This window comes from Streptopelia decaocto (genome assembly GCF_964273445.1).
Source record: "Streptopelia decaocto genome assembly, chromosome: 10".
Lineage (NCBI taxonomy): Eukaryota > Metazoa > Chordata > Aves > Columbiformes > Columbidae > Streptopelia > Streptopelia decaocto.
The window spans coordinates 7,601,973-7,890,330 of record NC_138665.1 but is presented as its reverse complement, the minus strand read 5'-3'; the positions used below and the strand labels follow the sequence as shown (position 1 = coordinate 7,890,330).

At 35.6% G+C, this 288,358-nt stretch overlaps 1 protein-coding gene across 1 annotated transcript; it reads left to right on the top strand.

Moving 5' to 3' along the window:
- Positions 1 to 47,060: 47,060 nt before the first annotated feature.
- DIAPH2 (diaphanous related formin 2) lies at positions 47,061 to 256,383 on the top strand. Its single transcript, XM_082061623.1, has 28 exons — positions 47,061 to 47,349; positions 63,576 to 63,608; positions 66,029 to 66,202; positions 67,687 to 67,791; positions 72,086 to 72,106; positions 77,509 to 77,648; positions 78,004 to 78,078; positions 78,161 to 78,230; positions 79,572 to 79,708; positions 80,897 to 81,005; positions 83,476 to 83,586; positions 84,917 to 85,035; positions 85,855 to 85,971; positions 87,164 to 87,282; positions 88,099 to 88,163; positions 89,999 to 90,103; positions 92,394 to 92,993; positions 98,593 to 98,707; positions 121,166 to 121,267; positions 122,316 to 122,410; positions 126,097 to 126,198; positions 133,215 to 133,454; positions 139,872 to 140,001; positions 153,432 to 153,557; positions 174,250 to 174,413; positions 186,633 to 186,768; positions 200,974 to 201,069; positions 251,844 to 256,383. The coding sequence occupies exons 1-28, from the start codon at positions 47,230 to 47,232 to the stop codon at positions 251,906 to 251,908; spliced, it is 3,591 nt and encodes a 1,196-aa protein (XP_081917749.1). The 5' UTR covers positions 47,061 to 47,229; the 3' UTR covers positions 251,909 to 256,383.
- Positions 256,384 to 288,358: the final 31,975 nt, after the last annotated feature.

The following is a 288,358-nucleotide window of genomic DNA, read 5'->3' as shown; positions in this document are numbered from 1 at the left end:
GGAAATTTCTAATACTGCATGGGAATCAATGTTACAGGTGTGACCACAATAAGTCAATACTGCTTCTGATTTCAAAGTTCTTTCCTAATAAAAAGACATAATTCCTGCCCTTAAATACATATTTGAGTGAAGAATGAACATGAAAGAAAATCAGCATTGAGGAGAAGTCGACCATTAAATATGAATCAAAGTTGCTTTAGAGATGAAAGAAAATACCTATTCAAATCCTCCTTTTATCATATCGGACTCAAGTAATGGGTTTAGCGGATCTATTTTAAAAATAGCTACTATTCTTACATCTATGTAGTTGGATACTATCTTTAAAGACTATGTTTGCCTTTTAAGGTTTTGAGGATATAAATTGAGCTATGCCTCTAATGCAAAAAAAAAAAAAAAAAAAAAAAAAAAAAAAAAAAAAAAAAAAAAAAGCAGCAGCTTGAAAAAAGGTGATCCAGATACCATTAAGGCATTTTTTGCACCTCTCTAGACACACACACCAAAAAAAAAATCCCAAGATTTTTTTATTGTTTGGGAAGTTGACCTAAGAATGTTGTCTGCCTTATTTCCAGTCCCTCTATACCATGGCTCAAACCTTGGCTAACTTAATGTTGAAGCAGGTTGCTCAGGAACATGCCAGCCACATTCTGACTATCCCCAAAGATGCAGATTTCACATCCTGGGCACCTCTCCCAGTATTGATGACTCTCACTGCAAAATTTTTTTTCTTAGCATCCTACTGGAATTTTCCTTGATGCAACTTGTATTTATCATCCTTCACCTACATCAGTTTAAATATTGGCAGCTGTAATTGGTCTTGGACTTGAAATGAAGTAGATAAACAGATTTCTTTTTCTTGCTGGTTCGCATCAACTAACAACTGCCTAACCCAAAGCCTACGCTCTTCTTATTTACCCAGGATAATTTTTGCATCTTAACAAATGCATCCCAAACAAATATTCAAAATTATATCAAAATAGAGAAGTTGTGTATTGTTGACATTCATTGTGACCAGAGTTTCAGTCTCTTCCTCATCTGATGTCAAATCCTTTATTCACATACCACAACATCTGCTATGTAGTTTAGGACAACTTTTAGTTCTCAATAGGGCAGAAATTTGTTTTGTGTTTTCATTCAAGGAATATTACCATTCAAGTGGTAAATTCATGTTCATATCTTAATGCTTCCACTGCTCAAATGAACATATACTTTCTAACAAGATACTAATTCCAATATATTTTGTCACAGTGTGAGTGATTAACAAAATGAGTCATTGTGTAGCTTGAATTACGGGACTTGTAACATCAGCTGTCTAAACTCAGATAAGTATCACTGCTGATGAATCAACAATTATTGTTTCCACTTGTAGTCATAAAACATACTATTTAAGGAAAATTTTTTAGCTACAGCACAGCCTCCAGCATACATGATATTGTCAAAATGGCTAGATAACAGGAAATGAGAACATAGCGCTTGCACTGAAAATGCATGGCATTCTATTGTTCCTTAAGAGAAAAAAATAATTCCACCCTCTACAACACAGGGATCTAATTCCATTAAGTACCTTGGAAAAGAATGCAGCCATAGAAAAACACAAAAGATAAGGATTCAGTAGTATTTCACCACTGTCAGCTTTTCAGTAATCAGTGTTTTCAGATTTACTGCATTTAAACGCTTGCTTGATGCTGCTGATGTTCTCAGGAAGTCAAAGATAACAGAAGTTACATTATTATAAGGTAACTTTTTATAGCAAGAGGTATATCTAAATACATCTACAACTGGAAGGTGCATGACAAAGTTCTTATACTGGAAAGTAACAAGACTGGAAGTAGAAACACTGCAGCTCCAACTTTACAAATATTAACTCAGTTTTCCAAATATGAGTTTTAGCGCTTTTGATCAACATAAGTTAATAATGTACAGAATATCTTCTTGCATTAGAAGAATGTAAACAAAAAAGTAAAAATAATAAATTAAGAATGAAATGTGCCATTATATTAAGTCAAACTGAAGAATTTGTTCATGTTGGCTCTTGATGCCTATTAGAAATCCAACAGCAAATTTATTCCAATACAAAGTTCAGAGAATATTGTTTCTAGACCAAAATGATCATCATATGGAAATATATATTTAAAACTGTTTAATTATTAGGATTTTCGTAGCCAGTTTGTCTGATGCTCTAGTAACTGTAATAAAGCAAAGTAGCTTATTGCGGGGCATTCCTAATTTGTACAGAAAAACAACAGGCTGCCAAACCCGTGAGATATATTCAAGTGAACAAACAAAAGCTTCCAACATGCAATTATCAACAGAGAACTGTTCTGAGCAAGGAATAATATGTGAGGAAATGTATTACACACGTTGATTCAGTATGAATTGTTGTTCCATAGCTTATAACTATAATTTTGAATGTTTTTACAAAGAGGAAGAGCAAAATTTCAATAAATTTACTGGAAATTAATAAATTGAGGTCCAGCATCATTAACCAGGACTGTACAAGTAAAATATAATCAGGATTGATAAGTATCAAAACAAACCAGCTACCTAGTCTTGAGTACAGGATCTGGATTGCTAGATTATAACCCTGAATTTAGAAACAACATACATTGCAATCACCCCATTAAGCAAAGCTGGTGAAAGGTAGGAATAATAATTTGGAATTTGAAGTTATATTTGTTCTCATTATGGCAGAACTTCTTACATCACCACAAGAAAATGCAGTTATTCTTTAACAGTTTTAAACCCATGGTTTTCTTGCTTGTCTCAACTTAGAAGCTCCATAATAGAACCTTTTGATGCAGTATTAGCTCTAATAGCATTTACATTTTATTAGCCTGTTAAAAACTGAGAAGTAAACTTGGAGCTAAACACTAAATTAATTTTGTACCTGGATAACTTTTTGTTCACTATAGGAAAAATTAGTTGGTTCTATGTTTCTGCAGTCTTTACTGTTCATTTCAGAAGCATCCCTAGAAGGAAAACTAATTGTTCCACAACAATATTATTTTCATTCTGGCATTCTTGTTTTGTTTTGCTTCCCTCGTTGCTTAATATGGTTAACCCCAGGGTTGAGGTATTTAGTTCAGAGAAACTTTGGTACAATCAATCATGTTTTGAATGCATGGAAGCAGGCAAAAGAGAAAGCTTCAATTATCACTAGTTAGAAAAACAGTGCTGATGCAGAATTTTATTACCTTTTGTGTAATATTCCCTTGATATTTCAAGTTCATTACAAATGTATTGGAATTGAAGTTGTGCATATTGACATATATCCTGCAGAAGTTAGCCATTTCAAAATGCCACTACACTACAAGCCTTTAAAACTACTTCTGTTAGGTTTTCCAGGAGACAGGTAGAGAGACAGGCATCTGTTCTCTAACCATTAAATGCAAAAACCTGACATTTTCCTAATAGAAAGCTGAAGTTAATAAGTCCATATTTCATAAACAAACCAGTTGGGTTACAGCTGCCAGGAAAACTATAATGCTGAAATAAAAGAGATTTCAACAAATCAGTTCTATATTGAACAGAACAAAGAAAATTCCTGTTGTTCAGTAGCATTTAAAACAAACAAGCAAATTCCCCCAAAACCCATCACACAAGTCCTAAAAATACTAAAATTCAAACCCATCTAAGAAAGTCCAATGGCTAAAGCATTCAGGTGAATTAAAATTGAGTTTCTCACAGCCCAAGAACTGTCCTCAGCATTCAGCTATTCTCCTGCTCACAAACTACCTTTCTAATAAAAAAGAAATTCCATCCCACATATTCAAAATATACATTTTGCAGCATTTGTCTAACTCCTACATATACAGAATGCTACCATGACAACATGAATGCTGAAAGTGAGTGAAGTAGATCATATTCTGCAGTTAGATGCACCGTTCTTACATACAAGTATGAATATTTCAACTTCTTTCTAGTGACAAATTTGCAATCCAGGGGAAAAAAAAGAAATCCAAAAGCATAAGGATGTTCTTTTTATTCCACACCAGACCTAGTTGTTGGCATGCTCACGATGTCACCTACTGAATTTACTACTGCCTCAAAATCTTGTATATTTATGCATCTTATCTCCATTAGCTTGGTCAAAACAACCACAAAATGTAAAACTTCTGGTTTGGACTCTTATGGTCAAGAATTTGTGCTTGCAGATGTAATTTCATTAGAATTGATCCTAATTCCTGATTGCACTCCTAGTGTGAAGCCAAATCATTTCTGGTTAAGAAAGTAAACAAAACCCCAACATGCTAAAGGTATTCATTTTTTCAACTTTCTCTTTTAAGCTTTTCTGATACCAAATGTTAGAGGTAAATATATTTAATAAAGTGAACCATGAATTTTTGCAAGCACAAGTAAACAGCCAGTATATTTGAAAGGACAACCCAGTTAGACCTTGCAAGACATCGGACTGACGGTAACAAAACAAATAAACAACAACAACAACAAAAAAATCACAGTGAAATCTTCCATCTTATATACCTGCTATTTCAAAACATTATAATTATGGATGGCAAAAACTGGTAATAATGGAAGCTAGAATACCATTCTTCATCAGAACCTGGTGACAGCTTTAAGTAGCAACTAAGCATATGAGGAACTTCTCACCTTGGGGTTCCCTAACCAGCTATGCTACATGTCCATTGAAAGGTCATTGTTTATGGGGAAGGAAAAAAACAAAACTGAAAAAACCACACATAAAAACAAAACCAAACCACAGCAAACACACACACCGAAAACATCCACCTTGGAACACAGTTGTCACTTCTTTGGTGTTGTGAATCAGGTTTTCTCGGCTACAGCCATCCAGTTTCTCACATCGCTACACTGATGGCTTTAATCTCATTCCGTCTTCTAATTTGGGTCAACTGAGAGAAGCTAAGTCCCTGTCCAAATTAATTTATAAAGTTAAGGTAGATTAACCTTTTAGGATGAAACTTTAAGTTTGATTTATTGTAGATTGATAAGGAATAATGCTCAGATGAGATGTACATGGCTAATAATTGCATCATTACACCATAAATGTTAACAGCTTCTGATTACAAATTAACTTTCTCCAATGCAATTCGCAAACTGTGTTTAAGAACGTATAATACAGTCACTTAACATTTCTTAGTCTTTGCCATCTTGCTTTGATATTGCAGATTATTTTTTGTGTTGGAGTTCTGGAAAAGATAAGTACCTACTCTGGCTGCTGCTACACAACAGAGATAAGTCTGTTTTTTAGAGACCACAGATATGGAAGGTACCCTAAGGGGATCATTTAGTCCTATCCTTTTTCTTATGGGGAAATTTTTCTGACAGATAATTGTGTAATATTTTAAACGCCAGTGAGAGTGGCTTTGATCTTTTTTTTTTAGGTCCTTATTGCAAATAAAGATTCTCTTGGCTTCACTATATAAAATACTTAGAACTATTTCCAAAGCTCCAAGAAGAGTCACATGTACTCCCACTGGTCCAGTCTTCATTATTCTTTCTTAATTATTCTTAAAAAAAGATCCATCTTAACATATAAGAAATCTGATTGACTATATTAGTTTGAAATTCTAGGACACACCAAGTACTCAAGTTTTCCTACAATCAGTGGGTTCCCATTCTTATTATACTGGTATTCAAAGTAGTGCTGTCATTAGCACACAAGCACTCCAGTTGCCACCCAGCAGAAAATGGCATTGAACAGACTGATTGAACAATGGTGAGCAAAGTAATCAATTACGTATAAATTGCCTCAGTGCCTTGGGATCTCTGGATGAGTAACTCAGTCAGTCAGTAATATGATTAAAATCTGAGCTACAAGGCCATCTGACTATGCTTTAGATCCTTATCAGTGTATCTCCAGATTAACAGTAAGCACTGTATCCGTAATGAGGTCATTTTTCCACAGCATATAGATATTAGAAATCTGACGCAAGACTGCTCCTAGGTATCAAAAAAAGAAAAAAAAAAAAAAAGGCAGTATTTTTTAACTGAAATTCTTTTGATGTGTTTGAGGCTTGCCTCCAAAACAACTGCATACAAGTAAGGGACTGCAGCACCAGATAGCGTATGCTGTCCTTTATAGCGTACCCTAATCCCTGTCAAAAGTAACATATTTGAAGAAACTATACTGTATTAACAGTTGAACTAACTGAACTGAACTAACTTTTTCTTTAAAAAAAAAAAAATCAAAATATATTCTCTTTAGTTAGAGAAAATGCAGCTACACTGGAAAAGTGAACAAAGCATACAAAAACGAATTTAAAAACATAACATCCACTTCTGTGTTATCATCTCACCTTTCGTGTATTCTACACGTTCAGAACTACTAGTTTAGAAAGTCACTTTTTACTTTCTCCCTCTCCTCCTAGTTTAGATCAGCCTATACGCAGTATTCTGAAGCCATAGCTGGTAGTGAAATGGAGCACTGCTGCAACACCTGCCATCGATCCTTAGAATACAGTTTTTCCCCTTGCCACTCCTGATTGCCATTGGTCTGAGCAAAGCTGGACCCTCAGATGTCACGTATTACATTAATTTTTTTTTTCTTGACGCTACTGATGAGACAGGAGAATAAGCTCCATCCTACTCTGATGACACAGTCATTGATAGTCAGTAGCTACCTCGTTTCAGTTACTTGAGTACAATATGGATGTAGTCAAAGAGTTAACAACCATAACACAACACCCTTTGAACTTTATTCCATATGGCTACTCCCACCATAACAGATGGTGTAGCTATTTGTTTTCAGTTTACTCCTGATGTACTGTTTTCTGTCTTCTGTTAAAATGACTGTGGCTAAACAGTAAGAATGACAGCTGCCCATTCCTGTTGTCCTTTCCTTGCAGCTTGCCATCTTTAAGCTCAAGGAGAACACTGCCAAAGAAGGAGATTGCTCATATGCTGCAGATTTTCCCATTGCTGTTTTTCCTCTTTCCCCCTCCTCCACATTGCAGCAGCTTCTCTTGGCTGAATAGACTTGCTGCTATCTAGGAAGAAAAAGTAGGAGACTCCTGAGAGGAGTCAGGGACTTACAACAGGAATAGACCCCAATCCAAGCTGCAGAAGTGATAAGGTGGAAATAAATAAATTAATAGGCTTGAAGACTTTTTGCAGGTTTTTTTTTTTCCCACCAGACACAACTACATGCACATAAGTCTGTATATAACAGACTTCAGTGACCTTTTGTCCTGCCATTCTCCTTCCCTCCATTGCCAAGGACACCTGTGACTTTAATCAGATCAGAAGTTCAATTCCCATTTTTTATAACACTTTTAAAATAAATAAAAATTAAAAAAACCCAAACAGTTAAGTTTGTTATTTGTGGTTTTTGAAACTTAGCATCCACACATATCTAAACTACATACTTGTAACATTACCTGACATAAGTGTTAATTTTACTACACATTTCTATTATGTTTCTGTACATGTGTCTGGCTGAACCGCCATTATCTGAGATTGCCTTTTAAAAGACCTGAATTCTGAGCTCCAGAATATCCAGAAACTGTAACTAAATATAATATGGAGTGCACATGATAAAGGATTTGTTAAACCAGCTCTATAATGAAATAAATGGAAAAAAAATGAAAAAAAAAAAAAATCTGAACATTCTGCTTGCTCCACACAAAGATAAATTAAGATGCTTGTGTTAGAGAAGTTATGACAATTACTCAAGAATTGATTTGTAATCATTTAACTGTGCAGCTATTATGTGTTTTAAACATCTCCATCACCAAAATATCAATGCCCATGCCATAAGCATGGGATAAAAGTGAAAGGTTCTTATGCAGCATCTTCATAAAATCCCCAGTGGAAAGACCCAAACTATGGTATATTTTATCTTATATGCCAGTATAAAAACATCAAAAAACCACATAGATGTGTGACTAGAGTTATACCACTTGCATTTCATAACTTCAGACAAAGTTATGGTTTTCCAGATAATTTAGTTCTAGCTAGATTATGTGCCTCAGGAAAGGCTTTATGTGATTTCCATCTCTTCCTGACTCCTCCTCCATAAAGATGAGGTTCATATTTAATTCAAGCCACTCTCAGTCACTTCCTTCTCTGCCTTAGAAATGACATTCTGGCTGCCAAATATCACAGTAACATGGCAGTGAGCAAGAGCTGTGATCAATTTTCAAGTTGTACTTGGAATATGGATACAGGCATATTTCATACACATTACAAAACAGGGAGGTCTTCAGTGAATTTTCACTATGATTTATTTTATAAAGCAGAGATGAGCCGACAGAGTGGGGCAAAAACCCCCAATCATTTATATAAGATAATGACAACAACGTGCATTAATTTACAATGTAAAAAGACATACTTTGGGATTATGTTAGCCACTGTTCCATTAAGTCATTAGCTTTCATTTTTTAGTAAAAATCCCCCAAATGCCAACATCAACATGAAATAAGAATTATGTACTGCTAAATTTTAAAACAATCTCCCTAATGTAGAAAAATCAATTCTGCAGGCAAGGTGAAATTTGTGCAAATGCTTATTTGGCAAGAAATAACCATTATTCAGTCTTTTTAATATATCTCGGGAGAACTTAAATTTATATATAATCTACTTACTTGAATTCCTGTAACTTAGACCACAGACAAATGACTTCTGTAGCACTGTGCTCTACACAGGTTGATGGTACCTACCTAGTAGTCAGAGCATATTTCCTCCCTGGGAAGTAGCAGCAAGGGCTCACCCTCATAGATCCCAAGATATTGCACAGATGCTCCACCAAAGCTCTTTACCAAATATTGCATTATACATGTGATAGCAGTGTGAGCATTTCTTTCACTGTTTTTAAAGTCACAATTACTGCGGCTTCACTGCGAAACCCAAGTTCCAAAGACAATTTTTCCTCAACTGTAACCTGTGCTCCGCTTTGTTCCCAGTCCTAATATCAGCCTCCTCAAAGAGTATTAAAGTATGTTGTGACTACATATAAGAACTTTCAACACCAATTTGGACCTAAAACATTCATTTTGCCTAAAAAATTTCTGTGCAGATGACAGCATTTTTTTTTCTTTTAGACCTTACTTAAACATTTCAAGGACATAGGTGACTTATTTTGGTAGACAATCCATCTGGCAATTGTGCTTTTACAAATCTTAAATCTTCCCTTATCATCATTTGATACTTTGTACTAATGTTCATGGTGTATGAATTCTTTATGCTTCAAATGAATTGTGGTTACTCTGTAAGTTGATCACTAGAATTTCACAATATCCGAGCAAGGCATTTTTTCCACTCAAGACTTCCATTTCACCCTAAGGTAGGAAAAATAAACAAAAAAGTTCATGCTATTCTAGACGGTCAAGGTTGAATCCTCTATTTCTGTACTACATCAATATGTCACATAAATGTCATCCAATTTTTGAGTCTGTACTGGCCTCTACATTTGCAACAGCAAATACGAAATACTAACCATTCAGCACATATAGAGGATACTAATCCAGCTGGATGTAAAAACATTTGTAATTTTTGCAGAGGCTGAAGGAAGAACAGGTATGTTGAAGTAGATCCATCCTTCTCAGAATTATTTCAGTTACTTATTATATGCAATGCATACTGTCACTGGGAAGGTTATGTTTCCTTGGCAACTATCAAACACATTGTTAATGTCCCTGAAGAATTTCTAGTCAATAATTATTTCAGTTCTTAAAGCTAATTTTTAAACTAACTTTTTGGTTAGTTTAATCCTTCCTGCAGTTTGTGCATTTAATTGATTATTGTCTGGTAGCTGAACACTTTCATGAAGGAAACATTTTAACCTATACCTTAGTTGTCTTAAGACACAAATAAAAAAACTTGCAATTGGCATAAGTATAATTGAAAGACAGTTGAAAAAAAAATAACAGAAAAATATATTCCAAGTCAGAAGACTATAAGGAGGATTAAATAAGACATTGATGATAGTAATATGGATTACTGATGTATTTCATTGTTTTAGAAAACCACAATCAACTTTTATCTGGAGCAGAATTGACTTTTTTTTTAATCTCTCATTTTCATTAATTATTTACATTGATATGTAAAAACTGATAAAAGGTCCCTAAAAAATTGGGCTACAAGTAGGGTGTGCTACTGGCCGAAGTGTTAGTTTATATGTTTACTTCAGACTTCTCTATTTATTATGTTACCACGAAACAAAAAGTACCTATAAATGTAAATAATCATGCAGAAGATCTGTTGGGATATTATAATACTTAAAAAAAATAAATAAAAGTAAACTGCAAAGCAGACAACTTTATTAGTATTTGTGTGCTGTAAGAAGTTACCCACTGAGTGTTAGTGGTCTTCTGGACACTTAAGGGACTGCAGAGCTACAGCACTAGCAAAAGTCATTCTGCTGGAGCATCAGAGCTTGTACATTTGAGGATTTAAACAGCTAAGTAAAATTTAAAGCGAAGCCAAACTAGATAACACATGCATTGTAAGTAGTTACTGTGAAAATATTGTTATTGTTGCAGCAAGTCGGATCTGAGAGAGGTAGTATAGAGAAGTGAGATCAGAACCATCTTTCATGTAAAACATTTTATTTTACAAATGTCTTACAACAGTAAGTAAAGGTAGGATAAGTAGCAGAACAGAAAAAGAAAAAGAATGAAAACACAAACTGCAGCAGGAAAAGGTGAAGAGATTACAGATGATACAAAATAGCTTGTATTAAGTGTCCACCAGTGCCATCACTTTGAAACACAATAGCTTCCCATTTTGAAGCGGGTAGTAACGGTCAGCATGGGGGAGTTGCTTTTCCTCCTCCAGATCTAAATGTTCTTATTGTTTTAGTAAATAACTGGACCATTTTTACTACGTCTCATGGCTTTTGCCTCTACATGCTGCTTACCTTGGACAGCACAGACAGCAACTGCCTTGCTTCCTTTCTAATGATAGAGATTAAAGGGCCCGTGTACACTAGTACTTCACACTGAGCACTATGAATCTTCCTCAGTGGTCAGCATCTTCAGAACCTTGACCACAATTTGCTGATTCAAGGTTCTCCTGCCACCATCTATATCCCAGTGGCCTTGAGCACTGCTGACATCTCTGTATATGCTTATCTCTTCAGTTAAGGCTGCTATACCTCAATTTGTGTCACACCTCATCAGTTACCAGTTTCCTTTCTTCAGCATCTTTGCAAGGCTGTTATCCAGATAAAAGATCTCATTGCTTAACTTTTCTGCTTACTTAAGGGTTAATTTTGCAAGTATTCACCTTTGCAACGTCGCCTACCTTGCCACAGATATAGTGATATCCACAGCTCTTCATCAGTACCTCCACAACATTATTACAGCAAACTGCCTTCAATATAACCTCCAAAGAAGCCTGCAGACCAAAGCTGACACTGCTCTGCTCTCATCTCATCTTTTATGTTTTCATATCAGTGCACAGCAAGTTGTACTAAGATCTTTGCATGTGTAATTACGCATTTCTAGAAGATAATTTGATCTGAGAGAAAAGTAATTTTCTTTCTTTATAATAAGAAATTTCAAAAAAAGTATCCATTCTAGGACTCTATTAGATCATGCTAACAGGAAAAAAAAAAAAAAAGTTCTTCATTGTCCCCAGCATAAGTTTCAGTGCTCAGTGAGAAACAAAATGACTCATAGAACATTACACAAAGTTGGGAACTAATAATAAAGATGACAACAATTATACATTTTGATTTCTACTAACTCAACATGAAGATGAACTACAAGGAAAATATAAATAAAATATGAATAAAATATAAAATATAAAGAAAATATATATCCTTGTATGTAGGTTAAAGTCAGTACCTGGAAAAAGACATGTATTTACAAAGATCTTAATATTTTCTACTGACAAGTGGCAGGTATAGCAGAAGAAAAGTGTACAATAATATTTTAAACACTTGCTATGACAACAAGAAAATTTAGTAAGGAGTACCAAAAAGTAGATCTCTTCAATAAATGCAAGACACTCAAATCCCCTACACATTACACTATGAAGGTCTTCACTAGATCTATATGAGTTGCTCTTATGCTAGTGTCTAATGTAACAAATCACATTTAAAATGATTAATGTATTACTTTCCTCAGTACTTTGTGATGTGAAAATATTTAAAATATCCTAATATTCAACTCAGTGGTTCTGTTGTCACACATCTTTCTTTTGTTCCTCAGTGGTGGCACTTCAGTCTGGGTTGGTGGTGGGTTGGTTTAGTTGTTTGGGGTGTGTTTGGTTGGTGTTTATTTTGTTTTTTTGTTGGAATTGATTGTTTGTTTGTTTTTTAATTTGGAACTACAGGGTTCACTTGGACAGAGGATTGGCTTTTTTTTTTTATTAGAGTAATTTGTGATAACTAAAACCACTAGAAGGCAGTCAAGTTATTTTCTTCAGAGCTGGTATTTTTTTCCTCTCAACTAAAGCTTTGCTGTTGAAGAATCTCAGCCAAAATATAGTTTATGGGAAAAGGAAGTAAATTGGTTCTGTAAGCTATAAAGGTCAAAACACTTCTGCGAAATATTCCCTTTGGAAAGCTTGGAAACAAGCTTTTGCTCCAAAATTTTATGACAGATGGTAAAGCAAGAAGACATATGCTTTTTAGTATTGCCTAAATAAAAATGACTGATCTGACTTATTAACACTGATTCTCTCAAGACAAAAACCAAGAGTTTCCACTAATTTTACGCAGTCCTTATTATACACAGCAATATCTGCTTTTAGATGAGCCATATTTATCCTGAACATCTGTGTTTGCAGGATCAGTTAAAGGATTTGGAAACTAGGCTTCCAGATTTATTAGCTTACATGGAAACTATTTTTTTAGTCTATTGAGAATGATTAACTGAAGCTTTTAAGGCTACAGAAATAAAAACAAGCAGTAAGGTCTGATAAAAGTCATGCTTATAATTATCTGATTCAAAACCAGGGAAGTTCAGTTACTTATATTTTGAAAAAAAATACTTTAGAGTTTACTTTTCCAGATACTTTCAGATTTCAAAACCAGAGAAGAGACTATAATATATTCTGATAATAGAATAGTAAATTAATTGTAGTAAATAAAATCCAAAAAGACTAAAAAAAGGTAATACAGAAATGTACAAACAGAAGCCTAGTAAAAAGATGTACAGTAAAAATTCATATGGCTTCCAGAACAGATTACAAGAAAGCATAATAGAAACAAATGAGAAAATCTACTATTAACTGGAAATCCTTTAAGAATTCAGTTCTATTAAATCCCACTCAGATTCTGTAAAATAAATCTAGAATAGCTACATCTTTCCATTAATGTAGTAATCCTCCTTGTTCTCAATCAGGGGTGTCAAACTCACTTTTCACTGGGGGCCACATCAGCTTCGCAGTTGCCTTCAAAGGGCCAAATGTAATTTTAAGACTGTAATTACTCTTACATTTATACAGTCCCAAAACTACATTCGGCCCTTTGAAGGCAATTGCGAGGCTGATGTGGCCCCCAGTGAAAATGAGTTTAACAGCCCTGTTCTAGGTAGAAATTGCAGACTAGCACTAGAGAAGGAGATTTCTACCAACATGTCAATGAAGTTAATTTATGGTATCAATTTTCACTCGTGGACACAAGAACAGTTGAGTGGCGTGGGCAAGCTGGCTACGCTCAACATTCTATCTATAGAGATGTACAATTGCAAGAGTATTGACCTAGAAGGTAAAAAGATGTTCATGTACTTAATTTGTATCCAATCTTTTCTTCTGCAATCAGCTTAACTCTCTGCTTAGTACAGGCCAGACTTGAAAGAATCCTGAGAAAAGGCACCAGGCAAACATGTTTTATCCAATACTTGCAAGCTCTTTGTCAACATTCAGAGAGAAAACTAAAATTCTGTGCATATAAAGGCTGCTTGGCTTAAAGTATATAGTAAACAGGAACTGGAATGTTATTAATAGCTTCAAAAATAGAAGCTGTTAGACAGTTCTGCTATTTGTGTTCCTCATACAGACCTGCCTCACTTGCTCACTATTACACATAATGACTAATACAGTATACTTCTGTATGTGTTTAAGCACCTAACTTCTTTTTTCCCCCCACAGGGAGCTTTTCTATTTGTTTAACATAATCCAGGTACGTTAACACTGAGATGCTTTCCCAATCATGAAGCAGCACAACAAAGACTTACAAACTCATTCAATAAACAAACATTTTAGTACTGACAGATGAATCATCTTTCACTGGTCATAAAACAAGTTTAATGCAAGTACTGTGAGATAGATCTCTTAGATGAGAAGTTTGGTTCGCATGACCTAGACCCTAGAGCTCATATCACCATTGCATTAGGACTCCCAGGCAACCAATGCCTCAAGTACAGCTGTTTTCCCCTTTGCTTTCCACCAGCACACCACACAACAAGAACTTCAGTTATTTAAAAGAAAAAAAAAAAAAAAAAAAAAAAAGAAGAACTAGAACAAGAAAGTTGTAGATAGAAGCCTATAATTACTAGATCACAGTCAAAGTGCAAGGCTTTGGGGACTCCCTCCCCTCTATCCATAGGGAGATAGAAGGGCATGTTGTTTCCTCCAGCCCAGAAAACCTCAACGGCTGAAAAAACATTCCACATAGTGCTTTTTAATCCCTCTTTCCTGTTAGACCTGTGTCCCACTGCGCTGCACATCCCCATCCGAACTCCCCATTGACCAGCTTGTCCTAGTCTCCTTGCCAGAACGACATGCAAACTTTGTTCAGTTTATCTTAAACAAGGTGCAATCTCCCTCTCCTTATCAGCAGACTCAGTCATGGCCTAGAGCACACACACAACACAAGGTAAACCAGAAGCTTTCATCCTTGTTAAACTACAACAGTTCTTGGAAAGATTACAGGTGACCACAAACAAGTTCAGCAGCTTCACCACAGAAGTTCCAATATTGATCATCTCTTCCAGCTACTTATAAAGTAATAAAACCTGCTCTCAAAGGATGAGCACTGTGCTGAACTACACACAGCAAGACCTCTTATAACAGTTCAGCAGCAACTTTCCCGTGTTACTTCTAGGTATCCCTTACTTCTTCCTGAGTAATTTCCTGCCCTCTACATGCTAGCAGAGATCAAGTATTAAATTAAAATCAATATTTCCACTGTTTCTCTGCTTTCCTTAGAGAGAGTGTCAAGCCTCACAGCACAAGCCACATGCAATGCTCTGATAATTTTGCACTTTGGCAGCCAGTAGAACTTTGTGCACAGCTTAATGTTAAATGAGATTAATAATGTATGAGATTGTCATTTGTTGGTACCAGAAAGAGATTAAGCCATGTAAGAAAAGAGGGGAGAAACAAATTTACCACCCTCAAAAGTTAAAAGGCATGTTTACCTGACCAAAAGTTAAACTGGCAAATGTATTTATGACTGCAGGCTACCCCGAAACTACCATTAATTAGTTCAAAAATTCTATCCAGAGAGCAGCCTTATTGTTGCATCCATTGCCTGGGCCATAAGAAGCCCGGAAGAATCAACAGAAGTTAAGGAAATATAGATATAGTTTTCACACTTCACAGGAAGAAGGGAGTAACTATTTTGCAGTTTATTGCTAAAAGTAGCAAAGTTAAGATTCCACCTTTGATGTATTGAGGTTGGATGAAAAACAAAGATACAGAAAAACCATTAGAACTGGATGTATGACACCAAACGTGCCCAAACAGAACAATTTATACTTGGGAAGAGAAAGGGATACTAGACAATGGTTTAATCTTAAAAATAGTAAAGGAACTGAAGTTTTTAGCAGGAATTATCAATTGCACAGCAGATGATCCCTCAACTTAATAGCTTTACAGTACCAAAGATTAGATCACCCTTAAATGAAGTCAATATTTGGGGAATGTTGAATATTGGACAGGAGAAGTCAAAGTACCCTGTAATGTTCTCATTTTCTAACAACATTCAGCACAAACACCAAAATCTCCCTGAACACCATATTTTGAAGACAGACTGTAACAGAGATTTCTCAAGCATGACTGAGAAGTTAAGCCAATTGAAGAACCTTTGCTGAACTCTCATCACAGAACAAAATAAGACTTTGAACAAAGACATTTTCTAACCATAATAGGAAATAAAATAAAAGCTCCTCTCCAGAATGGAATTGTTGGTTCACCACCAGCCACTGAGTACCCTACTACTTCAGAGGAAAAGAATGGATGATTTTTCTCTTCGACTCTTCATGAAAACTGGTTTTCATAAGTATTACAGTGCTACTATATAGAGCTGAGTTTCCTGTTTGTTTAGTTTTTACTTTATCTAATACATCTACACAACAAACGAATTAATTCATCTTGTTTTTTTCCAAACACCAAATATTGCAGCCCACTGTGTTTTCATCACAATAAACATTATGTCCTTCTTTGCTGAAGCCTCATAAAGCTCCATGAAAGCAAACATGACTTGCAGACCTCATACAATTACCTTAGAGACTTTTAGTGCAATACTGGCCACCCGCTGTTAGATACCATCTACCACAGAGAATTCAGCATCTGAGTTTTGGGATTTACCATTGTGCATGCTCATTTATACAAAAGCACCCAACCAATATCGGTATATGTTTCTCAAATCACCCCATTAACCACAAAAGTGAGAAACTAGAGCCAAGCCAAGAGAAAGAAAAGGATAATGATAGAACAAAAGGATAAAAAGAAAATATTGAGGAAAACTGAGACAAAATACTGTGATTTAACTCACATCATAGTGTGATATCTGAAGTATGTAATTCTTAAGAACAACTTAGGCTAGAAAGGCAGATGAGGCTGCTGGTCTTTTAATTGTAACATGCCAAGACAGCTCTTTAATCTTTCAGCCTATCTATAGTAACATTCTGCAGTTCTACAGAGCTATTATTTTTTACTTTTCTTTCACTGTTCTTCCCATACTATCTGATGCTAATGTATAAATGGAGTAATAGACTTTCAGCAAAAATCAAATTCTCCAGTTATTCTTATTCCAGTGCCTACCCTTTCTGAAAAATCTCAGTAAGGCTTGTTAGCGAAGGGTCAAACACTTTTTGCACCATCATGACTCCTATCCCTACAGTCCTCCAATGATGAGACGAAAGCATAAAGATTACTTCCATTTTATCTTCACACATGCTAGCTGTAGTTGAGAAGAAAAATAGTTAAATTACCTCATACTACCAAATATGCTTGTGCAACAACTCATTCACTTCCAATAACTGATCTGGCAAATACATTTCCCATTTGCAGACCCTTCCCTGAGAAAGAACGTTAACACAATTCCAACTCAAGTCCACGTGGTCTTCAGTTCCTGTACATTGTTTCAGCATTCTTTAGTATTAAATTCTGAACATTTCCGTGAAAACCCATGAGACCCCCAATCCCACACAACTTCAGCAGATTATATTCAGACTGAAGATGGGCTTGTCAGCACCAAGCAGGAGACTTAGAGTCTCAAGAACTGAAGGATAGTAAAGTTGTAAAGTTGTAAAATTTTGGTAGACATTAGAATTACATTATCAATACAAATTTAAAAATTAAATGAACTCATATTTTCCAGAATATAGTCCACTGCATAGCAGACTCATTAATATTTTAAGAAGGCCTCTGAAGTTTTATATATACTCAAGAAGCACCTTTAACAATTAAAGTTTCTAGAGTTAACTTGCAGAGCAGCTCAAGTGTTATTAGCAATATTTTAAAAGGACATTTAGTTTTTATGCAAAAAAAAAAAAAAAGCACACAACATCCTTTACACATTTCAAGCTCAGTTTTGGCATTCTCACTGACACCTTCCTCATAGGCATATCTAATGTTTATTTGCAGCTACGCTAATCTGAAAAGAACCTCAATAAAAAAATAATTTCTCCACCGTTAAGGAGGACTATTAACAATCAACTTTTTTGCAACTGGAAGACATTTGCTCTTATTTTGACTATTGCTAATAGTGCCAGGCCAAACTTCATTTTGGATATGGTAATTTCACTTTTTACTGGAAAACTATAAAGACAAGTTCAGCATTATTTTGGAAAGTACAGGGACTCTGTATAATTAGACCTTACAGAGAGTCATACCATCTAGTACAGCAACAGGAAAAATAGTAGCATTCATCCACTTTTAATCTCAAAGAGGAATTCTCAAGAATGGTTAAAAAGGCACTTGATCAGAGTCCCAGGAGCATCCCTGTATGGATAGAGCATAAAGTAGAAGTAGCAATTCTAGCTTCCTTATAAAAGTGTAATAGGTATTTTAGATGCAAGTTTTCCCAACAATTGCCTCTAAATGAAACTATTAAACTTTCAACAAGAAAAGCTATCCCTACCCTTATGACAAGTATTTTAGCAATACCTCATCACATTGAGTGCAATGGGGATGCAAGGCTTCAGGGACTGAGAGAAAACCTCCAAGGACTGAGAGAAAACAAAGGCATTAAAAATGTCTTACAATAATGAACTAAATCTATTCTGTAAGTTTTGGCAGAAGATCTAGAGATAATTCAAGCTGAGATGTTCCCTTCTGCATTAGAAATATAAATGCAATTAGATCATCTAAATTACCTTTAACATTTATTCACAAAATAGTTTTTACTAACATTTGTTTACCTAAACCTTCAGCTAGTTATTTCAAGCATACAGTTTGAAGCCTAATTATTTTGCACATTTATGGTAGCTGATCACACTTGATCACAAATATTTGAACACCACCATCACCCCATTGGCAAGACAAAAAAGTTCTTACCTCAGAAGTACCAGACAATTAAAAAGGACAACTTTGAAATCCAGTCACAGAGGCACACATGCACAAACATGCACTCATCAGCAATATATCCTCATACAGTTAATTCTAAATCATTATGTCTTCCTCTATAAAAAGTTGCAGTGTAAGGCTGTTACTGTATCAAGCAACCATATAAATACAGAAAACAAAGACTGGCTCCAAATTGCTCAACAGTAAATGATCACAAAGATATTTTGTCTTCTGATGTCTTCCTTCTCCTATAAAGACCTTTATTCAAACTGAAAACAAAAACAGGTCTTGATATTTTGTAACAAGTGCATTTTAATAAATTTTAGTAACCAAATCTGTTAGAAGCAAAATGTATCCTTATCTACTAAATTACAGAGCTCTTGACACATGATTTTAGACTCAGAATTGTGGGGAAAAAAACTAAAATTCCATTAAGCAAGTCACTTTAAAGCAGTCACCACCATAATTTTCAAACTCAAACTATGTCGTACCACCAATAATGTAATACTATGCCTTATTCTTCTTTGCCTCAGTAGTGACACACACACACACACAAATCACTTAAAATATATTCCTAACAGCCAATGTTTTTTCAGGTTGGAATGTACTTAGAATGTCTATTCATTACTGCCTTATTTCCACAAATATTCTTCACACACCTTGCTAACTTTGTCCTCATTTCCATCTTCCTTACTGATGGTACAGCTGGGAACCAATGCATATTCTGCCATCCAGATGATGACAGAATTACTTCTTCAAAAATAAACAAAAGAGCCTTCTAAGGCTGTTACTTTTACTGGTTCTTATTTCAAGGAGAGTAAAGAGAAAATACGAAAGCAAAGAAAACTCACTATGAAGTGGTGAGAGCTATAGTATTAACAATTACTGAGTAGAAAGTAAGTACAGACAGGATATTTAAAGATATGTATCCATACAAGAAGTATTTCTTAAAATATTAACTTTTTTTATTAAGCAGATGGAAAAAGGAGGGGAATATGTTTCCTTTATTCCTCTGCATGGCCTTAAAGCTCAAGCTCAAATGGTAATCTATGTGGTGAAACACTGCAGAGAATCTAAAACATATCCAGAACACGAGGATTTATAATCAAGTAATTATTTTGTAAAAACAGTTAGATAAAACAATTTATCTTCAGTTCATCAGCTGATAATCCTTGTGTCTCCCAGGCTAGCTTTCTTAAAGAGAAAATTTGCTACAATTCCCTGTTGAGAAACTAATCCATATCCAATAAACACCAACTCTTTGTATGGAATTAAATCATCAAGCACACAATTTTTCAGAGTTCATGTTCTAACTATGCAGATGATTTGTTTGTTTCTTTCAAGAGTATGCCTATATATATTCAGTATGATGCAATTAATGTTTCTTACCTAATGCTTATTTACACCCTGGAAACTGTTTAAGTTATTCCATTCTTCCTTCTTTTTGATCTCTGTATCAGCAATTAACACTGAACTGCAGTATCACCTTTCGGGACCATAATCTGTTTCCAAGGATACCAGGGATATAATTATGATTTTATTGTAGACTAACTGAAAGACTTCTCTTTGTTGAGGGTGCAATTCAGACTCATCGAGTGTTAATGACACCTACACACTTCAAGATATTGTGGAGCACTATGAAAATTATATACCAACACTCCTGTGACTCAAATTCTGTGTCTATTATATGGACAGGGAAACTATATCACAAAGGCTCTGAATTACTTGTTGAAGGTCAAAACTTTCACTGGAAATGAAATTCAAGTATCACCCTACTTGTGGTTCTAAAGAGGCAGCAATGTGCATATTTGCATGGCCAAAGACACACTTTCACTGTAAAAATCTTACTTTATGCAAGTTAAGCCACACAATCGTGAAAGCTTCCTGTATTTCTCAATGTTATCTACTTACTCTTGTATCTGACAAGGCAGGAATACCACTCTAACACAAGTTTTGTCATTCCTCATCAGCATGGTGCAGCTGTTGCCTTGCTTGCCAGAACTGGCAGCCCTCAGGAGGAAACACCATTTCATTAGCTTAGGTTACAATCGAAAAAGCACAGAATTCGAAAGAAAACTAAGCCTATGTACCAATAATTAAATATCAGTCAGAGGCTATACGGTCCATGGGTTCTACACTGGATATAAGTCTTCCTTGCAAAAATAAAGTACTTCATTGCATGCTTTTTGTAACATATTGCAGATACTTAGCATTAGTGATACTACTAGACATGAAGTGGCTTAAAATATTAGTGTACTTACCCTTTCCCAAAACTGACTGATGTAATTTTAGTCACTTTACAACATAAAGCTGTTTTGTGATGCAGGTAAGAGATTTAATTCTTTGTGTGTTAAGAGACTGCAATGACAATCCTCTTACCTCAGTTCTAAGAATAGGTTGATCTTTTTAAAATATTTTTGTTGCTTCTTTCACCACATGAAAAAAATTTCCTCTCTGTGAGTCGGCCAGTAGAGGGAAGCATCACATTCCCAAACCTAGCACAGCACAATGTTACTGCAATGCACTGCCACAGGTTTGAGCATTTTATGATTCAGCTCATAAAAAGTACTTGCCGAATTAAACTTTTTAAAGCTATGGATTACTTGTACAGGACAGCAGAGATGCTGAAACTACCAAAGCAAGCTGCAGTTCTCTCATCAGATGATGTTTGCTGTTAGAGCCTGTTGAAGGGCTGCCTCATGAGGAAGGGCATACATAAGACAATATTCTATGAGGGGGAGTTTAATTTTGGCACAAATATTTTATTTGAGCTCAGAGTTTGGTTTGCATTTTGTTGTTGTTGTTTGTTTGTTTGTTTTTAATGTTATAAAACTCAGTTCTCCCCTGATCACAGTGGCAGTTCGAAACACTCGGTGAAGCAAATCCGTAACTATTTCATGCTTTCCTGTCTCCATCTTAATTATGCTTCCAATTTATGAAAAAGTAAACAAAAAAAAACTACTACTGTAAACAGCTTATTGACTGTTCAATAGCAACTACAATCTTAATATAAGCAGAACCAGTTGAGAAATATATTTGATCAGGAATATTCATTTCAGCTTTTTGTTGTCTGCCTTAACTTACCACCAGAAGCTGCTAAGTAGTTTGAAGGTAAAGTCCTTCTGTCTCCTGGACTTAACATAGTAGTTTGGGATATTTGCCTTCCTGTGCTTTAGCTCAGCTAAATAGAGTTAAACCGAGCCAACTACCTTTATGTGACTTCATTACATTTTGGGGATTTTGCTTTCCTTCACCCAAAATTTAAAACAAGGTCATTAAAAAAAAAAAAAAAATAAAAACAAAAACAAAAATTGTATTTCGGTACAGAAAAATTGTTAAGCTTAAATAGGTACAGAAAAGCTGCATAAGGGCTGTGCAATACTATTTCACATATTGCAAAGCTCTTATCACAGGCTGATATAAAAGCAAACACAATAGTTGTTTCGGCAGACTTAAGAGGCATTCACTCAACAACAGGAAAACCATGAGATTCTCTGCAAAGCAACAGAATTAGAAAGAAAGGAAAAAAGCACATTGGCAGCTGAGCAAGTGTTGGTCTTTCAAGGCTATTATCACAACCTTCAACAAGCACTGCATTTTGCAGCAAATGAGTGACTTAGTTTGACCTAAAATCCTTCCCATATTGAACACTACCATGCCATAAAACTAACATACTTCTAAAAAGCAAAAATATTCAAGAGCAGAAGTCTAATTGAGACTAATGTCATAATTTTAAAATCAAATCTGATTTTCTTCTCAAAGTTTTAATTTTTCCCAGAAACCACAGAAAGACTATAATTTGATGTCTAGCTATTATATGTAGCACTATGAGGGGGAAAAAAGAAGAACCAAACCAGAATTCAGCATTAAAACCCCTCTTGTAATTCATTGCAACTTCAAATTTACTTTGTATTAATTCCTCTAATTAATGTCAGTACTCTCTGCAGTGACTTGTTTGGGAACACCAGAAAAAATAGCACCAACTTTAACAATAACCTTTCTTCTCTTCAACCTACTCCCCTACTAGTTTCCTTTGCTTTTTCCTTCAAATAAAACAGTGCCTGCACAATCTTCTACTGGCAATAGAATAAACGCTTATGTACCCTCTTTTTTCAGGGCTTAAAATCAGCAATTGGAGACAGTTATCTCCCGTTTGTTCTAACCTCATTTCTAACCAACTTCACATATCTGACAGGTGAACCTTTATTACTTCTTTATTGCTCTGCTAATAGACAGTATACAAACAGTATTTTTAGGGGTCATACGGCCAATAACTTGCTGCAAACCTTCAATAACGAACAAGATCTAGATAAATTAATCACATTTCAGTGACTCCAAATGTAATTCTGCCTCAGGTTGTGATGACAGGCATTCCCTGCTGAGCATGACCACTCAAGCTAGAATTGTTTCTCATATACATGGAAGCTTAAATGGTCATTAAATGCTCTTTATATTTTTTGAGATCTAGAAATGCTTTGTCCCAACCATTTCTCCTCCAACAGTTGTTGTTGACAATCCACAGCCATTTGTTAGCTTACATCAGACAGAAACAAAAACTAGGCTTAAATTAATAAAAACCCAAGCCTTCAATATTAAAAATGTATTAGTAGTTCACAAAATTGTACATCTGAGTCCATTTCAGAAGTATTCTTCAGAACACTTTCAATAACAGAACTTAAAAATGGCAGTAAGTCAGAGAAAGCACTGAGTCATGAGCGATTTAGTCCTTCCTAGTTCTTTCTGGAGCTGCTCAAACAAGTTACCGGACTCTTCCCCACCCTATCTATCAGTATATTTATCAAATAAGGATTGCTGTTGTGCTCAGTCACAGACAACTAGTTCAGCATAGCGATGCCTTAAACTTTTCAGTCTGTAAAGCAAGCACTTATATTTTCAGGCAGGCTTAATGATTTTAGATAAGAGCTAAACAGTATTTCTCATTATGATGTTGCCTTGGTAACTTTATATGAACTTGATTTTTTAAATTGAGAATAGAGAGGCAAGTTTACTAAGGAGGAAAAGAAAATAAAAGACAAATAAAATCATTCCTTCTAACATGGAATTTGGCTGGCAATCTTTAGCCTCCCATCGACCAGGAGCATCCAACTAATGTGTATGAAAACGCATCTATTCTCAGCTGCTTAGCAATTCATTTGCTAGCTTTAGTGGAATGTACAAGATCAGCTCTGGTTCAACTTTCCTTCATTTTATTGTCACTACTTGAATTTTAAACAAGGCTAGCATCCCATCCCATGCAAACTGCTTGGTTTTTAACAGCAGTTTTCCCAAGAGTTTTAATTTGCTATATGTTCTGTCTAATTCCCAAGGAAGAAAAGCTGTATTTCAAAAACCATAGTGAATATACAAATCTGAGGACATTATATTCCCCAGTGATCGCATGTAATCTATTAACAAGTTTACTTACTAGTGTATCAATGATACCAATACCTGCACCCCAAGCCTTCTAGCATTGTAAGCTCAATAGTCCATAATCACTTCCAATGCATCACTAGGACTGACATCCTTGAAACTACGTCTTTCAGGATTACATTCAGCTCCTATGTCATTAGCAAAAATATGAAGAAGAGTTATAAGAATTTGGACAATAGCAAACAGATATTTTTGCTGATACCTAGGGTAAGAGTAACTCCACACCAATGTATCTCATCGCACTCCATAAAGAAACCAGGATTTGTCAAATGAGATGTTTAAATTACTTGGCTTCAGTTAATTTCTTGTTTTATTCTTTTCACAATAATTAGATGAAGAAATTATGTAGCACAAGTACATCTTACTCTCCACCCTACCACCCTATATGTGACTATGTCACAGGAAAAAGGCTTTGTATATTAGCTCTGTTAATAAGAGTATATTCAAGTACAGTGCAATGAAAACAGTAAGTCAAATTCAGTAAAATATCTGTGGATGGTTTTCTTTTATGTGGAAGTATTGCTTTCCAACGACGACTGAGTCATACCTTAGAAGAATAATGGAGACACAAATCTTAGATACCCAAGTACAATAACTGAAAGCGTAAGCCCTCAACGTGCCACCCTTTCTGAAAGGGAAACAAAGTGAAGTCCTCTTTTCTGGACAAAATGCATTCTGTTTTTCCTAGCTATGATTAATTACATCAGAAAGCTTGAGTGGGAAAGATTCAAAAAGCATTTTTTCCTTACTTTGTGCAAAACTTGAGCATTAAGTTAATCATACTATTACTGAAGGCTACTTAGTAGAACTTGTATTGAACAAAAGAACCATTACACTAACAGATACCAGTACGTGGATATTTCTGTGCTTTTTAAATGGTTCTTAGCACTGTTTTAAAGCTTGGAAAAACATGCAAGCAGAATAAGCATTCTCAACATCCAGCCACAGATCATTTGTAGCCCACCAAAGATGCATATCTGTGATTGAATTTGAGCTATTGCACTTACAGATGCCTTCAGTTATCATGTATGTGAGCCACAATGGTGGGGAGGTCTCTAGCTAAAGACAGAACTTATTCCCAGGCACACACCAACTCAGGTTAGTACAATGTAAACGTGGCCTTCAAAACCTATTATACCAGGCAAAGTAAGAATTAACCTCAACTTCTCAACAGTTATCAGCAACTTTTTCATACTACACAGTTTCATAATACAGTACTGCTGTTTTTTAGTGAAACAGGCCAAAAAGGTAAACAAGCACATTATTAAGTGCTTTCCAGTGTTCAGATAAATAATACACACTTGTCTCTCCACAGCTATTAAAAATAAATACACAAACTTGATTTTGTCCTTCTGATTAGGTCAAGTTCAGTTAGTTCTGCAAGACAAAATACAACTACCCAACTGCTTTGGCACATTTCCTTTTACTAGATGTCATCACAGGGCAAAACATTGTTAAGCATGTATGAGCAATACTAGAGAAAACGCTATACTCGACTAAGTTTGAACAACTTCTCATTTGCTCACATTTAATATCTTTGATCCTGAATTATACCAAAATATTGCTACTTTTGTCAGTATCTGCAACTTCATTTTCTTCCTCACAGAGTAATTAGGTTCAACTAGAAGGTCAGGTTTAGATCAAGATAGTCACTTACATTATTATCAACAGTGACAGTATCCAGCTGTGCACAATAATAAATATATTTTTATACATAAATATACAGCAATATTTTCCATAAATTATTTTTGCAGCTTTTTCCTCTAGTTTACATACTTGCACTCATACAATGCCCAGCTTCCTGTTTCACAGTCACTTCCTATCTAACAAAACTCCAGAGGACATAAATCACAATGTTATCCCAGAATCAGTGCTGAGTCTAATGTCCTCTCTGTAGACTTGGGAAACAGTGGAGTGGTTTGATGCTACTAATATCCATAATGGCATACTGGGACTTGCAAAAATATATGCTGGATTTGCACATATAAAAGTACAAACACAACAACCATCCCATTTGTTATGTAATTTTATATTCCTGGACGGTTTGGAAAGTTGCATGGTCTGGACTTTAGAACTGGAAAACTTGAGGGTCAGACATGAAAGTTATCATAAAAATATTATATTTTATGCAAACTTCCTAAGTCGTGTTGTTCTCTATTTCTTTATTCAGTTCTGTGGTACAGTGGGCTCAGCTGCTTTCTAGGAACACCGATTTCCGTTACAGAAGTGAGTCTGGATCTAAGTTCAAGTTTAATGAAGTTAAATGAAATTACCCGGTGTCATGCCTATAATGTTTCCATATCTAGGATTCACTGTCACCCTAATGACCAGCATTTGTATGATTTTAGCCTCTAAGTCACCTCTGCTTTCTACTAATAACTTCCTTTCATGCACTCAATTTGAGATCTTTTGAGAAGAGCCTAAGCACACCCCAAAACCTTTATGTATGTAGTGCCTAGGGGCAAAATAAAGAAAGCAACAGTAACTAATAATTATGGAATCACACAATTGGGATGGACTAACGATAAGTAACTCTCAACAGATCTACTTCCATTTTCAAGTTGGTCTTAACAGTCTTGCTTCTACTCTCTGCTTGAATAAAACATGCTGTAAATTACCCATTCAAATACATCAAGACACTACCGAGTGGCAGACTCTGTAAAGGACTTAAAACACAAAGAACGAACTGTATGAAAGAAGATTCAGCTGATGACTATAAAACTGTCTGCCTCTGTCACCAGAAAAGCTGTCGGAGTATACGGTACTGTCTCTACACATCTTGTACTACCAGCCGATTCCAGCACTGCAGACACGTCCTTCTTACTCATGTACCTATTCCTAAAACTTACTTTTTAGAACTTATCCAGCCAGGAGGCAGCAGGGCAGGGGTAGAATTGTGCCTTTCCAAGTACCAGGCAATGCTTGAAGCTCAGAAACTAAACTGTTCTATCTGTAAGATAATGATTAAGATGTCTAATGTTGCATCTGAGACCTGGTTAACTTCTACATGAAGCAGTCATAGCTGTTACCTTACATAATCATAAACCAAACCAAACCTGTGTATATTAACCAGCTGGTAAGTAATCCACAGCTCGTAATCCCAGAATTATTTTACTTACTACTTGAAGTTAGATATAAAGCTGCTTTGTAGGAGATTTAAGCACGTTTAATTGTCGCTCCTTAATGTAATTGGTTGTTCTGTACCAAGGGATTACTCTGTTGTGCAGTGAATTTGCAATTTACATTTCCATATGGCTGAGAGATCTGTTTTGGAAAATTACAATACCAGAGTATTTATTTTTTCCAGTGCAAATTATAAATGCATGATACATAAGTAGAAATCATCCACTATACCTAATTCAAGTTAGTGATCCAATGAGTGAGTGCAATCATAAATGTTAAATTTTGGGTTGTGGTTTTTTTTGTGTTTTGTTTTTTTTTTTTCCCCCAATTTTTCTCTTTTTCCATGTCATTTAAGTAATTTTATCCTATAAACATACATGAAAATACAAGCTAGCATTAGAAATTAATCAGCAGTGGAGGAAAATAAATTATTTCAAACAAAATGAGCTATTACACAAGTGCAACAAATCAGTTAAGCAGACATTATATGTTGTCCAGTTACTGTCAACGGTAATGGCTCATATTAGAGTAGCCAACTGAGAAGGTAAACTTATTCAGCGTGGCTTTACACAATGTTGAAACTACTGCCTACAAAACAAATATTAATCGCTACTCCAGAAAACACGTAAGGGACCCTGCAAAAACTTGACAAGTTTGCTATTCACTACTTCAAATCCATTCTACAACATAGTTTTTTCCCACAGAATAAACTGTCAAGATAGATCCTGGTTTTTTCAATAGCAAAAATCCATCCTTATTTCTTTCCATCTTAATCAAAAAGGTAATTGATAAGCAAAAGTTATTTTGCGGTGCAGTAGAAAAGACATCACAAACCAACCTTGCCAATGTTGCTCTTGACACATGTACTTCCTTACCCATATAAAATCTGCTTACTTAAAGCAAGATATTTTTTATCACATGACTACTTAACAGTTATGAAGAATGAGATATGATCCAGAGGTGATTTATATTCAGACCTTGAGCACTGAAGAAATACCTTTATTATCTTCAGGCATAATTGCCAATATTCTTATTGCTATGCAAATTAATTGTTGTAAAGAAAAAAATATCCGGTCAATATGGTTCAGGGGTTCAGTTATTAGACTCACACAGTTCGCTCTTTCTCCCTTTTTAAAAATCAGTGCACAGCACCAAGTGGGATAGTACCTGACAGCAACACTGATGTATCTTTCATAACTCCCAAAGCATGAATCATTTGAATCTGAATTTACTCATATTTGAACTGTTATCTGATATCAGAGAAATCAAGGTAAGTTTTCCAACCTTATCTAAGTATCATAGTAAGAACCTAGAAAGTTCCAAAACAAAATAAGAACTTTGCATGCGTGTCAACTGGGTTAACATAATATAACTTGACTGTCACAAACATTTTTTTTTGGCAGCTTTCTGCCTACTTTTATTCCATTCAGGCTGAAATACCATAAAAGTAGGCATTTGGTTTTGAAAAAGGCTAAGATGCTCTCAGACATGTTGAATGGAAGATACAAGGCTCAAAGAAAACAAAAATCCCTTAACTATTGACCCAGATCTACCATGTTGACAGGCAGGAGATCACTTTGCTGTCATAAACAGATGACTTATTTACCTTATGCATCTATTTGTAATATAAATGATACTGTGCCAGTTAAGTACTCAGCATTCCAGGATCTCATAATCTTGTTGTACTCACATGGAGTAAGTATCCACTACCACTCAGAACACTCATTTAGCCTGCTCAACTGACTGCTTAATGAGGTCTGGAAAGTAAAATCCTTATCTTCAAAAAGCCAATGAAGAAAGAAGCATGCATGCACGCTTTCTCAAAGCAAAGTCGTTCAGTCTTATTGTGAAGAGGAGTTAGATTAAGCAGAGCATTCAGAAAAATATAAATTAAAGAAATGATGAAATATATATAGTGTTTTCTAATAATGAAAACAATGCTCTTTTCCATTTGTTGAATATTGTATTGTTAGATTATTTTTCATACAAAAAAATTATATATTAGGCTTACAAAATCTCTCATAGAAACTATGCACTCTCTTTCACCCCCACCAAACAAGTTCTTTAGGAATTCCACGCATTAACAGGTGTAGTGCAGCTCCCTTTAACGGCTTTTTAGAGTGTTTATAAGTCAGACTGGTCTTTGTTTCAGCTCCAGAAATACAGAGTGGGATGCCATTAGCTGCACTCACTCAGGTTTTAATTAACATACCAGTCATCACTAAACATTTAAAGGATACTACGCTAAGGGTTTAAAGGATACTAGACCTAATGCTGGCCACATCCCTTTCGCTCACTACTTATTTGTAGCTACATGCAGGACTCACAAAGCAAACCTGTAAATGTTAGTCATTGCTATACCACCGATGCCAATGCAAGTTAAAACAGTATCCTTCGCTTTATAGATGCACAAATTGGATCAGACAGAAACCTGAAATAGCCAGTGAGATTATACAGATTGTTTCTCACCATATATCTGCAGAAAACACACAAGTTTCCAAGTTGAAGTCCCTCGGTCACAAATATTTGCTATCTAAGACACCTCAAATTGAAACATAGACCCTACATGGCTAAAAACACATTGACTGACTGCAGAGCATGGGTTTCTTTTAAGAAGCATTCCATGAACTTATACTTATCTGCCAACTGGAAAACACTGTTTTAAGTAGAATATTTTTATAAAAGAGTCATTTCAATTCTTTAAATTATGCTCAATAACATGTTTATTTTGCTACTTGAATCCTCAGATTTTTATTAGATGTATATTTTATTTAGATTTACTTTTTTAATTCAAGAAAAATACATCTTCACTGATCCTGCAGCAAACAGAGCAGTTAACCTTCTCTCATAAGACATCATTACCCAAAGATCTGGTATATAGCAATTCTGACACGTAAAAAGATCACCAGCACTACTGAAGTTTACTTTTAGCTCCTGTACATGCACAAGGAGAAACTGAATTATTGCTCAATTATTCTGATCGGACAACAAAAAAATTATGTCATTCTACCAAGAGACACTGATTTGCTTGTACCCGCTTTCTTCAGTGTGCAACACTGGGCGTCTCCCAGAGCTGACAAATTAACCTTTAATTTTGAGCAGTGTCATGATGAAGCATTCCTCCAAAAAGGAAGTTTGACAAAAAGCTGTTTCCTGTTTTCTGCTAACTGTGTGGTCACATTATTCATAATGTAACTAACACCAGCTTGTCTACTGAGAAAGCACTTGTTTTCAAATACTTATAAGCATAAGTAAAAATACAAACAAAACCCCTACTGGAAAAACCCCACATGAAACAGGAAAACTCATGTAAATTCCATCTGCTTTCTCTTTCTATACATACTTGTTTTTTATCTTTCACATAGGTCTAGCCTGTGCTTACGACACTTGTCATTCAGGGTATTTTTCTTTTCCCAAGATACCCCTTACAGTGATGTTCTTAGTGTGACACTAGTCAAATGCATTTGGTGTGCCAATTAAATGAAGTCTCTGTTGCCACGTCATGAGAGAACTGGCTTCATTAAAGACAGAATACAGGGAATTTCTTGGTTAATTGTAAGTGGGAAATGCTAGGAGCAGCCAAAGACTAGAGAAGCTCTGAGCTAGTAAAACTGAACTGCAGCCAGGGGTTGCCTAGGTATATAAATATAACCTTTTTGTGATGCAACAGGAGGTGGGAAGCCCTCATCTTCCATCAGCATCCAGGAAGCTGTGCAGCTGTTCTGAACCGGGCACATGATAGAACAAACAGATCTCGAGGACTGAGCAGTGCTGCCCTGTGCTGAGTCAGCACATACCTACTGCTGAAGTGAAATCCGTTTTGACTTCCCACTGGAAAAATTTAAATAGCCCTTGAAAGAAACAGGTCAGTACATCTCAGACAAGTGCGAACTCCGACAAAACCACCTCTGAAACAGAATGCCAATATGATGGTAAAAATATTTCTTATCATCACTTATGACTCAGGCTAAGTGAGCTTATTCATGGCTGCTGACCATGTACTACACAGAAAAAAAAGCACTAGAACATTCACTAAAACAGTGTTGCAGTGGTATGTTAAGATCAGGAAGTGTCTGCCCTAGTAAACTGTTTATAGTTTAAAGATAATCTGAGGATATAGCAACAGCTCTCAATTTCCTAGTTAATTAAAAGACCCCCAACTGAAATTGCCATTTATCAATATAACTAATAACTCTAATATTTTATTTGTGTTTCGGATTACTCTAATTTGTATTTTAGCACTATGAGTTAGTGAATGGGAAGTTTTGTCAAGTTTTAGGTACAGACAAGCAGAAATAATACCCTATGCATCTGAATACTGCCTGCAGTCATCAATAAAAGATTAACTAATAAAAGAATTAATGTAAATCATTATTTTATTGTTCCCAGTAGCTTCATGTGCAATAAAAAGAATCACTAGTGAACAGATTTCTGCATAAAAGACAGCAACTATGCCAACAAAGAGTTTTGACATATTTTAAGTTCATTTAAAATGCAAACATCAACTCAGAAATTCCGCCTTTCAATCCATTGGACTTCAAAATATAGATGGGGAGAGTAGGGGAATTATTATTTTAATTAATTTCACCCATTTCTTTTTGTTAACTTAACCACATGGCCTTTGAAGCCCAAAAATCCCATTTTTACAATTTTTCTGATTTCCTACAGTATACTACATTAAAAAATGTAAGGACTTTAAACTTGTGAGATTAACAGATCCCACATCAAATGACAATCCACTTTTGAAATGGATTTTTTTTTCTTCCTTACGTAATGTGAATAGCATAATCTGTCTCTAGATATAAACTATTTCACTGGTAGAAAAAAATACCAAAAATAAATCCAAGCTTGTAAAAAATGTGAGGTAATATGATTAAGTGCACTACTGTATAGAATATATAGTTCCTCCTAAAAAGCAAATGTTCTGTCAAAGAATATTTAAGCCAATAATGACCCATTGTTTTTTTTTCTGAGCACCTAGAAGTCACTGCATGTTTGTAGAAAGTATCGACAAGGTAGAACAAATACTCACAAGATCTTAAGTTGCTTTTTTAAACTAAAGGCTGTCATTCTTTAGAACTCCCAAATTTATGAACAAAATCTATGGAGCTACAAAAGTAAGCTGACACATCGACAGATGGTATTGTAAATTCAACACCTAAATATTGACATGTATCAATATTTTATTAAAAATGCAATTACATATAAATATAATAATTAATTCCAATACAGAATGGCACCTGATTAATAGTTACATTAGACAGTATACTGTAGTAAGTAATTCAGATTCATCTAACACAGATAAAAGCACTAGCTGTGCTACTTACAGGACATAACAAACTCAGCACCTCCGCTAATTTTCATTCTATGAACAGTTACTGTCACAGAAGTAAAATTCCTGAGGATATGACCTACTTTATCAAAAGGCATACAACACAACGAAGCAGATTCAAAACAGCCTCGACACCTGTAACATATGATACTAACTTCCCAACAACTGCCACTGCACTTAACAATCCCTTAACTTCTGAAGTGGACAACATGCAAGCACAATATATAGTTGTTTATGTAGACATTTCTACAGAAAAAAAATAAATTAAATCCAAAGATGCTCTAGATGCTAGCTGCCTGGACCACTTCAAAATGATTCTACAATCAAATAGGTTTTACATTTTTAATAATTAATGTACATGTTTTAGAACCTGACATTTCATTTCAAGGTAATTTTTGCATAGCTTTTTAAAACCATCTTTTATGCAAAATGGAAAAAGAAACTGCCAACATAAGAATGTGTTTCAGGCAACCATTAATGTCCTTAATATATTTCATTTTAGAGAATCAGACTTCTCTATTCTTTTGTTCAGCTGTCTGAACAGGATACTTGATTTTAAAAGAGCTCTAAATTTCTCCTGTTCATGTCATTAAAAACAGATTATCATAATCTTGGCTGCTGTGCATCACTTTAACACCTCATTAGCTTCAGTTCTAAATAAGAGTACATATGCCTAGGAACTAATGTTAAGTTACTGTATCCTACCAGTTCCAATAGTTACTCTGTTATGTTTCCTACACTGTGTAAATACATTATGCAGAAACTAACCGCAAAAGGCATCAAATTCTGTATTTGAACTACAGATGTGAAGCCAAACAGAGAAAATCGTGAATTATCAATGAACAAGATTATATACACTCTGCTTGATTGCTTTAGAGTGGGATGAGAAATGTGCACATACCAAAGTGTTTTTAGAGAGTAGCAGGACAAAGCACAGGGAGGGCTCTGCTAAGTACCAGCCCTCTTTATGCCAGCATTTAATCAGTGGTGCTGACAGACTGTCAACAGAAGTCTGACCTGGGAAGAGCAACAGTCAAAGCAAAGCAGTACAGTGTCTAGAATAGCAGGGGATATGTGAACTAGGAATGACATGCTTTGGAGAAGATGCATCAGTTTGAAAAAGAGCTTTCCCATCTTCAGAACAAAGCATCTGGTACCTGCCATCCTTCAATAACAGTTTTGTCTTGGCACTGGGAGGCCAGTGCTGACATTCTGCTCAACTGAACTTGTCCTTTTAATCTCCCAGATAGTGCTCTGGACCAGAGTTTAAAATATTTTTTTCTTAAGAACATCAATCACTTCTGATTTTGCTGTTGTTTCCATGAAAAGATAATTAGCTTAGTATAAGTTACCTGCCAAGACAACTACATTGTAAAAGCCTGAGATTCAAGAAACTGGTCAGGAACAAGCAAAGATTGTCCCTTCTATCTCAGTCAAGTGTACAGCTGCCTAGTCACTGAGTACTCTTGATCTGCTAATCTGAGATGATAACAAGCTTCTTACTACGCTAGCTTATTTTAAAAATAAAAATATTTATACAGAAGTAAGTGTAAGCATTGTGCATACTTGAGTGATCAGTTGCTTTTCAAAGCTGGTATTAAATTTAAGGAATTCTAACAAGTTGTTGACAAACAACTCCTTTTCTATTTTATACATTATACTGGAAGATCAAAAGATACTAAACAGGAGATATACAAATAACTGACAGGAAAGTATTTCCCAAACTACTGTTATAGATGGAAACAAATTTCACAGTTTCTATAAAGTGGTTAATTAATATTCATATTATATACCCCAAATGTGAGTTTACAGTACACTTTTCCTACCTAAAAAAATGCAACACCATTCGAAAACTTTCAAAACTGCTAGAAAAACTCTATAGTTCTAGTTTTGGATATCACTGTGTTTATCTAGTAACTTGCCCTTAACTGATGCTCTGTATGGAAATTAGACTCACAAACATTTGAAAGCTTAATTACTAATCAACTATGGATACAACATTGTAAATTTACAAGCTTACTGTGTATTACACTCCAGAATGACTGCATGATGAACTTGTCTTTTATAAGCATAAGCTCACTACAGTAGACACTGAAACTACTGCTTACTGGAATGTGAATGCAAAATGTGAAAAATAAGATCAAGGAACTGGTATTTGTTCACTTACAGAACATGACAGCTAGCCGGTGAAGTTTTTACTAATATACAGCACAATTATCTGCCAGAGTCCTGACTCATAAGCAGCTTGCTGGCTGCATTTAGCAGCAGAGGAATGTTTAGTTGATTACCTCTCCTATAACAATAAATAAGATATTACTGAAGTTTACAGAAAGTACTGTTGAGGATTTCAGGGAGCGTGACATAACTGTCGTCAAGCCCAAGACTCTCAATTAACCAAAGGACCCATTATGAAACTTAAAACAATGTCTCAGTTGTTAAAAACTGGGAGTTGCCCACAATTATGTCATCCCCCTTATCTAAACATTCAGAAGACTAAAATATTTTTAACTTTACTCTGAGCAACCATAAACAAGTAGCTATGTAATTACATTAAGTGATTCAGTGACTTCTCACTTAAATGACTGAGCTCAGAAAAGCTACACAGAAGAACTGGGGTACTGTGCTCTGAAGCCTAGTTTTATGAATTGCTTTTTTTCTGTCATAAAGCAAATCTATATAATAAGACATGCTGGAAGAGTTACTCTAAAGGAAGCACTGTAGAAGCTCCTATATCATACTCCACTACCATGTTTGCTTGTTTAGGTGTGCCTCACTACTAAGGAGAGCCATGAGAACTCAGACTAATCAGTTCAGAGTCTAAGCAACGTGATATCATTGCTATTGGTAATATGCTGACTAATGCTTTTCTCAGTAAGACAAAGGTAACATTGGAAACCACTGTACATCAAGCTATTAATTCTGCCTTAGCCAGTTTGAGCACGCTCGGAGCCACTGCTTGTTTAAACAGCTTCCAAACAGAAATAAGTATAATTTTGTATTGTTAGAAAAAAATCCAAGAACCATTGTGTTTTACACAAGCCAGAGAAGCCATGAAGTTCTAATATCCACCTATGCAAAATATCAAGAAAATTATTCCTAAAGAACAAACAACTTCAATACACTTTCAATATACACAGCCAGACTTAGTTATATCTTCCTCAGTGTTATTCAAGGCCTAACAAGGAAACATCACCATTAAATTGCAACCTTAAAAGATATTCGAAAACCATCAATTTTTTTTTTCACCTTTCTTCTGAAAAAAAAAACAAAACAAAACAAAAACAAAACAAAAAAAACCAAACAAACAACAAGTCTGTTTCATTATACTTTCAGACAACCACACATTCCTTTGATTGTAATGATGTTCCAGTCAGACTGTTTCGAGGCAGAAATTGAACATGTTAAGTTAACTATCATTTTTCCTATACTTATAAACTAACTGAGTGTTTTAATTCAGTGCACTACTACCAGTCTCTCAATAAGCCTTAAGTAGATTCTTAACTATAGATACTGTCTTAAGACATGCATTTGTTTATTAGAGACAGAGGAAAAGATATAGCTTTGTTAAGGTGCAGATTAACTTTGGAAAAATAATTTCAAGATCAATTTAACTGGCTAACCACGACTAGTAAAATTAAACTAGGATTAAATTAGTACAGCACAAAGGATTAAAAGAGAAATTTGAGCCATACCGAGACCCTGGCATTTTATGAATTGCTTAAAAGCTTTCAAGGAAATTACATGTTTTATGGCTACATTGGGTTCATTAAACACAGTAAAGAAAATAACTACAAAAAGCACAAATGCCATTACTTTGAGGGTGCCAGAGCACTGGAACAGGCTGCCCAGAGAGATCATGGAGACTCCTTCACTGGAAACATTCAGAAACCTGCCTGGACACATTCCTGTGCAATCTGCTCCAGGTGAACCTGCTTTAGCAGGTGGGTTAGACTAGACAGTCTCCAGAGATCCCTTCCAACCCCAACCATTCTGTATGACTCTGTGATTTAGAACTCACAGGATAACCTACAAACATCAGTTTATTTAAAATGCTACATTCAGATGCAAAAAGGACTGGAAATAAACAAAACCATTTATCACTATATAAATTGATTTGTATAAGAGGAATTAAATCAGTAAAAGCTTTTCCGTTGTAATGAAACTAGAAGTACTGTATTGTGATACTTCCCACATAAGTAAGTCGAAACACATCCCCTTCTATAATTACACAGCACAAGCTGATAGTACTACTAAAATACATCCACATCACTACTCAGGTCACTGTTTCAGGCACCTTCAGCCATGAACAAAGACAGCACAAACAAGATATGTATGCAGTTTAAAAATATAAAGCAGTAACTTAGAAGTTAACACACATAAAGCGTTGCTTGGATTTAACAAGTTACTTCACTAAGAATAACACAATCGCCAGGCTAATACAACATCCAAAGAATCCTTGCAGGCCAAACAAGCAAAAGCTTAGGAAAAAAAAAAAAAAGTTTTTACTGGCTACAGCAATACAGCCTTACTATTGCTCTGCAGCTACCTTTCATTACATTCCTAGTCTTGTCAGTTAGGATTTCATAAGTGTCCATCGTAATCGTAGTACTTTCTCTTTTTGATCCTTAAACTACCACAAAATCTACTTCAGCCCGTAGTTTTGCTTCTTCACCTCACACGGTATTGTTTTACAAACCTTCTCACACCTGCTCCTCAAAATTTAGCAATTTCCTCAGCAGCCTAAGCTAAGATGACACAGCTGTGCCAAATCAGAGCAGGGAGCTGGATTCCTAAAAGGGACACTGCCCGCTTACCTATCATCCCTCTTGTACTAGTGCAGGCATTCCTGAGATCACATGATAGGCAAGATCAAGGAACTGAGCTAAGTTAAAACAAGCCATTTTTAAGTAAGATAAATTTTAACCCAGATGACTTTTGCAATCCACCTAGCAACGGTCACATGTATGTTGTACACAAAAGGGAGCACCAGGAGACAGGGAAGGGTAACAGGCAGAAACAACAACAAAAAAAGTCTTGTTACAACAGTACTAACTTTTTAAAGTGAAACCAGAGTTAAATAAAATTTTAAAACACTTCCAACTAAAACCTTTCAATTTGTAGAGCTCTAAGAACTATTCACAGAAAAGCAAAGTAGAGCAAGAACTTCACAGCAAAGACTTCAGAACTAACTGAACTATTACTGTATGTAAGCAGTCCCTACCTGTGTATACTTCTAATGCCCTCAGGTTGCTAAAACTATTTCTTTAATAAGGGGATGGGAGGCTCAAAAGTCCTTGGAGGATTTAAAAGAGACAAATTCCCCCAAGGAATAAGCATGATTTAGACCACAAAACCCCAAATTCCAACAGAGACAGTAGCCATGGAGCTCCACGCCAGTTCCACTCCTTCCTTAGGCTGCAGTGAATCCACCCTCAGTGAAGTCTGGAGTAACCGCCTAGCCAAATTGGGAAACCCTGACCTTTCTTGTGCCATTAGACACCTTTAGCAGCTGACTACACAGCTACCTTATTGCCCTCTCTCAGCTGCTTCTTATTGCTCCTAATTCTCTTTCAGACACCCCTCTGCAGTTGTCTCCCAGATTACAGAGCCCTCTCCTCTGGATTTTAACTCTTTCCTCCTGCTGTCTTCTCCCTGGACAATTTCAGTCACAGATTTCCATACCATTTCTATTACAAAAATGTAAGATTGTCAGAAAAATAAGTTTTTAAAAAACTGGATAGTAATCATTCCTGTAAATTGAACCTATATTCTTCTACACAAGAAACTTGCATTTATTGTACTGTCCTTATCACCATAGCATTGTGTCACCTTTCTATAATGCATCTGTCACATCCTTGCACTCATGTTCCTCCAGGAGAGTGTTTTGTTTTGTGAGCTTTGTATTCATACCCCCATCACTGAAGACTCAACAGAGAACACAATGCCAAAGGGTTCTGACCCAGAAATGGCAATAATACACCGATCTGGCTGACAAGCTTAACTTGCCCCCAGTCTATACACTATACACCCTGCTCTCTGTGCACTCTGAATTGCAGCAGCCTGAGTGCTGACAGTATTCTTCCCTAAGTCATTGTGGTAGCCAGGAAAGGATAAAAATCTTGCCAATTATCGCAGTATAAACCGTCACATCTCATGAATCAGAATATTTTTAGTGGAAACATAAAGATGACAGTAATGAGGATTTTATATTATATTATTGCTAGTCTGGGTAATCTCTTGCTGCCATATTTGTCCCCTGTTCCTTATGTCAGAGCTAGGGATACTACAGAAGTGAATTAACTCAGCAGACTAATTTGGCAAAAAGCTAGGTTTTGTTTGTTTGTTTGTTTTTTAAATAATGGTTACTCATTAATTTTGTATCACAAAAGGTTGTTAAGATTGCTGAATAAATACACTTTGCATGTGCATAAAGACAGGGAAATACACACCACTCCCCACCCTAAATCACCTCCTCAGTGAAGTCTAATGTGTGTTCTCATCATGTGAAAAATCATATTCCTTTGGACTGAGCCTCAAACACATCTTCAGCTACTCGTCCAACTGAAAATATACATTGCGCATGTGCAAGGTACGATCGGGGCTAGTCTTGCTTCTTGCTGGTGTTATTTTACCACACTTTATCTTCACTCATTTACAAAGAGGACTAAGTAGAAAAACAAAGAACTTAGATTGCATGTTCTAAAATTTTGCTTTTCACAAAGAAGTTAATTGTAAGCAACATTTAAGGAATTAACAAACACAAAAGGAAGAGTAATTCAGAACACACCAAAAATGTAGAACAAGAGAAGATACTTTGTTTTCTGCAAGCCTCATGCAATACCGTCTTGCTAGAAGTGTGCTAGATGCCAAATAAGCACATTAGAATTCAGAAGCTTTTCCATCAGAAAAGCTAAACATACAATTTATTTCAGTGGTACTTGTTAAAGAGTCTTATAAATTAAACACAAATATTAAGTGAACCAAAACCAATATAGGGCGAACACCAAATACATTCCTGCTCAGAGTAATTTTTTTCATTCCTCAAAGTTGTAATACTTGCTTTCCAAGATATTAAACTCAGTAAATCCTTTAAATACCATTAAGAAAATATTTAATAAAGTAGTATTAGTTTACCTACTAAAGAATCACATAATATAACTATCTTGCCTCCCTTTAAAGAAGCTGTTTAAATAATCCCTGTTAGCTCACGTAAAGGACACGCTTTTAAAATGTGCCCCACCATTCTGCCCAAAATGCTCTTTAGCAGAGTTAGCCTAACTATGAAAAAAACTTTGATGCAGATCTGGTGATGGCAATCCCTCCATACATTGTATATGTATGTATATACATTGTATATATGACCAATACAAGATATGTGCTACACCAAGGACATGAACAGTTTAAAAGAAAAAAAAAAAAAAAATCGATCTCTTTCTAGCAAAGGAAAATAAAATTAATACCCTGGACAGACAATTACCATGGATGAAAATTCCAAAAGTTTTTACCTAAATCTGCCATTGAACAGCTTGAAAAAAAGATTTCTTAACATGATCTTTAGCTTTAATCAGGCCTATTTTTGTTTAACTGCCTGGAAACCCTTCATTACCATCTACTAATGGCTTAAACGTGTGTATTTCCATGAAAATGAGCTTATTTAATTCCACCCAGAAACCTACTTGTTGGAGTATGTGCTATGGTGAGATACATACAAAACTATTCCACTGATAATTCCCTGTATTACAGAATTCTTACTTACTAAGCTTGCATATCACCTACAGAAATTCTAAGCACTATTTGCCCATGATACAGCTTTCTTTGTAGACAAAATAAACAAAGTAGGAAAGTTACCATGTAGAGCAGCCTGACCATTAAATACCCAGTTCTGTTCTGTCCTGTTCTGACCGGCCCTGGGTAATTACGAGGCATGTGTGAGCAGTTTGCTACAGAATGGCTGCAGTACGGTATTCACCTTTTGTGAAAAGCTGAAGATGTAGAAAAGCAAGAAAAATAGAAAGGTCTCTAGCACTGAATATGGCCACGAGAATACACGTAGTAAATAAAAGGAATTTATATTGAACTGTTTAGTTATGTTTAGTAAATATTGCTGTGAGATAGGAATATCAAAAGACATTTTCTAAACAATTTGGGGAACATACCACAGCATGATAAGCTATGTAACTCAGCTATCAGTCTGTAAAAAGATATGCAGAACAAACAACAGAATCCCCCAGTAGAAAGGGGGAAATAATGTCACATTCTGAAAACAAATACCTTTTCTGCTGCCTTCTGCAGAACTGCAGGCAATGGCAGAACATGTTCTCTGCATTATGTTGTCAGATACAGATAATACATATGTGCTCAATATATAAAATACTAGAAAAAGTGTAAACATTTACTAGCTTTTACTGAGACCTTAAATAGTCTATTTAAATCAAAAATATTTATTGGGATTTGACTCTAAATCAAAAAGATGTACTATATTGTTAAAAATTGTAAGGTAGTGCATATGAGTAATATTAAATGTATGTTTGAAAACTGAGACATAGTATTTAGTGGCAATATCACCGGGTTTTTCTCATTTGTTTGTTTGGTTTGGTTTGGTTTTGTTTTCTTTTCTCTCTCTGTATAGATCGTCTCCAGTTCTTTCAGGCTGGAAAGAAAACTCAGTATTATAAAATGAGGCATAACTGTCTCTTAATCACCTAGAGCAGTTGTGTCCCAGCACATAAAATGTTGTGAAAAAAATGGAAGTACTAATCTAAGCAGTTCTATATTAGAGTATAAGGGTTATTCCATTAAAAAAAAAAAAAAAAAAAAACAACAAAAAAAAAAAAGCAATAGGCATTTTACTTGCCAGCAATATTGAGAAATTAGCACCAGATGCAAAGTTTAGATAACAATTGCACTAGTAACCACATCTTGTAACGGGTAAGACTACAGATTGGTATTTTAAAAGCAAAGGGGAAATTAACTAATTACCACGTATATTGGCTACTTCATGTATCAGCTGTTTGTTTTCTTTTGTTTTTCCTGTGGGAAAAGCCCAACATCAAGAAAAGGAATTTCTTCCTACTTATTTATTTACATCATCCTCCAAAGGAATCTTGTGCAATTTTTTCTTACCAGTGTTGTTTCTAGAAAACACAAATGGGGCACAAATGCTGTTTGCTTACCGTTCTGTAATAATGATATACCTCATCTAGCCCCAGTGCTTTAGGCTTTAAATTAGAGCTAGACATGGTAAGCGAACTATAGGTCTGCTGTGACTACAGGGGTAATTACCTCACTAACATATGCAGCAGGAAAACTTCTTTTAAACAATAGGTGGGAAGCTGTCAGCTTCCTCTTCCTCTATGTAAGTACAGGCAAAACATGTAAATTGATTGAAAACTGAAAAGCATATAGCCTAATCAGTGAACTGTTCTGCAGCCATCTCACAGCTGATTAAAAACAAAACGTGGTTTTAGCCATAGAAAATTAACCTTGCTAGAGCTGTATTCCTTATCCATTTGTAGAAAAGTTCAGAATTAGCTGTGCTTTCAGTTAACGTTTGTGATACTGCTCAGGTTTGTAACATGAAATGTCTCTTTCTTTTAATGGTTAATACAGGAAGTTTTAATGTACCTTCAAATCACAAACATAAACTTTGTATAAATATGATAGTAACTTCTTGAGGCTTAATTTACAGAAACTCTATAGAATATACAATTATTGCCTCTAAAAGGCCAGGAAATTATTGTTTTAGGTTAAATAAAGCTTTAGCAAACAGATATTTCTTGGAATTACCTTATCAGTGAGTGGATTTTCTCTGGATTTAGGTTTGCAAATAAATTGTATTTATTAAGTAGTCACACAGAGTATTTTTTTAGAAAGTGAAGTTCTTTTGTCAATAGGGAGTATCTATTCATATGCAAATAATGCCCTTCATTGTTTTTCATTACGTAGTAGTTAATGCTCCTAATCCTATTTTCCTACCTGTTAAGATAAGCTACATACACCGTGATTTTCTTTTTAATATTTACCACATTCTCATGCACTGTAAACAATCTTAGACTGACTTCTTCTGAAGATAAATTATGGGTTTTTTTTAAATACCTAAACACAAACAGATTCCAACTAAAACTGCAAAAAGGAGGACGAAACCAACTGCAGGGATGATACTGATCAGGAAGAGAGACAAGGCAATTTGAAGAAGGTTTATAGCTTGACAGGAGTAGTGGAAGGATTGTAGCATGTTTTCTGCGGTAGAGTGGTTGTGCTAATGATATAGAATTTTTGGATGAAAAGCTGGACTATGTACTACAGGGTGACTTGGCAGCATGCTTCCTGTTTGTGGTTAAGTTAAATACTGCTTGTTTTTTCTTGTGGTAGTATACAGAACATTTTCTTTTCCTAGTGCAGTTAGGATAAAGACTTCAACATTGCTAACTTTCTTCTTCAATACTAGAAACCTGGAAAATAGAACATTTCTCAAGGACGGCAATATGAATAGCCGGTTTGGTGACCGGTTGACTGCTGTTACTAAGCAGAAGCCTATGCCTTCTCTGCCAAATAGAAATGTTATCACTGAATTTATAAAATCTCATAAACCCAGAACCCTATTCTTTTTCAGATGCTCTTGAGTATGTGTCTTATGCAACCTTGCATGGTTGTATTTTTTATAGGTCTGGAGGGAGGGTGCTAGAGGCATAAGTTCTTATATTGCTGACTCAGACAGTTATCTTCAAAGGCATTTTGTCCAAATTCAGATATAAAATAGTGACTGTTTTGGGGAGGCTCAAAATATCTCATGCTTATCGGGCTATGATCATTTTGCTGTAAGTTAAGTGTGTGACTTTATTTATTTTTTGAAGATGCACATTTGCAGTTTTTTGTCACTGTTAGCTATTGTGGTTATGTGACTGAATGTGACTGAGATTACATGCAAAACCACCAGGAGAAATGTCAGCATCTACAGAGCAGTGGCCTTTTGTAGTTACATGTTTTTAATGTTGTGAAATAATTTTTGTAAAATGCCTAGTTTTAGAATAAATTTTCTTCAGAAATTGAGCCAAGTTAAGAACAGTTTGTACAACTACTAGTTTCCACCCTCAGGCCATATTATGCTGCTCTTGGAGAGGGGCCAAAAAACTGGATTGCAAACTGATTGCCAAAATGATCTGAGGTTTGTCTGGTTGCCTTAAGCAGGGTTGTGGTTTTCTGGGGTTTTGTTTGTTTGTTTGTTTTGTTTTGGTGTGGAGGAGCTTTTCCATTTAAATTTTCCTAATTGGAATAGTTGCGTTATTTCACCTCACTGCTTTTGGTTAGAATTGCCTGAGGAGTTTACATGCTCATAGGTCCTCAGTTCATACATCGAATATTTGTTTCTCAGTCCTGGAAACTGGAGAATGAAAGAAAAAAGAATACAAAAATGCTGTAGTATGGCTAAAACCATTTTCGAAAAGAACATGGTAAGCTTTAACTTCTGCTGAGAAGGCTGTGTAGATCTAATGATGCTTGATTCATAGTAATCTATTCAAAAGCAGGTCTTCAGAAAATCCTGTAGTAATGTTGTGTACAACTCAAACAGCAATTTTAAGTCACAGCTGAGCACTCTATGTGAAGGCTTGAAAAATACTTGTAAGTTGGAGTTGAAAAAAAAGTGACTAATCAAAAAAAAGTGTGCTAATCAACCAGCCATTTGTCCCCGGAGAGCAGGCAAAAGGCGGGAGAGGAAGAGGAACTAAGTTCTTGTGGGGTAGCTCTTTCATCACGACGCAGCTGTAACCTGGTGGTTGCATAACTTTTCTCCATCCCTTAGACAAGGATACAGTTATTACTGCACACCGACACTAAAAATAGTCTATGCTTTGTGTTTTCTTTTCAATGTAATGTGCATGGTCTCTAAACCTGACTTCTGTGCTTTTTTTCCTCTTCTGCTTAAGATCATGAACGTGATGAGTTTTCCTCTGTCAAAAACTAAATTAGCTCAATGCCTGAGTGTACATTTGCTTAATTTTCTTGAGTTCTGCCACGTATACTTGTTTTCAGTCCTACCACAAAGTATTTTTGTAATGTTATGTCTGCTATTCTTGAATCTTAGTGGTTCATCTGACATAAAAGTTTTACTGAAGAAGATGTGGCTAAAGAAGTATGAGTACTACTGTGGCAAATTCAGAACATTTGGGTAAAAAAAACCTCTTGAGCACTTAAGAGTTATGCTGAATGAATCATGCTACAGAGTTTGGATTAAAACCTCTTAAGTTTGTGTACAGAGATGTCAGGCAGTTTGAAATTATTTTCTGGTTTCTCTGACTCTAGAATGACTGACCTTTGTGCTCCAGTTATGGCTGCTGCTTAATACAGACAAATAAAGACAGGAAAAGGCCATCAGGGCTCACTGAAGAAAAAACAGATCTGAACATTTATTTTTAAATGAAACTGGCAAACTGTTGTTAAACTGTTAAACTGATGCACTGTAAGCTATAAACTGATGTAGCTGGAAATAACATTACATTGCCTGTCACTGCAAACAAGTGATTAAATTCATGATTACTTGATTAGTTTAATAATTGCCAAGTTATATATGGTTAAGATAGCATAAACTATGCCCAAATACTCTTAAAATCAGTAAAATGAAATAAAAGGAAAACCTGTACTGAAAAGAGGTGCATCCCAAAGAAAAGTTCAGAACTGAGCAGTTTGACAGAGCTGGCCTGTTTCATAAACTACTAGCTTGTGCTACAACAATGTTACTCTGATTTTAAGACACTTGCAAGTTTTAGAGCTGTCATTTTATTTGAAAGCTGGTATTGTCAGATTTTATCAACACGTTTTCACTGCTGGATTTAAAAAAAAACCAAATTATTTCAACCAATACTCAGGTAAGCCTCAGAGAGTCACAAGAAACACAGACAGTTACATGAATCTCAGATGCTTTAACTATGTGTGTATTAGACAGAGCTGGGGAAAATTCACTGTGCTGATCTCGCTTGCCTTTTTAAATGAACAAACGCACTGTGGAAGCAGTGCTGAGTTTGGACCCTTTTCTAGAGGGCAATCAAGTAATCAGTTTGGACTCCAATGATTTGTGGATTGTCCTTGTCCCACCAAAACAACTCTTTTAATGACTTTTCTGAGTATAACTTAACAAGCATAGATTCAGCTACACCAACACAAAGTGTATTTTTTTTCTCTTTTTGAAATAATAAGGATATGAAGACATCTGTCAACATGAGCCCTCTAATAAACAGGCATATGATCTTTATTTCCACTATCCACACGGATACATCCATGCTGAGAGACCTTAAGTGAGGCTCAGCCAGCAGGACTCTGTAATCCACAGAAACAGTTTAATCATTTTTTCATTGTTGTGAACCATGAGCATGTGTAGATGACTCAGGTGTCAGGGACTGGAGTTCTCATATTTGAGAGAAGAAAAATTAAGTCTTTTGTTTGTGGTAACAATACTTCAATTTTAATGAAAACACCAGTTATCTCTTGTGTGTTTCCAAAGTAAAGTACAAGCACAGCATTGCCAGCTGCTTGAAGGAGGTGATTGTCCCCCTCTACTCTACACTGGTGCGGCCTCATCTGGATGCCACAGTTCTGGGTGCCACAGCATGAAAAAGCTGCTGAAGAGTGTCCTGAAGAGGGCTACAAAGTTGGTGAAGGGTTTGGAGAGGAAACTGTATGAGGAGCTGCTCTAAAGTCACTGTGTTTGTTCAGCTTGGAGGAGACTGAGGGGAGACATTGCCCTTACAGCTTCCTCACAAGGGGAGGAGGAAAGGCAGGTGCTGAGCTCTTCTCTTTAGTGACCAATGACAGAACCCAGGGGAATGGCAGGAAGATGTGCCAGGGGAGGTTTAGGTTGGACATTAGGAAAAGGTTTGTCATGCAGAGGGTGCTGGACGCTGGAACAGGCTCCCCAAGGAGGTGTCACAGCCCCAAGCCTGATGGTGTTCAAGAAGAGACTGGACAACACCCCCAGACACAGTGTGAACTGTGGGGTTGTCACATGCAGGGACAGGAGTTGGACTCGATGGGTCCCTTCCAACTCAGAACATTCGATGCAAGGAAACACACTTAAGCTTGAGCCACCTCATTAGGAAACTGCTGGCGTGTGAAGTGCCTGGTCACTCTGCACCCAGGTCTCAGCAGGTGCTGTGCAAGGCACATCAGATGGACACAAGGATTTTGTCAAAAACAGCCACGGCCACTGCTGGCCACCCTGCTCTCTCGAAAGTCCCTGCAAAATGTTGTGAGGAACGACTCAGCCGGGAACCCTCGGCATAAAATCCACCTACAGGCCGGCTCCGCGCTGCCAAAGCCAGGGCCGGTCACTCCAGTTTCCCACTTCACCTTTCCAACGGGCGTTTCTGTTTAGAACCCCCCACGCTCCGCCATTTCCGACCTTTCCCCGCTCCTTCTCTTGGGGCGGCGGCCGCTGCCTCCGCGTGCCCGAACCGCGCGTGCGCGCCGCGCGGGCACATGCGCGGTAAGGCCGGGCGGGCGGCGCGCGTGCGTGCGGCGTCTGCGAGGCGGCGGATTGGGAGGAGGCGGCGGGGCAGCGGGACCAGGAACCGCTCCAGCCGCGGCTGGGAGGGGACGGGGAGACGCCCGGTGTTGCGTGTCGGTCCTATGGGGCCTTGAGGATACAGCCCCGGTGAGAACGGACGTTTGTGCTGGGGCGCAGAGCCGGTGGGAGGATGGAGGGTCAGGCGCCTCCGGGCGCTGGCGGAGGCGAGGAGCCCCTGGGTTCTCGCAGGATGAACCCGAAGCGGAGTGTGCGCGCCGCGGAAGAGGAGAGCAGGAACAAGCCCAAGCTGGTGAGTGAGCTGTGGGGCTGGGAGGGGGCAGGGGACGGCCTGGCGACGAGGAGGAAGGCGGGGGAGGAGGAGGCGGCTCGGATGCGTCTTGTCGCTTCCCAAGTAGAGAATCTGGGGCGGAGGGGCGTGCGGCCTGGGGGGTGCTGGGCTTTCACCAATTAAAGGCTCTTTTTTAAAAAATCCCATGAGCTTCCGTGGGTGGTTTTGGGTGCTCTTTGAAGAAAGAGGTGGCAGCTGGCGGGGGGCGTGCGGAGGGTCCGGCTGCGGAGCGCTCCGAGGGTGGGCGCTGACGGGAGCTGGGAATTCCCACGTTCTCCGCGCGGGTGTCGCTCGGGCGGTCCCTGCGGGGAGAGGTGCGGCAACAACACCGCCCGGGGAGCAGGACCTGCTGTGGAAACTCTGTTCTGCTCACGGTTTGAGTGAAAGATCACAGGTTTGCCTTCCTCCCCGCCCCGCGTCTGTTTTGAAGCATCCAGAATGTTGGTGGTTATGATGCGAACGCGGTGCTTCCCACGTGCACTTCTGAATTAATGTGAAAATAAAGACTTGGATGTTGTCCAGTCTCTTTGGAAAGATTTGACAAGCTTTTGAACACAAATCCTCCTTAAGACTGTAGAGTTTGCTTTTTGATTTAAAAGATACTTCTCCTTACAGACCTGATAACTTGAAGTACAGGTACATTTCAAACCTAAAAGCACTGGATTGTATCTCACTTTATAAATGCAGTAGCAGCAAAAACAGTTAATATGACATTGTTTATTTTTAATTTTTTGCTTGTGTTACTTACACTTATTTGTTTTAACATTGAATCAAATCATTTTACCTCAGTTCTCTGATGGATTTTCAAGAGCAGCAACATAGTGGAGATTTAAAACTTACCTGACTTTTCTTATGGACTAGACTACTACTAGTACTATTTAATTATGCAAGAGTTTTTACAGATAGTAGTAAAACCAAGTCACTATGTAAGTGCTCCTACCTTGTGTTCATTTCATAGAGTGTAGTTCAGCAGAACCTTTGGCTGATCAGCCTTAGAGCTATGGTGTGGTTTTTTTTTTTATGTCCCTGAAGTCTTAATGCAGGTGTGGAAGATGTTACATTTGTAACGAATGATGTATTGAAAAGTTACTGAAAGTTACAACTGTTTAGAAGAATGACAGGAAGCCAGAATAAGGAGTAAATTGAAGCGTGTCTGTATTAGAAGTGAGCGTGTGTATCGTAGAAAAGGTAAACAAATAGAATGTCTTATTTTGTTTTGTAGTGTTGTTGGAAACAAACTCATACTTCCTTGCGTAGGATAAATATAAATAAACATCTTCATATAAAAGGAGGTTTGCTTATATTTATATTACTTTTACTATCTCCTAGCCGAAGTAGCTGGGAAGGCTGCTTGAAGATTTCTGCAGGGAAGTGATTTAAAAATCACACAGGAAGGTGCTTCTATTGGTAGCTGAGGATAGAAACTTGAATTTTGCTCTAGCAGGGAACATTTTGTTCTGAAAGAACTGCATAATTAAAAAAAAAAGTGATATGAGCTCAAAAATGGATTGAACAGAACTATTTCCATTGCATGTTCTTTTCAGTTATTCTAGACTCACTAGAGTAGACTTCAATTGTTCTGTTTAGTGGAAAAAGTACATTATGTTAATATTTGACTTTGCAATCATATATTTTTGTTTCTTAAGTGGATGATTACAGTCCAGCAGGAACATGGATCAGAGTAGTGGTATCTTGCTTGAATCAGATACCTTCTGAAAGACAGTTCTGCCCCAAGATAAGATGACTTAGCTTCTGATGGCATGATAGAATGAATGGGTTGAATGGGAAAGTAGTGTGTTTTGGTGGGTGTGTTTTGTCCCCGCCAACTCCAGTCCCCTTTCTGGAAATGATGTACACAAAAAATGTATAAAACTGACATGATGAGGGATTTACCTCTGAGGAGGAAAAGGGATGAGATTCGGGTGTATTTTAAGTTGAAGCGATGCGAGTGAGCAGCCAGATTTATCAATTACTGCCATGGGTTTGCAAGGGAAGAGCAGGACTGTAATTGGGGAAAGACTTTATCCATTGTAGGGGAGAATAGTGTTACTAATTTTTGCTGGCTTTAATTTTAAATGATTGGTTCTGCAAATAAGATTAAAGATACATTTGGGACTTCTGTAAAGGAAGCCACAGTATTAGTGCAAGTGTTAAGTTGTCACCAACTTAGTATACAAAGTTTCTTAGAGCTTGGTGTGGAGATTTTTCTTGGTTCAGCTTCGTAAGTTATAATTCATCAAGTTTCGGTAGAGTTACAGTGATGAATCAACCTGCACTCTGTCAGTTTGTTGTGTATAATTCAAGGAACTCTACAGTGTGCTGAGAGGAGCGTGTCCCTTCTCCAGAACTTATTTCACACATCAAGTGGAGTGCTGAACAAGGGCTTGGTGGGAGAGGGTGTGCAACTGCATATGACAGAGGATTTATTTTTAGTTCCTGGCATAGCAGCTGAAATTAGGCAAGTCATTGGAAAGAAGTCTAGGGGAATGATTTTTGTATGATAGACTAAAAATGGCTCTAGATGACAGGGAGCTGGTAAAGCTGAAGTCATTATTCTGGGGGAAGACAGACTCTGGGAAAAGAAGGTGGAAGATTTTTGTTTCCTCATGTTCTCTATCTGGAAGTAAAAGGTGGGCAATGGGCCTGCTTGATGGCATTTACTCCTGACTGACAGGAAGACTAAGGCTATCAAGAGAGAAACTATGCTAGAAAACGATGATTTAAAGTACTTTTCTGTAAGATAATGCACACATAGGTACACACACAAATAGTTGAAGATGGCCTATATTAGAACTATTTTGTTGTGCTTTAGGTCATTTTGAGAGTCATTGAAGTTTCATATAATTTGTTGAACATAACTACACAATGAGAATTGACTTCCAGTTTTTGTATTAGTAGTGTGTAAACTGGAGTATATTTCTAAAATCTAATGTTTGTCTTATGAGCACCTTGACACGTTGCAATGGCTGAAAGAGCTCTGATTTATTTTTTTTTCTCCTAATTTTTTGCTGGCACGAGGACTGGAGGTGGGAATGAACACCTGATGGTTTTGTCATTATTTTACAATGTTTACAATGAAACGGGCAGAAAAAAAATTAAATTGTTTTGGCAAACAATAATCTGATCTCCTGCCAGCCCTGAGAATAGGCTGGCATGAGATGGCAATGAGCAGTTACATTCCTAGCTGGGTTTGGCAATGTGCTTGTTTTGCTTATTTAAAAGTATGCTTGTTGTACTAAGGGAAACAGACTAAATTAAGGTTGTCAGGGAGATTGCTGGGATTCCTGTGTTTGTTAATCCTAATTTAGGTGTTGTGTGCTCTCCTTAACACTTCATTATTACATGGGAAGTATATAATTCTGTTGGGTACTTAGGAAATTGGTAAGTCCTTGAAAGTGTCAGGTCTGATTTGACATAGCTATCATAGTTTGACTGAACCCAGAGTCTTCTCAAGTTTTTAATCTTTTCAGCTGGGAAGTTGAAGCCAGGCTTTTTACAGAAATTCATGGGAGAAGAATGGGAGACAGAAGTCATAGAAAGGAGCAGGAGAGATCACTGGAGAGGAGATATGTATAAGGGGAAAAAAACTTAAGGATACTTAAGCATTGGTTGACCAAAGACACTGGAATCCCAGTACTTGGAGGTTTTCAAGACCTGGAAACTTGGACAAAGCTTTGAGCAAGCTGGTTTGAATTTGGTGTTGCCCCTGCTTTTTTGACAGGAGTTTGGATTAAGGTGAGATAGGAATGAGATTCTTTCAAATATCGGCAATTCTGTGAATGGGTACTTGAAGAGAGGTGTTTTTTTGTATTTGTAATATTTGTGGTGCTTCCTGACTATTGGAACACTGGCTAACTAGGACTTAATATGGCCAAAGGTTTATGGATGTTTTAAAATTAATAATATATCATGTCATTTTGGTATTAGCATGAGTAGAAATACTTCCGTGTGTGTAGTGGGTACTGCCACACTAAAAGCATGCTCCATTACCCCCAAATTCTCTTCAGGTCTGTGTGGTAGTTGTTCAGTGATAGATACTTCACACTAAATTTCTGAAATGGGCTGTCTTCTGGCTGTGATGCTGTCTTTAAAAGCAGATTAAGAGAAAGGTCTTGTATAACATGAAAAACACATTATTGGGGGTAAGAGAGAGTTTATTTAGTTGGAGAGCAAGGGGATTTTGTGATTCATCCAACAAGGAGCAACTCATACTTTGTTTTAAAAGCAGAAGTTGTTTATGCTTAGTAGTCTAGTCTTTTAAATCCCATGAGCTTTGAGATAAATCAAAAGCTGTGAACTCAACATTCTGACTAATGTGCCATAAACTGGCACCAAACAGTGGATAAAAGCTTCTATCAATGACTTTTAAAACAGAAGTAAACTGAGTGTGCTTGGGAGGTTCACAGCTATGGTTTCACAGCTATATTGCTCCACCCAGATCAGTCCAGGAGTTGACGAGTGCTTTAAATTTGTGTATTAGTCACTCTCGGACAGGTTATGTGCTACAGGACCTACGTCACACCATCACCTTTCACTCCTAAGATTGTTTAATGTCATTCTCCTGTGGAGACATAGTGTGCTTTGTACACATGACTTGTTTAGATGTTTGTATACTGCATATATGAATGATGAGTCAGGTTGAGCAGAGGTTTTTGGCATCTGAGTAAAATGTATTGCATTTGAGATCATTGTGTCTCTTGAGTAAAGTCAGTGTGTGCTTGCAAAGGAATCTTACTTCAAGTGGATGCCTGAGGAAAAAGTTGATCTGAATTTTTGTGTTTCAGAAGACTCTTGATCTTACTGGGTCAAAGTCAAGATATTGCAGCAAGTGAAGTTAGTTAGGGTGCAACAGTTAACAAAGTAAAATTGATGTCTTGGGAAGATCTGGTTCTGTTGCTGAAAACTATACTGATTAGGCACTACTTCTAATATGGTAGTGCAGGGCATGCTTGGTGCTGTGTTTAGGTAAATGCCTTAGCTTTTAATGTGCATTGATATTGGCACTGTTTAAATGAGGTGATAGATACAGTGATAAGCCTATCTGTTTGCGGTAATTAAACTTCCTGAACTACAGCTTGTAAGACAAAACTGTAGAGCTGTTCTGTGGAGCACAGGAAGCTTTGCAAACAAAGCAGATTCCACCCAGGCTATGTGAAAGACAATTACAGTGAGACCTGCAAGTGTTCCTATCAAATAGAAGTGATGTTTTCTGATATTTTAAGCACTGTGGTAGTGAATATCCAAGTTATTGAGGATGAACTTTGTTTTTTGTATTATAAATAGCTGATTGTTGAGTGGGTTACCAGATGACTTAACCTGTTCTGCGTCAGTTGCAGTTCTTTAGGGGTAAGCAATAATGCCTAAAAACTTTCCTCTAATTCTTTTCATCCCTGTCTAAATTTAGAGGTAAAGTAGAACAAGAGATGGCAGTTGCTGCTGAAGCAACTGACAATTTCGGTTGGTTATTCATCAGTTTACTTGTTCAACCTTAAAACCACAAGAAGTTAGGAAATCACAAAAATAAATGTTTTTATGCAGTTCCTTACAACTTTGTCTATTGTGGTCATTCTTTACATTCAGTATATTTTTAAATAATTTAGTAACTTTATTTTGGAGGAAATAAGTTTTTCATTTTAGAGGGTTATGGTAGTAGAGCATGTAATTTTGATAGAAGATTAACAGTTGAAAGTGTTTAGTATTTGTGTAGCAGTTTATGAAGTTGCAGGTACACAAAGCTAATGTGTCTTAAACTTGCATGTTATTTTTGTATCAAACCGATCTTTAATGTAAAATCTTGTGAATCAAGTAGCTTTTTCCTACATTATTGGTGGAGCGAGCACCTCTAGTTTTCCCACTTTCAAGCATAACTTCCTGATAGGTAGATAAGTGGAATCTTACTTGACAAAAGTGGTAATAACACAGTCTGCAAAGCAAATACATTTCACTTGTTAACTATTAAATAAGTGTATTCATGACAATGAACATTTTTTGAGGCAGCAGTGTGGGCTAAGCAGTCTCCATACCTACCTGAATGCTCTACTGACTTAAGTTGTTGTGTGGCATTGGGACAGACAAGACCATGAAACTGAACCAGGCAAATGCCCTCCTTTTTATTATGTGTTCTTTTTTGATTATTTGCTAGAATTAGTACGACTGGTGTTATGGTGCACTAGAATTCCTCCTTTTCTATTGGTTTGTTTAATGTTCATGCACTAGTAATAAATTATGATTGTCTGATTTTTCCGCCATCTTCTCATGATAGGTGTTTAATTGGGCATGGTGTGAAAGCAGCACGTTGTATCCGCATGGGCAGATCTGAAGAGGATCTGCTATGGCACTTAAATGATATTGTAACCTATGTTGTGATATAAACCATAAACTCATCTGATTTATAGAAATTGAGAATTACCTTGGAAGTTCAATTCTGGAAGAAGCCAACACATAGAAAATGGGTAGTTTGATACAGCCGCTGAAGGTATTCGGTCCACCTAGGTGTGGTAATATTTGGTCTTAAGGTGTAGTACATACTGTAATATCACCACACCTTCTCTGTTATAAACCAGAAATGTTATTAAGAGTTTCTAATAGATTCGTGCTCTTCCTGTATAAACAGGAAACTGTGGTTTTGTATTAATTTCAGACTGTTTTGGGAAGAGTGGGAGAAGAAGTTTGAGATAGATGCTTGTGGCAGGTGGCTTTCTTATAAGGTTTTCTTCTTGGTCCTTGTAGTGATCAGAGTAAATCACTGGAGACAATATGATACTGGAGAATGTACCAGGTGTGCTGAATGTGTGATGCATGTTTCCTGCTTGCAAGTGTTCTTTGCATAGTATTATCAGATATGGAGGACATAGAAGATGGAAAAATGTTTTTATTACTAAAAAATATTTTCCATTTGTACTTCATAACAGTTCTATGTATTTATACTTGTTTTGAAAGCATAAAATATAAATGTAAAGTCACTAACAGAATAAAACAAATGTAATTGGAAAAAATCCTGCCTTCTATTCCTCAGTGATTTTTGTGTATGTGAGTATATATATCTCTATTTTTTTTTTTTTTATTTTTTTTTTAAGAAACATACTCTTACTGCTCTCCTAATTGTAGTGGAAGTATTAAGTTATGTCCTTATAATAAAACCAAACCATATTTAGTTTACGTCTTTATGTGAGAAGTAAAGGAGAACTCGCTTGAGGAATGTGAAACTTTCAGAGGAGTGCTGCAGAGTAGTTTAGAACACATTTCTGAATAAAAGAAGCTAAGTTAGAGGCAGTCAGGGAATAGCACTGTAGCATCCCAATACTGGGAGCTACAGGACTGTAGCTGTACAGCCAGTAAAGCAGCAATTGTAATTTTAGATTATGTAGGCCAAGGAAACTGCAGTAAAAGTACTGGTGGATACAGGTTGGCTTGAAGGTACACAGGCCTATTCTCTCCTGTTTCTTTGTTCAGAGTTTAGCTAGTGAAACATCAATGACTTAGTCCTGTATGAGATGACATCAACAAAACTGCACCATAATGCATATCTAGGTGTGAAGATAATAGGAAATAATAACAGACCTTAAATGTTCTTGACTACAGCTTTTTGTAAACAACTAGTTAGTTATGTTGTGTTTACAAGTGGCTCTGTATAAATTCACGTTGGTCTCAATACTAAGCCAACATGAGATTCATTAGATTCTAGGCTATTAACAACAGATTCAAGTAGTTAGTTCTTGTATGGTGTTGCCTGTTTTCTTGTTACATTTTTGGTTCTTCATAGTCTCCTGCTGTGAATTATTTTTTACTTATAAAATTGGAGTAACTTCTAAAATACTGTGGCTTTGTAATGGATCTGTGCTGCATGTTTGCATTTGTAATTGTGTGAGTGCATAAACAGATGAGAACTTGACAGTTATTAATAGCTGAGATGGTTACATGCAGTGTTGCAGTTGCATTAGAAGAGGTAAGTATTTGCATAAAGAAGGAAAAAGGCAACAGCATATCAAGCTAAGCATATATGCTGATGCCATATACATTTTAATTTTTGTGGCGGCCACATTTAGAGGGTACCTTAAAAACAAGAGGTTTAAATACACATCTGAAATGCAAAAGGTAAACCCATGTTGGCTTGCCAAGTTCAAAAGTTAGCACATGAGCTCAAAACAGAGATACTTCAGCCTAAAGTATGGCAGGCTTTCTGTCTAATTTTGTATATACCAAAGTAAAATTTGAATGCAGTAAGAGCTGTTTTCATAGTAGTTTTAAGTCTTGTCTTGGAAAAGCTTTAGCCACAGACTGAGTGAACTAATAAATGTGATAGAGTAGTAGAAGTTAGTTTATAACCAGACTTGAGACAGAATTTGCAACAAAACGTTCAACAATGAAATAACCAATTTTAATCCCAACTTTTGTATCAATACAGTGCTTTATTTCTGGTACTGCTACCAGTCTTAATTCCCATAAAACCAGATTCTTTTTTGTTTGTTTTGTTATATTAAATAATGGGGCAGCAAGAACTGTTGCTCTCAGGCAACCCACTTTACTACAACTGCTTCAGTTCTTCCTTTCTACTCTATGTCAACTGGATTTCCCTCTGCTTTATTCTCATCAACAGAAAAAAGTGAGATGAGGAAACTCTTTTTCATTTAGCACACAGTTTCTTGACTGAGCTAGAAATGTACCAGGCAATGTCTGCTGCAGCCTCTCTAACCTTTACAGCCCTCCATTCTCTACTGGTCTACTGTCTTCCAGCAGTGCAATTTCATTTTCATTCTGCAGTTTATTTACAGCTTGGTGGAAGCATTCCCAAACTAGAAACGTAAAGGTTACAGCAGTAGACTTTGATAAAATTTCCATCTGTAAACCAGATATACAACTTTAATTTTCATATCTTACAAATAGGCGTTCACATTTGAACTTCAGGCAAAGCTTGGGGGGCTAAGATAGGCTTCCTAAATCCGTTAGGTCACTTTACAGTATTCTGAATTTACTAATTCCTGAATGATTTATAAGATAAGCAGTAATCCCGTCAGTTAACGTTTTATATTTAAAAACAATTGTTTCATGCATTTATGGGAAAACATTTATAAAACTTGTGTAGATGTTCATGGGTAACTTAGGCACACACCACACTTGAATATTATGATAAACCATCATTTTCACTTACTTTCTCCTCTAGGAGAAGATAACAGATTCTCTGTAACCCATCATAAGCATTTGTAATCTTCCTTAATTCCTGTAACTTCTTAACAGGGAACCTCACTTGTACTGAAGTCAGATGATACTATTGGTTTCCCCATTATTATGTACAGCATTATTCCTCTCTACTCACATGCTGCTTCATTTCCTACTTCCATGAAGGACAAATAATCTTCTCACAAAGCTGTTATAAACAGGAAAGAGTAGGAAACAGAACAGAAAGCCCTTGTGTGTATCACAACAGTTATAAATTCAGTTTAACCTCATATGCCTTGACTATGGTCCATGCTCACTGAAATTACTCAACCTAGAATTTCTGTTCTTCAAAGTTCCTTGCTATGGCAGCAGCATTGCTATTTTTTCTGCATCTTTGTATCACATAGTTTATTATTAAGGGAGTAAAAAAGCAACTTTACTATGAACTTTTTAAAAAATATAGGTTTCAAATATTGCTCTGATCAAATATTTGCTCCTTGCTGGTTAAGTCTGTGTCTTGGAAGACAAACAACAGTATTCTAAGTTGTTGTTGACATGATCCCTGTGACCATATGTTCTAAAACTGCTGGGTACAGACAAAATGAATAATGTTAACAAGTAATTCATGCTTCTTTGGCTCACTGCATCCCTACCACTGCCAGTTCCTTTGTGGGCTGTGTTTTGGTTGGTTGGATTTCGTCGAGGTTTTCTTACTATTTAAAACACAACCCAAACAAAGCAAATACACGTCGTCTCTTCCTCTAAGTCCATGAAAAGTAAAATACGCCATTTTCAAGGAGCTGCCTGGTATCCAATGAGGCTCTTCACTTTCTGTCAACTTTTGTGACTTGCTGTGGGTCTTCTGCTTAGTTCTTAAGTGTACGAGTTCTCTCCAACAAATCCATTCTACCAGCTTTATCCTCTCCTCAAATGATATCAGAGGAAAAATCAATTGGACTGGGATGCTTATATTCAGTGTTTACTTGTACAAGAGCAAGAGTTGTTCAATGAAACCAACAGCATACTCAGTTAAGAATCTTCCCTGAACTATCCCTGCATATGACAGGAAGTACATAGAAACTGAGCCTGTCACTTGTGCAGGGGTATCAGGCTGTACTGACATGTACTGTGAAATAGGAAGCAAGTAAGTAGGAATGGAAAAAAAATGTGTAAAAGTACTGAAGAGCTTTCTCAAAGCAGTTTCTGCTTTAGTTTTCAGAATGATTTCAAAAGAACTCTCTCACTGTTGAGTTAACTGGTCATTGCTCATCCTGAAAGAAAAACCTAGGTTTCAGCAAAAGATTAATCCCAGAATCAAAGCACATAATTGTAGTTAAAAGGCCTACATATCGATAAAAGTGTAAAAACAAACTAAGACTGCACTTCAGTAAGAGTGAAGATGAACCTTGTCACAATAAAAAGGTGTCTTTCTTTAGGAAGTGAGGTATAAAAGGAGCCGATTCTCACTACTCTTAATTGACCAAACTCTGTAGCTTTATAATAGCTTTCACTCTGAGCAGCTCCACAATGTATCTAAATGAAAAAGATCAGCCACTTGCACTCAGGAGAGCCTGGAACAAGAAAGGAAGATGAACAGCAATTTGATGCACATCAAGTATTGCCGTCTATCAAAACTGGCTTTGTTCCCCTACTACATTGAAAGCTAAGAGCTCAAATCCACTGCTTATATCAAAGTGTAAAATTGAGATATAGTCCGCACTTTGTATGTCAAGAATTGTTTTGACATAGTTTTTTCCAGTTTAAATGTTCCAGAATGTTTCAAAAGCACTACACAATAATATACCAAAAATGCAATAGCCATGTTCCCAAAAACTCAAAGCTCAGAAGCCAAACAATTGCATTTTTGAAAAACAAGCAGCAGAAGCTGAATATGGTACCGACAAGCAAACTTGACAGAAAAGCAACCAGTACTATAAGCATCTAAACCACCCATTTACTGCACTAGGAGCTGTTCTGTGTTCATTTTTAATGAAGTCCCAGAAGTTGATCCAATAACTTTTCAAGTGACCAGTTTAGCAAGTGATCTCTGTCTGTCTTCCTAGGAAAAAACACTTTGTAATTTTCTTCCAAACCAACCAATTTGTTTGGTATAGTTGCAGTAAACAGGATATGTTGGTACTGATAAACAATTCTGCCCGTTGCCTGCACAACAGCAACCACTTGGACAGAGAGCTTCTTGTCTAATAAAGTATATCTGGCACTCTTTACAGGCACCAAATATGTGTACAGAAACCTACATGGGTATATCAAAGGATTTTTGAAATTATGCCAATGCACTTGTCATCTACTAACATTTTACTAAAGGAAGCTTAGGGGGTGCAGCTTTTGAAATAAGCTTTCTTATCAAGCAAAGCATGAAATGTAATTGGCACTCAGCTATCTGAATACTATTTTTTAAATCACAATGTTCTTCAAGAAAGGCCAGTAGTGTATCCATTACCAAGATTATAGATTTGAAAGTGAAGTTATTTAAACCCCAAATAAATGCAATGCTAGTCTTCATATGGCCCCCAATAAAATGCATATAGCAACAGTGCATATGCTTAGCCCTATTATTCAAGTACATGAAGAATTAGAGTTCCCTTACTTATTTTCCCCATTTATACTGCTGACAATTGGTGCAGTCTGATGTTCTATATTCATATTATCAAATATGGCTTCCTTCTTTTATTTTCTTTATGCAAATATTTAACTGTTCTAGTGCAATTGAGATGCTGCCTGTAACATTTGAGGTCTCCCCGGAGGTACCTGTAGTTCCTATGGAAAAACTTTGTATCAATTTCTGTTGCTACACTTGTTTTATAGAGATTTGCCAGACTGCCCAGAATCCTTGAAGTGGAAGATTCTTAATTACACCTTTTCTTGCTGTAGCCATGTAGCCATGGAGTTTTATACCTGTTTGTTTGTATGAGTTGTGGTTTGAGGTTTTTGGTTGTTGGCTTTGTGTGTTGTGTGGTGTGTTTTTTTTTTTTTGTTTAAGTTGTGTCCTATAAAACCCTCTGCTGGTTAATGATTATGCAATGCCACAAGCACTTCTAAAATAAGTATGAAAACCAGTGGGTAGAATTTCTGAATAAAAATGTAGGCTTCAAACTAAAATAAAAAGGTTTAAATCTTTGTTGTAAGGTCAGGATTTGCCATGTTTCTTAACCTCCGTAAAGATCTTGATTAGTTAAATATCTCTTAGGACATTAGACCTGTATATTAAGGCTAGTAAGCTAGTGTGCACTTAATAAAAGCAGTGTTGCAATACTTGTTTGTTGTGAAATTTGTGAATGGAATAAAGACTTGTCTCTTTCAAAAGTCTGGTTTGTAAAAGTTGTAACTAGCGAACTGTTGCTTGGTAGTTTTAGGTACGGAATTTAAAAGCTGTAGAGCATCCTGAAGAGAGACAATTTATCCGTACTGAAAAGCAGAAAGACAGTGTGTCCAATAGGATTAAGGTGTCCCTGGTCTCTTTTCCTCTCCCTCCTGTTTGGGACCAGTGCTGAGGCATTTTGTTTCCTAGCACTGTGATTAAAGAATTGGTGCCCTCTGCTGTTAATGATTACCAGCTTGGATGACCCTCTTGCTTTATTTAGCATGAGGCGTTGTCTGACTTCTTGTCCTAGTATTGCTCATTTTTGGATGGTCAGTCTGCTGGGGAAGCATGTCAAGTAACTGGAGAAAAAGAGGCAGTTTTCTGGGGTCTAACAGCACCGACTCTGGGCTGTCAACATGAACAACTTTCCAGCTTCCCTGTGGCAATCTGGTGTGAGGTGTCCACATGATCCTTGGTGTCACATTGTAGTGCCACAGGGCATGTTTACCTTCATGGTCAGGTTATAGATTAAGCCTTAGTTTAACAATTTAAATAATGCATATTTAAGGAATTTGTGAAATGAATAGCTGCAAAGCAAACAAGAATTTTCCATGTGGTGTCACGTAAACTAAACATAAATGTGCAACGATAGTGACAAAACTATTAGTGCTGCTAACTTTGAGTATCTTTGATATACCATGTAGACTACAACAGTAATTTCAAGTTCTTTTTTGAAAGCATGATAAATATTTCTTGAAGTGCAAAAAAATTACTGTAAAGCATACACTTTATGAATTGTATTTTCACTAATTTTCTTAGTAATGCCAGGTATACTTTGTGGATAAAGATCTTGAAAGTCGTAAATGAGTGTGTAGTTCTAGTTTCTGCACGTCAGCTAATGTGACCCTGTTATCTTTTCACAATTTCCTAGGCACCTTTTTACATTTAATTACAAAATTGAATATGTTAACAGATGGTTAAATTGTTTAATAGGAGTGTTACTCATCCTCTGTACTGAAGAACATAGGTTGTTGGAATGAATTCTATTTTGTGGCTCTAAGGCATAGAATTAAGTTGCACACAACTTTTTGTACCTTAGCTATTAACCAGTTTTGTGTTTTGTCCCTTTAAACTTCCTCGGTTCAGGTACTTATATGGGAAGTTATTCCCTCCCTAGTTTTGTTAAAATCTATTTGTAGCCAGTTAAAAATCACTTTGCCTTGAGCCAAGTTTTGCAAAGTTGTTTGTGGGTATTATAGTCCAGGTAAATTTTGGAAAACAATCATATTACCTTAGTTTAAAAACAAGAAAGTTAAGGTCACATTTCTGTTTGTTACTCTTGGAAAACTAGGATAACTAGTAGTGATTGGCGCTATTATCTGAAGTTGTAGCCTTTGTGCAGAAGGGGTATTGTAGCACCCCGTGATTTGCCTGAGCAGTGTGCTCTGGAGTGAAAATTGCTGTTAAGTTTAGAAGTTATCCAGCTGATCGTTGTTGTGCAAGGTTTCAGTTACTCTGAGTATTAACATGGCTGGGACTGTTTTAAGATGAAAATGCGATGAAGTTGCATTGATGCTGTGATTCTTGTGTGCCTTATTGTCATGATCTGTCAGTACTTAAGCAAGTAGTAGGATACTTACAGTAAAGAGGACTAAATAGAAAGTGATACTTTCAGCTATTGATGGACTGGAAAGATTGTGTTTGAAAGGGAGAAGCTCTGTCACTTAAATCTTCTAAGTGAACAACTAAGTAAAACAGTAGGAAATAGTTCTTTAATAGAGGGGTTGAGGATGTTCCATGGTTTGTGGTGATATTAAAACCAGGGAGAGATGATACGCTGCTGTTTTACATTATGTGTTTATATATATATAAATATTAATTTGATATCCCTTATCTGCAAATGTTTTATAATGGAGATTCTTGCAAAACCTTTGCTTTTGGGCCGTTTCTATAATTAGGGAGTTAGTGTCTTTAACAAGCTAGGAAAGACTTGATTTCTTTTCATCTTGTGATGCTCTGGCTGTCTTACAGATGGCTGAAAGAATAAGATATTGCAGTTTTTGTAGACAGACCTCTAGCATTAAACTTCCTTCTGGGGAGGTAAACTACTTGTGGTTTATGTTCTTAAATCAGACTGGAAGCATGATGTCTTTGTCAGTATAAGAGACTGTCAAACTGTGTGTTGATGAGAATCTGCAGGTACATAACTACCTTGCCTTTGCCTTCAGCTACTTGTTCTACCTGTTAAATGTGTTGCTTATCTCAAGTAGTTACTGGCAGCAGTGGAGTTTATGCACTATAAGCAGATCTAGGAAGTGAGCTTGAGATGCCTGGAAAAATGCTGTGTGGTATCTTGCTTTAATGTTCTGTGTTTTGTCCAGAAGAGTTTGAGTGACACATGCAATATAAATATAGAGATGGAGTAGATTATCCTGTTCCAGGTTCTGGAAAATATCGACAGTACTTAAATAAAAAGGGTAAAATAAATATTTCTAGTACAAATGTCTGCTAAAACAGATGCAGAGTGTTAGAACTTCTTGGTTACATTGCTGTCTCTGGGTTGAAGTCATAGTTAGGCTTTACTTCATTTGAACTCCTTGCTCAAAAACCTACATTAAAAATCAAAGGTCTTTTTTTGATTTCAAGATTACAGTATTACCTCCTCTTCTGTCTCCATACTAAGTTCAGGTAATGAAAAGACAGGAGAGATGGAGCTGTAAGGAAGAGATTTGAGATATGGTAGGAAGGTGGTGTCAACATCTGTTAACAGTGGTACAGAATATTGTCTTGAGGCACCTTGATCATTTCAGCTGGTGAGAGCACAACCAAGGAATCTGAAATCTTGCTGTCCAAGAACATAAGGTTGCTGTTTCCTAACCAGTGACTTGTGGGACTGTCTCATTATGGAGCAACTACCACAGTTTTTCATATACAGCAGTTATTTTTATTGCAGATTTCCTGCCTGTCTCTCTGAAGTTTTAGACCTTCATTACCATTCATGACTGCTTGATGTAAAATGAGCAATATTTATTAACTGACTGCTTCCTTGACAAGATTATTGATATTTATATGTAATATAGGTTGCTTTTTTGGCCATGACTAAAAATGTAAAGTTGGTGATATTTGTCAGCAGGATTTTATTGCTGTTAAGGAACAAGTGAGAAGGTACTAGGGAGGGAGAGGTAGTAGTGACTCGTTTGTGCATCGTCAGGATACTGGCTTTAACCGGTTCCTCGGTCATTTTACACTACTCAGTGTTAAGGAGAAGCTGGCAGAAGGCTCAAGAAGCTGGGACACAGGATGAAATTCTCCTCAACTCTCTGAGTCTCAAAAACTGTCAAAACTAAGAGTGTCATGTAACTATCTGCTGACTGGCTTTGGGGTCCAATAGTCCACATTTGTTTTGGAAAGCTTTCTAAGAGATCTTACTGCATTTTTTGTGAAAAAGTGGGGGTTCTAAAGCTATACAGATTCCAGGTTCATGAGTTAAATAGTCAAAAGAGAAGGTAAAATGGGTTGCAAACCTGCTTTGTCACATGCAAAAGATTCCATGTTCATGTGGCTGCAGTTTCGTTAGGACAGTTACTGCAATTTTAAGTGCTTTTTAATGTTAGAATATGTGGTATATAGACTACTTAATTCTGAAACAGTAGGTAACACTGTCTTTTTTTCTTTGATTTATGTGTATGTGTGTGTTTCTTTTTAATAGAATATTCAAATAAAAACTTTGGCAGATGATGTGGTAAGGTCTTTGTCACATCTTAATTTGCAATGGTAACTCCACGCTGCATGCTATTTTATTTCAAATGTTGTGGACAATGTAACATGTTCTTATAAGGATATAAAGCATTAGATTTCAGAAAATTTGAGTCACTATTCCTAAAGATTTTCATTTGCAACCTCAATAGAGGAAGACTAATAAATATTTGGAGAAGCTTCTTATAATCACATTGTAAATACTTCAGTAATGCTGTGGATATATTGAAGCTGTTATTCCATAGTTCAAGTGTTGTTTCTCTTGACCTTCTTTTCAACAGTAAAGGATCCACAGTGGTTCTTCAAAGTTAGTTGCCACATGATTCAAGTGGAACCATTTTGGGTAATAAGGGTGTAGTGATGTCAAACAATGAGCTTGTATTCAGTGTCACTAACTTTATAATTCTGAATACTTTGAAACCTGTTGCAAAGGACTTTACAGAAACTTATATCAAAATTGACTTCATTAAAGTTGCAAACTTTTATTTTCTATATATAATAGTTAAGCCACCCAGGCCACTTATTTAATCATCACTTACTTATCTGAAATTAAGAAATTGTACCTAGTAATCATGTAGAAGATTGGTTAAAGTGACCGGACCATTGCAATCTGATTAAACAAATTAGTTGTTAATAAGGTACACTTGAAACAGATCATAGTGTGGTGAAATTGATCTTAAATGGATTTTTTTTTCTTTTCTTTTTTTGTTACTGCTGAATGGGCACTTGAATGTAAGTGAACAGTTAACCTGCATTTGATGTGTATTGACTAATTTTGGATACTGCCTTTCAGGTATTATGCCATCTTTGGCCTTTTCAATAGGCTATGCCCTAATTTTAGTTTCAAAAACTGGAAACTATTCTAATAAGAAAAAATGAGATGAAATTCTTGCCTTGTTAAGGCTGTTAACATATCCTTGTAGGGAATGTGTTTCTGTCCACAAATGTAAGACTTCTAAGCAAGAAGAAAACCCAAACCCAATTCCCCTCCCCTCAAGAACACAAACAAACAAACAAACCTCCAGAGTTATTCAAAGGGTCATGCAGCTTATCTAGGGGTACTTTCTCTAAAACAAATAGTCTTCTTGTATCTCAAAATAAAAACAAAAATCCAGACCCAAAAGGACAACAACAAAACCAGAAAAAGAAAGAAAACAACAACAAAAAAGAAAGAACCTTTCTTCCCCATATTTCACAGCACTTGGTCAACTTTCTTCCCTCCTGACTGGACTAAAATGAATCCAAATTTCCTACAAATGAAATATTCCATTACACTTTTCATACCTCATAGTAGTTGTTTAATTACAGAAAATAGAAATTTTGGGTTACATGTCTTCATAGAGATTGCAATAACTGCAATGAATATTGGTAACCCTACGTAAGCTGCTGTTAGATGAAAGCATGTCTTCATAAGGCTGTTCAATGCCTGAAACAAATACAGCAGTATTTGTTGATGGAAATGGTTAATTTAGAAAAATTAGACATAATGTTCTATATATATGTGCTATAGACATCATGTTCTCAAAATGAACATATTTATATAGTTAAAGACAATATTTATAAAATAATAAAAAAAAAATTCTGACTCCAGAATGAGTTATATATTAATAAAACAATAATAAATGGCCTTATAAGGAAGGTGCTCTGGTTGTTTCCAATATTAACAAATTAACTGAGTAAGCATGCTTTAGAAAAAAAAGGTGGGGGTTTGGTATAAGGCGTAAAACAAATCGACCTTAACCAGTGAAACGTTGTTGCAGAATGTATGATATGCTTTCACTAACGCCTGGTTGTGTATTTAACTATGGGTGGCTGCTTCTCTGCGAGTAATCCATTACCTGGCTTTTTAAAATTTTGCACTAATTTCAGGAGTCCGTACTCAAAAACACTTCAAGGAATTGTGAACTATGCTTGGAGCATTAATTCCTCTACAAACTTTATTTTACTTTAGCAGGATTTTTTAATAAGCCTGATGAACTTGTGAGTACCTCCCTCCCAACGCTGGCTTTTTCACTTGTCCTCCAAAGACTTATAGCTCTTCAGGTGAAGGAACGCTTGGACATTACCTTTGTGGTACCATATTTATTCACTATCAGGATAATTAGGGAGTAATTTGAAAATATGAACTCAAGATTTTTGAAATGCTAAGAGTTTAACATAGGTACTTTTGAAACTGTGAGACATAGTTGTATCCCTTTTACATGTGACTTGTTATGAATTTACTTTAAATGTTGTTGTCTTTCTGTGAAAAGTAATCTCTGAATGTTAGCGTATTTTTACTTACAGTTCAATTTGAGTTTTAACTCTGCTGCTTGGATTAACTAAAAATGTGTGTATTACTGCCATGTAATTGGCTGCTTTCCTGTATTTCTGTTTTTGCTTATTTTTAAATGGCTGTCTTTGCAGCGTGACAGAATAACAACCTTCAGAAAAACAGTGAAAAAAGAGAAGCCTCTCATTCAGCATCCTATTGACTCTCAACCTTCTATAAGTGAAATCCCGCTTGCCCAGGCACTTGTTGATGAGCGTTGCATGAACTTATCAGAAAAAGAAGTTATGGATCTCTTTGAAAAAATGATGGTAAGATGATGTGCTAGATCATTTTATGGGATTTTAATTTGTTTCAATGTTGGCGTTTGTTATGTAGTAGTGATTTTTCACATATTGTTGTTTTGGAAGTATTAACTACTTGGGAGGGCATAGCATAGGCCTGATGGACTTGTCTAAATTGGCACATAAGCAGTTGAGTAACACACAGAATGCTAGTAATATATGTTTAAATTCATTGGTCTGTTTCTAACAGAGAAAGCAAAGGCAAAAAGCCAAAAATAAAAAGTTTAAGCTGTTGAGTGCTTCATTAAGATAACCTCTATAGACCTTAGTTGCAGTAGTTAGATACTGCTGTTGAAGGATAGTTTTTACTACCTAAATAACGTTAGAAAATAGTAATTTCCATTAATAAAATCTTAATGTATACAAAGCTCGATTTTATATCATCTTAAGATCTCTTGTCAAGGTTTGTGATTCCCCTCACAGGCAAGCTTTGCTATTAGTAATAAAGCGATAATCTTTTGAAGTAGATATGTTATTAAATCTGTCATATGCATTGGTGTCCATACATGAAGCATGATATTTTGAGTATTGTTGGGAATAGTGTTTTCTGTATCATTCTTTGAAATTGTAAACTTTCACACAGTCACTATGGCCTAAGAATGGTCCTGTCTTGTTGTGTAGGTTTACTCTGTTCAATGAAGTGAAGCTCATTTGGAAGACTGGATAAGTGTTAACTAATACTTGCTTGATTTGCTTGTTAGATTAAGGGATTTATTTTTAACTTTTCCAAGTTATGTTAACTGAAGCAGACACTAGTTCTGTCTTCCAGAAACTAATAATTATTTGAAAAAGGTATTAGCTAATAAGTTGGTACAGTAATATTTATTGGTCTTAGTTCCTAATCTGAAGTTGCTTTGACTTTTAATGGCAAGGTCTGTCATGACTAGTGATGACTGCATATTTTGTTTAATCAGTTATTAAGTTGAAACAGGTATCTTTGGATTAAAACTAGTAGAATATTTGAATTTTTAGGTTACTTTATATACATCAGTTGGAACACATTCACATCTACCCCTGCCACAAGCTAATAATCTATGTAATAACAGCCTTCTGATTAGATGCTGCAGAAATTGTGTCTGTTGTAACAAGACTTTATAAAAAAAACCACAGAAACTTCATAAAAGTTAACACTTAGGTGATCAGTTTGGGGTGTAGAATTTTTGGTTTTGTCCTCTGGTTTTATTTCTTGAGCCAGATTTCACTAATGGTAACTACCCTTGATGAAATTGTAATTTTGGTTAAGTCTTGAAAACAGCAAACACTTGAAGTGACAGAATTAAATGAGAAAATTAGGTAGCTCAGAACTGAACAAACTGAAATGAAGATAAGCTGGAAAAAGTCAGTTTGTTTAAAAGTGAGCTGTTTATTTAAGAAAAGTAGAATAATAATAACAAAGACTAATAAAAAGCATGAAATAGAATGTTGATGTTGTGCTGTCTGTTTCTTTACAGGAAGATATGAATCTAAATGAAGAACGTAAAGCTCCTTTAAGAGATAAAGACTTGACCACAAAACGTGAGATGGTTGTCCAATACATTTCTGCAACTGCCAAATCTGTAAGTAGTCACCTCTCCAAGACAAATGAAAGAAAGAAGCTTAAATTCATGTGTGGTATACTTTTCAAGCTTGAAACTTTCATTTTTTTTGTTTGAATTTATCTTCTAAGAGTGATAGGAAAAAAAGAAATCTGTACTTACTAATATAATTTTAAATGCTTGCAGATGTATCTGAAGGGTTAGTTTGTATTTCAGTTATTGGACAATGTGAAAACTTAATGCTTTCTTGTAAATGGTAAGAAATTGCAAATCCAATGATGTAGAGTAATGTGTGGAACCTGAGCATATTTCTCTGGGCTTCATATTACAAATTCTTGGTCCCAAAAGCTTTTGAAGGGGTAGCATGACTTTGTGGTTTCATTAATGACATACATAATAGATGTACAATTTGCAGTTTTAGAAACAGGGGAACAACATATTGAAAGCATTTAAAATTGTAATGAAGTCAGTATTTTAGCTTGATTTGAATATGTTGAGTATTGTTGCTGGGTTGAGAACTGCATTAAATATTCTGCTAAGAAATGTTCCGAAGGTAAATCAAGTTACTCCTTTAGTGAAAAACGAGTTTCAAATTATATTTTGAGTAGAAAAATATATTCAGACCTTTCATTTGTGTTGATCATTCTTTGTACTTAAGTTGATTGATTAACTGTTAGTTTATGGATTGTGCATTCAAAATATTTGAAGTCTGTCTGTTTTGAGGTGCCAGAAGCATGAGAGAACCACTGGATGCCCCAACGCTTGTTGGGGTGGAGAAACACCATTTCAAATAGTGAAGAGCGGCAATTTTCTGCAGTGGGAGTCATAGTAGTGGGTTTAATAGTAATAATTAGTTATAAAATGCAACAGTAATGCGTGCTGTGTGTTAAAAATAGACTATGGCACACATAGTTCTTATGTGAAAGAAGAATATGCCACAAAGTTCACGAATGTGTGATGAAACATATATATATATCTATCTATATATATATATATATAGATATACACACACGTATGCTGTGACTTCTTTAGAAAAAATTTTGTCCTGATTTGTGCCACTATTTGTTGTCTAAGGCACTCTAAAGAAGGTAGTGTGAATTATGAGGAACTGAACATACTACAGTATTGGGAAGAAGTTTTGGTGGGGGGTAGCTTTGTGTATTGAAGGGACAATAGTAAGTCTCAAGCAGTAAAATTTGCTATCAGCATAGTTCTTTAATAAAATTAGTTAATGTGTATTATGTTATTTTGAAGTTAGGATGAATTTCATCTTTTTTTCACATCTAAGTTATGTGCAAGAAAAGATTACTGGATATGAAGACTTTGCGGAATAATTGTTCAATAATGGCAGCACTGCCAGCAGTTCTACTGAGCTGAATCTTGAGTGCTAAGTACAGGATAGCATTAAATAATAATCTGTTTCTTTGGGAAATAAACTAGCAAATTAAATTGTTTGTCTGAATAATGAATCTGTAAGCAGTACATGTGACTTGTTTTTCTTTTAACCTTTAAAATCTGCTTGGTGGAGTTAGATTTCAAAAAAATTAAAACTACGGTGACGTGCAATTATAAATGCAAAGGCTTAGCACCAAAGTTTATAAACTTAAGTGAGGAAAAACATGCATTATAATGTGAAAATGATGATTTATGTTTTTGAGAGGACTGATGTTCCTGCATGAGTTCATCTTATACAAAATCTGCAGTGCTTTAGTCTGTCCCGAAAGGAATCAAGAGCCTAAAGCATGGTCTAGCTAAACATGCAAGTTACTGGAAAAATATTTAAGCTTATGCAGTGAATATTATGAAGTTTCCTGTTAGTATATACTTTGCCTAGACTGTTTTCATGAACTATTGATTATCTGTTGTGAGATATTTGTCTTCACTTGGTGATCAGTGTTAAGTTTTGCTTAATAGGTAAAAATATGTTATTGAAGCAGTAGAAACTTTCACAATGGAAGCAGTTGCAATTCTTTCCCAAGAAGTAGCTGGAAGATGATGATCTCTCTTACATATAGTAATATTGCAATGTAGCTGCCTCAAATAACATGATTTTGTAGCGGAGTATGAAAAGCACGGCTACCATTGCATGTCTAACTGCTGAAAACTTTAACGGATTGCATCTTTACCACCATATGTACTGCAGCATGGGAAACTTAACAGAACTGGGGATATGTTGGCCAAAATATGCTAACAATTTAAAAAAAAATATATCAAAAAAATGTCCTCATACAGGAGTGCGAGCTTTAAAGTCAGCGCCAGTATGGATGTTTTAAACGTATGCAAAATGTTTTTACTGATGGAAAAAGGACTTAGGTTGAAGCTTGTGTGCTTCAGTAAGTCCTTGCAATTGAATCACAGCATTTGAATGGAATGATTTAAGGTTGTTCAGAAATATGAATGACCTTTCTGTAGCGTGTTACTCTAATTTAGCTTTTAATTTAGCACCTTAACTGATTTAAAAAATACAGAAAGTTGAGCTCACTTGTAAAATGTTGATTGGGATCTTACAATTAAAAAACCCCTTCGTTTTCACTGTTAATTTTATCTTCTGCTTAGTTGAGTTCAAGCTCTAACCAATTTTTACTGCATCATGAATTGTCAAAATTTCTTTTCATCGGGCCATCTTCAGGCTTGTCTTCCATGAAAATGCTGATTGCATTCAAAATTATCTTTCTTGAAATTCTCTACTCTTGTCTTTGGCCAAAGATAATTGGTCACCTGTCTTCCTTTTTTATACTGAAAATACTTGGGCCTTTTCTTCTGCTTAGAGCTTCTGAGACACACTTAACAGTTGATGTGACTTTTCTTCCAGTTCATTTCATGTTTTTTTTTAGGCTTTTAAGCTCTCCACTCATTTGAAAATATCACTCTCATCTGCTGATGTTGTCTTAACCAAATTATTTTTCAATTTGGTGCTTTTTCTCTGCCTTGTGTGCCATCTGCAGCATGCTGACCATGCTTTTCTGAAACACTGTGCTGTCTTCAGAGTTCTGAGTGAGAAAGAAACCTTGTTTTCCAATGGTTCAAAAAAGCTTTCCTTTTCCTTTGAGGATGAAGGAAAGATAGAGGATAATAAACTGGATACTTTCACGTGAGGTCATTATTTGTACTTACGATTCCTTCTCTTGCACAAAGAGAAAAATTGTTGACCGTGGAAATGATACTTGAGAAATGGTGAGGGCTTGGAGTTCGGTTTCAGAACTGAACTTGGCAACATCTCGTGCCATATTGAATGAGTTGAATGTTGGTGGAAGAAAAAGGTAGTAAATTAGGACAAGAGACTGTCTAGTGATGACAGTCTGTCTAGTGCTTCTAGAGGAGAAGTGATTGTGAAAGCCTTTCAGGGACTTCTGTCTTCTGAAGGACTTCCTAAATGAATAAAGGAAGAGATAAGAGTAGGAAATGAAGCAGGTAGAGGCTGAACAGATATAATCAAATTCAGATCTTGGAACAAAATCATACTGTCCCAGGATCTTAATCAGTAAAAGGTGGTTATTTAATAAATTGCCTGACAAGGAAAGGCCTACAATATTTAGGCAGAAATCCATAGTTCTGGTGCTCACAGGAACATGGTCATTTGTGCAAAGTGATAGAACAGGGCAGAGATGTACTGCCTGTCTGTAGTTTCTTCTGTGCAAAGTCAGCTTCTTGTTCATTAATACACAGAGATGCTGTTTCATGGTAAAAAGAGAAGATGTCATTCTGCAAATCACTGTTTAATTATCCACATAATTAAAAGCATCCATACTGAGCAGTTAAAGAAAAACACCACATGAAATTTTCTGAAATGCTAGTTAGATTTATAACTCTAGGGCATGTTTTTGATTACGAAAACCTAATTAAATTCAGTGATGACATCATAGGAATAGATCAAAAGCTTCATAATAAATCAAGTTGTTATATGTACAAGGAAGTCAGTATGCCATTAGTTTTTGTGTAGTTTTCTCAGTGTCATATATAAAATATTTGACCTGATAATTTTAACAAAATGGCATATCTCTTAATCTTTCAAGAGTAGATGTCAAGCAAGGAATTTACTTATTTGTTTGTAAATGTATAAAATTCTGATGATTCAACAGCAGAACATAGGGATTTCAAATTATTTCTCCTACAGTAGAACTGTTTTCCTGTTGAGAAGATGTGACTCTTAAACAGTGTGATAAAATAATAAAAGAATGTAACTACTACTACTAATGATTAGAGACTGAAAAATTTGTGTGATACTACATCCTACTAAGTACTTTGCTGTGTTTATTTATGTATTATTATTATCTCTTTTACACAATAACCTCTCTTGGCTGACCACTGCATGCAGATAGTCGGAAGTAAAGTTCCGGTGAGTATGAACATGATAGTTTTGTTGTTTTTTTATGAATACGCTTCCATTTTTAGAGATTAGGCTGGAACATTATGGACATTTATCTTGGATTTAAAAATTCAGTGGGCATAACTGAATTCCTGTTTTATCAAAATAATTATCAACTACCTCAGTCATGTTTATCTTAGCAGTAGGAGATCATTGATTGCACTTTTGAGGGAATTGTTCTTAAGTTTTCAGGAATCTATTTCCAAATACTTCAGACTCACTGAGAACTCATCTGTTCATTGTAACAAATATAACTTAGGCTTGTCTTGTAGGCAGTCACTCAAAACTTTAAATTTACAGTGTTTGGTTTGCTTAGTTCTCTTTAAACATGGATATTTTTAATATCCTAATTGTTAGTATTCATGTAAACTGCTGGATATCAGTGTGAGAAAAAGACTGATACAGAGGATTCAGAAGGTCAATTAATAAGCATAAGATGAGTTCACTCACAGCATAGCTTTTTTTCTTATTGAGTGCTCAGCTACATTTTACGTTGTCCTGATTGAATTTAGTGATTTTTTTTTTTTTTTAAACAAGAATTTGGTACTTAATTTGTTGGACTGAATTGAGCAATTTTTTTTTTTTTTTTTTTTTTTTCCTAAGAAACCTGATAGAATCATAGAATGATTTGAGTTGGAAAGGACCTTAAAAATTATCTAGTTCCAAGCCCCTTGCCATGGGCAGGGACACCTTCCACTAGATTAGGTTGCTCAAAGCCCTGTCCAACCTGGACTTGAACACTCCCAAGGATGGGGCATCCACAGCTTCTCTGGGCAGCCTGTTTCAGTTCCTCACCACCCTCGTGGTGAAGAATTTCTTCCTTCTATCTAATCTAAATCTCCCCTCTTTCAGTTTAAAGCCATTTGCCCTTGTCCTGTCTCTACCTGCCCCTGTGGCAAGTCCCTCACTGGTTTTCTTGTAAGCCCCCTTTTGGTACTGGAATGTTGCTATAAGGTCTCCCTGGAGACCCAACTCTCTCAGCCTGTCCTCGTAGCAGAGGTGCTCCAGCCCTGTGATCATCTTTGTGGCCCTCCTCTGTCCCCTCTCCAACAGGTCCGTGTCTTTCCTGTACTGAAGGCTCCAGAGCTGGATGCAGGACTCCAAGTGGGGCCTCACCAGAGCAGAGAGGGAGAATCTCCTCCCTCAGTGTGTTGGTCACACTTCTTCTGATGCAGCTCAGAAAGCCAACTGTATCCCGGGCTGCAAAGTGCATATTGCTGGCTCATGTTAAGCTTCTCATCAGCCAACACCTTGAAGTCCTCCTCTTCAGGGCTGCTCTCAATCCATTCTCTGCCCAGCCTGTATTTGTACTCTGGATTGCCCTGATCCACGTGCTGGACCTTGTGCCTGACCTTGTTGAACTTCATGAGGTTCGCATGGGCCTACCTTTCAAGCCTGTCAAGGTCCCTCTGGATGGCATCTCTTCCCTCCAGTGTGTTGACTGCACCACACAGCTTGATGTCGTCGGCAAATTTGCCGAAGGTGCTCTCAGTCCCACTGTCCACGTCATTGACAAAGATGTTAAATAGCGCCTGTCCCAATGCTGACCCCTGAGGAACACCGCTTGTCACTGGCCACTTGGACATTGAGCTTTTGACTGCAACTCTTTGAGTATGACCAAATTCCTTATCCACTGAGTGGTCCATCTGTCAAATCCATGTCTCTCCAATTTAGAGACAAGGATGTCATGTGGGACAGCATCAAATTCTTTGCACATGTCCAGGTAGATGACAGCAGTTGCTTCTCCCTTATCTGTAAATGCTGTAACCTTATCGTAGGTGGCCACCAAATTTGTCAAACATGATTTGCCCTTAGTGAAGCCATGCTGGTTGTCATCAGGCACATCCTTATTATTTTGTTAGAAATTGGTTCTCAAACTTGTTTGCAGTCCTTTGGTGGCACATCTGGGTCGTGTATAAAACTGGACGTTTGCTAAGTCCCTTCTAATATTTACGGAGGTCCTGGGTGAGAAATTTCTTTGTCTAGCTAACAAATTTGAAATCACCTGGAGTCAAGGTAAAGTAAGACAAACTGAAATAAAAATAGCTAAAATACTTAATTTGTGCCTGGTTTTCTAAATATTAAAAAGAAAAACTTTGTGTAGAGATAAAAACTATGCTGAAGTTTATTTTTAACTATATCTTGCACTGTAAGGTGTCTCTCCTGTCTCTTTGTCACTGTTGTCCCTTAAACAATTAATTGTGTCATACTCACAGATTTTAATTGATTAGATTTACCTCCTTAATGGGAAATCAAGCTAGGAATTTATATACTTGTTTGGGCTTTTTTTTTGAGACTTCCAGGAGTTCTGCTAAACTTAGTTTTTCATTAAAACTTCATCACTTCTGACTTCCTCAGGAAAGGATTTTCAATGTGTCGTCCAGGCTTTCATTTGAGTTGTCATGAATGAATAATTCCATTCTGTAATTGTAATACTATAAAGGTGACTGGTCATAAAGTAATTTCTAAGATTTTTGATCTTATGTATTGATTTAACATCTCAAAGTTCTGGTGTGGGACCTAGCCCTCTGAGTTTCTTTGTACTTCGCTTTTGCCTTAGTCTTTATTAGCTGCTCTCACATAAAGCATAACTTTCACTGAGACCTTGCACTTCAATGAGAAATGTATATAGTAAAATCTGATCCACATAAAAGCATAGCATTACTTAAAAATAGTATTTTAATCCAACTCTCTATGAACGGGGAAATTTAAAGAAATAGCATCTGCTTTTAGCATTCCAGTTAGTGTGTCTAGAGGTAAGAGTTCATTGAGACTGAAAAGTTGGTTGCAGAAAATAACGTCAAGTAATCCTGTTAAGCTGAGAATCCTTTAGCATGAATCAGAGTACTTGTGTTAAAAGTTTTCAGAATGGATTTTTATGAGCCATCTCTAGCCATCATCTGTTTTGAAGCAGAGGGTAAAAAGGAAGAAGGGACAGTTCCTTATTGCTCTGCAGTTCAAGGTGCTTAGTCACGGGAGAAGTATGCCTGTCTTGTAAGGTATGGTAAGGACGCTTAAGAGATGGTGATGCCAATTCCTTTTTTAACCTATTTTAACTGGTTTTGAGGGAGTCATAGGTCTTCTGAAATGCTTAGGAAGAGGAGGCAGCAAGAGCAAGCCTTGATTTAAATATGAAAGAAACTGTAGGAAGGACCTTAAATGCCTGGTTTGAATAGGTATGTCGCTAGGAGCTTGGAGCAGAGTACAGTGGAAGGGCTAACCACAGGAAGTAATCTTTTTGGAGAAACAAATACGTCTTGCATTCTAGAGTGCTTTTCAAGGTCTAACTTGACATATAATGGCATTTAATTGAACTTTCCGTTATCTTGTTATAGATGTAGTGGCTTACAGCAGTGCATCTGTTTTCATCTTTTACTCTTAGGGTTTTGGGAATGGCTGTTGTCTGAAAGACAAAAGCTGTACCAATAGTGTGTAGATGCTGTACATTAGTTACACATCATCTTTTTTCAGTTTCCATCAAATTCAATGAATGACATAAGCCTGTTCCTGTTTTCTAGTCCTTTACCTTATGATTTTTCAGAGTAATGATTTTTCTGTAGTATTATGATTTTTAGTATGTAGAGCTAATATACTTACCTGATTTAAAGTAATTTTCTATTCTTATAAAGATAACTTCGACCTGTTTGTTTATTTTTTCTTCAGTGGAAGAGCATCTCTTTGTTTAGGTGATTGATAGTGACAGATTGTTCCTTTATATTCTTTTTACTCATTGTTATGTCTGTCTTGGTCCTTCGATGTACAGGGTGTTTCAAAAACATGGGCCCAATTTCAAAACAGTATATTTCACAATGGCAGCATGTTACAGTTACACAAAAAAGTTACATCTAGCAGTAATCATTGGAGACTCTATGACCCACCCTTTCAAGTAGCAAGAGTTTAATTCATGGGCAGTTTGTGGTTGCAGAGATATAGTGATTTCAAATTGGGTCCCTCTTTTTGAAACATGCTGTATAACTGGCCTGTGTTGTCCAGCTAAAGGTGCTGTGTGTGTCAGCAAAAAACATCTTTGAAGTTGACATAGTCCGGAGGATACTGTCTTAATGCAGTCACAGTTTGTGGCATATTTTTGTTTTGTCGAGGACAAATAATCTGAAAGAGAACTGTGTAGCTTTTCACAGTATAGTTATATGCATTAATACTGGAATATATCTAGGTCAAAAACATGAACTTAAATGTAGACGAGTCATTTTGTCATCAGGCATACTTAGTGCCAGTTTTAGAAAACGAATGGTAAGAATTTGAATTGAGCAAACCAGAAACTTCATAAAAACTGTAACTTTTTGAAAGAGAGAAAATGGGAAGATTACAGTAGTCAAAGAAGTTTCTGATATAATTAAAATCAAATACATGTAAATACTATTCTAGGTCAGACACTTTTCATGTTGCCTTTACACCCATGACACATCTTTATCAGGTTCTCTTCAATAGACCACTTAGAGCTAAGGAGCTTTAGGAACTGCATGATAATCATAACCGCTCTTCTGAGCTGAGACTGCTTTTTTGCAACTTGTCAGAGCTGTACGAAAGATTAGTTGCACCCTTTAGTGAAATGTTTTGTATATTGTTCATGGTTTTGAATACTACAGCTCTAAAAACTGATTATCAGGTATTTTAATACTGAAATACCTTGTAGGTATTCTTCTGTAATGACGCTTCAGTAGGGAGATGAGCTCTTTGTCAAATCTTCCATATGATTCTTTTGTAACAAACAAGATCCTTTAGATATCTCTATTAGTGGCCAAACATGGAACTATGCTACAGAAATAAATCAAGTCATGCAGTTGCATGCTTTTTAAAAAACTGATTTAACGGTGGATGCCAGCTCCTTTTCAAAGTAATTTTCAGAGGTTTATCTGCTTCCGTTCTTTTGGAGAAGAGAGAATTAATTTGAGTCAGGATATGTCCATAGTGATAATGCACAGCATTTTTTTTAAAAAAAGAAGACAGGTACAGTGGGAATGATCAGACAAGCTTAATAACAAGTATGAGGGTTTTATGTCTCTCTGTTTATGGTTGCTTCTACTGCAGTGTTGTGGAGTAGATGTTAAATGAAAATGTGTAGCAGCTAAACATGTTAATACAACCGAATGATGGAACTGAATTTTGATATAAAAGATGTAGTACATGCAGTTTACTCAAAGAAGATTCCCGAAAAGTATTTACTATTGTTACGCGAAACCTAAACTATTTAAACCCTTATGACAAATCAAATTCAAGTTGGATGTCTTTAATAGTTGTACAGGGAAAACGGTGATTTTAAAGGTCACGTGGAAATATTTGCCTTACATGTTAACGTCTAAACGCTACTATGATCAATATAAATTTAAGCAGCATTCTGTCTTCTGTGATAGGGTGGACTGAAAAACAGCAAGCATGAATGCACACTGTCCTCGCAAGAATATATTCACGAATTGCGATCTGGAATTTCGGAGGAAAAGCTGCTTAATTGTCTTGAGTCTTTGAGAGTGTCTCTAACCAGCAATCCAGTCAGGTAAGTAATAATTTCTGCTGTAGTTTTTGCTTAGCAATAAAGAATTGTGGGGCTTTTTCTGAAACCAGAGTGATTATGCTAATAGTTGTTGGCATGAGAATGTTGTTCTCAGCACAGTGGAAAAGGATAAGTGAAACGTTTGCAGCTGGTTGCAATATCTTCTCACCTTTCATGGTGGGTGTCAACTTCTAGTTGTGGAAACTAAGCATTTGTCTTAATGGTTAATCAGGCCTTCCTGGGAAGTGGGGCTTACAGCAGTGTCTGTGAAGATATGCAAGCAGTATTGGAGGCATAACTTTGCAAGCTTTACATTTGATTAAGAAATAATTACAAGCATTTTTCTTCCTTTTTCCAGCTGGGTTAACAATTTTGGACATGAAGGTCTTGGACTTCTGTTGGATGTCTTGGAAAAGCTTCTGGACAAGAAACAGTAAGGATTTGGACCATTGGAAGGGAGGGGTGGGGGAGTTTGTGAAGATTGTATGTAAGTTATTTTCCTCCTTCCTTTCAAGGCAAGAAAATATTGATAAGAAGAACCAACATAAACTTATCCAGTGCCTCAAAGCATTTATGAACAATAAAGTAAGAACCATTTTAAATTCAGATATTTTTAGCATATTTGTTTTTTGTTGCCTTCAAGATCTTTGTAGCATGTTGAATCTCAGAAAAGGAATGAAAGCTTGTGTATCCAGTGTCCGCTGACTCTTTGGAAACGTAGGCTAGTAAATTTAGTGTAACCTTTTGTTCAGTGTCTTGTTCATAAGCCTTCTGAATATGCATTTTTGTCTAATTTTTGTTAAACGTTAGTAATTTTTGGAAGTAAAATATTTGGCAGAGAGTGATAGTATGGATTTAAGGTAAGTGAATTAGGAATTTAATTATTTGTGAAATGGAAAGGAAAATATTTCTTTCTAAATTCTGATTTCAATACATGATTGTTTGTTAATATAATGTACTTTAAACCTGATTTTTAAATTGAGTATGATTTAATACCTCTTTACCTACAGTTTTATAGGTTGGTAGGTGGTAGATAAGGGATAAAACTTTGGTCTAGTTTAAATTGTACTCAACTTGTTTCTAACATGGGTTACTCATGTTCACAAAGTGTGAGTGCTGCTTCTAGAAGTTGATGTGTTAAACTTGTGATTTTGCTTTACTCATAGCAAAATCTAAAGTGTTATTAAAATAATTTTATTCCCTCCCACCTGCAGCAAATATAGCTATGCATTAAGTTACTTTTAACTACTGCTACTCAGTTTAGTAAAATCTCACTTCCAGAATAGCCCATCTGAAGTGGGAAAAGCAAACTTAAATATTCACATGCTTTCCTCTATTCCTGCACTTAGTGTAACCTGGAACAATTAGATATCTGATTTACAAAACCAAAAAAGACAAATACTGCTACTTTTGAATAAATTACAGTATTTAAGTTTTTTTAATTAATCTGTTCAGAAAATGAAATAGAATATGCAATAAATAAAAGAAGATCGTTTTTTCAAAAAATAATTTTAACTTCCATTGATCGTTGTGTGGAAAATATTATTTCAACTTGCCAGCAGCTGTTACAATTACAGGGAAAAAAATGAGTGAATTTTTCCTACTGTTGAGGTGTTTCAGATACAAACCAGTTTTTTTCTTCTATCTATCTGTCTTTTGGTGGATACCCAATTTTACAAGATATGGCATCTTCCTTAGGAGCTGGCTGGCTTGCTTTCTTAGGAGATAACCTCAAATGTAAGATTGGGAAGACTGACTTGTGTCCACAAGTGGTAAAAGCCAGAAGGTTTTAGTGTAGAATGTTGCCAAACTTCATATGGGAAGGGATGTGTGTGTGAGGATTCCAAAGGATCTAAAGCCCAAAGATGATGGTGAGTATTCAAGGCAAATACAGTTTCTTCACTGTGAGCTTTTTGTTTCTTTAAGTACGGATTGCAAAGGATTCTAGGAGATGAAAGAAGTCTCTTGCTGTTATCAAGAGCAATCGATCCAAAGCAACCACACATGATGACCGAAACAGTGAAAATACTTTCTGCTATCTGCATTGTTGGAGAGGAAAATATGTAAGTAAGATACTGAAACAATTTTTTTTTTTTTTGAATGCTCACAGATTGTCAGTTTGGACACAGGTGAGAAAACTTGTCAGCGAAACAAATGTAATGTAACCTGTTAAGTATTTACTTTCTTAATGTAGCTTAAATGAAAAGAGACTTTCACCCGTTCTGATGCATTAATCCAATATTAAGTCAGACAAAAGCAAATGAGCAGAGATCTACAAATCATGGCTTTAAGTGGAAGGTCTGAAAGGAATATGATTGCTTACTATAGAAAAGGCTTCCTGAGCCATAACTGTTCATAAGTGGCTGCTGAAAAAAAATATTTTATATATCTCTGAGTATGATCAGGAATTGTGAACTTTTAATTGCCGTAAGTAAAGCTGTCAGATTTAAAGACAATTAAAATGATAGTGTGTTAACATGGAGCACTACCGAGCCTATTATTGTGGGGAAGATTGAGATTGGGACATCTTCCCTGAGGAGGGGAGGTGAATTTATTATATTTGAAAATTACTGATTTGGCACCACATATTAAGATTTTTTATTAGTTTGCAAGATAATACTATAGAAAGAAATATATTTATGGATTTTATTAGAATATCACCTCTACCTAAAAATAACAAATTTGACAGGGCAGAAAATTAACATTTGAAGCTGAAGTTTTGAGTAGTTCAAGTTATGGAGTTATGTACCACATGTTCCTGAGCTATTTAGAACATAGATAATCAGTTGGTGGATGTTTGCTTTAAATTATTGGCTGGCTTAGTTTACTGAAGGTTAAAAATGGCAAACTCCATGGCTTGTATGCAATAAAGAGAAAAAGACATTTTGATTTCTGAAAAGACAATTAATTAGAATTCCCAGATGTCAAACACTTCAGGTAGTACCTAATGCACAGTCATGCAAAGGTAGTGGTGTTGGTGGTTTTTTTCTCCTTTTTTGTTTTCTTCCTATTGATTGTTTCTTACCTGAATGTCACAATAATATAGAGATTTACTCACCTTTTTAAAAATTCAACATTAAGTAGATATTATAACGCTTGGTTCTTGGTTTGTTTTTAACTTTGTATAGATAAGTGTAGATAAATGCATTCAGATTTTCTGTCAGTGCACTAAAGTCTTGAGTAGTGGGCTAAGTATGTTTAAAGTGAGGAAGTTGACTGGTACACTTTTTGATGGTTTGTTTTTCTCTTAGTCTGGACAAGCTTTTAGGTGCTATAACCACTGCTGCTGAAAGGCACAACAGGGAACGTTTTTCTCAGATTGTTGAAGGACTGGAAAACCATGAATTCTTACAATTGCAGGTGGGTTTATATTTTAATATGCTTACTAATACTTCAGAAATAATCTAAAACGCTCTAAGACTGTGTATTATTTTCTGATCTTTGAATTGTTTACCCGCAAAATCTTTTAGTGCTATTACTCCACTGGCCTGTAAAAGAGGAAAAATAAATAGAAATGGCCTGCTGATATTAGGTTTTCTAACTGTTAATGGTGTGAAATGAAGAAACTCGCTTCCTTGTCCCAAAAATAAGATTGAAAATTCTTGACTGTAATAAAAAGAGAGTAATTAGTGGGTGACATTCCTTTTCTTGGATGCCAGATGTAATGTTCAGGTAATAAGCTTGTGGAAGCATTTTATTATCTTTGTCACTGCTTAATCTTCTTGACTGGGAATTTTGTGTTTAATGGACCAATGAAAACCCAGCTCCCAGTCTGTCCTCTGAAATGTTTCAGTTATTGTTACTGGAGCCCAGAGGAGGCTGCAGTTTTGGGAGCTGGAGGCATTGCTCCCTGTGCATCTTTTGGGCTTAGGAAAGAAGCAGAAAAAAGTACTCACTCCTAAATTGCATTGCTTCTTTAAACACCTCTCCCCAAATCTTGCCCCATCCAAAGTAAAGAAAAACTCTTACAGCTCTGAATGGATTTCATCCAAGTAATATGTTTGTGAAAAGATGGAACATGTTTGTGTTGTGCTCTTGAGGAGAGTGTTTGAGTTTCATTTAGAAGCACATCTGGAATGCCTTAGCTGAGCACAAACTTCAAGTATCTTATTGTTTGAAGTACCTGTGGCATGGACATATGTCCAGTATTGTTCACCTTTTTGTAATTCTGGTGAATGAAGAAATAGATAAGCTACTGAGATTTTCTTCAGTCAAGTTTTATTTGGCTGTGAAGGATTTTGGTTTTATAATTTTTCCTGGTAATGACAACTTAGTGGAAATTCTAGCCTATCTCTGGTAAATTGAATGGTTGACCTTTTTTGAAAAAAAAAAAATGACACCAGGACAGTATGATAATTCATTAATCAGTTAATAATATGAGAGTAAATTGATTGGGAGTAAAATTTCTAGTTTTAGATATTTAAAGCTCGGTTTCATCCAACATAGCCATCCTCTTAATACAGCCATCCACCTACATTAAACAGAAATAAGCCATAGTGAAAACTGATCAGTGCGAAGTGTATGTTTTTATAGCTGCCACGTTCAGTATACTGGCTTTATAGTCAGCTGAAGATAGACATGTAGCTTAATGTAATATCTTTGTGCGGGGAATGCTTATATTTCATACAAAGTCATGTATTGAAAAGAGTTACTTCAGGAACTATAAATGACATTCTATTCTTAATAATGCTGTCACAAAATAATTCATTTTGAAGTTTTCTCCTACTTTATGATGTTGTTGATTTAAAACAACCACAAAACATTCCTGCCCACCCCTCCGCCCCCAAAAACTAACAGTAAAGGTACAATTGCAAGACTCATTACCTTGTTTCTGACAAAATCATTCTTGACTTGTAATGTATTAGCACAAGCCATTAAGCCAGAGTTTCTTCTGGCAAAAGCAATCATAGCAGATGGCACCTCTTCTCTCTATTAATTTCAGATTGGACATGTACTTTGGCTTGTTAAGTCATGTCATAGTAGTAAAATAACAAGAATCATTCAAGCAAGCGTGATGATACTACATTACATGAAGATGCAGCTATATAAAGGGAGTGCCTTTGAAAGAGTGTTTTAATAGAAATTTAAGACTCCATAAGGTGTTCTGTTAAAATTAGATAGTGAATGTAATCAAAATAGGAAGGGTGCTGTTATCTGACTTTTCTCTGCAGCTATTGATTTTTATTTATTTATTTCTTCTACCCTAATGCTACTTCTATTTGCAGTTAACATCTTTTACTAAACTTGGTATTTCCCTGGAGTCCCATTTTAGCCTTTTAACATGGATCAGCACTTTTGGCATTATGCTATTGTCTACCTGCTTTAAAGTAAATCAATTAAAGCGCACAGCTGTTCAATTAAAGCATTAGCCAGTATATTGAGACTTCAGGCATTTAGCAAAAGTGCTGTGCAGAAGTAGAAAGACACCTGGTGATGTGAATTATGTTGTTTATGGGTGTTTTTGGGGTAGTGGTGGTGATGTTTTTCTTAAATTTTTTGATTACTGTAAAACCAGTTTATTTTCTAACTGGTAAATACTGAGGAAAAAGAGGAGGAGTTGAGTAAACTGTAGTGTGAGAATAACTTTCTGAAATAAAGTATGATCCTTTATGTGATACAATTCTGATGTAGCAGAAGCACTCACAATATGAAAACAGAGCAGAATTTGCTTTTGCTTAAATTAACCAAAGTCAAGTGTTGCATGTGTGCCATATAATAAATAATATCTATCTCTTAACATTGGTTATATAATTAAAATGAAATGGTCAAAGACCAGTGTTTATTTTCATTGTATACATACTAAAATTTTTGCCTATATTTCCAATAACAGGTAGCATGTATGCAGCTCATCAATGCCCTTGTTACATCTCCAGAAGATCTTGATTTCAGGATACACTTGAGAAACGAGTTTTTACGTTGTGGCCTGAAGAAAATATTACCTGTAAGTCCATCTGTATGTAGGAACTGATCACAGTCAACTGTTTGTGTATATTGAAGATAACCAATTCATTTTACTGAGAGTAGCAGATGTGAAAGATTGGAAGTGAGAAATGTCAGACCTCCAAGGGACTGTCAAACCAAATCTCCTTTCATTTGGTATACTTGAAAATTTAGTCTCTCATTAGCTATGTAAACCATAGTGGTAGTAAATATATTAAAAATGTAATTAGAGTGGTCAAATTTAGCGTAATGAGCTCAAGTCATATGCAGCTAATGTGAGTCTGGCTGTGGAACCAATCTTGGATTAACTTTTTTGTATATGCCATTCCTGTTGTTTTTTGTAAAATATATTTTTCTTTAATCTGCCTTCTTAAAAAGCATTTGGAGTTTTTAAAGAAGAATCAAATGGACTCCTTTATTCTTTTGTTGACAGAGTTGTTGACAGCTGGAGACTGCTTGTCTTCTTGCAGCTACACAGAAGTGTGCTTTTATGGGTGGCTGTGGATGCATATTTGTGACTTAGGGGTAGATTTGTAGCTCTTTTCCAAGAAACCATTCTGATACTTACATCAAGAATATGTTTTCTTACAAAATATAAGATAAATTAAAGAATACCTTTGTTTGAAAAAAATATATACTTCTGTAACTTTTAGGATATGAAGTTTTGAATCATCAACATTTGTTAGGAGTAAAAAACATTCAGTTTTTAGTACATTCAGCTTTGAAACTTACTGATGTCTATATGTTACTTTTTCTTAGGGTATGTATTTAGGTTTTATATCATGTATATACCTTTGCCTTTATTTGCTGTAGAATATTAGAAAGCCTGAAGAACTCTTAGGTTTTTTTAATCTACTGAAAATTAGTTTACATATTCAAAAAATGCTTAAACTTTAAGAATTAAGGGTGGGTAAGCTGTAATACCAACTAAAATATTCAATACAATCCTACTGTTTATTTATAAGGTATTAATTACAACATACACATAGAACTCAGATCATTAATTCTGCAGAGAATGTCTAAGGTAGAGGAGTATTTTTGTCTTGGCTTTTTACTTCTCGTGTAAGTATTTCTCAATATACCATGGTTGCTTTTATGCCATGACCTAGATGAACTTAATTAGAAGTGTTCATGTTTGTTCTGCAGCCCATACCTGCTATATTCACTGATATTTTGCCTTAATTTTTCTCAACTCTGCAATTATAATAAAAAACCCTATGCACTGTTCCAAAGGTTAATGTCTTATGTTTTGTTATGATACAATCTTTGAAGGAGGGGAATTCTTGCTTTGAAAAAGGGAAAATTAACATATACTATGCCTTGAAAAATAGGGCTTGAAAGATAAGGAGAATGAAGAGCTTGATATTCAGCTGAAAGTGTTTGATGAAAACAAAGAAGAAGACTTAATTGAACTGTCACATCGTCTTAATGATATCAGAGCTGAAATGGAATATCCTTTAGAGAAATGATGTTATAACCTGTTGCATCATTTAATAAGGTTAGAAACGTAAGTTAGAATGCTCTATTTTGTTAAAGACTTATTTAGAAAATGAGTATTTAAATTTGCATGTCAAATGTGAGTCACTGGAAACTGAATTAGTTTTTTTGTAAATAACATTTACTAAGGTAAGCTCTGGCTTGTAATACATGAAGATGTAAAATTACACCCATGGAAGGTTTTAAGTTTGAAGAAAAATGAGTTTTGATAAGGTGGAACAAAATTCTAGTAGGTTCTGAAGCAGTTAAGGTGCATACCTTCCCTAGTTGTGAAGAAGCAGCAGATTTAAAGTTACCAAGTTCATGATGATTGCTTGCAGTTTTTAAGAGTAGTAACTGATACTTAAATGGAGGAAGGTAGACAAAAATCAATGAGAAGAATATAAAAGCACTAATAAGTAGTGTTGCTGCATTACAGAACAGGTAATTACAGGTTACTTTCTGCTTTAAGAAATTAAAAAGATTGACTACTGTGTATTTGCCAATAGCCTGACTCACTTCAGAATGAAAATGAAAGCTTTGTGGGAAATATGCTTGTAGAATTCTTGATAAGTATATACTATGATTTTTCTGAGGGACAGAGTTTATGTGGATAATCTTAGTGGAAAAAGGATATTTAGTAATAAGGATAGTAGTTCAGATTGTTGAAAGTTTTACTTGAACAGTGTGAATGACATCTGGAGAACTGGGTTTGGGGGAGATGTTTTGTTGTGTAGTGGGGTGTGGTTTTTTTTCTTTTTAAGGCCATGTGTTTCCTTAACAATGTTTGCACTGATGTGCATGAAGTATTTCATCTACTGTATAATATGTTGAAAGATACTTCTTCTGAAAATTACTTTTTGTCAATTCTCCAACATTTTCTTCTCATCAGGAATGATTACTATGTCCGGTAAGTGTCAGCCGTCAGGTTTGATTTTTGGGAGCGGGTAGGGAGAAGAATAGAAATCAAGACCCTGGTAAACTGAGTAGCTCATAATGACACATGAACTGTTGTGCAGTAACTGATGTGTTATTTCTCTTTCTGCTCAATGCTAATATTGAAAAGATCTTATTTAGCACAGGGTGTTTCAAAAAGATGGACTCAATTTGAAATCACACTGCTTTGAGACTGTGTTCATCTTTTTGAAACACCCTGTATGATATCACTTGTTTCAAACACTTGAACCTCATTCTAACACCCTTATCCCAAAATATCCTTACTTGTTGGGCACTTTTTCCCTTATTCAAATTTAATAGCTTCATGGCTTCAAAAGAATTGAAAGTTAGTTGCATTACTTGTAATTGAAAATACTTCCACAGTGTCTTAGACCATGTCTTTTCAATGTAAGCTTCTCTTATGGGCACCTCATAGTGTCTTAGCAGTGTCATAGTACCACATACAAAATCTTGTTATAAGAAGTATTATTTTAGTTATAAAGGCATTATAAAAACAATTGATATGCAAGATGATAAAATTTAGAGGTAAAATATAACCTGAGAAATCTTTGATTTTTATATATATATATATATATATTTTTTTTTTTAATAAATTTGAAAGTTTGGAATATCATCGGTTTAGGTTTAGAGTTTCGTACTTCGAGAGCTCAATGGTGTATGAAATTGAGATGTAATACCTTGCAGTGGTAAGAACTAATAATTTTGAGGACAGAATCCCCTAATCTTAGAGATTCCTGATATGATTGTGTAGAGATGTATATCAAGCAATTAAGGTAATAATTAACTCATTTTTGAAATAACTGATATTGCTACTGTTGTGAGTGATGGAATTCACTGTGTTGAGGACATGCTAAATAAATTCTTGCTGCATATATTGAAAATACTAAAGACATTGCTTATTTTATTATTGTCTGATAAAGGATAAATGAAAAGTGAACAATATTTTGTGTAGTCCTGAACTTCAGGTATCCTGAGAAATGGCAACAATGCTTAATTAGTCAGAGTACAAATATGACTTTTAACTTGATCCTTTTACTGGCAATTGTTCATATATTAGGAGTTGAAGTTACTCCCTTTTGCCCCCTCCATGTCACCTAAATGATTGTTCATGTTCTTATTATCCTGTAAAATGTTTTCTTTGTTAGACCTCAGTATTACAAGATAATAGAAGAATGTGTATCACAGATAGTATTGCACTGCAGTGGCATGGACCCAGATTTTAAATGTAGAGGAAGAATGGATGTGGATTTTACTCATCTTGTTGGTTTGTATCCTCTAAGCAATTTTACCTTGTTTTACCAAAGTGCATGTTTTCCTTTGTATGCTTCTGTCTAAACTTAAATCAACAGTGTGAATTACTTCAGTTTTGTGGAAATCTGCAGGTGGCCTACAAGTGTACTTGTAGAGAAGGACAGATCAGGCTTTGCAGCCTTCAATAAAATGACACTGAGGAAGTTTGCTTCTCAAAATTTGTCCTGTTTTATATCTAAGTATGACAGTCTTAATAACAAAAAAAAGTTTGTTCACAAATTCCGTTAATTTCAGGTCTGTTACAAATACCAAAATTTACATTAACGTTAATTCGTAGTGGATTTATAATAGTTATATAGTTCATTCTAAGACTGTTTTCTGTAATATTTTTTAAGTATATGAGGCAAATGAATCAGTTAAAGCATTGAGGGACTGTGGATGTTCCTGATCTGGAAAGGAGGCTTTCTGATTTGAAACCTCAGCAGTAACTATTACGTCATACTCATGTGAAAATCCTTTTTTTTTTTCTTATTCAGTAGTAGATTCATGTAAAAGAGAAGGGTATGAAACCGAGATCAGTCAGAAACAGGACAACTATGATGATTCATCTTCAACCTTCTTGGTCATGTGTCCTCACCACTTTTTAAAATATTTTTGGATTTTACTCATCAAAATAATTCACCAAATGTTTGGTCAGATCAACTTAGTGATTAATTGTATTTTTTATCTTTTTGTGTTATGATGTCAGAGTGTAATTATGGTTGGAAGGCATCTCAGAGCCGTGAAACATTTTACCCTATTTCTGTGTGTTATTTTGTTTAAATTCTAGATGCTTGTGTGGACAAAGCTAAAGTAGAAGAGAGTGAAAAGAAAGCAGCAGAGTTTTCCAGAAAGGTAAGTCCTACTCATCATTCTTCTTAAGGCAGGGGACAGAGGCCTGACAGGAACACAGTAGACTTGTTTCACAGTTGAAACGTACTGGAAATGGGGAAAAAGTATCTCTCGCAGACAAGATGTTTTTTGACATTTAATAGCTCTGTGGGTTTTGGGTTTTTCTGTGTGTACATGGCTCAGATTTATCTTTCTTTTGAATTCAAAAGCAGATGAGTGGTATTAGCTATATGTATCTTCAGTTGTATTTCTCTGCTGTAGATAACTGATGGAGAAAATTCTACTTGTTGCTATTTTGTCCTGATATACTTAGTCATAGTTAAATACCTAAAGTGCAGTTATATGCTTAAAAAGGAGGGAGTGAGGGAAATGTTCATAACTCTTCATCTAGCTTTGTTTCAGAACCTGAAGAAACTTATTGAAAAGCAGTGTCATTCAGTGTTTGAAAAAGCATCAACTCCTTAGGCACAGAGATACTAACATTAAAATATTGCTTTATGTCCTTATAATGGCCATGATAAATTATTATGTTATGTGGGAGCGTAATTTATTTCCTAATTCTTCACATTTAGGAATCTTACAGTGCATTTTGGAACTTGTTTTAAAGCAGTTTTATTCTTCTGGTCCAGTTTTATTTTATTAGAAACTTGATAACTAAGACCTGTTTCAGTCATGGGCTGTTTTCATTTATTACTAGAGAAAGGACAGAATAGACATTTAAAATTATTTCTGTAGGAAGAATTGCAGCTCAGTATATTTTTAATAGTAAAATTTTTGGGGAGTATTTCTAAAGAAATTGGCACTTACCCTTCTGCTTTATCACTATTGTTGTTTGTGCTGAAAATATCTTGATACAACATGTTTTCTCAAGTTACTTAAATTCTTGTTTCTGAGATTATGTTAGTGGATAATTTGTCAATCACAGATCATCACGTCCCACCTACGGGTATGAAATGCTGAATATACTATAATAACTACAATAGTAGTTGAAGTTTACATAGCATGTTGTTGTGTATTAAAAGCATTCAAAATTTTGTATTTTGCTGGTCTGGTCTAAGAAGTGTTTTGCAGGCCAAAAGGCAGTATGTGTTCTTGAACATGAAGATTACAAATTTCAAATGAAGGGTGGAATTAAGTCAGTAGCTTTTTTCTCTTTAATGTTAAATGTAGATGCATTTTTAATAGGAGTTATGGTGTCTGTGCTTTATAGACTGCAAATTGTAGTGATGCTTCCCTGGCAGAGATGTTTATCATAATGTATTTTCTTAGTGACAGTCAACACATGTTCTTCCTAGTGAAAACTTGTTTTGTTCTGTGGTAGAATGAATAACGGAAGCTTTTAAAGATGCTGATAATTTCTTAAGTCTAGTAAACAGTAGCAGGATGAAAATACACAGCAAATTTCTCTCAACTGCATTGTAAACTGGGCTTCTGTTTTATATGGGGACGTCAAGACTAAAGGGATCTCTTGGCCTTTTTGGGTATCTCCTTTCTTATGTTACTTTATGGGTGATATTGCTGAAGCTGCACACATCTCTCTTCAGATGTAAGCTGAGACTTGTACTTGAGTTTAGGTCAAGAAGTCTACAATGTTCTGTTGAGGGGTTCTGTCAAGCTTACAGCTGTAGTAAGTGACTGGATCTGAGTGGTTCTGTGTCATGACTTATTGATGGAAGACATATGGGACTAGAGTAACTCATATTGGAATTTTTTTTTTTAATTAAGTTAAAAGTGCATCTATTGCTTTAGTTGTGGTATTGCTCAAATAATTCCTGAAAATATAATATCTAGTGTGGATATAAATGGACCAACACTTCTGTATTGGTTAATCATTACAGTTTGATGAAGAGTTCACAGCTCGACAAGAGGCACAAGCAGAGCTTCAGAAACGAGAAGAGAAAATCAAAGAACTCGAAACAGAAATCAAACAGCTACGAACCCAGGTAATAAAACTAAATCACAGTAAGTTCTACAGTTGAGTGGATTTATTTATTTATTTATTTATTTATTTTTAATTCGAAAAGAAATTGCCTTGGAGTATCTTGTCTCTATGGAGTTTGAAATATATGTTGTCTTGATTTGTTTTTAAGCCACTATAAACTAAGGAAGAATAGCTAATGGAGGTAGCATTCTTCAAACAGTACTATATTCAACACCTGTCACAGGTGTTTGCTTTATTGAGGAAAATATTTCCTTAGGCTATGAAAAGTTTGAATCCAGCCTAACCTTTTTTTCTCCAAGTATTTGTTCATGCTTTAGCATTACTACTTCTGTATGTTTTGCAGAAAGTGTTTTGGAAGGCTTTATGCTTGATTTGCAAAGGTGGAAATCATGATAGCTGTGTGCACAATATACATACCTTTCAGCATGTGCATGCCAATGGTAACATCAATTTTGGTTTTATACATATATTTATACTAGCTTTATACAGTTTCAGGTAAATACAACAAAATGCAATTCCTTATGGAAGGGGAAGGTGATATTTAGTTTCAGTTAAGCTGACTTTACTTGGATCATTTCCTCAAATTTTACTCACAGGCACCAAAACTGTATCTCCAAGTGTTCTGTCCAGGATCAAGAAATGCTGCTGTTGAGCCCTCACAACATCTCTTGGCTTCGTTTTGTTTAGTGTCAATGAATTAGGTTTTTGACAGGTCTTTTATATACTTTAGCATCAAACAGATTGTCTGGTTTGCTGCTTTTTGCCTCAGCTTGGCTTATTTCCTACTCTTTCCATGCTAGGCAAGGTCTGCCTGTTGCCTTTTGTCCTTACTGTGGATATCTTAATGCCTGTGATCTCACTTGCTGTTAGGATAAGAAGAGGAAGGATAGTAAGTGATGTGCTATAGCCTGACTGCCATCATCCTGCTCAGGTTGCTGGTCTTCTGCTGGCAAGTTGTCCATGCTATAGCCTTATCAGAGCACTGGCCTTTTCATCTGCATGTAGTGATATTACATTGCATTTAACAGCTTTCTCATTGTGTGTTATGTTGAAGTTTGACAGTCTGTTTTCTGAAATATGACAGTCTATTTTAATGAGTTCTTGACCAGTTTTTACATTATGACTTATGTAGTAGTTCATGAGCCAAAGAAACACATGCCTTGTGCAAAAACAAATACTTACTTTTAGTCTAATTATTAATCCTGTTATATTGATTGTAACACAGTTCAGATTGTCCAGACATTACAGCTCACTCCCCATAATGTTACAAATAAAAGCGATACACATTAACTTTCTAGTATCTATACCTTTTTTCTCTAGTGTTATGCTCCCCACACAATATATTGTGGCACTTATTTTTAGATGCATTTAGGTTTTTCTCAGCTTGTTTTTTTTTTTTTTTTTTAATAATAAACTTTTGCTTCCTTTAAACTTCATTTAATTGCATATGGAAATATTATGCAAATCAGATTAAATTAGCAGCCTATATTTCTTAATAATTTTGTAATTAAAAAATAGTAGAGAAAACAGAATATGAGCTCACATGGTGGTTTGTACATAGCTCCTGATGCTACCTCCTAATAGATAGTGTTGGAAGACAAAAATCTGTGAGGAATTTGTACTAGCCTGGGATCATGTTATTGCTGCAGAAACCTCTGTGATGGTTTAACATACCGCTGTTTCTCTTCATCGTTGCTTTCACAACTTATTAGAATAGATATTGCAATTGCTTTTTTTTCCTGCCACTGCAGAAACAACTGCAGACTGATTTAAAGGAAAGCATCATAGTTTTCTCTGTACTCCCCTCACCCATCACACATGATGTCAGGGTCATTATGAACGACTGTGGTCCCATAACCTCTTGCACTGAGATATCTGCTTCAGTGATTTCTGTGGAAATTTTCCACCAGCAGATTAGTGTTGTGAAAATTCAGCATTGTTATTACCATCTCTGCTGCCCCAGCTTGCCAGGATATCCTAAGTGGGATAAATGTTTTATGCATTGGAAGAAATAAAATGCTGTTCTGTTCACTTAAATGTTACTGCTACTATTAAATTTTCTTTAAAATGGAAACAATTTGTTTTTATAAAAATGCTAGGTTATTCAGTTTACTGGGCAGTTTTATGGTACATGGTATAATCTATTGCTATTGCTTCTGATTTAAATAGGAGAATGCTTGCATTTCTCACTTTCTTGAGGTAGAGTTGAGTACGAGGCATCCTAGTTGGTTCAGCTTTGTAGTAAACTTCCTCCCCTCCCTGATAAAAATAATTCCTCTTTTATATTTCAGGGTCCAGTCCTGACAGGTCAACTGACAGAAGTAGCACCATTACCTTCAACCCTACCAAGTGAGAATGTGCCACCAGCACCACCGCTACCTGGTGGAGCAATACCTCCACCGCCTCCACTACCTGGTGGAGCAATACCTCCAGCACCTCCGCTACCTGGTGGAGCAGCACCTCCTCCACCACCACCTCCACTGCCTGGTGGAGCAATACCTCCTCCTCCTCCGCCACCACCTCCACTACCTGGTGGAGCAATACCTCCTCCTCCGCCTCTGCCTGGTGCAGCAGCACCACCTCCTCCTCCTCTACCGCCTGCGCTGCCTGGTGGAGCAGTACCACCGCCACCTCCTCCTCTACCTGGTGGAGCAGTACCACCGCCACCTCCTCCTCTACCTGGTGGAGCAATACCTCCTCCACCACCTCCACTACCTGGTGGAGCAGTACCTCCTCCCCCCCCCCCACCTTTTGGTGGGCCCCCGATGCCACCACCTCTTGGAGGTATTCCTTTTGCTCCCTTTCCGGTGATACCAGCGTTACCACATGGGATGAAGGAGAAGAAAAAGTATAAACTGGAAGTTGCAATGAAGAGAATTAACTGGTCAAAGGTAATAAAATCTTTGGTTTTATTCCCATTGATAAAAAGTGGCTTTTGAGGAAAAAGGAGGTAATGTGCTAGGGTTTACATTTGATTGTTAGTAGTGCTCATGAAGTTTGGGGAATTCATTCTATTCTTTATCCAAATCATTTTGATGTGGTGGTTGTGATTCAAATGGTATTGGTTTTCAAACACACCTTATGCTATGAGGCAAACTCCAAGTGTTTAATGCTGCTACATGCTCATAACATGCCTTTTTGTGGGGATACCTGTAGCTAACAGCTCTCAAAATCTTGCCTGATTTGGTATAGAATTAAGTTCTACATGATTTCAGCTATAGTTGATAGTTGACTTGCCAAGTGAGCACTTCAAAGATAAAATGTCTTGTTTAAAGCAGGTGTAAGTTACCAAGCAACTAAAAGGTTTACTTTGTAAATCATGTTACTACATTTTCAGCAAAAAGTTTAGTTAAAGGATTGCTGGGTTTTGGGACAGGAAATGAATATTGAAGAAGACAATTGGGTGGAAAACTGTTGGGCAGAATGCAATTTAGGAATTTGACATTCTGGCAGTTGACAGAAAGAAGGGTCTGGAGTCAAAGGATAACTACAGCTGTTTGCTTAATTGAAGTATCTGTGGCTGAGTAATGATAAAGAATGTTGAGAGAGGAGATGTGTTAAGAGGTTTTACTTGAGTCTGTAGGTATAAACTGCAGTAAAACTTGGTGTGAATGGGTGCAGGGGATTTTGGAAGACAATGCAAAGCAGAACTCTGATTTTAGTTTTGTCTTCTCTAGGTTAAGCAAACTCTAGGAGCCATAAATTATGTGGTTTATGATTTTTTTTTCCTTGCGTTTTTGGAGACAAGTTGAAAGTGGATCAGGCTTTCAGAGACTCTAATTTTAGCTTTGATATCTTCTTGACAGAACAGTGCATGATTGCTCTGGTTGTGCCTTCTATGAATTTCTTTTAAAAATGAAGCGTGAGTGAAACTGCTATGGTGGCAATTCAATGGGTTATCTAGTTTCATTTTAAAAGCCTTGCATGAAACTTAAAAACTTGACTAGCTTAAAAAAAAGAAAGGTGGGAATGTATTGGTGCAAGATTTTTTCCTAATTAAAAGAAATAACTGTGTACTTATCATTATAGTAAGCACACAGACTTCAACTACTAAAATTTTCTGTTCAAAGGCAGATGTCTTGACATGATGTTAAGAATTATTTTCAATTCAGTTGTCTGAATAAATACAGAAATTCATGATAAATTAAAGCATCTAATTAAGAAATGATGCCAATTATTTTCGTGTTCACGTTTCTTTTGTTCTTGTGATACATTCTGGAATTTTGAAAGGGAATTTGACTTCCATTGCCTTACCTGCCTGTCAGTGATAGTTGTACTACAAAACACAATTCAACAACTTTTTTCCCCCCCCTCTGAGAAAGGCTGGTGTTTACCCTGTCAAGACAGTTGCATAACTTATCAGAATTTTCTAAAGGCAATGGTGTTATTAAACATTAATTTTTATTGTAAGCATTGAAGACATTTTTACTAGAGTTAGTTTTTGTATTTAGCAGTATATAGTTTAATATTAAACATGAGTTAAAGCCATGGTTCTATTAGAGTTGTGAAGCTTGTGTTCCTCCCCTCTCCTTTACGATACAAATATAGTTGATACTGTATACTATAATGAATTTTTCAATGAGATCCTTGTTGACAGAACTTTGTGTTCCAATACAAAATTATCTTTCAGAAGGCTGTGGGTTGCACACTGAGTGAGAGATTTCTTGCTGCGAGAGCTCTCAGATAATGTGTGTTGGGCTCAGTGGATTTATGCAGGGACAGCAGGAGGTGGCAGTAGGTTCCTGCGGTGTTTCCTTTCTCTTGTGGTCCTGTGGTGCGGATGGGTCTGAGAGGGTATCTGTGACTCCTGAGGTGTGGGGAATACGACCAGTGGGTGAAGGCTCACTGATTTTCATAAGTAATGCAGAGAGTTGCTTGTATCATTGTTTTGTGTTAAAGCAGAAAGACAAACTGTGACTGAAATGGAAAGTCAGGGCTGTGTTCTTTTAGGTGCAGTGAATGTGATTCGTGGCTTTGTATTAAGTTGCATATGTATATCCAACCCATCTGGAATAGTTCTGAAGCAGTTTTCAAACTCAGATAACAGCATACTATTTCTTGTAGAAACCTTCTAAATTTGTGATGTCTAATGTAGTTCAAGTTCAGAGAATGCTGGTGTCTGTGCTTTAATGGTACTTGCAGGTTATTAATCTCAGAGACGTTTATTGTTTCAGGTTAGTAATGTGCCAGGCCTGGCTTATGGGAGGAGCTATGGCACTGTTCCAGTAAAACGTTTGGGTGCCATTACCTTGGAGTGAATGTGAGCTTCTGCACAATCTCAACATGGTTATATTTTATCAAATATTGTTTACCTGAGCAGTAAACAGCACAATCTGTGATTTGCAAACTAACCTGTTTGAGCAGTTAGTAGTAGTTCTTGCCTCTCAAAGTAATTGATCGCTTTGTGACGAGAGGAGTTATGCAGGTGTTCAGATGTGTGTGCCTTTAAAATCCTTTTTTGATCACTCTAACCAGTCCTGCCATTTAAAGGAAATGAATTTGGGCTACCGGGTAATTCTGTATATCATCAAGATTAACCCATCACATCTTAAAGGCAGTTTGTGGTTGGCAGTTTTCAGTGATATAGAATGCAATAGATATATTGATGTTTGCCGTAGGAAAAAATATATAGATCACCAAATCATCAATGCAAATCACAGGAGGACCTTTATATATTTTATGCTATCTGGTGGACTTTAGTTTAACTGGATATCTGCTACTTAAGTATCAAGAAACGAAATCTTTTTACTACCAGCTATTGTCTGACACTTTCCTTGAGAACCATGTTCATTGTTCTATATCAATAGTGTGTTGGTACCAAGAACTTAGTAAAATGAAGTTGTTGTTGAAAGTAAGCTGTTAAGTGGCTACAGATGGTCATTGCTGGCCTAAGTTGCAATTTAAAATGGAACAACTGTTGAACACATAATTTACATTGCACTCTGAAATGCTGCAGGTTTTTTCAGGGTGATTCACAGCTGGTAAAACTGTTGGGAAATTCATATGGATATAGATGTGCATCTTTCTATAAAGTTGCGTGTTATCATGTTGTCCTGGATAGAGCTGGATGACATGGGATGCCAGATGTTCTCCTGGCTGAAGATGCTGTATCTTTTCAAGGTGGAACATCTGAAATGAATCACATCATTGGACAGCAATAACAGTCCTTTGTAGACTGTTTTCGCAACATTGCTCGGACACAGGATTGTATGTTCATCCATTTCTTACGTAGCTATTGATCCTGTCAGACACAGTGGGATTTCACTTTTAAGAGTGATTATAAAGATGGATGGTCTTAGGGCAGCATCACTGCACTGTGCTGGAAATTGTTCTATTTTTTTCCATGGGGTTTTTCAGGTGATGCAAGTTAAGTTGCTTTGTGTCATTATGAATATATATCATCATCATCACTTAAACCCAAACCTTTCAAGGACTAGTAGTGACAGGATTTTACTGTTGAAAGAGGAGCTAGACTGTCCTCTGATATTTTTGAATAAATGATCTTAATTGTCTTTTGAAATAAAACGTAAGCTTAGGTTTAGTGTTCCTCCAAGTTCTGAAGTGTGGAATAGTGAACTGGCTGTTTCTTTGGAGTAACAAATAAGAGCAGTATCAGGAATGATTAATCCCACTAACTTTGGAAGGAGGAATCTGGAAGGATGAGATAAAACCTGTGTGGAAATGTATGGCATGTCATTTTATAGTTTCTTTTACCAGAATAATTAATGTTTATAACTTACCTTTAGTATTTTGTCACTGGATTTCAAAATATTTGGAGATGTGCCAAAATAATCTGAAAGTGTATCTAGCAGTAGTAGTTTGAAAAGAGACTTTCAAAATATTTAAGTAGAGGGTATTCAAAATAGTAAAAAAATGTTTTATATCAATTAATTAAATATTAAACCAAGTATCTCTTTGGGAATTTCCATCCGTACTTTTTTTCCTTATAGAATATAGGTTTCACCACAGATTTATATTTTACCAGTTTTCTTAAGGGAGGGAATAAAATTTGTATGCCATCGACAAGATAATTCTCTCCTGAAGTTGCTGCTCATCCTCGACTTGCCACTGCTTTATCTGGTTAGGATAGTTTCCCTTCCAGAATTCATTTACCTTTTTCATTTATTTAGACATCCCACTTAAGCAGAGAAGAATTCCTGCCATACATACAACTTATGCTTTCCACACCCAATTGTCCTTGTTAAGTAATATCCAATTCTAGCATCAGTTGCACTAATTTTGTAACTGTGAAACATAGACCACTATCCTGTAAACATATATAAAAAGAAGCTTTTTAGTTTGTAATGCATGTTTGGCATTCCAGCCAATTTCATTGCAATCAATTATATTCATGTGTTTATAGAAATAATTTATAAAGTGTACATCTGAACTCTGTGTATGACAATGGAAAGCAACTGCAGATGGAGATTTTGCTTAAGTGCTCTGGGAACAGTGCCAAAGCTCTGCTTACTGAAAAAGAGGAAAGTCTATTTGATCTTCACTTTTAGGGAGCCATCATTTTGGGAATAAAATTTTTACTATTTTATTCAGTGCCTTTTGATGCAACTGCCTTCACCATTAGTGTTAGATTAAGGTAGTTTTGACAAATGTCTGACCTACTGCAGGTGGTAAAGCAGGTCCACATTAACACATTGATCATGGGGTAAGAGGTGGAGGACCAATGCATTGCAGTGAAAGCTTAGTGAGCCTTACGAATATGGTATTGATAAATTTCTTTCATATCATCCTGAAATTAAATAGCCCTTGAAAATTAATTGACATTTTAAGCTTGTAAACAAGAATCAGTAAGACTTTAAAAACTGGAAGAGGGACATATTTTGAAAACAAAATAGCAGTTCAGAATCATGGAGAGTAGAGAGTAAAATTGGCATTCAGCTTCTATATTGTATTTTCTTCTTTTAATACAGCCAGTATCAAATAAGACACTGTAATGAAATCTCTCTACCATTGAAAAAATGGAAACTGTATTTAAAAAATGATATGAAGTATACAATTATTTGTGATATTTAAAAAGATAATTCTTCCAGCAATTAATATTGAGTCACTGAAAGGTCCACATTGAGATGTCATTGGCAAGTAAGGTATTCCATACTCTGGCAGTGTAGGAATGATTATTTCTTCCGCAGTTCTCAAGTAGCAGAGATGCGTAACAGTGGTGAAGAATTTGAGAATTGTCTAGAAAATAATCAAGAGAAAGCTAGAACACTTTCAAACCCAGAGGCCAATGGGTTGTCAAGTCTGTTTGGAAAACTTGTTGAATGGGAGAAGTATAATAATCATTGGGTAGATAGAGGGCAGTTCATATTGTTGTGTTTTGTTCAGGAAGCATCTTTAAGAGAAAGAACATAATACGTGGAACATAGCTAAGCTTAATTCAGTCCAGTTATCACAAAAGTCTGGTATCATTGGCTTTAATTTGGCTATTGAAAATACTAGTTATTAACTTTGGAAATGCCATTTTTGTTTCAGATTGAGCCTCAAGAGATAGCAGAAAACAGCTTTTGGGTAAAAGCTGAAGAAGATAAATTTGAAAACCCAGAACTGTTTGCAAAATTGGCACTTACCTTTGGAACACAAATGAAAGGTACATTCTTTGATTTTTGTATTATGCTTGTATTAAGTTTAAAACTATGCAGTGACAGTCTCTCTTATGCTTTGTGCAATACCATGGAATTCATGTAATGATTTTTATAGTGGGAAGATGATTCGAAACTTATGGTTTTATTAAGAATAGCAGCGTATTTCAAGAATTGCTCCTCCCTCGCTTTACGGCATGAGAGAAGGAAGGTTTCGTAATAATAACTCTTAAAACTGCAGGATATGTTGCAGACAGATGTAAATTTTCTTCAAATGAAATGAAAATGAAATTTAAATTCTAATCCTAAAATCATGCTCGTCTGTATTAATATTTCCAGCTGCAGAAACTGTAAGTTGTCAGGTTCTTTTAGATATTCCACATGTGTTTGTGTAACAAAAATGTACTTGCTTGTATCATTCTGTTAAATCAAAATCCTCTACAAGTTACAATGTAGCAACTACAATATGCAGTTGAATAACAAAATCACAACTCTGTAATATGCCTACTGTCATGATTCTGGAATATGTTGTTTGAAACCATAGTTGTTTTCAAGGTTCTTGTGTATGTCTCCTTAGTCTTTGCTTTCCCTCCCCCCCCGCTTTTTTTTTTAAATTCTATATGCAGCTCTCATGCAAGAAAAAGTCTTTCAATATACTAATTAAATTAGTATTTAAATTTGTGTTGTATAATCTACGAAGCACCCCTCCTCCCTCCCACCCTCTCAAGGTCATATCCAGTTAAACTGCATTGTTACTGTCATTAGTGAATGATCTAAGTTACTTTTCAAAGGGTTGAATGTCTGAGTGCACAGTCTTTAAGCTGTTTGCGTATAGCATAGGCAACTGGCAGATAGTCACACTGGTTTTTGTTGGAACAGTGTGAAATGGGTCTGCTTGACTACTGTAGGTAACAATACAGTGAAAGGAAAAACAATGCTGGAGCTTTCTGTCAAGTGTGACCGAGGTTGCTCAGTATGTCATGTAAATAGCTCTTCTGCTATTGGTTTTAGATGAGAAAAATCATTAATTTCTCGAACACTTAATTCCTTCAGTAGGAGATATGATAATATTTATATCTTGCATGGGAATGCAGTTACTAACAACTTAATATCAGTTATGATTTTCATGCTTTAATACCATCCTCAGCTCTTCATGGCTCTCAGATGGTCTTCGAGTACTTCTGAAGCTGCACACAGCCTCTTCAGGTCTTTGCGTTATTATCCATGGGTAATGGTCAATTGATCAGCATCTCATATGTGGCCCTGTACTGCTAATTTGTTTCAGACACTGAAAAGAAGCAAGTACTGCTGAAGTACGGTTCAATAATAACTTACTCAGGAGCTAATGAGTCCAAGAAATGGTAGATACTGAAAGAAAGAATTCCTGATCTAGCTACCGATCTTTTTGTCCATCAGCCACTTAGAATCTGATATACCTTAGGGATGGGTGGTTCTTGAAGTGGATAGAATCAGATATATCAAGTGTTTATAGGCCAAATCTGAATAAGCAAACACACAGTTAGGATTCTGAAGCGAATATATGTACTGTTGTTGTTGTGGTGGTGGTGTTGTTTTGTTTGCTTTTGTTTTTTTTCTTTTTCCTTTTTTTGACTTTCAGAATTAACAACTCAGGTGATGCTTTGTATTTTAACCTAAGGAGTCTTCTGTTTTAATTTGAACTATCAGAATGCTCTCACTTTTATCAATTTCTTGAGGATTCTGTTATTTCAAAATGAAGTTGTATTACACATAAGATTTGCGGTATCCTGGCTGTTGTCTGGATTTCAGTAACAAGAACTGCTGTTCATATTAATCCAGTGTCTGAAAAGCTAACTCGAGTTAAGGAAGGTCTCTCAGACGACCATAACATCGCTGAACCATTTCTTGAGTAGATTCCTCAATTGTTATTTCTGAATGTTTTGGGATATTTTTCTCTTTTGAAACTCCTTCAAAGAGTCATAGCTGAATTTTTCATAAGATAGATATGCAGTTCTTTCATTTCAAGCTGAACCACGGAATGTGAACCATTAGTATATTTCATTAAATTTTTCCCCACCCAATTCTCTAGCCTGTCAAGGTCTCTGGATGGCAGTACAGCCTCTGGTGTGTCAGCCACTCCTCCCAGCTTGGTGTCATCAGCAAACTTGCTGATAGTACACTCTATTCCCTCATCCAAATAATTGATGAATATATTGAATAATATCGGCCTCAGTACTGACCCCTGAGGCACTCCACTAGATACAGGCTTCCCATCAGTTACTAGTTTTCTTTTAACCTGGTTAATTATAAGAGAGAATCTGATATAATGCAGAATTTTGATCTGTGAATCATGCATTACTTAAAAGTGAAAGCAGTGATTTTGCTGCTGAAAACATGAATCATCCCTTTACAGCTTTTGAGTCATGACTTGAAAATTTCAGGCTCAGTAGTGTTTGGTTTGCAAAAATAATCTTAAAATGGGTTGATTTGTGTTTCGATATATAAATAGCAAAAGGAAGGGATTCTGTTGAGGTATTGTTAGCACAACCATATCTTCTTATTTTTAAAATGGTTAAATGTTACCTGCAAGCACCAATCTCTTCAGACAAGTTATTTTTAACAGGAGGATAACCTTTACATAGTAAAGTTTTTTTCCTCTTTAAAACTTGTGTGATCAGTTGTAAGCTTTTTGTGATCAGATAAATATTTTCTTAATTTAAAATTAAAAAATCCTTTCCAGTTTATGAACTATAAAGAAAATGTGAAATAATGAATAATCATCCTTAGCTGGAGTACATAGTATGAACCCTGCAGTGATTCTTATTAACTGAAGGGAGTAGATCCAATTGATCAGGTAAATGCGTCTTGTCTTTGAGTCTATTTTGTGATTCTAAGTCATTAAATTCTGTAAATACACAGTGAAATAATGAAATGTGATGACAACTAAGAATGCTTTCTTGTTGATGTCTTTAAATGGTCCCACTATCAAAATTCTAGAACTAAAAAAAGTTACAAGTGTTTGACTAAATACATAATATAAATTTTCTTGTGGGGGAAATATTGTAGTGCAGTGAAACAAAAATTTATGTTTAGTATAATAATCCAGTCTGGTTGTATATATCCGGAAGCTTGAGCTACTGCTTTTTGGTGGGATTGGGGTCTATAAGTTTGTATTTCTGTAGAATGTCTTTAGAAAAACCTCACCAACTAAAATAAAGTGTTTAAAATATTAGTATTCTTGCCAAGAACCTACTTAATAGCAAATCTGCCAAATCATTTAAGCAGGTCATGTTATGTTGTGCAGCTGGTACATTATTTTTTCCCAATTTTGCTTTTGTCCCTTAACTGACATCAAATCATACTTTTTGGCTACTGGCATAAGGGAAAAGAGTGTCATCAGCATCAGTGTGATGTCTGCAGTGCTTCATGGAATGTGATCTCAAAAACTCCCTATGGTGGTGTTTAATTTTTGAATATTAAATACATATATGATTGGTAAGCTGAAGTGTCTTCTAGCAGGTGAAAGGATGAAAATGTTAGGGCACTGTAGATAAGTTGTGATACATCATATGCTCACAACCTCAGATAACTTTGTTATAATGTGACAGTACTCAATGTGTCTGGCCTGCTGCTATCAAAATCACTTTTCACTGTTTGATTGATAGTCTAATTGCAAAACACTACAAAGCAAGTTAATGCCTTTTCCCTTAAGGATCATGTTAATTTCTGGCTCTTGTAATTTAGGTTGTGTATTTTGCCAGTCAAGAATGATAGTGGTGCTCTGAAGAAATTAATTATGTGTACAGTAGATCTGTAAAGGTAGTAATTAGTACATAATAGTTTGTAACTACTGGGATTGTTCCAGTACAGAATTCATTATCCATCTGACTTACCTCAAGGGAAAACTTCTCGATTGGGGTTCCTTTGCTTTTTTATGATTAGACTTTTAAAATACAATTCAGCAATCATTTTGATACGTTTTCAAAATTGAACTAAGGTTTTAATAGCCAAGTTGTATTTTTTATATTATGGGAGTTTGAGTGAGAAGGGATGAGAAAAAAACCCCACAAACATGCATGTGAAACATTATTGAATAAAACATGAACAAAATATTCAGGTTTATATTTTTCTATATATAATGCCATAATACATATGTAATATAAAATATATTATTTTAATACTGTGTTGTTTTACTAATTATGGTCTGAAAACTTAGGTGGTTATCCAATCCTGTCTCCATCTGAACAACTTTTAGGACTCATCTGTAGCTCAGTTTTAAAATGTTAGTAATCGTGAAAAATTAGTAAAAAGTTGATAGGATTAACTTGTTTTAACTTGTTGATGTTTTGGGTCAGTGCTAGGATTTCAGTATCTAAACTTGTTTTATTGATTGAGCAAGAAGAGAGTTGAAATGGGCAACTGAAAATAGTATGAAAGGTTGTTGGAAAAATTTAAGAAAGAACGTAACAGACATACTGAAAAAGCTGAACAACAGTCCAGGGAGACAACGTTGCTTCTGAGGAAGACACAACATATGACATGATGAGGTTAATAAAAAGATGATGTTTAAATAAATTGAACTACAGTGATGATATTAATATCCTCTTTTGTCAACAATAATACTTATTTGAAGATGATAGTTTCTCTTTTAGGCTATAAAGGTTAGACTATAAACTGTTCTACTTGTGCAGAACTGTAAGCAGATAACAATGCTTATCTAAATAAGTGTATTGTAAACATTCTAAGGTAAATGTTATTTTTAAATTTGTTGGAAGTAGTGAGAGGACTGGCTCTAAAAATAGAAAAAGGTGGAATACTGGCTGTTACTGTACATAAGTGGTGTGATAGATGTACACAGGTGTTGCACTCAATATTTTAATGTACAGCCTTTATATGGAGACTTTAACACTTATTTGTACTGTGTTAAAGTGTTAAGTCTAATCAAAATACAAGAAACACTTACTATGCCAGTTACATTGATAGCAGCACTCAAATATAACCTCCTTTTCATCGACTCCTTCTTTTTTTGATCTTATACTCACCCATCTTATGTGCCCCTGAAGAGTGAAGGTCAAATGGTGTCATAACAAGTCATCAGCATCTCGAGTTCTTCACCACAAGGTGTATGATTTTACAGTGGAGACTTCTTCCTCTTTTTAAGGCTGCTTGGGGTTGTTTTACCTTCCTGGTAAAATACTGTTTAAAGGATACTGACAATTTTCTTTCTGTAAGTGGATCAGATCTTCAGTAGGTTCTTCTGTTTGCATTTGTTGATTGGGGTGTCTTATCAAGACTTCCTTCAGCTCTGGTGAAATTTCTGTACTTTATTCTTCATTGCCCTAAAGTGCTTGGATGACTACATTCTAATTAAAATGAATTATTAAAACTTGAGCTGCGGTAGTCTTTTGATTGCCTCCTGCTTTCTGTGGACACCTGTCATTTGAGGTCTAAATGTCAGCTTCCTTGGAGTAGTGAATTAAAGGCCAGAATGTAGGTGGGCTGCTATTCCCACCCACGTTAGCTTTTATTTTCCCTTGCGTGCAGCATCTACAAGAACACCTTATTATACCTTAAATTTATTTTTTCATTGTTAAGAAAACGTGCCAGAAAAATTAAACATCTACTTTATTATTTGAAATTCTTTTCCTTTCCCAAAAAGTTTAGAATACAGCAATATGAAAGACATAACAATCTAATTCTTTCATGTGTGTTGAACAAATCAGAGCATTTGAACTGGGAACATACAATGATATATTTTTATCAGGCTTTAATGAAAACTACCCTTCTTGTTTGAAACATTTTGATCCTATTGACAGGTTAATTCTATAATATCCATTTGCAAGTAGATAGTATAGTCTTGTTAACATCATACAGAACATGTTCATGTTATGCTCACATGTGAAATATCCATGTGCCATCTTCTGTGGGTTTTCTTTAAGGCTCTTTGGTGCTCCTTGTTGACCCATTGGACGTTCACAGTAGTTTGTGTCTTTCGAACCTTGTTGTGCCTTCTAATTTCAATTGTGCAAGATACCTTTACATGAGGATGCAATTCAGACCTGCCTTACCAAACCACCTGGTTGGAAATGGCATTTAAAGCTGTCTTTTGTGTTCTACATCTGATATAAAGCAGGCTGATTTTTGATCTCCTGAAGAAAATAGCGTGTAATTTTTTTTCTTGTGTTTAACCACCCATTCTTAAAAGATAGTGTGCTATTTTGCAGTGTTTTTAAAAATTTCTAGGGTAACTTATACACCTTCTATTTACACCTCTGCTGGATATTGATGAGAGGGAGGAAGAAATCAAGATAGGCTAGTTTCAGTGTATCCTATTTCCCCGCAAATTAGACAGGGTCTTATATTATTTTTTGCTCCAGAAGATGCATTACGGCTTATTTTCAGGAAATGTCTTATTTTTCAATGAACAACAATCAACATTTATTCTTGAAAAAAAAAAAATAATCAACATTTATTCAAATATAATCATGTCATCACATTCTGGAACATCATCATAACTCTCCAGACCCTGAATTCCATAATGAATTTCCTGTGATTCTATTTCCTTTAGAACCATTGGCCCAAATTCCTCTTGCCCGTATAGCCTGCTTGTAGCGCATGGCAACGCAACTGTCAGTTTTCTTGTCAGGTGTCTGCTTTTCTTGGTGGAGGGTCTGTCCATCCTGCTGCATTCTATTGACAGTTAATTTTAGTTTTTTAAATGTATAGCTGCCTGGACGCTATTTAAATTGACTTTTTAAATAAACTGTAACTAGGGCTTATTTTTGGAGTAGTGTTCATATTTTGAGCATCCTCAAAAACCCTGAAAAAAATCATGCTGGGCCATATCAAGGATAAGAGGGTCATTAGGGGCAGTCAACATGGCTTCACCAAGGGGAAGTCATGTTTGACTAACCTCATCACCTTTTATGAGGACATAACGAGGTAGATGGATGACGGCAGGGCAGTGGATGTGGTCTACCTTGACTTGAGTAAGGCATTTGACAGAATCTCCCACAGCATCCTTACAGCTAAACTGAGGGAGCGCGGTTTGGACAATTGGGTAGAGTGGTGGACTGCGAAACGGCTGAAGGAAAGAAACCAGAGAGTCATGGTCAATGGGGCAGAGTCCAGTTGGAGGCCTGTATCTAGTGCAGTGCCTCAGGGGTCAGTACTGAGGCCAGTATTATTCAATATATTCATCAGTGATTTGGATGAGGGAATAGAGTGACTGTCAGCGAGCTTGCTGATGACACCAAGCTGGGAGGAGTGGCTGACACGCCAGAGGCTGTGCTGCCATCCAGGGACCTGGACAGGCTGGAGAGTTGGGCGGGGAAAAAAATTAATGAAACATAACAAGGGAAAGTGTAGAGTATTGTATCTGGGTAGAAACAACCCTGGGTTCCAGTATAAGTTAGGAAATGACCTATTAGAGAGCAGCATGGGGGAAAGGGACTTGGGGGTCCTGGTGGACAGCAGTATGACCATGAGCCAGCACTGGGCCCTTGTGGCCAGGAAGGCCAATGGCATCCTGGGGTGTATTAGCAGGGGAGTGGTTAGTAGGTTGAGAGAGGTTCTCCTGCCCCTCTACTCCACCCTGGTGAGACCACATCTGGAATATTGTGTCTGATTCTGGGCCCCTCAGTTCAAGAAGGACAGGGAACTGCTGGAGAGAGTCCAGCACAGGGCAATAAAGACGATTAAGGGATGCGGAGCATCTTCCTTATGAGGAAAGGCTGAGGGAGCTGGGGCTCTTGAGCTTGGAGAAGAGGAGACTGAGGGGTGACCTTATTAACATTTACAAATATATAAAGGGTGAGTGTCAGGAGGATGGAGCCAGGCTCTTCTCAGTGACAACCAATGATAGGACAAGGGGTTCAAACTGCAACACAAGAGGTTGCACTTAAATTTGAGAAGAAACTTCTTCTCAGTGAGGGTAACAGACACTGGAACAGGCTGCCCAGGGGGGTTGTGGAGGCTCCTCCTCTGGAGACATTCAAAACCCACCTGGACACCTTCCTGTGTAACCTCATCTGGGTGTTCCTGCTCTGGCAGGGGGATTGGACTGGATGAGCTTTTGAGGTCCCTTGGTGAAATAGGGTGTGTCAGTTGATACTGTTGATTCAGTTGACTTTTTGTTCCTTCTCCTTGCCCCGCTTCTTCATAGGTATGTCTTTTTGACATAAATTTAATTATTTTTAACCTCCTGTGACCAGTTAGTCTGCTGAAGCAGTTAGTGTTCTTTCTTTGATCAGAATGAATGTTTTAGCTTCAAACATTCTCATTGTAGTAATTAGATTTGCATGCATTAGATGAACTTTTAAAGGTTTTATTCTGTTATCAAAGTGATGTAATATTTCAAGGTTGGTTCTACCTCTGCGCCGTGTTCCTCTGTCAATATTACAAAGCTTATATTCACTGTTATTCTTGACTGACAAATGATGATATGAAATACGCATCATTCTTCATCAGCTCTTCCCTTTTTCTACATGTAATGAAACATTTTTAGTGGGGAGAAAAAGGATTTTTTTATATTACTTTTCAGCTATTTCTTTGTAAATAGATAAGTAGCGGCCACAGAATGAGGTTGGTGAAGGAAAGCTTTTTACATTCATTTACATTTGGTACTTAAAAGAAAAAGCAATCAGTATTTTGAAAAAATGGGCCTGAATTTGATATGCTAAGAAGCCCAGATCAAATTCATCAGAGAGCTTTAAACTTTTACAGGCTTTAAAGGGACTCAGTTTTGTCCCAACTTCTTGTAACACAGCTATATTTGTAGGTGTGAGATGGCAAATTTCAGGTTAATACAGGAATCTCTAGTATTAAGCACAGATATGCTGCACTAGCTTAACTGTGTGCATTGCTTTATGGAATAGAAAAAACCCACAAATTTATAATGTATTTGTTTCTGGATTGCAAACTGCAGGTGGCTCCCTTGGTCTTCTGATTAATTCAGCATGTGTATGTTTGTTGCCTTTCCCTCCTCACCCTCTCCTTTTTGCAAATATATTAATCCAAAGCAAAGGAAGAACCTGCTTTGCAGTGTAGGAATAACCAAATGTTTGTGTGTCTTACAGGATTTTCATTTAGTTAGATTGTATTCTTAGGTAATCGGTCTTCATATCTCAGTTTCATATAGGAGTGAAGTAGGATTTTTTTTTTTCTTCTTTCAGTGTATTTGAAATTGTTGTTCTTTTTCAATGACAGAATAAACTCAAGTACCATAAAGAAGAAAGAGTGCATTATTAGTTTGTCATTTTTCATTGTTCCCTTCCCTTCTCAACTGGATTTATTCAGGAGATAAACTGTCAAACTCAGGGATGGAAAAGGCTTTACATTGTTTAAGTAAACTGATCCCTGAAATTACCACCACCAGCATAGATTTAGATATGTGTATGTCTATATTTGTATTTTTATATATCTAGATTTTTTTTCAATTATTAAATGAGCTTAGAATTACTTAACAATCACAGTAAACGCTTAAGCATATATTTCTTGATTGAGGAAAAAAAAATTGTATATAATTACTAAGGAAACAAAAGCTTTTCTGCCCAGAAGTGTCAGGGGCAATTTGTACCAGATAATGATACCCAGTCTTGCCATGTTTAAAGTATCAAGAGAAAAAAAGAAGCGGGGACAAAAGGCACATGCGTTCTTTGTATTAAGTTTTGCATCAGTTACGGAGGCTTCACTGTAGAAGTTGACTCCTTAATTATTGTGCTTTATAAATAAACTTTCAATACTTACATAGGGAAGCACAGTTTCCAAACTGACCTTAGGAATGATGCCTGTAGTTTTGCTGCAGCTGGGCTATTGTTCAAGGAGAATCACAAATGAGGCCTCCCAAGAATTACTTGTGTCTATGTTCCTGTATAAATTTTTTCGTATGAGGAAGCTGCTGTGCAAATGGTAGCGGTTCGATAGCACCTGCTCCTCTTGAAGGGAGCATGTGTCTTTTATTTCAAAAGCATCAGTACCCATTTCATTCATTATAGTACAAAAGAACTAAAATGAGAATAGGGAAGGGACCTAAACAAACAAAGCTTCCAATTAGGAGGCAATGTTTGTAAATTTTAGTTCTTCATATTTTGTTTCAAATAGTATTTTAGCACACTTACCTTCCAATAAGTTAAATGATTCCTTTTCTATGTGGAAGGTAATTCGTAGCAATGAGTCACAAAGAATATTTGTTTTTTGAAAAACCCCACTAAGTAAAATAGATGTACTGTTGATATGACCTATTAACAATTACATTACTTACTTGCTAGAAATGCATCAGAAGCTGAATATTCACCCTCAAATTTGTATTTAAAAACCATTGTAACAAAAAAGGCTTTTACTCGGTTTTCTGTAGAGTGCCTGACGGTTCTGTGTTGATTGTATTTAGCACTAACTCTGTGTGATAGAACAACATGTTATATGATGAAATGTCCAGATAAACATTGTTGTAAATATTACTGAAAACAAATGAAGGCTTTCTTTTCATGAATGACTGCTGATGTTTTGACTACAAATTTTCTCTGTGGTGGACTAATGTGAGGGAACACTGACATTTTGTGAAAACTTTCCTTTGAAACATGCAGGAAGTTTGAGATATATAATTTCCCCCTGCTCCAGCTTGGGACTGTATAGTTGTTTTCATTGTGCTTTCAGAATGACCATGCCATAGGGTTGAACAGATGCAGGAATTTTACTGGAGATCTTAGGCTGTAGTACACTCTAATTATGTCTCTTTTAAGACACTGGTTATGTAAGCTTTGTGGTATATTCATAAGGGAAATTTAATGAGGGGCAGGTTAGATAGATACATTTTTCCTAGAGCTAGTTGTTATTCCTGGAGCTTCCTTTCTTTACATGTGTGATAGTTAAAGTCAGTATTTTTTCAGAGCATTGGTGTTGTATCAGGAGGGTTCAGATTGAGTAGTTTGGATATCACCTTGGTTTGCATTACTTAAAGAAGTGTAATAATTCCAGTTTCAGAAAAGCAAATACAGGTAGTCTGGGCGTGAATTAAATCATATTCAGATTAAGAGATGGATGGGAAATAGGTTAAGGTCTGGGATATTTGAAAGTTGCTAGCTTTATTCATTGATTGCTTTGAGCTATACAATAATGTATTCTGCAAAATTCCTATAGAAATTAAGTTCATTTTCAAAATCAGAGTATCTATTGTGAATCCAGGTCAAATGCTCTAATGTGGAGGTCATTCCTTCACTTTTAGTTTAATTAGCACTGCTTAACCCTTTTGAAATGTCACTAGGGCAAGTTAGGCTTCCTCACTGGAGACTTGAGGAGCAAGGACACAAAATAAGAAACCCTTGTAGTTACTATTGACTATATTACTTCTACAGATACAGGCTGATTATCTGCCTTGATGATAAAGACAAGAGAAGGGGAGGTAAACTCCCAAAGGCATGTGTTGGTTTTTTACCTATATTTGCTGTCTCGAAGGTCCCCATTAGGAAGGAGTAAGGATCACTACTTGTCACACGCAGAAAAGTGTATGTTACCCACATACATATATTCAACAAATTTGGTCTTCCAGCCTACTGTGTGAATAAATTAATGTACCATAAAGAAGAAAGAGTTACTAGTTTGCCATTTTTCATCGTTCCTTTCCCTTCTCAACTGGATTTATCTGAGAAATAAACTCTCAAACTCAGAGATGGAAAAAGCTTTGCATTATTTAAGTAAACTGATCCCTGAAATTCCTATGTGATAACTGGTAGTAGTTAGGACACTCTGTACCCATGATATACCTTGTTTTTGTAAGGGAGACAGAGCTTTTGTTTGTAGCAGCTTTATAAAATCCAGCAGAGGAAGAAAGGCAGTTTTGTATTCCGAAATGTCTGTTTCAGTCGCAGTGATGCAGTGCTCAGATAAACTATAGCACCTTTAATGAGCAGCTGAGGACAGAGACACATGTACTAGGCACACCAGGGAAAGAGGTTGTGTACAAAGTCTAATTAGCATGAAATATGAATACATTCATGAAGTAGTCTTGATCTATAATGCTCTTACAGAGAGTATTTTTTTGCTATAAATTCAACAAAAAAGAAATTCGGAAGTAGAACTCAAAAAAATAAGCGAGTTTTGTTTGTTTAAAAACAAACAAAAATCTGTATTCCTGGAAGAAAACACATTCTGTATGAATAGGTAAAAAGATTAGACTGAAAAGAATGTTTTCTGTAATGTCAAAACAGACCAAAAAACCCTTCAAAAGATATTCTTTCAAGCATTCTTTTTGTTTTTTCTTTCCAACTTCATTTTTTTGCAAGGGATTTTAAGTTAGATAGTAGGAAAATCTATTTAATTTAATCTGGCTTCACAGAACATGATTAAATAGCCCATTCCATGGATTTTACAGTGCTTTTTTATTAAATGAACTATTAAGATTACCTGTTGTGGAATTTTTCCTAAATTGTGTGTTACCTTTCATGAGTAAGAAATGTACATAAATGTACATAAAATACACAGATAATGAGCTGGAGGTCAATCACTTGTCTTTTTGAGGTGTGTGTTCTATAATTCTATGCATGGTGGTTTTGAACAAATGTCTTTTGCCTCCTGGTGTTTTATTTGTAGCTGTGTTTCTTCAAGAATTTCTCAATATTTGTCAAGAAAGCTTCTTATCTAACTGCTTTTAGAAAACTGAACGTTGTAATGCAGGTTCTTCAGCTAAAGTCCAACAGTTGGCTGTGAATTTGTGACCCAAGTGAAGGTTAGAGGGGAAATTAAAAAGAAGCTCAGTCTGGAGGAAAAGGTGGAAAACAGATCATGAAAGTTTGTACTGGCTCTTAAATATACGATGCACCTGTGTTGTAATATCCTGAAAACTTCCAGCAGAGTTCCAGGAATAACAGTGTATTTGTTTAAATAAATAAAAACCCACTGTAAACAAAGTTGTAGTTATAAGCAAAATTTATGGCCTTACTTGTAAAATAATTCTTTGCAGTCTGTATTAAAGAGATCTCCCCTCTGTCTTTCAGCAGCACTGTGGCTGGTACATACTACATTGCTTCCTAAATATACTTTCTCTCACATTTTTCTTCTATGAAATACAATGTGAGTTTTTTTCCTGTAAAAAATACTGACGGAATGTGGTGTGATTCGTGGCCTACTTCCAGTTATGTATTGTGCTGATCCGCAATGATGTATTTACAAAAAATGCTCCCTTCCCCATGCCTGCTGTTTTGCTGTGCAAAACTGATTTTTCTTCCCATTTTTGCTGACCAAAAAAATATTCCTCATCTGCTTTTGAGATTGCAACTTCCATCCAACTTCCATTGATTGATAGTTGTTTCAACTCTAACGCTATTAAGAGGTGCTTTGAACAGAATATTTGCCATTGCAAGAATTTCTGCCATATATGCATAGACTGAGGGTAGGTCTGCTATTGAAGTGAATAAGGGTTCTTTGGAGAAAGATACATTAAAAAGCTACATAAAGGATTAAAAGTTAACAATCATGCTATTAAGTCTCTGAATTCATTGACAAATTGAAAATACTAGGTACATAGGCATTAGCACAGATAAGAAGCTGATAATTTTGTCGAGTTATTTAATTACCTGTTAATGATCTCTAAAGGATGTAAAGTTGAAATTACAAATTTGCATATTTTGTAACTGCTATGTGTCTTGTGCAGTTGTGGGCAACTGAAACTCCTCTGCAACTTCATTCTTTCAGATACTTTTTTTCTGTTCTGTAAGGTGGGAATATAATTATTTTAGAATACTAATATAGAATAATTTCCCAAGGTGAAGAGGCAGGGGAATAAGAAATTTATGGCTTAGAGGCTTTCTAAAAGTAAAATTCTGCATGGTAAACTGGATGATGTGGACCTGTCTGTAGGTTGCATATTCTAAATGGTGGTATGCATAGAATAAGCTTGGAGGTTTTCCTTTTGACACTTTTTGTTCTTGCATTTAAGACATTTGGATCATTAACACTGAGATGCTACCTTCTTAATTAATAATTTCAGCCAAATTTTGCTTATGTTGGTAATATAAAGCTAAGCAGAATGTAGATTACATGATTTTGGTAAAGGTGAGAGACTGGTAGCTGTGTGTTTCAGGACTATTTTTAGGCTGCTGCAGTGCAAGTGGCTTAATTTAGTATGCTGGTAGGTCCCCGAAGACTAATCCTGTAGTGTGGAAGTAATTTATCTTCTGCCTCTAGAAGGCAGATAATCATTGCATATGTATTCAGTGAGCACCTGGGTGTTTTCAAGACTCTTTGAGATATTTGGACCTCAAGAAAGCTTTTTCAAGGTAGATCTGTTAGAAATTAGTAATAAGATATATACAACCATACAGGCTTGTTGAGCCTTGTGTTTTATCTTCAGCAGGTGACCAAGAGCAGATGCTCAGGCAAAAGAGTAAATGTATATGAATTAATATGTATTAAATATCTGTGTTTTTATGTATGTAGAATAAACTGAATAGTGATACTTCCCAGGTCTCAACAGCTGGCCTTTTTTCTGAGCCAGAGGTCACATCTTGATGCGTAGTTAAGTCTTTAATGTGTTTTTTCTGTAGTGAACTTGTAATCTTTTAGCATTCATAACCTATGGCATTGGTCTTCTCTGTATTCCAAACAAATGTTTAGTTTTCCAGGGTTTTAGTAGTGCTGCTTGCTAGTCTTTCAGGTTTCATGAATTACTAATTTATATTTACTTTCTCTGTGTTTTCAAAGACCACAGAGGAGAAGACCAAAATTGTACATGATACACACAAGGCAAACAGTAGTACATCATTGAATGATGGCCAGTATCTGATAAGTATCAGTGGATCCACCCCAGTTATTGGGAAGGGAGCCTCATGTTTTTTGTTATCTTAGTATGGAATCATCAAATCTCTCAATTACTGTTTGTTTTTCAGACAATTACATTAGTATGCCAGGAGTGTTTCAATGTCACAGTGTATTGAAACTCTATGGGAATGACCTTAGTTCGAATGATCGTGAGTCAGAATGATGGTAATGTGGGAAGATGCAGTATGTCCTCCCGGTGACACTGTGCTGTGGCAGTTCTGCCCCAAACAAGTCACTGTCCTCTGATGTGTCTGGGTAAAACCCTAAGTCATTTTAATCTAAAGATTGCAATAGCTTGTGTTCTTCTCACTGAAACGTACCAAAAATATTTGTGCCCACGTATGATTAGGTTGAAAGGCATGCTTGCTGTAAATTACATGCAAATAATTGACCACAGGCACACAATTTCAAACATTTACTTATGGAAGACTGATTTTTCAACATTTTATAAATAAGGTTAAAAGGTTCTATTTGTATTTATCAACTGTCAAAGCTGTGATTACCAGTCAACTTCACAGGGCACTGCTTACTGGTTATAGAAATTAATGGAATCTGTTAAGAGAGAAAATTTCCTAATTATTTTTAATAATATCCTTTTCTCCTGTGAAGTTATGCTTTGGACCTGATACTTATGAAAGCATCCCTTTGAGTTCTGTGGGCTCAATAAAACAATACAAGATAATTACCAGTATTTTTTTAAACTCTAGTAGGAGAATAGAATTCTTTTTACTAAACATTAAGTCACATTTATTAAGTGCTAAGTCAATGGAGATATAACATGGTGTATTTCACTGTGTAGGTCACAGTGTATAACCAGGGTGTACACACTTCAAAAAACTACAGTAGATCTTGAACATGCAAAACAAACTGAGGGTTTGGGGATGTAGATATATACAAGTGAAACAATGTTTCATGAATGTTTGTTTAAAAACTTGAGGACAGAGAAATATTCAAAAGGGAAAGTATACCAGAATATACATTTGGAAATGTGTATTTTACTTAGTGCTTAAATATTTAGTCAGAAGCTTTGTATGTGAAATATCACCCGGAAAGAGGAAAAGAAATCAATTTAACTCTTTATTTTACTCAAATTTTAGTCTATTCCGTTAAGACCACTATCTATTTAACATGAGTGTATAAAGGGATTTTTGAATCTTGGGATCTTTTTTTTTAGATTCATTATTTCCAAAATTCTTTAGAAAATGTACTTCCCGTGAGGACCTTTATGGGGAAAGATGTGCCTTTTACAAGCCTAATCAAGAGAAACAGCAGCCGAACTATTCATTTAAAAGATTTTTATTTACTAGACATGTCATATTAATAACAGAAAATGAGTTTATTAAAATCTTTATAAAATATGATAGCAGGGTTTTTACATTTTATTTTACTTTTTTTTTTTTTTTGTCTGAGTCGTGCTTTTCTTTTACTTTCAAAAGGTGTATGGATAACAGACGTACCAGTTAGCTATAATTATTTTCTAGATTCTATCTTATTTCACAGTTTTGAGGTGGTGATGACCTGATATCAGACAAAAAAAGTGTAACTGGGACATGCGACTCTAAATTAGAAGTACTATTATAGGCAGCATTTTACTTTTATGGGCAAATGTCTTCTCTGACCCATATAAAAATTTACTCTATTACTTTTAAAATACATTGACTGATCTCTTTAGTCACTAGTCAAGCACTAATATATAGGCAGCAAAGACATGGAATGTCTCAATGACCAGGAAAACCCACCAAGGATAAGCATCTCTTTGGAGCAACTGCTGGCATGTTCTCCTGAAATGTTGCAGATATCGGAGCAGAGGCAAATGGAGAAATGGGGTGGACTGTCCTCAGGCTTTCTTCTCTATAAATATTCATGGAGGGAATGTGGGAGAGGAGTTCACGGAAAAGGCCGCCAGCTTTTATTCCGGCTTCTTACAGCACATCACACAACACAGTTAAGTAGGCCCATTGAGGATGTTTTCAGTTGAATCACTGTTTGCCTGCTGTTGTTTGATTTCTAATGTTCAGGAGGAGTACTTGGATATATTTCTGTGATCATTTGTATGTGATAAATAGTTAATACTTACTTACTGTCTTTTCAGCAAAACCAACGTCTTTTGCATTGACCTTTAGCAGCATAAATAGAAGGGGTTGAAATCAGTTGTCTGATTTATTTTATTTTATTTTATTTTATTTTATTTTATTTTATTTTATTTTATTTTATTTTATTTTATTTTATTTTATTTTATTTTATTTTATTTTATTTTATTTTATTTTATTTTATTTTATTTTTAAATAAATTATTTGTGGACCAGATATCTATTTGATTTCAAGCTGTTGATAGAAAGCTGAAAAAAGCTGCATTATGGAGTGGTTAATTAACTATACCTGTACAACTTCATTGCACAAGTTCCTGATGCAGATTTTCAAATTGCACTTGAAAATTAAATCACATTAATTACAACCATATTAGGGCAATTTCAATAGAACAAAAAATATTTGATATAGTCATTAAATGTGGTGGTCAAATATAATAATAATCAATTCTATTACAAGAACAAATAATAGGAATATAGATCCCCTGCTATGTTTGATGGAACTAATTTGTAAAACTAAGTCATGATTTTTTTTTTTTTTTTTCTACCACAGAGCATAATCTGTTGGGTTGATGTCACTTCCTGCAGCTTGATTACATTAATTAGGCAAAAAAGTATGAGATTGCAAGAGGTTCCATCTTTTTTTCCTTGTGAGTTGTGTGGGTTGGTTTTTTTTTGTTTGTTTTTTGTTTTTTTTTTTTTTTTTGTAATTTATTTATTTTTAAGAGCTCAAACGAAGATCCACTTTTAGATCAGTTGCTTGTTTTCTTTGTATTTTTTTTCCTAAAATGCTGTACCAGGTATTTAGCTGTTCTGATTGCAGAAAGGACAGAGTGACTGCAGGAGTGCTTAATTAATTTTACTTCAGGAATTGATAACTGAGTGATTTTTGTTTTTAGGTGAACAGAAAAATGCCAGGTGGCATTGGGAGTAAACATGAGATCACACTTCTGCTGACTGACTTGACAAGAGGGCATGGCTAGCATCTGTTAAAACTCTTGCATTTATCTCTAGATAGCTGGGGAAATGGTTTGCTATTTGTCAAAGTTTAAGATCAAATGACAGTGTGGAGACTATAAATGAATTTGGATACCAAACCACTTTAATCTCAGTTTATGGAGTTCATGACATGCATGCATGCAATCATGTCATGCAATCATGACATCTGTGTTTTGCAGGAGAGATTATGTGGTCCAGGAGAGGATTTGTGGCTTCAGCTGTGCAAACCGTGGCATCTCCCAGAATATTTCCCCTGGGATCCATTGAATATTCTCTGGATTCATTGGTTATGCGATCGGATGGAGAAAACCTCCTTGGTCACTGGTCCGCTTAGCTTGCACCGTTGTTTACTGACTCGTTGCTGTTGTCAGGGCTCTGCTCGTTCAGGGCGCTCCTGGACACATTTGCACTTCTTGCTGATCAACAGGTTATTGGCGTAGTTTGGCTTGAGCATGCAAAACTTCCAGAGTTCATTCTGCTGTCTGAACAGGAGGTTGGTCGTATTTAATCTGTTTACTGAAACAAGTGGTTGGTGGAAGCTCACAGGCTTGTGTGAAGACCTATGCTAACTAAACCTCACTTGTGTGAACTGCTGCACTCTTTCATTTGAGTGTGGAAAGTCTGTTGTTAGACAAATGGCAAGACTCAGCATTGGTATGTTGGTGAGGGAAGTGCAAATTTTGGACTACGTTCGACTTTCCTCCCTCTCCCCCTTTCTTTGACTTTTATTTCCATTCCTGGGTGCCCCTACAAGTAACACAGGAAATCATCAGTAGCTTCCCAATATTATCAATTTATCCGGGCTTAAAGAAGTTTTATTATGTTGCAGTAGAATTTACTTAATTTTTGTGCTACAAAATATGTTCTAATCTTTCAATGGCATTCCTAGCTCCTTATTTCAATTTTGTACCAAGTTGTATCACCTGAGGGTTTTCTTCAGTGAACTTCCTGTTGTAATTAATAGTTTCAGCTGTTCAAGCATACGCTTGTCTGTAAAATTTATGTCACTTTAAACTATACGTATGCTTTTTTTCTCCTATAGTCTTATAGCAGCCATATATCATCTCTTAGGTAAAGGGAATAATAAAGCAGTTAATTTATTTTGTATATTTTCTTTTGCTGCCACATACTAGTAAATGCAATTAGGAAGCCATTTGCTGGATGGAAGTAAGATGAAATTACTCATTCATTTCTTGTGACAATATAAGGGCATTTGTTCACTGTGGGTACAGACTTGATAGGAATCAGAGATTAAGGCTCGGGTTCAGATAGGCTGAAGTTCATTTAGGTTTCTTCTTTCTCCACACTGTAATTCAATGTACTCCTTTTTGTCTCCCTTTAATTTTCATGCTCACCATGTTCATGACTGACAGTTTTTACTGTTAATTCTTTATTAAAACTATTCACTGCTTATTTAAAAATAGAAAGGAGGTTAGTATGAACTGGTCATTTCAGCTGAGAGTAAAATGCTTTAACATCTCCAATAGCATTAAATGAAGTCGTGCATGTTTCTAAAGATTTGTTATGACATCTTTTAATGCCATTCAGTAGCTGAATTAATGAACAGGTGTGCTTAGTTTTTTTGCTACAGGAGTACAAAACTAAAGGTAGTAGAATTTTTTCTTAATTACATCTCTGAAGTATTCCACCATGTTTGTGTTTGTTCTTTGTCATAATTATCATTCCTCTTGTTTAAAGTATTGTAATCTTATAAAACGTTTTGTTTAGTGTTGCCATTTTTTCTATAACCTCTAGTTGTGATTCAAGCAGTGCACTTTCTGTGGGATTAGATTAGTTCCCAGCTGAAGGTATCACTAAAGGTACACACTTGAGCTGCACATGCGTTGCATGATGGAATATGAACAGAAAACAATCCCTTGCAGCATGTTGCATCAGCTTTTTTCCTCCAACAGTGATAAACAAATATGTTGTTACTAACAAAACAGAACTCTATTCTAAATTAAAAAAAAAAAAAGTAGGTTATGTAACAGTGGTGCTTAGATCTGTATTTTCTGGTTTTCAGAGACAGCTGCCTATGCTAAAACCCCCTTTTGCTTTATCATGTTGGCTCTCCTGTCTGCTTGAAATAGACAGTAAAGTAAACCCAGCCAGAACTTTCTATAAGTGTAATTGATGTGAGATGAATTGCATTAGTGAGTATTTTGTCATTTTCATGACAGTTGTGGGTTTTTTTAGAAAAAAAGCACCTGCCTTTTTTTTTTAATTTCTTCCCAACTGAATGGGGAAATAGTTTTAAACAATTAAGATTATATTTTCCTCAGTGTCTTCAAAACAAAAAATGCAAGCATGTATGTGTGCCTTGGTGTTTGTATATATATATGTACATATTCCAGGTTAGTCCAAATATTAATCTACAGAAATTTGTGTGAAAAGGGATTAAATTTCAAGAAAAAATGAGGTGTAGGGGATGTAAAAATGTTTTGTATTAACACAACAGAGTGCATGACGTTTGTCAGTAATCAGAGATGTGGTGATCTGAAACACGAGAGGACAACCTGACAGGCCCTTCTGAGTCTGAACTCCACCCTGCTGCTGTACACCTTTCTGGTGACAAAATACTCGGGCTTTTGGATTCTCTTACTGAGAACTTGTGAAGGAGATGTTTTGCAAAGAGTGTCTTGCTAGAGTACCAGACAAACTGAATCATTTATTGGAGGATTCTGCCATCATTCCAGGGCTGTTTAATGCAGTGGAAGACTGACATAAGCTTGATTAGTGAGTGTGTTCTGGGAAGTGAAACAGGTGAGCCGTGGATTTGGAAGGCTGAATTTAGATCAAGCCTTATTTAAGAAGGGAAAAAGCTGGTCATGTGTTCTGAAATGAGAGAGGCAAACTTTAGCAGGCTGCTCGGAGGCAGATGACAGGCTCAGCAGGAGTTGGGTGGGAGATGGACGCTGTGGAATAAAGCTTCAGACTTGGAGAGCTGACCCGTCTCTTTCAATGTCTGATTGCTTAACTGCATGTTGTGGTCAGAACGTGAGAAAATTTCCCCTCTGCTACAGCTTTTTGCCTAAAATGTGACCACATTTGTTATGGAAAACTGGGCATGACTGTTACTAGGTACAGTCTTCAAGACTTGTCAGTTTGAAAACAAGCTGATTTTGCATGAAGATGTAAGCCAGTGCCATTATCAGTGCTGTAGTGAATAATCACAGCATTAAAGTCCAAGGTCTGTATGATTAATACAGATGCTCTAGCTTCCAGATTAATTTTTCTTCTTGCTTTTTTTGAGCTGCCCTGTGTCAACTGCTAAAAAATCCTTTTTTCATCTTTTCCTCTGGTTCTGTGGCATCAAGCTGAAAAGCATGTCTGATCTTTGAACAGGCACTTGGGATGGGAGTACCTGGAAAGGGTTGAGAGGTTGGTCAGCAATAGTATGTTGATTCTGGAATCTATCAAACAGCTTTTATTTATTAAATTATTAAAAAAAAAAATCTGTAGTCCATGGTCCTGCCACAATTAAGTCAGTGTTAAAAAAGGCCCATGGGAGAAAGAGGTGGGGATGAGGGAACTATTTTGTACTAGCTTAGTTTGAAAATGCTCAAGGTAAACTAATTATTCAAGTGGTGTAAACCCAGTAGAATTATTTTATTCCAGGTATTTTTCTAATGGTAATGTCTATAAGGAGAAGAATAAAACTGTTTTCCTTGTTCTGTTTCTTTAGGAGGTTGAAACTGAGATTTTGGTTATTCTTCACACTAAAAATAAACATTTTTTTTTTAGGAGATACCTGTAATGAAACCCATGCAGATGAAATGAGTTCAGAGAAGAAAGGCATATTTAGTCTGCTTAAAAATGCCCCTTGATTTTAATTTCAAGTGTTTGAGTTTCTTTTGAATGACTTGAAATGTTCACTGAGTTTAATTAATGTTAAGCATGTTACAGAGGCACGTATATGATATGATTTTTAAAATGAACTAAATCCTTGTCAACATGTTTACTTAATTAATACTTAGATAATTCTATAAAAATTAAGTATGTTAAATCATGCAAAAAAATCAACATAGATTTTAAATATTTCAGTAGTGTTTGGTTTCTATATAATTTTAAGTAGTGAATATAAGACTAGCGGTCCTTGCTAATTTATTTGGTTTTGCTCTTTACCAATAACAACATAAATAATTAGTAAAAGCCTGCCTTTAGTGTGTTAAATCTCAAATTATATATCTTGTTTGTTTCGGATGAAGAACTTCAAATAGTATTTCTTATTAATATTTCAACAGAGGGCACTCACGTGCTTTGAGGTAGCACCAGATCGCTGTGTTTTTAAAGGTGCTTGAAATAAACTGGAGCTGAACGTAACGAATTTTGTGGGTTAAGATACATAAATATAATTTGATAGTCCTTGGGAAAATTTGTCATTGTAATATCAACATTTTCATTTAATGTTCCTCCTAATTTTGTAAATTTGCTTTGTTTCTTTGCATATTTTAAAGTATATTGAGGCAGTGCATTGATTTTTTTTGCCTTCAACTGATTGTAATAGTTGTGTTATTATGGCTTTCTAGCTGAGTTGCTATTAGATATAACAGTTCAAATAATCAGAATTTAATAAATATGTCCTTTACAGCTAAGAAGGCAGTAGAAGAATCAGAAGAAAAGAAAACAGTTCAGCCAAAGAAGAAGGTTAAAGAATTAAGAATTTTGGATGGAAAAACAGCACAAAACTTATGTAAGTGATATTAAAAGCATTAGATAAATATCTAATTGGCATGTATGCACACCTGTTCTTAAATGTTTTATTTCTTTTTTGTTTGCTTGTTTAGATGTACAATATTATTTTTCTAAAAACTGGCTAATGTGAACATGAGTCTTAAGTTTAGAAGCAGTTTACGTGCATATGATTTGAATTTACTATACAACCTGGGGCAACATTAGAAACTAACATGGAGAAATGGTGTAAACTTTAATGTTAACTTTTTTTTTTTTAAAACAAAAAGTTGCTTCTGTGTTTGTTTTGGACAGGGAAGGCACAGTGTTGGTAGGTTTTGTGGACTGGAGTGGAGAGGCCATTCCTAATGGTTCTTTCTGGTTAGAACAATGGAGAAACCTTGATGTGGGTTAGACTGTTAAAGAGAAAAATATTACAAAATAGGTTAAGTTAGGTGCAAATACTACTACCATAAATTGCAAAAAATAACCCAGCTCTACCACTTGCTACTTTGCTCTTAAATTATGGAGTGAAATCAAACACTAAGAATAGTGGATTCTTTTATTTGAATTTGAAATATAATAAAATGTCACTAGTCTGTCTATGCCCATCACAAATGAAGTGTTCAAAACCAAATCTGTGCATTGTTTGCTACCACTTACGTAAGCACATTTTCTTAAGGAGAAAATGCATTGTGACACAAGTGATATAAAACTTCAAGTTTAAAAAATATGGATGTAGGAAACTCAGCCATGGCAGTAAGGTTGAATATACAGCGCTTTATAAAAATGATATGCTACTCCACCTGTGTTAGGAATACTTTGTAGTTTATTGAATGGGGCTCTGTTGAGATGATATAACATCCTGAGATCAAATTGCTTTGAGAACTCCTGTCTGAATTTGAAGAGTATAACATATACATTGTCTCTTGTATAAGTTTAGTTACCCTAAAGAGTGGTGAAGTTAGAGCATTTGTCTTTGCCCAGCTCTCCATTATCCTTTTGAATGAATCCTTTTGTATGACTCTCTTGGACCTTTTTGATTCTAATTATTTATTACTGAATTTCAGCAATATTTTTGGGTTCTTTCCGCTTGCCTTATGAAGAAATTAAAAATATAATTTTAGAAGTCGATGAAGAGAAGCTGAGTGAATCTTTGATTCAGGTATGTGAAAATGTTTCTGGTTTCGTTTGTAGTTTGTTTTCTACACAAAAATACTCTAAAGGTATAAGAATTCAGAAGTAAGAAATGCATAGAATTTTCTAGTTATTGGCTACAAATGTATTAGCTGTGTTTACCATTTTTTTAATTTCACTTCTACTTGGTTGATTGTGGCAGTACAACTGTCTTTAAAAGACACCTAACAAAATAACTTTTGAATCTCTAACTTTCTGAGGTTTCTCTTTCAAAAGGAAATCTCTCATTATAGTTTTTCAGATTACCTGAAATACAGAATAGTTTCATATTGGTATAGTTATCTCCACAACAAATATGGAGATATCTTGAGACCTGGATAATAGAAGTAGGGTGTAAAACAGAGGTGGCAAATTCATTTTCACTGGGGGCCACATCAGCCTCACGGTTGCCTTCAATGGGCCAAATGTAGTTTTAGGTCTACGTAAATATAACTACCCCTACAATTATACAGTCCTAAAACTACATTTGGCTCTTTGAAGGCAATCGCGAGGCTGATGTGGCCCTGGTGAAAATTAGTTTGACACTCCTGGTATAATATGTTATGCTAAAGTATGAGGTCATGATAATAGTAAACTGCTGGAAGCTGGTAGTGTAAGGGTTGCCTATGAGGTGAAAATGATTGAGAAATAATAGTGAGTCTGTGCTCAGCAGGACAAGTGTAGCTACCACTGTGGTGTAGCTGGACATGGAGCAGTTAAGCCCTCGCTCTGGCCTACTTGTCTGATCAGGGGCACAGGTTGCCCACCCTGGCCTACTTGCAGAATGAGAACCAGCCAAATCCTCGAAGCCACACAAGCACTGTTCAGCAATAGCTAAAACATTGGTGTGTTATTAACACTGGTCACAAGTCAAAACAGCACTGGATGGGCTGCTATGGAGGAAATTAACTTCATCCCAGCCAGACCCAGTACCCCATAAAAAAAGGCAAATGTGACTACAAGGTGTATGAGGTCAAGCATTTCCAGTAGAGAGGATAATTACTCTGCTTTTGAATAATGCAATTCTAAGACCTTATCTAAACTACTTGTTACACTTAAGAGAAGTGAAAAGAGAAGCTGAACATAAAAACTACTGAAGATGATTGAGAGATGGAGAAACATTCTACAGCAGGAAGCTACCCTGTTTCCCAGAAAATAAGACAGTGTCTTATATTAATTTTTGTTGCAAAACTTTTTTTTTTTACATGTATAGCTACCTGGACACTATTTAAATTGACTTTTTTAATGAACTGTAACTAGGGCTTATTTTTGGAGTAGGGCTTATATTTTGAGCATCTCAAAAATTCTGAAAAACCATGGTAGGGTTTATTTTCAGGTTAGGTCTTATTTTTGGGGAAACAGGGTAGAAAGCATTGGCTTGATTAGGTTAGCAATATAAATAGCTGAGAGGGGATGTGACTGCATTAGAACTATATGAGGAGAAGAGTGATGGCTGTTAGGATTGGGGAGAAAAATGAAGTTGCATAAGTAAAAGGTAATGTTAACACCAGAATAAATATATATGAATTCATCATCACTGCAACTATCTAGAAACTCAGTTGCCTATAATCTTTGAAAAACTGAGGCTATGGAGATTGGTCCGTTTCTGAAGGGAATGGTGTGACAGAGTTGCTTCTGATAGCAGGGAAATTTAGCTGATAGCCCAGAAGAGATTCCTTTTGTGTTTCTAAAGATATATTCTTAGAAATGTATTGGGGTAAATGGGCTGTATCATCTATTTCATGTTCAGTCTATTCTGGTTTATTTTATTCTAATCTTCTGACTGATTTATTAAGTAATTTACCAGTTTAGCAGTTCTTACTGCTACTGATTGGAAAAATTTTACAAAGCAAACCTTGCTTTCTTTCATGCTTAGCAAAACTTGTACCTTTTAAAAATGCACATATAGAAACGACTTTGTTCTAAGTATTGAAGTGGTGAAAGCTAAACAGGTATAGCACAAGTGAGCATATAGAAAAGCGCTTTTTCAGTTATGCTTTTCAAATCCGTGTTTCTTGCTGCTTTTCAAATATATGTTGTAATACTTACTAAAATTAGTTTGATTAATCAGTTTGAGTACCTGGTAGATGATAAACTTGTGATTCTTCCTTGAGGAAGACACTATAAGAAAAAATATTCTCAATTCCCAGTGAGTCTTCGAGAGAATAAGTTCTTGTAAAGATACAATTGTCAAACACCACATTGTGACAGTGAGTAGTGAGTGATAGTTTCAGCCTCTTCATGTTAGCCTTATATTTCTATTTATTTTTATCCTTATGTAAACCATTTTTATTTACTCTATTTTTATTTAAAGCCACATCATTGTGAATATGTTATGAAACTCCATTTCTTAAAATACCAATAAGGATTTAAGTATGTGATCACTGCATTCTTTAGCTTCATTTTCAGTTATTCAATACAATTAATAAAAGTAAACATATTTAAACTTTTATATACAGGGGGAGCTGCAGCACTAGTGGAGCCAAACTCTGTCTTAGAAGCTGAGGGTAAAATGAGCTGATCTGTTAGTTCTAGGCCATAAAGGGGTACAGATAAGAAAAAAGAAACAATCAAGTGTTTCTGCCTCCCTTCTCTGGATGTAAATGTCTCCAACTCAATACCTTTGATTTCTTCAGTGGCCAGTGCTTGACCATAACTCCCCTAACACCTTTTGAAATTCCACAGAACCACACTTGCATCCAAGCCAATGCAGTATTTTGATCCCATGTCCAGTTTCTAAAATATTACATTATTTTTGTTTCCTGTGTTTTCCTGTTACAAGTCTTTAATATGAACAAAGATGGTTCATGGAGATTGGAAATGAAGTAAATGACACCTGTGTGTCTAGACAGCTCATATAAGCTAATAACTTTTTAATTCACTTTGTTTTTTTCATCTTAAGATTTATGAACCTTTTTGAACACAAAAGGCCTATTGACAGTTCCTTGCTTGAATGTAAATGTGTACTTTTTTTTCACTTGAAGAATTACATTACTGGTTTGATTTCAACTAACATATATATCAAAACTTAAATACAACCTAAACTTTTACTGAGTGTCTCTTAAGACAAGGTATTATTCTACCTTAATATAAATATTTTATCCATTTAGCGTATCTGCATTTTGAGATGTTAACATCATGTAATAAGTCATACAATTTTCTTTGGGAAAATGGACAAGATTTCAAGCAAGTTTTACTTTTTGACATTCAGAACATCTGTACAATTTTGAGATGTTGCTCTTTTCTGTGTAAGGTGTTCCTGATCGATGTTTGCGCACAGCTATTTTGAATAATGTCTCAAGACTTTTTGTAAGTAGTTATGTGTAGCTTTACACAGACCAGCTATTTCTTGATTAATATTTAATGAGCAAGATACAGTCATGAGGGAAAAAAAGATGTAGATGGAGTATAATTCTTCAGGCTCTGACAGCATCGAACAGTTTTGTCTAACTTTTTAAATACTGAGAAGGCATTCTTCAAATTAGAAACTGTAACAGAGGTGCTGATGTCTGTATTAAATAATTACTGGTTTGATTTGATGTTTATGAAGTGTTAAAGCTGCGTTAATAAGATAAGCTTCCCATAATTTCCATGTTGTGGTATTTTAAGTGTGTTATTTTGAGATCTGAGCTAGTTTAATATAACAAATTTAATATAATGTCTTGTTTGTTGTAGAACCTAGTGAAGAACCTTCCTGAGCAGAAAGAACTCAATGCCTTAGCTGAATTAAAGGATGAATATAACGATCTTCCTGAGCCAGAACAATTTGGAGTTGTGGTATGTATTACTGCAATAGTTAACTGAAGAGTTCTATTTTGTCAAATAGGTAAAACAAAGTTTTAGGTTTAAATGTTTTTGGTTAATGTTTTTGCAAGTTCTGCAGCAGGAAGAAGTTGCCATCTATTTACTGATAAGTAATAATCTAAAATTTCTGTAAATATGTATTAGGTGTTTTTCTGGAAGGAATTACGGTTTGCAGTTAAGAGCAACAAGCACTTCTGTGCCAGACCAAATCTTTTGTTTCACTGTCTTGTCTTCTATGTTTATTAAACAATTATGGACAACACTGGGTTCATGTAGTTTAAGGGTTCATAACAGAACCATTAAATCAATGGCATTGACAACTTGGTTAAATTTATTCTGCTGTTTCAAAAACTGTAAACAGCTGAATGAGTGAATGTGCCCACAATATTTCATGTCATGTTTTAACCTTTGGTTAAAAAAAATGTGTGCATAGATAATTATAGGTACTTTATGTGTGTATGTATACATATGTATGTATGCATATATGTATAAAATACATAAACAAGCAAACACAGAGAACCTTGTAAAACTTCTCTAGAAGAGGTGTAGATTCATATTAGAATTGAAATGGTAGATGGTATTATGTTGCTTTTACTGGTGCTCAATGCATATATCTATTCCAAAAGCAGGGATATCAAGTGTTATAATGGCTAGAACCTGTCCCTGAATGTAACCGGAAAATTTGCAGAAACTACCCTAATACATGCTGGTATTATAGTTAGTTGTATGGTACCAAGTACTAATCTAGGACTTGAAAGACTTTTTCTGCTTCTGGTCTTCCAAAGAGCTGATAAATCCTTAGGCAAGTTAGTTCCTGTTGTTACTTGGTCAGTCTAAAAGCTTATAATGATGATGATAATGTTTAGAATTTATCCTGAACTCCACAGAAGCTCAATTTACATGCATTAAAATGTATTAAAACAGAAATATAGGTATCTTAAAAGGAAGCAATGAAACCAGCTTTTTCATAAAAAGCTTTGTTTATTCTGTTACTGCCAAGGCTTGTGTGCTTTGCCCAGGCTTGCACAGAAGCATATGGCTTTTAAGAACTGGGGTAACTGTATCTGACCACTTATGCAGATAAGTTGTACTGGCTGATAATTTTGCAGATAAAATTATTTTCCCAGTTTCACCTCTGTGTAGAAGGTGTTATGAGAGAGATTCATTAATGTCTCCAACTTCACTAATGACCTAGTCTGAAATTTTGGCAAGGCATAGGACAGGCAGGATCAAGCTTTGCATTTTGCACTAATTTGGGTAGTGGTTGACTACCTTTTTATTTTGGATATATGCTAATATGCTGCTGGAAATGAAAGATTGAAAATGAATTTAAGGTGTAATTATTATAAATATCAAAAGGTTGATCCAAGGAAGTTTTTATGAAGTAAAGAAAACCTGTAAAAATAAGCCTGTTTCATTCTTTGCCACAAATTCAGCTTCATCTCACTTGGATGAGTATGAATTTTGTAACTGAAAGAATGTAACTGATGCTCTAGTTTAACTGTTCGTATATGAATTGGCTGCACAATGAGTGTAAATGGCAGTGCAAAACCCAAGTTTTGTCATTAGATGTGAAGTACTAAGATAATACAAAACCTAAGTATATGAGAACACTTGGAGAATATTTTTGTTCTCAGATATGGAAGATTGTTTACCTCCAATTCAGAAGAGTACAGCTTAGAAGGAATAGTTCTTTTGCTTTGTCTTGGTGTAGTTTTTAAAACAGAAGCATTTAATCAAGTTGCCAATATACAAGTAGTGTGTATTAAATATGTGTAGATAGTAAGTGTTAGTACACGTTTTACCAGAGTTTGAATTCAGGTCCATTTGTGTTTTACTGATAGATATCTGAAAACCTCTTGAACTGAGAGGAGTAGCCTTGGGTTTTTGCTGCTGCTGGATAGCTGCTTGTTTGCTTTTATAATCAGGTGTCTTATCTGTTAAGTCTTTCTTTTTAGGCCTTTCTTAATATTTTTTCCTCAGTCTTTTTATATAGTAGCATGATTTGTTTATTTTTTGTGATATTTCATTCTGGTTCTGCTGTCACTTTATTTCCCAGAAAATTATGAAACTATGAAAGTCACTTGGGAAACTGTGTCATCCCTGTTGGTTGTCTTACATACCTGGGGATCATGCATTTATCTGATCTATTATTACTACTGGATTGAAACTAAATGGTCCTTGTTTTTTCACTTAGTTGTAACTGAAAAAAGTCATAAAAGTATCCTAATTTTCTAACAGTACTGATAAAATTGCAGAATCATAGAATGTCAGGGAGTGGAGGGGACCTCAAAAGCTCATCCAGTCCAATCCCCCTGTCAGAGCAGGAACACCCAGATGAGGTTACACAGGAAGGTGTCCAGGCACGTTTGAATGTCTCCAGAGTAGGAGACTCCACAACCTCCCAGGGCAGCCTGGTCCAGTGTCTGTTACCCTTACTGAGAAGAAGATTCTTCTCAAATTTAAGTGCAACCTCTTGTGTTGCAGTTTGAACCCCTTGTCCTATCATTCGTTGTCACTGAGAAGAGCCTGGCTCCATCCTCCTGACACTCACCCTTTATATATTTGTAAATGTTAATAAGGTCACCCCTCAGTCTCCTCTTCTCCAAGCTCAAGAGCCCCAGCTCCCTCAGCCTTTCCTCATAAGGGAGATGCTCCTCATCCCTTAATTGTCTTCATTGCCCTGCGCTGGACTCTCTCCAGCAGTTCCCTGTCCTTCTGGAACTGAAGGGCCCAGAATCGGACACAATATTCCAGATGTGGTCTCACCAGGGCAGAGTAGAGGGGCAGGAGAACCTCTCTCGATCTACTAACCGCCCCCCTGCTAATACACCCCAGGATGCCATTGGCCTTCCTGGCCACAAGGGCCCAGTGCTGGCTCATGGTCATCCTGCTGTCCACCAGGACCCCCAGGTCCCTTTCCCCTGCGCTGCTCTCTAATAGGTCATTTCCTAACTTATACTGGAACCCGGGGTTGTTCCTACCCAGGTGCAATACGCGACACTTTTACTTGTTGTATTTCATTAAATTTTTTCCTGCCCAACTCTCCAGCCTGTCCAGGTCTCTGGATGGCAGCTCAGCCTTCTGGCGTGTCAGCCACTCCTCCCAGCTTGGTGTCATCAGCAAACTTGCTGACAGTACACTCTATAATGATCACTTTTTTGTTGATTGATTCTTTTGAGGAATGAGAGACTACAAAAGGCTGAGAAGGAATTTTAAGGAGTTGAATGAAACGTTAATTAAAAAAACCTGCTTAATAAAACATCTCCAAATGGTGATGTTTGCCTCAAGAAGGGACTAAGTTTCCTGAAGCTTGTTTGCTTATTCAACTTCACCATCTGGTTTAATAAGAAAATATTATATTTCCTTATGGGTAGTGATTCAGTCTTATTTTTAGCATCCACTAACTACAATTATACTACTAAAATGCTGAGTTTGTTTCCAGTTTTGATTTAATTGAACAATCCATTAATGTGGAAGAAATGCAGCTGAATGTGAGCTCCTTACCTGACTGGAGTCCTTTTTTGCTATGTGTTGAATGAATTTCAGAGTTTTGCATTAATAATAATCTTAACCTTGATGTTAAGAATAGTGTGTTTAGGGATAGAAGAAGACAGAAAGACTATGTTAAGTGATATTTAAAATGTGTACATTTTTTGCATAAATTTAGGCAAGTTAATAATTAAAGTATGTTAATTGGATAATCACTGTGCCCATCAAATTTAATGAATGTCAAATAAGTTGCTTAAAATTTGTGATAGAAAAAACATACTTAGTAAAGTATTAACTTATTAGAAGAGACCGATTAACTTAATATTCATCTGATACGTAAATGAAAATGAGAATTGCATTTTAATGTAGATGAGATGTCAAAATCAATGATATATTCCAATTAGTTATTGGAACTGGTTTTGAAGTTAAATCCTGGGATCAAAAAAGGCAATGCAACTTCATTAAAATAAAAGATTGCATTGATGTTGAAGTAGAGCAAGAAAAACAGATTAACCGGATCAGTGGTATGGCATTACGTGAGCTAGGCAGAATGTTCTCTCATTTTTAAATGTAAAATTTGTGTTGAAGAGTTAATTTTTTTATGTCATGGGAACAGCTGCAACTTCAATAAGGGTACTTGATTTCAATTTCAGTGCCGGTTGAGCAGTTTATATATTATTCTAATCTGTGCTATAAGGTGTGAGTATTAACTATTTCATGTCAACTCAGAGTACAGGCTTAAAAAAAACCAACTTTTGTAGGGTTAGTGGGATTTGAACTTGGAGAACTTTATCCACTTTACCACCAAGTGTGAGTTCGTAAGTCAAGAAGAATATTACCAGTTTTAAAAAGATCATCCCACCGTTGTGTGGTGCAAGCTTTAAGCCTTTAGTGAACCAACAAAACAAGTGACTGGAACTGATCGAACAATTCCATTTCCTTGTGTGTTCTGGAAAAGTAGAAGGGTTTGTTTTTACTGGTTTCTAGTGAATGCAAAGTTTCCTACAGCTGTTAAGAACTGAGTTATCAGCAATTTCCTTGTTAATGCAAGAGGATAAGTTTCACTGAGTGGCTGTAGTTGTAGAGACTTGCAGATTCTGTGACCCGTTTAGCTGTATAACCAGGATTAACTATCCTGAACACTCCTTGCTGGGTGATAGATGAGGTGGGAAGAATTGTACAAGTTTATTGCACCTGCGTTGGTTTAGAGTCTCTCATTCACTTTAATTGAATTCATTTGCCACTTGTTTTGCTTCATTGTATTTTCTAGAGCGGCTGAAGAATTAATATTTCTAGAAAATTGCTAGCAAATAAAAGGCAACTGTTTATTATACTCTAGGTAAGAGGCTCAGTAAGTTGTCTGAGCAAGTTGACAAATTCGTGTTATAGGAATTTCAGTTTTTTTCCTTAGGAAGTGAGGCAAATTTAATTGTGCTTTCTGCCTCTTTCTCCAATAACCTTTGATCCTAGTTTTAATACTGGGCTTGAGAATTGAATGATAATAATAAAGAATGGAATAAAGAACTTTATTAGGTAGAAAATTCAGACAAGGACCTTTATGAAAGCCCAGAAGGGGAAATAATGACATGCAGTCCAGTGCTCACAGTTAGCTAGAAAAGAAATACTCATTTTCTTGCTGCTTTAACTGCTTGTGGTGAAAGCTACTGCTTGCTGTTATATGCACTTATTTGAAAGTGTTATTTCTTGTCTGCCTTTGACACTAATTTTGTAGAATTAGAAACAATTTTATCTTTTTCGCAAGTGAATATAATCATTGCACCTTATGTATTGTCATGAGATTCCTTTAAGTTCAAGGTATTTATCAGCCATTGAATGTGTGTATTTAGAAACACATATCAAAGACAAACCAGGGCAGGGTGGGGAAGGAGGAAATAAAACAGCATTTGTGATCTTCTATTGATAGATAAAGAGCATAATGTATATAAAAATGTGTTGAATTCTAAGGAAACAACCCACTTGAAACAGCCCTTATTCTTCAAGTACCTTGACAATTTCATATTATGCAGATCAGCAAATGAAATTAAAACTTACTACTGGTTTGGTGGCCAAACTACTTTGCAAAACAAATAAATGGTCTGTGTTCCATGACACTTCACAGCACTAAAAAAGAAGGAAAGTACAAATTGGCTGAAAAGTTGTAAAGTGTTATTCTTCACAAGTAAGTCATACTGTTCTGTTCGCTAATGCATGTTTTGTTGCACTCTGTTTTACAGCATCTAAAGCTTTTCTCAACTTTTTCAGTGCAATTTTGAGTAAAATCAGTAATTGGAGATTGTTCTACAGAAGTTAAAGCAAATTATGTGATTAATTTTAATTTCCATCAACAGCAGCTCAGTGAAGGGAGATCCTTTCAAGGCAGAGGTTTTCAGTACAATATTTCTGAAATACAGAATGATTAGAAGAATAATATTTCAAGTCTTTGCATGATATCGGCTTATAGAGGCTCACAGAGAAGTTTGTGACAATGGAGACGTATAAAAAAAGATTGCAAGTTATGCTGAAACGTTTTTCTGATCCTTTCCTTCTCCTCGTTTCAGTCTGATCATATGAGTTATTTGAGACCATCTGGAGTGCCTTTACATTTATTTTCAATTTAGTATGAATTCATCATTATTCAGGCCACCCAAATCTTTCCTGAAAAATTATTACTGCTGCTTCTGGTAGCTGTCTGTAGTAGATAACACTAGTAGAAAAATTGTGGCTCCTCAAGGAGCCAAGGTAAAGCTTTGGGCAATAGGGACATGAACATGTGAAAATCTGTCTGTTGTGATAGCCAAGATCTGTGATTTGACACATAACAAAGCTTTTCTTTCAGGGGAACAAAGTGCTTCAGGAACTCCACTGATAGTGAATACATTGGGGGAGAAATCTTTCTGTATTCTGCTAATTAAAATTAGGAGGTAGATTTGGAAGGTAATCATTCTTGCATTTAAATGAAAATTTTTAAGTGGATTAAAAATTTTCAATACATATTTTTATCAGAAATTTAAATATATCTTGTGACTTATAGACTGCTGCTAAGGAGGAGGAAATATTAGTGATCATTTGTGCAAAACAGGAAAGACGTGGACATATTTTGGTAGCTAGTCTAATGAACTGGGCTGATCTTCAGTTCTTGTTAAGTGGTGGAACTGGCTTTGCTGGGAGGAAGGGTTTTGACACTGTGCTTTTATTGCCAGTGAGTTTGCAATTCACAAGTTAAATGGTTTGGTAGCACAAAGAAGCACCCTCTTATTTTCAAGATGTCCCTTCACATATTGATTTATTTAGTTATTTTATTCCAGGCAAAATGTATGGTTTGGGGAAAAAATACTTGTAGGCAGGTATGGATTTCTGGAAATACAAGGCAGGCAATGAAAACATACAGAAACTGTAGTCTTGCTGGCTGCACAATATTGTTTTTTTTAATGTATTCTATTTGGCGTAAATAATCTTTTTTTTTTTATTGTTCTGATTTCATGTGTCTTATTTTTTAGATGAGTTCAGTGAAAATGTTGCGGTCACGTCTCAACGGGATCCTTTTCAGGCTTATGTTTGAAGAGCATGTAAACAATATCAAACCTGACATTATGGCGGTTACACTGGCTTGTGAAGAGCTGAAGAAGAGTGAAAGCTTTAGTAAGCTTTTAGAGCTAGTGCTGTTCCTTGGAAACTACATGAACTCTGGCTCCAGAAACGCACAGTCTCTTGGTTTTAACATCAGTTTTCTTTGCAAGGTAAGTTGAAGCTATGAAACTTGTGAGGGCAGATTCATTAAAATCATGACACGTGAGAAAGTACCTTAAGGAGGGAAAACATTCAATTAATGTAGTTTTCTGGCTGCACCTCCTTTCTTAAAATGGATAAACTAATACAGAGTAAACACTTGTAGGACAGTCCCCTGCTATAGCTGTCTTTCTCAGTGCAATGGTAAATTAAGGCACTTGTTTAATTCTGAACCTGTTCTGGCTCTTTCTGGAGTGTACAAGTAGAACAGCTTCGTCCCTCTGAATTTGTTCAGCTTTCATATTGTCAATAGAATGTGCATAGAGCTCTGAATATGTTAAATAGCTCTAGCTACTCATCTTTCTTCCCGTGTTGTACCCAGCTGTCCCTCAAGCACTGCCACAGAAATCAGTATTTGGGATTCAAGATGGACATTGTTATCCTAGGTTAACTTCAGTGGTGGTGGCCAAGTATGGGATGCAATGAAACTTCAGAATTTAATGTGCAGTGCTTGTTTGTTCATATGGTAAAATGTGTGTAAGGCATCGATCTGAACTTGACCATCTCTCAGTTTGTAAAGTACCTTTGAAAGAATCTTTAAAATAACGTGATGCAACATTTATAAACATCTTAAAAAAAATAAAGTTATCATTAGTCTTGCAGAGGAAATTTTCAGTTATTTTTTGTTTGGTTCGGTTAGAGTGTTCAGGTTTCAAGTCCCTTTTTTGGGCACTGTGAGGAAATCTTGTGTAACTCAAGGAGAATTAACCTTTTGGGGAAAACAATATTTCAAATACACAGTAAGTCTGATCTGACATATTTCAGTAGAGAAAGACTCTGCTTGCTGTAGTTTAATACAAAGATGTTGCTAACTTCTGGTAGAATTAAAAACCATCACCTGAGAAATACTTTCATTCTTTAATAGCTTTTTTTTAAAGAGAGGCCAAGTTGAGGGATTTTTTTCAGAAAGCTAGTGCTGGATTTTCTTTTTGGTAGCAGTGGAATCTAAAAGAGATTAATGTTTTAAGCAGAAAACTACTTGTTAATGTGGGGAGGGGGAATGATGAATGTGTGTGAATGGTTCTCTAACATGGTGTAGATTTGGAAAGTATTCTTGCACTCCAGATGATAGATTTATGAATTGCTGTCAATGCAAATCCCACAGATGTTGACACAGCTCCTGTAGATTGACTTATCCTGCAAATTGTTCTCTACTGACCTGAATAATTGCTGAAGCATAGCTATCTGTGCTTATTGCTAAATTCCATTTAAAATAAGTGAGACAAAAATCTATGACTGTTTAATTCAACCTTGTCCTGAGAAACAAGACGTTTTTCCCAAGGCAGGTATTTCTGAGGGAAGTGCTCAGGAACAGTTTGTCCCCCGACCCCGTGAGACTTGAGGATGTACTAAAACATTCTCCCTAATAAAATGTTGACTGTGCTTTTGCATTAGGGTGCTAGGTATATTTTGTTATAAGCTGATGTCTAAAAATAAAATAAGACAAAGACAGTGATGTTTGTTGGAGCAAAAAGGTCTCACCAAAATCTAGACATGAAATTGTATCATTAATAGCTTTTATTTTTTTTCTTTTTTTGGACACGCTGTCAACAAGGTAGAGCACACGTCGGTGTGTATGCAGTTCTTTGTGCAGAATACACATGGAGTGGTTTTAATAGTGAGGTATCATAACATGATGAATTAACTTTTCAATAAAACCTGATCATATCTTTTTATCATCTTTGAACAATCTTAAAATTAATTGTCTGTTTAGCAGGTATATTACTTATGCTATATGATCTGAAAAAAAAATAAAAGAAAAAAGGCAGGTATTGATCTGGGATAAATGTTTGTTTTTGTAAAATAAATGTTCTTAAAACAGAGCTGGTCATTTCATACACAGAATTTTGTTACTGTGTAACAACTGTTATTAAAACATAATAAAGAAAAGAGAGCATGAATTCACACCTGTCTGGTCATAGCTAAAAAGCTAATGCCTGTATAGTAATTGCAAATCCTTAAATACAGATTATCCTTCTGCATGTCATACTGCAGTGTATGATGTTATTGAAGAAAGAAATGATTTGTAAACAACCTTTGGCAGAAGACAGAGAACTTAATTTTGTTCAAATAAGAGAGATCGACATTAGAATTCATGTACTGTATTGAGGCTGGCAGACAATAGCAGCTGCTCTGGATGCACTAGAGCATTCACGGTTGCCTGAATGTTAAGTGCTCACTGAAAATATAAATACGAGAGAACAAGTAGTAAAGTTCAGGGAGGCTGCTGTAGTAATTCACTAAGGGTAAATCTTTTTACCAGTCGTTGTGTTTGATTAATGTGTACAAATGATCCAACTGCTATTCGGAACCCTATTGCAGCAATTACTGTCTCTTATCAAGGACAGGAGAACCCTCAAAGTTCTGCCAGTCAGAAACTGAATTGACAGAGAAGAGGTTTGCTTCAGGCAGATGTTGGGTACAACTCCTGTTCGTTTTGTGGTGAATTAATGTAAAGACTAACAGCAGGGATCCCTTTGTTTCAATAAAGCTTTTGTAGTGTTGTAGCTCGATCAATGCATATTTTATGTAATACATAATATTATGTGACTTCTTGTTCAAACAGTGCAAACAGGACAAGGCAAGCTGTTTATCTGACTAGCGTGCACTTATTGTCTACCAGCCACCTTTCTGTTACGGTGGGAACGATTTCTGGGATATGAAAAATTATATAATCTCAGAAAAATCAATAGAAAGCTTTTTTTATAGTTATAATAATCAAACGACAGTCTAGTGGTAGTTAAAACGTAACATTTTTTCCCCTTACATTATCCATAACTTTTAATGCTCACACCTGAAAACCTTATTGAGAAGTACCAGTAAAAAAAAAAAAAAAAAGTCTGGAAGTAAATTTTGGTATGATTTGTATGTTTTAAATGCTTTACCAATAGACTACATGTATTGAAATATTTTTGTTGTATTGATGTTGTTTCTGAGCTGCAGACGTAAACATCACAATATCATACTCTGTATATTAGTTGATTTGAATGGGTGCACTGTATTATGCTCTGTGTATATTAGTCTTTAATCCTTTCCCAAACATGAATCTGATAGTATTGATCACTCAAATCGGTGCTTTAGCATTCAGCTGGAAGCTGCTTTCTGAAGCCTACACTGATGCAGTGATTTTTTTTTTTTTAACTACATGTGTTATTCCCAAATTCTGTCTCTCAGATAAAGGCAGAATCAAAACCTGTAGTTGAAAATTCTAATACCGTAGTATTAGTGTCTTTATAAATAAATAAATTTGAAATACCTTAAGTCTACACCTTCTAGAGGTGTAACCCTTTGTACAGTCCACCTTTTCCTTTGCAAAGGGGATCTCTTCTGCGCTGGCCTATGCCCATACATACCTACAGTCCTGAGGCTGGAACTCTTTTTTTAAGACTGTGAAATGGGTGTAGTTTTTCCTTTTTGCTCCTACACAAACCCACAATATCACTTGGAATTTAGAACCCCTAGGCTGTTTCATTGAAGTATGTGTTTCTGATTCAATTGCCTGTTAATATGTATTTAAGAGCCACCACATTAAAAAAATAGTTCTAATCACTATTTACTGTAAATCACAGCTACAATTATCATCAGTGAAAGTAATGAGTAAAAGTACATTGAAGGAAGAGAAGGGGGAAAATATATTGATTTCCCATGTTTTGTTCTTAGTGTGCTAACACAAGTAAGACATTTCTTTAGTTGAAAAGACATTGACTAAACGTCAGGTGCCTGAGGTTTTTTTTAGTCTTTTTGTCAGAAACTAGATACTTAGTCTTGATTTTCTGTTTATTAACCTTTTAAAGTAACAGAAGCCGTAAGTGTATTTGGTTTGTAAGTCTAACATCTTAAACTTTCCCTTTTCCAGACCTCTGGCTTATGAGGGAACAATATAGCTTTATGTCAAAGGGCAATAATAGTATTGTAATCTTGATTTTTGCCTTTAACACGGTGATATTGTGATGTGCTGCATTCAAAGTTCCGCACTTGGGACAGGCTTAAACAGCTGCAAGGGAGTTGTCTTGAGCAGGAAGCAACTCTGCAGAAAACCTGGAGTCTTAGTGGCAAAAAGGAGGTAGTGGTGTGTGTGCCCTGGCATCATCCTGCGCTTTGGCGATGGGGGCATAGTCAGGACATCGCAGGTGGTGACTTGTTTTTGCCCTTAACTCAGAATTTTCTGGGTTGTATATGGAGCACGGTGTTCAATATTCTCTACAAAAAAAATCTTTTTTTGTTGATTAACTTGAGATCCACCAAGCTGGTCAGGGGCTGGCGCACTGGGGAAAGGCTGATGGAGCTGGGCTTGTCCAGTCCGGACAAACAAAGGTTGTGGGGGGAACCTGTAGTGACCTTCTGATACCGAACAGGTTACTGTAAAGGTGAGGCCAAGCTTTTCAGCAAAGTGGACAGCAGTACAATGAGAGATAGGGATCATAAATTGGAAGTAGGGACACTTTAACTGGGTATAAGAAAAACAAAATTCACTTTCTTAACAGGTGACTTTTTAATTTATAGAGTTGTCTTTTCCATAAAGTAAAAAATGTTAAATTCTACGCAAGAATAAAAAGAAAGTGAAGACAAAAACATTTAGTCTGAATGCAAATATACTCTGTGAATACAGAGAATGTAAAGACACAGCCATGCTGTTGTTAGCATTCCAGTTTCTATCTTTCATTTCTATTTTTATATTTAAATAATATCTACTAAACTATACTCAAGAAACACCTATGTTCCTTACATTGTCACTATATTAGTAGGCTTAGAACTTGATTTTTAAGATACATATTTTGATTATAAAGATTAAACGGAGCTAAATGTTACTCATTGTGTCTCTTAGCTATTGAAAATATGGATGAATGTAGCTGAGATTTTTCTTGATTGTGTCAAAGAAGTGAATTTGACGCAGTTGTTTAAGATCTGAATGGCTGTTTACTACTGGTTTTGAACAACTCAGCAGGTGCTAATATTAACTCTTGTTAATATGATGTTACTGGTGGTGATAAAACATGTTTTGGTTGTAATCTGAAGGCAAAATAATTTTGTCCATTTAGAAAAAAATGCTTTATCCACTGGATGATGTCAGAGAGATCAAAGACTGAAAATCCCACAGTTCTTGTTCACAGGCAAATTGAAATGCAATTTCTTTTTACCATGCAGATGTTTAGCCACTAAATCTACTTTTTTTTTTTTTTTTTCAAGTTGGAAAAACTTCTATGTACATAACAAATTAAAACCTTTTAACTGCATACCATTACCAAGCATTGTTTAATCTTTAATCACCGAATCGGTATGAATTAAATTGCATTCTTAATTGCCTAAATACCTTATATTTTTAAAAGCCTGTTTTTCGACTACAGTCATTTATTCTTAACAGGGTAATCCTTAAAGCTGAAAGGCCTGTATTAAATTGAACATCGATGGCAAGCCTGTCATGAGGATTATAGAATTAGAACTTCTAGTGATTTAGAGAATGAGAAAACAAATAGGAGATTTTACACACATATTTATGTATTCTTCTTAAATAAATCCTTGATTTCATTTGTTGTGTACGTTGTAGCTTACTTCTGTACAAGAGCTGTACTAGATGAGTTAGTAAAATGTGGTTAAAAAAATCTTTACAGATATACTTGTAATACTAATTCTCTATAAAAAGTGAAGTACACTTGCCTCGAACTCTTGCACGCACTTACTCTCTCTGTTGTAAATAAGGGGTAATCTCTACTTCCACTAAATCCTCCATCAACTCATACAGTCATTCTTTATATCTGCATAAAAATGGAGAAACTAAATTTGTACTTAAATTCATTTTCTCATTCTCTTACATTTGTGATATTTCTTTTCACGTACATGTGTAACCTGCCGTGGGATTTAGCCACAAGTATCTATGTTTACTTGAAAATATGCCACTAGCCCTGTATTTTAACAATTATTTCAGAATTACTTTATAATAAACTGCTGTAGCAGGTTAATGGAGAGGAGAGGGTCTCATCACCTTCAAGAAGACTATATCATTTTAGACCACTAAAAATCGCCTCTGCAGTTGAGAGAATAGCGAAAATATGCAATTACGTATTTCTTCACACTGTGCACAATTTTCATGCAGCTTTTCATAAATAAAACTGGATATATTGAATTTCCTTTACTGGCGATTAGGATATGTTTGCTTTTTTATTGTCATTTTGTATTCCAGTTAGGCAGGTTGCATTTATTTCATGTGTCTGTACAGAATTTGACTGAAAGTCTTTAGGATAAAGTAGTACAGTTCAAATTTTGCTTCAGCTAAAAATTGTGGAGTCCACAATATTCACTTTATTTAAGCATTTTACTAAAAAACAATGGGGGTTTTATTCTCTTTTTTTCTTCCTGTGTTCACTTTTTAGATTCGAGATACTAAATCATCAGACCAGAAAACAACCTTATTGCATTTTCTGGCGGAAATTTGTGAGGAGAATTACCGGGATATCTTAAAATTTCCAGATGAATTGCAGCATGTTGAGAGTGCAAGTAAAGGTAAGCAAATGATAAAGCACCCAATGGTAGTAGCTGTTTGCTTTGACATTAAATACTTCCAACATTTCACTTTAGATCGTAGGATTATGTAACTTGTAAACATTGATAATCCACATGGTGGATTTTGCTTTTCTGGTATTTATTGACCTGAGAAAAAGCGAGGAGGGGGAAAAACAGTAATGAAGTAACTTCTTCTCAAGTAGTTTGTGGAAACAGTACAGCATATTTCAGTGAAGTACTTGCAAAATCACATGTCAGAAGTTGCCTAACCTGTTTAATGATGATATTTCATTTACCATCGAGCCTTTGAAGTCTTGTTGCTTGCGAGTGAACACTTGTGTGTGCGTGTGTGAACAGGCACAGTATGTTTCTAATTTTCACACTTGATTTAACACATGAATGCAAAATAACAAAAAGCTTCCTGAAGTTACTAGACTGTATATGAAATACATAGTTACCCTGTACAGTCAACAGTTAATACTGATTTTTATTCTTGGACAATCACCAGTATAGCCTGGTGAATCTGATGGAAAACTTAATTTGTACATTGTTACTTATCTTTTTCTGTGGAATACACTGTGCTGCTTGGCACCCTTGTTGCTCAAATATGGAAAACGAAGGCTGGGTGATAGTGGTTGATGAAGACAATGCGAACAGTTTTATTTTGACTGGGCGTTACTGACTCATCAGAAGATAAATACTTAGGGGAGCACAAGAATATGAAGGGAAGGAGAGGGGTCAAGAAGTTTCCAATAGCTCTATCCAGGTTTTCTCTTGCAAATTTTTTTCTCCTTTTTTCTTTTTCCCAGTGTTATCAGTCAGTGTCTCTCTTCAGTGCAGTTGTTAGCTGTTAGTTACTTGTTTAATTAGGCCATCATTTGTTTTTTTTCTATCTTAAAGTTCAGTGTAGAGAGAGCGGAACTCTCGTTTCCCCAAGGACTTAGGGAGTAGTTCATCAATCAACCTAACTTGGCTATTGTTTCGTCTCCAACTTATTCAGAGATCTGTGTGATTGTCTTTGTCATACAATTTTTTTGCTGTTTCTCAAACTTCAGAAGTACCTTTCTATGTTGTTTTTTTTTTTTTTTTCTGCATGTACACTAAGCTTTATTTGTATTGATGAAATGTCTCCGTGCTTCACTTTCCTCTATGCTGATGAATACATCATTGGCATTCATGTCTATTGACAAAATAGAACTGATCTATATAGGGTTGAGGATGGTGTTGTTTTTTAAGGCGGTATAGAGACTGAAGAGACTATATATGTATATATATATATAAAAATAAAGGTGCATGCTTAAAGAGTGTACAGCTGGCTACTTATGTGTGAGTACTACTATGGATATCACACAGAGATTTTTTTATTACTATTGCTTCTGTTTGCTGTCAATGTTGTTTGTTCCCAGCCTCTGATATGGAGTCACACAATTTTCTCAAACTTACCCCGTAAGTGTCACTATGATAGAATAACATATTGATTAATTTTATTTATGCAAATAGCAATTTATCATCTGATCGAAATTCCAGAAATGTTTTTTTACCACTCAATAGTTTTTTTGCTGGAAGTGATTTTTTTTTTTTTTTTTTTTTTAAGTTTAATCTTTTTCATCCTGAATCTCTTGTTAAATTCTTTACAAAGCCTTATGGTTTACCAGGCACATTTGATCAGCTTTTATTAATTGTGGCTAACACTTAACCTTGCAGCTTTGAGGTTTTTATAGTTTGATTCAAAGCCTCTGATGTTCTTTAAGTTGACTTGAGGAATTAAACCAAAAGAGTTAGTTAAGTTTAGTTAAGCTACAGCATCCAAAAGAGAGAAAGCATATTAATGGGGAACAAAGTCAGTAATAATCCTGATGCTTAGAGTATATAGGAAAAAAAGATTTTATTGCAGTCAAATGTATTTCATTCTGTAAGATAAAAGCTCATTATGTTTCTTAGAAACAGTGCTGACTTCTTATCAGAAGCATAAATTACTGTTCATTTTTAATGACCAAAACTTCCCTTTCAGCCCTTCTTTGTTTTCTGTAACAAAGCAGATTTTTGGCAGAATTAATGTGATTTGTGCAACTTGCTTCAACTGTTCCCCATGGTACTTTTGGGGTTGTGTTTAATTTTAATGTTCATCTGCTCTGTACATGTGGTCATGATGTTCATCTGTTCTGTCCCGTGTAGTCGTTGTTTCTGTGTAGGAAGTTAACGCACTTTGTGTGGAAGAGAAGATATTCACTTCCTGTTTATTGTCTGGTGTTTCATAAACCAGTGGTTTGAGGGATGGATGAATAGGTTTATTTTTCCTGTAGGAGGCTTCTTTTGGAAGAAAACAGCTACAGATATGAGGATGTTGGCATCAGTTAGTTATACATAAAATAGAAGGAAATCTACCAGCAATTATCTCTGTATGAATTTTAAATAAGGAAATATCAGCTAAACTGGTGACAGTCTGATTACTTGAGATGTATACTGCTTACTTCTAAGGTATAAGGCAGCCTAGTAGCTTGAACTATACGTAAAATTCAAAATACAAGACTTATTTTATTCAACTTCCTTTACATTTTTTTGTGCATTTTCTCAGTTCCATGTAAATTAAAAAACAAAGTATTGTTTTGCTTTAATTTTCATATAAGAATAAAGAACCAGCTTCTGAACAATGTATGATTTTTTTTTAACTAATAGCAGATAAAGCATTAAACTGGATTTTAATATGAAAAGGTCAATGGGATTAAATGAACTGCCCATACATGTACTAAAATCTTCAATAATCTGATATTAGATATAATAAAATATTTGATCTTTTTAAAGATGGAGGATCAACCTAGAGGTTTATGAAAAGTAAAAATAAATTAGGAAACAGTTTTATTCTGGAAAGTATAAGCGAAGGTCAAACTGATTAACTATCAAGAGATTATTGGGAAAAGCATTCACTCTTACTTGAGGCAGACTGAATGAAAGGAAAACCAATTAAATACAAAAATAAAACCACAAGATTGTGACAAACTGGATACTTTGGGAGTGATATTCACTTACATTCCCCTAGTCTGCAGTGTTTTCCTCTTGTTCACCTACTGCTGAAAATTTGCAAAGCCTTTTTGAAACATTTCTACCTCATTCCCTTTGCTTGTTATTCCAGTTGCTGCTTTTCATGGTATTTGCTCTTACCGTCTTATAACCTGTGATTTTATTAAATACCTGACAAATTCCCATACCTTTCTGTGGATGCATCCCAGAAATCCAACCGTATCCTGGGCTGCATCAAAAGCAGCGTGGGCAGCAGGCGGAGGGAGGTGATTGTGCCCCTGTGCTCTGGTGAGACCTCATCTGGAGTGCTGCCTCCAGCTCTGGAGCCTCAACATGAGAGGACATGGACCTGTTGGAGAAGGGGCCAAAGGAGGCTGTGAAGATGATCAGAGGGCTGGAACACCTCTGCTATGGAGACAGGCTGAGAGAGTGAGGCTCTGAGTGTCAAACCTCCCAGAAATTATATAAAAGAGAAACATGTAACACACAGAATCAAGAGGAGGAATGTTAGCTCTATATTTTGTAACAACTTAGTTTCAGATTTTAAAAGAGCAACAGTTATAAATCAGAGTTGGTGTTGAAACATTGTGCCTGTATTTAAAGTATGTCTGAGTTGGACACTGTGTCCAGTTCCTCCTAAGTTTAACAGTTCTTGACACGTTACCTTCTTGCTTTGTCTCCCAAGAGTAGGAGTTACTAGAATGGGTAGAGTTATATGAAGTTTTATGAGCATGTGTTGTCCCACAGCTGTTTATTTCAGAAACAGTTGGGTATAGAATGCTCTTATCTGTAGTTGGCCATTGGCCATTCTATATGTTCTACTGAAATGCTGGACAAGTTAAAGTGATACCTTGTATGTATAGATGGAGTATGGATTTTGGGGTTAGCTGAGCAGTTATGTAGGACTCCCAAGAACAGCTAAACTCCAAGCAAAGGGCTGAGCACCAGTATAGATAATAAAGTCTCTTTCAGAAGTAATGAGTTGTTTTGTTTTTTTTTCCCAGTGTTTAACATACAGAATTCTCTACCCGGTATAAAGGTAGACCACTTAATTATTCTTTTAAAGTATTGTTAAAAGAAACACAGGACATTCTGAGTAAAATAATGTGAAAGGTGCCTTGGGGTGCTGGATTATGTCTGTATAGGAAACTAGGAAGTACCAATAACAGGAGCACAGATTCCTCACTCATGTTGACACAAAAACATTATTTCTTTAATTTGCAAGCATACGGTTCTGATGGTTGAGGCATCTCTTTGGAAAGGACGTTAACAGTCAGAAGCATTGTGGAATGCAAATGTGTATATACTTGCATATGTATGTATACTGTATATATGTATACACTGTGATTTAATGCCATAATTTAGAGTGGGGAAAATATTTTAAAACATTCTGTGCCATTGTTGCTTTAAAGCTTAGCAATTTAGAACATACTCATAAGTAGTAGTCATTTTTCTGTCAAAAAAAAGAGTTTTATAGTTTGTTGCAGCAGAAGAAACTGTTTTTACAAAGAGATCAGCAGCATTTTCCACCTTGCAGAGTTTAAATTGTTGAAACAGATTTTGCCCAATCTGGCACATTAGTGAATATAAAATAGACAATGCCTTCTGGCGTGAGAAATTTAATGCCTGCATCTGTGACTTTTCTCTCCATAATAGAATCTGAAGTTGGCATTTTGCATCATAATCAAAAGTCAATCTTGCACTGTATAGTGACTTCTATCATTCCTTTCATTCACATAAACCGCAATATTGAAATGTCAGAAAATCCGTGTGTTTTTCTGAATGTAGTAAATACACAGTTAGGTACATCAAATACTGGAAAGCTTTTTTTTTTTTTTTTCCTCTAGTAACATTCCTGTATTTGCTTATAGCATTGCCATATTGATGGTAGCTTATGCATCATCTGATTAGGACTTTTTTGACAGCCGTGTTCTCCTTCATTGGCAAGTGTCAGTTGGGAAGATGGGGAAGTAAAAACTTCACAGATAATTTTTGTGTTGTAGTTCCAATGGGCAATTTCTGCAAAAGGTCCTGTTGGAGACTCGGTAGGATTCTGGATTGTCTTGCACTTTGCAAAATTGCCTATTAAATTTTCCCAGTCTGTGAAGATTTTAAGGATTTATTTAGTTGCTGTCTTAATGTGTAATAAATGGTATGCAAAATGGTAGTAGTTCTGAATTCTGAAGCTGTATTTTGAAGCTACTTTTTGGATTGTGCATTAAACAGAGTTATTTTGTATGGCATGCATTTTAAGGATCCACTCAGCTCCCCAAAGTGCAAATATCAAGGGCAAAATTAAAGAAAAGTTAAAATTACTTTCATGGGCTGTTGCTCATTAAGGAAATTAAAGCATTTAATAATTTCTGACTGTAGTTAAACTAATCCAGATTTGAAGACTGCTTTAAATGGCTTCTCAAATTACATAATCTATTTGGAATTCCTTAATACCAGCCACAAGAGAGAGGTGAAGGCTACAAAACAGCTCCTACATCTTTTTTTCCTCTTTCTCTGTTACTGAATTTGCACTTTCATTGGTGTAACACAAGTTTTGCACGTGTGCACCACGGGCTATAGTGTGCCAGAGCTGCTTCACATTGAACTACATTGTGTGTATATCAGTTCGATATACAAACCAAGCAAAATTGGACTATGGAGAAATAGTGACAGTGGAAATTATGGACTTTTGGAGAAAACACAGCAGAATTGAGCATGTTTCAGTTCACACGTCCAAATCTGGATGCAGTGAATATAATATAAAAGTCCAGCCACTTCTTTCCTTAGCCTCACTTGCAATTTGCCTTATACCTTTGCCAGGAAGTTTTGCTGCAGTGTGCTTATTCAATGGATACTGATTTTGTAATTATAAGTTCTATTTTCAAAATTAACATCGAAGTAAGGTGAGTTTCTACAGTACTCTGGAAGAGCTATCCATATTGCACTGGACACAATGCTCTTCTCACCGATCACCTCTAATACCTCTGGTTGTGTTTCTGAAATTAGGACTTCTATTTTCTAAAATATTTTTATCTGTCAGTTCACATTCAACTAACAAGCTTATATTTTATAATGTACTATCATTTTACCTGAACAGTGAGATGAAAAGGCTGGTACTGACAACAGAGTTCAGAGTGAGTAGGAGGTTGGTACACACAGAACTTAGGCAGGTAACAAAAACAAGCATAACACTTATCAGGATTTAAACAGGAGGAATCTTATGGGCTTAAGAGCTTTTTCTTTTTCAGAAAACTGGTCTTTTGCTGGCAATTGACTGTAAGAAGTAAAAGATTTTGAGCCAGTAATGAGTTAGATAATATGAGCTTCACAAAGCAAGGAAGAGATTGCATGTTCTGATATGTCACTGAGGAGATCAATGACTTTGTGCTGGGCTTTGCAAAGGAGTTTTAACTGGCTCATGTCACTAGTGATAGTGCTAATGCAGTTTGGGCTCCTAAAGCACTGTTTGTCATTTATAATTGATTCTTAATGTCTCAATAACTTGAGTTATGTGGATTGAAATTACTCTTAAAACATGTATGCCAGCACATAATTGCTGGAACTGAGACAGATTCATTCCCTAAACCTAAGTACAACTCTGTACATGTATTGATATTAAATATAAACTCCCCACAGAAATTACTCTTTTTGTTCTGTGGATATATCGAGTGTTTCTGCACTATGAATGCTGTTTGTAATTTCCTCAGCTCCAGAGGAGCGAAAGAAGATGTGCTGCTCGTGATGTTTCTGATTTTAGGCCTAACAGGCAGTCTTTTTTTTCCCACTATCTCACTTGTCAAGGCAAATTTGTTAATGGCATTTGCACGTCGGTGCGTGTAATATTTAAATTAGATTTCCTCACTTTAGATAGCTGTTATTGTTATTCTGAGAAGCTGAAAGTCTGTTAGTAGTTTGTACCCAAAATTTGTTTTTTATAACTGTTTAGCTTGTGTGGTATAGTTTTTTTCCGACTGTGTGTTTAAATTCTGACATCCTTTTCTTAAATTGTATCAGTTATATCTGTTTTCTTGCTCTGATAAGACATATGAAGATGTCATATAAGTTTTCCAACATTTGTACTGTGATAATTTCAGGTCTTGATCTCAGTGGTGATTGTGACCCTTTTTGGTCTGGTAGAGTGGTGGTGTTTGGTTTTTCCTCCCGTAAGGACTGATAAGTCTCCTTCCTTTCTTGCTATAGATGGAGAACAATATTGCAATCTAGAGCTTCTCCACATGCGTGCCTCATTAAACATCATCTCAGATTGGAAGATAATTAGTGTCTTAGGCTGAATCTGTCATTAAACTCTAAAGCTAAGAGCTACTTGGGCTAGACTTGTTGCAAGGTGCTCTTAAAATTGTGGTTCACCTCTGCTTGCAAATGGGCAGGACAAGAGAATCAATGCACAATTGCTTTATCTTTGGTTAACCAAGATGAGGATTTTACTGTAGAAGTCTGAAATGATAAAGCACAGCTGTGTCATTGCCTTCACCATTCTCTGTCAATCTTGTGACAACGCAACTAAAATGCAGAGACCCTGCTGGTGAATGAAATCTTAGCATGCAAATTAGAAGTAGAAATGCACATCTATGTGTGAAATGTATCTGCTAAAAATTCTATTTTAAAGCTTTTTCAAATTACATGTTTTCATTTACAGTATGTTGTCACAATATATAAACAAAACATTACCATTTGGGCAGAGTTGGTGTTTTTTTTCCTAAACTTTAAAACATTCAGTGGAAGGTTTACAGGGAAAAAAAGTGTGGTGTGCTTGCTATATTGACTGTTAAGCATAACTACTTAGTGTCAGAAAGCTTTCCCTTTCTTGGAAGAAGAGGTGGATACTCTCTAGATTTTTCCCTTTTATCCCAAGGTGTTTAAACGACTGCACTTAAGCATTTCTAACATTGCTTTTGAGCCTATGAATTTCATTTCTTCTGCAATATTTGGGGTTCTGCTTTGAAATCTTGACACTGTTGGCCTTATAATGTACTTCTCAATACTACTTTACTTCTAAGTTCTGTGAAAGACACATGATATTTATTGGGTAAGAAATGTGTTTGCTGGTTCTTGTTAGTTGGCTTGATTGGATGGGGTCATAAGAGTTTGCCTGATCCTACCTGTATTGACTGTTTATCTGGTTTCTTCTTCAGAAATTCTAATGATTAAGTTCAGTGTGCTTCCTGGGAAAATATTTCAATATAGAGTTACTTTTACTGTTGGAGTTCTAATGCTCAATTTACCTTTTTAAAACAATAGTTTCTCTGTATGTCAAAGTGCGACAACATGATGGATTGTAGTTTGTGTCCTGTAGACAGTATAGCTTGTTAGGAAAGATTTCTAGCCTGAACAGTGACATGTCAATTACTTGAGAAATAACATGTTAAGGGAGCTGTACTGCTCGCAGGTTTGGAAGCTGTTCAGTCATGAAGTTTCACATATAGGTTATTTCATGTGATACAGACATACTGTGGTATACATTGCAGATAGAGGTATATGTATGTGTGTCTCTTTATGCACATATAAATGGGTGTATACATACATATATGCCTGTGAGATAAACTTATCATGGTACACCTGTATCACATAAATACGTATAAATGTATGAAGATGTTTACACATGAGAGATATTTATCACAGTATATGTACATATATACACACGCTTATATAATGTAGAGGCATATGCTGGGATACACACACACTGTGGAACTCAGAATCCCCAAGGAGGCTGGAGCAGATCACAGAATCACCTAACTCCAGCAGAACTTCTATTTTTTTAAATAAATATAAACTTACTAGTGGTATGAATTTGAGTAATCAGATATTGTAATTCCTGCAGATTAAGTACTTGCTTTCCCATCTCCCCTCAAACTGTTTTTTTTTCAGACTTTTGAGAAAGACTACTTCTATTTGCCCTCAGGCAATAAGAAATAAATAATCACGAGTATGCTTAGAATGTAGTTATGGCACAAATACTGTCTAGACTTACAAATCCAACAGTTTGCTTGCTTCATATAGATTTGCCTTTGGGTACTGAAGTCATTTATATCATTGACTCTCACTTCAGAGCTTCTACTAAACGTGCACATGGCCATCCCTGTTTTGCATCATGATCAGAGACACTTTGAATTTATTAGGCGAGAAACACTGCACCTAATTAAAATGTATCATTTCATCCCTTGTTACAGGGTAGGACTCTTAGTCTGACACAATCTTACTTTGGAAAGGATTAGTCTGTCCTCTGGTACTATTACTATATTACTGTAAATATAAAATGCTTAGCTTGGCTGTGGAGACTAGCTAGCTTTTTACATTAACATGAGATTAACTGCTTTCAGCATTTTTCTAGGACTAAAGTGGTCCACCAGACATGCACTAAGCTTTCCCTAGCGTGCAGTCCATGCTGCCGCTTTCTCCAAAACAGGTGGATGCAATTTTATTTTTTTACACAGAGGAGGAATTAATATAATGAAAATAGTAAAGTGAATATATATATATCACCTTTCATGTCAAAATGACATTGTGACTTCTCTTCAATCACTGTGGATTTCTATTATAAATAAATAATAATATACGAAATAATCTTTTAATCAGTTGCAGATTTAATGATGCATGATTAACTGAGTTTCATTCCGTATTTGTGCAGAGAGAATATTGATAAATCTAGGTGCTTATATTAGTCTTCCACTGACATGAAAAATAATCTGACAATACATTAAAGGTTGGATCAGATGATCCTTGTGGTCCCTTCCAACCTGGAACTCTATGATTAATATGCATAATTTCATGTTCACCTTGTTCATATTAGCCCTATATGTTAATAGTAATTCTGTGTGATAATACTTTAGATAGTTGAAGCACAGAAGTTGCATTTCTGGTGTTGGATTTTCTATATCTGTCTCATAAGTCCTTTAATTCTCATAATTCGAGGTGCACATGTTAAAGATGATGTATTTTTTTCTATCTTAGAGTTGCAGCAGCTCTTCGCAAGCCACCCTTTTGCCATCACTAAATAACAGGCCAGCCTGATTCAGTTTGGTACAGGTTAAGAAATCTTACTGCTGTTTTTCCTCTCTTTGACCTTGAAGATGGGTCTGTATATGGGGTTTGGTTTTTTTCTGTTTTTTTTTTTTTTTTTTTTTTTTTTTTTTTTTTTTTTTTATTTAAGGCATAAGGATGCACCAAGGGCCTGGTGCTCTGCCTGGTGCTGTCAGCCAGGTGTGCTGATTTGGGAGAACATTGCAGTTCCCCCGATGTGTTTCCCCAACAGCTGCACATGTTCTCAGAGACATATTAAGTGTTACATCCTTACCTGTTCCTTTTGATATCTGTATATATTTCTACTGGATTTAGCTGGTGGTTCTCTCCTGCTGTAACATTAAATGGAACACTATTGCAGTTACTACTAGAGAGTACACTGCTTCTGTGCCACTGAAGACTAAATGTCACCTTTCATCTAGATTTTTAGACTAGTTCTACTAGGATGCCTAATTTTCATGTGGAATGATGGGCAAGTTGAAGGTGAACAAGCCTTTGTCTTGCAATCACCAGCTTTGAGAAGTGTAGTGGTAGAGAGTCTGTTTAGTACCTGCATTTATGGAATGGTTTCAAAGAAATGGCATTTTGCTGCAAGCAGAGTTTATGCTTTCATAAATTAAAACCTTGCCAGAGTTTTAACAAGTTCACATTATTTTCTCTGAAAGAGTAAAAGGGATTCATGTTGCCTCCTCTTCATGTTACTGTAGTATATCTCTAATAAAACAGTTTTATGGGAGGAAATGCAGATATTTTATTATAGTCTATATATATGTTTCCTGTTACATGATCTTTTAAGCTTGTCTTGTAGAATAACAGTTTCATAAATTGTTTGAACAGGAACTTGTACATTTGCCTGAGCTAGGCAAAAAAAAAAAAAAAAAAAAAAGTGAATGAAAATGAATATTCTGCAGTAGTTTTTGATTCAGTGTGAATATAGAAGTTAGCTGAGGGACATACAGCTGCCTTGCTTGCATAGAGTTCCTTCTTACTTTGAAAGTCAGTGTGCATCTAATCTAAACTGTTTTCTGAACATTTTCTTCCATTTTAATCACAGAGGCTAAGATTTCTTATTTGTCATTGCTTGCTGAATTTCTTTGCACTTTTAAATTTCAGACAAATACAAACTACTACTCTTCCTAAGCAGTCATGCATATAAATATTTTCAAATTGCTGAAAGCAGTTAAACTTTATCTGTTATATTGCCTGTTTACTTACCAGCTGCTATTCTTTTTACCCACAAAATGCCATTTGCATCCTCCTGATTTATTTTTCAGTTCTAGCATTTTACTTTAGTGCTGTTTTTCTCCATATCCCACTACATGAGAGCCAACAAAAATATTATAGTGATTAAATTTCTTTAGTTCAAGCAAAAATGTGTTCTCCTCCTCTGACAAAAATATCAAACAATTAAACTAATGCAGTCATAACCTAAAAACTTTGCTAATGTTTGATATTTGGGCTACTTTAGTGGTTGATTTCAAGGTTATGTCTTGAAAGTTAATAGCTACAAGGATGCTGTGGTCAGTGTCGATTTATTTGGTTCCCTCCCCTGTTCAGTTAAGCTTAAAAAATGGTTTCACTATAATTTTAAGGTTACATGATTAGTAGTTCCTTTGGTACTCAGTATAAAATGGATAAAATTGCAAATAAAATAAAGATTATGTCTGTGATAAATACAGCTATATTGGTGCCTTATGTATTTGAACGTGTTTGTGAAAAGTTAATTTAGTGGTGTTATGGCTGATATGAATCATTACTTACAATCAATGTAGTATTAATTCTGTTCTGAGACCAGCTTCCTTATTTACAGAACTTTTATTTCTTGCATACTGTTTTTCAAGCCATGCTGAATCAAATTCCTGGTGCTGTTTAATGTCACTTAGTCACAGCACAATTTTTTCAATAGGAAAATAAACCAGTCTTTTGAAAAAAAAAAAAAGCTCTATACAACTTTTGGACAAATGGCTTACCTTAAAAAAAAAAAAAAAAAAGGAGAAACCCAGTTAATAATAATGTCATGTACATATCTTGAGTACACAAATAATCCTCGGGTTCTCTGCAGTGTCAGCTCTGAGGAGCAGCTGCCTGCAGTCGCACAAGAGCGTGGACTTGGCCGCTTACGGAAGAGTCAATAATGTACGGGACGTTCTCACCTCTGATTCCACAGAGCAGAAGTTGTTGGTGGCACTGTCTTTTTTTAAAGATTATATGCATTGTCACTAAAGATGAAGTATTTTGTAGAATCTAAACAGCCTCTAATACATGGTATACTTGAAATATCCTGTACTCAGTTCAGAGGAAGGATGTGAATCGGTGCAAACGTTACAATGTTCTTTGGGGAAAGGTGGTGCTGAGTTTGTCTTCATGTTCTTGAAAACTCCTATTTGTAAACTATGCAAGAGGAGACAAAGCACAGAAAATAGAATTTTGTTCTAAAATACATCTTTCAGTTGAGAGGCAGTGCTTATCAAAATGCTGTTTGTGATTAAATTGCCAATGATAAGTGGACTTCATTGATTATATCATAAAACTCAATATTATGGGTTCAGTTTGTTTTAATATTACAGTTTGACCAGGGGCTTTTTACTTTTCCTCTTGTTCTGGAATTCCTTTGTGATATGGTACTGCTTCACCTTCAAAATTCTCATGTCAAGATTTCCAATGGAGATTTCTCTCATGGTGTATAAAGTAGTGGTTGTTTAATACAAATTACAGAAATAGTGGTTTACATTAGAATAGAATATGACAGAGTAAGCAATGTTCATTATGTTCATTTAGAGTAGCCTCTTTTTTGATGCTGTACTGAGAGTCCTTTTTAATTATCAATAGTTTTTATTATTCAAATCTACCTTTGATATTAACAGCGGGTTCCCCAGATGTTGGTTTATAGAAGTCAGTTTAATGTCAGTAAAAGAAAAAATATTTGATCTTTTATCTATCTATCTATCTATATTCTTTAAATCATTTCTGTAACTTAGTGTGTGCGTTAATAAGATCATTAATTTAACCAAGTACATGCATTAATGTGATACAATCTCTTTGAACCTTAGTTACTTTTTAATATTTGAATTAGACTTAAAAGAATGAAATATTAGAATTTTTACCAATAATTTTAAATAGAAATTGAATGATATGAACTAATGGTAGAATTAAGTGGTGACATTTCAACATTAAATATGATGATTTGGTATATTACATTAGATATTTTTCACTTAATTTTTATTAAGATTAGAACTTTTATGAGCAGTAATTCAGAAAAATATGAGTCTGCTTAATGGATTAGTTCTCCTTAGGACCATTTATGCTGTCATTGTTTTCTCCCCTTCTGATACCCTTTCTGGAATTTGGAAGCTTTTTACTCATTGTCATTTTTTTCTTAGTTTCAGCCCAGACTCTGAAGAGTAACCTCGATTCAATGAACCAGCAAATCCAGCGCCTAGAAAATGACATCAAGAATTTCCCTAAAACACAAGATGAACATGATAAGTTTGTAGAAAAGATGAGCATATCCTTTTTGCGTGTTTTCATTGGTGATCTGAACATTCTGATTGTCTGGTTAAGTATTTACAACAGTGGATAAGAAGTTTTAACTCTGCACTTCCATGCTTTTATTCTAACACAAAGAAAAGCGTAACAGTACACACTGAATATAAGAAAACGTGTAACTGAATATAATGTAAAGTGCTTATAATCAGACTTCCAAGGAGGAAACCAGAGGAAACCAGATAGCTCTCTTAGAGGAAGTAGTTACAGTGACTAGTCACAAATATAGTTTATTTTTTTTTTGCTTTAAAGAATGGTATTTAATGAGGATTGTTGAATCATTTAAATCTAAAAAACTATCAGAAGTAGAGGTGAGAGTATTCATTATTTTAGCTTCAGATGTATTGTTCTTTAAGGGGGGGAATATGAATGTTTTTAACAGGGTTTTGTGCTTTGTTTTTTTTTTTTCCTTTTTTGTTGTTTAAACATTGTTTTAGAGAAAATCCCAAGAGTGATTTCTACTTTCATGTCATTGGGAATAGAGACCATAGGTTCTTTGAGTGTTAGTAAGTAAAATCTGTGGGGAAAATACCAAATCACAGAATCACAGAATGTCGGAGATTGGAAGGGACCTCAAGAGATCATCCAGTCCAATCGCCCCGCTGGAGCAGAAACACTTAGATGAGGGTACACAGGAAGGTGTCCAAGCTGGTTTTGAATGTCTGCAGAGGAGGAGACTTACTGTAACCAGACAGAAGTCACAGTTTTGTTGTTTTTTCAAAGGAAAAAAGAGGAGATTCATGTCTGGAGCCATTAGTATCTGCTCAGTGCATTTAGTAGGTGGATATAACAAAGAGGTTCTCTTAAACTACTGTGTGTATGGAAACTAAGTTTCTGTGGGATTAACAGTCTGAATGGATTCAGTGACAGAAATTCACAAGATACTAAATATAATCTCTATATGGATTTATTTTAAGTTTCTGACAAGGCTGCAGAAAAGAAGCTTAAGGGAGACAACTCACGAGGAAGTGGAAAATTATTTCTTGTTACTTACTTATTCTCTTCTACTTTGTCTTATTTATGAGGTTAGGAGACTTGTTAGTAATCACATTTATCAGTTCTGCTATTAAAAGAAAAAGCTTATTATTTTCCTGAGATACATTCACATAAGAAAGTCTTATAATATTGCCTTGTAATTGTCCTTTGCCTCGTCCTCATGTGTAAGCTGAATACTGTCAAGTAAGCCCCTCTTTAGTTTGTAAGTGAAACCAAGGTAGTAAAATGCACCTTTTGCAGCCATGTTTTCTTGTTAAGTTTGACAGATCTTTTTACAGGTTATATACATTTTTTCAGTTGTGTTGAGTAAATGCTTTGCCCTTTGTTGTTTGGCTACCTATGTATTTGCTGTGCTTATGAAAATGATTTGCATCACTCAATCGATTTGGTGAGAAAAATGAGCCAGGTAGGTAATGTTTACTTTTTTCTGTTCTGTGGTTTATCACCTGCGTTCCTTAAAGAAAGATCGTCTGACAATGCAAAAGGCTGTGGGGGTGTGTGTGTGTGTTTGTTTGTTTGTTTATTATAGTACTAATGTATGAGGATTCTATGGAATTTTTGAAAATTAATCGTTGAAGGTCTCTTGCAACTTCAGTGCACATACATTGATGTCACGGCTACATTATCAACTCCTGGTAATTGAAAAATTAAAATCATCACCCTGAACTGTAGGTGTCTGACAGCTTTTATCATACTAGTGAAATTGGTGGCTTGACAAAATAGATAAGACTAAGAAATGAACTGATTCTGCCCAAGTGTTTATGTTTTCATAATTAATAGATGACCTGATAAATGGTGGTTTTTGTTTTCAGAAAGTCGTCTTCAGTTGTGTAAAATTCTAGAATTTATTTCTGCCTATTGAATATTTTTAAATTTTCTGTACTCCTGTGTGTTTGGTTTGGTTTTTGGGTTGGTTGGTTGTCTAGTTTTGGTTGGGTTTTCTTTGTTTGTTTTTGTGTTTTGTTTTGTTTTGTCAGGAGAATAAAAGTTAAGGGGTGGGAAATGACATCTTCAATATGTATTTCTTTTGTTTCTGTCAGCTTGTTGAAGAATTGTTGTTGATAGCATATACTGAGAGTAGAAAGTTAAAGAATTTCAGACTGAACTTCTCTCTAACTGCTTGAGTGTTTCAGAAAATTTGAGAAGTGTCTGAACATAAGTCAACTCTCAGAGAGTTTCAGGATGCAGGAATTTTTCCGGGTTTAAAGGCATAGTTTCTCCTTCCCATTCCTGCTAATAAACAAAGCTGTTTACCAGTAATTGTGGATGAGAATTTCTTCAGAGAATATGAATGGAATATAAGCTAAGCTAGATTAATTACAATAAAAATACCATTCATATTATTCATAATAATCATATAAATATTCATAATATAGAAGCAAATGCTTAGGTTTTAAACTTTTTTTTTAGCAAATAAGGCAAGACTTTAGTACTGTGAGTGAAAAAAAGATGAAATTCTGCTTAGATTTTCATCTAGGATTTTTCTCCTGACCTATTTCTAAGCAGGCTAATTTGTGATTTCACTTAATCAGTTTTTTATTTAGCTTATACACTTTTTCATCTCAGTGCGTAATGCTTCATGTAACTCTTGAATGCTTAAAAATAACTTCAAACTGCTTTAGGAATTAAATACAAAGAGAGGAAGAGGAGTATATTACTGTTCCACAACCTGTTTAAAAAATTGCAGTATATTGCAGAAGTGTTATACCCCATTGATTAAAAACTTTTAATTACAGATTTTAGGATTACAATCATGCAGTCCTGACTGCATTCTGCTAACTTGATACATATCAAATGGTTATTTTAAATATGTTTATTATTTACAAACTGAGGAAAATGGGTTCATGTTGTCTGAATAGTTTATATTTAAAGTAAGACTATAGGCAACTAAAAGATAATTTGATAGGAGAAGCACGTTCAGTTTCTTTTATAATTAGCCCAGCTTCATGCAGCACTGGGGAGTCTGATTCAACACTTTAGAAAAGTAATCCATGTGACAAATCTGGCTTTCACTGCTTGGCTTATTTCAGTGTTCCTGCCTCTAACTGAAGATTTTTAAAGTAGAAAACTCCGAATTTAATACTGACTTGCCATAGGTGTATGTGCTGTTTTCTTTTAGGTGATGCTAAAACATGAGTGTCTAATTGGGGATCGAGGAAGATTAAAGACAACAGAATTAAGAGGGTATTTCAAAAGCAGTAATGGAAAGTTGCACAGAGTTAATTTATTAGTTTTGACTTAAAACTGTAGATACATAAATAATAAATGCCACCTCTTGCCCCTCCCAACATGCTCCTACCCCCAAGGGAAGAAGGTTTAATCCTCTAGAAAAGAGGCAGGAGCTTTGTTCTGAGGAGAAGGGAGAATTGGTAGAGCCAGGGTGGCCGGAGGGACATGCTCTTCAATCGCTGGCCATTAGGTTCATTCTTTTTGTTATCCTGCTAGTTAGAGAGAATGACTTTCTGCTCTGTTGCTTGTGGACAATTAGATAGCTTGTAAGTAATCTTACATTAATTTATATAATGTATCCTAGATGTACTAGTGTGTCCTTAAATGAAGATTTTTTTTTTTTTGTAGTTTTTCTGGTTTTATCTGTATTGTTTACCCCAGTAAGAAATAGTACCATGCTCAATCTTGTTGAGATCTTTTGCCTACCAGAGCAATAAAGGGTGCCACTTGTTTTTTTTCTAACTGATTTGCATACATGTGATGAATTAAAAGAGTATTTTTAAAGAATTGCAACATTAAGGCGACCATGAATAAAAGAACAAAAATCACTGCAGATAAAAAATTTTCAAAGCTGTGTGTATTCATCTTATCATTAAATAGAAAAACAGTGATTTGTGAACTAATTTTAATTTTCAGAAAGGAACATCATTCATTAAAACAGAATCCTTTTTATGAAGTAAAAAGTCTGTCTTCTTGAAAGGCATATATTCTTACTTGATATGTATTTATGCTCATAGTTCTATCTAATAATGATTAATGCTTCACAACTAAATAGGAGTTTTATTAGTTCCTTGCTTGATGTACTTCAGTGGTAGTGAAATGATCTGGGGAGAAGCCTACTTTAAGTGCGTGTGGGACTTTTATGTACTGAGAATGTTAGATAATATTTAATGTGCAATAAAACATCAACTGGTAATTCTCTTATCCGAAGGACGGTAGTGCAGAATCTCAGAGCAGGCCACTAGGGAAGAAACAAATAGACTCTGAATCATAATCTCAGCATCTGAAAATGGCTCTGAACCTTTTTTCCTCTCAGAGTGACTGAGCAGCAGGACATCATTTACACCCTGACATGGGTGCTGAAAGGATGGTAATGGCATTAACACTCTTGTCATCTGTTAGCACTTGGGATTTCCTCCTAGCTCGCTATGGAAAAATAATTCACTTAGTGTTTTGAGAAGTCATTTTTAGGAAAGCCTGGTTTTGTTTTTCAGAAAGTTTGAAATGCACTGATGCCTTCATTTCTACATGAGAATGTACATTAATAACTACATTTCTTCATAACTGGAGGCTTCTCAAAAATAACTCTGAAGGGGGAAGGATTTCTAGGAACTTTTGTATATGCCCTTACATTTGAAGTAACTATTTTTTGCCTGAGTGTGTTCAAATGTGTTTTTAAATGTAAAGGTGTTTTTCAGTATTTTAGGAAGTGGAAAATGGAACCATTCAATGATTTATCAAATTCTAGGTCATGTATAATCCTTAAGACAATGTTACACATGTGTCTTCTCTAACAATATTTATATCATGTTTTTGTTCTTCCTATCTGCAAAAATGATATTTGAAAACGCTTTCATTGGAAAGTGGAGTTCCTGACTAAAAGAGGTATTTAGGGAAAATAATGGTTATTTAGCCAGATAAAACACTTTTCCTAAGCAGTGTCCAGGGAGTGAAGGTCTGGTTCTTATGCACTTGCAACTTCACTCTCTTTCTCTCTTCTCCCCTCCTTACCCTAGTTAGAAAACCTATGTTGTCCAAAAAAGGCAGTGAAAAAGTAATGACTTTAGTTTGAAAGTTATGAAGTATTAAGTTATGTAATGAAAACAAAGGAATAGAAAGACCTGGCTTCTAGATGTAGCATGGCTTTTATTTTTTAAGTTATGGTTACACTGTAGGAATGTGATGATGGTGTTCTGTTACTTTTAGTGTTGAACATTTGTCTAAAGTTAAGCCTTTTGCCTACAGTTAAAAACAAACCCAAGGAAGAGTCAACAGAAAACACATTTCTTAAGAAGTGCCAGCACTAGGGAATAAAGTCTTGTTTAAGAAGACTTACGAGTGCATACAGTGGAAGGAAATGAAACGGGAGTGATTTATTCTAGTTTAAGAGATCAACATTTCAGCTGTTCTCTCCAAGTCTTACCTCAGAAAAAATTAATACTCGACTGAATGCTTAGTCGAGCAATTTTTTTAGTATTTTCAACAGTTGTTAGTCTTTCTTGCTAATACAGAGAAAACAGAATAAATAACACTAAATTCATATTAGTGAGATTATTTATAAATGAGGAAAGACTAGAAACAATGTGATGTTAAAATAGGCTTTTTTCCAATGGGGGAAAAATGGAATACTCTAAGCTTACACCTACACCCTGAAAGTTCCCAAGGGTATAAATTGTTCATGTTGCAAGGACCTTTTTGCAGTAGAATGTACCTTTAAGTACTAGGAATACCATTTTTTCCCCCCTTCCACTACAGACTTGGGTCAATTTGAATTCATTGCTAATGTGACACTTAAGTATTCTTAAGAACTTCCACCTTCTTCTGCATAATCTACAGGATTTTACTCAAATTTGCATAGTTGATTGGCATGATAAGCCAAGAGAAAAAAATCGTGTGGCTCGTGTACATTAAATTTTGCATCCAGGATGCTTTGTTCTAAGGTCATGTACCTCTAAGGAAGCCAAATTTGTGACTTGAGTATCAAATTGGAGATGTTAGTGAGTTGCCTGGCTGCTTGACTGACAGCCACCAAATGTGTCTGCCTCAAATTTGCATTATTTTGTGTTGCCCCAAATGCAAGAGAGGAACCACTAAAGTGCACTTTCGAAAAGAAAATCAACGCTGTATCATTTTGAAAGGTTACATTTAAAAACCTTTTATCTCTGAAAACTCACATCATACTTAAATGGATACGCTAAAGCGACCAAGACACACTTGATTAAACTGATCGTGCTTGTAATTCTTAGAAGTACATCTGAAGGTCTGACGTGTTTCATCAGCATAGGCAGAAAATCCCACTTCTGAAAGCACTGTGATAGAAATTAGTACATACATATAATCTGCTTTTCTTTTCCAAACTACTCTTCTTTCTTTTTTTTTTTTTAATTTTTTGTTAGAAAATTCAGAATATCACTGGGTAAACACTGGTGGGTTTTTTTGGGTGTTTTTTTTTTGTTTGTTTTTTTTTTTTTTTTTTTTTTTTTTTTTACATTACTAATTCTTCAAGCTCATAGCATCTCAGGATTTTGAATCCTGTTGAAGAACTGACCCTGCCAAGTTCAAAATCAGATTACAGGCAATTTGTGCTGTGTTTAGTTATGTATATTCAATTGACATTATTAAGAGGGGGAAAAAAAGACTTCTGTTTGACGCTGTTGAGCTCAAATGTGCTTAAGTTGTTTACTTAGTCTTTAGAGAGTGTGCCTCCCCAGCATATAAAATGATCTTGTTGTGCAGACTAGCCTTTATATAGGTACCAGTTTAACAATTAGATAATCAGCAGGTCAGAAATACGACCAGAACCTATTGTAATTAGAAGGCACAACAACTGAAACACCTGCAGATCACAGTTCTGAGCATCACTTGCAGAGGCAACCCCAGGAGCCTGTAGATTTGGGGTTTTTCTTTTTTGCTAGTTTGTGGGATTTTGTTCATTTTGGTTTTTTTTTTTTAGCAGATCATCTTGTTCAGTGACAGTCATGATAATACAGTTTCTATTCAATTTCGTTTCCACTGAGAAATGTCAGTATGGCCTTGTGGCATTTACTAATCCTTTCACTTACTTAATTTTTCACCCTGAAAAAAAAGATAATCCCCCACTAAAATTGCTTTGAAATATTTACATCACTGGTGTCGCATTTTGTATTACTAGATATTTGTTGTGAAGGTCAGTAAACATCACTGAAGTAATATAAGCTTAAATATACTGTTTCTGCTGTGTGTAGATATTCTAGACCTGCAACACGTTTTCCCATTGTGTTTGCTGTACTGTGAAGCCAATGAAAACTGAATCTTTGCACAAAGTTCTCTTATGAAGATATATTGCTGAAACAAGGCAAGTTATTTTACTGTCATAATAGAATGAGTCTACTTTTCTGATCCTGACTGAAAACCAGTTGGGTTTGGTTTGTTATTTATTTACAGTAAATAGGAGTGTTGCTAGTTGATTTCCCAAATAAACTTCTTCCTAAATTAAGGGAAAAATCAATTTGTCATTATATCATTACAATCCTCATGAGAGTTCTACAAAGTATTGTATTTTGCAATTTCAGAGTTGCTATACAGGTTTTTATACTAGCCATTTGCAATGCAACTTTGTTTTCATTGATTTACTAATGTGCATTCAGCATCTATAGTTACTAAGATGCAACCATTGTAGAATTAAAGAGACTTCCCAATTAAAGATCTGTTTAACCTTGTAGAACAAAACCTCTTTATCTTGCTGCTTGGTCAAGTGCAGTCTTCCTGCTTGAGAGACAGTATAACATTGAGTTTATTTTCCTTAAACTATTTCTTAGACAGAAGAGAGTTGAGGAATGAAGGAGGTTTGGGCATAGTTTTCATCTCCATTTTTATGCCTTCTGTTTAACTTCTTCTGAGTAAATGTGATATTAAGAAGTATGTGAGAAATAGTGGAAGAAGAAAGTGTCGGTCCATCTTCTACATTAAATCTGTAAATTCAAACAGCCTGTGTGGAATTACAAGGGCTGCTTGTAGGTTATGTAGAGTAGCATGTTCATCTTGAACCAGAGGGAACACACTATTGGATGCAACTCTAAAGCCATCTTTGTTTTCTTAAATCTCTTTTTTAGTTTCAATGAGATACGCTGAAGCTTTCTGCAATACATGTGGGTGCTTTTTCAGTGGAAAGGGGAGGTTAATCACACAAGGCATGTAATTTTCCTTAAGGCATGCTGAAATGTTGTGTTTTCCACTGTGGTACACTGTGCATGAAAAGAATTGTTAGTCTGTTTTTATTATATACTGGAGATACTGTTCAGATATTTCATGTTAATTGTTTAATTTGATACAGTCTGTGTGTTGCTCAGTGAAATAGAATTTGGAAAACTTTAAATTGGCCAAGTCTAATCTGGCAAGATTCCAGATGTTTATTTTTGTCCTAATGAGTTTTTTACGATACTTTGCTGCTCTTTTGCTTGGTACCTGGCTTGATTCTTTTTTTTATGATTCTGTATTTGAATATCTTTATGTTCTTTGTTGCAAAAGGAATTCTACACGGGCCTGCATAATTGATCATGAGATATTCTATTCTTGTATGAACAAAATATGATCTAAACCAACAGAGAGATATTAGTAAATCATTGTTTCAGTGCTTGACCAGTCATGTGAAAACTGTTGATTTGCTTTGAAACAAGATCAGTCTCACAGACTACAGACTGTGTTAAAGGTGTAAACAAAGGAGGATGATAAGTAGCAATCAGGTTCTTGAGGTGCCAAGTCCACTTCTTCAAGAAGAGTCTGTAACAAAAGGCAAATAGCATATCAGTTAAATTCTCAGGTAACAAATCAGTAAATAATGGAAATGCAAGGGAGACATATAGCAAAGGGCCCTGGGAGAGGAATCAGGACATAGTGGAGGGAGAATAACTTTGGAAAAGTGTTTGGTACTATATTTGAGAAAAAGTTTTCCCCCCCATCCAATAAAGGATGAAGATTCTCCTTAGCCACTTTTGGTTGCTTATGTATTTAGAGAAACATTTTAAATCAGCTTTTAGGGCAGTAGCCAGATTAAATTTTAGTTGGGTTTTGGCTCTTCGAATTTTCTCCCTGCATGACTTCAATACATCCTTGTAGTCCTCACAAGCAGCCTGCCCGTTCTTCTGATGGTCAGAAACTCTCATTTTATTCCTGAGTTCCAGCTGAAACTCTCTGTCCAGCCAGGCTGCTCTTCTTCCCCACTGGCTCGTCTTTGGGCACATGGGGCCAGTCTGCTCCTGCGCCTCTTGAGGAGTAACCAGCCTTCCTGGGCTCCTTTGCTCTTCAGAGCTGCCACCAAAGTGACTCTGTCAATCAGCCTCCTAAACTGGCCACACGATGTGCAACAGGTAGCTGTGTGCCGATTAGAAACTTCAAATAGCTTACATTTCTAATTTTTATTTATTGAAAAACATATATTCTGTGAATTACATAGTATGAACTTTATAGGCTAAACTCAAACATTCAGCTGTAGATTTGTGTTGGATTTTTTTGTTTAATCCCTGAGATTATGTAGATGTACCACATGAGGGAGCCCCATTCTATTCTGCACCTTGAAGACTGCATCTAGAATTGTGCTTCAAAGCCAGTACTGAGTGAGACTGAGAATTTTATACAACAAAGGAAAAAAATACAAAAAAGGTTGCTGAAATGCATTTTTAGAGTACATGTTGGCCAACTAGTGAGAGAATAATTTTTTGACAGTAATCCACACAGACACATGAAAAATTATATAGGAGGAAAAGCCTGCTTGTTTAGGAGACTCTAAAGAATAAAATTCCATGAACAAAAATGTATTTAAATACATGGCAATCTAAAGCCTTCTTGATTGTGAATAATTGCCTGAGGGAAACTATGCTTTCATCCTTTAAGTTATGTTAAACTAAGTTGTCGAAATCACTGAAATATATTTTTGTAAAGAATTGTGCACTGCTAGAATGATAATTCATTAGAGATCCATTTTCTAATTTGCTATACGCTTTTTAAAAAATCCAAATTAGAGAGAGAGTGTTCTCTATAAGTTCCTGGAGCTGCAGCATTAGATATCGACATCAGACTTTCATGAGATATTGCTCTATCAAAAATGTTAGCGTTGATGGAACTGCTTTTTGCTCTCTACACTTCTCTGCTCCATGAAAAGGAAAAAAGTAGTTAAAAAAACTTTTTTTTTCAGGAAAAAGATGTCATTGAGAAAGTGAACTCCTTTTTAAAGCAATGTATCTGAGTATAGGAAACTTTCATTTCAGATATTGATTGCCCTGTGATGATGCTTTTTATTTTTATGTCTGACCAGGAATGTTTGTTTAAGAAATATCTTTAAGTGTTTGGCCAAGATAGAAATTGGAGGGATTACTTCACTTTCCTGACTTCTTCTTGTTTTAATCCCAGTCACTTGGGGCAAGGTAATTTGTGTGCATATGGTGGTGAATTCCTAGCAAATAATTTCCCAGTAGGTTATGGCTACATATTTTTGGTATTAATATCTGGAGAGAAAATAGGAGGGATAGACATGCACCATTTCACTTCATCACAACAGTTATTTGCAGTAAACAAATCTTAATTTGAATAAATTTATTCTATGCTTTTTTTATCAGGTGACATAAAATCATTCCTTTTCGTCCTTGATTTTGAACATCTAGGCCCTTGAAACATATGATCTGAACTTTTTCAGATTTCGAAAAACAAGAAAATAAGTACTTCTGACGTCGCTGCGTTAAGGGAAACCTAGAAATAGAAGTCGTCACTTCTCTTTTCCTTCCCCACACTTTACCAAAAAACTTGATCTGGATGAAGTAACCATCAGATCTACTGATCGAAGCTTGTTAAAGCAGTGTACAACTGACAGCTCAAACATACCTCTCTTAATTAAATCCAGATGAAGTGAGGAAAAACTGCATGATCAAAGAGGAAGTGATTGTAGTTTCTCTGAAAGATTCAGGGCACACAAACCTGTAATTATTGTTTAAGGCATCTCATGTGTTGCAAACCTAATATAATATTTCTAGGAGTGGCTACCTTACCATGGCTTTGCTAAAATAGGCATCAACAACTAATGTTTTTTACTGTTAGAACATCTGCTTGTCAATGCTTTGTGTTATTTGAAGCAGTCACATTTAATTAATTTGAATATAATATGTCAAACAAATTTTGCAGAATAATTTTGTTTGTAGTAGCTGCATTTTAGTTGTTTACTTTCTTGTTTTAATTCATCTAAACAGATTTTTATCTAATTGTTCTCCAGGGAAGGTACACTAGAAATCCATTACTCTTGCAACATTTTCTCTTTGATATATTCTTGAGTATTATGTCTTCTATGTTGCTTTCTAATTAATGCATGAATAGTGATTATAATTAATTGTTTGCCACCAAAAAAAGAAAGAGATTTGAGTTTGAAAAAGCTACAAATACCATACTTCATATTGTTTCAAATTATTTTTAAACCAAAATAACACAAAGGAGAATTATTAAGAACTAGATGATTTCTGTTATAAAAGGTGCTGGAAAAGCACCTGCATAAAACTATAGGGAGTGACTCCTTTTCAGACTTATTAGTATGGGATGCCAGGCAAAAAATGTTATTGATGACTTGGAAGGATCTGAATGAATTTTGTACACAAGTATAAGAAAGTAACATGTAAAACATTACCAAGCTGGAATAATAACTGGAGCATTCTTCACATTCTTCTGCAGTTTTATAAGAATCTATTTGCCTTTCTTTTGTCACCCAGTACTCTCTGTTGTCAGACTCCCACCAGTTACCCCCTCCCTCTTCATGCCGTTGGCATAGTGAACTATGTGCTAAAGGCCTAAAAAGGCTGAAGAACTGCGAGGGAAGATCATGAAATACATAACCAATATACACTGGGTGTGAAGTTTTATCTATACCTTTATCTATTTCATTCTTCTTCTGGTATGATCTTCTTTTTTCCTGCTTTTTAACAGTTCTCACAACATCCATTTCAGAACAAATGAAGCTATAAATAGTGCGCCTCTTTCATTCATGATGGCATTTTGCCATTCTCTTAAAAGGAAGTTTTTCACCTGTCAGGTAGTGTCAGTAAATTCCATTGCGCTCTGCATGTTGTTGTGAAAGCAGTTTCAAAATTCTGATGACTTCATCAGTGGAAATAAAGCATTTTGTCAGGTTGAAAGGTTTGTTTCACTTTCAGTTCTTGAACTTTTAGAAATTGTTTTGATCTTTCTGTCTCCTATTAAAAATGAGTGTATGGACTTCAGGGATTATTTCCCTGTTACAATTATGGAAAAAAAACCCTTACGAGGTCAGCAACTGTGTGGGGTTTTTGTTTGTTGTTTCGTTGTTTTGTTTTCCGCTCTCTGAAGGGACAGTAGTATTAGTGTTCTTAAGATAATTTAGGTTAATACCTAGCTCAAATTTTTGAGATTCTCCAATTAAAAAAAAAAAATATAAAAAAAATATATATATATATATCTCCAGGATAGCCAAGATCTTCCCTTTTCTCTAGCCTATGGTTTTATAAATGCTGCCTTTCATGTGTTCAGTTTGAGGAGCCAAGTGCTCTTATTTACTTTTAAAGTGTTTCTTTTTTTCTTCATGCTACCACAGGATATTCATAAGTCTTTGAACAGACTTTTCCGATGTAAACCAATTTAAGAAGGAGCCTGTGGAGCTTTGTCTCTTGGACTGAATATTTTATAAAATAGGCCCTTGTTTATCAGTTTTTGCCTAGAGAGTTCCAATGGGACTTCTAGAGAAATGAGTGCTTATTTGCATCCTGATTAGCAGAAGTATAAATAAAAAAGGCAGTATTGGAATTAGGTTGACGTAAACTTTCTCTTGTACATAGCGAAGTGGTATATGTAGAATCAATGGAAATGGTCTTTTCATTATTGAGAAGTTTGAATGCATGAAAATTAGGAATTGGTATGATTGCTTAGAGCTGAGAGTAAGTCAACATTGAGGGATTTTTCTGGTGTTTATCAAGATGAAAATTTTATGGCCATTTAGAGACAAGTCAGAAAGCCTCAAGGAACATGAACTTAAGCATGATTCAGCAATTGAGGGAGGAGCAGGTCACAGCCAGCATTGTTATCAGGTGGTTATGATCTTGCTGTGCTTCATTTTCATAAACACAAGCACTGAAATATTGTCTGTACACACTGAATGCAGTTGTATTAAATAATTCTGAGAGTTACTGACTTCTTCAGGTATTAATGTAATTAAGACCAGGGAAAGGAGTAGACCTCTTTGCTGTGTGATAACTGAGAAGCAACTGTTCTTTTGTGGTGTGTGGTGATTGTTGGTTTGTTTGTTTGTTTCTGGGCTATGCTGTCAGAATGCTGAATGATGAGGTAATTTGTGTTGTAATGAGAAGGAAATTCTCACACTGAGCTTTTTATGGGTGCTTAATTAGTAAACCTTTAAGGTCTTCAGAAATACATGATTTTGTGTAAATAGACAAAATGGGGCTCCTTCTATGGGTCTCGGTTTTTTTGAGTTTAATTTGTGTAGATGAGGTGTATTGTAATGAAGAGTTACGTTTTTGTTTTTTTTTTCACAGAACAAAGGCTTTCAACAGGCAGAAAATATTAGGTATATGATTGTATTTCATAATTATCAGTTTATGCTCCAGAAGTCTTGTCTTCTGTGTACATTGTATATGTAATGTGAATGATAAAATTGTTAGCATCTGTTTACATTCTGATAGCAGGTGAAAATAAAGCTATCAGTGTAAATGACTCACTGTTATTAAAGCTGAATTTCTGTCTTCAGCTAATAAGTTCTGTTTGTGTTTCTCCAGTTCAATGCAAAGAATGCTCTATTATGAATGAGCTTGGAGATTAGAACCTAAAAGTACATCCTTCATTAAAGAGAATGACGCTACTGAATCAAACTTTCTCTTCCAGCTCTATAAAATATATTTTTTGCCTAGCTTGGCAGTTCCTTGATCCAGAATCCTGCTCTGAAATGCTTTGTAAGAGCTTTTAAATGACAGAATGTGGTATGTATGGTTGAATTATTCTTAGTAAATTTCACACGTAGTGATACTTGTTTGGAAATCATTACAAAAATATTTGTGTTCTTGTTGAAGGCTGTTTCCTCAATATTAGTAGTAGAGAAGTGAACCCATGGGGGGAAAAGATGTTTTGCTTTATGAATAGCGTATAGCTATAGATTAGCAAGCAGTCAGCTTAGGGTTTTAACTACAGGTGATCATGTCAAGGAATTACATTATATTAACGGATGAGTTTGAAGCATGGGTTTGGTTCTTTTTTGTAAAGTCAGACAATTATTTGTCTGAAGTACAGATAGGAACCTAAGTCAAACCCACTGCAGATAAATAAACTCAATTATTTGGTCCTTGTATTTGATTTAGCTGAATTGTTAGTATCTTGTGAAATTCCGATGATGAGAATAATCCATTTAATTGAAATATATAAATGCAGAGCCCCCTGTTTAAGCAGAGTCTTCTAATTGTTTTGTGGTTTTGTACCTGCTCTACTGTACACTTAATGTCCTTTTGTTGCTCATTTCTTATTGCTGAGGATGTCAAGTGCCACCTAAGAATGAATTTGCAAGCAGATCTGGTGATCCACATATTGATATTAGTAAAACACAAGATTTGTAATGAGTGGTGGCACAAATGTGTTTTAATCCCACTCTTACATGCTTTATCTAACACATCATAAAGACATACAAACAAAAATCAACTGTTGTGTGATTGTTTACATAATTCTTTCTGCCTAATTAATTCTCCCCCAACTATATCATTTCAGGCTCCAACACTTTTACCTTCAAGCTTTTTGAATAGGCAGTTTTTCAGCACATTTATTAAATTTCCCGCAGTATCTGGAGTAACATGTTATGGATTGAGTTGACTGACAGTTAGTTAATGGAAGTAAAACTAACTTCCGTTTCTTCAAAATAGCAGAATACTCAGTAAAGATTAATAGACTGGGTTTCCATCGTTACAATTTGTAGACTGTGCTGTTGAACTAAGAATGCTGTAATTTTATTGAAACATCAACTGTTGGTATGTAAGTTATTGGAGAAATTCCAAATGCATCTCTCCCTTTAAAGTTGTAATGTGTATGTGTATCTCCAGAATAATAAAGCAGCATTATGATTTGTGGCTGCGTTTCCTCCTGCTTCAAGAACTGACATTAATTCTGTAGTTCAGCTCAGGACAGGAGAGAAACATTCAAACATATAATTTGTCATGGAAATTTTAATAAGCCAGCTTTAATTAAACTGTATTATCTGAGACACAGAACATTCTGATGGAAATTGTCAATTTTCACAACAGTAAATGAGTACTCAAGAGTCTGGAATAGCTAACAGAATGATACATTATTTCAAATTGTAAATTTAGTAAAGCATAGAAGAATACACATTGACATATATATTTTCAGTCTTGCAGTATTTAGGATTATGACGGCTCAGAGCTTTATCATCGTGTAATGATATATTTCATGGACATTTTGTGCTCCTCAATGCAGATTTATCAATCTGCAATTTAGGGCTAACAAACAAACACTATGTATTTTTTTATAAATGCATTATTTTGAGAGAAAAAAGATTTACATTGGAAATAATAAATGGATTACCAGTTTTCCTATTTTAAATTATAAATTAGCATTGACTATAACTTTTATCTGAAAGCAGTGTGTCATATAAAATCTAACTGTAGAAACAAACAGAAATGTACCGAAAAAGACTAGTATGGAGAAATTGAAAGGAAATCATATGAAGCCATGTTTCTGTTTTTTAATAATGCTTTGCTGTCTTGAGAACAGTTTCTGTCTGTAATGAATGTTGGGATCAGTGTGTATAGTAGAATAACAAACCTTGATACATTCAGTAAAACTGAAGTTAACTGAAAAATAAGTAGATCAGATATTTAAATAAGTATAGGTGGCTTTTCTTTCCAGACTCCTAGAAAATCCCAGGCTATTTTTTACCTGCTTGTTATAATGCTTATTTATATACTATGCTAAATACATTGATTTTTTTCCCTTTGGGTTGAGTATGTTTATAAATGAGAACATCTTCCATCTCTAGTCCCAGTGGGTCTTTATTTTCTTTTGTTCCTGTGTTTTTATTCTCTGTTAGGGCTTAATCCATCTGTAGCATAGTGCCAGCTGCCTTTGTTAAATGAATTTTTTCTATCAGCACAAACTTTTGAGAATCAAGCATTACATGAAACACTCTCCCAATGGAATGCTGCTTTCACCTGTTTTCAGCTTCCTGTAACCAGTAGCTGGAAGGGTACGTCAAAAGAACTTCTATTTAGTCTTTGAAATGCATTTGGAAGGTGTTAAAATATTTTTGGCAGGTATCTCCTTTTTGTCTTGCGGTGCATTCTTTCTTCTTCTTGAGGTATCAAAGACATCAACTCTCTGCTCTGTTTGTTTTATTGTTTCAGACTGCTGGTCAACATCCCTTAAATTCCATTTTGATAATCGCTGTATGCCCCGGAGAGGGACCTCCTTGGCTGCTGGAACATCGGTGTGGTTTTTATAATTATAGTTAAATGACCAATGTTCTTTCTACTGTGGCATATTCATTGTTGATGAATGCCAAGGTGTCAGTGTTGGCTTTCATTTTCTTTCTAGATGCTGACAGGAATAGGTCTTGCCTTCAGGCAAGTGAGGGGGTTTTTTGTGTGTGTTCAGGTACTTTATTAACTTTTATTCAAGTTATTGATATATTGATGTGAAATTCATAGCAGATGTTATGGTGGAAGAGATGCCTTTCCCTCCAGCACATTTGAGGTCTTTAACCTTGATTTCTCTGATCTTTTTTTTTCATCCGTTTACATGGAAGAAACCACTAAGAAAGCATGGAAGTACCATGGAAAGTGGTACATGAAGATTTAAATTCAACTATTGGTGGTAATTAGTGATTCTTTACCTTTGACACAGTGTGATAGCATAGTGTCATGGTAACATTTGTATCCATTGCTTGCTTAATTAAGTGAATTAATTTAGGCATTGCACTGAAATGCCAGCAAACTGTAGTAATCTGGTCATATATTGCAAAGTATAAAAATCATTGATTTAACAACTGAAAATATCTTTTCTCTAAGGACATCTGGCTTTTTAGAGCTGTACTAATAGTTACCTGTATTCTGATACTGACACCACACTGAAGGATTTCTGCAGTGAGAATATTATCCATCTGGGTTTCTAAGCAGGTTGTTTGTGGTTTTTTGTTCCCTCCTCCCCCCACCCCACTGGTGGTTATTGTCAAGCAAACCACACAGCTGGCTGGAAGCTTAAGTTGGCAGCAAGTGCAAACACATAAATATAATCCTTTAAAAAAACCCAACAAAAGAAAAGTGGAAGTTTCCCAGCCTCCCTCTTAACAGGAAGAAGAGACAGGAAAAAATAGAATTAGTAGATAACTGAAATTCAGCAGCAAAGGTTAAGAAAGTAATAAGGATAATGGAGTTAATGGTCTACATTTACCTGTATCTTTGTAGTTTAAAAGACATGAAGTTTCCTTTTGTTATTTGTTTGCATTTTAATTTTCTTTAGAACTCTTCAGACACATAGCGTACAGAGGATTTTGTGGGGTTGCATGTACCTGTTCCTAAACAATGATTTACTTATTTTTTTAACCTCAGGGTGAAACCAATCCAATAGGACAGCACTTTTGGAAGAAATCTGTAAATTTTAAGCTGAAATACTGCTGCTTCAGAAATTCAAACCTGACACTTGGAAAATCTCAGGGTTGTTTTGTGGAGTTGCCACCTACAGTCGTATTAAAATGAAAAAAAGGAAATGGGTTAACAAACATAAACTTTCCTTTACCTAATAATCTCTTAGATATGTATTTCAAAACTTCAGTAAGGATTATATGGACAAAGTTGCTTAGATGGTGACTAGAGATGGTTCTGTCCTTGTTGCAGTGGTGTGTTTCCTAATATTAGTAAAGCAATAAATTTCTATATATTCAGATTTACAAGCCCATTTTTGTTTATGTGGAACTTGGGGAATGTGTCCAAGTGTGTTAAGGTTTTGTTTTGTTTGCTTATTATTTTTCAAATAATAGTATTTACAGTACAGTCTTGGCTTAGAATGTTCTTCTGGTTATGAAAGGAACGAAAAAAATGTGTGTATGTGGAAAACCAAGCTTGTGAATAAAGTAATTTCTCTTCGTTGAACAAACATCTCCACACTTGATAGTTCTGTGATTTTTGTTGTTGTTAATAATAGTAAAAATGAAACCTTGTTTACCATTTTTAAATGAGCAATCTATATTAATGAAAACTTGGAATTAAGTATTTCTATTATGCTATTTTTGATAGCTTAGATTTTTTCAACAATGTGTTTGTGTGTGTGTGAAATAGTGCAGGCAAGTGTGGCTTTGCCCCTCTGGGATTATTGTATTGACTAAGTCTTTGCAATGACTTGAAGTTGTACATTTCAAGGTGATGTTTCAAGTTACTAATATTTTATAAGTGTGATGATTGTATGAAGCATATAGAGTGTGACAAAGAATAACTTTGTTAATATGACGTGATCTATGACTGGAAACTATTGTCTCTACAACACTGACTTGTTTGCTTCAAAATTAAGTACAGTTAAAATACTCTGTTCTCTCTGCTCATCATATTCATCCGTCTTACCAACATTTGTTTGTCTTACAAGCTGTCTGTTAACAGTGTTTCTTATTTGCAGCTTGGTACTTATTAGATAAAAAATAATAATGTTGAAATGACAGTATAGGTTTCTACAGTGTTGCTTTAAAATATGTTCTAGTTTCAGTACCAGTATTGGGGTGTTTTTTTGCCTTTTTAGTACTTACTGCTGTTATTTTTCATGTTGAATGAGCAACCTGAATGGAGAATTTGACTCTGGGAGCTTTGTCTCAAAGAATTAATTTCAAATCTGGAATGTTTGAAGATTGTTTGTTTGTTTTTCAGACTCTTCAGTCATTTTTAGTATATTAATTTGGTTTTATATTAATGGAGTTATACAAATTCTATCTGTAGTTTCTTTAAAATAATTATATACCTTTCTATCTCTTTTTTTCCTAGTATTTTTGTGAGCTGTTCAACACAGTAGTTTGCTGACTCTGAGGCAAGCCATGTTTTTCTAAAATTTTTAGGCTGTGCTCAATAATTCAGTAATGTGCCATTATTACCTGTTTAATGTATTCTTGCCATTAAACTTTTATTTCCTTTTGTACAGTTAAATGTCATTGAAGACAGAACTATACCAAGTTTGTCTTGTATTAAGATGAGCAGTCCAAGCTTGAAATTCTAACCAAGCAGGTTAAACTTCTTTTTAATAAACTGAAAATATAGGTATTACTACTGTGTTAGCACTGATATGAAACATATAGGTAGATATTACCATTTTAAAATCTTCATATTTATATATTAAAATTCATCACATTGGTAGTTTCTTCTTTTTGCCATTCAAAATGAACATTATCAGCTAACAAAAGAATACAGCTTTTCTTATATGCTACTGAGGCTCTAATGAAGAAGAAAAGATTGCCTGGAAAATGAGTTTCTTAAGAGGAAAATTCATGTTATATAGAGTTTTCGATCATACTTTAAAAAACCCACAATTTTTAAACTATTATTTATCTACCTTCCCACTGGTTAGAACAGGAAAATCCAAGTAAAATATTAGGCCTCTGGAAGATATTTTCAGACTTGCTCCTCTTGCACGTAGCTTGTGAAATGCAGCCTTTTAAGTACTTGAGAGTATGCAAACACTAGGGGAATGTTATGAATAGAATATCCACCTGAATTTCTTGCCTTTATTCTGCAATTTGTTGACTATTTTCTGAAGGATCACTTCTGGATTTAGTCTAATCTCAAAAATAAATGAGTTATACGGTTTCTCTGTATGTCTTTTTTCCCTAATTAGTTTCCAGATTAGTTGTTATTTTGCAGAGATATAGGGATCTCAAAGATATTGAGTGATACTCGGCAGAGTCTCCAATTAGAGTCTCAAGTATGGGAAAGGTTGAAGCATGAGCTGTGCTGTGTTAAGAATTGGAATTCGCATGGAAGTCATTCAAGAAAAAGCCACAGGGAGCCAGGCTGCGTGATTTTTGTAGTTCAGGGAATAACTCTTGTCTTTTGTTCTTGGGTTTTGATATGTACAGCACAACACTTTCATCAGCTGCAATTCAGTATCAGCAGAACAAGTTTAATCGTGTACTAGCTTTTTTTTTTTAACAGTGATTTAGGACTTTGTATCTTTGTGGATATAAACAATCACAACCAAAGAAAACAGACTAAAACTTACCTGCTTCAAGGCAAACTAATATTTCCCTTAGTAGCTTGCACCCTTCCTGTATTTGCAAATGAATTGTCCTAAAACTATATTTTCCATATAAAGGGGCATTATAGTAAGATTCTCACAGCAAACTAATTTTCAGCATGTCTTTTCATAGAGTGTATTTTACAAAATTAATCATTGATTAGAATAGAAATGTCCCGAATGTTTGGAAATCTTATGAAGTCGGTAGTGTAGTCTGTTAATGGCAAACTTTGACGATCAGAAAGGGATCATTTAATGGAGAAGTGTGCCACCACCTTATGTTGTTGTGATCTTGCAGATCTGTAAACATTAATACATAAGAATGTCATATTTGAAAGCAGGATAGCACTAGAAAATTTTCCAGTTCTAACCTTTGTACTGAATTTACTTTTTTTTAACTGTTAGATTGGATTACATTTGAATCACTTTCCTTAACAAAACCTTACAGCTTTGCTGAGAGTGCCCGAGAGCAATATGAAAAATTGTCCAACATGCACAACAACATGACAAAATTGTATGAAAATTTGGGAGAATACTTCACCTTTGATCCCAAAGTAACAAGCATAGAAGAATTCTTTGGTGATCTGAGCAACTTCAGAACTCTATTTTTGGTGAGTATTGTCTGCAAAATATCATACATATTTTTATTTCTTCGTTCTTCAAATCTTAATTCTCTGTATTTAATTCTCTCTATTTCTCATGTTATAGTTAACTTTGTTTTGTTCCGTGGTAGAAAATTAGATGAATGTTTCCAGAATTACTTAGATTTTGGTCACTGATAGCTGTCGTCCTCCAGTTCGTAACTTGCAAACTTAATTGTCAATGTGGTTCAGACGTGGATAATTAGAATGTTTTTCCTATTTTATAAAATTTAGTTGTTGGTTGATTGTCAACAAACAGACCCAATACTGACAAATATGTTAAATTCAAGACCTGAATGACGTATGTGCATTCATGTTGTGTTTGCATCTGCCTGATGCCTCCGTGATGTTGGATGCTAAGGCTGAAACTTTCAAGATAAGCTCTGTATTTCTGACAGAACTCATGAACTTCACTTAGATGCTTATATTACCATTTCCAGTCATCCAGAATGGTTGATGTTAGGGTATGGCTTTTTTATGAAGGAACTGAAGAATTTAATTTTAAACAGCTAAGTTTTTGAATGGGTTTAATGCTGTCTTTCCTAGTGGCTGTCTGGAAGCCGTAATTTGCTGCACCATAGGAAATGTACAGGGAAAACAGGTGCCTAGAATGTCACATTGTGTCTCTAGAGAATACTAACATCACTTGGAAATACCACTGTTCACCATACAGCTGTGGCTCACTCAGCTGTCTGTTGCCAGTAGTTGGCTTAATTTATGATGTAATCATAAGGACTTTCAGTTTGATGGAGGGATAACTACTTTAAAACATAACTTTCATACCAAGTTTACTTTATTAGAAAGCTTTTACTGCAATATATTTAACTATTCATTTTACATTCACTGAGATGACTTTTTTTTAATAAGTAAATCACCATTTCTTTTATAATTAGTAAGTATGCCAGGAGATCTGCATGGAGACTCTTCAAGAACAGGAATATTTCTCAAGAGATATTTCAGTGTATTTACTTTTGCATAAATCCATGGCTTACATTTTCAAATGTGGATGTTTAAGTTGGGAAATCTACTCTATTGTAACTACTTGAAACAGACTTCAGACTAGAAATATCCAAATATTGTGATACAAGTCTATCATCAAGTATGTATTTCAGCTGCTATGAAGGTGATAGGAGCTAGAGGACAAGTGTTTTCTAGAAGGTTTATTACAATGGAAATACTTGAAATTGCTTACTTTTCCTTTCTTTTGACTGCCTAAGGATCTGGCTGATGACCTGTTGCTCTTCAAAGGTTATTACTAAATTTCCAGGGGGAATTGCTTTGGAGGGGTTGAGTAATACCAGAGGCAGTAGGAAAAAGTGGTATTTCAGGTTTTCAGTGGGTACATGTGAGAAATTAGGTATGGAGTTCAAGAACTCTTCTAATAACAAAGCTGGAATATTTTTGTGGCCTTTTGAAATGACCTAAAAGCAGAAAATAAACTACTATGTGTACATCACAGTTCCAGGAACACATGAAATTGTTATCGTTCCAGGTTTAGATTGAGTAAATATTTCTGTGGGAGTGAAGTGTTCTGAATCATATATAAAGTACTGAATCACGGAATCATTTTAGTTGGAAGAGACCCTCAGGATCATCGACTCCACAAATAGTCTTTCTGAATTTCTGGAAAAACAGGGCTAATTGCTTGCATTGCCTTATAATTTTAGAAAGTGGATAAAATAACTTGCTAGGATGCTGTTCTAATGCTATGTGTTGATCTAAATAGTTCATTATATCCGTCTGGTGCTATGGTCTTTAATTTTTTGCTTTCCTTTTATTCTCTAAGCTTCTTTTAAAAAAGTTATTAAATAGGGAAATGAACTTGGACCATATGTACGATGCGTGCTAATTGAAATCATAATGCTTCAATATAAAAAAGTGAAATCTGTGCCTTACATAGTTTGAGACACTTTCTTTTTGTTGACATCATTTGTGCTTCAGTCAGTTCACTTGTTCAGACATATACAGTGGTAGTAGTAATTATAATTAGGTCTTTTGAGAATTTCTTCACTTATTTTATCCACTACAGCACAATCTTGTAGACTTAGTGGCATAAAGATTCTTGTTTAGGGATTTAATTTTTTTCCAGACACTTAAGGAAGGCCTAGGGCAAGCATTAAAAGTTCATAGCACAGTGATTTTATTTTCTATAAGGAAAAAATTACTCGAAAGAATTAAAGTTTCCTGCAACATTTTGATGCCTGTAAGAAGTTTCCCAAAAGGAAAAAGACATTAGACTTAAAGTTTAAAAACACAAATCAGAAATCACCAAAACTTGTATAATCTGTGGAATTTACGGGGAGAAAAAAAAAAAAAAATCGTAACTACTGATAAGAATTCAGGAACAATCAGAAAAGACTGATGATATACAGCATCTCCAAATATTCCCTAGGACATGTATATTTAGATATGTCCAATTTGGACTATTGTAATGCCTGCATGCTTTTTCTAAGTGGTCCCGTTAGCTTTTTTTTTTATTCTTTAGCACTTTGCAACATGACATGAAACATAGTGCCAGGTATTTTTGAAATACTGATGACTTGTTTCTTCCTTTTTGCCCTTCTCCTGCGTTATGGCTAATGCCTGTCTATTGATAAAGCTTGTTTCTTCTGCTACTAGCAGTTTTGTCTTGGAACTTCCAATGTTCTTCATATTGCTTCTTCTGTTTGTTTTTTTTACTAACATTTCTGTTGTGAACAATTATGATGACAAGATAAACGATAGAATTGTAAGGTAATTTAGGTTGGAGGGAAACACTAAGAGGGACATTGAATTTGCCATCCTGCTCAAAGCAGGGCTATTGTGGAGTTAGTTCAAGCTGCACGGGACCTTGTAAAACTGAGTTTTGAGTATATCCATGAATGAAGGTACCATGACTGTGCGTAGCACTTCAGACAATCCGGGCTTGTTTTCTCTTACCTTTGTACAACAGCTATTATTTGTATTTCCCTTTGCTCAGCCTGCGATTCTGCGTATGATTCCACTATAAGCAACAATAGTGACTAGATAGGTTGATTATAATGACAATTTTTCTTACTTCCATATGCAACTAAAGATAAGAATATCTTATGTTATAGAATCATGCAATACAATTAGCATATTTGGAAAAGATGGAATATATATATATTTTTTGAAAATATTAAACTAAAAGAATTACATCAGAAATATGTTCTGAATGGCACATCCTTGGGTCACACAGAAAATTCTTTGTGCTTGTATGTCTAACGATACATATATATATGTCTGTGTATATATGTATATATACACACACACATATAAAAGTATGTTTTGAGCTCAGTAGCTGTTTTTCTTGTTCATATCAAGCTATTTTAATGTTAAGAAAAGAACCGGTGTTTTGAAAATTCATGTTGAAGACTTCTCATGATTGTTAGAAGAAATGCCATATATCAAATGGAAAATAATACCCATTTTTTGTTACTTGAAATAGAAAAAAATATATGCACGTGGCATTTTTTCTAATCGCTTGCTTTTTGTAAGTTGGACAGAAACAGTATTTAATAAATGCATCTCCACATGGTCTGAGCATTCAGAAGTTGTTAAGCTGAATGACAAGATGTAGAGAATATGAGGAAAAAAAATTCTGGAACAGTCAATGTTGTTTTTTCATCTTTCATTCTTCTGATCAAAGTGTATCAGCCGAACAGTGATATTCCTTTGGGTCCAGTAGTTTCTCTTCCAACAAAATTTTCCATATAAATAAGTTGTTATTCTGTTATCCCTAAACAACAGGAGGAGAGGAAATTATAAGTAGACAGTGTGGGCTGATAGAGTAGCTGACCTTTCTCAGTTTCTTTGTGAGACATATTGATCGCTGTTGGAACACTTTCTGTATTTTTCCCGGCAACAGACAATTACCCCAGAAATCGGCTTATTTGTGGACATTTTGTTGTTTGTTGTTCTGTGTCTTTAAAACTGTTCAGATACAAAGTTTTCAGTTATGTACCAAATTAATCTTTTGTATTTAGCTTTATCAACATCTGTCTGCCTTTGTGTGAGAGAGAATAAGTGGGGTTTTTTGGCTTTTCTGTGATGTCAGGGAGAAAAAAGCCCTATGTACTTAAGAATTCACAGTCTAAGTGACTCCATTAGAACTGCCTGTTGTACAGGTGCAAATAGCCAAATAAAATTACAGCACCTCTGAGCAGTAATCTCACCAAATATTCCTTGTGAGATTTCAGTTTGTTGAGCTGCACTACAGTGAATCAACCTAGAGATGTAGATAAATACACAAACTCTGTTTCTTCTATTATTCTGTACTTGCTCCTATTTTATTCTCAATCTTCTCTAACCATTTTTGCAAGAAACATAGAGCCAAGGGTGTAGTGAGACAATGAATAAAGTTTTCATCACTTTAGCCCTCTACCTCTTACAGTTAGAAATCTTGTCCCTTGTGGCTGTACTGCTTCTTGCTCAGTCTTTGTTTTTTATTAATTGTTATTATTTAGTCCTAAGATTAGGTAAAATATTTAAACCTTTGAAGTGAGCTTTTAACTAGTTTTTTCTTGTTACTTGAGTCACCTCTGTGTTTACTACTTTGATTTTGTATGTCTTGATACCCTCATGTATTCAAGGCATATCACAAGAAATAAGTAAAGCACTTGAGTGTGGCTTTGCTTTGCAAATGGAACGTGATTCAAAATCAGGCCCGGAGATAGGGGGAAAATTAAAAAAAAAAAAAAAAAAAAAAAATAAAGGTGTATTTATGCTTGGAGCCAATGATTACAGAGAAATTGAATCAAAAGTAGCAATAAAGTTGTTTTTATAACTGTTTTTCTCATCTTTGCAGTTAAAGAAGATCCACTGAATAATATACCTTTTATATTTAGGACTATTTTGAAGAAAATATGGGGTTTAGATTTTGATTTAGTCCAGTGTTCCGTTGCAAGTAAACACAAATTTCTCTTGTCCTTGAGGACAATTGCAGCCTGAGACATTTTGGTTTGATATAGGTTCAGGCTCTTATTAAATAATGATTAATCAGTTGCCCGAAGCAAGATGCCAGTTTGTTCTTTTCTGGTTTGGTTCTTCACTTTAACCTGCTGTCTCAGAGAGTTTATATCAAATTATCTGAAATATTTTTTCATCTGTCGCTTCCTGAATGTTTGTTTCTGTTGGTGCTGGAGTGTTTAAAAATATCCAATAAATCTGCCATGCCTCCATTTACAAACTTCCTTTTAATCAGGTTGCTTGCTTTGTGGAAGTTGTATGAAATATATAATTGAGCATTAGATATGAAATGATCTTTTTTCTCATACATTTCTTAAACGTTTCAGATTTTGTTTGCTCTGTGGGATCCCCCTTTGATACAGATAGTGTTGAAGGTGAATTTGAAGTCTAAAAACCCAACGTTGTAACAATGCCTATAAGAACAGTTGGGTAAAATTTGAAGCAGTAACAGGCATTTATGGGCATAGTTATGAAATGCAGAGAAGCTTTTTCCTTCAGTGAAGTGATTTTTTTTTTTTTATATCTGGTAGACGGTTTATCAGTGGTGACTGTTGCTCTCCCCTAGAAAACATTTGTGTATATGCAGCTCTTTGAATAAAGAATTAAATCTTTAAATGTACTTAAGGAGAAAAGGTTTTACTCTAGTATAAGTAAACATTTAGACAGATGTGAGTAACTTATCAGCTGGCAGCATGAGATGGGTTCTTGTAAAAACCTATGAAATAAACTGCCCTTTTGTATCAACACTGACTATTGATTGATGACTGCTGTGTGGCTGAGATCTTTTACAGTAACCCTGTAATATAAGATCTAGAAAATGAAAATCCCCTCCCCCCCTCAATAAGACATATTAAATGATCAAGAAACACAAACTTTTTTGTTGGGAGACCCCTACCCTGGTCTTTGAAGATTGTATGAGATCAGTGCCCTGTACCAGACAGGAGACAATCTGTTGCCTTCATAAGAAACAATTTTCACCACAGTGGATTCAGCATCTTGAGCATAAATGTACCTGTAAGACCTTTCCTTTCTAATATTTGTTTGCTTGTAATATGCTTCAAAGTAAATTTCAAGCTCCGTGATTCAGGAACAATTTTTCTGTGGTTTTGTTGAGGTGGCCCTTGAATACAGCAGGTCATTGGCTACAATAATATAAACCAATGAATATACAGTACAGAAATTAATACATAATAAAAAATATGATTTACTGTGAAATGCAGTACATAGTCCAGCCAAATTCCCAGCTTTCAAAGTCAAAAATTGAGTTTGTAATTCAGGAGTGGTTTAAAAGAAAGGCTGTATTTATTCATTGTTCTCCCAGGTTATTTGTCTGGGAATACAGGTTCTCCCTTCTGCCCAAAAAGAAACAGTTCTTTAATGTACTCTGAAAGATAACAATTTCTAGCTAGCAGGAAGCTATGAAAAAATAAAGAATAATGAGCAAGAAGTAGTTTCTCCAGCGAAATTTCCCAAGAGGTGATATCAAAAGTGAAACATTGTCCTTATTAACAGGCAGTATAGAGTGAGCCCTTCCTCCTCCCCGCCCCAAAACCCCACACAAAGACCCTTTTGTAAGCCTTCTAAATTCTCAGCTGAGTGTGTACATCCAACTAGTGCTGAGGATAATTTTGTTTTTTAATCATGATATTGAACAAATCAGAAATTAGATGTAGGCTAGGAAAATTTATAAGTAATGGAAGCAGAAGCAAAAGAATTCACATAGGAGCAGTAACTCATCAAGTTTATTAACAAGCTGTTAGCACTGCTTTATAAGTAGCTACTCTATTAATGATATAAAAGGTAAGGATGACGTTTCAGTTGGAAGATATCCAAAAGATGTAAAAATAAACAATGAAGAAATTAAACTGAATTATGTTGAACTGCATTTGCAAGCACTTAAAGGTAGGCAAGTGTAGAAATACCAAACAGCACAGATGGGATTGAGATTTGTTTCTGACAAATCTAACTTGTTTCTTTGGTGACATGGTTGTCCTTGTGGATGAAGTAAAAGCAATAGAAGTTGCATTTCATGGTAGTGATACCTTTGATTAAGTAATATTTTCAAGAAATAATGTAGGAAAATATGATCTAGAGGAAACTATGAACTTGAGTTTCCTAATCTTGGAAAGGAACAGTATTAAAAACTTTTATTAGGAATTTTCCATTTGTCAGTTTTAAACAGACAATCTATTCAGCGCTGATGGCAGTGAGTCCAGCTGAGTAATCTCATTATTTCCAGGCATTATTTTGGAAATTTATGATATTTAAATGAGGATTTTGAATCCTCATTCTGCTCTTGAAACCAGGTGTAGTTTGAGGTTTTGACTATCGCAGTACTTAAGCTGTGAATCTAACTCAGATATTTAAAACCTCTTGTAAACCAGTAGGCTTTATTACCTGCTCTAAGTGACTGCCTTTGGCAAGATCTGAAGTCTAAGAGGCCCATGCATAGAAGATGCTTCCAGGCTACAGATGCTTACATCTGCACCTAACGTAGTTCTAACAAGCTGTCTCAGGTCAGGAATCGGACATCCCTCCAAAATCTCTGCAAGGTTGTTTCATATAGACTTAGCCTCATCGTTCTGTTTGTTCATATATCATATTATGATAATTTGATAATTTGGATCCATGTTTGTCTTAATTGTGATTTCAGATTGATCACTGCTTTATTGCATCTTCAATTAGCTTGCTGATGTTGTAGTAAATTATAGCTCATTCACTTCCTTAAGTTCATATTTGCTTGCTTACTAGCTTTAGGAAAATCCAAAGTAAACTAATAGAATTGGATTATCCTGTCAAAATAGAATATGAAGCATGAAGTGAAAGGTGTAAGGAACCTCTAGAAAAAAATTGCAGATGAATAAGCATATCCCTTCAATGTTGTGGGGTTTTTTCACATTTATTGTTTTTTTGGAGCGTGATGCCACACAACCTCTGTAACTCTTTCTTTCGATGGTCCATCAGCCTTATCTTGAAGGAAGCATGCAAAATATTTCAAACCCAGGCAGTTTTAATGTGTTATTTAAATACTATATTTCCACTGCATTGTGTATAATTCTCATGGTCTCTATTAAATTTTGTCAAGAATTTCTGGCCAGAATCTTTGAAGCCTTTTAACACATCTTTGGGTCTTGATGCTTTTAAAAAAAAAAAAAAAAAATAAAATAATAATAACAAATTTTAAAATGCCTTTCTCTACTGAGTTAAAGCTTTTGTAGGAACAGAGTTTACAGATTTACCTTAGAAAGAGTGAATTTCTGTTAAAGAATTTAAAAAGTTGTGCTTGCATGTTGATGCAAGGCACATCCTGACCTATTGATTTGTCTTTTCCTTGATCCAGAAAGATTACTTTTTGGACAACAGAATAATTCATCAGCTGTGGACCTTGGTTTCTCTGCTCAGATTCTACCCAAAACAGCTGACTTTTTTTTCTCTTGTTTGTTATTTTGGTTATTTTTTGTGATGACAGTAATACGGTTTTCTTAGTGTGTAAGTATCTATTTCAGCTCTCTGTCTTTCAGGAATAACTTGAATTAAGCATACATGTTTATTCTGGTATTCTAAATATAGATTTAAAGGATCTATTAAAACAGTCTCAAATCTGTCCACTTGAGGGCTATTTAGTAATTATTCAAACGTATACTACTTAAGTAATTAAAACACAATATAGTTTTTCATTGGTTGCCTTAAATTTGACTGAGTAAACACTGAAAACCTTTTCCACCTTACACTGCTAGGTGGTTTCAAGTATTTTTGCAACACAGCTGGAAAGCCGGTAGCAAAACCCTTCTCCCTGTCTGCATATACAACAGCGGCTACACTTGCCAGAAATGGCAATGTGTAATGGCATGCCAAAGACACTTCATGTCAGACATAATGGCCCTGATGCGTGAACCATGGGGCAGTGTCCTAAACATCATCTTTTCTACTTGCTGTTCCATGCCTACCCATCAGGAAATTGTCTGCTTTTGTTAATACCAGCTCATTGCATCTCTTTTCCATTATTTTCATGAGGATAACAATATATTTGAATACGTTATCCTCCAAGGAATACTCAAGAAAGATCTGTCTCTTACATGTAAACTGATTGCTCTATCTGCTGTATTTTAACTCTTTATTTCTGTAGATTAACCTTTAGTTAATCTGAGTTCGTTGTTTGTAAGAAGTTATGACTGAAAAAGATTATGTATTTTTTTTCATTGAAACTTCGGTGCACGTATTTTGCAGTTGCAAGGCAAATTTAGGGAAGGCCTGAGGGATCCCAGGCAGCCGTCATTATTGGTGCATGGCCGCTTTGTAGCCAACTGCATCTTTAATATCCAAGGAGATCTGTGCATTACAGTTTGTTTTCTTTCTTCTTGTTTTTAATAATTCACCTTTGAGAGTCTATTTACAACCATGTTGGTGTGTGAATATCTGTTTGTCTGTCAAAACTTTAAGATATGTACAGAATGCAAGAGAGTCATTAATTTTTTATCTGCTTCTTAAGGAAGCGAAGCGATAAACTGGCAGTCCTGAGCACAAGAGCCTGACTTCAATGAATCCTAATAAACACAAGGGGAACGTCAAGCTATGTGCCCCTTCAACCGGCTCCCTTAACAGGAGATAATATTGCTTCCTGAATCTATTTCTCTGCTAGGAGAGACGATAATTTGGTTTTGTTTTTTATTTAAATAATAGAAAAAAAACCCTCAAACATTCTCTAACTTTTAATTTGCAGTTGAATTAACGAAACTAGATGCTGTTATGCACCAACCAAAAGTGAATAGCACATAAAAAAAAAAAAAAGTGGGGTTGTATAAATGGAAATATTTGTCTGAGAATCACACAAAAATGATTTCAGTTTTTGCATGCATTTGCGTGTTTTGAAAAGACAGTACTAGCTGGATGAATATCGTTCAAAATATTTCCAAAGCTGTCGGGAGGCTTTTATTCTTAACTGTTAGTTGCTTCTTGCTTTGTGACATTTGTCTGATTTGTAGTTGTTAAATTAGTTTCCTTTTATCCTTTAATTAGGAAATATAGTTGTGTAGTGTATGCCTATGAACACTACCATGTACTTTGTCACTGTTGAGCCACATTGAGTAACAAAACGGCTATTTTTTTCTCTCTTTTAAAAGCAATGCCAATTACAGAGCTTTTCAGTATTCAAACTGATCTCTACCTTTTAGGTAATTTAGTCTTCAAACCTACATAGAAAGCACATCTGTGGCATTTGATACTAAAAAATAATAATAATCAAAATAACACTGTGCTGTATTAAATGAAGTCCACTGAAACTCCAGAGTTTGGAAGAGAATGGGTATAGAGGACTAAGGCAAAGAAAAGAGAGGTGAAAGCAGAATCACACAGAATCACAGAATGTCAGGGATTGGAAGGGTCCTCGAAAGCTCATCCAGTCCAATCCCCCTGCCAGAGCAGGGACACCCAGATGAGGTTACACAGGAAGGCATCCAGGAGGGTTTTGAATGTCTCCAGTAGGAGACTCCACAACCTTCCTGGGCAGCCTGGGCCAGTGTCTGTTACTCTCACTGAGAAGAAGTTTCTTCTCAAATTTAAGTGCAACCTCTTGTGTTCCAGTTTGAACCCATTGCCCTTTGTCCTACCATTGGTTGTCACAGAGAAGAGTCTGGCTCCATCCTCCTGACACTCATCCTTTATTTTTAATGGATTTTCTTTGAATCATCGTTGCTGGCCAGCATATTTTATGGGCTGAAATCTGTGTTTTCATATAGTCTCCCTTCAACTAGGACTTGTAGAGTCTGGTTCAAAGTGAATTTCCAGATACAGGAACTTTGGAGCTTGTTTAGTTCAATCTGTAGTCTTTCTCTTAGAAAATGTGACAGAATCTATGATCTAATCATAGTATGTCAGTGGCTAGTGGGCTGCTGGTTCAGTCATGACATTTCTTATTTGCTTTCTCTCATAAGATTGGGGGCATTTACTTTCATTACAGTCTGTGAAGTTGCAGTAAAAGGAAATCTCTGTCAAGTGTGATTGAATGTGCAGAGGCAGAACTGTCCAAAACCAAAAAGGATAAAACATTGATTTTTCTCCTGTAATTCTTTTTTCTCTTTTCTGAGAGAAAAGGTGTTTCTCGGTGCAATCGGTTATGTGATGGTACAACTATTGCAGTTCTTGGTCCAATTTTCAAGTGTGGCTGCAAATAACATCACTGCTAACTGTGGTATCCAGCAGCTCTGCAAAACAGTATCAGCTATTAAAGAAGGGACTATAAGCAGTATTTACCTCAATAAACCCTGGCAATGGCATATGCACACTGTCTCTTAATTGAATGTATGTTCTGTATTTGGAGGCATTTTGGAGTCTTGGATTACCAAGTACTGATATAATTTATATAAATCTTAAAGGTGCTTTAGATAGGACTTCTTTTTTTGTTTTATGTGCCAGTCTTTGTCCATTCTCTTGAGAAGGGGGAGTGAGAGGGTGGCTCAGTGAATGTCCTGGCACAGGCCAAAGTCAACCCACCACAGCATGAAATCAAGATTAACTTCCTTTGGAAAAGCAAGGGTATCTTCTAGACTATGTGGAGCCAAGATTGTGGAAAGAGTGGGTTTTTTGGTGTGTGGGTGTGTTTGGCTTTTGCTTTTTAATCCAGGGATGTTCTCTTACATTTTTCGTTTTTCATTTGGTACAAGCTATTGACTCAGAGACTTAAGATTTGGAGTCTTAGTCTATAAATCCAACTGTTTTCCATTACTTTTGCTGTGTTTTGTGTATTTAGGTGATCCAGACTACTTTGTATATTTCAACAAAAATATTTGAGGAATCGTAGCTTAAATTTAGAAACCCAGTTTCAGTTACTTGTAATTGAAGACCATTATAGTGGGAGCTTGGCTTCATCCCTGCTCATCCCTCCTAACAGCAAGACACAGGTTTAAGCTAGATTTACATTCTTAATGGAAAAAAAAAACCCAGACAAACGTTGCTGTTGAAAAATTTGGAGCCTTTTCACTCACCATAAATGCAAAGCTATTTAATTTTCATTCTTCTGATTATCTAATAATGGTAATATTTACAAATAGTATTGTAAGTTATGTTCCAAGATTTCTGAAGATGCTTGAAGTACTGGGTGCTGGTCCCTGTTTTTTCCTCTGCCATTGTATGTAACTATAGTATCTGTCCAAACAAGGTAATGTTTGTTATTCTTTCTAGTTTTCTGCAGTATATAGACACCCATGTTCATTTTATCTAATGCAGGAGGCACTGAAAGAAAACAACAAAAGAAGAGAAATGGAGGAGAAAACGAAGAGAGCCAAATTGGCAAAAGAAAAGGCTGAACGAGAGAAACTGGAGAGACAGAAGAAGAAGCAGCAGTTGATTGATATGAACAAAGGTAAGGCATCAGTTTTAGTAGAGAGGTGTGTTGAAAGAAAAGTAAGGAGTAACAAACTGAAGCCTATTGCTGATCAATTTGAAAAATACTTACTGTCCAGCTGAAAAGCTGGAAAACAAACAAACAAAAAACAAACACAAAACACACACAAAAACCCCTGAACACCCCCCCCAACAAACAAACAAAACCAGAAAACAAAACCAAAAAAACAAACCTTTTTTGGTGAAGATTCTATTTTGGTTTAGCCTACCTGATTGTGTGGTTCCACGGAAAGCTGCCACTTAATATGTGTAACGTTCCTTTCAAGGCATGATGTGAATTATTGGCTTGTTTTTATTTGTAGCAGTTAATTGATTTTTTTTTTTTTTTTAATATGGATTTACTTCCAAGAAGTATTATCTTACTTGCTTCGTGGTAAATTTCATTCTATAAACGTCTCTATAATCAAGGTAGTGTGGCAATTAACATCTTTCTTTTGGGGCTTGGAGGCTCCGTGTTATGACGGATATTCTCCCAACAGTCCTATTAGGAGCTGGAAAATCTGGTTGAGCTTGGAGCCTAAGTACAGAGTGACATTTCAGCATGATAAAAACCAATGTTTTGAACTTGTCAGATGTGAGAATACTCTATTTTGCATGAGGCCATCCTGAGAAATAGGAAAGTAAGAAAGCAGGAGGAATCAGGTGGTCCTTCTATTGATGCTGTGCAGATTTCCAGAACGTTGCAAAATTTAGGGTTTATTCTTTACCTCTGAATCCATAAGGCAAGTAGACATAGTAAAACTGTATTTTGGATTGTGCAAGAGATTACTTGAGGCTGCAATTTTTGTAAGTTTCTGTGATTTGTTAATCTGCTAATCTGACCCAGCTGTAAAGCACTTGCCCTTTTTATCCTCTGAGCAGTCTAACAAGTTGCCAACCAACTTCCCCCTACTGTTTGGCAACCACATTTCTCTAAAACCTACAGTTACACCTATATCAATATATCTTAGAAATATACCATCTATTTAAGCAGTACTTTGTGGCACTGAATTGTGTTTATAACGATTTCAGCAGGTAGTGCTGTTTTCTCTTTATTGATACATGTATACAGGTGTCACAACTTTGTTCTTTTTTCTGCTCAGTAATGTCACGATTTAAAGTTGGTAAAAATGGGCACTCAATATATAAATCTGGCAAAACAAAGAAGTGTATAAAGTTAAAACAAGTTTTTACTAGTGAAAAATCTTCTGTGATCATTTTGTATGTACTATTAATTATACTTTAAGAAATCATAAATTAGATTTACTCGTGTATTTGCTGATTGTGATAAATTGTTTTTCCCAATCCTTCATTCTTTGCATCCTGAGTCTTAAAAATGAATTTGTATTAATGTACTGTAACTTAAATACCATGATAGAAAACAAATAATTTATGTAGGAATCTTTTAAAATTCTCATGTGTTTGTGTGCATCACTTTGCCACAAAGCCTCAGAGTTTTGCTGTTTATTCAATCGGTTTCTGTTGTTTTTAAAGTGATTTCCCTTGGGCTGATTTGGAGAGTTTCTGCAGTGGTACCACAAATATTATTTTTGGCCTTGCTTGAAGTGGCACTGGCACTGCTTGGAATATACTGTAGCATAAGTTTTAGTGAGCAACTCTATTGCTTTGCATAGATGACAAACTTAAATTTCATACCATATAAAGGTTCTTCTAATAATTTCAGTTGAAGTATAAACAAAAGATAAAATTTAAATACAGGTGATGCATAAATACTTTTATTCTGGTAAGTTAAGCTCCTGGAGATGTGTAATGAGACTTTTCTTTCAGCACTTGATTAACCTTTAATACCTGTCACTTGACAAGAAAAGGTCCTTTGCAATATGGACAGGCACTTTTCTGTGAGTGTGATAAGAACCTAAATATCCCATCGTCGCCTCTCCTATATCAATGTGCTTGAAAACACACCGAGGGAGGTTAGGTTAAACTACCGCTCCACACAGGGCAAGCCAACATGTTTTCCTAGCTGTTGGAAAGTATGAGAAGCCACTTAGATACTATTGTCAGCAAGTTGGTCTGTGTTGAAGGGCTGTAGCTAACAGGTCACGGTTACACCTCTTAAATTGCTTCAGCTCAGTGAGAGCGTACCTGCCTACATCTGTTCATTTTTCAAGCAGGTGATGAGTAAACCCTGTTTAGCAGTAATAGATGCCTCAGTATTTTGATAGAAGTTTGCTTTTTGTCATTAAATACGTTTCTTGCCAACAGACATAACTCAAGTTTAATTTTGTATTACATTTATTTTCTACTGAAACTGGAAATATGCGGATAACTGTACATGGCCAAATACACTGAAACTGCCATTTAAATAACTGATGTTTCTAAATCAGTAACAAAAAGTTAGCTTAATACTTCTAATATTTTTTCTAATATTTAAATATCTTCAAATAGCCATTTCACATATTGCAACTCTATTGCCGTGGTATGAGGCGAGGGGATAGATACATCCCAACTGGATTCCATGACATTGATATTAAATTAATCATTTTTGTCAAGTAACTGGGGTTTTTTTGTTGTGGTTGGTTGTTTGTTTTTTGTTGTTGTTGTTTTCTTGAAACATCTACCTCCGTATGCTCATTGCAGCTCATATAAATAGTTTGCAAATTTGTCTAAGTGAATGTGACATAGAATATTTAGAGGAAGGACACAGATGTCCTCTCAAGCTGTCATTTTGACAAGGTGATTTTCACCCAAAAGGTGTTATAACCTGTCTTTCAGTTATTTCTCTAGCTATATCTTCAAGAATAAAATTTTAACTCATTGCTGCAGTCTTTCAGGTCAGAGCAATAGCGTCCCTACATTTTCCAGCCCTTTAGTGTTGTAGTTCTGTAATAAGTATTTTTTTTGCTGTTATCTGGTTACAGAGCTGCAACTTTTTTTTTCCTGGCCATTGCAGAATCTAGATTAGAATTAATTAGAACTAATTAATTTTGGAATTAATATCTGTTTCATGGTATAATTGAGAGAGAAGAAAACTGCAGCGTGGCCAAAATAAAGAACTGTCCTGTGTAATTCCTACTTACAAAATAACATCAGAGTTGCCAATATTTTAAAGACGGGTTGCTCAGTTTGGTGGTTCTAGATTAATGAAGTGGCTAGTATACTTGCGAAGCCACATAAATACTATGTTTAAACTTATATAAATCCTACTAAACATTTCAAAATGTATAAAGACGAATGTAAAAATATAGAAGAAGCTCTTAGTTCCATAAGAACTCTGAAGTGTGTTACACTAGACGGCATCATATAAACTTAGACAGAAAAGGCTGTGTAATGGCTTGAGTCAAAGGCAACTTTTGTGACTTGATATAAAAGCAGTATGATGGACAAGGCATTATGCTGTACTCAACTTCCGGAACACCTCAAAAATTCTGAGAAATACTTTTAGAATTTAACACCATTTTGCCCTATCTGTGACATGCTCAAGATATTTTGAGGAGGATATTAATATCCATATAGAAGTGGTAGTTTAAAGACTGATTAAAAATTACAATTTAAAAAAATCTTATCAAAATTGTTAGAATTAGTTGAATTTGGCTGAGAGAAGTATTTTTTGTCATGGAATTACACTCTTATTTGCATCAATATATTTTTTTTTCCAGAATCGAGTTTGAACTGTTCTCAGGGAAAATGTGTATTTCATATATTGTTGATTTAAAATGACACCACAAAGCAATTTCTAGTGAGATCTATTGCTTAATATTAAAACTTCCATTTAAAAAAAATCTTCATACTTATTTTCCATTATGTGGTGCCTGACCATGTAATCTGTGGTGTGGTCAGAGCCATCGCAAGACATTCTGGCACCTCTTGTACTCGGCCAGTCCTGTTGTGCATGGGCAGCTCCACCTCTGCACTTGTAGCTGTGGGGCTTAAAAACATTTGTTCTTTTCTGGTGTTCTTGTCACTCTGCTGTTATTTATGCATCTGGTGGTTGTGTTTCCCAACCTAGAAAGGTACTTAGGTAGCTCTGTTTTCCTGGTGAAATACAGAGACACAGAAAGACTTAAGTGACTTACCTACACGGATAGAGATCCCAAATTTCACTGTCTAGATCATGAAACATTTGTTCTCATTAGAGAAGAGTAATTCTGTAGGAAAAAGGCTTAACAGTCCCTTCTCTTCTATAGCATTCACTAGCTCTATGGAAAAAGAACATTCTTTGCAAGTGTTTTTCAGCAGTGTTTCCTTTTTTTGAGGGCTGTAGCAGACTGCGCTATGATACATTTGTACGTAGTCTTTCATGACTTCCATCTGATTTAACATCTGCAAAATTCTTGCAGCATTGCTTCCATGTGCATATCGGAACAAAAGAGAGGAAAAAAAAAAAGAACTGAAGACAGCTTCCTAGGAGCTGAAAAGCATATAACAGCAATTCTGATGCAAATGTTATTTAATCAGAAACAGTTTTGCTCTTCATTATATCTGATTACTCTGGCAATTAAAATCACCTTTTAACTACCAGTATTAGGATAAAAGATAAAATGAGCTTCCTCTGTCCCAATTAGTATGGAATTAATTGTTTTGAAGACATATTAACATTCTCCCCAAAGCAGATGAGGATAATGGAAATGAAGCTCTGTGCTAGTGGTTGATGGATATTCTTCCTTTCCCTTTTCAAGTACTCCTATATAAGAATTCATATGCTATTTATTCAAACGGGTATGTACTAGTATCAGCAACAATTCTGTTGTGTTTCCTTGAACTGTGGTTACACTTGCAATGACTGTTGCAGGATACAATTCAAGAGGGTTACTTTTGCTGCAGTTTTCTACTGATTCTGTGCTTTCCTCGTTGCTATGTCTTCCTTCTGTGTCCTTTAGCATAAACAGAAATCCATACTAAGTTTATTACGAGATATATAACCTTAGTACTTTGAATTTACATATTGGCGAGTGATTGCATGGGGTACCTGGAGTGAGAAAACTTGGGGTTTATTTGCATTCTACAGATTATTAGTTTATGGTGGTGGATGACAATGAGGCAAGTATTACAATTCCTTTGGGAAGTCATTATCTTTCATATTGATGTCGATGGTCTGTTTGAATATGCTGCACTCTTCCTGAAATGTAATATTCAGAGAAAAAAATCAAGTGGAAATTTACATGATGCTTAAATGTGAGCATCTATAGAACCTGGATGAGGTTGGGTTTTTTTTTTATTCTTTTCCAAAACAATTATCCATGAGTTGTCCAATATTTTTTAAAATATGTTTTTTGCAGGACTTTGTAGCCATCTTGAGAATAGGACAGGAAATGTCAAAATTGCTGTAGATGTTATTAATATGGGTCAAAACCAGCTCAAGATAAATGCAAATAGATGAGAGCATGGATAGCAAGTTAAAAAGAAATTACAACCTAAAATTTAATCTCAACTTTTAAAATTTTGCAGTGGAAAAATTTGTTTATTAATATGGCATGTGATACCTTCCAAGTAAAGTGATTTAATGAGGTAATTTATAATGGGAAAAAATATTATTAGACCATGTGAAAACTGAAGATTGGATAATTACAGATGAAGAAAGGCAGAACAATTGGATTCTTTTCTCTTAAAAGTAGGTTTATTTGGGACTATTTACTGAACAGCAACAAGTGTTAACTTTGCATAGCTTTCTAGGCAAATTCAAATTTCCTTTTCCTAGAGAAAGTATTCTTATTGTTAATTTTGAAAATGCCTATAAAATTCCTCATCTCAATGTGATTGCTATGTAACATTATATTTGTATATTTTGTAGAACTTCCAGTGTTAAAAAGCATTTCTGAAATACTTCCTTGGTCAACTTTTTCTTCAGTATAAGGTTTGTTCAGGAATCAGATCGCAAGGAGGAGAATTGCATGTAGAACTATTGTGAAAGGGAAGGGTTTTTGACTATAATGGCAGCACAAGTTTAGTGACTGAATTTTGTCTTAGTGGAATGATTTATTTTTTTCCCTGTGGTTGTAGTATCTCATTTCTAACTTAACTGTTAAGATGCTGTCTTCACAAAAGTAGTTTCACAAATTATGTAGGAAAGAATATCTCTTTGTAGTCTATGCTTACTGTTAAACATCCCCCCAATTGCTTAACAGTAGTATATGTAATGTTGATTTGATACATTAAATAATGTTCATTTTCCAATATATATCATAATGAATCTTCACTTATAATTTTCCATATGAAGTATTCAATAATGAAATTTTATAACACTTCTACAAATGTTGGTGCTAGTTTGTACCTCAATAGAATCATTGTACTTAAATGTAATTTGAAAGTCTGATGATAAGGCAATGTATACTTAAAAGGAAAAGTTTTGGAAGGCACCAAAGTACATTTATTTTGATGATAAAAGCTTGTTTTTTCTCAAATGTACAGAACTATTTAAATTAACCTGAACTTTATGGTGTTGATTTCAGTTGTTCTTGTGGTTGTATAACCAGACTTCCATTGGGGAGTTATGCAATCTATTGTAGAAGATTTAAAAAATTCTAAACATATTGCATTTCATCTTTTACATATGCAGCAGAAACAAAGACTCTTCTTCTAGATTTGTATCCAGGAGATACATTTTTGTTGAAAGCAAAAAGTAGAAATATGGTTGGATTTTATTAGACTTTGCCAGATGGACAATAAAGGTAAAAGTGCAGCTTTGCAGCTCTGGAAATTTGGGTTTTTAAATCTAGAGAGACATCATTCGGTGTCAAATTCTGTAAGGTGAGAGCTGTAATGTAGTAAAATTTGTCTTGAGAGTACCGAATGTTCAACTTTACCACATAAAAGATGATTTTCAGAGAGCCATCAAAAGTTAAAAACAAAATATCTCTTTAGAATATGAAATACTGTAGTAATGAGAAACTATGAACAAGAAACTTACAGAAAAATCAAAGAGCCGATATTTGGTCTGTGCCAGCGTAACAAAACAGGTATCTGTATTAATGAGGAAATTTATATTCAAGGTTGGACTCCAGATTATAAATGAGTTCTGATACGCTGTGGTTTCTGCTACCTTCTGTATTTTTCTAACAATATACTCGGTAAGAATTATTGTTTTGACTGAAGTTTTCTGTGGTTGCAGTAGGCTTAGCTAGTCGGTAGATTCCGGGTAAATTCTGTGATGTACCAGGGTCAACAGTAAATTTCCTGTTGGAAAAAATTAATTCACAAAATGAAATTTAGTTAAGATTCTTTGAAGGATTTTTTTTTTTTTTTTTTTTTTTTTTCCCAAACTGGATATATTGTGAGATATCATGTTAAGAAATGAAGTTCGGCAGTTTAGTCTGAACTAATTGCTTTTCTTTTTTTGACATGAAATGTGTCATAAAAATAAACATACACTGTTAGGACAGTCATAAATTAGTATTGGTCAAAATTGTTTTAGGACTTGGAATAACTTATAAGTTAAATGCTGTCACTACCAGATTAAAAAATAATAGTAATTAAAAAAAAAAAAAAAAAAAAAGAATATGTAATAAATCCACTTCCACAAAGTGAGCCCCCAAGACTGGTTTCTTGTCTAAAATATCGGAACAGTTGTCCAATTGTAGGCAGTTTTATAAAGAAAACTACTTTCTAATGCTAAAATCATTGATGATTTGATGCTTCCTTATCAGTCTGCTAATCACATAAATTAAAAGCTGCTTAGTACTGTAACAGACATGTACCCTTCATGGAGGTGTAGACCTTGATTACAGATGCATTTGTTTAGGTATCAGATGGTCATTTTTCTTTCATTTTTTTTGAGCTGCACCATCTTTCCCTCCCCATGTAGAGGCAACATCTTCCCATGTATTACTAAGTAATCCACATTAAAGCCTGGTTTTGAAGTTGAGTGGAAGTGATTCTTGCAAGGGACATAAGTCCATGCAGTGTGGGACCCTGGGGCAATGCTGATGCATTTCAATTAAATACATTCCTGCTCACGTAGACCTTGACAATTGCGACATTTTCAGAAAAAGTGTGTGCATTTAAAAAATCGTTTTCAATAACCTGCCTGTGCAACAAAGCACTTTTTTTTTTCTCATTCTATTAACTTTATGTAAGCCTGAGATCAGGTCATCATAAGCAATGGGCTTAATTGGTATGTAAGCAAGGATTTGCCTTGTTTTGTAAACTGACAGGAGATGTAGATTCACTTATCAGTCATACTGTCCTAACTTGTTCTCCTTTAATTAAAAAGTAAATAACAGTCACGAGATTGTATTCTAGTGCAAAATGCTCAGGAAGGCTGCTTCCTGAAGATATTTATTATGCATGCAAAATAATTTAGCAAATGAATAAAATGCAAATATATGAGAACACAAAAACTGACTTTCCAAAAGACACTGAAAACTGACCTTTTCAAATGAATATATTGCAATTAAAATTGTGGTACTGATTATGAATAAAAAGTCTTGTTGAAAAGTTTATACAGGACACACATTATACTTACAAAAAGTACGTAAAAGTTCAAAGCAAAACAGGGTAATGCAAGATGTGAATAGAAGTATAAATTAGAAACCATTTGGAGTAGCAGGCAGGTAAGGTGGCATGTGTTACCTAATGTATTGTAGCTTCAAGACCAGTTTCTGTAGTCCAGAGTTATTCAAGAAACTTTAAAAGCCTTAGCTATTTTGTTGTTTCACTTTACCATCAGTAGTGCTACTCCAGTTCTTATACTTCATTTAAGAACAGTTGCAGGTATTGAGGTTTTTTATATTCTCATCAAAATAGCCTCCTTTTAGTGTAAACTGAAAAATCAGTCATCGTGAAAGTCCTGAAAAAAATCTGCTACAAGATGCATAATCGTACCTTTTTGATAGATGATGATAGGCTGAAGGCTGAGGTAAACCCCAAATTTCTGTTTCTTTCTATCTGAATCAGAAAGTTACGTTTCTGAATCCCTTCTCTGGAATGTACTGAACATTTTGAGCTGGGAGAAACATGACTGTTTATGTAGTCCTGGAAATACAGCTAACATTTGGAGACGATGTTAGACAACCTCTTCCAAATGTCTGTTCATTTTTTGTGTTCTGTAATGAGAGGTGGGGAGGGAGAAAGGAAATTAAAATATTTCATTACTTTTACTCAAATTTATTTGAGTATAAAAGACGTTAAATATTTTTTAAATTCTCTTAAAAATATCTCATAAAAAGTGAGCTTGGCTTCTTGAAGAAGGTAAGGACCTATTTTTAGGGCAATTCAGTATGATTCTTTAGAGGAGAAACACAAAGAACTTGCATGAAATTGAAATAATCAGAGCTGGCGACTACCACAGAAACAAGTGCAAGGATGCCCGCTGAAACTGAGGCAAGCCAAGAAGCTAAATATGCTCATCTTTATGTAAAATCTATGAAAGAGCTCTGATTTTATGTACATCTATAATTTATGGTTCAGGTTGGTCCCTAAACAGAACACTAACGTGTTTTCTAGTGTGGTCTTTCAGGGCTCTTTTAACAGCAACAATGACTTGAAAAGCCTCATAACCTACAACAGACTAAACACATTTCAGTTTCCAATAGGAAATTTTAGCAGCAGTTATGTTTTAAAAAATAAGACAGTAAAACCTGTTGTCCTGCCTTGGCTGTATTTTTTATTGCTACTCAGGCTAGCAAAAGAATGATACTTTACCTGTACATTTTTGTCAGCTTCAATTTTCATTTTAATCATGTGAGTTATAAATAGAAAAGAATGTTATTTTGCATTTAGTATCAGGAGGTATGGATGTTGGGGTCTCTTCTTGAGGATTAGATGAGATTTGTCAGGAAGCGTTAAAGGAATATGATATCAACAAAAAGGATGCTAAATGTAACTTAAGGGTCACATTTCATATGGTGCTAACAGTGATAAAAAAGGGACAAATTTTACCTTCATATTCTTGTTGAAATGGTTCTTCTGTTTCAGAGGAACAGAGAAAATGGCTGCAGAAGCAGCTGAAAGATTACATTTGCTCTGTGAAAAATAAGATAAAGTAAACGTTCTTTATCATTCTCGAGTGTTTGTTTTCTACCTTTATAACACACTCCTCATGGTTACTTTAGCAGTGTACAGATTATACTAAAATAAATTACCTAGCTATACAGAGGAATCATAGCTCTACATCTATGTCAGATATACTCATAATACAGTGCAAGAGCAGGCTGTTTCATGTAATTATTTGAAAAACTGGAGACACTTTCATCTCTCTGCTGTGTTCCAGAGAGAGGTTAAATGTCAGCTCCGTACACCTATTTGTTTGGGGTAAAAGACCTGATGTGCTTGATGAGATTTATCTCTGTGCTAACTGCTTGAACTTTTTAATGCAAATTCTTACATAGTGAATGCAAGCAACATAAAGCACACAGAAGAGAAAAACATCTCGATATATATATTTTTTAACATTTCCTACCTTAAGTACTTGTCGAAGAGAGAGCTCCGTGTAAGGAGGGTCACAATTAAAAAACTTAGATGTACATAAAAAGCTGAAGTGAGATGCAGTCAGTGATAACAGGACTTGCCTAAAGGCACAATTGAAATGTAGTCCTTCACGCATTTATTTTTTTAAATCTTGGTTTTATGTTTTATGAAGGAAGGCTTAAAGATTATGTAATACTATTGCAGTCTCTCCTGAAAAAGTATTGCAGATGCAGGGGCACATTATTTACATTTCACCTTTTTTAGAAAATTATTCTTTTCTTGCCTTGTTTCTAAATATTTTCAACTTTAAAGTTAATATTGTCATTCCATCTCCATGTGCCATTTGCTAATGGATAAAACATAAAGAATGTCTTGAGTCTGGGAAAGGTGATCTATCTTTGGAAAGCTGAAGTTTAAAAGTAATGTTCTGGAAATAGATTATATACTCTGTTTCTATCTGATATTTATTTCTTTGGGAAGTACTTTACATGAGAATCAAACTCCTAATTGATTCTAAAGTTTTGAATTTGCTGTGTTATATGAAGAAAAGTCAAGACAGATTAGTTGCACCTGATTGTACACTTTCTAATACATTTTTGTCTTGATAAATATTCTAAACAAACTATGTGTTTAGAAGGACAGTTTTCCTCATACATATAAAGGTCATATCTGCACTAGAAGACATCTGAAAAGAAAAACGCTTACTCAAAAGTAAAGGCTTAGCTCATGACTACAGATACCCAGGACTTGTGTTCTTTGTGCTGTAACTTCTGCAGCGGCCTAGGTGCCGGTAAGCGGCTTCATGCAGTCTCATTCCCCATTGAGTCACGTACCCTTTTTAAAGATACACCAGCAATAAGGAATTGCAGATTGATGCTTTAGGTACAGTGGATTGAAAAGATCACGTGGCTTCTGCTCCTGCTGTTGCCTGTGCTATATCATATAATTCCTTTCAGCATGTTTTACTTCATCCTTAAAATCTCTAGGCTTCTTTATTCCCACAGTCTGGTTTGGGAATGCTTTCTAGAATGTCGCTTTTGATCGCAAAAGTACTTCCACTAACTGAGTCCAGATGTTTCCCTGTTTGCTGCTGTATGGAAACAGCCCTCTCTTGGGAAGTTATCTGCTGGGATGAGTTTTCTCTCTTGGGACTTCACAGATTCGGAGCACAGAAGGGGGTTGTCATACTTTTTTTCAGTGGCTGCTTTATGTAGTCTAAAGAAATTGCACTGCCTTTGGCATTTCTTGTTAGAATCTGTTCCCATGATTGTTGTAAAGGCTTTTCCCATTGTGATTTGTGTTCTGTGAATGCTATAATCAAGCTTGAATACCACTAGGACTGGAAATGTAGAGCCAGTCATAAGATGGAAACAGACTGCAATTTTTTTGCATGTATGCATACATGTGCTGTCTCTTCAGTGCTTGGGACCGACCTGGAAAAGAAAAATGAGGAAGCAAATACTTGTTCCAGGTGAAACCCCTGTCCTTATGTACAATGGAAGATACCCAAAAGAGAAATAAGGATTATGTGTTTATCAGTTTAGAAACTTTGGGTAGTTTTTGTCTTTGTTTCTGATTTGTGTCTGTAAGTTACTATAGGTCGTATTTAAAAAAAAAAAAAGGGGGGTGGGGGTGCAAATCGTGCAAATCAAGGAGATAGCTGGTAATACGAGGAGATAGCCGGTAATATGTGAAGTACCTCAGCAAGAACTGTGGAGAAGGACTGAAATGGCTGTAGAATTCTGTTTATAAATTTTAATGAAGGCTAACTGAAAATGCAGTTCTTTGTCCAGTTTCCATTTAATCATCTGACAACTTTGATTAAGATGCAGTGCTGAGATCACACCCAGCATAAATTTTACTTTGAGGAGTTAAAAATCTCATTACTCTGCTCTACAGCTTCCTTAATTTATGTGTCTTTATATTGTATATTTTGATATTCTAAAAATAGGGTGGTTTTTAGCTGTTGCAGTAATTAGCAGGTAGAATAGCATACTCAACAAAAAAGTGAAAGGCTACATAAACATTTATGAAGTATTGAAGGATTTTAGTCTTTTTTGAACAAATTCTGCCAAGTCTTATTTTTAATGAAGGTCGAATGATACTGTAATTTTTCTGTGCATAAAGTATTCTAACTTATTAACTGGTTCTGTGTATTACAGTAATATTCATTAAATGTTTCAGAGCAACTTGAGGTGTATTAGTTTGGACAAAGTGTATTCACAGAACTTTGATTCAGAAAATAAATTTAATACAGTATGAACAATAAATCAATGAATAAGCATGTGTATGATAAGGACCACAAAGACAAATAATTATGTTGTGTTCTTCAGACAAGATTCTGGCCTTGTATATTTGAATGTAAATTGAGGGAAGCTAATTTACTCATTTGTTTTGCAGGAACTTAGTTTTTAAGGGGTTTAGATCGCACATAATTAAAACTGGTATTTCAGAGTCTTCTGCTGGTTATGACTCTTGCTCTGCTCCCTTTCATCTTAAACTGGAGAGAACTTTATGTATGTGTTGCATATTATACATAATAGTTTAAATTACATTGATGTATAATTTAAATTTATCAAGTAGTTACACTGATGATCATCATGTAGAAATTTGAAGTGGGTACTGTTTTAGGATTGTCATGCTTTTATATTGGTTCTGGATTTAGTCTAATAAATCTAAATGTAATAGAGAAGCAGGGCAGAATACCTTTTGCATTACTGAGCTGCTTTTAAACTTGAACATTTGAGACCCTAAATGTACATTTAACCTCCTACACTCAGCGTGAGTCAGAAGTATTTTACTGTAATCTAAATCTTTTGCATAAAGAAATTATCTTCCCACTCTGTGATGGGGAAATTTACATTAACTTGAAGTCTGAGAGATGTGAATAAAATGTCCACCTACCTGCGGAGTCTAGCCTATATTTTAGTTTTGGGTTATAACAGAGACATATGAACAGAAGAAGAGGCATTCATCAATAGTTTTGTAACATTGCAGTTCTTTGACCTCTATTTGTCATATTGTTGAATGCTGCTATCAACTGTTATTAACTGAAATGCAAAGGAAGTTACAGACTTGAATATGTAAAAAGAAAATAATATTTTTACCCAGATTTCCATAGTACACTATACATTCCAGCAATTTAAAGGCTACAGGTCAGCTTGGATATGAAAAAAGCAAGAGAAAGATTTAGTAGAAGTAGAATTCAGGTTTTAAGAAATGTCATGCCACCTACTTTCACAGCTGTATTCTCTCCTCTGTTCTTTCCTTACCTTAAGATCATCCCTGGTATACTGTTATATGTGTAGCATATGGTATAAGTATCCTCATATGTCATAGAGAATTATTTTTTTCAAGGATTTAGTGGATCACAAAGAAAGGAGGCAACATATAAAGTATTTGCAATGCTACAATATTTTACTTTGTGCCATTCAGTTTCATCAGATCTTCCATATGCATTGGTTAAATCAAGAAGAGATGACCTGTTTCTACTTCAGGAAAGTCTTAAAAGAATTTAACGGGGAAACAGCAGTCATTCACCAGGAGCTGTCTATCTGCATGCTGAAAATGTCATCAATAATGCACAAGATAACATCTCTGAGTTGAAAGAACAGTAGGATTGGCATCAATTTTGCTTAATAGAGCATCATACGTAAACTAGACAGTGATACCTAAAGCACTGACAAAATCCATTACATCTAAAATGTATACGTCTCTTACTTGGAAGCGTTATGTAAACTTGACAACACTTTTACTTTTTTATTTTTAAAGTATGATTTCAGTTACACTGAGATTAATATTATTTTTCTCCTGTTCCCAGAAGGTGATGAGACAGGAGTGATGGATAGTCTGCTTGAGGCCTTACAGTCAGGAGCAGCGTTCAGAGATCGCAGGAAACGAACACCAAGGCCACAAGGTAAGATGCTTTCTAAAAACTTTCAGTCATAAACTAAGTGCGCAAAAGATGTTTTGCAAAGATTTACCAAAAGTTTTCACTGAAAACCTTTGAGCTACTGTTGGTCATTGACTTGCTGTGAAAACACAGCATAATATTCGTGATCATGGATTTTTAACTTGATAGCTCTAGCTTCAGATAACTATGGGCTCTAAGAGGTGACAAAGGTTCCTATCGTGCTCAAAATGGCATTTAAAACATTCCTGCACAAAGTATGCTTGTCTCAATCTTTAATACCATAAGTATGATTAATTTATTTTAGGTGACACTGTGAAGAATAGTAGCTTCTTACACCAAGAAGAGTTTGAGTATATAGCTCATAGTCTTTTTCAAGCACGGGTCTTAGATATGTTCTGGTTTGGTTGGAAGCTGTAGTGTGTCTAGTCATAGAAGTCAAATTACAATAAAGTAGCTTCACTTTCTTGAGGGAGACAATAGTATTGTAGTGAATTTAGTCTGATTTGCTGGTTTAGTCTGAACAATTATTTTTTCCTGCAAATTTGGTTTTGAGAAAATTTGAGAGAAGACAACGCAACTGTGGTGTTTCCTCTACACTCTTCTCTCTCTATGATAAACCAGTTGCATACACTTAGTGAATATAATTTACTCCGCATTTAACTTTCATCAAAGCTCATGGTAGAATGCTATATTTTGCCATTTTTCTTTAAAACATGTCTTACAGTAAAAAATAGTCTTAAAAATTTACAGTTGAAACAGTATAGTTATTTTGCATAAAACCAGAAACTTGTGTTGGTTATGTACTGATAAAGGTTTGGCCACGTGGAGTCATTTTATAGAAGAAGGCATGTATATCTACCTGATCCTCAATGACCTAGGCTTAGATTCATCTTGACTGATTATTTTTTTTTTTTTATAGAAACAGAAAAGTAAAGGCAAATTCTACTACTCTCTTTCATCTGGCTAGCAAAGATGGTATATAATTATTTTTAATTTGCCATATGCCTGATCTTATGGAAATATAAAAATAAGTTACATAATTTACTCATACTAAGAAATGAATTCTGCTACAGTTCCAGTATAATTCTTAATTCAGAGCTTGTTTCTGCTCTCTGATCAGAACTGAAAGAACTCCTCGATCAAAATGGTTTTTCCATATCTTGAGAAATATCAATGTGAGGGATGGTCTCTTTGTATCGTGGCTTGAGGAGAGATTTGTCACTCAGTGGTGGCAAAGAAAAGCTTCCCAGGGACCAGAGAAGATTGTGCACAATCTGCTGCAAGCCGAAGTGACTGAACCCGGGTAAAAACCCAGTGACTCCCCTGCAACAACTGGGGCAAAGCTAATTCACAATCCCTTTTGTTTCTCTTCTGTTTCAGACACTCACTTTCTTTGTGTTTGAAATGTTGTTGTGTCAGTTGTTACTCTAGTGGGGTCTGGCTGTTACATTTGAGGAGCTGCTTGACTTAGGGGAACTTACTGTGAGAAAAGGTCTAGATGATCCATTTCCAAGCTCTGGACAACTCGAAATTTTCTCAGAAATAACTATTATGTAGTTGCAGAGAATAGCTAAAAGTTTTGTCAGGAGGCAATAAATATCAGTCCCAGTCAAGTATCTGGTATAAACTATGTAAATTTTCTCATGTGATTTAGGAACGTATAATACATGACATACAGACAGTAACTTGTCTGCTAACCAGAAGATACTTAAAAATATGGCTCTAACATCTCTAAGCAGTGAACTATAGCATTAAAAAGCAGGGATCATGTTTACAAACTTCCATATCTCTCCTTAAAAAAATGAAGAGACAATGACAGGTGTCTCATTGGTACCATCAACAGACTGAGTGTTCCAGAGAGTTTCATCTGGTGAGATTTTTGTGAACAGTTAAGTCCATTGCCTCCTATGCTTCAGTGGAAGAAAGAAAAAGTAAATATAAAAATGGGGAGAAGAGGCTGGGGCGTTTCTGGGCTAGCTGGGTCATTTGCTTGTGATTGGCAAGCATACAGGAAACGGTATAGCATGGTCTATACATGGTTCCCAGTGTAGGTGTTTTCTGTACTTTATTAGTAGCTTGCTGCACTCTCTGTAATCAGCACATATTCTTAACATATAGAAAACTATAGTTGCTGCCATTTTCAAAGTTAGACTTGTAGAGCAAAGTTTTGAGCTTGAACTTGTCTTGGTAGCTGTCATGGCCTGGGAAGAAAAATAGATGTTTTCTGCCTGTTTGGACACAGATTTCACTTTTGTGTGTCATACATGGCTTTCTCACTCCCAGTATCAGTAGTTAAAATCTAGTGAGGAGAAAAAACAACTTTTGCTTGCTTAGTTTTTGCAGTTTTATTAATTACTTGTTATGTATTAATTACTTGGTAGCCCCTACAAAAAGCATAAAAACAAAGCAAACTAAAAAAACCTGCAAACAAGAAAACACCCCCAAAAAACATTCAGCAATACAGCAAGTTCACTTGTGTAGATTTTCATGTAAGCTCTAGATATGTCTTGTTGCAAACTTGCTTGTTCTGTTTGCATCTACTCAGGGTGAAAATGAAAACTATAGAAGGTTACAACCTTCTCAATGGTTGCAACCAGTGGACCATGAAAATTTGGCTTTTGTTGTATTTTCTTCCAGAGGTTTCACAGAGCAAATTTAACTTAAATGAGCAAACTGTAGCTTTACTGCTAGTGGCATTCTTGATCAGTTTGACTTAAAAGTAAAAATGAACAAACACAACAAAAAACAACTTTCCAAAAGAAAACCCTCTGCACTGGCATGGTTTACTGCTACCTTTAGGTGAGTAGGTTGGACGTAGGGGGTGGATCTCCAATTACTACAGGCCTACAGCTCCCCTAAAAGAGTGTCATTCTACCAAAGATACCTGTTCAATTAGCCTGTTTTACTGATGTCACTGGTGTACCTTGTAGCATGTATTTGTGCTCACATGGTCATGTCTTTAAAATATTGAAAAGAATAAGGGTCAGACTGAGTGGGTAAGAGATGGAAATAGTAAAGGAATGGGGCTCTGTCTATAATGGCAGCCTTGTGCAGGGGGAGCTACTCCATATCACAGTTTTCCTACTGGGCAAAAAAATTTGGTGAAATGTACAGACAGGTTTAGAAAAGTAAAACTCATTTAAAATATGTTGAACTGCATTGTTTTTTTTTGTTTACTAAGCCTGTAAATGAAATGCTACAGTTTAATGGGTTGCATTGTAACTATGGGCTTTTCCAGTAAAAATCTTTTTGTTATCAAGTCACGGAAGTAATAATAAAAAATTCCTGTCCTCCTCCTCCTCCAGTTTTTCATTTCATTGTACTTGCATGTGTTCTTTGTTATGTAGGCTTTTCAATGTGAAAGAAAGTTTCTGCATGGTTTCTCTCTCCTAAGATTATTTCTGTATTTTTATTGTTTCTAGGTACTGGATTTTAAGTATAAAGAAGCTGTAAAATAATAATTAGAAATCAGTGTCCAGAAATGTTACTTCCTCTTCCAAAAATATACTTGCTTTTTGCAAGTTTGCTAATATTGAAATGAGAGTATAATAGAGAACAGTATTAGCTGGCATTCATCACAGGATACATGTTTAAAATGAGTGTCCAGCACTACTATTACACCAATTATTCCTGACCTTTTTTCTGGCCTTGGGGTATGATATTATTAAAGAAGACTGATTCAGGAATATTTTCTCTCTAATATTAGTTTAAGCGAATTTCTGCACAGAGCTAACGATTCTGTTAGGGTTCTTTCTGTTAAGCTGCTAAATGTTTTACTGTGGAATTTAAGTTTAATTTTTTCAGAAGCGTTAATAACTAATGCCCTCTTGTATCCAAACTTTTGCAGCAGTGATAATATGTGCTAATTGTAGTCTTTCACTACAGGGAAAGCATAGCTATAAGGAACATGCATGCAGGTTCTTTCTGCTTTAGATTTCAGTGTACAGTACATTTATCAAGTATTTCATGTGGTCTGTTAGTACACAGGTTTAGGGTTATTTTTCAATCCACAAATCCAAATCTAATCAGCTGAGTGCGATGTATAGTACGCACAATTTAGGAACTTCTGAATTTGACGTTATTGAGACTTGCTACGCTGTCATTACTATCTCCATATTAGCAGAATACTTGGAGAGTGAGGGAGAAGGAATGAACCTCCTTGTTCACTTTCCACATCTTACCTGAATCTTTTATGCAAGGCATCCGAAGCACTGACACCACTTGTTTAACTCTTAGAAGACAAAAAAAAGATCTGAGGCAATGATTTGTTAGTACTTTTTAATGACTTTTTATAATTTTTCAGATGGTGTCCAGATGCTTCCTTTAAAATATGCTTTCTAAAAAAATAAAGTAGGAGCATACTTTATATTCAAGTTCATCAGAATTCTAATAACATCTGGGTAGGAACAACCCCAAGTTCCAGTACAAGTTGGGGAATGATCTATTAGAGAGCAGTGTAGGGGAAAGGGACCTGGGGGTCCTGGGGACAGCAGGATGACCATAAACCAGCACTGCGCCCTTGTGGCCAGCAAGGCCAGTGGTACCTGGAGTGGGTTAGAAGGGGGTGGTTAGTAGGTCGAGAGAGGTTCTTCTTCCCCTCTACTCTGCCCTGGTGAGACCACATCTGGAATATTGTGTCCATTTCTGTGCCCCTCAGTTCCAGCAGGACAGGGAACTGCTGGAGAGAGTCCAGTGCAGGGCAACAAAGATGATGGAGTGGAGCATCTCCCTTATGAAGAAAGGCTGAGGGAGCTGGGGCTCTTTAGTTTGGGGGAGACTGAAGGGTGACCTTATTAATGTTTACAAATATATAAAGGGTGAGTGTCAGGAGGATGGAGCCAGACTCTTCCTGGTGACAGCCAATGATAGGACAAGGGGCAATGGGTTCAAACTGGAACACAAGAGGTTGCACTTAAATTTGAGAAGAGACTTCTTCTCAGTGAGAGTAACAGACACTGGAACAGGCTGCCCAGGAAGGTTGTGGAGTCTCCTACTGGAGACATTCAAAACCCTCCTGGACGCCTTCCTGTGTAACCTCATCTGGGTGTCCCTGCTCTGGCAGGGGGATTGGACTGGATGAGCTTTCGAGGTCCCTTCCAATCCCTGACATTCTGTGATTCTGTGTGATTCTGCTTTCACCTCTCTTTTCTTTGCCTTAGTCCTCTATACCCATTCTCTTCCAAACTCTGGAGTTTCAGTGGACTTCGTTTAATACAGCACAGTGTTATTTTGGTTATTATTATTTTTTAGTATCAAATGCCACAGATGTGCTTTCTATGTAGGTTTGAAGACTAAATTACCTAAAAGGTTGGAAGTCACCTACAGTTTTGGTTTTTTTGTATTATTATTATTATATTTCACACTGAATCTGCAAACTGTTCTAATGAGGTATGTCTTGCTAGATGTTAAGTCCTGCATTTCTAGAGACGGAGAGCTGAGTTTTGGCTACATCTGTATGAGGTAACTGAAGTTAGAATGACTAATTTTACACACAGAGGAAGGAAATTCATGCATTCATTTACCAGCTACATGAGCAGCAATGAATGAAATGCAAGGCTAACTTAATTTGCATGTGGTCCTTTGAATTTTCTTTGTCAGCGCTGACGCTGTTATCATGCAATTATTATGAAACACTTCTATTTGAAAAATTTTCTGCTGCAATACTGTTTACTTAAGTAGCGTGCATTGGCTTTAATATTTTAATATATATACATAATGAATGCAAAGGAAGGGAGAGGGATGAAAAACAGTGTTGCAGTGTATGACTTGGTAGCAGATTAACTGACGTTAGGTCAAAATTGTTATTTTATAGACAGGGATGCTTTCTGTTCCATTCTAATCTAACACAGCTATGTTGGCTTCTGAGTGACCTGCAGCATAGCAAAGACAAGTTCATTTTTCTGCGAAAGACTCAATAGGCATTGTACATCTATCAAGAAAATAAGTTTCAGGTGTATTAATCAATCCCTTATAAAAACTTGTTTATCAATATTTAATCTGTTCACTGGCTTGTGTAATTTTCATTTAGCTTAATTTTTACAGAAGATTGTTTCTAGACAAACATTAATAGTTTCTGATGGAAAAAATGCTCTAAGGCATATTATACTGGTCAAGTTTCCATGTTCCTACTAAGATTTTCATGCCAAAGAGCAATTTTAAATATATTTTAGCATACTGTAAAGAATGATTAAGCTGGAGAGTGGTATTGCAAATACAAGATCAAAAAAACAGAAGTCAATGATAGACAACAGAAAATATCATTGAAGAGAAAAATTTGCCTGTGAAAAAATAGAGTAGTTTAGCTGAGGAAGCAAACGAGTCTTAGAGTTATAGATGAGACTTTAAATGATCTGTTATTTTTTTTTTCTATGCTTAAAGTTTGCTGTTATTGTTAATTGGAGGCATGCTACCAAAAAAACCCACACTTTGATCTTTGTAGCTTATTACACGTGGAAAATCTTACCAATTTAGGGGTATAGATTTTATAATATCAGCTCGTCCTTAATTCCATTACTTTCATGCTTCTAGGAATTTAGGCAAAGATAATTTTAGGACGGTATTTGGTGCATTGGCAACGTGTTGCCGGGTTTTATACTGTGATTTTTTTGCATCTCTCTCCAAGGATTCTTTGGCCATTCATTCATAATATATTTGGCTTAAAAGGCTATAGGTCTGACTTTGCATGGGAATGCACCTTTTCAGATTACATTTCGTGCTGTTGTGCTGCAGGCAAGTTTAAATTTCAGGGAGCGTATTGGGACCTGGTCATTCAACATTTTTAACACAACTTCATGCCTGTATCTCCATTACATTTTTGAAACTGTAGCACAGGTGGTTCCTCTAATTATTGTGCATTATTGCCTCAACAGTATGTGGGTGAGCTGTTCCCTTTGTAATATATGTAGTTCCAAAATTGCCCTCATATCCTAAAAACTGTCAGTGCTAGTTAATTGTAATATATTTGTACTGCTAGATTGTTTCCGTTTTAGTACTCTTATATTTTAAAGGGTGCTACAATTAGAATAAAGTTATTTTTTATTATGAATAAAACGGATGTGAGATATTGATGGTGTAGGTTAATAATAATTATAATAGTGATATCTTTTGAGTAACTCTAATTTCAAATCCTAGAGTAATTTATATACTGTAAAAACCAGACACCAAACTTGAAAGAGTTAGTTTTGTTTGGTCCTCTTCAAAAAATACTGCAGAAGATAACCTTTGATATTTGTTGTGTTTGTCTCAATAGATCTCTGCGTATTACACTCCTGATTACTTTTTCTGAGGAAAAAGTGATTTAGACTATAAAATTTTATAATAGTATTATAATTAGGATCTGTCAGTCTGTGCATTAGCTAATCCTCTTTTACCCTTTCATGGAAGTATATAACATCATAATATTTTTATTTTAACAACATATATGTACTGTGCAGTCTCTTCCAGATGGATGTCTAAAAATAAACAAGATACTGGAGTTATTCAAGTTTGATCTATATTATTTTTTACTTTTCATTTTCTCTGCGATTTTTATATATTTTTCTTCCATTTTCTGTTAATGCACTAAGTATTCTTTGTGTTGTTGAATAGGATTCTATTTAAATAGTTACAAGTCAGGTATACATGTATCTGTAACTCCATGAATAGATTACTGGAATGGAATGTCTGCTTTTCTGCATTTTTTCCCACAAATTTAAGTTAAAAAGAAAAATAGGCAAATCACACTGGAAGAGAAAATGTTCAGTTACTGTGTGGACTTTATTTTTTCATTTTGAAGTGAACAGATTTCTGAAACAATAGGGAAAAAACATCGCTTATTGACAGCAGGAGCTTATCTTCTGTAAGTGTTTACAGTGCGGTTTTTTTGGAGACCTTGGAACTATGGTGATATTATTGGTGGCTTATGAGACAATGCCCAAGGTAAAACTTCACTTCACCACTTATCAGGGGATGCGTGAAGGCTCTTGGGCTGAAAGGTTCCGTAGGTCAGGCTATAGAAGCTGTCAGTCAGACTGAGCAGACAAGAGAATGTGTTTGGGGTTTTTTTCCCTTAGTAAAAGGGGGAGAGAGAAATAATCCAGCTTTAAGGGGGTGCAGCTTTTTCCTTCTGTAATCAAGCTACATTGTCAAATTATGCTTTAAGCTCTGCAAGAATGAGGGATAAAAATAATTAGATGAAAGACACAGAAAGTCTTTGTGATTTCATAGAGCATAATTTGAGTTTGAATTAGGTCGATTTGAGAAAAAGCTAAATTTCACCATTACTGGGGGCCGATTGAAATCTAGCAAGGTGTTGACTCAGTTATTTAGAAATTAACTAATTATTTCCTTATCTTTTTTTTTTTTTTTAAAAAAAAGATACCTGGTGATTCACTCCTGAAAAAAATATTTTATCACTTTTGTCAGACATTCTGAAGATGCTTCATAATTTCTTCACGTGTAAACACTACTCATTACAAGGTGGATTTGACAAAAGCATATTTTATTTTAAAATCATCTTTACTAGAGTGAAAAACCTTAAAAGGAGATTTACTTAGAAGTTTCATTTCTTTTCCTAATGGACAACCACTTTGAAGGAAGGTAGATTTATTTTTATGGAGTCTTTTGAGTATTTATTTTCTGTTGACATAATATAGTTTATCACTATGGAATATGCATTTCAGAAGAAGGTGATATCTCTTCACTGAAGGTGATCATGATTTTCTTTTAAAGCAGTAGCAACATATCATCTAAGTGAACAGAGTTTGAATCTATTTCTGTATTGTGCTTTAACATCTTAAGAAAATCTTTTAAAATGTATTTTTTAAAAATTGAAAAGTTTTATCTGGGCTCCACAATTTAAGAAGGATGTGAAGGTCCTTGAAGGCATCCAGAGGAGGGCAACAAAGCTGGAAGCAATGTCCTTGGAGAAGCAGCTGGGGATTTTGGACTTGTCTGGTTTGGAGAAGGGGAGCCCGAGGGGCGACCTTATGGCTCCCTCCAGCTTTCTGATGGGGGGATGTGCAGAGGCAGGTGCTAGAGCTCCTCTCCCCAGGATCCAGAGATGGAATGGTTGGGAATGGCTCAAAGCTGTGCCAGGGGAGGCTTAAACTGGGCATTAGGAAGCATTTCATTACCGCGAGGGTGGTCAAACACTGGAACAGGCTTCCTAGAGATGTGGTCGATGCCCCAGCATTTGAGGCATTTGGACAATGCCATTTAATAACGTGCTTGAATTTGGATAGCCCTGAATTGGTCAGGCAGTTGGACTAGATGAGCGGTATACGTTCCTTCCAACTGAAATGGAAATAGTCTGTTCCAACTGAAACAGTCTGTTCTATTTTTGTAGCAGTGAGGGGAGAGAATTTAGGGGTATGTATGAGCTTTTAAAAAGCTGGTTTAGCAGTTTGCTGGAATTGCATTGCTGTTAGAGCTCTTATTGTTAGAAAAGTAGTTGAAAGGGTGAAACATTCAAAGACAAAGCAATCTAATGGAACATAAAACCTGTAGAGAAATTATTCTTCACTGTATGGAGATACAGTTCAAGGTCTGCAAAAAATTCTGCAATTCTGGCCACGTAAAGTATAATGGAGGATAAAATTATATCATGAGAGAGAAAAACATAAAAACATTTTGTACTCAATTGAGTATCAGTTGTCAGATACTGAAGACATATTAGGAAGACGTGATGCTCTGCACAAGTACAGGTATGGGTGAGCCTGTAGACAGGGACTGATGTGAATGCATAGCTGACCTTGTTGTTTGATATTAAGGCAACAAATTTGCAAATAGCACCTGTGTATTTAAATATTCCACTGAAACATTTCTCTCTTGCTGTATGGGGGTAAGATGGTGTGTGCAAGAGGGACTGCACATGCACATACAGATTTGCTGGTAAAAATATCCTGAACAGCTTCAGTACGCTATAGTCTGTTGTTTTCTCATTTGTCTTCCAGAATAGCATAAATGATGTGGATTTTTGCTTTGCTGGCATATCACAGGAACATTTGATGTTCAGAAAGCTTTCTGAAATTGTCTGTATGACTCTTTTTTGCACTGAAGCTTCACATAATATCAAGATTGGGTTTGAATTATCACTGGTAGTTTTTTAGATACAGGTCATTAGATGCCATCCTTTGTAGCTTTTGTTATCTTGCAGAATTTTGGCAATAAATGCTCTGTAATTTCCTGTGATTGTTTCATATTTGCTTTGTCTGCATACCTGCAGTATTGTTTTCTTTCAGAATTAATACAATAAGCTTTCATAAATGAAAGTAAAACTTAACATTAGACTAATTATTATAGGTCAGGGGAGATTACTAACAAAACATAAAGCACCTTGTGTTTCTTACTAAACAATTGCTTGTGTTCTATTTGAAACCTCTTAAAGCACCACAGTTATTGTGCTGACTTGCAGGCAATTCTTTTGCTTGTAGTTCAGTGCCTGATTTTGGAGTGCATTCTGCTCTCCAGATGTCAGAAGTAACATCTTCGGTACAATTTTCAATTTTCTCGTGTGGCTAGCATCCCTGACTTGGAAAAATCTGTTGATGTTTTCAGGGAAGCCGAGCTTTAAATTGTGAAAAGTCTCTATACCTAGAGGTGGAATTTAAAATAAAAAACCACACAGACACCATAAAACCCACCAGAAATCTTTGTTTCATGACTGGTATTCTGTAAAGATTGTATCAGAAATCATAATACAGAGAGTGCTCTGGTTTATCTTGCTAAAAATGGGCTCAGAAATTTGGTGGTTGTGTTGAGGCGGGTGTTGAAGTGATGTGATCTTGAGTGATGGTAAACAGAAACAGTGGAACAAGGTACTTGAAAGACAAGTAGGTGTTGTCAAGCAAATGTATCATTATCTGTTGAAGATAAACATGTGTGTGCAAGTTATGATACTTTGTACTGGAGTGACCCTTATGTTCCTAGCCACAATTCACTTTCAGAATTGTTGTGGGTAGGAGGAGAAATAATGTCCTCCTTAGCTTGAGAAGGTTTTGGTTCTCTCTGAAACACAGAGAGAACTGGAGGCTGCATATTCTTCTCCCTCCTTTCTGTACTCTTTCAAAAGAAAAAAATACTAGTCTATAAAGAGCAGGTACAGAACTCATCAATTGGACAAATATTCTCCCGTCACATTTTTTGTTTAAAGTGCAATCTTGGAGTTTTCTCTGCTTAGCCAGAAATCAGCTCCACCTCTGCTGTATTGGGTTTCCTGTTCTATCCCAAGTGCCTGTTGCACAAGGCATCACAAAGAAAGGACATTCGGAGAAGTCCAAGGCAGAGTTGTAACAACAGCTCTCCTATGGTTACCAAGCACAGAACATTTCTGTTTCTTCTGTAACATATGTTGCATTTGTTGTGTATACTCTATTCCAACAAAAATACTTTCCTCCTACCATAAACTGGAAGACAAACATGGTTTCGTTTCTTAAAAATGATCTGTTTTCCAAAAATGTTTCTGCAATTCCAATTTTAGATTTTTTTTTTTTGCCAGACTTACCTTGGAGATTTGAATATAATGTACTTTTCCTTCAAGTGAAATTGCTGTTCCCCAATACTTTTTCATTAATTTAGAGCTTGATATAAAATACAAAAAGTACTGTAAAATAAGATGTGTATAGGACTGCATAAGCTTTTGATTTCCACTTCTAGCCCTAGTAAAATAAGCTTTTCTTTATATATATGTGCACAATAGCTATTGTGTGTATACATTATGGGTTTTTTAATGTTGTTTTGTGGTAGCCTTCATCCTGAACAATTGAAATTAAAAGGTTGCATTTGCTGTTTTTTCAGATGAAATTTCTAGGAAGAAATCTCTCATTTAATAGCTTGCTTTTGCTATCAGTATTTCAAGTTAAGTATATGTAGTATAGACTCTGGATTTAGCCTTTAGAAAATTATTCAATATGAATGTACTGTAATGATGGGGTAATTAGTTGAAGTTCACTGAGTTTAGCTAAACATACAGTGTTTGATTTAGAGAAGGAAATCTATGGTCAATCAACCTTTTCAGACATGATTCTGCTTTCAACGTTATCTGACAGGTAAGTCAGCCCATCAGGCCTGAGGATGTGCTCCGCAGCAGCTCATCTCTTCACTCTTGACTAGTCATTTATCTTATCAAGCATAATTCACAACTGGCACAAGGGAAGGGGAGGACCAAGTGAAATGTTCCAAGCCTTCCTTTCCTCCTTTCATGCAGCATGAAATGGTTTGTACATGTGGCTGTAACTCACAATAAGTTTTCTTGATTCAGTTGGTAATCTAAGGTATCTGTAGATTTTATTTTATTTGACAGGAAAATGATTAGTTGTTTCTAAATAGCAGTTGTTGCTGCAGGCGTAGAGAAGAATGAGTTTAAATCAATCATTTACCAAAGACTGTCTCTTTGTCAGGTGGTAGATATAAGTCATTGAAACCAGTGTACGTGGTCTTCAAATTGCTGATGAATGTAACATGCTCACTTGGTGAAAGCACCTTTCTTGAGAGAGCATTAAAGTACCCAGCAGCAAACCCATTTTTCATTAAGCTGCAGAAAGAACTTGATTCTTGGCCATAGAAGACAACTAGGTGCTTAAAAAGAAAAAAAATAAAAATAGGAGACTTCTTTAATGATACAGAATTTTCTAGCAATCCATTTCAGAATTTTTAACATTTTAGCCATTGGAAAGGACACAAGGGGAGAACTACTATAGTTTAAGGAGGAAATGACCTTGTCTGGATTCTGGTTTACAATTAAAATTAATTTTAAACAAGTGAATTACTAATCTGAATAACTTGTACAAATCCAAATCTTATCCTTTAAATATTTGATGGATCTATAGGTACATTAAAACTACAATAGAGAGCTTAAGAACTGAGTATACCTCTTTATTTTTTACAAAAGTTTTAATCCATATTTGTGTTTACTGTGTGCTTGGAGAAGTCTATCTTTTCCTCTTGCTTGTGCCGTTAGTTTCCCTGTTGTCTGTTCCAGTCATGGCCAATCTTCTTGCCTCCCACGGAAAAGCTTGCAATTCCATTCTCCTCGGTTTAACATTTTCTGGGCTAAGCAAAAGCATTTGAAACTTTTCTATGCAAATCTCAGTCACAATAAAACACTGCTTTATATCAGAAACATAAAAGAAAAAGTATTTAAAAACATTTAAAAAAAATGTATATACCACACTTCTGAAAACTCTCGAAACCAGTAGTTTTCTTACAACTGTACACTATACAAGTAAGTGGTAGTGTAGACATCATCATTCTCGTCTTATGCCTTTTTGGTCACAAAAATGGTAAACTATAGTTTGAAACGTTGTGTAAATTTGTACTTTTACTGAATCTGAGAGACTGGTACTGCAGGTATTAATATACAGATGAAGTTACTACTTAGCTGTCTGTTATATTAATTACAGTATTAAGTGTTCTTTTTTAAGTGCTGTGTTTTGGTACAAGAATAATGGATGTAGGATCTAATCCCATTTTGTGAACTAATCTTCTGGATCAGTTTATATGATAGGGCATTGTTCAGTTCTACGCTTCCATGCAGGTATTCAGTCTTTCTATGTAGAAAGGTTCAAACTACTTGGTAACAATATATCTGTAGGGGAAAAAAAGTTATGGGTTTCTTTTGGGGTTTTGTTTGTTTTTCTTAAATGACGATCACTGGATACTGCTTTTGCTTCACCTGCTGGGAGTCTGTTTGTCCTACTAGAAAAAATCTTAGTCTTTCATGAAGTCTTATGAATGAAATGGTGTAAGATTTCATTTTGCCTCATGCCTTTTAAAGGCATAGCCTTTTAAACGTCAAAGTAATTGCATATATGAAAAAATAATTTTTAATAGAATTGCCTGTTTGGAAATCAGTTCTAGTCTGCTTTTCATAATAAGATTTGAATACTCTGCAGAAAAACAAGCATGATCGCTTTCCTCAAGTAGAATCTTTCAAAGTGCTTTGTACTAAAATAGCATCTGAAGTCAGAGTTCAAGTGATGTTGTCAAAAATTTTGGGATTTGGCAGAAGGGCTGAGGTAGCTTCCATAGCATTTGTCCATGTGATGCCCACTTGGTCCGTATGTCAGTGGATACCACTAGGTGGTACCATTAAACCTCCCTTTTTGAGAATATTAATAGTGACTCACAATCAAAGAGTGTTTTGAGATCATCCAAGTTAAGATTTTTTTTTTTTTTCCCCTTTGGTTTGTGACTGCAGAAATGAATTATTACCTGCTTGGTTGAAATTGGTTTCACTAAAATACGCAAGACAGTCTTTCCTCTACTGCCACTGAGATTATATATACTGACAATAATACAAACTTTCTGGTGCACTCTGAAGTTTGAGTATGTGTCCCAGTTGCTGTGTAATATCCATTTTCATGTTATGTAATCAGTTATCCAAACAGTAATTCAGGCTTTTAATATAAACTCCAGTTTTTGTATGTTTTTGAATCAGTAGTGTCAATGAAGCAAAGCACTAAAAATGTTTTTCAAAATCATTTTTTATATAGCTTAATTCTCTTCTTAACAAAACAATAAATGAGTCTCCATTGGATAAACCATCAATTTTAAAATATTATTGTGAATAAGAGCTAAGACCTTTTTTCCTAATTTACTGTGTTTGCTTGCATTGCCTTATGCTTTAGCTTTATACATGGATGCTTTTCTACAGTAATTAATCTTTTAGTACTATCACAAGGCCATGCTAATTCTAGCCACAAAAACCAGCAACATATTACTGTAAATGGAGATTTGTTGTGAAATGATGCAACAGCAGTAAAAGTAATTGCATCTTGAAATTGTGGAATGCCCAGGAATGGAAAGAGGTAAAGTTTGTTATTATGCATTTCTTTTTCATGAACAGTAATGATCATAATAAAAGATCATCAGAAAAGAGAACTTTTATATTGATGATAGTTCCCTACTCTGTATTATCTCTTGTGTCTTTGACATAGCAAAAGTGAAGCTTTTCATCTTGGACCTATGCAGCACAGCTGCAGACAGCAGGGGGAAGAGTTTGGTCAAATTGCCACTATAGCAAACATCTATAACAGAAAACAAAAAAAATTTACATTACCAATGACAAATCAAAGCTGAAAGTTCGCCTTGCCTGTTGTCATTCATTGCCAGTCATATTTAGAAAGCAGACTGCTGTGATAATTGATTTGATGGTCCAGCTTGAGTGGAAGCACTTCTGGGCATAGCAGGCCTCAGAGATGCCAAAAAAGAAGAAAAGGTGGGAATGAAATAATGCACTACTTTCTCCTCAGAGGCATGTGGCCCAGTTTTTGAGAACAGAAAAACATGCTTTAGAAGAAGGAAGAAAAAAACTTAGTAACTCAGTAATAAATACAAAAATGACCATATAGCCACAGTCAGATAAAAATAGACATTCAAACAGAGACAATGATTCTACATATTTTCCTGGCAGGTGAATAATAGGAGAATGCTGTGGAAATAATCTGATTTTTAACGGCCTCTTTCCATGGGAGTACCTTTTTTGCTGCTTTTTTTGTGTAATGACAAAAGAGGTTCCCTTTCCTAAAAACAACACTTAATTTTTTTTAAGCTTTTCAAAGAGGAACTGATAGTTCGGAAGAAGGGAAAGAAAGCAATTATTGAATTTGAAAGGCAATATATGTGCTTGGATTATCTGAAGTCCTATTGAATTTATTTACTTCAAGCAATAGGTGATAATGAAGCTTGTCTCTGTATTTTTGACTAGGGGGTAGTGTTCACCCATAACCTCCTGCTGATATGAATAACTTATGACACTAAAATGGTAGTTGAGGAAAAAAGCAGATTAAAAAACTTTTTAATTCGGTGTTTGACCTCTTAATTGCAACTGCCAGCTCAACTGTGCACCCTGTCAGCAATTTGAAGACCCAAACAAAATTGGATAAAAGATTTGATCTATTGAAACACAAAACAGTAATCAGAACTGGTTTGTTTTTGAGTAATGTTTATTTACTTGCAAAAGCGGTGTGGTCCTTCAACTTGGCTGCACTCTTCATATTCATAGTCTTAAGTCTTTTATACACAGCAAATCAGGACTAACTGAAATTTAATAGTAAAGATGAAAAAAAGAGCTTAGTGAATTAGCATGCAGTTTTAAGTATGCAGTTCCATGTTACATATAAATATTACTATCTCGACTTTTCAGTTTTTATAAGTACCTTGCCTACCTTTAATGAGATAATAGTTGGTGTAGGCATGCAAAATATTCTAGACATATAAAGGAAATTCTGTAAAAAAAAATAGTAATTTATTAGGAGAGTATTGAAGTTTTCTTATCTATTATGACTTTTCAAATTCCTTTTTTATATATTGGAAGCAGAAGCTCAGCATTTGATAATCCATTAAGCATCTGAAAGTGGGATCACCCATATGTCAGTGTTCCTTTGAATTCTTTCTGGCTCTTTATCTACTTATTATTAGGTATGAAAACAATCCATTAATTTTACAGATAGGAAACGTGGACATCACGTGTGACATGGAATGTGTTGGATGATCTCCGCTGCTGTATTTAGATACTTTCTTGCTGTTTGAGGAGAGAGAGGGAAATTAAACACAGATGCATCAGAAAAACTGACACTTTGTGAAGATTTAATAAAGAATTGACTGGTCTTATTCGCTCTGTGACTTTCTTCCTATGAACATGCAGAAGCAGTTTAGTGCAGTATTAAATGTCCTACATGTCAAATAAACAGATTTCAAAATTCATCCCCTTAATATGATGTAGATCCAATTTCCACCTCCCTCCCTGGTGCAAGGAAATGAAGATGGTATCTGACCCTTAAAAGAAATAATCACTGCACAAATGTAAAAAATTATGTCCAGGGCCCCTGATCCTTTCTGGCTGTAGTGAAGTATCAGCTTGCAACGTCTAATTCACTGCCAAATTAATTACCTCTCAATCAATATTTAATTTATTCCCACTTTTTCTAATTTTCCTGGATTTGTACTCCCCTTTATGTTTTTTCCCTTTTCTTTCCTGGTTGTTGCATGTTTTCTGGCTGAGAAGGAAGAAGGGTCTGGCTCAGGAAAGCTGAGCCTTTTCAGTTTTATTCCTTTCTCTCTCTCATACCTGTCTTGAGAACATCTGTAGCTGTTTTAGCTTGATTGAAAAGGGATGGTGATGAAAGAATTAAGTATTTTCAAGGCAGTGTATTTGAGCAGTACCCAGTCATGCTGGTATCACTGTGCAAATGAACTGTTACCTGTGATCAGTCTGAAGGCCTGTCTATGTCATTTTCATATGTAATATTTTAATCAATGTGTGTTTTAACCTGCAAGGGAACCTCATTTTGGTAGAAACTTCTCTAAGGAGTTGTACTTTGAAGGTAATGCCGAAGTTCAGTGGCATGGGGGATATTTGTATTGTTCACAGTGAGCTAGAAATGATGTAGCAAGGAAGGTGGGAGAAGTGGGAATAAAAGTTCTGGGTGAGTTATGAGAAATTCATTCAGTCAGCCAGAGGTGATGGCAGGAAGAATGCCCGGCTGATGAGGAGAGTTGCCTGGATTGACCTGACTCTGGATCATTTGTGTTTCAGCGCTGAGTTAGTCTGGATCTGAACCCCAGATAAATTTCATATTACTCCAAAAATGTGTGAATTCTTCATATTGATGAGGAAGTATGTACTTACTTTCAAGGCTTTTGGAGGCATTCGTGACAAATTGCTGTATTTCCCAAGCATACGGAGTTTGGCAAGTTTATTGGAGCTAGAACTAGGAAAGTGCTTCCTGCTGGGCACACTGGAGTAAATAACAGCAGACCTTGATTAAAATATAATTTGAGTACTTTAGATTTCTACTGCATATTCTGTGTGAGCTATTGTATTAATAATGATTTCTGGCCCAAGGTTTGTAGGCAATTCTAATGGTTTTTATTTGATTTCTTTAAATTGTTCAGCATTACCATCCTTCACTAAATACATGTACCTATATCGCAGACATATGCAGTCAACCCATGATCTGCACAAGTCTTTTCTATCAAAAAAGTTTCCAGAACTTGTCTGGGGAGGCTGTTCTGCTTAATGGCTGTCATGGTGGAGCTGGGTGTTTGTTTTTTCTCATATAAAGAAGGAATTCAACCTGAAAAAATTCGTGCCTTTTGCCCCATGTCCTGTCATCACTTGAGATGAGAGTGCCATGATCTTCTCTCTAACTACCATTTCGCTATTCAAATAGCTCTTTATCTGTGTTAAGTAAAACCTAATGCGATCGCCAGATGTCATAACATGTCAGAAAAGAGCTACATGTTCTATAACTGGTTAAATGTGCTTTCCATACTGTCACATCATTTTTAATAGTCATATGGAATTGCAAATCATAAAAACAACCTGTCCAAAGCTCTTCTCAAAGCAGAGGAGAGATCAGCACAAAAGCACCTTATTTAAAAAGGAAGAAAGCTATTGGAAGGTGACAGCTGGAATGCCAGTGCTTAATCTGTGTAATTAAAACTTTTCTAAGGAGCAGGAAAAGCAGGTTGGACTTGAGGTAGTTTTAGGAGTTAATTAGCAAGGTCTTTTTGAATATTAAGAATGCCTTTGAAGGATAAAGTTTTGAAAACTAGTTCAGGGCTTTCAAACAGCATAAATTAAGGCAGAAACTTTTACACATCCTCAAGATGCAGATAGAGTCATCCTCCCTAACTGTGCCATTTTATTTCATCAGAAATATAATCATACGTCCTCCTCAATGTCTCACCTTCATAAGGATTTATTCATTTACTTAACAGTACACTGGTAATTTAACTGGATAATATTTTACAGACTTATTCTACACATTCACAATTGCAAATGCTCAAGTCAGTAGCTCTTAAGTCATAAACTGAGTTTCTTCACACGCTGGGTACTGTAATATATTACCAGTATTGAAGACAGCAATCTGCATGTTTCAAGGTACAAGGTAGTTACTTCTCAGAAATCATTTTAAAAAATACAGTAACAGTAATTCAATCTTGATGTTCTCCATGTTTTCTTCTAAAAGTTCTGCAGTTTCACAAGGGAATCTAACTGAAAATACGGCTTTGCTTGATTTTACATGACTCCGGTGGGATTTTGTCAGCATTTGCCAAGAAATAGGACTTAACTAGACTGAAAATTTGGCCATATCTTTTAAAACATATGGAGAGTATAGGCTTGTTCTCACCATATTTTATGTTCTTTTATGCTTGGCTTTGTGAATCCTCTCACTTTGATGAAATAAGAGGTCTTTTTGGTTTGTACTTTAGCACTCATTTTTTTATTAGTTTTGAGGTACTTAGTGCCTACAAAATTTCTCACTTGTGAGCTGTTTTAAACAGCTATTATAACAGCAGAGAGCATCTGGATTTAACACTAAATACATTCATAATTTGTGTAGTATATTAAATGTGAATTTGGAAAGAAAATAAACCTAATAATTATCTATCAAGAATATATCAAAACAAGACATGCTCAAAATATGACTTTGAACGGTAGTAAAGTTCTTGTGGGATCTCTAGATACTGTTCTGTTTAAAGAATAGTGCATTGTGAACTAGAGAACCACAGCATTATGTTGAAGATGTGTGAGTGTGTCATTTAGTTACTCTTTCTACAAACATCCTCTACAATTCATATTAGGGAAGAATAATCCAAGTGGAGTTTTCCAAGTAGTGAGCCATACATGGAATTATGCATGTGTATAGCTATGCTTGCTCCATCTAAAATGTTATGGGCTGGTTATTTTCAAAAAAGATAACAGATTACCCATAGTTTGAAATCGTTCTGAGCATCTGTTGTTCCCACTATCCTCTTGAAAACTGGACTTTGTATTAGTTATAGGTATGTGGGCAAGGAAGGGTTATCAGTTTCTTTGTACAAGCTCAGTGACTGGGAATCCCTGAGTTTTCTGAGTTCAGATGGACAGTGGTTGTTTTATATAGATTTAGATATTGCTCAAATGCCACAAATGAATATTGAGGATTTCACTCTGGCTGTAAGTATTGAAGATGTTTAGAAGTTGTAACATTTCATATGACTCAGTCACGCATGTAGCTGTGCTTCTTTACAAGTAGTTATTTAACAGAACATGTTTGGCAATTAAGCGTTTAGCTTCACAAATTTAAATTAAAAAAAAAATAAATAAGTGAATGGACTTCTAAACCTCTTGATGGGGAGCTGGAAAATCCAGCCCACTTGGCAGCACCACAAAGGAGGATGAAGGTGTTAAGTTGGTGTATCAAGTTATACCTCTGATCATTGGTGAATCATTTAGAAATATGACACTGATTCCATCATGAATCAGTACTTACTTATCTTCTTACTCTTTAAAAATACGTTGTTGTAGAAACTGTAGGAAGTTATAAACAGAACTGTCCAGAAGTAAAATGTTCTGCTTCTATGACTCTACACCTGTTACAGTTCCTGTTTAGGGAACAGAAACACGTAACAAAAAACCCAACTCTGCAGTTCATTATCGAACTGAATTTTAATGGTGGTATTAAACATTTGCCTTATACTGGGATAACTTTTACAGATACTTATGAAATGTTGCTGTTGGAAAGGCACTTTATGATTGTGATCTCAGCTATGCTCAAAAATGGTCCATAGATGGGAATTCATTAACCATAAGAGCTGCATTTCCAACCCAGTTTGACTCTGTAGCTGTGCAGATGTGCTTATCAATTAAAATTGTGTTCAGCATGTAACGAAGGTTTGTAATTCAAGCCTATTAAAGAATAGTGGCAAACCTAATCTAAATAATTTATTCGTTTGTTCGGAGTGTTGTCAATTTTATGGTAATCCAAAAGGAAAAAAAAAAAAACAACAAAACCTAGTAGTGGAACAAATGTCATGTCTCTTCTCTCTTTAGTTGCATTATTTAGGTTTTTTGGATGCCTTTTCTTTTGTTATATCAACCTCAAAATCATAGAGGGTGACAATGATCCTTGTCATGTTTGGCAGTGTGTCCTTGCCATGATTCTAGTGATTTTCAGAAGGAATTATGAAGAAATCCTTTGTGTCACATTATATGTAGGAATCCTGCAGACAGTATTTGAACGTAGCAGGCACATCTCTGAGTAAAATTCTCCATGAGCAAGACTGATATATTTAAGAACATATCTTAGACAACCTGTCTGTGGTGCAAATTACAGATGTGAGAGGTAAAACACTTTTAAAGTAAATGTCAAAACATTTTATCATTGAAAACTACCATGTCTTTTTATCATTCACTTCATCTTGATTCTCCATAATGGGAATATGCAGGTCTTAAAAGTAATTTTTGCTGTGCAGAAAACAAGACAAAAATGTGTCTTTATACATATTATACATATGTTTGTATTTATAAAGATACTCACATGTATAAAAATTCTGTGCTGACAGAAGTATTTCATGAAGCTATAGGATTTTATGGTGACCCTAAGCAGACGTTAGTTCAAAACTGACTCTGCATGCAGAAATCAAAATGTCAAATAATTTGTGTGAGAAATCTAATATGTTGTTCCAGCTTATCAGTTTATAAACTTCCAGTTTATCTGACTTGTAAATTTTCCTTTTATGATAATCCATGCTGTGTGTTAGTAACTTTTCTTGTTGTAACTCAGTTTATTCCAATAAAAGTGTAAATGTGTTTGAGTAAATGTTTCTCAGGTGCAAATAAACCTTGCACCTTTGCTATCCCAGATATGTTTTCTTTTCATGTCAACCAAGGGTAGCTCTACTACTTGAATTCCTGTACAACTAGTATCCAGGTTGCCAAGAGTGGACTGTTAGCCATTAGTCTTCACAGGTACTTCTAGTTACTGTTAATTATCTGGTGTTTATATTCACGTGTTTCTATCTGAAAAGCATGTTTTTATCCATATAAGTCTGAAGCATATTTGAGAATATTTAGTAGTTGCTCATTTTTCTGGTTGTAAATTATCATTATCTCCCACAAATATAACGAGCTCAAGACCATGATTTTATAAACAATAAAGGATAATTTTTAAGTGACTTCACTCTTCTTGTTTTGTCACTTTCCATCTTTCTCCAAAGTTTAGAAATAGCGAAAATAAGGTTATACTGTTTCATCCTTTCATATATTTTCCTCTGAAATAATATTTATGCAATGGCATTGGATAATGTGTTCTAAAGTATTGTAATTCCACTGAAAATGTAAATTTGAATACAAAGAAGTGATACATTACAAGATTGGCATTAACTAGTGACCAGCAGAATACTTGTCACCATCTCCAAATGAAATAAATCTCTCCAGATTCATTCATAATACTTTTCAAAATAGCAAGCTAAAGTTGCTTTCAAGGAAAAGTATCTGAAACAACCTTTCTTTCAGGTCTGCTGAGTGTGTTGATGGAGTGGTGTCCACTTTCATATCTGGCTGCATAATTCATAGTCCAAATCAAGAGCAAAATAGCGTATATTTTGGACAGTCTTTGGGGAAGTTCAGTTTGGAAGTGATTTCCGTACAGATAAAGCTATAGTGGTTTGTGTTACGTGTAATTTTATTTAACAGAATTTGTATTATATGAAGGGCAACAAGTTGTCTTTGAGATAGTGTTAATTTTAAAAGTATACGCCTCAAAATTAGCAAATTGAAATACCCTGGCTGACTTTTTTCATGCAACTTCGAGTATAGTCTGATTCTTTAAATAATTGTTTTAAAGTAAAACATTATTGTAACCATAATGAAATACCCATTACAATTCTGAAATAAAGTATTTAAGGCCTTTGGAGGGAGAGGTGAAAAAGCTGGATCTGAATGCGATGTAAGACAAGCCCTGTGCTTTGGCTGTTCTGTGCAGCTCCTGCTTTCAGCAGATATGTGCTGGTGTCGTCAAGGTGACTTACTATAGCAAAACCCCCGGGCATCTTGACTTTCACATCCCCTTGCTGGGTTGTGTACAAATGAAAATAGACAGGAACGTGGTATTTACGTTTTATAAAACCAAGTATTTAAAGACATTCTAATAAACTTATCTTGAAAGCTCTGCTGTGCACTAGGCATGGTATCATGACAGCGTCTCTGCAAGTGTTTCTGATACTGTGGTTTAGTCTTGTGGTACCTCTAATATTATACTGACATTTGCAGCCTTTGCACTGCGCATTATTGGCCAATATTTGTGATACGTGACATTCTTGCTAAGTACTGTCAGGTACAATCTATCATGAAACAATCCTTTAGAATGTACACGGAGATTACAGTCTTTCTGCAGGGACACACATCCTTGGGAAGATTATATTCTGAGTTTAAAATTATGTGTGCCCTAGGAAATTAAAATTATTAGGAAAAATCCATATTTTAGGCCAGAGTAAATCATCTTGCATTACCGAAATAGAAAAATTACCTTCAGGTGTGACGCTAGCAATTTAAAATTAGCCATGTAGCTCAAGATAGCAAATTTTTTATGTGGTTCATGTATGACTGTTCTTTTCCACAAAGCTATAGTAAAACCACTTAAATTATTTTAAAGATGTTTAGACAAAATTGTTCAGAAGGTTTTAATTGCATCAACTACATACTGATAACCTTCCAGTCTGCCGTAGATAGATAAGGATACAGACTTTGGGAACTGGTACAAAAATTTTTAGGTTAGTTCAGACTTCTGTTTTTCAGGAACATGGTCAAGGACTTAATTTGGCTTCTGTGCCCTTTATGAAAGAGGAATAAGGTCACAGATTCTTCTGCTGCTAAATAACTGCAGATGGATTGGACACAATAGCTGAAAAAGAATTTTCATGATCTTTCTAAATCAGATATTTTGTTTAAACACATGCCCTCTTTTTTCCTTTTGAAAAAAAAAAAAGGTGCAAAATTAATGTAGAATTGAGATAAAGCCTTGGCTTAGTTGTGTTCTGCAACTGATGACATTAGGATATAACATCCTTCTCAGCTTAAGAAGAGGTGTGGACTCATTGCGTGATCATAATTGAATAAAACCATTTTGTTCTTATGATAATTAAGGATATAAGAACTACCTGTTACAAGTTTTGTAGATTTGTCTGGGTAGTTCAGTTTAATAAATTGCTAGAACACGTTTGTAGGTGTAAAGCTTAAGCATCAGGACTGGATTGTGCATTGGTATACATTTAATGTTTTCAATATAATTCAAATACTCATTAATTTGCATTTTATTATTTTATTTACCCTGATACCATGTTTCAGAGAGAAAATTATTACTTTATTGGATCATCATTTTTTGAACTGTTCTAACTGTAATTAACCACGTAAAGTAATGCCTTCTAAATTACATTTTCAATTACTTGTGACTAAAATTATCTTAAATTTTAAAAAATGGATTTGTCCTATAGAAAGCTTCATTATTTTATCAGTGTTGTTTGTAGTAGAGCCCTAGATTAGGGTAACTTGGTTTTTAAATTAAATGTCAAATATAATTTGCTATTAGAAACATAAAGTGTATGCCTATAGTCTGAAGGAGAAAAAAGCCACTTCAGCATCATTTAGTACTGATATATGCATAAAATCAGCTTTCTACCAATTAGATCATGCCTGGCAGAACAAAAAAGTATGTGTGTTAGGTTTGTATGTGTGTATTTATGTGCGCACAACTCTGCTTTTGTATGTATATGTCTACGTGCGTATACGTACATACAGTGCTGTAAATATAGGAATCTGCAGTTTGGTCAGAGATCTTCTAGAAATAATAGATTCAATAATTTAATATTTTTCATAAATTATTAATGACTTCTGAAATGTGAAGTTCCTGCTCTATTGGTCGTTGACATCTGGGGCTGCTGGTGTGTGAGTGGGTGTGTGATTGGTGTAAGCTCAGTAACAGTCGTGCGTGGGTCCCTATAAACTGTGACCACACCAGCCAGCTGTCACAGTCAACAGCAACAGAGGAGCAGGTGGGCATAGGAATTAAAATGCAATGAAGAAATTGTAAGGAATGCATTTGGGGACTATATTGTGGTAATACTTAGTGTGAGTTACAGTTATTCAAAGTTTTCATTAGCAATCTTTAAAACAAAGAGTTTTGTCTTCCGTGTTGAGATTGAAAAGAACCTTCTAATGAAAAGGGAGTTCATTTTTTTTCTTTATTCTTATCATGTACAGCAATATATTTTGTAAACCTCTTGAAGTAATGCTTTTTCCTAGGAAGTTAACATAGGAAGGTAGTGTGAGGTAAACATTTTAACATATTCAAGAAGTTAGGATTTTTTGGACCAGTCTAATATTTTAGGGAACATTAATCTAAAGGGAAACTTTGTATGTGTCGTTAATTTAAAACCATAACAGCATAATTTTTAGCATCGTTTATCATTATCACTTCTGTTTACTGCAGGGAAGACAGCAATGACATCAATTCCACAAATGCCAGCATTTGTATTTTTTTTTTTTTATTTTTTATTTTACGACTTTGTCATTTAAAATTGCAGACAACAACTCTTTGAGGGGAACAGAGGGAGGCGAGTGCTTGGCCTGCAAAGTGTAAAGCTCTTGAGGAGCAGGCCTGTGGCTCTCCTGCTTTAAGAGAGCTGAAAGGCAAGCTGTTCCCAACAAAGACAGCACTACACATCCTCTTAATGCTTTATGCCGAAAAAAAAAGAGTTCTTCTGCCTGTATCCCCATGAGATGAACGGGAGTGGATTAATCACTGCTCTCCTCAGCAGCTGCCAAAATGTACAATAAATATCAAAACTTCTTTCCTGCTCATTTTCTGAGTCTCGATATGAACTGCTAACAATTTTAAAGCACATGAAGTTTTATATGCTGCAACAGGAAAGGTGGTATCAAAGAGTTTTAAAGCATCTTTCATATGAAGCTTCTTGTCCAAACTCTTACCAAGCCTCATGAATCTATGCAGAACAGTGTCTGCATAAAAGCTTAGATTTGCTGCATGAAGTTTTTAACATATGAACTCTATATTTTTACATTTTAAAAAACTGTTACATTATGTACTTGAAAGTAGCTTGCAGGCAAAACATCATCGTCCAATACTTAAGGCTGGCATAACCTTAATCCTCATTCAAATTTAAATGTAAGATACAGAAGAGGGATATATGCTGTCAGCCAAAAATATTTTTCGTAATTGTTATAGATTAATGTTTGTATATAGAAACAGTTTAGAAGAGAAATAGCATTTTTTTTTAATATTGCAAGAAAATGTCTGCTTTTCCTTTTCAGTAAATATTGTATTAAAGTTCCTATATTTGTTTAAGTTTATCCAGTTCCCTCTATAACTTTAATGTCTGATATTTACCCTTTAGGAAGGGAAAATATTACCCAAGATATTCCTTGATGACAGAATGATGCTTGTGTATTGCTATTGAGTACCCTATTACTATTCTGTTACTTGCATTTATTTCCTTTTTTTTCTCCACGTTCACTCTGACCTATATATTTTCAGATTTGTTTCCGCATGCTTTGCCACTTCCCATGTTTATATTTTTGCCTGTCTTTCCTCACTCACATTGATGGTATAAGAAGCTGTATTAAAAGTGTCAAAATGATCTTAAATCTTACAGCTGATGTTGTTTTCCTGGGAACTCAGGTTACCATCTAGTAGCATTACTGAAATCAGGTTCTGTGAATGTAAAGGGTCATAAATTTGGTTACTTTTATGGACTAAATTCACTGCTAGTTCCTTGTTACCTCTATTTCACATATTCATTGCAACCTACATCTCCGTTGTGTTCTTGTATCATTCCCTCTGAATGCCTCACACAGCCCCATTACATCTATATATACTTAGAAGGGAAAAGATAACTTAATACAACATTTACTTATATTTCTTTATGTAATGCTGAGTTTCCATGTATAGAAACTTCAGGGAAATGCACACACCTTATATCAACACTCTATGTTGAACCGATCTGTACTGGACAGCTGTGAATAGAATATGCATTCCAATTGTTCAGATATCCTAGAGGAAAGCTCTTCAAATAAAATAATTACATATTGTAGATTCGTGTGCAAATAAAGTGCTTTGGAGACTGAGGAATTTATAGAGAAAAGCAGCAAGAACTTCACTTCCAAAATGACCAAGGAAATTTATGGCTAAACACGGACATGGAAAGTGGTGGGTTTTGCTGAAATCTGTCATATAATACAGGCATTGAATTTTTCTTTTTGTATTATGTGTATTATCAGCCCTTCCTCTCTAAAACACTTCTAACAGGATTTGTCTCCTTAATCTTAACAAACGCAGTAGATAGAGTAATACTGATCTTTATTATAAATATATGTATATCTATGCTTTAGTAATTCTTAAAGGGGTACTTGATTAGTATGCAAATATGTTCAGGTTATCAGTCTAAAGCATTTTCTGTTGGGAGTTTGTTGATTAACATTTTGTTATATGAGTTTTTGTAGGAATTTCTTCTCCAAATTATGTTTGTGTTTCAATCCATTGCTCAGTGCATTGCTTGGAGATGGGGGCAGGAGGAAGAAGTTTCAGGGGAAACTGTTAGGATTAGATCAAGTGCCTGTAATTCTGAAAATTCACACTGATCAAAAAAGCTACCTAAAACCTAAGTAAAAAAAAGTACCAAATTGATTTTAAAAACAGTTTTCATTTTGCTTTGCTTGCTTTTATTTTAAGCCTTGAGTGAAGAATAAAGGCATTGAGGCATTGAACAATAAATTATCTTGGCCATTCTTTTTGGTTGCAGGTACTGAGTGACTGGTTTTTATCATTACTTTGGCTGCTTTTAAAGCTTCCTACTTCCACTCTCTTTAATAGCCAGATTGTATCTCCAGATACTTTTTCCAATTGACAAAGCAGGATGGGAAGATAAAGTAAGGGAGGGGTTTAAAGGCAAAAGAGAGTTAATTACTTCCTGCAATTCCCAGGTTCCTCATATACCACTTAAGATATTCAGCACTTTTCAGTGTGCCTTTTAAGTTTTATGTTTAAAATAGCAAAGAAGTAGATTTTAAAGATAAGAATGGTGTCATTAGGGAACCCAGAAGTCATACAAAGTTAGAAGGACAACTCAAAGAAGCTTTCACCTTTAACTCAGTCCATATTCTGCAGTCCAAGTAATACGAGTGATGTATACAAATCAAGAACTGTATATAGATGATTAAATGCAGTGGTTGGTGAATGTCCTGGAAATGTATGGAAGCCCTTTGCCAATATCAGCAATACACTGTTAAAAATAAAACTACGTTGAGGTGAAATACATGATGGCAGAGCAAAAATGCTAAAGGAGTTAGAATTGCAGTAAGGAAAAAGGAAATGCTGTTCTTGTCTTTCGTTTTCACCCATCATTTCTGCAGATGTAAGGAGGGTCTCCAAATCTTTTTGTCAATTGCTGTGCAGAAAAGTTAAGGAAAAATAAAAATCAAATGGTACTTTATGAAAGCTTGTTTGTATTCGACATTGATAGGTCTTCAGATTTTATGCAAGGTGAAAACCTGAGATTTTGCTGTAGCTTTCATTCAAATGATTAATATTTCTTAACCACTTTTATATTAGTACCTGAGATCAGGGAATGTTTCTCAGCTGTTTTGGTCTCCCTCCCTGAAACACACCCCGATGTCAGAGTGGGGCATGGCTCCCACCCCTCTTTCGCCCATTTGACATGTGTGGCTGAAATGGTCAGGGTAAAACAAATATTATAGACTGGGCATCAGCAAGAATTTTTTTTGCAGGTCAGATTAGTGGGAACCTCTAAATACTGTTTCAAGTTTATACAATGAAAGGATTTCAGAAAAGCATCTGTCAGGATTTTGTGTTATAGCCAGGACATACTGGAGCTGCCTTTAGAGCTTACTTTGGCTCCTGAATTTCTGGTGTGATATTTCACTTCAAGTGGGACAGAATGCTGCCGTGGTTTAATTTTTTGTGTTTTTATTAACTTTGCATCAAGGAAAGGCAATGCACCTACATTGGAGAGATACAATTTTAATTGCTTTGAAGTATAAATATTAAATAATATACAAAATAAAAATGAATATAGGCATATATAAATAGATCATTATTGACTTGTACTTAGTTTTAAATTGTTTCTGCTGGCAAAGAGAGCTCTGTGGTAAAAAAAAAAAATGTACAGGCTGTTCAGTTTCTCCAGCTCCATTTTTCACACTTTTTCTACTTCCCTGCAGACACGATCTGAAAGCTAAAAATTAACCTAAAAACCATGGCACATCATTTTTATTAACTTCAAATCGGTTTCTCTATAAAACTGTACAAAGCACATTATTGTCACTATTTTGGCCTCATTTGCCTTGGTGAATGGACAGCTTGATCTTGAAGTGATGTTGTCTTAAAGTAAGTATTATTATCACAACAAGGTCTTTGGGTTAAAATTCTTTCATACATTTTCCTATTACGGGCTCTTTTGAAGGTGTGTTTGAGGGATTCTACTTGTCTGTTTTATCTAACCAGAGAGCAGCATGGTAAAAGGGCCGCAGAGATTACTGAAGGTGCCCTTTTTGCTCATAAACATTTTACTGTACATACTGAAACACACTTTTTTGCTTTGTGTTTTCTTAAAATTACTTACTGCCCCAAAGGAAATGCCTAAATGGACATTCCGCGTGATGTTTTTCTTATATATGTAAAATCATTTTATTTTGTCTGAATTATCATCTAAGTTTACTTTTTAATTCCTGAGGGTTATCAGATGATCATTAAATCTTGATTTTGTGTCAGGAAGAATTAATAATCTTGACTTCTGAGTTAATTTAGAAGCAATAGGGGATTGGAGTCAAATATTTGAATACCATTCCAGTGTTAAATCAGTTATTCATGTCTCAACTCTAGGCTGACTGGTAGATAAAAAATAAATTCAATTCATAAATCCTTCTTTGCATTTTTTTCCACCTCCTCCCCCTCAGCTGGGTTAAAAATGCACATGATTTCTGTTGGGGATTGCTGTTTGGGTGTCCTGTCTTTAGAACATCTTTTCATACGAGTTCTAATAAAGAACTTATGTACTCCTATGTGTAGATCAAATATAATGCTATATTAAAGTTTAAAATATATTCAGTAGAATAAAATAAAAGTTGGTTTCTGATTGAATTGGTCAACTTTATTTTAAAGGAGAGATTAAGGATTTACTTTCATATTCTAATACTACCTCACAAGGAACGACCACATAACTTTAGAGCCAGTGTTTCTTATTATCTATGACAATATTTTGGTTGAGTAGATACATTTTAACTCCTCAATCACAAGAACCTCTGAGAGAAAAAAGCAATTAAGCTGCAAACATTTAAGAGATTTTCATATTCTGCTTCACGTTTTATGTACTTTTATGTCTAAGTATCAGTGAATATAGAGCCATGTTGTCCCTGCACCTTATAGTCTCTTATAGCGACAGGCCAGACTGCTCTTGTTGACACACTGTGGTCATCCCCCATGGATCATGGCTTTACAAGAGGTAGTTTTATTCTCTGCTTTCTTTCTTCTCTTTATTTAACTTGTGTGTGCTGCTACACCCCACTTAATGTCCTATCTCTATGCATAAAATATATTGCATACGTTGTAAATGTACATATATAGTACACAATGATAACAAGCAGGTTTACTAGAAGCTACAGGAATGTGTTTAGTGAGAAGGTTGAAACCATGCTGGTTTACTGTTATAAAAGTTAGTTTATATAGCTCGTTTTGCTTTCCTGCTGATAATGCATAGTCTTTCTATTTAAAATAATATTTATACTTTCCAGAACAAAAACTATTTTTAATAATGTTTTGTTAGTTTCGTGACTTTTTTTCTGTTATGCCTTTCAGATAAAGGGCACAAAATCTTAATAGACAAATATTGTTTGTGTGGGAGCAGGAGAATTTGATGTAGTTTCACCTCAAATCAGTTCGTTTGCATTCCAGGCAGGACTCATTAGGGTTTTGACATCCATGTATATTCAAACTTTGTGGGCATATCAGATGACAGCATATTACTCTTTTGTACCTTTTGGTAATTCCTGTCTTCAGTTCTGTTTCGGACATAATTCTACTGTAAACAAGGGTTTTCTTTGCAGATGCAGTTTTCAGTGGTGACTGAAAGTTATACAACAACTGAAAGCAGAATTGAAAAGATTATTACAACAGTTTTAGGCAAAATAATTTACCAGTTCCTGGATACTCCCCTATAAGGTTAGCATATGTCACATATTTACAATGAAGTAAAGCTGAAATTACTTGTGCTTCATGTTTTCAGACCATGTACACTAGAGAGCCATCTGTCAATCAATCCTGTCCTTACAGATACAGTCTTTGCTATAATAAGGCCATAAAAAGTCACCAAAAAAAAAAGTCACCAAAAAACCCCACCACACCAACACCCTATACAGGTTTCAGATAGCAGAAATCCGTTTTCTCTTGGTGTTTCACAGAGAAGTCAGTGCTGTATTTTTTTTCCTTTGGTTTCTTTTAACTTCTTAATTTCCTTCTGTTTCCCGTGCTGACTCTTCTCAGTTACGTGTCATTTTTCCTGTGGTATGCAACATACAGAAATCTCAGTGGCATCTCAAGAATTTGTGAAAAGTTGCTGCTCTTCTTGGTATATTCTTATTTGCTGTTAGAGCAGATTCTGTCAGTATTTTGTTTTGTTGGTTAAATACATCAGAAATTGAGGCATAATTAAATTAAGGAAGGATAACTAAGATTTCTCAGTCTTCCACTTTTCTCCTGCCTTCCGTTATTACCCCTCCACAGCTTCCTTGCTGGACTTTTAGCGTAAGGTGATGGGAGGCTGTTCTCCCCACTGCAGCCCTGACTCGAGTCCCTTGGGCTGTCTGTGGCATGGACAGATGTTTGATGGCATATTCAAGAGTCTTGGTCCATGTGTTCATTGCATCTGCATCTGGATGCGTAGTGTTCCTCTGGGCAATATGAACAGAAACCCAGAGACATAAGCCAGAAGTGACCTGGCTTATTCTCTACTGGGTGCCTCAAATGGAATGAGTAGGGAACCTCACTGAGGGATGCACCTGCTCCACAACGCCGGTGTGGAGTTGTACCTAACTATGGCTGTTGTAGTTATGAATAAGTTAGTAGCAATATTTTACATCTATTAAATTGCGAACCATTACGGATAGTTTTGTGCAGTCAGGAATTCATCAGGCAGCAGGAGTCCTAGTTCTACCATATCTTATCACTGAGTCCTCTGAGAGCAGTGAAGATCCCCTATCTCTAACTTTTGTTTATTTTTGCAATATATGCTTTAGCCTGTGGGCATATGTTAACTATTTTAAGAACGAAGCTAAATAATAGATGTTAATTTATTTTAATTATGTACAGTTAGTTAGGAAGAAGCCTCACTGAAGAGTTCTGGCTTAAGCTTTGAACAGATTAGAAAAGATAAATTGGCAAAACCCCCTTTTCCTATTTGAAAAATATTTCTGCAACCAGAGCCTTGGCATTTAGAACTGCTGAGAGTGTGGATGAAAATACTAATGACAAGCCAAAAATAACTGCTGTTAATACTTATTTCTGAAGCCCTGAAATGTGCTTGCCAAGAGCTGGGGAGTTGATAGGGTGTGAGAAAGGTTTGGAAGGGCTTTTGGAAATCATCTAGTGCAGCTTCCTGCTTGAAGCAGGAATATCACCACACTAGAAGGAGTCAACTGTGATTTGTCAAACCAAGTCCTAAAAACCTGTAGAACCTCCTGGGTAACCCATTTTAGTGTTGCGCTGCGTTACTAGTGTGGAAATCTTTTCCCTAACATTTAAGCTGCAGGTTTGGACTGCTGTCTCTTGCTTTACATTCTGCTGTGACCAAGAAGCATTTGACTCAGGTTTTGTGATGCACCTTCAGGCAGCTGCAGATCCCTCCTTGGCCCTTCTCTGCACAAGAGCAAACAAGCCCAACTCCTTCAACCTCCTTATAGTTCATGTGAACAGTCATCTCACAGATCATCTGAAAGAAAAAACAAATTGAATTTTTATCCTTTCATAAGGAAGAAATATAGAGCCTGTATGGTACAAATTAATTTGGCATTTTGTATAAAAGGTAAATTTTGCAAAGGCAGCGGATTGGAGATGTAAGAATCAATTATTTTAGTGTATTATTTGAATATGATCAATATTGGTGTTATAGATAAAATTTAAATTCTGTAGGATAAGACTTAATGTTTAGTTACATCAGTTGTCAACTACAGGCGGGGAGATCTTTAATTGCATAAAGCCAGACTGGATGATTAAGCAATTTGCTGAGGAAAAGAAGGAAAGACAGCTTAACCACTGACCAAACTACTAGGGTTAGATCCAGAATATCCGGGGCTAAGTAGTGTGCTTAAATACTGACTCTGTATTTGACCTTGGATTTTTTTAAAGATACATAAAGTTGACTTATCCTTTTCAAAAATGTTTTGGGAAAAGTATTAAAAATTGTTCATTAGTCCATTTCAGTGTTTTTTTTGAAGAAAAATAGGTTTGTTTCTTCATTTAGTCAGTTTATTGGGACTTCATTTGAATGTTATTTTTAGGATTTTTTGAGAACATTTTCAGACCTGTATTTTTTTTATTCAAATTTCGTATGGCAAAGTTTTTTTAAATGTTCTACTATGAGAGCATTCTTAAGGAAGAATGAAAATTTACAACTAGTTTGAAAGTGATTTGCTCATAGTGTCTTTAAACTTCAAAATCATAATTGTTTTCATTGTTGATCAATAGTCAAAAGACCACATGTGAACAGTAACACAGATGATGATAATTTTTACTAGTTTATTATAAAGCATATGAATTTCCAGACGTTGTACAGGTAGTCATTACCTATGTTGTAAATAAAAATCAGAAGTCTTGGATATCAGTTATTTAGATTAACTATTATATATTTTTTTTCTAGTGAGACTTCGCATATTGAATGAAATAATAAATAGTTTCTTCAAAGCAATTAAGGCATTTTTATTTAAGGTGCCTTCTGTGAACAATCTTGTAATCATCTGTATGGGATATCAGAGAAGAAAAGGGGATGATTTTGGGGTTTTTTTTTTGAGAGGCAATTTGTGACTTGAAAAGTTTTCATAGTCCTTTTGCTGGACTGCCAAGCAATTGCATCAGTCACATCAAACAGCTGTGACTGAACATACGCTGGTCACGATGCAGAGTGACCTTTCAGTTTGCTCATCATTAAGCTGAAGTTACTAGACCTTTCAGCCTGGTGTGGGTTTTTTTTCAAGGCACCCTGCTGTACTTTTCCTGTTTAAACTCTTGAATCATTACCCATCTTAAGGATCTACTGTACCCTGAAGGTATTGTGACATTTTACTAATTCTTTCCCCTGGACTTTCTAGACGTTACGGCTGTGTCACACTGGGCTGGACTTGAAGTACATAAGGCTTGTTTTTGAACTCTAAGTCAAAACAAACACAATATATCAAATTGCAGTTAGCACTGACTCTTTTTTACTGTTTCTACATCTGTGCTGTTCAAAGAGCATTTAAATGCATTCTTGTCAAAAATGTAAAAAGGGGATATGAAAACACATACTTCAGAGCAGTTATCGTCCTCATTGATTTTTTTCCCCTTCTGTATTATAGATATTATTTTTGGCCCTTTGCAAGCATGCCGTTTTATGAAATACATATTTGCCTTAAACTGCAGTTAGTAGTACCTTTGGAATACAAGTGACAAGATTTGCATACCTAGTGAAAAAAATCTTTGCAACAAATTGTGTATTAAAGATTTTGAAAATAATTCATTTGTAGTTTGCTTTTCCATTTCTGCAGAGTAGAATATTCCAGAATCACAGATATAAATTTCACAAAATTTTAAAAAATGTTTTTTAAGGTTCTCTTCCCTACAAAAAAAAGAATCTGTAGAGTTGACTTTCTCTATCCAAAGCCTGGTTAACTTGCAAGTCAGGTTGTTAAGCTGAAATTTAGGCTGTCTTTTGCTACTATTGGTTTCTTTTGCTATTTTCAATTGAAATATTACATTAGAAAACATGGGAAGTTTGCTATTTGATTTTTTCATTCAACATAACCAGGTGATAAGGTAGTTTTAGAGCCTCAAAATATCATTTGTTCTTTAAGTTCACATCGCTTCCTTGAGTATCTAGTGCAAGAGAAGCACTTGGATATCAAGAAGAATTATCATCAGTGTTCAGCAAAGTCTCAGTCCTGTTTTGTAGAAAGTGCTGTGTAGAACATCTAGTTAAAGAGAATACAAACAAAAAAGGTAATGTGTCTTTTGATCAGCAGTTTAATTCAACAAAACAGACTTTGCATTGTGTGTTTGAAATCTGATTCACTCTGCTTCGGGTGGACAATGGACAAGCTGTTCATGATTTTTGTTGCTTTGGCTTTAGAAATAAAAAGGAAATGTGTGGAAGAGGTGGGTGCTGACTAAAAGGCTGCACTGTCTAGTGAATTGCAAATAGGTGTAAACCATTAACACACTACACTTCGTGAAGATGAAACTGGTTCAAGCATGGAAAACTATTCCCTCAAATGGAATTGAAGGAGCATGTAGTTAAAACTGTTTACATACAGCAAAACATAATTCTAAAGGACATTGCCAGCTTTGGGAAAAAAAAAATAATCTGATGGATTTATGTTATTTTAGTGGCATTAAGGATGTATTTTTCTAATCATTTTATCTGGCAGCAAAATCTGTATAGGTTTCTATTCTCTCCCACTCCAGACTGAGGCTCCTGGCTTTCTTTACTTCCACCTAAATTCATAATTTGCTTGTTTGTTTGGGAAACCTAGGTTGGGAGTGGTACTGCAAACTAGATTTCTAAAAGGGGAAAAAAAAAGTTGAAAAGAAAAATAATGTTTCTTTTGTGGCATAAAAATTACTTTGAAGGCTAGAAGACATCTAAGAGGAGACATGGGATTCTAAATTCTATTCTATGTGACAGTGAAGATTACCTAACAACCTTTATCCTTATTAGCAATCAAGTCCTGTGTGTTCGGAAGATGCTTAAGGCCAAAGTTTGTCCCTGAATGACTTGCTCATTTTTCTGCAATCTCAGCAGTGACCTGTTCTTGCCTCTTCTGCTGCCTCATACCCAGCCAAGCTACCCTTGCCCTCCCCTTCCCTTCTGTTGCTTCAGTCTGGGAAAGGTCTAAGAGCAGAATTTAAATTCCACAACCTTCCTAAGCATCTTTGTATAAGGTGTCATTACTGCTTTCCATCCAGCCCAAGTGACTATAAATATATTTCTTCAAGCTTTACATTCACACACATTGCATGAGCTATGTGCTGTTCTCATGCCGCTGCATCAGGATAGATAAAAAGACTGAGTGACTGTCTCTTTTTCTTTGAAGATACAGAGTAGCAGGGGAATGGTGTGATGCTTACCTAATGTTGTGGATACCAATCAAAATTTTTGGAAGCAAGGCTGTATAACCATGTTCTGAGAATACTTAGAGGGGAAAAGCAGGTAAAAATGAAGCTGATTCACCTACAAATTAAAGCAAAACCAGATGTATGGGTAGAGTGGGCTCAGTGTGGAGAGAAAGTTGATGGAAGACTCCAAAAAGTTTTCAAGAGTTGGTGTAATAGTTATGTTGTATATTCTGAGATGAAAAAGGCTGAGAATGGGAGAGGAGCTTGAAGCAAGCAGGAGGAGCAATGAGGCTTACCTTGTCACTCCTGCTCATAGAGGAAGGAAAAGCATTTGAGATACTCTCCCCACCCCCCCCCCCCCCCCCTTTTTTTTTTCTGTCTTCATCACTGCTAGAACCAAGAAAGTATGTTCTCCTGTAATGTGATCAGGTGGGGGAACATATTTAACCAGTCATTTGTTTTATCGTGTGCTACAGATTCTTGCTGATAAAAACATAAATAAATGAGAAAAGCATCTAGTGAGTTTATTAGCTGAACAAAAAGGTGAAGTACAGGGTTCCTTCTGGTTGTCTATGTTACCTAGAATTTGTGGTATCTAGCTTGGGCAACAGTTGAGAAAGTAACGATTTTCTATTCCTGTCCTGAATAAATCTGCTCAGTAGTTGAACAGTTCCTGTTCATATTTAAATATGCAACTCATTATCAGTGCAGAAGTTGGAGTATGGTATTGGTGTTATCTTAAAGAGAATTTTAACGTAGTGTAGGTTTAGTATGTCTGGGAAGAATAACTGATAGATAATGTATTAAGGAAATTAATAACTGACAATGAAGCCAGAGAATACAGGATGATTGTGAACAATTTATATGAAGGGGTTTAACTTTCAGAAACAATGCAGGAACCAAGTGAGACTTGAAAGCAGAGAACAGCAGTTCTCACTGCTTAGCGCAACTGGAGAAGTATATGATATTTTTCCAACACAGTATAGCTGGAGTTCTTCAGAGAGCAAGAGGGGCAGTAAAGCCTTAGAGACGCCAGACTGCATGGCAGAAGTCAGCAACCAGGTAGGTGTCCATGAACAGCAGTTCTGTATTATCTTAATTAAGATTAGGTGACCTGATAAACTTGTATAATGGTAAAAGGGGCAGAGAGGAATCTGTTTAAATAAGATCTCCAGGAAAACAGGCTGTAGACTATTGCCAGAAACTTTTTGGATGAGTGTATTATTTAAATGAAGGTGGTCATGCCTGAAGTTATGAAAGACTAATTTTCTGGTGTAGTCAGCACGTTACTATAATTTTGCTTTCTTAGCATTCATGTATGTAAAAATGTTTTTATTCATATTATGAGTGTTGGCATTAGCTATTTTTGAACCAAAATAATAGTTAAAATCTCATGGAAAAATATTTCTTGTTTAACTTGTTCATCTGTTACCTAGCTTTGAATCGTAGTGTAAGTTAATTTCAACTAAAAGTCAGCATACAAACATTTAACAAAATATTTCAAAAGATTTGCAAGCAATACTAAGATTTATCACTACCTGAAAAAACAATGACTGTCATTGTGAACCTTGACATTGCTTGGCAATTTCCTAAAAGTTTAAAGCTCTGCTATTGAGAGGTTGAAAGATGCCAATTAGTTTTTCATTTTTGACATTTGTCCAAAGAGTGCAACACTTGTGAGTTGTAACAAGATATCATCTGTTAATTGGTGACCTCAAGAGCATCCTTGGTAGAAATAGCGGGCTGAAGGAATCTCAGTCAGTTAGAAGAGCTTAACTTCTTTTTAGCTCTATATTGTTAATTTTTCTTTAAAGTCAAGTGAAATTGTTATTTAATGCTTCTAGAACTTGCATTGCAAACTTGTTACATATTCTTGTTACTAAATAGGATGTATTCTTTAGTGTCTGTCAAACCAGACCTGGTCTTGCTTTTAATATAGATTATAACAACTTTTTAGGGCCCCCCCTCATAACGCATAAAACAGTCTATCAGCACTGTGATAGGTCATTGTTTAGTAAAGGAAAGGTTTGTAATTATGCATCTGGGAAAGGCAGAAAAGCTTGACTTCAGAAAGATGTTATAATATGTATATAGGTATTCTGCATCTGCATCAGTTGTGTCCACATTTATATTATTGTTTGGTTTGGGCGTGTTTATATTTTTGGTTTTTTGTGTTTTTTTTTTTTTGGTTTCTTGGGGTTTTTCTGTTTGTTTGTTTGTTTCCCCTAAATGGGGATTAATTTAGATAGTCAGACTCATTTGGAAGTAAGATTTTGCCCTAGAGTTTTTCAACCTGTTTTTAAAAGGCAGACAATAACAGTACACCTAAACATGGTTGGCATGTTAGTTTTTGCAAAAGGGCTGCTAAGGCAGTCCCCAAATACCAGCAGGGCCTTAGGGACCATCCCAGTCACAGTTGTGGTGCTGCAATGACGTGCTCCCCCTGCCCTTATTCCTGAGCTCCTTGCTATACGTCAGAAGGAACCACATTGATGGGGAAGGGATACACTGGCAGATTTTGCAAGCAAAATAGATCAGGATTAAGGAGTGATCAGGTGTCGATTTGGGGTTTCTACTGGCCTGAGTTGTTAGTGAAATAGAACAGGAAACCTTAGAAAATGACACTCCTCAGATACAAGTAGTAAAAATAATAAAATAATAAATAGAAACTATGTTGAGCTCTCTAATGAAAACTTTTTGCTCTCTCACAGTATTAACTGCTTCTGTACTTTTTACCTTTATGTGAACATAAAGGGTCAAATTCTGCCTTATGTGAGCACTGAGGTCTCAGGTTAAATCATAAGGGAGCTGTCTGTGCTCAGTCAAGAAAGAAATTAAACTCCTAAGTTCCTAAATGTTATTAAACTGTACCTCTGAGTCTGTCACGTAGAATCTAAATTACTTTCTTATATTAATTCTTTTAATAAGCAACCATTTCACATGCACATAACCTGCATATGCCTTCGTTACAGCTAATTTATAGCAAAAGTCACATGCAGTATCTAGTTATTCGCACTTGGGGTGTGTTGAAGTAACAGGTAGTGATGAAATCATCTTGCCAGGCTCAGACAGGAGTTTTTCTTTAATGTTATGTGATGAAGGTGCAGATGGGCATGGAAGACTGCAGCCTGTGCCAGCCGGTCATATAAGAGTGATGTAGTTTTAAGTTTTCTCATAGCATATTCAATTCCATTTAAATATTGCAAAATGCTGAATTGTAAATGTTAACCTAGCCATGAATAAAAAATGCTGATATTTTATTTAATCAAAAAATAATTATAGATAGTCTGCCTTTATTGTATTATTTAAAATATTTCATTTTACATGTAGACGACAAGTTATTGCAGAATGGGTTTTTTATATATATAAAGAGAATTTGTTTCTGATACATAAAAAATACAGGAGCCAGACTTCTGCAGGCTACAGGGAAAATTGTTTGCTTTTGAGAAGGGCTGTCAGTTCTTGGGATGTGGAGAAAAAACTATGGTAGCCAGTTTACATGAAACAGCAGAAAATACTTGCTTTTCAGGAGAGTTATTTAACTCCTGTTCTGAAATAAATTCCTGTATGGAGAAGAGAGCTTTCTCCTTTACCCCTGTCTTTGAAATCATCACTTTCATGTTCTATGCAAAGAAGAAAACATCTGTGCATGGGAGATGTAACTTCCGGTATTTAAACTGCTAACGGATAAAACTGAGCAGTGGAGTGGGGTGATCTTACCGAGGCCAGTGCATTCCTATGACACTCTTTAATAAAATATTGTAAGAAATAGCTAGAAAGCTTCGCCTTTGACTTTCATCTGGTAGGTTTTGATTGTAACTTTGTAAAGGAATTGGTATTGACTTCTATCAGGCAGTTTTGGAGAAGAGGTGAAGAGCCTTTTCTCTTGACTTTCTGTATGTTTTGTCAAATCGAATACTTCCATTTGAAGTGCGAAGTGAAGGCTGATGTCAAGAAATGCCTTCAGCACAAGCTGGTGCTGGTCTCTCGTGACTTTCTTCTTTCTTAAAAGTATCAGATTAGATTGTAAAATGATGGCAATCTAGCTGGACATAAACACGTTTATTGCAGGCTCAGCAGCCATTACATATCATTAGTGAAAGGAGGCAAGGGGCAAGGGGACCACTTTGATGTCAGTTTGATTCGTTTTAAGGACAAATGCATTCCGATGAGAAGATGCTAACTTTATGGCTACTTGTGTACTTGAAGTTCAGAACCTATTACTGTCTTTATTTCTTTGTCCTGTTCGTAACCTTACAGTCAACTTACTTTCAAAACAAATACACATTGTAAGAGCAGTAGTGTTAATAGGGGAGCTGGGAATAGGACGTTTTGGAAGCCATTTTAAATTACATTATTTATGAAGAGGATGGTTTATTAACATCAGACCAAATCTGTTCAAAATGTGGATACATATTTTTGCAATATTACACACTTTTCCTTAACAGTAAAATAGTAAGTGCAATTGAAATAGGTAAACACATCTTTCAGCAAATCTGTCCTCTCTGACATGGAAGGGGTTTTATCAGAGGATCTAATTTTACTTTTGGAGAACTGCTAATAGTGTGTGTGTAGTCATGAAAGGAGAGAGACATTTTCTGTGTTTGAGGTTTGAGCTTTTTCCTTACTGAAGCAGACCTAGTTTATTTGCTGCAATTTGTTTCACCCTCTGATTCAAGAGATATATCTTTTGCACTGTACATGAGTTGCAATAAAGGTTACAAATTAGAAGTTCAAGGGAAAATATCTGAATAAATGTTGTTTTATTGCAGTGAGTCTATCTTTCTGTTTCTTTACTACTGTTACTTAGACCTGACCTTCTTCCAGGATTTGACACATCACATCACACCACACATCTTGTTCTTTTTGTGTGTGTGTGTTATTTTATGAGGTACTTTCAGTTGTCTCATTTAGTTTAAAACAAATCATATGTTCATGTCTTAAATGTTTCACTAGTCAGAATAATTAAGTTGATCAGGTCTAGGAGCATTGGAAGGAAAATGGGTCACTGAAGCATTCAAGCTCTAATGGGAACCTGAGTTCATTCAGATATCAAATCTAATAATTGCTTTACACCTGTATACACAGTCCCAGCGAGCAAGTTCATATTAAAGGTTTAGTGGTACACTAAATACTCTGTTTCAAGGGAATTTTAGTACTCTTTTTAAAAAGACTAAGTTGTTTTAACTTTTTTCGACTTTGTTGTTGTCGTTGTGTTTGTGTATCAGTTGTAGTTTAGCTGATTACTCATCTTTATGCACTGGAAAATATTTTCGCATGAGAATTTCATACTAAAGTTATGATATGAGTAATGCCTTACAAATCACATTTAATAGCAATCAGGAAAAATATGAAGCCTATCATCTGAGTTTCACTGCTTTGAAACAATTTATTAGCCAGGTTAGAATTTACTGTGTACAATTTAACAGTGTTCTAAGTCTGAAACTCTGAGTTTATAAATGGTTGTGTGTGTAGCACAGCGTAAGGATTGCGGAGATACTCATAGCCATTGTTCCTTGAAAAACGCAATTTCATAAGGTAAAAATAAGCATCGTTTTGTGAGATTGTGTAACAAATGAAACAATAATTATAACTTCTCAGTTTAACTGAATTCTGTGACAAATATGCATTGAATGTCTGTGGCACAGATTGTCACACAAATTCAAGTAAATTTCGTCACAAACAAGAGTAAAAAAATACCGACCAGAGAAGTGACAGCTATTCATAGCAGGTTTCAGTGAATTCCAGACTCAAATGCTGGTCACAGCGCTGGTTGTTATTGGAGAGGATTTGAACTGATGCAATTGTTCCTCTTCATCATCTTTTTATTTTCCCACCTTTATAAGTTTAGTTCTCAGCTGAGAATTCAAACTGAAAAAGAAATGGAAAATGGCTGTATATGTGCCTGCATTGTACTGACATGAAGGCCTATTTTCCTCTGAAATTTTAAAGGCCAATTACCCTTGCAGGAAAGGAGAAAAATAGATTGATTTGTCTTGTAACCCCTGAGGCAGGCAGTCTTGTCTCAAACTAAGGCTTTTCCATTGCAACTCTTGTGAAAGAGCTTTCAGTGCATATCCCAAGTGATACTATTAACAAAGAAAGCAAAGTCAAATTAAAATATTAAATAGATCATTTAAAGGTTTAAGGAATCTTAACTCACTGAGACAGTTCAGGTTTTGTTGGTTTGTTTTTGGAGGTTTTTTGGGGGGGTGTTTGTGTTTTGGTTTTTTACTTGTTTGTTTATTATTTGCTGGAGTAAGGAATAGTAAATTTTATTTTAAGCAGATCACTTGAAAATAGGGTTTATAAATCAATTTTTATTCTATAAATACTTCAATTTATTAGATATTCTTCAGCTCTAAATAGGATAAGTGTTTATATCCTTAATGAAATTGTGATACGGATAGTCGCCTCCTAGATTTTGGTTGCAAAAGTGTTACTTTTAGTGTGTTCCCATTGACTGTGGTCACAGTTGGATTGCACTGAGCTGGTTAAGTGTCATCACACATGTCATTTAACGTTTAAACTTCTCACATTATTCATTTTTAAAGCATTTTTTGTATAACACATAGAACATAAGTGGTTTTTCTACTGATGTTCTGCATTTTCATACGACTCAAAGGCTACAATTAACAGTGCCCAGCAAGCTGGGTCTGAGTGACAGCAGGAAGATTAGATGTGTCTTTGTTCCCTTTTAATCTGAGTGAAACCCCTTTGTGTCAGGACTTAACTACTTTCATTTTTCAGACCTGGCTCTCTACTACTGTGCTTTTGGATATTAACAGCTTTTATTTAGCAAGTTAAAAAGATTCCAGACATCTACATATCTTGTCAATGAGGAATTGTGCATGTAGGCTGGTCTGGGAACCTTCTTAAAATGAAAGTACTGTGGGTTATCTAAGTGACTAACACTTTTGATGCAAATATTTTGAAACAGAGTATGTATCTACATACAAATCTATCTTACCTGAAGGCTTATTATGTTATGCTGAAAATGTTGGCACTTGTGACTTTTGCAGATAGCTCAGGAGATGTGTGTGTTTCTATGTTTTTCTGAGGAGGACCCATGTAGTCTTGAGAGACGTCCTTTTAAGTCTACCACAATTCTCTTGAATGCTTTTTCTTACTATCCTAGAAATCTTCTTAATAGCTGCGCAGGCCATTTTATTTTTTCTTCTTCCTTATTCTAAAACAGTTTCTTATTCTTCAACACCATTTCTTACATGTGAATATATTGGTAAAGATCCCACTAACCAGGATAATAACATAATTTTTAAAATATTAAAATATCAGCATGTGATGCCTTTATATTTAATGTGTTTGGGCTGGTTTTATGTGCTATCTGGTTTTGAGGGCTTAAAAAAATAAACAAGCAAAAAACTACAAACAAACAAAAATTACACACACCAAGAAGAACACCTGCTATTTCTTTGGCCTAAGGTTAAGTTTATTTTTCTCCATCATAACAATATATACTGTGTATATGCTCAGGTTATGACTCAGCTTTCACATAAAAGTCTGGGATTGGACCTAAACTAAAATAAAACAGACTGTATAGAATTTGACCTTCACAGTGACACGGTTTGCTTGAAGTCTTAATGTTTTCTTTGAAATTGATGCTAAAATAACCATTGTGTCTGTCATTTAAGTTTGATTGTCAAGAATTTGACATTCTGTTTAGTAAAAAAAGCTGAGAACAGGGATGTCTTATCACTTGATCTTTTCTCATTTTTTATTACAAAAATATCAAATCCAAATGAATGTAAAATGACACAGTGTGATGGTTATAAAGGGTCTGGTTCAGATTTTGCCAGGCACGTGTAGGGTGCCTGTTGAGTGTTTAAAACAGCAAAAGATTTAAGGAAAACATATAACTGTATGATTTCCCCTAACTCAGTTAGAAAACTGTTTTATTTACTTGTTTCATCTATTTGCAATAATGTGCTTTTGGAAAGTGCTGCCTGTTTCAGAGGGTGCTTTCTGAGGTGCTATTTTGGTTGCATTTCTCTCATAACAGATTTTTACCTCCTTCCTATTTTTTTACATAGGCCACACATTTTGAAAGCTCAGTTTGAAATCAAGTCTCACAGAGATGGACTGAATCTTAACAGAATTGAGGTCACAAGAGCCATTTTCTCTCAAGGTGCTATTTCTCAAAAGGATTTTCTTCTGGACACCCACAACAGTTTTGAAGCTCTTAATTTCCTTGAGTAGCTTATTTCTCAGTTGGTATTCTCTAATAATGTCGCAGGTACAGGCCAGGCAACACAGAGAACAGTGTGTTCAGCTGTAGCTGTTAAAGAGGTGCTGGAGATTGATGGGCTTCCCTGCTGTTCTACTCTATACCAGTTCTGCTTCTGTCTTACGTTCTATCAATTCCAATTTCCAAAAAGATTTACCTTTCATTGTTGGTAAGCTAAGCTGATGAAGGTGCAGGCAGTCAATAAAGAAAAATAATGAAGTTAATTCTTGTCATGGGTTGCTCTTTAAAGCAATTCTAATACGCTGTTACATAAATGACATTGTAACTTGGCTTCAGTTTTCCCTATGCAGAGATGGCTCAATGAGGAAACTACATACTACCCAAGCTATAAAGTGGTTTACATTTATTCTAGCTTGTCCCAGTTTTAATCAATGACGCTATTTATCTCTGTCAGAAAAAAAATGACATTTGTAAAGTGCAATTCAGATTTGCACCTTTTCTAAAGGAGAAATATTGATGTCATCAATATCACAGACGTAGCGTTTGCTCCTTGCATCTCTTGTGACAGTTTCTCCATTTAAAACATTCTTAAATGACCAGCTTACTCATTTTTTGTGTAATCTTTCCATGCTAATAGGAAATTATCTTGCTTTTCTGATTGTTTTCCATGTTATATATGTTTGTGGTGCTTGCTAAAGTACCTGGGACTGTATGAGTATTTTCTCTTGGGTTGCTCATGAAAGCGAGATGTGTTTCAGTAGGATTTCTCAGTGAAGAAAATTTTACATGAATGAATAGATAAATATTTTATGTAAATGCTTTAATTGATTCCCAAAGGTATAGGTCATACAAATTCCCTTACAGCATGCATTTCTCCATCTTTTGCATTATTTCAAAAACATGGAATTACAGTATCACAGTATCACAGTATCACAGTATGTTTGGGATTGGAAGGGACCTCAAAAGATCATCTAGTCCAATCCCCCTGCTGGAGCAGGAACACCTAGGTGAGGTCGCACAGGAACATGTCCAGGCGGGTTTTGAATGTCTCCAGAGAAGGAGACTCCACAACTTCCCTGGGCAGCCTGTTCCAGTGCTCTGTCACCCTCACTGAGAAGAAGTTTCTTCTCAAATTTAAGTGGAACCTCTTGTGTTCCAGCTTGATCCCATTACCCCTTGTCCTATCATTGTTTGCCACTGAGAAGAGTCTGGCTCCATCCTCATGGCACTCACCCTTTATATATTTATAAACATTAATAAGGTCCCCCCTTAGTCTCCTCTTCTCCAAACTAAAGAGACCCAGCTCCCTCAGCCTTTCTTCATAAGGGAGGTGCTCCACTCCCTTAATCATCTTCGTTGCCCTACGCTGGACCCTCTCCAGCAGTTCCCTGTCCTTCTTGAACTGAGGGGCCCAGAACTGGACACAATATTCCAGATGTGGTCTCACCAGGGCAGAGTAGAGGGGAAGGAGGACCTCTCTCGATCTACTAACCACCCCCCTTCTAATACACCCCAGGATGCCATTGGCCTTCCTGGCCACAAGGGCACAGTGCTGGCTCATGGTCATCCTGTTGTCCACCAGGACCCCCAGGTCCCTTTCCCCTACACTGCTCTCTAATATGTAATCTCCCAACCTATACTGGAACCTGGGGTTGTTCCTGCCCAGATGCAGGACTCTACACTTGTCCTTGTTAAATTTCATCAGGTTATTCCCTGCCCAGCTCTCCAGCCTGTCCAGGTCCCGCTGGATGGCAGCACAGCCCTCCGGCGTGTCAGCCACTCCTCCCAGCTTGGTGTCATCAGCAAACTTGCTGATAGTACACTCAATTCCCTCGTCCAAGTCGTTAATGAATATATTGAATAATATTGGCCCCAGCACTGACCCTTGGGGCACTCCACTAGATACTGGCCTCCAACTAGACTCCGCACCATTGACTACCACTCTCTGGCTTCTCTCCCTAAGCCAGTTTGCAACCCACCTCACTACTCTATTGTCTAGACCACACCTCCTCAACTTAGCTGTGAGGATGCTGTGGGAGACTGTGTCAAAGGCTTTACTGAAGTCAAGGTAGACAACATCCACCGCTCTGCCACCATCCATCCACCTTGTTACATTCTCATAAAAGGCTATGAGGTTGGTCAAGCATGACCTACCCTTGGTAAAGCCATGCTGACTGCCCCTAATAACCCTCTTATCCTTGATATGCCTTGAGATGGCACCAAGGACAAGCTGTTCCATTACTTTCCCAGGGACAGAGGTGAGGCTGACCGGTCTATAATTACCCGGGTCCTCCTTCTTGCCCTTTTTGAAGACTGGAGTGACATTTGCTTTCCTCCAATCCTCGGGCACCTCTCCCGTTTCCCAAGACTTGGCAAAGATGATGGAGAGCGGTCCAGCAATGACTTCAGCCAGCTCCCTCAGCACCCGCGGATGCATCCCATCTGGACCCATGGATTTATGGATGTCCAGAATTCTAAATATTTTATTCATTGCTGAGCGTTCTACCTTCATATAGCCATTTTCAAGTCAACTCAAGCTGGTAACTTCCTTCTCTGAGCATTAAACACCTTTTATTCTTGTCAGCTGTGGGAAGGTTAATTCTTTCACCTTGAGGTGGTTAGTCAGGAGGGAAAAAGAGGAAAAGATCATTTCAGAGCTCTCCTCACTGGGGTTGTGCCCTTTAGCATGTGCTGCAGCACAGCATTCACTAGCTGAGCACGCAGTGCTGTATACTGCTCATCTTCCAAATTCAACATTTTGGCACTATTTTAAGCTCTTATTAATGTGATAAACATAGCATCTATTAATTAAGACATTATTTAAAATACATGGTGTTCAGGTGTGAAGGTCTTGTGACCACTGTCTTTGAAGGAGGCCAGGTGGTTCTGGTAGTGCACATTCCTGAAACCCCCAGTGTTCTTTTTAGCCCACATTCCTACATTTAGATGCTTTGTCTTCTGCCTACAGATTCATGTTTCAACCTTTTGTTTTTAAAAAAGGGCGAAAAGTAAATATCTGCACCAGTCATGTTTGGTTGTTGGTTTCGCGTGGTTTGGTGGTTCTGTTGTTGGGTTTTTTATGCTAATCTAGGGGTGCTGCAGTTATTTACATTTGGGAGGAATTTAGGTAGTCTCCTGATGAGCACTCTAGAAACGTCTTCATGGAAATAAGATTTCAAAATCAGTTTAGTGCTTGATTTGTCTGCTGTAACTAAGGCACAAAGAAACACTCTTAATGCTTCAACTCACTGGAAGAAAAAATAATCCTGGGGAGGTAGTCAGCTAAGGTACCAAGCCCAAGGTAGCAGTTTCTAATACATTTACAATTTCAATGTAAGACATGTCAGAATAAAACTTTTTTTGTGGTTGTCACAGGATAATACAAATTCCAATCAAGTACCTTTGAGGTGTGTTTTTGTAGACTCTGTCTTTTTCTATTATCAGATATCACAGTCTCATGACTAGTCCATTCAATAGCACAACATCTATATTATTGCTAGCATTGATTGCTTATAAAAACTAAGGTTTATAATTAGGAGAGCACAAAGTTACTACCTGGAAGAGTGGATAAGAGGAAAGTGAAATGGAAAAGTCACTTAATCTTAGTAATGCAGTTCTGCAAAATATAATTTATTTTTCCCCTAATATAACAGAGTTTTATGTTGATAACAAGCTGCTGAGTTAATAAATCTGTTGCAGATATTGAGACTTCTATTTTAATAATAGAACTAATGAAGGAGCATTAAGAAAAGGAAAAATACATTTTGCAGAGTGTATTTTTTGCAGAAATATTTTCCTCTCCCCTACCAATATGTTTTTAATTGATTGTAATTTCTAATGCTTTATATATATAAAGCATAAGGGAAAACGTCTTAAGGGTGAAGTTGTCGAATTCCATAAAATTAAAATACATTGTCTAAAAATACCAGTCTAGATTTTTGTTGTTGACTTTGTGGCATATTATTTATTGTGGTTTTGCTTATTTTTTTACATCAGTAGATTCATATTATGTGGTGAATGATGTGTATGTATCAAAAGCACGTCTTCAAATGTCTTGTATGTTGTAGATATTATTTATTCCTGTCTGAGTACTATATTGAGTGCAAAAAGACTTGAGCAAGTAATTACTATTATAACAAAGTGCATATATTTCTTCCAGTGGAGGTGTAAAGTTTGCATGGTCAAAATTACATCCCAGTATTATAAATACTAAAAAGGAACTACTGATTTGATTTCTCAGTCTTTAATTGTATATTTACTTCATATAAATTTGATCCAGCTAGCTAAAAGCTGAAGATTATTTTATGATATAAAAACATGCTTTGTTTTCCATTTTAATCCATTGTTGCTCTACCTTTCACTGCTACAAGAAAAGGTCAATTCAGCTCTTAATCTATTTTTAACTTGTACAGTAGGCATCTTGAAATTTTATCAAGAAGTCTATTGGTGAAGGCACTTCTCCCCACTGAGAGCAACTATCACTAGACTCTTTACTATTCGCTGTTAGAGAGGAGCAGCAGCACGTTGGAGTTGACAACTCTCCATCTTGGGTTTTAGACAACATTTTTGTGCGTTAATTTCCAGTGCCTAGTGACACTGCAACTCATGTAGAGATTTATTCCCATGCAAAACAGATTGACTTAGGGTAATTTGAATACTTTATGCATGGATAGATTCATTAGGAAAAGGAGGCAAGGCAGAACTATAAAAAGAACTAATAATCTTGCTAAAGGAGCCATTAATTCCCTATAGCATTGGAGACACTTTCACTGAACAGGGAAAAGGAAGGCTGATTTTGCAGAGTCTGTGCAGTCTCCACAGGCATCCTGTCTTCTCTGACCAGAAACAGATCCCAGAGATGACTTTCTTTGTCTTCTCCAGACCCTTATTTGATGAGCTTGAACTATTTCTGGGTTTTTTTTGGCTTAGAAGAGAATCACAAAATTATTGAGGTTGGAAGAGACCTCAGGGGATCATCTTGTGTACCCCCTGCTCAAGCGGGGCCACCTGGAGCTGATTGCCCAGGGCTGTGCCTAGACAGGTTTTGAATATCTCTAAGGATGGAGACTCCACAACCTCCCCAGGCAGTTTGTGCCAGTTGTGTCAGGTCCTCTAACCAGACACCAATGAAAAGACCCCGACTGCAGTCACTTTACACCCTCCCTTTAAATATTTATATATAATACAATGATAAGACCCCAGATTGGTCTTTGTTCCAGCCTTTTCACCAGTCTCTGGAACACGGTGATTTGGTTAGTAGCTTTTCCAAAGAATATGTTTCTGCCTTCAGACGTGCTGAGGTCTCATGCTTTATGCTTGAACCTTCTGCCTTGACCCAAGTTAAGGATGCTGTCCCAGCAGTACCGGTAACACATGCTGTTATAGTCTGCTTTGCTGGGGAAACAGATAGAGCTAAAACGGCTCATTTGGAAAAAAGCTGAAAAAGACTGCTTGCCTGCAGTTTGTCTGTCAGACTTTTTGCTTCTGAAATGGCTGTTGTTTTAAAATGCTCCGGTACTACGTAGGAGTTCCAGCCATAGACTGAGACACCCTGATGCTGCAGCAGTGTAGATACTGTAGTGATGCAAACAAAGAGCAGCAACCTGAACGTGACAGGAGAGAATAGAAGAGACCAGGTCCAAAGCAAAGAGTCATTAAAAAAAAGAATAAAAATTTAAAAAACCCCAACAACAACCAAGTGGCAGGACCATATTTTTAAAAAAAGAAAGATCAAAACCTTCACAAAACTAAATGCAGGTTAGTTTTCTGCTTCTTTTGTATGTGTGAATGCATATATTCATCGCTTTAAAATTTTATTTTAAAGGCATTTAGGAAACTGGCTGGTACTTCATGATTGTTTTCCTGTGATAGAGACATATTTATTATTCATTGCAATAATTGCTGTGTAATATTTTATACTAGAAGTTGTTCACATTGCACAATCAGGAAATGCTTAGGAAGGGGATGATTTAACTGTTCTAATTTTTCCTCTGTACTAAATTATAGTGAACAAGGTTAACACTTTTATACTTGTAACATTTACTAGGCTTTTCACCACCACACTGGTCAGTGCATTCTCATGACACTTGAAATGTATTTTTCCAGATCTTCTGTGCATAAATTGTTTATAAAGTAAGATTTTGCCTAGAATTTTAGTTATTTTGTGCTGTTTCCAAGGAACTGTGTTTCAGGATTCTCCTAATGCTTTTATCACTCAGCTTCTCTGATCAAGAAAGTAATTTATTGCTGATTGCAGAACTCTTGAACTCAGTCTGGCAGCTGCAGTGTGAAACTTCTCTGATCCAGTCTCCTAGTTCCTTATTTACATATCATTTGAAATTATTTTCAGGACTGTTTGAAAACCTCTTGACATTGCATTACCCGTGTTTCAAATCTTACGGTGATTTGTTTTTTCTCTCTTTGTGTTACAGATAACAGACGAGTAACTTTGGAAAGGTCTCGTTCTCGCCACAGTGGAACTATTGCAGCTGTATGATTCTTCTGATGCCAAAGAATTAGTGAATTGTTTTATTTACAATTAAATGGATATGCTTTGAAAAGAGTTTATCATATGAATTGGCAATGATCATAAAGGAATACTGGTATTGATTAAAAGAGAAGGTGTATAAATAGTATGTATTTTAAAAGCTATTGCTAAAAAAGTCCACATACTGTATCTTATAACCCCAGCTACCAAGATCTGTAAACAGTGTTAAACAGCAGGATATATATCTTATTTTATTATGTTCTTTCTTTTTTTTTTTCCACCTTATTTTTCTTTTTAAAGCTGGCAACTTACATGAAAAGAGTTGGGGATTTCTAGGTTATGTTTTATATGGGTAAGAAAATACAAATTTGTTGAAAGAATACAGCTGTGGATTCTATTTGAAGTTCTGATTTGGACATGAAAGGAAAAAATAATAAAATTGTATGTTAATAAATTCAGAGATAAGCTGGTCTACATTATCAGAATCTTTTTTTAACCATGAAAAAGCAACACACAGCCCAAGTCAGGTTGCTGAAAATCTTATCTCAATGTAAAGCCTGGTGGACTCAGCTATTTTGGCTGCAAGTAGGTTATACCACATATCTACACTTTTGGTGATATGATGATGTATAGTTACTTATCACTGCTAAAAAAAATTAAATAAAACAGAGCATAGGATTTTACTAAAATTAAATGATATCAAGGGCAGAATATGTTTTAAATTGTATCTAAAGAGGGATTTTTCTAATTATGCATTTATATATTCTTTATAAATATATTTGGGGGAAAATATGATTGTCCTATTTTAATTACGCTCAAAATACCTTTGTGTAGGTTTTTAGAGACAAGCTACATTATGAAGTTATTCAGAACTGCCTCTGAGTTTTTCCTCTGTGTCTCAGGTAAAATATGTAGCAGGATCTCTACTGGTGAGTTTTAGTGCTGAGGATTTAGCAGCTAAGAACAGGTTTTCTACCTGGAGCACTACATAGCAGTGATCAATGATTGCAACAGTCTGATTTTTGGGGCAGCTTCTCCCGTTGTCCTGTGTGTCCAGGCCCCGCACTGCAGTAGCTCAGGTGAGCAGTCAAGTCAGTCGCTGACACTGTGGATGTTCTGCCACTCGAGGGGAAACGATTGTTCCCTTTTCTCCCCACACTCTAGTTGAATGTACAGTCTGTTTGGTGTTCAGGTCAGTCTTCACCATCCTTTTCACTAAAGGTTCATTGCTTATCTGGATGGGATGGAGGATTTTAAGCAGGAGTTCCAGTGGAACTACTCATAGGTTGCTCAGCTATGATATTTAAATAAACGGGATACAATGTAGTAGATGGCACTTGTTCTCAAATTATTATTGCTTTTCACTGATTGATGGATTATTATGAATACTTTTATTGCCTGGTTTATGGGTAACTTTTTTCCTTTTAAAGTTATATAAAGAATATTTGGAAGGTAAGGTGTCACATTGTTTTCTGTGCACAAGCTGCCAGCTCCAGAGGAGCATTTGATAGTGGGGCAGTGTAACTTTGCACACCTGCTGGAGCCAAGTGTCTCTGTACAGTCGTACATTCTTTTTGCTTCTCTGGTAAGATACTTTTAAGACTATCTGACTAGTTTGAGATAAATTCTCACTATTTCAAACTACAGTGAACAATAACCAGTTATTGTAAGAAAAGATACAGCTCCTTTTCAGTCTAGTATTGAATTTTTTTTTTTCAATTGTCTTCAAAGGAAACAGGGGTTTTGCCCATTGCTATATCTCTAAACATAGGAATACGACTGAAGCCTAGTGAAATGTGTGCTGTCAACTAATAATCTTCCTAAACTCTTTGGGGTTTTTTGTGGTTTTAGTATCAAACTGAAGAGTCGTATGGTACTTCAGGAAAAAACAATGCATGGAACAGGATTCCATCTCCCTCTTTATTAGTAAGAGATACAAATAATTATATTCTGTTTCATGCGAGGTCATCATCAACCTTATATTGAAGCGTAACTTTTTTAAATGGAACTAATAAATTTTCAGTTACAGAAAAGTGCTTCATGTACAGACCCAGTTTAAAAGGATAAACTGCATACTGTCTATTTAAATTTGTACTATAATCAACAGCATATTAGAATTCAAATTTTAAAATGATCATGTTGGTGGGATTTACAAGTATTGGTATATTCTTTACATAGGAAAATTCAAAAGCTCACAACAGAATCTTTATACTGTAGCAGTAATTATTAGTGCACAAGTTTTTTCATTACCATGGGTTATATTTTTTTAAAGCTCTGTGAAAGCTGACTACAGATTTTCAAGAACCAAATCTTAGGGGGGGAAAAAAAACGGCAAACCCCAAATAACAACATCATCTGATGCTTCTTTTTTACTACTTTTTTTTTTTTCATATTTGAAACATTTATGTAATTTAATGGACATATCTGTTAGAACAAAAGTGTCTTTCAAAGGAAAACTAGTTTAGAAGATAATTTATGTAAATATAGGGTGCTCGTATTTATGAAGTCTGAAATATTTTCTGAAATTGATGCTGGTCACTTTGTCTTTTGATAGTTTTTCAGTCTATATTAAATTGCAGATATTTTTAATGTTTTTATTATTGATCTAATTTTCAGAAGTGTCACATGTTTATCTAGAAGTGTAGAGGAGTAGCACCTTTTTCAGAAATGCACTTGCCTTATTTTCTAATTTTTAAAAATGAAATATATCAGTTAAATTATATTTGTATTCAAGTAATCCCAGAAAGAAAATTGCTGGAGGGTTCATACATAAATTCCTTGCTAATTATGTTTCACTATATGTCCTCTGAGACATGACATTAACAATATACCAGCACATCTGTTTGCATTCACATTTTATCAGTTACAAGTACTGAAGAAATTTTTTTTATGATGTTACACTGTTTACATTTCTTAGTTTATTTAAGAGGAAAATAATCTTACCTTTGCAATGAATTGAACTAAATTTGCAATTGACATGGGAATGAAATGTTTAAGTCATATACAAATATACATCTCTGTTGCTTAGCTACTGGCTGTACAGATCAGAAATGTAAAGACACTAGACATTCTTTGCTGAAGTTTTATGCAATTTACTGAGAAAAAAAAAAGTGCAACACAGATTGTCATGTATGTTTGTTTGTGATTCAATATCCTTTCCCAGCACATGAGTGATGTTTGGTTGAAGTGCTAATCATATTATGAACTGATGCTAAAGCCAAAACAAAATTAGTGCTTCAGAGGGCATTGACTAACAGCTTCAGGAAGTACTCCCAGAAATACTATTACAGAAATTGTTCTGCTTTTAGAGAACCATGGTCAATATGAAAAATGTTAACTAAAATTGTGTTCTTTCTTGAAAATGCAAGCTTTCTTATAGTTCCCTTCAGTAATACACAAACAGTTATGAATATCCACATATTTTTGCATTTTTGTGTGTGGTATATGTACTACCTCAGACAAATGCTGTAAAAAACAATGTTTTCATGGTTTCTATCCAAACCACAATTCATCAGTGACCTACTTTAAATTCATCCCATAACAGACAATTGGTTTGCAAAACTATGAGAATCTGGCTGAGTTTTAGGTTTGGCTCTGGAAATCCTCCTACAGCTTTCATTAAGAAAATTTTGCATCATTCGGCTTTTGCATCCCTCAGGCAAATCCTGCTTTGATGGGTGAATTTAGTACTTCCTGTAGTGAGAACGATATAGCTAGTAAATATTTAAAGCTGGTAATAGTTATGTGGGAGCAAACTTACCTGTATATGTAAATTGCTTCTTAGCCATTAAACAAAGGCTTGGCTGAATTATACTTTGATGTTTGCATTGAAATTGCTGAGAGGTCAGGCATAACAAATGCTAAGCGATAAAGCAATGTACAGCCCACCTCTTATGTGCCATACTGTATTTGCAAGTTATTCATTTTAAAATAAGTATTGTAAGAAACCTCTACATCTCCTTTTCTGCGGTGGCTACACACATGCCCACGCATGCACATAAAATGTAAATAAATAAGTCAAAGCAGATCAAGCCAAATGCCTCAGCTTCAGGTGTCTCTATTTCAGATCACATATTGTTTTTGTGCACGAGAAAGGGAGTTGTGTAAGCCTGTGAATTCTGCAGTCCTGCAAGCTGTCGCACAGCACCCACTGATGTCATTAGAAGAACGTTAAAGGAGAAAGATCTGTTCTTGTAGTGCTTCTTTTAGCACTGTTTGAGGTGATACATATGCCACAGAATGTGAACAATAACCTATTACAGTTTAGTCAGTCTGCTGTCATGCATCATTTGGTTTCCCTTTTGGAAGTCATATGACTCCTGATGCCAAAAAAAAAAAAGAAGTGACAAAACTCATGCATTTCTATTTTTAAACAGCTTTGTGTTTGTAATAAATGTTTAAAATAGGAATTTGATGAAATCACAGCCTGGCCATTGTTAATCCATGTATTCTGAAAACTGTAATAAAGATATACATAACATGAATTTGCTAGGTGCGCCAATGTTTTACTTGTTTATCCTGATTATTACCTATTGAGTTACCGTCACCTCAGGATCTGTTTATGTTATATGAAATTATCACACTGATATTATTTCCCATTTTAGCTTACTGACATTTTATGGATCTCTGCTTTTTTTTTCTCTAAGGTGTCAAGTTTATTTGAATTGAATTTGGGGAAAAAACATGCCTTTTCCATTTGAGGGAGCACTTTAACAACTAAACAATCAAAAAAAAGTATATAATAAAAAAAAATCATGGTGATACCGTTTTATTTTTACAAAAATAACAATAAAAGGGAATCACTAAACAAATTACATGGGTCCATATTTATTTTCAGGGCTGGATTCCAGTTTAAGTCAGAGAGCTATTGTTGGTGTTTTCAAAATTTTTCAATTCACTCGGTCGCAAAATAGTCTTAATGGAATAGAAACTTGACAGAGTTTTACCTTCAGACTTGCATATTGCACCTTAAACAACTTAATGAAGTCACCATAACAGACTGAACTGCACAACGCTGTGACAATAATTCCCAGCCCCACAGGTGTGTGCCCATCTCTAATTCCTCTTGCCTTCTCCCCACACCGCATGCGTTTGCACAGAGGTGTTTCAGTTGCTTTCCCGATGAAGCCAAGTTACTGGCTGGAGGGGCTGGAATTCCTTCGTGCTGCTCTTCAGGTGCTCTCCTGCTGACCCATGATGCTCCTCCAGGCTCTGGGCATCCATCGCTGGCACTGCCATCAAACTGGTGTGAATGGGATGGATTGATGTTCCCCTTCCCTGACAACTTTAGTTTAAAGCTCTCGGTATTACTGTAGTAAAATTATAAAAACATTCAATTGATTTGCTCAGAAGTATTTGATGGGTATGTAATGGCCATAATTAATCCCTTTCAATAGATGTGAAATTAAGAAGAAAAATCCAAATAAGGAATATTTTTTTTTTTGCCTGTAGGCTGTGAGGAAACACTAATTTAGTCCACTTTAGGTTCATGAGATACAGAAAGCTTTTTATTTGTGGTTGTGTAGTAATGAGGCCAACCTAAGGAACCCATGTGAGAGGCAAAGTATCTTATCTCAGACACCATGCTAACAAAATCACACAGCTTTTGGATGTTAACAGCCTCTTGCCCTGCCTTCCCAGGGCATGCGTGGAGCCACTTGCGTCAGCCTGGGTGTAACTGCTGTGGATGGACCGATGGAGCAGCAGCAAAGTCAGGTCTTCAGGCCAGGTTTGTATAAGGGCAATGTGCCCAACCTTCTTCCACTGGAATATTTGATCTCCGAGTCTTAAGGGGTAAATTATCCGTGAGGCACAGGTGACTGAAAAGCCCTGTGAAATGCTTATCTGCTTTTTTAAGTGCCTGATCAAATAAACGAGACCTGATAAACAAATAAACAAATAAACGAGACCTGATCCCAGTAAGAGATTGGTCAAATCTGATGTAATCTAATTCTGGTTCTCCACTGACATTACACCAACCCCACATACCCAGGCCTCTGATTTGTACAAGTTACTCCTGTAACACTTGGAAATGTATGTTTTCAAACAACCTTTGAGAGTACAGGGATGACTTGATGAATAATTATCGGGTGATTCAGTGGTGTTAGAGCTTCATATCAGGCTGTTGTTGTTTTAGCACTTTGGTAATGCAGATACCCTGAAGTGTCTCAGAAGACTGTTCCATTGTGGAAGAAGTTGTTAATGATCACACTTTCTCAAACCTTTATCTGATGAAGTAATGAAAAGGGAAAAGGATTACTTTGAAGAGATAATAACAAGTGCTAACCAGAGGTATATATATTATAAACTTTGTTCAAAGTTGTAAAGAAATAGCATTTAAATGTACAGCAGCTTGATTCCATACCTATTCAAGTGGAGTTCTCCTATTCAAGTGGTACAGGATCAAGCAACTTAAAGAACAGCAATATTTGCAGATTAAAAGAAAAATAGGTATATATCAATGACTGAATTCACTGCCATGATGAGAAAGGAGATTACAAAGGCAAAAAGTAATGACAAACCAGTAAAAAGGCCTTTGCACTACATGTAATGAGTAGTACTGAAACCAAACAGAAAAACAAGAGGGGAAAATTTGCCTACATGCATTTGGCATTGTGTATAATAGATTTTGGGATGGATCTGTTATGCTTTAGTGAAGACTGTAAGATTTTGAAAGCTGTGGTAACATAGAAAGGCCAAATGAAAATTGTGTTTCCAGAAATATTTCAAAATTCTGTTAAGCCAAGAAAGATCTTATTTAATCTCTGGCAATGCATGTGTAAATGTAATATGTATTTTATATGAAACTAATTAAAATCACTTTTAATAAACTATAGTTTAATTCCAGTGAACAATAATTTGAGCAAGATTTAATGAGTTTCAAATAGTATCTGTAATAGAGTAGCACAGTATTTTATATGGCTTATTTATGTTGTGCCTAGGTGAATGCTTTTGAAAGAGTCATAGCATCTTTTCCTTAGGATGAGATGCTCTTACAAACATTAATAAACTCATTTTTATTTCAGATGGCATAAAGAAGTCAAAACTCAAAGGGTTCTTACATCTCACCTGAATATATTTGTGTGTTTTCTTCTTCATTGCATTTTGCTGTCTGGAGTTGTACTCACATGCTTGAAGGCAAAGAAATTAAGATGAGGCTTGCAGGCTGCCTAACTGAGGAAGCCTGCCAATGTGTAATTCATGGGGAAAGAGAGGAATGGATGCTGTTCCAAGCAGTCTGCCCAGTGAATCGCCTTTTTTGGAAAGATTGTCGAAGCTGAGGATAAACTGATAACGATTGAGATTGTGATTTTTTTTTTTTAATTTATTTTTAGGCTTTTGGTTTGCTGGTCTGTTTTGTTTGTTTGTTTTCTTGGAGAGTTTTATTTCATCAGAGGATATTGTTGCCAGTTAGGAATAAAGCTTAGTAGTAGTAGTATTGCAATATAAGTCAGTTGTCATGGCATCATTGAGTCTAAATAAATATTTTACTCCCTGTTTATGAAAAGTGTAAAATTGAAAAGTGTAAACTGGTGGGGTTAGGCTGTTCTTACAGTGCTGATAATGCTGTATTTTTTGTCTTTTTTTTTTTTTTTTCTTTTTTTCTAGGAAGCAGTCAGATTATTTGAAATGCTTTGAGCTGTGTCCTTTTACTTTTCATTTTTGAGACAAATTATTGATGTAAAACATCTCGCCATCAAATGAAAAGCAGAAAAAGCTGATATTAATTATAGCTGAGAAACACTCAAGGTAAAAAATATACAACTAGTGAAAGAGAAGGAGGTGGAAAGTCCATTGATTCTGTTCTTGGACCAACTACTAACCTAGAGCAAATAGCTTAGATTCTGACTTTAATTTCAGCATCTTTAAAGTAAAGATATGCTAGCAAAACTTGCACAAGATTATGCTGTTATCAGCTTGATTTTTGAAAGATTGACAAAGAAATTGTTCCTTGTACTAACTAGATAAATTAGCAGATTTCTGCCGTTAGCCTGCAAACCCATTTACATTTCCTCAGCGCTACCTCCTGTAGAATTGTGAACGGTGAATTGTAGTGGGAAGAAAAAAATACTGAGAATAGTAATGTACTCAGATGAAATACAACAAACGCATTTTATTGTTACGACCTGCATGTGTTATTTGAAACAAGGATTTGTATTGATTCACTTTAGATACATAAGTTTATCATTGAGGTATTGCTGCTGTAATGGTATGCAAGTGTCTCTATCGCATATTCAATATGTTGCACGATGTTAATGCTTTCTGTATTGATTGACTCAGGCTACTGTTATAAGCAGTAGGAAGTTTTAAAGCCTGATGCAGATGCTGGAATGTGATTATGCTATGATGGAATGAAGCTTATTCAGCAATCCTCTGATTATTAAGGTAATGAGGGTAATTTATAGCGTCTTATGACCTACTGGTACCAGAAGCTAAAATGCAGGTGTTAGGAGAAACAAAACCCTACTTCAAGAACTAATAGACACAAAACCCCATCAGTTTTTCTTAGATAGTGATAAGATACAAAATATGACTTGTATAATTTATAGAGAGCCTTAATTAGCTCATCTTTGGATCTTTATGTCTGGTTAATATGCCAAGCCATACATCCAAAATGCTCTTCAGTTTAGTGTTATTAGAGCAGTTACCTAAGGTGTTATTGTAATGTTTATGCGTACAATAGTCATCTGGATGCTGCTGTGTAGGTTACGCATATTAAACTTGGCTCTGTTGATTTCAGGCTGACACAGAGTGAAATAAATGGCAGCCTTTCTGTGAACTTCAGAATCATTCCCCATCTGTATGTCAATTTATAGTTATCTATATCTATAGTTGTGATGAAAGGTAAGTTCTCTATCAAAAGCAAAATTTCTTCATATTAAACACTTCCCCAAACTGTCTGCAAGTGCCTACATAAGTATTTAACTTTATATAAGTTTTGAATCTTGAAGCATGATTCAATTGTTTTTTTAAAAAATGGGTAATATCAATTGTATGAATTTATTGAAATCTGTTGTTTTCTTTAATACCCTTTATATGCTGAAAGAGCAAGTTATTTTATAAATTCTTTATCACAAAACCGGATATAGGTTCTGCTTGGGAGAAAGTATTTCCAAGTGTCTAGTTACAGTGAAGTCAATTAATGTAATGGAAATGCCTCTTGGATCTTCTACATTATGGTTGCACAGTAAAGTCACTTAATGAAAATGAATAATCTGCGGTCATTCACAACGACATAATTTAATAATTACTTTATCATAGCATTCCTACCCAACTGAATATTCACTGCTAAAAAAAGAGCTCTCTCCAGCTGAAGTGAGTGGGAGACAAGCATTCAGCTTCTTAATAGTGAAGGATCAACAAAAGAAGGGAGTGGAATGGTGATAATCAGCTGTCAGTCTCAGCTCTCAATCATACTGGTAAAAGTATCTCATGGAACTTCATGATTTACACTGGAAAACAACATTTGGTATAATGAATAGTGCCAGAAAGGATAGGAAAGAAATAACAAAGAAGAACAAAACACATATAAAATTGTGTTATAAATTGATTTATGAAAGCTGGTGTTTCAGAAAAATGAAAATATGTAAATGACTCAAAAAGAAAGCATGGGAATTGGTAGCACAGAGAGAAAAATTCTGCTGTATTAAGGAAGAAAAGGAGCAAACTCACAGTGTATGGTTAGTTTTATTGTCTAACACAAGGTGTTGCTCAGCTCTCATCCTTCCATTTGCTGTATAAAGCACCAGCATGTTTGTCCATCAGGTTAATACTGTTGCACAGGCTGTGAGAGGAGCCAACGTGGGGAAGGGCAGAGGGTAAGGGTTACCTCGCTCAGCCAGCCGGAACTGGGTTCCAGCTGTCTAAATTGCGTTTTTTAAATAGTAACCATTATTTTCTTGCCTGCTGAGATTCAGTGGTCATCTTTAGGCATTACTGCCACAGTGCTTCACTAATGAAGTTCAGCCCACGCCTCTGTAAAACGGACCATATACCAGCTATGAGTAGCCTCCTAAGAAATCACTTAAGAAATGCTGTGAACAAGCAGGCATATCTTAGAAAACAGGTTTCTCTAATGCCACTTTACAATGGAATTTTTCCAGAATATGATAATCATAAACTAGAGTAGACACAAGTTGCAAAAGGAGACAAGAACATAGCTGTACTGAATAATTCAGCAAAAACTATTTCAGGTGCTTTTTGGGGGGGCTTATTGCATCTGTCCTTGTATTTTCTTCCTAAATAATTTCATTTTCGTAATCTTACTTTTCCAGCAGCAACCATTTAAAGAAGCGCTAAATCGTAGGCAGTATAATCCCTTTTACACAAAGGAACAATTTAAAAAGGATAAACTTCACTTTTATGGGTTTCAGTGAACTGTATCAGGAAAGCGTTGTCTTCTCCCATTCATTCAGTTACTGCGTTTGCCTTGAGCTCGCACTGTGTTTTGCCCTGTAAAATCTTCAAGTGTTCTTGATACCTGCATTCGGCAAAGAACTAACATAGTAGATAAAAGGTCTCTTGATCTATTCCCTTGTGTTACCCAACAAGTGATTCAGACTTGCAGCTACTTATCTATGAGCTACACAGACTCAAATCTGAGGGTCAAGCACAATTTCTTGTGAAGGAACATTTAAAACAGTAAATGTAAAGTAAACAGAACTTGGAATGGAATAAAAATGCATCTTTTGATTGCTGCCTATGATGTCTTTGGTTTGCTTGGACTGTTAGAAAATGGTGGCCTTTGAATAGAATCTATTTATTCATATTATAAAGTACTTGGCAGAAGAGTTATGTCAGGATTAGTCTTAGATATTGATTACTAGTAGGACTATTCACCTAACCAGGTTTCTGTTGTTGCTCACTAGTTTCACATTATTGGTTTTCAGTTTGAGCCAAGTTGATGAGCACTCTTATGCCTGAGGAGAGGTGTGCCCTGCCACTTCCAGCTCATGCACATCATTGAGCAGGGCAGGTAAGAGACACCAGTCCCTGCTGATGTAGAGAAGCAGGGGAAGCCCTCAGTGTAAATTCTGCTGTGTCAGCAAAACTATATTTTGCTGTAGTGTATTGTATAGTCAAGGAACCAAATTACATAAAACACAGATCTGTCATCATGAAGTTATTTCCCTTACAAAGTACACTAGTTTTCCTATGTTAAGCATTGGCTCCTAATGAAGACATAGCCTCCAATTTTTGGTACAATTCAGTACCAACATGGTCATAATTTTCTTTCACTTTAATTTTAATCAGATTGCTTTCATGGAAGATCAGTTGCAGGTGTCTGAGTCTAAAAAGGAGCAGATGTGAAAGATCAGGTAGGATCTGATGCCTAATTTGAACCAAAAGGTGTCTGGTGAACTTCAGATATTTTTTCATCTGTGGAGCAGATTCTGAAATATTTTCCTTTCACTGTGTCTTACATCCAGTATCCTTTCAGTTAGTTATTGTCTCTCCACAAGTTGTCAATGTGGTGGCTGCCTTTTGCAGAGTGAAAAATTGAAGTTATCAGTGAACATCTTCACCACAAGTTTTCAGACTGGAAAAGCAAGTAATATCCAACAGAATGCATGGGAGAATTTTCTAAGGAAACAAAATCCAGCAAACCAATAGTGAGACTAGGTCCTCATGTATGTACTTTTAAAACATACTTATTTTTTCTGTACTCTTTGAAAAATGCATACTGAGGCACTGAGCTAAACAAGGCTCTTAGTATGGTGGAGATCTCATGCATATAACTTCCTGTGTTTCTTTTTCTGCAAGCTGATAGTCTTTTGCAATGTAACTGTTTTCCTCTCTCCTCAGAATAATTTTGTGAAGCTGAGTTGGGTACAGTCAAGAGAAATAGTCAGGTTTATGGACATCTCTTGCGGAGGCAGAATTGACCACCAGAGGCTGACACAAGTGTCACTAGTTTATTGATGCAGCATGTTAGGAAAGAGAATATTTTGTCCTAAATGTGGAGGACTTTTTACTTAGTGCAAGGGGGACAGCAAGGTAAATATGTGTGGGGGACTGTGAGGATGTGTGTTTGCCATGTCAGTGAGTGGTGACAAGAATTGTATCATCAATGATGCAAGGGTAAAAGAAGAAGAGATTTATATTTCTCAGAAGACATTGCTTGTTCTGGCAAAATGTAAATACATCAATCTATAACTAGTCAGCAGCGTGTGATGTGAATAATTATTTTGTCCTGGATTCATTTTTGATGCAATTTAGCATTGGTGGAATTAAAATCCAATCCTTTAGCTATAGCTTTTGTCTCCCCCAGAGGAAACAGTCCCCTGTCTGGCTGAACGCCCTCCTCAGAAAATCGTTGCAGTAAAAATGAATCTCGTACTGAATGTGTCAGTTGTTAAATGTATCTAATAACACTATCCTTCTCCAAAACTAGTATTTTTATACCTAATGCCAAGCCAAGCATTTTTGCAAAATCTGTTGTACAAGACAATGCTATCCAGCACAGACTGATGTAAAAGTTTTCCATATAGCTTCTAGCTGCTTGCAGTTTAGAATATGAGTTTCCATACTGAGATGCTGAAAACTGTAAACAGTATTTGCATTTGGTTATGAATATTTTGCATAACTTTAAGGCTGTTTTCTTTATCCCCAATTGGGTCTGTTTGGAGCCTGTAATGTACTGTGAAGTTTCAGTAACACAGAAAAATTTGTTGAGCACAAACAGGCCAGTATCACAGCAGACGTAGCAGCATTCAAGTAAAGAGTGTTTTGCATCAAAAATGTGTATATATTTGCATTTTTGGTGTAAAAATCTACTTAATCAGCACTGCAAATGAAGCCCATAACTGACGCAGTGCAGAATTCTATGAAATTGAAAAGTTCTGTGTAATTTCTGAAAAACAAAGTATATTTTGCACAGCTCTAACTATAGCTAATGTTCAAACCAATTTAATCATCGGTCAACTAACATAGCAGAAATACTCTGAACTTCGTTATCATTGTAAGTTTTTTATGTCCTTAGCCCTGCGGAGTATGTTTTTTTTAACATTTTTTAATTAAACATTTTTCCTATGTAATTGCTAGGAAAAGGAAAAGTGCAGACAGATTGAGGTCTGAATTTTAAACATCATTATCTTAAACATGTTGATTTTTGTTCTCAGTTTTAGATGCTTAGAGAATTATGTTGGATTATGTTGGGGGCAAGTCACAAGATTCCTATTGAAAGCCAAAGGTATTGACAGCTGTTATCTGCATCAGTTGTTTGTGTCCTAATTAAGGGATCTGTGCTAGAGGTTTCTTCAGAAATGTGGTCTGTGTTCTTTTATGTAGAATGGGTTCCGTTTTGTAGCATTTGTGAGTCACCATAGATTAGTCTTCTGAGATGGATACTACCTGGAAAAGAGAGTGACCTCCATCCCAAAGCAGCTTTTAGTCCAGTTAGTAGTTATTATCAACTGTTATTTGTTTCGGACTTACAATTTCTTTTTTACACAATTCTCCTTGCTAATGTTGATTAATTTGTAGTAAACAAGTGTCTCCACTCCAAAAATGCCACCAGACCTGATATTTAGTCTCACCAGAGACTGGCTAGGCCATTCAAACTAAACAATGGTTTTATTTTCCTCCCTGAAATGAGGAGGTTATAAATGTGTGTAAACTGGCAAGGACTCTTGCAGGCAGATGATTACCATTTTTCTCTGCTGGCTGACAGAAAGAATTTCTTGCTTGGTCTCCAAAACAAAAGAAGAAAAAAAAAATCTCATTCTTTTAAACTGAGATTATAAAACAGAAGTGAATTTCAAGGTCTAATTGAAGGAAGCATGCGTTTTTTTTTTTTTTTTTCTTTTTTTCATTAACACTGTTAAAGGAGAGCCTTCTTTCACAGAGTAAGGGCAGAACTATTTTGCCAAGGTCCTTTCAAAAGCAGAATTTCTTGTGCAAAAGGCTTAAGACATTTTACAAATACTGTAACTGGACTAAAATACTTTGAATCCTATGCTTTCGGTTTTAGGGGTTGCATTTCTAAACACTGTAGTAAGTCTAAATAAGGAATCTCAGTCAAATGTCAGGCTTCTTGTCTTTAAGGTATTTCCACTCTCAAATGTAGTGCAGAATGTCACTGTCATTCCAATTAGTGCAGCTGATTGGTATTAAATTTGTTTTATTTGACATACTACAGTGTTTTTGCTTCTGGCCAGACATTTTGTACGATTTACAGAAACACCACATAATCACAACAGACATTAAGGCTAATGGCAGAAAGGACCTCCAAGAACGTGCAAAAGGGAAGAAACCAGCTTTCTAAATTTTACAGTGTTTCGGCTATTTTTGTTGTAACAATATTAAAAGGTATTTTAGGAGAATACGGAGATTTAAGCCAAGCTGTCTACATTCATATTTTCCTCGTTTACTGGGCAGCAATATTTTTCTTATGTCTTTTCCACATAAGGACATCCTTTTTTTAACACAACTCATTTGTCATTGTACCTCCTTTGTCTCAAAAATTGGGAAGATTCTTAAGCTTAGTCTCTCTGTTCTTAACTGGCTTCTGAATTGGTATTGTAAGGTTTTGGGATCCCAAGATCTGTCACTGCAGTGGCATAGCTCTCCGTCACTCTATGGATTCATTACCTTCTATGCTGAATTCATCATACTGACTGGTGAACAGTCACTGGGAGTGAACCATTTGTACAGTAGTCTCAGTCCCTTGGCTGAGAGGCATTTGCAAGTGACTTTCTTTGTTCATGGATAAAGGTGCAGGAAGAGGATCCTGAATGCTGGACAGATATGTTTGGCTTGATCTTTATCTGCTCCTAACCGAGATGCAGAGTCTTTGTCTGACTACCTGATAGTGGGTCGAATCATCAACAGTCAAATATGCCTTTGGTGCCTTATGGGAAAGAATTTAAGAATCTGCAAACTTGTTTGTGGTTTTGGAAGACAAGCTAAAGGCTGAATGGACTTGAGACTGAACTGCTGTGTTGCCTGCCATTGAGGCCATGCAAATTCAGCATCAGGTATGTTGGCAAGGCACTGGGGAAAAATGGAAGAGAAAAGGAGGAAGCCTTCATCAACACTACCTGTTTTTATATAAATAGACTTTTTCTCTCTCTGCCTGCCATTCATCCTCTACTAGATTCACATAAGAAACATTTATACGTGCCTGACTTAACATTTTACCTTGCTACAGTGCACTCCTGTTGAAAAATAAGGCCCAAATATTCCATTTGATATTAAAGGTATGTGGTAATATCAGCAGACAGTTGCTGAACCAAAGAAACTCCTCAAACAAATGAACACAGATTTTCTTCCCACATTGACATATCAGTGTAATTACATTGATAATGGGACAACTGTCAAATTTTCATCTGCATGACAGCTTTCTTGGAATACCTTTCAGGCACAAACCTGGGTACCACTCCCATCATGATGAGCCAGCAAGCTTAAGGAATTCCTTGGTAACAGAAATTTGTTCTGGAGAAGAATGATAGCAAACCTTGTAACTCTAGGGGCTGTGGGAGAGGAAGGGTATTATATGTTGAGAATTTCATTTAGAAGTATTTGTAAAGGTAATTGCAGAAATAGCCCCTTCCTCTGTCTTGAAGTGAATGTCACAAACGGAAATTTTCAGAGGAATAATTCAAATCTCGTCAAATGTTTCCTGTAATATTATTTATTACACTGGCATTTGGGGAATTATTTTTGTTTTCACTTAGCGTGTCTTTCAGAACTTGATGCTACTATCCACATTTTCAACCAATAACATGACATTCTCAGACATAATTTCTCTGAGATCCAGTGATGACCAGAATTTCAACCATCATTATCTTGAAATATTGACAAATTACAGTTATATCAAGTCAAGCATCACTTCCTTTTTCTGAAATGTTCGAACCAAACTATGGAGCTCCAATAAACACAACAGATTGGTCCTTTTAGAGACTCTGCTCAAATGAGAACCCAGAAAAGGTTCTCATAGTTCCAAATTAGCTTAAAAAATTCCTGAGAAGAAGAAAAAGAATCTTACAAGTTGCAGTGCTTGTTATTTTTTATTATTGTTTTTTTTTACCCCCATGAAAAGGTACAACCATTGATACCATATTTATCTGAGGCTAACAGTCCAAAGCATTTAAAACTATGAAAGGAAACTGACAGAGTGAAAGGAAGATTGTCAGTCTGGGAGGGTAGTACATACCCCAAAAGCTTTGTTTCCTTTGACTGTTTATGTTCTTTTCCACAGACTCCTACACTTTAGTTTAAAAAACAGTAACCACATCAGGCTTTCATTCTTCCTCATGTGAAGATTACCTTTCAAAAGTATTGCTCATCTATTTGTCTGTTCACAAACACTGGGTAATAGCAAGAACTGTAAGCTCTTGGGGTTTCCATAGACCTTTCAGTGACATTTAATCCTTAAAGCCAGGTGGGAGCCATTAGCCAGGAAGCCAAGCCTGTGAAGGTGTGTGTATTCACATAGGTTATGTACAAACATCATAGTTGTATTTGGCGTTAGGAGTCTCTGTGGAAAGCAATAGTGACTGTGTGAGAGGCATATATGTAGGAGTCTGGGATTTCACTGCCATGCCTTTCAGGTTTGCTCGCATGAGCCTTGTCTGTCTTAGTGCCTGTTAGTCCTTTGTTGCAAACTCTGAGGCTGAAAAATGGGCAGTAGTGTCCTGACCTTAGAATGACTTTGAGTGGCAGGTATCATTAAGCACAGTGTGCTATCAGCCTTACTTCATGTCATCAGGAACGTGGTGTGAATAGTCAAAGTTTACTTGAGGGCTCAGCAATATTGACTGTACAGTTCTTATAGCACTTGGCTGCATTGAAAGCTGTTGCCAATATATCTTGACCATGACCAGATCTGCCTCAGAACTCTTGAACTCCCTAAGTGACCAGTGAAAACAATACCTGTTTCTTTGGATCCTGCTGACATTTTCTTTTGGCTGAAAGTGTTTGGCCAAGCAATACACAGGCTATCTAAGATGAGTGTATTCCTTTTTTAAGTGTATAGGGAAGGCTGTCAATGTGCAGATATTAAATCATGTCCTGTCAAGGTCTTGCTTTCAGGCAAGGCCAATTTCTGTGGAACAGTGGCAGCATGAGTGCCTGCTGTAAGAGCAGTAAGGATTCTATGGTCAGTTGGTAGAGGTGTTGATGTTGCTTGTATCATTTTTTGTTTGCGCTCCATTTCACATGGAGATGTTGGTCAGAGGCCAGGGAAGTGCATGAGCTGGGGCGCACAGCCGAGTGCTGTTTGCACAGCACAGTATTACTGTTACTACTTTACAGGTAACATAAATTTGTTCAACGGTGCCAGGACACTGTAGTGAAAGAGAGAGATCTAAGGCAGACAAGTAATCATCCTTCTGGGAGAAGGAAGAGATCCCTGTCCAGTGGAACCCAGTAATATGTGGGTTATGGCTTGTGTCAGTCCCTCTCATTATAAGGGATATGAACTAGAAGAGCCAGCACGGACAGTGGGAGGTTAAAACAGACAAAACCCTTCTTTATACAGCTATTCCATAGTTTTTAACAGAAATGATATGTGGATGGTGCAAAGCTGCACCGGGAGCTGCTGGAATAAGGATAATAATAATAATAATATATTCTGTAAATAAACATAACATCTTACGGAAAGTAGGTGTGCTCCTTTGTGATTTTATGCTATACCTTTATGGACTTTTCCATGAGGATATGTACTATATCTGGTGTATTAAATATATGTCTAATTACTTGTACTTTTAGTGGCTGTTGGCAGGATTTATTCCAGCAACTGTACTTACTTATGTATGAGAGAAGATACTCTATTATCTACTGCATGCAAAGTCTACATCTGTTTTTGTTCCGTTCTGCTGCCATGTAGCTTTTGTATAGCGAGTAGGAGTTACTTCATTCTGTCAGAACGCATAATCATCCCCGGTTAATTCAGAACTTTCCTTCTTTCTCCCAGCATTACCCTTTTCCATCCATTGCTTCCTTTGTTTTGGGTCACTGGGCCAGGCTTACTGTCTTGTTATCAGAGTTTTACAGTTTACAGTCTGAAACCCCTCCAGTTCTTAACAGATGTTGCAGACAAGAGATATTTAACCACTAGTGCTGCACTGGTAAACAGAGCTATCATGGCAGAAGGTGAAGAATTGCATTCAGAAATAGAAATGACACAGTAAGATATTTTACTAAGGCTTATCTTGCAATGATTTGATGTTTAGAAAAACTAAAGTGCACCTCTCCATTGTTTGCCTTCAGGTATCTCTGGGATTTCAGTCCCACTGCTTTTAGAGGATCTATACAGATGCAGCAAATAACTAATATTGCCCGAAATACTATATCCTACAGTAGTACTATTCTTTCACAGAACTGTGTATCAGGTCCTGTTTGTCAGCATGTACAAAATAATGGTGACTACAAAGCCCCTGGACTTTTAGTCTAATACACTTTATCCAACTAAGTCTCTTTTGTTGAAGATCACTCCAACAACTTACATCAGACCTGAAGCCCACTAAATCTGTGTGGAAGTTGATGAGTCTAAAACCCAGAGAGAATTTATGGCTGAAAATGTTTCTAATAATAGGACAATAAATCTATTGTTTCTGTATAAACAAACATGTCAACACAATTTTATGTAACTTCATCAAAAATGGTGGTAGGAACTCATTCCACATGGAATCAAGAAGTCCAAAGCACTTCATTTCCTCTTGACATTATCATTTGTTCACCAGACTTCTCTTTTATCATCCCAGTCCATATATAGATATAAACATATATATATATATAAATTTTTAAAAACATCATTGTAGATTAAATGCGAACTATAGTAAAACTTGATTTTGTGGAGAAATATTTAGAAGTAAGGATAGGTAGAGAGTATGGAACTAATATATCAACGAGTTTCGGTACTCATTCCAGTATAGCATTTTCCAGCCAGTTATGTGTTTCTCTGCTTAGAATGTTCAGCAGGGGATATTCACCATATGTTTCTATAATGTTTAGCCAAGTTACATCCCGAGTAGAGCCTGTGGACCATTAATGAAATGTAAGTAAATAGTAGTAATAAGTAATAAGGATCATTTAGAGATGTCCTTCCCTGGTGGCAGATCTTAGCTATTCATAACCTTCTGGTAAACACAAACAATGAAACAGAGGAAAATGATAGATGAGAAGCAGGTGTAACACCTGGGGAGAACTGTACTCTTGAGCTGTTTGACATGCTCCTTACATCTGCATTTAATAGAGGAATAGAAATTATTACTTGTCTTTGCAAAGTGGATATGAGAGGTAATTAGAACTGTATCCCCTTGAAATTTCATATGCTTGTAAAATGAGTGACAGAACTTTACATTTCCTGTTCATATATTCATATATAGTTGAGAACTGTGATGACCTTTTTAGTGGACTAACCTGTACAAACTAGAAAATACAATCATCTTCAGGATCCAGTTAGATTGGGGCTGATTGCTCTTTACCAGTGCTGCTTTCTGATGGATAAATGGCCAAGCAAGTGGGACACAGGACAGGATTCAGGAGACCTGAACCCAATTTGCTGCTGTGCTGTAACCGTGTCTGTGACCTTAGAGCTGGATACACAGATCATCTTGGTATGTTGTAACCTGATAGTGCGAGATCAACAGTTCTGAGGTAAGTACCTGTGCAGTAAGGGATATTAGGAAGTGGAATTTATAATAGTCAGCACAAAGAAGGGACATCATCCACAGTAATCGATAGGAATTGATGAAGAGGAGGTTGTATATTAAAACTTAAATTCCTTCCCAGTTTAGGGGTCTAACCCTGGTTTGAGGTTGTATAACTTAGATCAGAATCTTAGCTGGAGTTGTATAACTGTGTCATATGTCTCAATAATCTTCACTATTTTCTCTTCATACACATCTAAAGAAAGATGTATTTCTGCTTCCTGCCATCTCCTTTCATATAACAAGTTTGTGGTCCTATAATTTTCTGAGTGGTGGAAATCTTCTCAGAAGCAGGTGGTAGCATTAAACTAGCTTTGTGTTAGCATTCCTCTGTAGCACAGTATTGTAGGCTCACGCTTGTGTTTCCTACTCCATGGAATATGTTTATACAACACTCTTTTTTTTTTTTTTTTTCCTCTCTCTGTAAAATATACAGACAATCTTTTCAACTGTTGAACTGCTGTATTACAAGAAGCCCTAATCAACTGCTTTTACCCTGGCAAGCTGCTATGCTGACTGTATTTCCCGCAGAGCGTCATAATGCATGTACAGTGTGACCAGGAAAAGCCCACTGGGATGCACTACATGGAGGGGCCAGACAGCCTGAATGGGTTTAGATGTGACACCCATGCTGAGACTCTCAGTCCGGTAAGAGCCAGTCCTAAGTGTGTGATCCTTTCAAGGATGAGGAAATGTAGAGTTTTACACACTGTAGACACCACAGTGATCACCGGTGTTATGAAGGGAATAGAATAAAAGTTGTGTATTTTAAATATATGACCTATGGCAGATTCTATTTCTACTTGTGATACCATTACAGTGAGGGAGAACAAAGCTTATGACATAGTGTCGACATTGTCTCTGTTCTGTGGATAGTTTCAGACTGTAGTGTATCTACTCTGGCACCTTTCACAATTGTATTCTCTAGGAAAAAATATGAAATTCAGCTACATTTCCTGAAGTTGTTCTTGGCTTCCTATTTCCCTGATTTTCATTATAAGTGTCTTTAGAAAAAGGTTGGAAGAAAAAGAAAGTATTTACTCTTTGTCCTGACCATTATGAGTAAAGCACGAGCAGTCACAGGAAGGACATGTTTTGCCTACTGTCCATTTTCCAGTTCCATGTCTATTGTTCCATTAAATCTTTAATGCAAAAAGCTTCATATGCTTATCTGGTTGATTAAGTATATGCTATCTTCTTTCAACTTCATCCTTAAAATGACAGTAATTACACAAAATTGAATGCATGACCTCTAAGTCTTTGCCCCAGTAAGTATACCAGAGAAAGACTGGTTACACTCTAATCCGCTGTCATCAAAGTTACAAAGATTTAGTTCCTCCAATTCAGAGACAGAGATTCACATCAGAAAAAAAGCTGCAGATAATTACCATTTATTACCTGCAATATGAATTGGGTTGGAATCCTCTATCTGTGTTGGCATGAAAAATAACCACTACTCAGTAGAGCGAAAGGTGATGACCCACTGGCTAATGAAGTGTCAAAATGAAGCCAGGAAAAAGGACTGACTTTCAAAGTCAATGAAATGCCCAGGGAAAAATAAAATGGTAAATATTTTATTTGTTTTCCAGGATTAACATTAATTTGGTTTCTTATTTTTACTTGCTGTTGTTAATTCAATACCACAGAATAGACTCTATCCAAAACCAAACAGTTTTTTGAAGATTGTATCATGTGGAGAAGGTTTAAAAATGTAGGCAAACCCCCATATTATTCGAATAGAGAGCTCTTCTTCTTTGAGATTACAAGCTTCAGGTAGAACTGACTATCTTATAGATAAAGTAAGACAGCACTGCTGCTGTGAAGTCCTCCCATAGACTTTGACAGTCTGTGGTATTACTGCTGATGTTTCACCACAAAAATCTAGTTCTGCTTTATTTTCTCTAGAAGGAAATGGAGTCACACAATGTTGTTGTTTTGCAGAAGAATCAGGAATAAATGTCACTCCAAGCACTTCTCAGGCAATCTGTAATTGATATTTTGACATAGATATAACTAGGTCTAATCAATCACTAATAATTTTGAATTTAAACATACATGAAAACTAGTAAAATGCTGTTCTTCAAAATATTTCTCTGGTATAGAAGCTTTAATTTTCAATTATTCCAAGAGAACCTATAGTGTCAGCAGTCAACTTCTAAGCTGCTTTTCAAGAATACAAAAGAATGAAAGTTTGTTGGCTTTAGCATGAAACTATTTCTACTAGCTGCTGCAAAAGTTTGTTTGTCTACATGACAATTTACTACTTGGGTTGCTAACTTGCATCAACTGGCACATAATGAGATCAAGTAACAGCTCAGCCTTAAGCTGTCTGTCTGTCAGCATACTAACTATTCTGTCATGGAATAGGAGTTAGCAGAGCAGCTTGGATAAATCAGCTTTTGCAGTTGTCATTTCCTGCTATATGGGGCCTTTATGTTGGAAATATATTGTCTGGATTAGGCATGGATTGATAGCTGCGCTCTCCAGGAATGATGAAGAAATATCAAAGATGATAATTATCCATGCAGTCAGCTTCTTCCGGCGAGTTGCTGCCTCTTCTTCCATGGGAATAACTCCTACCCATCTCCTTCTGTACAGCTGAGCTCATGTGAGAAGCACTGAAAAATTACATCTGGAAGTGCTTTTGTAACGGAGCTGAGCAGCTGGCAGAACAGAATTCCTAGAAGTGCTGTGTTGCTTGAAGACGGTTTGTTTTGAGGTTTAAGGAAACAAGAAGGCAACATCAGAATTCATTCAACATGAAGTTTGTAGAAGGAAAGGGTAAAATAAAAACTAACAAAGGAATAAAAATTCAGTCTCTGCAAAGCAAAGTGAATTACTGAACTATGTCACAGGACTAGTGCAAAGGTTAAAATTGGAATCTACAATATTGTACAAATCTTAGCCCCAATTTCAATCCCAGTGTGACTCAGAGCAAATCAAAGCTGCTGTAATTTAAATGGTGGCAGTTGTACACAACAGACTGTGAAGAAATCTTCTTTTTCATGATTAGTTCTGACTAGCAGGGTCACACAGCTTACAGGAGTGCTACGTCACTCAGGAAGCCACCTAACTGTCAGGCAACAGTGCGACAGCATCTGGCCCAGTAATCAATCATACGGGCTATGACATGTAGGCTCTTTTTTAAATTTTTGTAACTTTTCTACTACATGGTTTATTAATAGAAAAGACAGACAAAAATTTGTTGTTGAAATAAATTTCTCTTAAACTTTAAAGGTATTTCGTATTTTCACATTCTAGTTTATCTTGATCTATCATATCAGACCTTGTAATGTCTCCCTTTCCAGTTATTCCCCCTTAAGCCTTCCTGTCAGAAAAGCTAGAATTAAATAACTTCTGTTCTTTTAACCACTTAATGAGGGAAACAAAGACCACTGGCAGGTTCTTCTGCAGTGACATAAGCTAATTATATAGGCTTCCTAACATGCAGTTATGTATGAGATTACTAAAGCTGTGACCATAATTTTTCATGTTATTTTGCTCTTAATGGCTTTTTCATTCTTTGTAAAGTTGTTAGGACACACTTGGGTGGGGGAATCAACCCTGAAGAAAGGTCCTCTCTCTCTACTCTTAGCAGTTGGAATGCATTTTTTTATAACGTGATTGCAAGTAGGGAGTTTAGTGTCCCCATAAAGCTGAATTTAAGATGGCATTTCTGGGCACAAAATGTCCCTGTTATAGCATAAGGTGGTAGTTAGAAAACAGTTTCTTGTGACCCCAGCCTTAGCAAATGGCTGTTTTAGTAAGAGTTGTCTGAGGCTGAGTCAAAGGTGCAATAGCTAGCTGGCCATATTTAGTTTTTGAAGCTGCAGAAGATTTTGGTGGAAACACTGACTTTTAAGATGCACTCCAACACATTCAATTTGTTTGTGAAAGGAAAACGTGGGATTTGATCTAAAACTGTATGTGATGAGGAAACAGAATAGCATTGAGTCCCATCGGGAGGTATCGGCATGATCAAACAAGTAAACAGCACTGAATGAAAGGCTCTGTACTTCTTAAATACTATTTTCTGCAATAGGTACTACTAAGAGCAAAGACTGAGATATACAAGAATTAAAATAAACTATATAAGCACAAATTAATTTTATTCAATATTAATACGCATCCCCTAAAACAAAACAAAACAAAACAAAACACTAGTCTGTCTATTACTCTTACATTTTTAGGAACTGGATTGTGTAGTTTAGGGGTTAGTTTTCTCTTCCTCTACATTTCGGAGATAATTTTTACAACCAGTTCTGAAGCAGTGAAAAAACTTATTCAAATGTGGCATCTGAGTATCTGTGTGCTGTACATAGGGTTTTAGTGCCTTACAACAGTCTCAAGTACAGACAGGAACATATTTAATAGAAAAAAAAATATTTTATTAAACCAACGATTACACAGAAATCTGCACCCTGCATCTGCTGACTGTTCTTGCCTTTCTGTATTCTTTTTTCAATCCTATGGGACCAGAAACTGCTAGATGGAAACTGTCCCTATTATTTAGAGGACTGGCTCAGGTAAAAAAAATCTTTACGCATAGATCACTGACTACAAGAAAAGCTGATTTCATAGTTGTCCATAAGAATCCTTTGATTTTAAAATGCTTTTTTTTCCATACGAGATATCTGAAGTATGTATATTTCCACCAATGATAAAAGATGAATAAGCTTTCCCCAGGAGCATCTCCCAAACCCATTCCAATATGTCAATCCAGAGCATTGCTAAGCAGAACCTGCCCTTCATGCCAACGTGTGATGTGGTTTTGAGATGTGACATATGGGCACTGAGATCAAACCTCCTAACTTATCACTTACAAATTAAGCTTGGACTGCACGTCAGCTGCATCAAAGTATTTTTGCCCGCATCATAAATGGAACAGATTTTTTATGGTATTCTGACAAGGCACAAATATAAGAATAAAATCAAGCAAAAATTGTAAAAACGTAATGTAAGAAATTGAATCAAATATTGTAGGAGCTGAAAGTTGGACTGGGAGAAATTGATAGGAGCCTCTTTTGTACTTAAGAATGAAATAAATACTGTCTTGCAATTTGTGTGGCAATGTGCTGGAGAAAAATAGAGGAGGTAATCTTAGAATTACAAGATTCCTGACCCCGTTTCATCAATAAGATCAGCAATAAAATGAGAGATTTTTTTTTTACCCTAATTACCACCTTTATGCTACTATAGGGTTCGACTTTATCATCTCCACACAAGGCTTTCTAGCATCTGTACAGAAGCAGAGAATAGCTTGTACATTGCAGTTTGAAGTGGGATTTTTTTGTTTGTTTACCTAAAGTCTTTGAAAGAATAGGAACATATGGACACTATATATAGGAATTGTTTCTCTCAAAATAAAGTGTGGCTACCTGTGGGACTCAACAAAGCAGCTGTTTAGACATCGCACTCCTTCTTGAACAAGAAATGAAAAACATGATTTCAGGATCACTGTGCAGATCAGAAACATCTGTGTTTAATACAGCAATCTAGTATCACTTTGTTTTTGCAAAAGTACGGGATTCTGTTTAAACTTTTGGAATTTCAAATTCATGAAACTAAAAGGCCAGGGACTGATACTTTAAAGATGGACACTGATGTCATTTTCTTAATAGAATGTCATTACAGTTGAGAGGAAATGGTGAGACACACTCCATTGTCATGGATCTTTTCTCTTTGCAAAAGCTGTGCAAGTGACATTGAAGCTATGTTCAAACATGGACTGCTAAAGCAGTTTTGGGGGATATGTCAAGCTATTGTGTTTACCAATTTTGACAATCAGTAAAGTCAGAGCTAAATAAAAAGATCTGGTTAGTGTAATGCTTTTGTTGTGTTCCAAGTGAAAGACATGCCAGTAGGAGTGTACATGTAGATGAGGTTCTTAAGGACATGGCTTAGTGCCCGTGTTGGGTTAATGGCTGGACTTGACGATCTTGAGGGTCTCTTGCAACCAAAATGATTCCATCAGTCCATGATAGTTTGGTGGGCTGAATCCTTCTGATGGTCTTATTGTACAAACTGTGCTCATTTCTCCCTCTTTGTAAGGGTCACTGAAGACAGAACTCTTCATTTACAGCTTCAAGAACATCTTTTTTTTTTCAGTGAGAAGCATTGACTATCAGACTTTTTTTCCAAAAGAAGCATAAGAAACAGGAATGTGGTAGTAGTCATCCTTGGGTTGAGTGGATCAAGGAATTTGAAACTCTGATTAGCATTTCAGGCACTTCCAGCAAAGTTTTTTACTGTTTACTCATGTATTTTCATCTAAATTTCAAAAATATAGTTCAAAGTTTGATAGAACTGATTTGTTTAACCATTTTATTTAAATATTTCAGTCATTTTATGAAAGCTTCCTGGATAAAGACATCAAAAGCTACTGAGCTTAGCTGTAAGAAAGCATAAAAAGTCCATTTTGATTAAGTCAACTGATGAACAAAAAAATTTTGGTAGCTGATGTTGTTTCATAGAGAAAAATCTATTTAGCTATCTAGACATTAAAAGTTTTTCACAGACATATTTTAAATATTAACTATGCCATTCAGTCTTATTAACATTGTCTTTATTTTTAATTTAAAAAATTTGCAAGGCTTTCATCTTGATGAGGTTATGTATTTGTCTTAATAAACATTCTGTGAATATTTAATATCAAAAAATAAAATATACATGTGTTTTCCCTTTTGGTAACAGCTTCATGGAGATAACATTGAAGTTGCTATTTTGTGTAGTAGCACATGTATAATTTTTCCTGCAAGCCAAATAGCTCATCACTATTTGTACAGAAACTTGGTTATAATGGTGATTTTGGCATCTGTTTTGCAGTTATCTGAGGATGCTGGGCTGTCTTGCGTTCCTGAATAAACACTATTTGTGAGTTAGGAAAATGTGATTCTCCCTGAAAATTTAGTAAGAATGTCTTCCCTTAAGATCAAGCTTATAAAAGAGGGTGTTTCAAGCCTATCAAGTGGAATTTCCATGTGTGGATGGGAACTTCCTTCTAGGGTATGGTTCAGCATGGTATAATATAATAATGATATAACAGTAATGTACCTGGGTATTCTTTGCTTCTTCTCAGAATGATATCACTGTATGGCATTGTTGAAAGATGGTTTTCACAAGAGTTAGAGACACTTCGTATGAGTGTGGTCCATCAATTTCAGAAGAGAAGTTTTCAAAGCCACCAAAAAGTGGCTGTATATGCCTGACTTCTAAAACTTGCCTTCATTATAGTGAGGGTTGGTAACAGCGTGTTGCAGCTTCTGTTTCTGACTGTATTTGCAAAGAGTGGACAGTCTCATACATTGACCATCTAGGCTAATACCACTTTTTGTACACAGAAGAGAATGCCCGCCACACTCTGGCTTTAATCTAAGAAACAGCTTTCTCATTTTATCCTAATGTCTCTCTCTGATAGAACTGTGATATAAGGCAGGATACTGTCCTTGCCTAATTCTTTTTGATGCCTTTCTCCTGTAGTCAGCATCAGAGAGACTGGATGTTCCAGATGCTGAACTTTAACAAAGGTCACTTTTGCATTTGCATACACAACACTAAACAAATGCAAACATGCACAATACAGGTATACAGTATTTACAGTCATCGCAATAGAGGAGGCATTAGCATGTGCATGCTAATTATTTTCACTCCTGTATATTTATGCTACATTTTCCCATTCCCACCCTATGGAAGATGGTCATATGCCATCTTGATGTAGTCAGTATAATGGTCAAATAAAAAGAACAGATAAAATATTTTTCAATTACTGAATCACATTTATCAGTTCAGTAGTTGCTTTCATATTAAATGTTCTTTTTATTTGCTTGTATTTAAACAATATTAAGTATTGAGAAAGATTATGAGATGTGAAAAGTGATGCTTGCTTACTAGCCATTCTTTACTACTAGAACATTTTTTCCAATAAATCAAGGAATTCACTTCAATGGTACGTAGTTTAACATTTTTTTCTTCAAGCAAAAGAAATGTCTAAAGTATGCTGCTTGCCACCTACAGAAGGGTTTGTAATATATAAAGGTTACATTCAAAATAAATAAAATCTAACATGCAAACTCATTCTGGCAGTATTTTTTCTACTTAGAACATCCCAGATCCTCTATGTATATTACAATATGTAGCCCAAAATATGTTTACTTCCCAGCTTAGTACTGGGTATCATTTCGAGCCCATTAGATCAGACCTGAAGAGAGATTGTTCTGAACTGCTGAAACTCTGAAGAAAAATTACTATTTTGGTCACATTAAGACTTTTGCTTCTCCTCCATCCCATCTGTTTTTAAATGTTTGGATGCTCAACTATCCATATAGGAAGGTGTTAAAAGAAATGCTCATCATGTTGTCTTGAAGTGAAGGAACAAAAATCTTATGAATGCTCATTATGCTCACTTCAGATTTCCAGAGCAATGATGTTTCTAAAAGGTTTGTATTCCTCATTCATTGCTATGTTTCTTGTGCATAGTTGCAGGTTGTGAAGGCTTTACTTCCAGAATACAATTTTTAATTAATATATTTTAACACAAGCTTTATATTCAGCTTCCTTTGTGAATATATTATTCTGCTGCTTCTGAAACATGTGAAAATAGGATGTTATTTTTTATGGGTGTGAAGATATGATCCATGTTTTTTGGTAAGATTACCTAAATACAGAGTGGATGTGTGTTGCTGGAATATGCCACTTTTTTTCACTTTTGTCTGAAATATTACAAAGAACAAGCTTTCTTTTCAACACTCTTTAATTGATATTTTAGGTTTCTTTGCATTTACGAAGCTGTAACAGTGAAACAAAATGTTTTCTGGCCATTCTTATAAACCAGTTATGACATATCAAGATTGAAATCATATTAAATAGTAACTGTAGGAATGCTATCCAAAGAAGGGCCCCTTGAGATACAATTAGATTTTTAATTACTCCAGTGCATTAAATAAAATGCAATCATTGATTCAAATTATACAATTCACAATTCTGCGTACATATATCACAGTTGTAACCACAAATATATAGATACAACTATGAATCTTAAGTATAGAAATGTTAAAATATTTTCCTGAAAAAAAGCACTTTACAGAAAAGTATTTTCTTGAATATATGAATGTTCATTTTTAGAACTAACTAAAGCGATCTAAAATAAAAGTTGTAGGTATTTGTATTTTTATTTGAAATTATTGACAGATTTCATGTTGATGATGTTGAAATGTTTTATTTTCTGAAGGTGGTTTTTGGTTCATCTAACTTTCTGTTTCCTTCAGTTTTGTGCGTGTTTTTTGTTTGGTTGTTTTGGGTTTGTTTGTTTGTTTGTTTTCTCTACTAATCTGTTTGAATATGAATATTACTATGGAAACCTTTTAATAGCTCAACATTTTAAATATTTTTCAGATTTTTCTCAGATTTCCATCAGTTAAAAAAAAATTGAATCAAAAGTAAATATTAATGGTAATTTTCCAATTTTTGCTGTTGAACTTGACTAATATGTGACACAACCTCATTACCACGTTCAGAATTTAATTTTGTGTGCACACTTAACTCACTATCTTAAGCAATTTTATTGACCTTTTTTGTTCAAGTACATTAAAACTTTGGCTTGCTGGAAGTTGCTTACATATAAATTCAAGTTGGAAGGTTCTAATAATCACCAAACCATGTAAAATAATTTTTATATAATCTTATCTGATTGCCATAAATTTAATTTAGTAAATACCAAATACAAATACAAAATTTCTGCAGGTTCTGATGTCTTGTTAATACATACTCATCACAGCTTGTAATGAGAAGCTTTAGTTTGCCCACAGGGAGCATTTTTCTGTTGTGATGATGAACTGCTACTGTGTGGAAGGTATCTGGGAACCTTACTGAGAAGCATGAATTTGAACATAAGGCAATTTTTATGCTGCTAAATGTGAAATCATAATGTTTTTGCTACTTAAACCAAGTTTATTTCACAGCCTGATTTTTGTGGCACAGAAAAAAATGAGAATAAAGCATGAGATACTGAGTCACTGAAGCGAATAAATCTTTAAGAAAGTCTTAGCACCACTGTTAATTTTAAAAAATATGCCTAAGCCTTTTCTGTGTGGAACACGTTTTATAATGTTCTCTGTGAAAATGGTGGCTGTTCTTTCTCAAAACTAAATTGGGTTTTCTTTTAATTACAGGTTTTTGATGATATTTTAAAAGCCAGTTCTGCAGCACACAAAGATTGGAAGAAAGATAAGCAAAGGTAGGAGACATTTGCTTAGATTGTTCTGGAGATATGTAAGATGGGTAACTCAGCTTCTCATACAAAAGAAAGGAAAAAACCCAGACTTCCAGTGGGATGAGGAACTATTAGCTGAAAAGACTGTTCAGTGGTCAACAATAGTAACTAATCAGCATGTCATCCTCTCATGGAACCTGTGCAAAAAGTTTTTGATTCAACGTAAGTTTCTTTGACGAGCTAAGTGTTTAAAAGCATGATTAGCAAAACACTTCGAGAAGGAAGCATCAAATCTCTTCAGAGGAATCTGTTCTGAGAATAACCATCAGAAGACTTACAAAGTCAGCTTTGTTGGCAAAAGGAGAAAACCAGCATTCTAAAAAGTTCTTCCTGTTGAAGGCATTGAGTGTGAGTACCCAGGACTTTCAGCTTATGGAAAACACACAAGAGGAGTTCATTTAAAGCAGATTTTCTGCTGTGGTCTTCCATCAGATTGAAGATATGACTCCTTAGCTGGCAATATAGAGCATGACTGTCCCAACCTGCATATATTAAAATCAGCAGTATCAGCCATGAACAGAACATCTGACTTATGCCAGAACAAAGCTCCTTTCCTGAAAAGGACAAGGTTTTACTAGTGTGAATTGGGAATTCTTTTAAGGCAAATGTGATGAGACAAGCAGTGAGATTCTTTTTCATTTTCAGAGAAATAGCAGTGAGATTCCCATATGTTTTCAGAGAAATAGCGCTTTGTAGGAGTACTCTGCCCTCCCTGTGCCCTATTTCTTCTCTGCCTTTAAAACTATAGATGTAAGTAACACAGATTCAGGTCAGCAGAGCGTAGAAAGTGGCTGCCTATGGCAGAATTTGGCCCAGAACATGAGATTTCCATTTTCATCTCTCCTATAGTGGAGAGGAAGGTAGACAGTTGATAAAGTCTATAACTTTATATGTGGGGTTTTTTTAGGTATTGTTAGTAATTTTGCTGTTTTACAAATGTCTTGAATTAAATGAGATTACACAAAGTCCATTCTATTTTAATCAAATTAAAAGTAATTAGATTTTGTATTAATTTTTTGTATGACAGATTTATTACCTTTAGGAGGATTTGTAATAAAGCATAAATTGTAGCTCATAATAAGAAGTCAGAGTAATAGTGAAATGAGTTTTTATTTTATTAGACATTACAATTCTAAGAGTGATAAATCTCTTATTTTAAAAGATTTGTTTCTTTACTTGACAAGTCAGCATTTACAAACAAAACTTTTCCATTTAGTTAGCATCACATTGCTCTCAAAATCAATAAACTTAGGTTTTTATTATGAACAACATTTGTGCTAATTTTAGTCCTATGGCACAGAAAAGAAGAAAAAAAAAAAAAGAAGAAAAAAAAAAGAAGAAAATTGAGATTGGTTTTCTTTTTTCTGCTTCACTGGGTGACGTAGAAATTCTGTCTACTCCCCAGTGTATTAACCAGCACATGAATTCCATTTGTTAGGAAGATGTTCCTCTTGTAGTCAAATTTTTAGAAAGCCAGCACAAAACCAGACATAGAAGCAGTGAACGTATGAACATTTTCCCTGTATTAGTGGCACTAATGGAACAAGTTGCACATTTTTATGCCATATATGTTGAACAGCTAAAAATACAGGGAGAAGGCCCACCTGTAACTGTCCTACCCATCATCCCATGATATTAATTCCAGTTAAAATAAATGTAGGCCGTTGCAAAATGCTGATGATAAGACTGGCTTGTGCGTTACCATTCTCAGTCAGTGCCATAGGAAATTGGATTTTGATGTGCTGGAGGGATTATCTGGTGATCGTTTGCGATCTGAGCTTTGGTGGGTGAGGAAGACCTTTCACGCCAGACCCCCTGCAGTGAACCAGAGCCTCTCACTTTCGTTTCTTCTGCTGCTTCTCCTGTGTAAGCTGAGAATGGAGCAGACCTTTGCCATAAGAAATTTCAACATTCTGATCTCCAGCCATTAGTGTGGTTCTGATCATTGATTTGTTTAACTCCAGTCAGGCTATCAAAGATGACACATTTCCAGTGATGACTTTGGAATATTTCTAGAACAGGAAAGAATATTTTTACTGATTTTCCTTTGTAAACTTCTTAACTCACTGTAAAATACTCTCAAAATCTGATTCATCAGCTCTTGCCAGGCAACAAATTACTGCAGATGAATAATAGATGTTCCATGCTAGCAGATTTGCTTCTTTTGCTGTTATTTATTCCCTGCTAGGTTAGGCAGCCCCCTCTTTTCACCTGGTCCTCAGACTGGTCCTGCTTCCAAGTGGCTGGTCTGTGCAATCTTTTCAGTTTATGATGAAAAACAATTGCAAAAGTGCAGTAAGTAGCACAAAATCATCATCCATTTCTCCATTTCATGAACATCCTGCATTTTGGAAATGATTTTCATTCCTTTTGGAGCCTGGAGACTGCTGAAGTAATAATAGCTTACCCTAGGAGCAGGTTTCTTAGTAAACACTATACCTTTGTGAGAAATAGCTATTATTACATTCTGAAGAAAACCAAGCATACAGATGGTGTGGAGTTTTTTGTGTGTATGTTGTTGGTTGGTTGGTTTGGGGTTTTGTTTGTTTGTTGGGGGATTCTTTGTTTGTTTTCCAAAACATTTGTTTCTTTATCAAAATAAATGAAAAAACTTGAGGATTTTTATCCAGCCATTCTAGCATAATTCAGTGTGACTGACCATTTCTGAATAAGTTTTTATCAAGCTGACAGTATCTTTGAGATGAGTTTGCACTTAACTAGATGCTTCAAGATGCAGCTTGCATCTTTGTATATCACAAGCCAGAATCGCTACCTACTGAGGAGTAGAACTCTCACCGGTGTTTGAAAAGTCATAGATTTTTGGAAGGCATAAACTCAAATCTTATTTTGGAACTTATGTCTGTATCCTTTTCTGTAGTATAAAGTATTCACAGGCAGTAGCAACTGAAGATCTAAGAAAAGCATTTCTATTTTGATACCTACACAGTCAAACATAGCTCTGGGAATTTTATGCATTTTGGGTACTTCTGCTACATATAAAAATAGCTGAAAATGAATCAATATTTATGAAAAATGACATTTTGTCTATAAATATTAGTGGAAATGTTTAAATATTTGCTTTCACACTGCTCAGTATCAGATATTAGCGTAGAAGTGATGGATGGCACATAAATTAATCAATACGTTTTAGGCATTCATAATCAAATCTGCCTCTTTTCACATAACTGGGCATCAATGGAATGTACCCCAGGTTTCTTCCCAAAATTAAAATATTGATCTATAAAGGGGGAGGTGTACTGGTCCTGTAGTTCCTACAGTAACTAAACATTAAATGACTACAATAAATAACTGCTTTTTAGACAATTGAAATCAGTATGAAATGATAACTTATTGCTGCACATTTCATGGTGTGCTGCATTTTGAATCCTTCAGAACACAAAGCAGCTGGACATCTTGCTAAATCAACGATCACCTTATCAATACACGTAATTTTAAAAGCTTCATAGAGATCACATCAGAAAAACAGCAAGAACTTGTCAGAGATTAAGTGTTAGCTGTCCTTTGGATTTACTGGTATTCTATTTGACGGTAATGGCAAAGGTATTATCTATGGACCAATTTTCCTTGTTCACTAAATTTGATGATAGAACATCACAAGAAAAAAATGCTTTGAAATATCATTTTCTTGATAAAGAATGCAAGGTATTTATGTATTTTCTTTTTTTTTCTTGCAATAAAGTATTCACAATGCAAACTGTTAAATAGACTATATAGTCTGTTGTATGACTGAGCAGCTGAAAAGTACAGACAATGTGTTATATAGGTCTTAATTATAAGATGCCTTTCACACCTCTGATCAGCTGTGAGAATTCTTGTATTAAGTCTAATTACTACAAGTATTCTAAACCAAAGCACCATAATCTCATTATTCAATAAAATATCTTTCTGTATGAGCAATCTACAAGTGAACTTTAACACAGATCTATTAATAGTTACAATAAAGAAGCAGAAAAACTAGAGTTGAAAATGGCTAATGGGTATAAAGTCACTGTCTGTACTTACATGGATATTTTAAAAACCTAAAACCTTGGAAAAGATTTTAGGTGTGCTTTGTGCTGAGAAGTCTGGAGCATCTTGGATTCTTTTGAAGAACCTTAAAGCCTTTTGGATTTTGAAGCCAAGATGTGAGCTTATTTGCTTCCTACTGATCATGGATTTTGACTTTATTATAATTTCTGGAGACTATAGAGAACCCATTATAGCTGGAGTTGATGTGAGTTATTGCAAGGTTATAGCAACACACATATTTTTGGTTATTTAATGGACAACCGAAAAGACTAAATCATAGGCTTCTTGTGAATTCTTGTCTATCAACCAGGAAAATAATTTCAACTTGTCTGAGGATAAAATAAAACTGGAGTCCTACCCAACAAGGTGCAAAACAATTTCTTACTGTATTAGAATATAGTAATATAGTGTGTGTGTGTGTATATATATATAAAAATATATATATAAAAGCTTATTTTGCACTACTATTTAGGATGGCTGGTTTCAGGACAAATGAAATATTTTTCCATTTCAGAAAAAAAAAATCCAGATATATTTTAGTTCCTTTATGGGAACAAAATATCTAGATTAATACATCTGTGCTGTGATCCTCAGTTGTAACTTCCTACTGTGCTACAACATGTGAAACAGAATAGGAAGGGGGAGAGAGACTTATACTGAACTTGTTTCTAGGGAAGCAATTTTCTAACAGAAAATACAGCATTTACAGGATCAGTATTAGGTTTCTGGAATTGTTTCCAGGGAAGGTATTTCCTAACTGAAAATGCAGATTTCACAGAATAGGTGGGTTGGTTGTTTTTTTTTTTTTTTGAGAATGCATGATTGTTGATATTTTCAGTAGAATGCCCTGATGCGCTTATATTTTTCTTTCCAGGAAGACAGAAAACTCTGGGGGGTTGGGAAGTGGGATGCTGGCGAGCTTGCTGTTTGTCAGCTGCCATCTGGGCTAGAGGATTGTCCAGTTAGTTGACCAACCAAATTCAAATGTTATTCCACTTCACTGGAAATTCCAGTATAACAATCCAGAAGTTTTAATTGAATGGAAATCTAACCATCCAGCAGCCCTATTCTATCCCTTGTTTTATATTCATGGTGTCTGCTTGGCCAGCACTTTTGCATCTGATTGCTTTTGCATAAAAGCTGGCTTTGATTCAGTATGAGAAGTAGAAAATGGATTGGCAACTTTTAACAATAGTCCGAGCTCATATATTTCTGCTGGGAAGCACTCATGTCCTCAGTACCAGCTGCCTGACGTTTGCTCCTGATCCCTGCTTGTGCAACACAGGGACAGTTTGCATGTCAGCAGGCAGCAGAATGAACTGGCCGTGGCTGTCATGATCACAAAATACGTATTGACAAGTTGTGCACTATTAATCAAATTCATGTATTTCAAGCTCTGTTATCTAAAAGGAGCTGCCCATCTTGTCCCTAATGTTATTGTCCAGACAATTCAATTGTGTCTTGTTATGTTTTTAATTGTATTTGAGAACACTTAGTTACATTTTTTTAGAAGGACGGAGCTTAAACAGAAGTTTTGTTTTCTCATCTTCAACTTCACAGTGTGTTCCTGCCTGCTATTAGTACAAAACTTCAAATAATAGAAAGTGTGGAAACACCTGGCCTGAAATTCCACAGGAATATCAAATGTACCAAGAACAGTTTGGATAGGAATTGATGAACATGCCATTTGTATCACTGGTACCAGTCTCAGAGGAATGTATACTGAGCAATTACACTGACCTGATCCCTGCAGCTAAGTAAAATGTTTCTTTGTTTCTTTAATGTTTTCTTCTAATACTAATGCAAAATATAAGCAAGCAATATGAAGACATATTGCTTTGGATTATACCTTCTGCTGCTGGTAATTTATCCTCTACAAACTGATCAAATAAGAAGTTCTGATAATTCTGCTACCCCATGCTCTACCTTTACTTCATGACTTGCGGTATAACCCTCCTAACCCAGGGATTGTGGAAAGGACTTGTCCTGTTGGCAGGAATGGACAACTATGGGAGGACAAATACTGGGCAGATTCCTTCCTACAGAGGTTCTTAAAATGCTGCTTAACATTTCTTACACCTCTGTATAAAAAGGAGTTTCCATGCTGGTATATTCTGCTGATGCAGACTACTTCCCCGCATATGGAGTCATGATCTTTTTTCCTTCCTGTGCAGAATTCTTTCTTTTAATCTCTAGAGACACACAACAAAGTTTTGCCTTTTGATGTGGTGTTAAGGAGCATGCTATTTTTAGGAAGAAAGTACTTATTTTAACTTTTTGTGTAGATTATGATATATTTTTAATATATAATTTTATATATAATATTATTATATAATAATTTATTTTATCTTGAGATTTTAACTAATAAATAGCTCACTTGCATATACTAAGGAAAGGTTTGCTAATTAGTCTCTTCTCAAGTTTTCATTTGAATCTATTGTCTTTTTCTAAGATAATTTGAAGTTAGTTCAATATCTTGCTAACCTGTATTTACTTCTTATGCAATTT

What these genes read in the sequence shown, in the direction of transcription:
- DIAPH2 (XM_082061623.1), top strand. Translation starts at nt 47,230, where the DNA reads ATGGAGGGTCAGGCGCCTCCGGGCGCTGGCGGAGGCGAGGAGCCCCTG. An exon ending in GATATCAGAGCTGAAATGGA is followed by an intron (nt 85,036 to 85,854) that starts ATATCCTTTAGA and finishes CAATGTTTGCAC; the next exon opens with TGATGTGCATGAAGTATTTC. An exon ending in GTTGATTGATATGAACAAAG is followed by an intron (nt 186,769 to 200,973) that starts GTAAGGCATCAG and finishes TCCTGTTCCCAG; the next exon opens with AAGGTGATGAGACAGGAGTG.